The following is a 288358-nucleotide window of genomic DNA, read 5'->3' on the forward strand; positions in this document are numbered from 1 at the left end:
GAGCACATTGTCCTTGTATAGACGCTCTATGTACTCCTTCCATCTTTCTGCTTTCCCTTCTTTGCTTAAGACTGGGTTTTCCATCTGAGCTCTTCATATACACACAGATGGTTCTCTTTTCTCCAAAGATCTCTCTAACTTTCCTGTAGGCAGTATCTATCTAACCCATAGTGATATTTGCTTCTATATCCTACAATTTGTCCTCTATAGCCATCCACTTTGCACTACTTGTCAAGCTTAGTTTTGAGACATTTGTATTCCTTTTCATCGCATTTTTATATTTTCTTCTTTCATCAATTAAATTCAATATCTCTTCTGTGTACCCCAGGATTTCTACTAGACATCAAATTTCTATCTGCTACCTTCAGTATTTCATCTCTCAAAGCTACCCATTCTTCTTCTACTGTATTTCTTTCCCCTGTTCTTGTCAACTATTCCCTAATGCTCTCTCTGAAACACTCTGACCTCAGGTTCTTTCAGTTTATCCAGGTCCCATCTCTTTAAATTTGTACCTTTGTGTAGTTTCTTCATTTTAGTCTATAGTACATAACCAATAAATTGTGGTCAGAGTCCACATCTGCTTCTGAAAAAGTCTTAAAATTTAAAACCTAGTTCCTGAGTCTTTGTCTTACTGTTATATAATCTATCTGAAACCTTCCAGTGCCCCCAGGCCTCTCCCACATATACAAACTCCTCTCTCCTGATTCTTAAACCCAGTGTTAGCTACACTTAAGTTATGCTTTGTGCAAAATCCTACCAGGCGACTTCCTTTTTCATTCCTTACCACTCCCCCTCCCCCCTCCCCAATTCCATATTCACCTACTACTTTTCCTTCTCTTCCTTTTCCTACAATTGAATTCCAAGCCCCTTTGACTATTAAATTTTTGTCTCCCTTAACTATCAGAATAATTTCTTTTATTGCATCATATCTCCATTCTCTTCATCATCTGCAGAGCTAGATGGCATAAAAAATTTTTACTACTGTGGTAGGCGTAGGCTTCGTGTCTATTTTGGGTCCAATAATGCATTCACTATGCTGTTCGTAGTAGCTTATCTTTGTTTTTAAACCTACTCGTGCATTACTGTTATTTGATTTTTGTATTTGTAACCCTGTATTCATCTGACCAGAAGTCTTATTCCTCCTTCCACCAAGTTTCACTAATTCCCACTATATCTAACTTTAATGTATTATTTCGCTTTTTAAATTTTTGACCTACCTGCCCAATTAAGGGATCTGACATTCCATGCTCCAATCTATAGAACACCAGTTTTGTTTCTCCTGATAACAATGTCCTTCTCAGTAGTCCCTGCCTGGAGATCCAAATGGGGGACTATTTTACCTCCAGAATATTTTACACAAGATGATGCCATCATCATTTAACCATACAGTAAAGTTGCATGCCCTTGGGAAAAATTACTGCTGAAATTTGCCATTGCTTTCAGCCATTTGCAGTACCATCATGGCAAGGCCGTTTTGGTTATGTTACAAGAGCCAGGTCAGTCAATCATCCAGACTGTCCCCCTTCACCTACTGAACAGGTTGCTGCCCCTCTTCAGGAACCACAAGTCTAGCCTCTCAACAGATACCCTCCATTGTGGTTGCACCTGCGGTACGGCTATCTCTACCACTGAGGCACGCAAGCCTCCTCACTAACAGCAAGGTCCATGGTTCACGGGAACCAATATAGTTCATTAAACAGTTTTACAGTATCTCACTATTTTATACCCATTGACTTTCAGTCGAATTGTTCCTGTCTCACTTAACCAACTATATTTTTTGCTGAACTTGGGCTTTACTAGCCATACTTGTTATTCCTTTGGAAATCACTGGGCGTGTGCTGTGCTATCACTTAGAATCTCCAAAAAGTTAGAATTTCCTATAATAAAAACAATTAGCACATTCCCTCTTCTCCTAGGATGAGTATATGAAAGTCTACAAAGCTATAATGGCATATTGGCCTAGGTAAGTTGGTATGGGAAATACATTCATTGTCATGAGGCTGGTTTTCTCATCGGACACTTGTGAGATGTGTTAGAGCATACTTTAAGAATTTATGAAACTGTTGCCAAACCAGAGGAGTCATATGTTTTGAACACTTAACAACTCTTTGTTGTCTGGCATTCTATTATCAGTTGACCTTTTTTTCCTGTCCTGAAGAATAGCATAGAAAACTCAGACACTTGCTTGTTTATTATTCCATTTTTAAGTTGGCATATAAAACAGGTTAACAAATTTGGGTAAGTTCATCTACTATGTTACTACTGAGAAACCTCTAAACTAATGGTACATACTTCTGTAATAACTGTCAAGATGCACACCTTTCCACTGAAAGGTTATCACTACACAATCATATAACTGTCTGCAGTGCAATGTGCCTATTTATGTATCCTCCTTTCTCAGGTATAGGTCATCCTTTTCCTTTAGGTTTACCTGTCCTTTCCAATGCACCATACATACATAAATACTTACATACACACGTAACAATAATGGTAATTGGTGGAGGGAAGAATACATAAAATAAGGGAAAGGCAATCAATTACTGAGGATTGGTGTGTGGCGTACAGGAATACGCAATGGAAAACAGTTAATTCTAGTTTTTGAGCTCTGCCTCTTTTTCCTTAGCAGTACATACATCCACGCATAACCCTGTGGGTCCGGGGGTAAGAATAGGCCCAAATTATTCCTGCCTGTCATAAGAGGCAACTAAAAGGAGTTTCACATGTTTGGACCTTTATGTGATGGTCCCTGCTAGGGTTAGACCCATTCTTCAAAATTTTACCGAAGAGCGAGCCAACTGGGGAAGGGCGCCTGACATGGTGCATCATGTTCATCGTGCATTGAGATCCTTAGTCCAGTTTCTCGTCGTCGCATTTCAGTCCCACTTATTCTTCATCTCTTGGGTGAGGACACCTTCCTGGATGCGTTTTCTACAATTTACTATGCAGTGTCGCTTTCTGCGTCGCGATGACCATGGACTTCTTTGCACCTGGTATCCAGCACGATAGCCAGTCCGTTGTGGTGGGGCTGCCATGTACCCTGTGGGTTGTAGCCCCCTGACCACACAGGGATCGCTCTGCTGACACCTGTGCCATTAACTCCCCACGTATGCCAAGGGGTAGATGCCCATCCCCCTGGGACATCGGGGCTCCCAGCAACGGCCGTCCTGCCAGGTGGCCTTTGCTGTGGCTGGGTGGCACCTGTGGGGAGGGCCTCTAGTCGGAGTGGGATTCATCAGGGCAGATGACACATGATGATGCGTAGTCCATCATCTCTTGCTGGTGGTGAAACACCAGCAATCTCTAAGCATTCACGAGCTCAGTTCAACACACAGAAGTACGACCCCAAATCGTTCCCCTCCCTGGCCGTACCATGGGAGGAAGGAACGTCAGGCTAAGGATGGCAGCGGTTCTTATTCACCCCAGTACTTTGTATGTTAGAGAGCTGATGTGGAATCTTTCATGATGATGAAGTCTCAGTTTTTTGTTGAGCATTTAGAGGACAAGTGTGGGGAGGTGGAGGGATTGTCCAAAATGAGATCTGGGTCAGTCTTGATCAAAACAGCATCTTGTGCCCAGTCACGGATGTTACTCGTTTGTGACAAGCTGGGAGATGTTTCTGTAACAATCACGCCCCACAAGAGCTTAAATATGGTCCAGGGTATCATATTTCACAGGGACATTCTTTTGCAGTCTGACGATGAGCTACATGCCAATTTAGAGTGGCGAGGTGTACATTTCATCTGGCATGTCCATCGGGGTCCGAGGGATAATCAGGTTGCCACCGGTGCCTTCATCTTGGCCTTTGAGGGTGATACATTGCCCGAGAAGGTCAAGGTGATGGTCTATCGCTGTGGTGTAAAGCCCTATATCCCTCCCACAACGCGGTGCTTTGAGTGCTGGAAGTTCAGCCACATGTCTTCTTGCTGTACTTCCAGCATCACATGTCAAGATGGCGGATGCCCATCACATCCCAATACTCAATGTGCCCCGTCTCCTATCTGTGTCAGCTGCAGAAAGCACCATTTGCCTTGCTCGCCAGACTGTAGAAATCTCCAGGAAGAAAGGAAAATCATGGAGTACAAGACCCTGGACCAACTGACCTACACTGAGGCTAAGAGAAAATTTTCAATGCCTGTATCCTGGACATATGACATTGTCATATGCCGCCACTACAACAGTTCTGACACCATCATCTCCGCCACTCCGCCAACCCCAGTCAACTCTCAGAGCCAGAAGACTACACCTGCCCCCTTGATGGTGGGTGGCACTTACCTCCCTGTTGCTCCCGCACCATCTACTTTGGGAGCAATTACCCCCCCCCCCCCCCCAACCATTGGGGACATCCGTCCCCACTTCTAAGCCTAAGAAGCATACATAAGTCTTCTTTGGCTTCTCTCATTAGGAAGGAGTCCTGTGGGTCGCTGCCTTCCCAGGTTTCTGGTAATGGGAAAGATGAGACACGCCAGTGACTGAAGAGCTCAAAAGCAGCTGGTTGCAGGGCTTCATGCTCATCATCAGTCCTGGAGACTGAGCCAGTGAAGTCCTCCCAGCCAGGGAAACCCAAGGAGCAGTGCGAGAAATCCAGAAAGAAGACCCTTAAGACCAAGGAAATTGCAGTTGCACCCACACTATCGCTACCTACAAGCTTTGCATCTGAGGATGGGGTGGAGATTCTGGCATCTGCTGAGGACCTAGATCTTGCCAGACCCTCAGACACAATGGATATAGACTGCTCAGGAGAAAAGTCTGTGGCAGCAGGTGACCCTAGGGCGTAAACTGCCTCACTGAATGTTCCATGCCTTCCCAGTCTCAAGATGACGCCATCCTCCAGTGGAGTTGTGGCGATTTTTTCTGCCAACTGGTTGAGCCAATGCAACTGTTAAGCTTTTCACCTGCTATCTGCATTGCACTCCAGGAAACCTGGTTCATGGCCATGTGGACCCCCACTCACTGTGGCTATAAGGGATATTGCAAGAACTGTAGTGACTGTAATTGAATGTCAGGTGGAGTTTGCGTTGATGTCCTAAACTCAATCTGTAGTGACACTGCCACTTCAAACCCCTCTTGAAGCTGTGGCTGTTAGAATAAGGACGACACAGGAAATAACTATCTGCAATGTATATCTTCCTCCAGATGCTGCAGTACCCCTGACTGCAGTAGCTACGCTGATTGCTCAACTCCCTAATCCCTTCCTACTTTTGGGAGATTTTAATGCCCATAACCCCTTGTGGCTGAGGCAGAGATGTCGACACTTTACTATCTCTGTTCGACCCCTGTCTCTTAAATACTGGGGCTGCCAAACATTTCAGTGTGACCCATGGTAGTCACTCAGTCATTGATTTATCAATTACAGCCCAACACTTCTCCCATCTATCCAGTGGAGAGCACATGGCGACCTGTGTGGTAGTGACCACTTCCCAATCTTCCCATCACTGCCCGGCGTCAGGCTCACAGACGCCTGTCCAGATGTACTTTAAACAAGGCAGACTGCAAAACTCTCACTTCTACTGTCACCGTTAAATCTCCTCCACACAGTAACATCGATGTGATGGTTGAGCAGGGCGACTACAAAAATTGTTTCTGCGGCAGAAAATGCGAACCCTCGCTCTTTAGGGTAACCCCGGCGTAAGGCAATCCCTTGGTGGCCACTGAAGCAATTAAGAAGTGTCGGCGAGCTCTACAGTGGCACCCTTCACTGGAGCACCTCATAGCCTTTAAATGGCTCCGTGCTCGCGTTCGCCAACTTATCATATGACGGAAGCAGGAGTGTTGGGAGAGATACATCCCGACCATTGGGTGCCATACATGACTTTCCCAAGTCTGGACAAACTTATTTTCTGGTACGAGACCCCAACAGATGTTCCTGGTGTTACCCTAAATGGCTTGTTATCTACCGACGCAAATGTGACTGCCAAGCACTTTGCTCGAGTCTCTGCGTTGGAGAATTACCCCTAGCCTTTTGCACTCTCAAACGGTGGTTTGAAGGGGAAGTCCTCTCACTCACTACGCACCACAGTGAATCCTATAATGCCCCATTTACAGTGTGGGAGCTCCTCATTGCCCTTGCACAATGCCCTGACACATTGCCCTGACACAGGTTCTGGGCTTGATCCACAGCCAGATGATTCAACATCCCTCCTCTGTCTACAAGTGACATATCCTCATCATCTTCAACTGGATCTGTAGCAATGGTGTCTTTCCATCACAGTGGTGGGAGAGCACCATCATTCCAGTACTCAAACCCAGTAAACACCCATTTTATGTGGATAGCTATTGGCAAATCAGCCTCACCAATGTTCTTTGTAAGCTACTGGAACGTGTAGTGTTTCGGCGATTGGATTGGGTTCCGGAGTCACGTGGCCTTCTGGCTCTATGTCAGGACGGCTTCTGCCAGGGCCGCAAAAACTATCTTGTTTCCCTTTAGTCCACCATCTGAACAGCCTTTTCCAGATGACAACACCTGGTTGCCATCTTTTTTTACTTACGTAAAGCATACGACATGACCTGTTGACATCATATTCTTGCCACATTGTACGAGTGGGGTCTCCGGGGCCCACACCCAATTTTTATTCAAAACTTCCTGTCCCTCCGTACTTTCTGTGTCCAGGTTGGTGCCTCTCATAGTTCCATCCATATCCATTTGTCTGCTTGTGTCTGTGTATGTGCAGATGGATGTGTGTGTGTATGCGAGTGTATACCTGTCCTTTTTTCCCCCTAAGGTAAGTCTTTCTGCTCCCAGGATTGGAATGACTCTTTACCCACTCCCTTAAAACCCATATCCTTTCGTCTTTCCCTCTCCTTCCCTCTTTTCTGATGAAGCAACCGTTGGTTGCGAAAGCTTGAATTTTGTGTGTATGTTTGTGTTTGTTTGTGTGCCTATCAACTTGCCAGCACTTTTGTTTGGTAAGTCACATCATCTTTGTTTTTAGATATATTTTTCCCATGTTGGAATGTTTGTATATATATAACTGCCAACACTTCTGTTTGGTAAGTCACATCATCTTTGTTTTTAAATATATTTTTCCCATGTTGGAATATATATATTAAAAACAAAGATTCCAAGACTTACCAAGCGGGAAAGCGCCGGCAGACAGACACATGAACAAAACACACAAACACACACACAGAATTACGAGCTTTCGCAACTGGCAGTTGCTTCGTCAGGAAAGAGGGAAGGAGAGGCAAAAAGGAAAGGATGTGGGTTTTAAGGGAGAGGGTAAGGAGTCATTCCAATCCCGGGAGCGGAAAGACTTCCCTTAGGGGAAAAAAAGGACAGGTGTACACTCGCACACACAAAAACAAAGATTCCAAGACTTACCAAGCGGGAAAGCGCCGGCAGACAGACACATGAACAAAACACACAAACACACACACAGAATTACGAGCTTTCGCAACTGGCAGTTGCTTCGTCAGGAAAGAGGGAAGGAGAGGCAAAAAGGAAAGGATGTGGGTTTTAAGGGAGAGGGTAAGGAGTCATTCCAATCCCGGGAGCGGAAAGACTTCCCTTAGGGGAAAAAAAGGACAGGTGTACACTCGCACACACACACACATATCCATCCGCACATACACAGACACAAGCAGACATATATATATATATATATATATATATATATATATATATATATATATATATATATATTAAAAACAAAGATTCCAAGACTTACCAAGCGGGAAAGCGCCGGCAGACAGGCACATGAACAAAACACACAAACACACACACAGAATTACGAGCTTTCGCAACTGGCAGTTGCTTCGTCAGGAAAGAGGGAAGGAGAGGGAAAAATGAAAGGATGTGGGTTTTAAGGGAGAGGGTAAGGAGTCATTCCAATCCCGGGAGCGGAAAGACTTCCCTTAGGGGAAAAAAAAGGACAGGTGTACACTCGCGCGCACACACACACACACACACACACACACACACACACACACACACACACACACACACACACATCCATCCGCACATACACACACACAAAATTTCTAGCTTTTGCAACCAACGGTTGCTTCTTCAGTAAAAAGGGAAGGAGAGGGAAAGATGAAAGGATGTGGGTTTCCCATGTGGAAGTTTCTTTCTATCACTCAGCAGCGAGGTTATCAGTACCCATGTCTGTTGGACTTTATTTCTCAATGTGCTGCAGTTATTGCTAGATGCTGAGTATATGTTTCCCAGAAACAACGTGTCATACATCATACTCTCATTTACAGTGACCATGCATAACAGAGGTTGCTCACTGTTCGGAACATCATAAATACAATGATAGAAACTATGTCCAAGTTAGATTTCAATTCAACATTGAGATAATAGTCTTTCTCATGTCCCCCTGACTTCATTGTAATTGTTATGGTCATTATTCTTCTATGGCTCACCTTGTATCTCAAAGACAGAACCCAACAACACAGAACAAACCAGCAAGTACTGTGTAAATAGTAAGATTGATATCACTGTCGTGGCCTTCACCCAAGTGATATGTTACCCTACTGGGCAAATGACAGAGGATGTAGCAGGGTGCAGAGAATTACATTTTAACACATATTTGTTTCCAATTAGTTTAGTAAGAGTGCTGATGGCCTTGCTTTTTGGTACCTTACATGTACCACCACCAGCAAAGTTGAGCCTTTGGAAGTGAAAACAAACAGAAAAATTTACCGAATAGAAGGGCATGAAAGTGTACCTAAAAGATGTGAATGGTTCAAAAATGATAGGCTATGTTTTTGTAAAACAAAGGTTCTGGAATAAAGCTGAGAATTGGAAATGTTGCCTATAAGTTGATTTTGACAGTGATCATGCAGTTAATCTAACACATAACAGACACTCAAAAAGTTTCTGTTCAAAGGCTGTACAGCCCAGAATTGATATGCCAATCAGGCAAATTTGCCATAAGCACTGAGGCACCAGATTGAAGATACCCATCTGGTAAAACACCATGTACTGCTTTGTGAAGAAGTCCATAAATATCTGCCACACATTTTCGTATAACAGGAATCGTCAAACCTTCAAGGCCTTTTCTAAGGAACCCGAGGTGTGATCATTGCATGGAGAGAGCTTGGTACTGTAGGGCAGGTGTTCAACTGTCTTCCATTTGAGTTTGCGTGACTTCTGCATTACAACATCTGCAGTATGAGCATTTGGTTGTCATGAAGCAGTAGCATCCCAGCATGGAACTTGACACACCATTCCACAACTGTGGTTTTTGATTGACATGCTGCCCCATATACGTTTTTCATCCCTGACAGATGTCTACCAGTGCTCTCTGTATGCCCTTCTTTTCAGAAATGCTTGTGAGACTCAATTGTTCAGTGCAGAATGTCAAATTAAACACCTTTTAGCTATTTAATTTCCAAACTCATTTTATTTGGCTACTAGTTTTGGTGATTCACTATGCCATCTTCCAGACCCCTGACAAATGTGCAGCAAGATTCCAACCTTGTTTCCAGTCAAAATAGGGACCAGCAGTCAAATACTGGTATCTGTAGATATCTGCTTTATATAGTGCAGAACCGAGATTGCAATCTTCCTACAAGTCAGTCAGGGGGCCTGCAGATGGCATAGTAAATCACCGAAACTGGTAGCCAAATAAAATAAGTTTGGAAATTAGATAGCTCAAAGGTGTTTGATTTGAAATCCTCTACCAATGTTTGTCCTTCCACAGCCAAGAAAATAACAACACCATGTTGGTCCTATGTGGACACATTTGATGATAATGTCGCTATATTTCATGTTTCTGCATTTACAGCAAACATGTTTGAAAGACACGATCCATTGCTTACATGTCAGTGCTTATATACCCACATCAGAGTCATGCCACAATGCATATACACTGCAAGAATGTCCACAATCAGAAGATTTTTGATCGCCCCTCATATTAACAGTTGAAAAGGTAAAGAAATTAGAGAACAGCTAAAATGAGACCTAGGCAAGCTATAGGAACTAAAACTCAGTGTCTGAAAGCAAGCAGTTACTTGAGTGGAAAACTAATGTAATGGCCTTAACACACTGACTGCTGTGTAGCCATTGGTGGCCACAGCAGCGCTACACACCTTATATCATGCGGCTGCCGTGGTGGTAAAACATGTACCATCAAGTATGTGGCAATTAGTGTGTCAAGAAGTGTAATAAATGCAACAGCAATAGGTTTGTAAAAGGTACAAAAGAGGCAGCCATGGATAACAGATGAGACACTAGAATGAATAAGAAATTGACAAGAATGTAAAATTGTTGAAAGTGGGTAGCAACAATATAGGTGTCTCAGAAAAGAAATTATTTGGGAGTATGGAAAAGCTAAAAAAGAATTTGCAAAGAATAGATCTCATGAAATAAGATAACAAAATTGAATATGGTAATGGAGATTTTTAGACAGACAATTTACAATCACTTAATGGAGCAAAGAAAAAAAAGAGAATAATAATGAGAGATGAAAGTGTAAGTGGGTAATGCAACCAGAAAATTGGATCAGAAGAAGGAAACATTGCTTGAAGAAATTTTATAGTTGCTGAGATCAAATTACGCCAACTGACAATGAGGATGTGATGCAAAATCCTAAGGGAGATTCGTTATTTATTTCAAAATTTCAAAAAGCCATGCGAGAACTCAGAAAGGACACATGGGAAACTACTGACGAAATTCCAGCAAAACTCTTAAAGTCAGGCCAAAGGTCAGATCTACAAATATACAAGCTTTTTAATGAAATTTATACAACTCACAAAGTTTCATCTGATTTTGAAAATAACATAATTATTACACTTCCAGGGAAAGCAAGGACAGGTAGATGTGAAATGTTTCACGTAACCAGTCTACTATCACAAGCCTTGGAAATATTTATGAGAGTACTTTATTGAAGAATGGAAAGGAAATACAAAAATAGATTAGGAGAGGATCACTTGGGTTTTAAGAGACGGCATACTTTGGGAGCAATTTCAGACTGCAGATTTAGGAAAAACAAAAAAATATAAAAGGCATTTGTTGATTTGGAGAAGCCTTTGATAATGTGCAATGTAATAAAATGTCTTCTGTGCATAGACAATATGATAACTTCATTGATGGAAGGACAATCTAGTCAACACTGATGTGATGATACAAAAGACTCAAATCAGGCTCATTATCATCACTGATACTCAATTTGTAACAATATTATGAAAAGGATAGTTGCTACTTACCATATTGGAGATGCTGAGTTGCAGATAGGCACAACAAAAAGACTGTCAGCAAGTGAGCTTCCACCCAACAATGCCTTAGTTGAAAATAGATAACATACACACATGCAACTCACTCACATATGACTGCAGTCTTTGGCTGTTGAAACCAGACTGTGAGCAGCAGCAGCACATAATAGGACAGGCAGTCAGGTGGTGGGGGTAAGGAGGGAGGGAGGGAGGGATAACAGGGTAGGGCTTGTGGGAGTGTACAGGGATGGGGTGGAGAGGGGGTAGGGTAGTTAGGTACAGTCGGGAGGTTAGATGGAGGGCAGGGGAGGGCGGAGAGGGTTAGTGGAAGAGGAGGAAGTAAAAAGACAGAGGATGCATTGCTGGAATAGAGGGCTATGTAATGCTGGAATGGGAATAGGGAAGGGGCCAGATGGGTTTGGACAATGACTACCAAAGTTTGAGGCCATGAGGGTTACGGGAATGCCCCAACTGTATCTAACTGCCCTACCCACTGTCCATATCATCCCTGTATCTTCCCACAAGCAGCACTTTACCACCCCCACCACTACCCCTCTCCCTCCTTACCCTACCTCTACCTCCCCATCTCAGCTTCCTCCTTACTCCTCCCTCCTCCCCCCCCCCCCCCCCCCCCTGCTGATTGCCTATCCCATCACGCACTGCTGCTTGCAATCTGGCTTCGACAGCCAGAGATGTGGTCATGTGTGTGAGTTGCACTTGCATGTGTGTGTGTGTGTGTGTGTGTGTGTGTGTGTGTGTGTGTGTGTGTGTGAGAGAGAGAGAGAGAGAGAGAGAGAGAGAGAGAGAGAGAGAGAGAGAGAGAGAGGGGGGGGGGGGATTGAGATTTTCTTGTGCCTAACTGCGACTCAGCATCTCTGCTACATGGTGAGAGAGAGAGAGAGAGGGATTGAGATTTTCTTGTGCCTAACTGCGACTCAGCATCTCTGCTACATGGTGAGTAGCAGATTCATTACTGAAAGGAAAAAAGTAACAAATTCCAGGAGCATTTTATAATATATGCAAAAAATCAGATGGGGGTTTGACAAGAAAGTGTGCGCTCACCAGCGCTCTCCAATAGTCATGGGCAATAGCAGAAGGAAACAGCCAAACAGAAGATGATATGAAAATCGTAGAATATGCATACAGTGCGATGATATGGGAAACAATGAGTAGAAATTGGAAGAATAACTTAAGATAATGAAACCAGATGGAAAATGAAGGATGTAAGCTGTAATGGAAAAATTATTAAAGAAGCAGGAGCTTTCAGATATCTAGGAAGTAAGCCAACCAGGCAAGAAATTGTTGAGGAAGGAATTTTGGAGCAGTTAGAAAACTGATCAAAATTTTATTATTGTGTATCAAAGATAATTATGAATTGGAAAATCATGAAATACAAATCATACTATCTTCCCTCACTGTCCTGTGAGACAGAAAGTTGTATCTGGAGAAAGAACGGTTTGAACAGAATACAAGTGATAAATAGGTTTTCTATGAGGAATTCTAGTTGAAACAAGAAGGGTCAGGATACAAAACGTAACAATACAAAGGAAAATCCAGAATGGAATGTAACAATATTATGAGAAGGAAAGTTGCTGGAGAGAGGGTAGGGTAGCTAGGTGCAGATTAGACAGAAGGAAGAGGAGATGTGGGAGGGGATGGAGCAGGGTAGCAGAAAAGGAGAGAAGTGAAAAGAATGGGAGCATTGGTGGAATGGGTGCCAGAATGGGAACAGGAAAGGGGTTGGATGAGTGAGGACAATGGCTAATGAAGGTTGAGGCCAAGAGGATTACATCTTTTCTTTGATCACCCCAAATTTATTGTGTGTTTGCCTTTTGCTATTGTCGATTCCCTCAAATTTCATCTTATTGCCCTCCTTTTTCATCTGTTTTGTCCTTATTGTGATCTTTACCACATACTTGGGTGTATTTTTTCAAAATTTTTCAGACACAATTCTATGTTATCTAAGTAATTTATCAGATTTTTTCTACCATCGTGGATCCTTGCTCCTTCTATCAGCATCACTACAGAAAAGTTTCATGTGCCTGCGATGTTGCTTGGGTCATGGAATCCCCTCCTCCCCCCTCCCAAATGGCCTTACCATCAAATTACTCATCTCCAACTGCTACCCCTCCTTTCACAATGACCTTCATGTGTTCAGATTCTGCCAATCCTTAACCCTCGCCAACATAGTCCTGCAAAACCATATCAACCAAGCCCAAACCTCCTTGCAGTACCTTCTCTCCATCTGCAAAATTCTCCTGCTATGCAATCCCAAATTCCTGGAATCCATAACACACATTGAAACCCTTGCCCTCCAGGAACTAGAGCAAGATGCACAATTCTGCCCCAAAAAACTCTCCACCCTGCTCACTTCCAACTCCCAGTTTGGAGCACCACTGTCCACCACCTCTACAACAACTTCCAAACCTCCCTCACGCCCTCTCATTGGTAACAAACCCTGTGTCGCAGACCTACTACATTTACCCCACCCTCCAACACTCCCTTCCACTGTCACCACACAGAATCCAGGACCTAAACAGACACAAAACACAGTCATAAACCTTTCCTCCACAAGCCTTAGCCCCACAGAAATACCAGTCTCTTCCAAAGGCCTCCCCTTTTGCCCCACTCCCAAATTCAATCATGCAGGACTTTTTAAAGACCTTCTCTCCTCCTCCTGGTCCATACAGTGGAAACACTTTTTTTACCTCCACCTCAAAGATGGCCACATCAGTACTTCTGTCCATATCAGACCTACTAACCAACAACAACACCTCCACTTGACAGCTGCCATCCGTTCCATACCAAGCAGTCCCTTCCATACAACCTAGCCAAACATGATCGTCCCATGTGCAGCAATGAGCGGTCCTCTTGAAATATACTGAGTGTCTCATGATGCCTTCTTAGACTGTAATTATCCTCCGAACCTTATACAAAAACAAATCTCCTGTGCCTTATCTTTTCTGACTCCCACCACCTCATAAAGTCTCACTGTCTGGCCACAGAGGAAATTCCCCTAGTAACTCAGTACCAGGAGCAACTGAATTACATTCTCCACCAGGGTTTCAACTATCTCTCATAATGCTCTGAAATGAGAAGTGCCCTGCCCACTATCCTTCCCACATGCTCCCACCGTGGTATTCCGCCATACACCGAACCAACACAATCTACTTGTCCATCCCTAAATAAGCCCTGCTCAAACCCCTTACCTCATGGCTCATATCCCAATAATAGACCTAAATGAAAGACCTGTCCCATAGAAACTCCCACTCCAGCCTGTCACAAACATTACCTCCTGTCCTATCAAAGGCAGGGCTACCTGTGAAACCAGTCAAGGGATCCACAAGCCAAGCAGCAACCACCATGATGCATTCTATGTGGGCATGCAACCAACAAGCTCTCTGTCCACATGAATGGCCACCGACAAACTGTTACCAAGAAACAAGTGGACCACCCTGTTGCTAAGCATGCTGAAAAACATAACATCCTTAATTTCAATGATTGCTTCACAACCTGTGCCATATGGATCCTTCCCACCAACACCAGCTTCTCTGAATTGCACATGTGGGAACTCTACATGCACTATTTCCTATGTTATTGCATCCCTCCTGGCCTCAGCCTTCATTAGCCTCTTCCCTGTTCCCATTCCAGCACTACACAGCCCAATTTCCATTAGCGCATCTAGTCTTTTTACTTCTCTCCTTTTTTTCTTCCCCCTGCCCCATCTCTCCCCTGCCCTCTGTCTAACCTCCTGACTGCACCTAGCTGCCCTGCCCTCTCTCCGTCTCATCCCTGCATGCTCTCCAGCAGCACTTCACTGTGCTCCACCCCTATCTCTCCATCTCCGTGCCCCAGCCTCTTCCTTACCCCCACCCACTTACCACTTCCATCGTGCACTGCTACTGCTGCTGCTCACAGTATGGCTTCAGCTGCCAAAGACTGCTGGTGCGCGCATGCGCCTGTGTGTGTGTGTGTGTGTGTGAGAGAGAGAGAGAGAGAGAGAGAGAGAGAGAGAGAGAGAGAGAGAGAGTGACAAAGGTCTTGTTGGCTGAAAGTGTATTTGTGACAGTCTTTTTGTTGTGCCTATCTGTGACTCAGCATCTCTGCTATGTAGTGAGTAGCAACTTTCCTTTTCATAGTATTGAAACAATACAACAAAAGCTTCAGATCAATCCCTAAAAAGAAATTACGGAGAGAAATAGGCTGAAATTGTTTTGTCATGTTAAAAGAATTGGAAAAGAAAGATTACAAAGAAGAGTTCTAGATTGGACAGAATCTGGATGAAGAAGAATTGGAAGACTATCAATGAGACGGAGAGACCAGGTGAAGGATGATATGAATTGGAGAGGATTACAATGGGTGGAAATGCTGAATGATAGATGGTGGCAGTAAAGACAAGATTGGAAGAGGCTCTATGAACAACCTGGATTAGCAGAAATGTTTCAGGAACAATGAGGGAAATGAAATATCAAAGTGAGTGTATGAGGTGTGTTGAAAAGAAGACAGAACTTTCTAAACAGCACATCAACTGGAAGAAGGAGCATTGTGCAGCTACTGAGTGCACCTAGTGGCAGATATGATATTACATATCGATGCCACCCCATGGGTATAAATTTGCCAACATAATTGCAAGTTTCCATAAAATGCTGCTAGTGGTTGCAGGGGATGTGATGGACACAATGACACATGTACTAAAGGCCATGCCTCCAGCAGCTCGGTAACACAAGTGTCCTCTGCCGTCACAATACAGCACAGTCAGTAGCAGCCAGACAATCCCCTTCATTACATGATACTATGCAGACTTCACCTAGTTGTGGCTCCATCACCATTGTTTGTGCTTTAGTTTAGAGGGCCTCTTCCTTGTTGACTTGGAGGGCTGGACTCTCTTTCTTGCTGCACTATTTGTAATGAGTCTTTGAACACTTGGAGAAAGGCAAGTTAAGTAAATTTTCTGTTTACTGTTTTTACTCATTCGCTAATCATTTCTTCTCCTGTCTAGCTTTCCTACAATAACAGTTTCCACATCACTCTGCAGCCCACCTCTCCTTACCATAGTGTGTGAATCTGTACACAACAGAAGGTTTAGTCAACAAATTGCCATTAGTGTGTTTGGCTGTGAGTATTAGTTGTCAATCTACAGCAACTGAAATGAGCACATTCATAAGTTTTTTACCAGATTAGTGACAAAGTGACAGAGAAAAGCTTGAAGGGCAACATGTGTGAGTGAAATTTTGCTACAAAGTTGGCAAAACTTTTATAGGGGCATTTTGGTTGCTTAGTCAAGCATACTGGAAGTCAAAGCAGAGGGTGGACAAAGGGTCTCCTCAGCCAAAAAAAGGACACATGAGTCAGTCAGAGAGCAAGCTGACATTGGTTATGTGTTTTGACTGTACAAGCATTATGCATCAGGAACTTGTACCACCTGGTTAGGTGGTAAACAAGGATATCTTCTAGGGAATTTCAGTGCATTTGAAGGATTCTGTATACAGAAAGAGGACTGAACTCTGAAAAAACCTCATTTGGATGTTGCATCACAACACTGCACTGTCTCGTGTCACTCTAGTACCTAGTCCCGGCAGACTTTCACTGTTTCCCAAACTTAAACCCACATTGGAAAAAAACATTGAGGAGATTCAGGCCAATACAGCTAGAGACGTATAACATCCCAGAAAGTGTGTTCCAGGATGCTTTTCAAAAATATGATAAATGTTGAGGACAGTGTATTACTGGTGGAGGAGACAGCTTTGAGGTAGACAGTGCTTAAATTGTAGAGTTATGATTACTAAAGATTTTGTAATCAATTTCAGTCTTTTCTGAGTACTTAATCAAACTGGTGTTGGCATATAGCCTAATCCTCTCAAAGAGCACCAAGGGGTCTGCCAAGCTTAACATTCCCAACTGATGGATGTCACATGCCCTCACTTCATGCGACACTTTGGAGAGGTTTGGAATTTAATCCAGGAAACTAGTGCAAAGACTGGTGACCAAAGAGTTTATGCTGCCATTCCTCCTCTCCCCTCTGCTGTAAAGGCAAAGGGAAAATTGTCAACAGTGCAAGGCATACCAGGACAGTCACCCATACAAGTACTGGTTATGCCTAACTATACGTAACTCCAGTGACCTGGTGGGAATGGGAGTACCCACCTTGGAATGGCAGTTGATGGTTTTTCCATTAAAGGTCAGATATCATTGTGTCTCACTAAGTTAAAACTGATAATACACACTTATTGTAAACTTTGTTGTCAGATACATTAGAAGATTAATTTTTTCCAGATCATTTTTAGTCTTATTTCATTTGTGTCCTTTCGGTAACAGTCTTCAGCACCTCTAGATACAAAACTGATCATACAGTCCTGTAGCCTCATTGCTAATTTCCTCTGTTATCTTGTTAATGTGTTGAGCACACATTACTTCAGTCTTATAATTGATTTTAATACCTACATTTAAAAACTTGCAGTATTATTTCTTTCATTAGTTGTTGAAGTTCATTGACACTTGAAGCAAACAATACAGTGTTATCAGCAAAATAAAAATGTTTCATATATGTTCCATTAAACTGTACAGCTCCAAAGTTTCCTAGTTTAAGGATCAGAGAGTAGTTTCCTTGGTGTGGACTCCCCATACTTGATTCCTCTTTCAATTCAGTTCTGAAATTCCCCTCTCCTGATGAAAGCTGTAGCATTGATGTATATGTTATTTAGTTACTAACATAGATTTATTAAATGTTCTTATTCTCAAAAATGTTAATATAAATTTTGCTGAAATTAAATAACAAGCTCACTCAAAATCTCTGAATCCTAGGCAAAAGGCTAATTCACTATTTGCAAATAGTCCACTGTGCTACATCCACTTGTAAAGCCAGCTTCTTTCTTCACCAGATTAAAAGTTTTTTTCTGTAATTGATATCATTTTAGTGAGTATCATGAACTTTAGATAGAGGAGACTTACAGGTCCTAGTTTTCCATGTCTTGTCTGTTTCTTTTGTTGTGAAGCAGAACAATTACTGCTTTATTCCATTTCTGGAAGTTTTTTGTTTTATTTATTTATTTATTTTTGCACACATTTTGTAAATAATTTTAAATGTTTCTTTTGTATCACTTGCCTCCAACTTTAATCATTTATGATGAAACTCTAACCTCTCAAAGCACCTTTTTCTTCTTGATATCTCAATTGACTTTATTTCTGGTATCTCATTATATGCATTATTACTTAATCTGTGTTTCTTGGTTCATCTCTTAAATTATAAAAACATTTAAAGAAATCTTGGATTAATTGTACATTCTTCACTTTCTTGTTAATTACTGTGCCATCTAACGTTTCAACAGATGAAACGGGTCGTCTACCCTACATAAATTTCTTCTCTCTTTTTTTCTTCATACTCTCATTGATTTCAATTGTTTCTCTTGCAAATTTTTTATTACTTCCCACATCATGTCAGAGACCATTGGGAACAGTTTTGCTAAATTCAGCATATTTTATCATTTGCTGTTTGCTTGAAACTCTTGTCTTCTCTTTAATAACTGCCTCATTCAATTTGAGATTTTCCTTTTTTCTTTCTTTATAGCTGCAAAACAAGAAATTGCAGAATGATAATTGGACCTGGATAAGTTGAAAGAGCCTGAGGTACTTGACAACTTTAAATAGTGCATTAGGCTACCACTGAATGTAATAGGTAATAGAAATTCAATGTACATAAATGTATAATTATGTTAAATAAAATATTGAAGGTAGCAGATGAACTATTAGGCATAAAGATATGGCCCAGTAGAAATATTTGGATAAGATTTGAAATACTGAATATAGGAGAATATATAAAAATACTGCAAACAAATCACACAAAATGCAATACAGTCACCTAAAAAATGGATTTATAGAAACTGCAAAATGGCAAAGCAAGACAGGAGAAATGCAAATGTAGAAATATGCATGACTATGGAAATGATTGATAGAGCACACAGTAAAATGAAGAAAACCAGGGAGTAAAAAGAAGCAGGTGTATGGATAATAAGAGCTCCAATGGCAAGCCTATACCTGCTAAAGAAATAACGGAAGCTGGAAAGTGAAAGGAAAAGAGCACTTGTTGAAAACAATTTGGAAAGGCAGAGAAAATAGATGAAGATGACGAGGGAGATGTGATATTGCAAGAAAAATTTGACAGAGCAAGATATAAGTCAAAACAAGGCCGCTGGGATAGATGCTATTATGTTCAAATTATTAAGACTCTTGAGAGAATCACAATGACAAAACTGTTCCACATATTATGCAAGATGTATAAGACACACACAATACTTTCAGGTTACAGGAAGACTGTAATAATCCAAATGGCAAAGACAGCAGCTGCCAACAGGTGTGAACAGTAGCAAACTGTCAGTTTAATAAGTAGTAGTTGTAAAATACTAACACAAATTATTTACAGAAGAATGGAAAGACTGGCAGTAGCTGACCTTGGAGAAAGTTCAATTTGGGTTCCTTATACTTTACAGCAACATACAAGATAGTGCTGACTCGGTGACTTTTCATAGAAAATAGACAAAAAAAACTGACATTTATAGATTTAGAGACAGCTTTCAGCAATGTTGAGTGGAATACATTGTTTTAATTTTAAAGGTAGCTGGGGTTAAAATACACAGAGGAAAAGGTTGTCTACAATTGATACAGAAATCAGGCTGCAGTTGGAAGTGTAGTGGGATACAGAAGGTAGACAGTAATTGAGGTGGAAGTGAGACAAGGTTATAGCCTATCCTAGATATTATTCAATCTGCATGTACTGGATGGTTATAATTAAGTGCAGCTTCTCACAAAGGTCCAGTGTGGGCTGTAATTATCATACGGCAATGAAAATTGGTTGACATGCAAATGTATTAACATGGAACTGATTTATGCCAGAAACAAAATATCTACAATTTTGGCCACCAGTTGCATACCTGCCACAGTACAACATCTTGTCAACATCTCTGGTGGCCATACTAAACAAACTGTGAGTTGTGTAAGTGGTGGTTAATAATAAAATCAGCATTATGCCTTTCCACTTGTTTGACCTTTTCTACCTATAACCCATTCCTAATCCATTACATAAGGAAACATTTCTACATATGTTTCTTGCATTCACAGCAAGGGGACTGATGACCATCGATGTTAAGTCCCATAGTGCTCAGAGCCATTTGAACCATTCACAGCATCAGATTTGCACATGGTGGCCAAAACAGGGACTAATTTTTTCCAGCGTAAATCAGTTTATCATTAATGTATTAGAATATCTACCAAATTTCACTGCCATATGACAATTACAGCCAACAGTGGACCTCTGTTAATAGCTGCACTTTAATTATTCTCCCAGTACATCAATCAGTAAAGGAAATTAAGAGCAATACAGTAAGCAAATTAAAGATCAGAGAAAAGAATTAAAAACCATTGAAGTTTGCTGAGCACATTGTAATTCTGTCAAAGACAGATAAGGACTTGAAAGATCTGTCTTGGAAAGAGATTATGAGGTGACCATCAATAAAAGTAAAACAAGGGAAATTGAATGTAGAGGTCTGTTCAAAAAATTCCAGAACTTTGTCCACAACATTTTTCTGTACTTACCTTTTCCTTATTCTGCATGGTCTTCTTTGAAATACTCTCCTCCACAACTGATATACTGCTACCAACACTGTTACCACTTCCAGAAGATGTCTTGGTATACCTCTTGCTGGATTACATGAAGCAATATCTGTGAATTTTCTTTTCTCTTCTATCATTGAATTTCTCCATCCTTTCAATGGGGCTTTCAACTTTGGAAATAAAATTTAAAAAAATTCCACAAGGGCCAGGTGTGGAGAGTATGGAGGAAGAGGCAGCACAGTGATTTCGTTTTTTGTGCAAAAGTCATGCACCAACAGAGATGAATGTGCAGGTATGTTATCTTGATTGCAAGAGCCATGAATGATCTCATCAAATTTCAGGCAGTTTCCTTCCCACATTTTCTCACAAGTGTCATAACATGCTTCGATAGTACCATCAATTAACAGTTTGCCTCTGTGGCAAGAATTCATGATGAACTAATCCTTCAATGTCAAAGAAAATTATCAGCATGGCTTTGACATTTGACCTAACCTGATGAGCTTTTTTTCATATTGGAGAAAATTTACCAACCCATTGTGAAGATTGAATCTTGGTCTGAACGCCATAAACATAGACTCACATATTGTCACCAGTTTGATTGTCTTATGGAATATCTTGTTCTCATTTGTGTGATCCAAAAGCTCTTCACTGATTTCCTGAGGAATGTTTTCTGGTTTTGACTCGTGAGTTGTGGGATGAATTTGAACAACACAATGCATTCCAAGATACTGTGTCAGGATTTCATGACATGATCCACCTGAAATGTTACATTCTTCTGCAGTCTATTAGACAGTCATTCTCCGATTGACACACACACAATTTCTTAAACTTTTATGACATGAGTGTTGTTGGTAGATGTTGAAGGGCAACCTGAACTAGGATCACCTTTGACTTCCATATGGCCATTTTTAAACCATGTGAACCATTCATTACACTGAGTACAGCATGAGCTCTCATCATTGTAGGCTTTCTGCATCATGTGGTGTGTCTGTATAAGGTTTTTTTTGAGTTTCATGTGAAATGTAAAGCAGATATGTTGCTCCACTAGCACTACCAGCTCAAAATTCTCAAACTGTGCAACATAATGTTCTACTCAGTACAGCACTGAACAATAACTAACAGACATGCAACTTCCACTTCTGATTAAATCAGGTGATGCAGAAGCACTAGATCAGGAAATGAGACACCAAAAATAGTAAGTGAGTTTTGTTATTTAGGGAGCAAAATAACTGATAAATACAGAAGTAAAGATTATATTAAATGTGAACTGGCAATAGCAAGAAAAGATTCTCTACAAAAGAGAGGTATGTTAATATCTTCTTTTTCTTGTGCCTTTGACCTCCATCTACACGGGGTGACTTTGTTACTATTGGTTTGGCATGGTTAGTTGAAGGAGAGGCTGGATACCCTCTGTGTTGCCATCCTACTGCCCACATGGGACAGAATATGTGCACCCCAAGTGTCTGCATGTAGAGTTATCTACACTCCTGGAAATTGAAATAAGAACACCGTGAATTCATTGTCCCAGGAGGGGGAAACTTTATTGACACATTCCTGGGGTCAGATACATCACTTGATCACACTGACAGAACCACAGGCACATAGACACAGGCAACAGAGCATGCACAATGTCGGCACTAGTACAGTGTATATCCACCTTTCGCAGCAATGCAGGCTGCTATTCTCCCATGTAGACGATCGTAGAGATGCTGGATGTAGTCCTGTGGAACGGCTTGCCATGCCATTTCCACCTGGTGCCTCAGTTGGACCAGCGTTCGTGCTGGACGTGCAGACCGCGTGAGATGACGCCTCATCCAGTCCCAAACATGCTCAATGGGGGACAGATCCGGAGATCTTGCTGGCCAGGGTAGTTGACTTACACCTACTAGAGCACGTTGGGTGGCACGGGATACATGCGGACGTGCATTGTCCTGTTGGAACAGCAAGTTCTCTTGCCGGTCTAGGAATGGTAGAACGATGGTTGATGACGGTTTGGATGTACCGTGCACTATTCAGTGCCCCCTCGACGATCACCAGAGGTGTACGGCCAGTGTAGGAGATCGCTCCCCACACCATGATGCCGGGTGTTTGTCCTGTGTGCCTCGGTCGTATGCAGTCCTGATTGTGGTGCTCACCTGCACGGCGCCAAACACGCATACGACCATCATTGGCACCAAGGCGGAAGCGACTCTCATCGCTGAAGACGACACGTCTCCATTCGTCCCACCATTCACGCCTGTCACGACACCACTGGAGGCGGGCTGCATGATGTTGGGGCGTGAGCGGAAGATGGCCTAACGGTGTGCGGGACCGTAGCCCAGCTTCATGGAGACTGTTGCGAATGGTCCTCGCCGATACCCCAGGAGCAACAGTGTCCCTAATTTGCTGGGAAGTGGCGGTGCGGTCCCCTACGGCACTGCGTAGGATCCTACAGTCTTGGCGTGCATTCGTGCGTCGCTGCGGTCTGGTCCCAGGTCGACAGGCACGTGCACCTTCCGCCGACTACTGGCGACAACATCGATGTACTGTGGAGACCTCACGCCCCATGTGTTGAGCAATTCGGCGGTACATCCACCTGGCCTCCCGCATGCCCACTATATGCCCTCGCTCAAAGTCTGTCAACTGCACATACGGTTCACGTCCACACTGTCGCGGCATGCTACCAGTGTTAAAGACTGCGATGGAGCTCCGTATGCCACGGCAAACTGGCTGACACTGACGGCGGTGGTGCACAAATGCTGAGCAGCTAGCGCCATTCGACGGCCAACACCGCGGTTCCTGGTGTGTCCGCTGTGCCGTGCGTGTGATCATTGCTTGTACAAACCTCTCGCAGTGTCCGGAGCAAGTATGGTGGGTCTGACACACCGGTGTCAATGTGTTCTTTTTTCCATTTCCAGGAGTGTATGTGAAAGAGTGTAAATGTTTTCAAAAAGTAGGTGAATCTTGTAACTGAGGCAGTGCTTTGCTACCCACCAGATATGCATCAAGTTAGATGTGGGAAGTCACCTGAAAACTACATCCAAGCTGGCTAGCACGCCGGCCCTCACTGTGAATCCGATGGGGGATTCAATCTGGAGCTGGTGCACTCACTCAAGTCCGGGAAGTGGTGCACTAGCACACATGGTTATCCAGGTGGATGGAAGTATGTTAACAAAGAATATAAATTTAAGTGTTAGAAATTCATTTCTGAAAGTATTTGTCTGGAGTGTCACATGTGATTGATGGGTACATCAGATAATTATTAGAGGTACTGAGTTGAATCAGGGAGGAATAAATGTATAGCACTACTTGACCAAAAGAAGAGATTGGCTGATAGTACATGACCTGAAGCAACGAGGAATAGTTAATTTTGTAATATAGGAACTGTGACACTTAAAATCTATAGAGAGAGACCAAGAATTGGCCAGGTTAAGCAGGTTCAGGTGTATGTACCTTTCCGTCCTGACTATTATTGGAGTTGTTGTAGACATCCTCTTTCCTGCTGTTTTGATATTAATTTCCTCCCAGTCTTTTAAGTGAATTTTATACTTATACTCTCTAGCTTTGGAAGTCTTATATTGTACTGCAGGATGGACTATAATTTTCATGTTGCTATTATGAAGTGTTACATCATATTCTTCTGAAGGAAAAATTTTAGATTCCACATTATTAATCTCATATAGTATAGATCGTGGACAAAACTCTTTAGCTTTATCAGTATCTTCTGTCCCTTGTACCTCTTTGAAATAGTATTGTTTTGTTGAGTGCCAGTGTGATTCCTTACACTTTCATCTGGGGTAAGTTTGTGATTAACCATTTCCTGCTAAGGGGACTGCAGTACTTCACTTGGTGTGATCACATACGACTACAGGATGCATACTATGCTGTTCACTTGCACATGTCTTCAGGCACAAGATATCAGTAGGTTATCTGATCTAGATGGCTAATTCACAATATACATGTTAATCTATAAAGAACAGAATGTGCTTCATTAGAACAACTTTAACTTACCTTTAAAAAAGGCAAGCTATAGCTGTTTCTCCACTTTGAATTTTCTCCTAATGCAGAACTTCAAACCCACATATGATGTTTTAACATCTAATAAAGGAGAGCCAACAACTCACCTATAGCAGATTGATGCACGGAACACAGAAATATGTAACAGAAAACAACATTCTCACTAGTTTTCGAGCACTAACTCTTTTTTTAGCAAAAGTGCACACATTCACACATGCAACCACCCAGACACCCAAATGCACTCTCCCACTCAGAGGTGGCAATGGGAGCACGTGTTTGGGTGTCTGTGTGGTTGTATGTGTGTACATGTATACTTTTTGGTAGAAAAAGCATTAATGCTCGAAAAGTAGCGTGAATACTGTTTTTTGTTACATGTTTCAGTACTCCACATATCAATCTGCTATAGCTGAGTGGTTGCTTTTCCTTATTTTACATATTACAACATCCAGGAATTTCCATTATTGTTACATTTTAGTGTGTGTATTCTTCACATTGCCTCTGGTATTTTCCATTACATGACTGCACAATTTGCAATCTTTTAGTTTAATTAAAATCACAGAAGCAAGCTTGAAAGATGTATTCCAGTAATACCTAGTAAAGAAATTCTAACTTTCTCAGCAATAAAATTAATAAATTCAAGTGCACTAGGTGTCAGAAAATTGATAAAATGTAAATGGAAGCGTATGCATTTTTAAATTGATGTGATTTTTAGCTGACAACAATGAAGGAATTGAAATCATTTTATGTTAGAAAATGGATGTTGACACCACTAAATTATTGATCAGCTTACAGAACAATCTACTTATATTGAAGGAATATTCAGTCGAGAAAACTAGGAAATTATGAGACAGAATGTTTGACTATTGCTTTCCATCAGGAAGAATAATGTGCAGTATTGCCAACAGACACACACAAAAAGTATAGCTCCATCCCCCTGAGGAAGGAAGTATTAGTTTTGAAAATTAAGAAGTGTATCACTTTTACTTTTATACAGGGGGTTACAAAAAGGTACAGCCAAACTTTCAGAAAACATTCCTCACACATAAATAGAGAAAAGATGTTATGTGGACATGTGTCCAGAAACGCTTAATTTCCATGTTAGAGCTCATTTTAGTTTCGTCAGTATGGGGCACGTTATCATGATTTCATACGGCATACTCTACCTGTGCTGCTAGAACATGTGTCTTTACAAGTACGACACAACATGTGGTTCATGCACGATGGAGCTCCTGCACATTTAAGTCGAAGTGTTCGTACGCTTCTCAACAACAGATTTGGTGACCGATGGATTGGTAGAGGCGGACCAGTTCCATGGCCTCCATACTCTCCTGACCTCAACCCTCTTGACTTTCATTTATGGGGACATTTGAAAGCTCACGTCTATGCAACCCTGGTACCAAATGTACTGTAGAGACTCTTTGTGCTTGTATTGTGGACGGCTGTGATACAATACGCCATTCTCCAGGGCTGCATCAGGGATTCCATGCGATGGAAGGTGGATGCATGTATCCTCGCTAACGGAGGACATTTTGAATATTTCCTGTAACAAAGTGTTTGAAGTCACGCTGGTACGTTCTGTTGCTGTGTGTTTCAATTTGATGATTAATGTGATTTCAAGAGAAGTAATAAAATGAGCTCTAACATGGAAAGTAAGCGTTTCCGGACACATGTTCACATAACATATTTTTTTTCTTTGTGTGTGAGGAATGTTTCCTGAAAGTTTGGCCGTACCTTTTTCTAACACCCTGTATGTGTCTATTGGTGTTGTTGTTGTCTGTTGTTGTTGTCTTCAGTCCTGAGACTGGTTTGATGCAGCTCTCCATGCTACTCTATCCTGTGCAAGCTGCTTCATCTCCCAGTACCTACTGCAACCTACATCCTTCTGAATCTGCTTAGTGTACTCATCTCTCGGTCTCCCTCTACGATTTTTACCCTCCACGCTGCCCTCCAATGCTAAATTTGTGATCCCTTGATGCCTCAAAACATGTCCTACCAACCGATCCCTTCTTCTAGTCAAGTTGTGCCACAAACTTCTCTTCTCCCCAATCCTATTCAATACCTCCTCATTAGTTACGTGATCTATCCACCTTATCTTCAGTATTCTTCTGTAGCACCACATTTCGAAAGCTTCTATTCTCTTCTTGTCCAAACTAGTTATCGTCCATGTTTCACTTCCATACATGGCTACACTCCAAACAAATACTTTCAGAAACGACTTCCTGATACATAGATCTATATTTGATGTTAACAAATTTCTCATCTTCAGAAACGCTTTCTTTGCCATTGCTAGTCTACATTTTATATCCTCTCTACTTCGACATCTGTCAGCACCTACTTTCTTTGGGATTGGAATTATTATATTCTTCTTGAAGTCTGAGGGTATTTCGCCTGTCTCATACATCTTGCTCACCAGCTGGTAGAGTTTTGTCATGACTGGCTCTCCCAAGGCCGTCAGTAGTTCTAATGGAATGTTGTCTACTCCAGGGGCCTTGTTTCGACTCAGGTCTTTCAGTGCTCTGTCAAACTCTTCACGCAGTATCGTATCTCCCATTTCGTCTTCATCTACATCCTCTTCTATTTCCATAATATTGTCCTCAAGTACATCGCCCTTGTATAAACCTTCTATATACTCCTTCCACCTTTCTACCTTCCCTTCTTTGCTTAGAACTGGGCTGCCATCTGAGCTCTTGATATTCATACACGTGGTTCTCTTCTCTCCAAAGGTCTTTTTAATTTTCCTGTAGGCAGTATCTATCTTACCCCTAGTGAGATAAGCCTCTACATCCTTACATTTGTCCTCTAGCCATCCCTGCTTAGCCATTTTGCACTTCCTGTCGATGTCCTTTTTGAGACGTTTGTATTCCTTTTTGCCTGCTTCATTTCCTGCATTTTTATATTTTCTCCTTTCATCAATTAAATTCAATATTTCTTCTGTTACCCAAGGATTTCTAGCAGCCCTCGTCTTTGTACCTACTTTATCCTCTGCTGCCTTCACTACTACATCCCTCAGAGCTACCCATTCTTCTTCTACTGTATTTCTTTCCCCTATTCCTGTCAATTGTTCCCTTATGCTCTCTCTGAAACTCTGTACAACCTCTGGTTCTTTCAGTTTATCCAGGTCCCATCTCCTTAATTTCCCACATTTTTGCAGTTTCTTCAGTTTTAATCTACAGGTCATAACCAATAGATTGTGGTCAGAGTCCACATCTGCCCCTGGAAATGTCTTACAGCTTAAAACCTGGTTCCTAAATCTCTGTCGTACCATTATATAATCTATCTGATACCTTTTAATATCTCCAGGGTTCTTCCACGTATACAACCTTCTTTCATGATTCTTAAACCAAGTGTTAGCTATGATTAAGTTGTGCTCTGTGCAAAATTCTACTAGGCGGCTTCCTCTTTCATTTCTTAGCCCCAATCCATATTCACCTACTATGTTTCCTTCTCTCCCTTTTCCTACACTCGAATTCCAGTCACCCATTACTATTAAATTTTCGTCTCCCTTCACTATCTGAATAATTTCTTTTATTTCATCGTACATTTCTTCAATTTCTTCATCATCTGCAGAGCTAGTTGGCATATAAACTTGTACTACTGTAGTAGGTGTGGCTTCATATCTATCTTGGCCACAATAATACATTCACTATGCTGGTGGTAGTAGCTTACCCACACCCCTATTTTTTCACTCACTATTAAACCTACTCCTGCATTACCCCTATTTGATTTTGTGTTTATAACCCTGTAGTCACCTGACCAGAAGTCTTGTTCCTCCTGCCACCGATCTTCACTAATTCCCACTATATCTAACTTTAACCTATCCATTTCCCTTTTTAAATTTTCTAACCTACCTGCCCGATTAAGGGATCTGACATTCCACGCTCCGATCCGTAGAATGCCAGTTTTCTTTCTCCTGATAACGACATCCTCCTGAGTAGTCCCCGCCCGGAGATCCGAATGGGGGACTATTTTACCTCCGGAATATTTTACCGAAGAGGATGCCATCATCATTTAATCATACAGTAAAGCTGCATGTCCTCGGGAAAAATTACGGCTGTAGTTTCCCTTTGCTTTCAGCTGTTCGCAGTACCAGCACAGCAAGGCCGTTTTGGTTAATGTTGCAAGGCCAGATCAGTCAATCATCCAGACTGTTGCCCCTGCAACTACTGAAAAGGCTGCTGCCCCTCTTCAGGAACCACACGTTTGTCTGGCCTCTCAACAGATACCCCTCCGTTGTGGTTGCACCTACGGTACGGCCATCTGTATCGCTGAGGCACGCAAGCCTCCCCACCAACGGCAAGGTCCATGGTTCATGGGGGGAGGTGTCTATTGGTACCACTACTTATTTCATTATTGTTGGCCTTACTTTTCCTCTGAAGATGAAATAAGTAGTGGTGTCTATTGGTACCACTACTTATTTCATCTTCAGAGGAAAAGTAAGGCCAACAATAATTTATTGGACCAAAATAACTGTTAATGTTCAGCAGTAACCAAGTATACTCAACTTATTGAGAGTGTTTTAGTGAAGGGAGGGTTTTCTGTAATAGACTTTTATACTAATCATATGTAAATGGAAGTGTATTAACTTTTTGCCTTATTTATAAGACAGCGTGTCAGTTATTGAACTATATGAAAAAAACATAAATTAGTTACAAACTACAGTGTGCACACACTGTATTCAGCATGTAAATGTCACTACAGACATTCAGATTTAGATTAATGACGTGTTCAATATGCCTACCATCATGGAAATGATGTGGCACCATGAATAGCAAAATTCTGCATGACCTGGTGAAGTGTCGGAATATTGATGCTGTAGATGGCCTGCTAAATGGCTGTGTTGGTGTTATTGCTGTACATCTTGTCTTTAATATAGCCCCACAAAAGGAAGTTGCATGTGTTCCGATCCGGAAAATATGGGGGCCAACTGAGGCCCATGCCAGTGGCCTCTGGGTACCCCAGAGCAGAAATGTCATCCCCAAAGTGCTCCTCCAGGACATCAAACCTCTCCTGTCAATAAGATCAAGCTCCATCTTGCATGAACCACATCTTGTTGAAATCAGGGTCACTTTTGGTAACATGGATGAAAGCATCTTCCAAAACCTTCACTTACCTTTTGGTAGTCGCCTTGCCATCAAGGAATATCGCACCGATTATTCCATGACTAGACATTGCAAACCACACAGTCACCCATTGAGGGTGAAGACTTCTTTATTGTGAAATGTGGATTCTCAGTCCCCCAAATGTGCCAATTTTGCTTAGTGATGAACCCATCCAAATGAAAGTGGGCTTCATTGCTAAACCAAACCATATTCACATCAAAGTCCTGTTTGTCAATTCTGTGGACGATCGTATTGGTGAAACACAGCTGCTGTTCCATTTCCATAGGGCTTAATGGCTGATGGGTTTGAGTTTTGCATGGGAAGAGATGCAGGTCTTCAACAACTGTATGTTGCATTGTCTGCCAGTTGATTCCCACCTGTTGAGCAGCTCTTCTGATCTATTTCCTGGGACTGACTTGAAATGCAGCGTGTGTCTTGTTGATGTTTTCAGGTGTTTTCATTCTTTTTGGATGACCAACATTGCCAACACTGGTTCTCTCAAACTTGCGAATCAAATTCTTGATTGATAGCACACCAGTTGTCTTCAGCTTGAACTCACTCGCAAACGTTCTTTGAGGTGCAGTTGGGCTGTTAGTGCTTGCATAGTAAGTTTTCACAAGCGCTACACATTCAGGCATGCTGTACTGTGACATTTTCACATGTGAATGACCAACAACAATATGGCATGTGGACATGTGCATACTAATTACCATCTTGCCCTGCAGCCAACTGTGCTGTTTGAACATCCTAACACAAACCATTCAGAAGTTACAACAGTTTTATTTCATAAATTCAGTCACTGTCACCCTGTAAATAGAAGGCAAAAAGTGTCTTCGACAAATGTATTAAGCTGCTTATCTGTAATAATGAAGCTAACCATAGATGCATTTCTATGGTTGTTTATATTTTGACATCTATGGAACCAATGTGTGAATAAATGAAGCCTGCACTCTGGGCTTTCACAATGTGTCCTTTTACAAACACAAATAAATCCTTTTGTTTTCTATCATGGCTGGATGCTCACTCTGTGATAAGTCGTGAGAACTGTGGGGTTTGTATGGTGTTGTGGACACTATGTGGTCACCAGATTGAGACTACAGACTAGTGTAATGATCATAATTAAAATTGGTCACTCATTGTATTTATGAGCAAAAATGGAAAGTGCTGCAATCGTAAATTTAGAGTTGCATGAAGGCTTTGTGAGTAAGCAATATTTTTAATTGTAGGGAGCAAACTTGTTACCCCTACAAGTAATGAAGCTAATCATAATTTTGAATAACTAATGGCAATTACCCTCCAGACACAAAGAAACCACAGTGATAGTAAATTTCCTACGAAGATCAGCGGAAGATCTTGGAAACCTCATCGTTAGAGTACAGAAAGGATGTGGGATTGCCAACTGGTGCCATATGATGTATGCAAATCAAAGAACATAGCAACTGGAATGCAATTGTGTATAAAGGTGTCCTTTACTGCAGAGTTTGAGGGCATCAGTTACTCAGCAGTGGATCAAAATTTACAGAAGCTGCATTATTGACTCAAGGTGCCAGAGAAGCTTGCAATTTAGCCTACCATCTTTTGAAGTAGCTTGCATAATTCATTTATCAGGCTGATTGGTCTATTGTGGTGTGAAAATTGTAGATTCATTCCAGGCTCCAGTAGCAGGACAATAGTACTTTCTTGCCACTAGAGAGCGGATTGGGAGGGGGGAGGAGGGGGGAGTTTCTCCTCTTGCCACATGCAACTGGAAATGTTGAGGATGCCTGTTTTTGCTTTCCTCATTAAGGTTGTTGATCATCTGTTTCTGAGTTCTGTCTGATCCTGGAGGTGTAGGTCTACAATGAGTTGGTGCACTAAGGCGTTTCTGTTCACCAAAGTCATTATACTGCTCAGAATGTTGTGTGTGAAATGATAGGTTGGAAGATTATGCTGTGCACTTATAAAATAAGTTCAAATGGCTCTGAGCACTATGGGACTCAACTTCTGAGGTCACCCATCCCCTAGAACTTAGAAATACTTAAACCTAACTAACCTAAGGACATCACACACATCCATGCCCGAGGCAGGATTCGAACCTGCAACTGTAGCGCTCACGCGGTTCCAGACTGAAGCGCCTAGAACCGCACGGCCACATATAAAATAGGAATCTGGGATGATAATTACTGGATGCAGATGTTTCAGCAGTGTGTACAGTGATGGCTAGAAGTTGAGTGATGATGTCTCTATTAGAGATTCGTGTGATTGTCTTGGGGATAAGATTAAAGACTTACAAAAGGATGACAGGACTGCCTGCTCAGCCTCAACTTTTTTGTGGCCTAAATTTCTCCAGTCTTATCCTCAATATGATGAGCAAACAAATGACCTCCCATCATTCTATGAGCAAACCAGCTACAGATCAAACCATTTTGATCCTCATCTTTTCATTTGGTCTTCTTCTCATGGCACAGAAAGTACTATGAAAACAATGGGACTTGTAATTCCTTGTGTTAAGCACACTATTTGCCAAGGTCACCACTCAACAAAAGTTTTCTCTGCTTCACTGCAGGGCATCCATATCAATGCCACTTCTTCTGATTAGACTCTCTATTTGGCATACTGAAGGAGGTGATGCAGGGGCTAGCAAACATGTGCCACATTCAAGAGGACAGTAATCCAAATTCTTGTCCAGCCATTCAGGATTAGGTTTTCAGTGGTTACCCTAAACCACTTAAAGAAAGTGCCAGGATGGTATTCGAAAATACATAATGCAGCCATTTCGCTTTTACATCCATCTCCCAATTTGAGCTTGTGCTTTGTCTCTAAGGGCTTCATCATTGCTAGGATGTTAATCCCTAATCTTCCTTCCCCTTTTTCTATCTAGCATGCTAACTATTTATTAAGTCCAAGTGATCCAGCTTAAAAGAGGCATAAACTCCGTAGATTCTATGCAGATTGTACAAATCAGACATGAGTGTGTAATATCTGTGTCACCTATGGGTTGCAGCCCCAAGAGTACATCATGAATATTTCGTGATGGGCTGGATATCACACTGAAATTTAGTTATTGGCATTTTATCCATTTGAATGTAAGGTGCTCAGGTCTTGGGTGCTCTGACTGGTGAGTGTTAGTGAGCATTTGACTACTGTCCTAGTTCCAAGCTCTGCCCATCAATGCCAACTAAATAATGTGTTAAGTGTGTGCATTTGGTTCTGATCTTGCCCAGACCATTTCTTTTGTGAGGGATGATTAATTCCACTCCCTACATCAACAAAAATCTGTATCATGCTGATGGACACTCTGGACATGTTGTGACTTTGTTCAGTGTCTACTATTCTTAACATGCCAGTGAATTTGTTTCGAGTCTACTATTCTTACGCTTTCATCTAATGCTACCACACTTGTGAGTGACTTTTGCCAATACCTGTTAATTTTGTGACTATTTCATGTTTTTTGTTTATTTGTTTAGTATATGTGTTATTTATTAACCACTTGCAGTCATTGATCTCTGTGGAGCAGCTGTCATGCCTTATTTCACAGTTTTGTTGTTTTCTTAGCTAGTTAAGTAGAGAAACATTTCTACAGCAAGCAGGAGAACATCTGAGAAGTTTGGAAGGTAGGAGATGAGGTACTGGTGGAAGTAAAGCTGTGAGTGTGGGTTCTGGGTCATGCTTGTATAGCTCAGTCATTAGAGCACTTGCCGGGGAGAGGCAAAGGTCTCAGACTCTGCAGAAAAGTGAAAATTAATACTGGACACAGCTATGTATTCACATAAACAAATTATTTTCATAAACTAAAAGTCACAGTGTAACAAGACTTGCCTACGATATGCTTTTCAATCCTCTTTTGGAGTACTGCTACATAGTCTGCAATCCTTACCAGATAGGATTAACAGAGTTCATTGAGAAACTTCAAAGAAGAACAGCACATTTTGTATTTTCGTGAAATATGGCAGAGAGTGTTACTGACATGATACAAGATTTAGGGTGGACATAATTAAACAAAGCCATTGTTCGCAGCGGCAGACTCTTCTCATAAAATTTCTATCACCAACTTTCATCCTCTAAATGCAAAAATATTTTGTTGAGACTGACCTACATAGGGAGAAATGATCATAGTAATAAAAAGGGAAATCAGAGCTCACACAGAGAGATATAAGTGTTGGTTTTTTCTGCACGCTGTTCAAGACTAAAATAATAGAGAATCGTTATCAAGGTAGTTCGATGAACCCTCTGCCTGTGATATGCAGAGTATCCATGTTGTTGTTGTTGTTGTTGTTGTTGTTGTTGTTGTTGTCTTCAGTCCTGAAACTGGTTTGATGCAGCTCTCCATGCTACTCTATCCTGTGCAAGCTTCTTCATCTCCCAGTACCTACTGCAACCTACATCCTTCTGAATCTGCTTAGTGTAGTCATCTCTTGGTCTCCCTCTACGATTTTTACCCTCCACGCTGCCCTCCAATACTAAATTGGTGATCCCTTGATGCCTCAGAACATGTCCTACCAACTGATCCCTTCTTCTGTTCAAGTGGTGCCACAAACTTCTCTTCTCCCCAATCCTATTCAATACTTCCTCATTAGTTATGTGATCTACCCATCTAATCTTCAGCATCCTTCTGTAGCACCACATTTCGAAAGCTTCTATTCTCTTCTTGTCCAAACTATTTATCGTCCATGATTCACTTCCATACATGGCTACACTCCATACAAATACTTTCAGAAATGACTTCCTGGCACTTAAATCTATACTCGATGTTAACAAACTTCTCTTCTTCAGAAACGCTTTCCTTGCCATTGCCAGTCTACATTTTATATCCTCTCTACTTCGACCATCATCAATTATTTTGCTCCCCAAATAGCAAAACTCCTTTACTACTTTAAGTGTCTCACTTCCTAATCTAATTCCCTCAGCACCACCCGACTTAATTCGACTACATTCCATTATGCTCGTTTTGCTTTTGTTGATGGTCATCTTATATCCTCCTTTCAAGACACTATCCATTCCGTTCAACTGCTCTTCCAAGTCCTTTGCTGTCTCTGACAGAATTACAATGTCATTGGCGAACCTCAAAGTTTTTATTTCTTCTCCATGGACTTTAATACCTACTCCGAATTTTTCTTTTGTTTCCTTCACTGCTTGCTCAATATACAGATTGAATAACATCCGGGATAGACTACAGCCCTGTCTCACTCCTTTCCCAACCACTGCTTCCCTTTCATGTCCCTCGACTCTTATAACTGCCATCTGGTTTCTGTACAAATTTTAAATAGCCTTTGGCTCCCTGTATTTTACCCCTGCCACCTTCAGAATTTGAAAGAGAGTATTCCAGTCAACATTGTCAAAACTTTCTCTAAGTCTACAAATGCTAGAAACGTAGGTTTGCCCTTCCTTAATCTAGCTTCTAAGATAAGTAGTAGGGTCAGTATTGCCTCACGTGTTCCAACATTTCTACGGAATCCAAACTGATCTTCCGCGAGGTCGGCTGCTACTAGTTTTTCCATTCGTCTGGAAAGAACTCGCATTAGTATTTTGCAGCTGTGACTTATTAAACTGATAGTTCGGTAATTTTCACATCTGTCAACACCTGTTTCTTTGGGATTGGAATTATTATATTCTTCTTGAAGTCTGAGGGTATTTTGCCTGTCTCATACATCTTGCTCACCAGATGGTAGAGTTTTGTCAGGACTGGCTCTCCCAAAGCCGTCAGTAGTTCCAATGGAATGTTGTCTACTCCAGGGGCCTTGTTTCGACTCAGGTCTTTCAGTGCTCTGTCAAACTCTTCACGCAGTATCGTATCTCCCATTTCATCTTCATCTACATCCTCTTCCATTTCCATAATATTGTCCTCAAGTACATCACCCTTGTATAGACCCTCTATATACTCCTTCCACCTTTCTGCTTTCCCTTCATTGCTTAGAACTGGGTTTCCATCTGAGCTCTTAATATTCATACAAGTGGTCCTCTTTTCTTCAAAGGTCTCTTTAATTTTCCTGTAGGCAGTATCTATCTTACCCCTAGTGAGATAAGCCTCTACATCCTTACATTTGTCCTCTAGCCATCCCTGCTTAGCCATTTTGCACTTCCTGTCGATGTCCTTTTTGAGACGTTTGTATTCCTTTTTGCCTGCTTCATTTCCTGCATTTTTATATTTTCTCCTTTCATCAATTAAATTCAATATTTCTTCTGTTACCCAAGGATTTCTACTAGCCCTCGTCTTTTTACCTACTTGATCCTCTTCTGCCTTCACTACTTCATCCCTCAAAGCTACCCATTCTCCTTCTATTGTGTTTCTTTCCCCCATTCCTGTCAATTGCTCCCTTATGCTCTCCTTGAAACTCCATACAACCTCTGGTTCTTTTAGTTTATCCAGGTCCCATCTCCTTAAATTCCCACCTTTTTGCAATTTCTTCAGTTTTAATCTACAGGTCATAACCAATAGATTGTGGTCAGAGTCCACATCTGCCCCTGGAAATGTCTTACAGCTTAAAACCTGGTTCCTAAATCTCTGTCGTACCATTATATAATCTATCTGAAACCTGTCAGTATCTCCAGGCTTCTTCCATGTATACAGCCTTCTTTTATGATTCTTGAACCAAGTGTTACCTATGATTAAGTTGTTCTCTGTGCAAAATTCTACCAGGCGGCTTCCTCTTTCATTTCTTTGCCCCAGTCCATATTCACCTACTACATTTCCTTCTCTCCCTTTTTCTACTACCGAATTCCAGTCACCCATGACTATTAAATTTTTGTCACCCTTCACTATCTGAATAATTTCTTTTATTTGCTCATACATTTCTTCAATTTCTTCGTCATCTGCAGAGCTAGTTGGCATATAAACTTGTACTACTGTAGTAGGTGTGGCTTCGTATCTATCTTGGCCACAATAATACATTCACTATGCTGGTGGTAGTAGCTTACCCACACCCCTATTTTTTCACTCACTATTAAACCTACTCCTGCATTACCCCTATTTGATTTTGTGTTTATAGCCCTGTAGTCACCTGACCAGAAGTCTTGTTCCTCCTGCCACCGAACTTCACTAATTCCCACTATATCTAACTTTAACCTATCCATTTCCCTTTTTAAATTTTCTACCCTACCTGCCCGATTAAGGGATCTGACATTCCACGCTCTGACCCATAGAACGCCAGTTTTCTTTCTCCTGATAACGACATCCTCTTGAGTAGTCCCCGCCCGGAGATCCGAATGGGGGACTATTTTACCTCCGGAATATTTTACCCAAGAGGATGCCATCATCATTTAATCATACAGTAAAGCTGCATGCCCTCGGGAAAAATTACGGCTGTAGTTTCCCCTTGCTTTCAGCCGTTCGCAGTACCAGCACAGCAAGGCTGTTTTGGTTATTGTTGCAAGGCCAGATCAGTCAATCATCCAGACTGTTGCCCCTGCAACTACTGAAAAGGCTGCTGCCCCTTTTCAGGAACCACATGTTTGTCTGGCCTCTCAACAGATACCCCTCCGTTGCGGTTGCACCTACGGTACGGCTATCTGTATCGCTGAGGCACGCAAGCCTCCCCACCAACGGCAAGGTCCATGGGTCTTGGGGGGGAGAGTATCCATGTAAATGTAAATACAGATGTAGAAGATGTAATGGTCTTTGCATTTACAGTAAGACCATTTCCTTGACTCATTTTGATTGGTATGTATGTAGATGTAGATGATTGTTACCACATGTGTGTCCTCCCATTGCAAGATTTAAACTTGTTATTCATGGAGACATATGCATACTTACATTGCTCGATATGATATTGTCTCTTTTTTTTTTCCTACCTATAGAAACTGGTCATGAAAAGTGACAATGGTGAGGAGAGCTATGTGCTGAACACATGCCCCTCTGTATCCGCATCCATTGACACCTAAGGGCTTAGAATGACATGGCAGCTGGTCGATATCATTGGGCCTTCAAGGTCTGTTTGGAATGCTGTTTGTTTTTTATATGTAACAGAAATACCAAACATGATATACAGAAAATTTCAGTCACTGTCGGTGTAGGTGTGACAAATAAAGTGTAGTAACAAACAATATTTCCAATATCGTTTATGATAGTATTTTAACAATGGCACACTGCCCTCTACGTGAGATGTAACATATCCACATTACACATGAAGGAAATATAAATAAGTGTTAATCTATTTTTTATAAACATACATAATTATTTTTTATGGAAATATTAATTTTTTGAGAAAATTATTCAAATCTACATATTAAAAAGTTTTTATAGCTATATTTCATAATATATTTATTAATTTTATTTGATTTGAGAAAAGGCACGAAACATTTTCATTTGTGTGTTTGTTATGCTGCTGCATACAATGAGTTTTTTAAAATTTGTCTTGAGATACTGCAAATGTGAAATACAGTTGTAACATTTATGAATGTACTGAGTTCTGTTTCCTTATGCTCTTGTTATTTCATCCTAATTATGAAATTAGTTGTTCTTGAAATGAAAATGTTAACATTAAAAAATGGTAAGCACTATGAGAATATAATGGTTATCTAGCTTATATATATATATATATATATATAAATAAAACAGAAAGAAACTTCCACATGGGAAAAATATATTAATATATATATATATATATATTAAATCTGCATAACATATAATTTTCTTTTCATACATGATTATTATTTACCGTTTTGCCATTGTGTAATTAAAATATGACATTTTTTTACGTCTGTTTTTATTTTTGTAAAGTAGCATTTGACTTAACATTAATTGTAATGTATTTTTTCCCATTGCAAGTGACCTTGCTTGAAACTCACATCTTAAAATGAATACTTCCTGTATTTGCCCTACTACTGATACGTAGTTTGATTTCAGCATCTGATTAGTTCTTTCTGGAAGTTAAAGATTTATGTGTTGCATCTGTTTGTAAGTGAACGCTATTATCTTATCAGATACTTTTTGGTCTCTAAAATTGCTTATATGTGTTCTTTCTGCTAAGGCACTACATTTTTTTTTATTTTCTCTGATACATTTCTATTTGGAAAATTTTCCTCAAAAAGTAGGTCCTAACTAGATGTACAACTAACAAAGAACATTTAAAAATAATGTTAATAATATTGATATTGAGTTTGCACCAAAGCCACTATTCTTTCTCTTCTGTATTATTTGTTTTGCTTTTTTTTCGCCTCTTCTTTCCTTTCTTCCATCGTTTACCTGTTCCTGTTCCCATGGCCTTTCCCTTTTGGCCTCTATGTTTCTTTCCCTGGTTCTTGGACCGAGATGCAGAGTTCCCATTTAATTTCATTACATCTTCTTCATCTTTATTTATATCACAGCGAAAAAAGGAATCATAAAGGAAATCTTGACAGGCAGTTCCATGACAAAACTCCTCCAAACACTCTAGACAGACTGGAGGTCTTGAATCAAGAATACCAGCTCGATTCTTCACTCGGTTTATCAGATTTTCTGGTTTGTTCTGGGACTCTTGAGCAGCAGTGTAGAGATGTAGTTTTCCAAGAAGCACCAGTCTGGCATTATAAAGAAAGATTTTATGAAGTATTATAAAATTTGATTAAATAAAAATGATATAATAATTTGTCTACTGTTGCATAAACTTATGTCATATGTCTTCCACTTTGTCCATAAACCATTTGGAATATAGCAAATCAGGCTAATTAAATGTATATAAACATTACTCTCTACTTGTATTTAGTGAAAATATGTAAATTCCTTTTTTTTTTGTAAATTTATGACAAATGAGTTCCAAACCATTAATTTGCACTGATCAGCCAAAACATTATGACCACAGTAAGGTTGTATGCTAACTGGTGGCACTGAGGGAATGTGAAGTATGTGAGTCAAGCGAGATGAACTCTAGTGACGATAAGTGGTGCAAATGTGGAAATCTGATGACTCAAGTGACTTTGACAAAAGCCAGATTGTGGCTCAGTGTCTGGGAGTAAGCATCTCAGAAATGGTGAACCTGGGCATTTATTGGCATGTTACTGTTGTGAGCGTCTATGGAAAGTGGTTGAAGAATGCTGAAACTATGAGTAGGTGGCAAGAAGTTGGATGTCCATACCTCATCACAGAACACAGGGATTGGAGGCTTGCCCACTCTCTAAAGCAGGATAGATGGTGATGTGTTGCAGATCTGACAATAGAGTAAAGTGTTGGTGCAGGCAAAAGTGTTTTGGAGTACACTGTTCAGAGCACAGTGTTCTGCAGCAGAGGACCTAACATCATTATCAGTTATGGTTACAGTAGGCACGGAATCATCAAGGTAGGATCAAGGATCAATGGAATTATGTTGCCTAGGCAGATGAATCCTATTTATTGTTAAACCAGGTCGATGGTCATGTCCATATACACTGTCATCCAGGTGAATGGCTGCTTGAAACATGCAGTGCATCATGGATGCAGGCTGTTGGGAGCAAATTATGTTATGGGGGATATTCATCTGAGCTTTCATGGGACCTGCAGTAGTAATTGAAGGTGCTGTGACAACTGTTGACTAAGTCAACATTATTAGTGACCACCTGTAACCCCTTATGTTTGATGTCTTCCCCAACAGTGATGGCATCTTCCAGCAGGATAACTGTGCTGCAATGTGTGATGAGCATGATGGTGAACTCATGCTGACATCTTGGCCATCAAATTCAACTTATCTGAATCCAATGAAACCCAACTGGATTGCTATTAGGTGCTTGATCCGTGCCCACGAACCAACCGCGCATAAATTATGGGAAGTGTGTGACCTGTGCATACGCATCTGGTGTCACAAACCTCTGTAAACCTGTCGAGTACTTCTCGAATCTATGGAATGCACAATCACTGCTGAATTGCATGCCAGAGGTGGACCAACACGCTTTTAAGTAGGTGGTCATAATTTTTTGCTTATCAGTGTATTTTTCAAGCGTTATGATGAAAAACTAGTAAAAAATGAAGAAAGACACCAGTGATGGTAGCTGAAAAATGACCAGATGTAGCTATATTGATGTTTTATGATTTACATGATAGAAGAATTTATACACAAACAAGGGACACACAAGCCTCTAAAATCGGAGGTTACTTTTTTGCATGTCCAATAGAAAGATGCAATCTGCGCATTTATTTTTGGGCCAGTTGAATGTGGACTAAGGTGGAAGGTCCAGAATTCCAGATTTATATTTCCTGTGGTTTTTCTAAATTGCAAATACTGGGAAAAGGATCTGTCTAATTGCCTTTGCTATCCTATCCCAATCTGAACTAGTACTCTGCTTCTAACAATGGGATACTACACCTGATTATCTTTCAGTTTGTTCGAAACCAAATGGATAGAAAGAAATTTTCTCTCACATTGTGACTATAGTATAACATGGCTTTCCTAAGTTACAGGTCAGCATACTGACAGAGATTACTCCCAATTTGTTGCACATGAGGGATCAGCTGATGAAATACACAGATAACTGTTGTTCATAAATACAGCTTATTTGTTCAATGCAACATACAACATTACAATACACAATTGTAAGACTACATTGAGAATCAATTTCTATCATTTGTTTCTCATTCAGAGGAACAATGATGAAGAATTAGAGAGTTTACACTGCATGCATGAAATGTAGCAGATGGTCCACATCACTACCCCCCCCCCCCCCCTTCCCCTTCGTGAACGATATTTGGGGTTGAAACGTACACGGTGCCCCAAATGAGTTGTGACTTGAGGTTTGCTTGGAGGCAGAGGCAGTGGAAGACTGGGTGTGTCCAGCGTCATTGTAGAATCGCTTGTCAGTATCATCTCAGTATTAGCTGCTGCACCTGTAGTGATGTAAGTCTCGGCTAGGCTAAGGATGGCTAGAGTCTGTCAATGGATTTTGTAATTGAATATTGACTGATATCAGTATCAAATGTTTTGTCATGGTGTGCCAATATTTTGTATGGTTCTTCGTAGGGTGGTTGGAAAGGTTTTCAAATGGCATCATGTTAGACAAAAACCTGTGACTGTGGATCTGCGAGTGCAGATGTTGCACAAAGTTTGAGGCTTCAATAATACTGTTTGATGTGTGTGTCACCAAAGAAGTTGTGGTAGTTGAAGTGTTTGTCCGTAGACTAATTCTGCCACTGTTGTGTTGAGATCTTCTTTGAAAGTTGTCCAGAGGCCTATTAGCACAACAGCAGGCTGTCAGTCCAATGGCCTGTGGCATGGCAACTGACTGAGACCTTTAGCTGTTCATGGAGCTGCTCCAAGAGACTATTAGTATTGGGGAGGTAGAGTGGAGTAGTAGACACAGGTTTGAATACATTCCTACCAAGCAAAGCTGAGTGCACTTTTAAGAGATATGACATGCACTGTTTGTCTTGATTGATAGTGACATGGAAATGAATGATGAACCATGGGATCCACTCACAGCAGAAGGCTGTTTTACAGCTGCTGTTATTGCATCTTTAATAGGAATGATTTCAGACCAATGAGAGAAACAATCAGTCACTGTCAGGCAGTAATGGTACCCTTCTGGTGGTGGTACAGGTCCAATGATGTCATGTGGACATGCTCAAAGCATTGATTTGTTGGAATGAAGGACTGAGCAGAGCTGTAATGTGCCAAGCTGTTTTGATGAACTGAAAATTACTGCACTAGAGAACTAGTGTCTTGCAATCTTTCTCAGCGTCTGGCCAAATAAATGCATTCTTCACAAGTCGTACAGTAGTGCCATTACTCCTGGATGGAAGAGGCTGTGAAGAAAGGAAATTACTTTTTTGCAGAAATATGATAATGAATGGTCATGGTTGCAGTGTTAATACATCACAGTAATGCACTATGTTTGAGCTTAGTATTTGAATACATTGGAGCTGTAAGCCTGATGATGTTTTGAGGCATACCTTCTGTTTGCTGCCTCCTTCCTGGGCATTGGCAAGTTCTATGGAGTCCAGTTCCTCCACAATAGCGTCAGTGTGAAACAGTGCTTCTGCTAGTCCATTCTGCTCACCTTCAATATGTCACAATTGGCAGGGTGATGCCTTGTCTGGCTTCTGATAGAAAGCAAACACGAGTGGCTTATGGTCTGTAAAAAGTGTAAAATATCTGCTTTCAAGCATGTGTCTTTTTTTTTTTTTTTTTTTAGATATATGCCACATAGAGCTCAGAGTCATACATTGGCCAATTTGCTTGGGAAGGTGATGACCTTTTGCTGAAGAAAGCTTACAGTTGACACACTACATCTACATCTATATACATACTCTGCAAACTACTGTATGACATATTGTGTGGGTACCCTGTACCACTATTAGTCATTTCCTTTCCTATTTCAGTTGCAAACAGAGTGAGAGAAAAATTACTGTCTGTATGTCTCCAAATGAGCCCTCATTTATCATCTCTTATCTTTGTATTCCTTATACAAAATGTATGTGGGTGGCAGTAGAATCATTCTGAAGGCAGCTTCAAATGCCAGTTCTCTAAATTTTCTCAGTAGTGTTCCTCGAAATGAAGACCGCCTTCCCCCCAGAAATTCCCATTTGAGTTCCTCGAGCATCTCTTTAACACTTTTGCATTGTTCAAAACTACCAGTAACAAATCCAGCACCTCCACCTCTGAACTGCTTTGATGTATTCCTTTTTAATCTGACCTACTATGGAACCCAAAAACTTGAGCAGTACTCAAGAATGGGTGGCACTAGTGTCCTATATGCAGCCTCCTTTACAGATGAACCACACTTTCCCAAAATTCTCACAATAAACTGGAAAGTGCACTATTCGCCTCTCTGTTTGGCGCATAATGGGGCCCCTTAGGGATACGGTGGCTAAGGAGGGGAATAAATCCAGTGTGCACTCTGTGTGCATTCCGGGAGGAGTCATTCCTGATGTGGAAAGGGTCCTTCCGGATGCCATGAAGAGCACAGGGTGCAGCCAGCTGCAGGTGGTGGCACATGTCGGCACTAATGACGTGTGTCGCTTTGGATCTGAGGAAATTCTCTCTGGATTCCAGGGCTATCTGATTTGGTGAAGGCTGCCGGTCTTTCTTACGAGATGAAGGCAGAGCTCACCATCTGCAGCATCGTTGACAGAACCGACTGCGGACCTTTGGTGCAGAGCCGGGTGGAGGGTCTGAATCAGAGGCTCAGACGGTTTTGCGACCGTATTGGCTGCAGATTCCTTGACTTGCGCCATAGGGTGGTGGGGTTTCGGGTTCCGCTGAATAGGTCAGGAGTTCATTACACTCAGCTGGTGGCTACACGGGTAGCGGAGGCTGTGTGGCGTAGACTGGGCGCTTTTTTAGGTTAGAAGGCCTCGGGAAAGTGCGGGATGGGCTGCAATGTCAAAGGGTGCTTGGCAATTACAGGACGTGCTTGGATCAAGGAACAGTCGGAATTATAGTTGTAAATTGTTGTAGTTGCGCTGGAAAAGTCCCTGAGCTTCAAGCGCTAATAGAAGGCACAGAAGCTGATATCATTATAGGTACAGAAAGCTGGCTAAAGCCTGAAATAAGTTCTGCAGAAATTTTTACGAAGTCTCAGACGGTGTTCAGGAAAGATAGATTAGGCAGAATTGGTGGTGGAGTGTTTGTGTCTGTCAGTAGTGGTTTATCTTGTAGTGAAGTCAAAGTAGATACTCCGTGCGAATTGGTATGGGTGGAGGTTATACTTAACAGCCAAATTAAGTTAATAATTGGCTCCTTCTACCGACCCCCAGACTCCGATGATACAGTTGCGGAACAGTTCAGAGAAAGTTTGAGTCTCGTAACAAATTAATACCCCTCTCATACGGTTATAGTTGGTGGGGACTTCAACCTACCCTCGGTATGTTGGCAAAAATACTTGTTCAAAACCGGTGGTAGGCAGAAAACGTCTTCCGAGATTGGCCTAAATGCTTTCTCCGAAAATGATTTCGAGCAGTTAGTCCACGAACCCACGCGAATTGTAAATGGTTGCAAAAACACACTTGACCTCTTAGCCACAAACAATCCAGAGCTGATAGAGGGCATCATGACTGATACAGGGATTAGTGATCACAAGGTCATTGTTTCTTCCAAATCCATCAGAAACAAACGCAAAATAATTTTATTTAAAAAAGAGGATAAAGTGTCACTAGAAGCCTTCGTAAAAGACAATTTCCATTCCTTCCGAACTGACTATGCGAATGTAGATGAGATGTGGCTCAAATTCAAAGATATAGTAGCAACAGCAATTGAGATATTCATACCTCATAAATTGGTAAGAGATGGAATGGATCCCCCGTGGTACACAAAAAAGGTCCGAACGCTGTTGCAGAGGCAACGGAAAAAGCATGCGAAGTTCAGAAGAATGCGAAATCCCGAAGATGGGCTAAAATTTACAGACGCGCGAAATTTGGCACTTATTTCGATGCGAGATGCCTTTAATAGGTTCCACAACGAAACATTGTCTCGAAATTTGGTAGAAAATCCAAAGAAATTCTGGTTGTATGTAAAGTACACAAGCGGCAAGACGCAGTCAATACCTTCGCTGCGCAGTGCCGATGGTACTGTTATCGACAACTGTGCCGCTAAAGCGGAGTTATTGAACGCAGTTTTCCAAAATTCCTTCACCAGGGAAGACGAATGGAATTTGAAACACGAACATCTGCTAACATGAGTTTCTTAGAAGTAGATACCTTAGGGGTTGCAAAGCAACTCAAATCACTTGATACGGGCAAGTCTTCAGGTCCAGATTGTATACCGATTAGGTTCCTTTCAGATTACGTTGATACTATAGCTCCCTACTTAGCACTCATATACAACCGCTCGCTCACCGATAGATCTGTACCTACAGATTGGAAAATTGTGCAGGTCGCACCAGTGTTCAAGAAGGGTAGTAGGAGTAATCCATTTAACTACAGACCTATATCATTGACGTTGGTTTGCAGTAGGGTTTTGGAGCATATACTGTATTCAAACATTATGAATCACCTCGAAGGGAACGATCTATTGACACTTAATCAGCATGGCTTGAGAAAATATCGCTCTTGTGCAACGCAGCTAGCTCTTTATTCGCATGAAGTAATGGCCGCTATCGACAGGGGATCTCAAGTTGATTCCGTATTTCTAGATTTCCAGAAAGCTTTTGACACCGTTCCTCACAAGCGACTTCTAATCAAGCTGCGGAGCTATGGGGTATCGTCTCAGTTGTGCGACTGGATTCGTGATTTCCTGTCAGGAAGGTCGCAGTTCGTAGTAATAGACGGCAAATCATTGAGTAAAACTGAAGTGATATCAGGTGTTCCCCAGGGAAGCATCCTGGGACCTCTACTGTTCCTGATCTATATAAATGACCTGGGTGACAATCTGAGCAGTTCTCTTAGATTGTTCGCAGATGATGCTGTAATTTACCGTCTAGTAAGGTCATCCGAAGACCAGTATCAGTTGCAAAGCGATTTAGAAAAGATTGCTGTATGGTGTGTCAGGTGGCAGCTGACGCTAAATAACGAAAAGTGTGAGATGATCCACATGAGTTCCAAAAGTAGTAGGGTTTTGGAGCATATACTGTATTCAAACATTATGAATCACCTCGAAGGGAACGATCTATTGACACTTAATCAGCATGGCTTCAGAAAATATCGCTTTTGTGCAACGCAGCTAGCTCTTTATTCGCACGAAGTAATGGCCGCTATCGACAGGGGATCTCAAGTTGATTCCGTATTTCTAGATTTCCGGAAAGCTTTTGACACCGTTCCTCACAAGCGACTTCTAATCAAGCTGCGGAGCTATGGGGTATCGTCTCAGTTGTGCGACTGGATTCGTGATTTCCTGTCAGGAAGGTCGCAGTTCGTAGTAATAGACGGCAAATCATTGAGTAAAACTGAAGTGATATCAGGTGTTCCCCAGGGAAGCGTCCTGGGACCTCTACTGTTCCTGATCTATATAAATGACCTGGGTGACAATCTGAGCAGTTCTCTTAGATTGTTCACAGATGATGCTGTAATTTACCGTCTAGTAAGGTCATCCGAAGACCAGTATCAGTTGCAAAGCGATTTAGAAAAGATTGCTGTATGGTGTGTCAGGTGGCAGCTGACGCTAAATAACGAAAAGTGTGAGATGATCCACATGAGTTCCAAAAGAAATCCGTTGGAATTCGATTACTCGATAAATAGTACAATTCTCAAGGCTGTCAATTCAACTAAGTACCTGGGTGTTAAAACTAGGAACAACTTCAGTTGGAAGGACCACATAGATAATATTGTCGGGAAGGCGAGCCAAAGGTTGCATTTCAGTGGCAGAACACTTAGAACATGCAACAATTCCACTAAAGAGACAGCTTACACTACATTTGTTTGTCCTCTGTTAGAATATTGCTGCGTGGTGTGGGATCCTTACCAGGTGGGATTGACGGAGGACATCGAAAGGGTGCAAAAAAGGGCAGCTCGTTTTGTATTATCACGTTATAGGGGAGAGAGTGTGGCAGATATGATACACAAGTTGGGATGGAAGTCATTACAGCATAGACGTTTTTCGTCGCGGCGAGACCTTTTTACGAAATTTCAGTCACCAACTTTCTCTTCCGAATGCGAAAATATTTTGTTGAGCCCAACCTACATAGGTAGGAATGATCATCAAAATAAAATAAGAGAAATCAGAGCTCGAACAGAAAGGTTTAGGTGTTCGTTTTTCCCGCTTGCTGTTCGGGAGTGGAATAGTAGAGAGATAGTATGATTGTGGTTCGATGAACCCTCTGCCAAGCACTTAAATGTGAATTGCAGAGTAGTCATGTAGATGTAGATGTAGATACCACAATTCTGACATGCTCATTCCATTTAATACCTCTCTGCAACATTATGCCCACATATTTAAACAATGTGATTGCATCAAGAAGAACACTACTAATGCTATATCTGAACATTTGAGTTTGTTTTTCTTTCTCATCTGCATTAACTTAAGTTTGTCTATATTTAGAGTTAGCTGTCATTTATTGCACCAACCAGAAATTTTGTCTAAGTCATCTTGTATCCTCCTACAGTCAATCAGCTTTGACACCTGCCTGTATGCCACAGCATCATCAGCAAACAACCACAGATTGCTGTCCACCCCATCTGCCAGACCATTTATGTATAAAGAAAATAATAACTGTTTTATCACACTTCCCTGAGGCACAACTGACAACATCCATGTCTCTGATAAACACTCTCCATCAAGGACAATATACTGATTTCTATGAATTAAAAAAGTCTTTGAGCCACTCACATATCTCAAACCTATTCCATATGCTTGTACCTCCATTAACAGTATGCAGTGGAGCACTATGTCAAATGCTTTCCCCTCATCCATAGTTTGCAGTGTATCATGTGAGAAAAGGTCAAGCTGAGTTTTGCACAAGTAATGCTTTCTAACTCACTGATTCTCAATCTCAAGAAAATTCATTATATTCTAACTGAGAATATGTTCAAGGATTCTGCAGTAAACTGATGTTTGGGATATTGGTCTGTTATTTTGTGGGTATGTTCCCTTCACCTTCTTATACACTGAAGTACCAAAGAAACTGGTATAGGCATGCATATTCAAATACAGAGATCTGTAAACAGGCAGAATATGGTGCTCTGGTCGGCAACACCTATATAAGAAAACATGAGCCTAGTGCAGTTGTTAGAACAGTTACTTCTGCTACAAAGGCAGGTTATCAAGATTTAAATGAGTTTGAATGTGATGTTATAGTTGGTACATGAGTGATGTGTCACAGTATTTTCAACGTAGTGATGAAGTGTGGATTTTCCTGTATGATCATTACATGAGTGTACTGTGAATATCAGAAATCCAGTAAAACATCAAATCTCCGACATTGCTGTGGCCACAAAAAGATCCTGCATGAACAGGACCAACAACAACTGAAGAGAATCATTCAGTGTGACAGAAGTGCAACCCTTCCACGAATTGCTGCAGATTTCAGTGTTGGGCCATCAACAGGTGTCAGCATGTGAACGATTCAATGTAACATTGTTGATATGAGCTTTCAGAGCTGAAGGCCCATTAGTATACCCATGATGACTGCATGACACAAAGCTTTACATCTCCCCTGGGCTCCTCAACACTGACATTGGACTGTTGGTGACTGGAAACATGTTGTCTGGTTGGATGAATCTGGTTCAGATTGTATCGAGTACATGAATCCATGGACCCTGCAAGTCAGCAAGGGGTTGTTCAAGCTGGTGGGGGCTCTGTAATGGTGTGGGGCAGGTGCAGTTGGATGATATGGGACCTCTGATATGCCTAGATATGACTCTGACAGGTGACATGTAGGTAAGCATCCAATCCGATCACCTACACCCATTCATGTCCATTGTGCATTCCGACAGATTTGGGCAATTCCAGCAGAACAATGAGACACCCCCCATGTCAAGGGCTGCAACAGAGTGTCTCCAGACATGAACGTTATTGAGCATATCTGGGATGCCTTGCAATGTGTTGTCGAGAAGATACCTCCACCCTATCGTGCTCTTACGGATTTGTGGACAGCCCTGCAGGATTCATGGTGTCAATTCCCTCCAGCACTACTTCAGATAATAGTCAAGTGCATGTCATGTCTTGCTGTGGCACTTCAGCATGCCTGTAGGGGCCCTACATGACATTAGGCAGGTGTACCAGTTTCTTTGGCTCTTCAGTGTGTATAGGAGTCACTTGCACTTTTTTCATTCACTTGGGATATTACACAGGGTGAGGGATTTACGATAAATGCAAGCTAAGTAATGGGCCATTGCTGTAGATTACTGTTTGTAAAACCAAACTGGGATTCTGTCTGGGCCTAGTGATTTATCTGTTTCAAATCTTTCAGTTTCTTCTCTGTTAGGGAAGCTTATTACTATGTTGTCCATATGAGAACATGTAAGATTGTCAAATGACGATATGTTTGTTTGAATCTTCTGTGTGAACTATTTCTTAAATGTGAAATTTGAAACTCTGGCTTTTGTTTTACTATCTTCAGCTGCCACATCAGACTGATCAATGATCAACTGGATGGAAACCTTACAACTGCTTAGTGATTTTACATAGGACGAGAATTTTCTTGGGCGCTCAGACAAGTCTTGCTAAGGTATGACAGTGGCATGCTTCATGCATAGATCTTTTCACAGATGAACAAATCTCTACCAACCTTTGCCTGTTGTCATTTGGTCATTCTCTTTTGAACCGAGAGTGCAACAGCCTTTGCTTCCTTGCCATTTTCCAAATTTAATTGTTAAATCATGGTGGGTCTTTTCCATCCTTAATCCACTTACCAAGCAGTTTCCAGACCACGATGTACAACCTGCATAAACTTTGCTCATAATTCCTCTACATCCATCTTACTGGAACTAAGTGATGTCAGTTTACTGTGTATGTGAGATGTTAAAGACTGCTTATCTGCTCTTACCCACAGGAAAACTCTCCTAGCCTTCTTGACTGATTATCTTTTGTAACCATAGTTGATATAATCACATCATGATAACTAATCCCTGTCTATATACTGTTGCTGCTGATAAGGTCTGGCCTGTTTGTAGCTTCAGGGTCTAAGATATTTCCACTGCATGTGGGCTGCCAATCTAACTGCTCAAGACAGTTCTCAGAAAACATGTTCAAAAGTACAGTCATATCATACGCATTGCTGTGACACAGCATCAGTTTCAGTTGCTGATGTGTCCACAATAATGGCAAGAAGTGTGTCAGGAAGAGGATGAGCTAACTATACAGCTTCTGCAATAGCAGCTTTCACTCTGGCCAAGGATGGTTTTTTCATCAAACCACCAGCATAGCTCCAAGCTTAGGTGAACCTTCTAGCATTTCATCGAGCCCAAGACTTATATTGTAGTGCACCTGGGGGGACTGAAAAATAGCTTCCACTCTGTTTTCAGGTGGCAGGATTCCTTGTGCATTGATAAGGTACCCTAGGAATTTTACTTCCATCATTCTGAAGGCACATTTTTGTGGGTTAATCACTAAACCATGTTCTTGTAGTCCAGTGAACAGTTGTTGTAGGTGTGCTAGTTTCTTTGCCTCACTAGATGATGTTACCTAATTGCTTCTTGTATGAAATACTGGAAAATCTGGACAGCACTGCACACTTTGAATAGCAAAAGACTGAATGAGGTACAAACAGCAGTTTTGAGTATACCTTCCAGTGCAATTGGTATATGAGGAAAAGCACAGATGAGGTCAGTCAGGGAAAAACAATATTACCATGCTTGTGCACAGCAAAGTCTTAATTATAACAACGAAAATTTATGTTAATTTCATCCATCTCAGCTTTTCTTAACTGTGTCTACTCTTTGCTTTGCTCTGTTTTAATTTCTTACATCTTTCATTGTCTTTTCTGTCTATTTTTCACTGCCCCCTCCCACCTCTTAATGTACAATGCACTTAGCCTCTCACTCTTATTAACTCCTGCACAATGTTTTAGAAGTAATCTCTGTCTTGCATATAATCCCGTCTTCCACCTTTAAGCACTCAGGTTTTCAAATCTCATCCGATGCAGTCCTCAACAATCAGTCTTTCCTTCTCATCTCTTATGGTAAGTCTCCCCTGACCCACAGTTCTGGGTGACTTTCCCAAAATCTACCCCTTTTCCTAGACCTCTCCAGTCCTTTTCCTTCACTTTTCTTCCTCCCCCTTCAACCCATCTGCCTCAAGAAGGAGCCACTGGCTCCAAAACCTTGTCAATCACAACAGTCTTTTATGTGTGTGTTCTGCCACCAGTTGGTGTGTAGATTTTTTTAATCTGTCCAGTTAAATAATTTGATAAGTCTTCATTATGTTGCACAAGCTAATGATTAGGTATCATTCTGGTGTTAATGTGACAATAGTCACCACAAGGGTTTCACCTGTTATACTTCTCAGGGACAATAAGGAGTGAAGAGACCCAGCTACTACTTAAAGGGCAATATCCCTTGTGCTAACATGAAAGAGAACTCTTGATTTCTGATCTTTAGTTTTTCTGGATGCATATGATGAAACCATGCATGAACTGGTGGTCCTGGAATGTTGATGTACCACTGAATGTCCTACCAATGCTGGTGTATGCAGTGGACAGGTGACTTCAGGCAATTGACAAAGCAGGTTGTTGTACAGTAGTGGAAATCAGTATAAAGGCATGGATATTTCTAGAAAAATTAACATTGTTGGCTGGAATAGTTGTGCACAGTGTATATGAAATAGTACAAGATCCAGTGTACTGACAAATGGTATCATATTTGACATCAGGTGGTAAAGGGTGGAATTCAGTATAAGTGTGTGTGTGTGTGTGTGTGTGTGTGTGTGTGTGTGTGTGTGTGTGTGTGTGTGTGTGTGTGCAGACAGGAAACGGACACCATTAGTGACAGTGTGTGTTGTGTACATAAACCATGATTGTGACAATGTCACACATGCCACACAGAAAACATTTACCATAAGATGAAAAAGGAAAAATTGTTGTGTACAAGGAAATGGGACTCTCTAATCATGAAATCGACAAGAGGTTGAACTGTTCAAGTATAGTGACTGATAATTTTGTTAGATTGGGCATATGATGTGGACATAACATAAAATATGAGCTAAATAGAAAATTATTTGAGAGATCAAAATGGTTCCCTTTACGCAAAGTGAGGGCCACAAACTATTATTCTTCTCAGCCTGTTGTTGATTTACATTTGTTATGGACTGCCAGAGGTGTATGACAAATTTTGTCAAATGACACACATCCTGTATTCAAAAAATTACTGCACAAACCTGTTGTAATATCCAAACATAAATAGGTTAGACTGAAGTTTGCTGAAAAATATTTGTAATGGACTTAAGATTGTGATAAAGTGATCTTCAATGATGAGAAGAAGTTCAATTTAAATGGACTGGATGGATTTCAGTGTTATTGGCATGATCTGAGAACAGAGCAGCAGGTAAGAATGGGCAGAAATCTTGGGAGTGGAAGTGTTAAAGTCATGCATTGCTCAGCTGAACATTACAATTAGCTTTAACATGTACACTGAGATGCTAGAGACATAAATGCTTATAATGTATGAGGGCCTAGGGAATGAAACTCTAAAGTTTCAACAAGATAATGCACCTGTGCATGTTTCTACTACAACCAAAACTGATTTGAAGATAAAGATATGATGTCTTGTCCTGGCTTGCACGTAGCCCAGATATGAAACCCAAGGAAGACCATTGGGGAATACTTGCAATTGCAATGGAAGGTAATTTGAGGCTATATGTGAGGCGAAAGTTGTGATACACGATAGTTTCACTGCGAGAACTACAAATGCTAACAAAATCAATTCAGAAGAACAGAGGTTGGACAAACAATCCAATAAACAAAGTACTAACAATCCAATAGCACAACACAAAAGCGAGTGCCTTTATACCAATTTCCATCCAGGAAATGCAAACTCTTTTTTTGTTACACATGTGGAAGAAACTATATAATTCCATCATGATTGTTTATATCTTATATGTATCTACTACTTTAATAATAAATCCAATACATTTACTACAGATAATATACTAACACATTCGTAGGAACCCTGCCTTTTTACTGATTTCCACTAATGTAGGGTGAATCACCTGTAATCACTTTGACCCATGGTTGATATAGTGTCACCAAATGTTCTCCCCAAAGGTCAAACACCTGTTTCTGCTGGAAGAGCATTGCCATCGAGATGCATGTCAAGTGGCATATTTGTAGGGCCAGGTCTTGCTTAAATAATTCAGTTACTTGTGTTTGCAGTTCTCCAGAGAAGTCTCTGTTCTGGTGGAGACAGTTGCAATGCCTTTTCATGGATATGTCTCAACTATTTGGCCAGCAGTGTGAATGAAAGCATCAGGATCACCAGTACAAACTGTGAGCATTTTCTGTACTCCAACAGGCAAGAATAATGGCCTTATATTCTGCAGAATATAGAGGTACTGGCAGAAGTAAAGCTGTGAGGACGGGGCGTGAGTCGGGCTTGGGTAGCTCAGCCGGTAGAGCACTTGCCCGCGAAAGGCAAAGGTCCCGAGTTCCAGTCTTGGTCCGACACACAGTTTTAATCTGCCAGGAAGTTTCAGAATATCATTGTTAATAATGTTGCCTGTGAGTGTGTAGAGATGACAAAGTAGTTGAGATGGTGTATGGTCACTGAAATCTTCAGAGCAGAGCAATTTTTCAAGTTGCTTGGCTTCTGACTACAACAAGTTCATGCATGATAGAGGTATATTTTTTAGTGCTTGGTGGTGGAGCTAGGATGTCTTGTATTTCTATAACCATTTGCTCTTTAAGTGCAGGTGTCACACCACCATATTTAGTTTCCTTTGAGGTGACAAGGGCCAAGGCAAATCGGCTCTCAAGTTGGGCAAATCATAATACTGGATTATCCTACCAGAAGGGCAAGGTTTCATTGCAGTCAGACTAAGGATCATATTTGCCACCAGTAAGTCAGAGCTTTCAGGAGTCTGTATGTTTGTCAGAGTAAGCATTGATTTCGATCAACACAACAAAACTGATTAATTAGAACATGTAATCATAAGACTGCAAGTAGAATTTGTCTGTAGTTCAGAGGCACCACGAAGAATCAGTGTGTTTATACTGTGCACATAAAATGTATCAGACAATTCACTGTTCACATGACTAAGTTACTTTAATCTACAAGTAATCTGTAAAATATGACTGACCATGCATATTTATTTCTTATGCTGCAATATGAATTAATTAGTGTTTGATGGTTACATCTAGCATTCTTTTATCAGGAAATTGATACTCATGACATCTTCACCCACGCTCATTTTGTCACCTGATGCCATTTGGAAGTCTGTAGGAGGAAACTTATTTTAATGTTTACATATGGTATGAGAAGTTCTGGCAGAATGTAAATAATTAAGGAGTGATGGTAATGTTTCACAAAGAAAACTTTGTTAGCTTTTGGAGAACGTCACACGCACACACAAGCACTCATGCACGCACACACACACACACACACACACACACACACACGCACACACACACACACACACACACACACACACACACACACGAGCGCTCGCAGAGAGAGCTATTGAAGCTTTCTTTCTTTTCCGTGTGCCTGTCAATGTATCAGTGCTGCCACTATTTTGTGAGTTGTTACCTTGATTGATTGACTGATTTAGGCATGGAGACAAAACAATAGTGGTCTTTGCCTAGTGTTGGCCACACTGAAACTGCGTTTATTCTGTGGCTTCTCTCCCCATAATTCTAGTGAAGCCATCCAGTGCCTTTAGAGTACCAGGAGGCCTTTCGAATGATTGACATAGTACCATACTCATGATATGAGTGTACAGATCAGATACACACTGCTCGTGATAAGTTCCATGTAGACATGGTTTCCCACTGCCTTCCTTTGATCTATTATGAAGTGCTAAGTGTGTGTTTGTTTTGTGGACAACTGTGATGAGTGTTCATACAGAGTAGTGCTGGATTTGTGTTGTTATGAATAAAAGGAAGGGAGAGAGTGAATCCCGGTGTCAGCATACAGCCTACTCATTGGAAGTAGCAAGAAGGGGGTCAAGGAGACCCTTTACTAGTTCTCTATGTGTAATGCGAAAAGTAAGTAATATAATGATTTCTATTGTACCATGCCAGCAATGTAAAGCCAATTCTGTGACATGTGGTCAATGGCTAATAAAGAATCTGAATTTATTAGACACAATTTCTTCAGGAAGTAGTGACCTGAATATTCGGTGCCCTTTGGCCTCCCATGCTTCACAATAGAAGATTAAATGTGGTGTGCTTTTAACCTCCCCCCGTTCCACACTAAATAGTCTACAATTATGGACTTCTTTCTCCCCATGGGCAGTTGTCAGTCTTACCACGAGTTTAATTTTTCTCCCTGTTCAAACCAAAGATCGCAGAATTTCTCTTGAAACATCACTTCAGCGTCATTAGCTTACAATGTTTCTATTTTTGGATTGTAAGTCAAATATTCTGCACAGTGCCTCCTAATCCAGCCATATATTTTTGTCCTTACCATTGCTTTAGTGATGGTCAGAAAAATTTACAGTCCAACAGATGGAATCATTGCACCTGTCCTCACTAGCCTGTCAGCTTGTTCATTGTCACTGATTCCCAAGTGACTAGGAACACACAGTAGATTTTGCCTGTTGCTTCACCCTAGCCTTACACTGGCTTCATGGCATTCAGCAACAATCTTTGATCTTGTTGCAAAGGCTGATAGAGATTTAAGAGTTGCTTGGCTGCCTGAATGAACACAGATGTCATGGTCCTTGTAGCACCAACACAGATTCTCCTCCACACACCCTCTGATAGCGATATTTCCAGCTGGAATACCATGGCCGAATACCCTAGAGAGACTGTGGTTTCTAGTCTAGGCTGTACCCTATATATCCTGCCCCCACCACCTTTGTCTGTTTTCAGTTCATCAATAGAACAGACTATACCTCCTGAGCAGTATATAGGTTTGTTCTTCCACTGCTTTGTACTTCCAAATATTACCTTGAGATGTTTACTGAAGCAGATGGTCATTGTTGTGTAGGCAGCCGGTACTCCTCGATGACACCTATAAGTATCACATTTGGGATTCTGGATTTCCTAAATGATTCCAATTGTTTTCAGCTTTTAACCTTTATGCCCATGTTGGTGCCTCCATTGTAACCCAAAGGTGCAATGGGAGGCATGTCCAGCATGCTCTCTATCCAAGTAGTGGGTGCGCTGCTAATTCCACCTGTTACAGCTAAGCAGCGAATCTCTGGGCCTTGCCAACACCTTAGAAGCTGCCATCAGTTTTACTTTATTTCATCATGCTATAGCCCCATAACCTATCATAGGTCTTATTAGAGTTGTGTATATCCAATATATGCTTCTGAGGTTTAGAGCCAAGTTTTTACTGCAGGCCCTTTCAGTGCACATAAGAGCACCTTTCATCTGGGAACATATATTCTTTATATCTGAGGTCCAATATAGTTTCACATCCATGATTGCTGCTAGATACTCCACTACCCTCTCTACTGGTAGAGTTTTGGTGAAGAGCTTGAGATTCCAGTACACGTCCTGGAAACACTTCCTTATGAACAGCACCACAGCAGTTTTCTTGGAAATGACCTTTAGGACCTTCACTCCTTAACTATTTACAAGTTTTCATGTGTCATAGTATTGCAGCATGTAGAAATGTATTGTTTGACTTACATAATTATGACTTATATAATTAGTTTTGATAACTTACCTGGAAAATAGTTCTTCATCAACCTTTGAACGTGGCCTTACTGAAGTGAGCATTTTCCAGTCAATTGGAACAGGGCTCAGATCTTCCAGTGCAACAGAACGCATGTCAGGAGGGACAGGGTTTGCATAAGAGTATTCTCCCTGTCGGCGAAATTCTCTTCGTTGTGGTCGAAATGTAAAATCCTTTTCACGCATTCGGATCTCTTCATGTCGTACCTTTGACACAAATGAGTTTAAAAATACAGGAGGTGTATATGTAGTGGGACTGTGAAAAACTAATGTTACCAGGGTAAAAAAGTATTTATGTGGCAGGTCAACGCATGACTACAGATGATGTTATGGAATAAGGTGAAGTATCAGTTGACTTATTTGGTAACGAAGGCTAGTGTTCAGAAAAACAACAGTGCAGATGCAATGCTTGTATACAATGGCCATTATGATGGTCTGTCAAAAGGAACAATTGCTTTTAAATGTGTCACAGATCATCCTGAGAAGACCAGCGCAGATAGCCAAGTGTCTTTAAGTGCTGGTTCCAAAATGAGGAGGTGTACTCTCCCCCGGTATACATACACACCTTCATCTACATCTATATTCTACAAACCACCATTATGTGGATGGCAGAAGGTCCAACCCATTGCACCAATTATTATGGTTTCTTCCTGTTCCATTCATGTATGCAGTGCAGGAAGAATGATTGTTTGAATGTCTCTGTGCATGCAGTAATTACTCTGATCTTATCTTCACAATCCCTATGTGAGCAATGCTAAGTGTATTCCTAGAGTAATCATTTAAAGCTGGTTCTTGAAACATTGTTAATAGACTTCCTCGGGATAGTTTATGTCTACTTTCAAGAGTCTTACAGTTCAATTCCTTCAGTATCTTTGTGACACGCTCCCACAGTTTAAACAAACTTGTGACAGTTCATGCTGCCCTTCTGTGTATACTTTCAATATCCCCTGTTATTCCTATCTGGTATGGGTCCCACACACTTGAGCAATATTCTAGAACCGATTGCTGAGTGATTTGTAAACAATCGCCTTTGTAGATTGATTTCACAGTCCCAGTATTCTATCAATAAACCAGAATCTACCATCTGCTTTACCCATGACTGAACCTATGTGATGATTCCATAGGTGTGATAGTGAATCAAATACTTTTTGAAAATCAAGAAATACTACATCAACCTTGATCCAAAGCTTTCAGTGTGTCATATGAGACAAACATGAGTTGGATTTCACACAGTTGATGTTTTTGGAATCCGTGCCAGTTGGAATTGTGCAGGTCATCCTGTTCACAATACCTTATTGTGTTTGAGCTCAAAATATATTCTAAAATTCTACAACAAATCAATGTCAAGGATATTGGATGGCAGTTTCATGGACATCTACTACTACCCTTACTATAGAAGTGTATGACCTGTGCCTTTTTCCAAGAACTGTGCCTAGTTTTTTATCTGAGGCATCCATGATAGATTATAGTAAGAAGGAGGGCTAGCTCAGCCACAAATTCAATATAGAATTTGACAGGGATTTCAACAGTTTAAATGATTTTAGCTGTTTCTCAACAACACTGACACTAATACTTATTTCATTCATCTTTTCAGTAGTGCAAGGATTAAATTGAGGCAGTTCTCCTGCTACACTCAATTTCAGTCCTGTCTCATTCACAGGGACTGGATACTAACTTTGGTGCCATGAACAGCGTTTACAAATGATCAAAATTTCTTTGGGTTCTGTAAAAGATCACTTGACAATGTGTACAGTAGTCATCAAAGGCATCATGCATTGCTTTCTTGACAGCCAAATGTGTTTCTTTCAGTATCCCTCTATCTATAGCTCTACGCTTTGTTTTACATCTATTATGCTGTAATCTCTGTGTCTTTAGAAACTTCTTTACAGTGACAGTATAACATTGAGGTTCCCTCCCATTATGAACTGTTCTACTGGGTACATGTCTACCCAGTGCATGCTCAATTATTCTTTTAAACTTGAGCCAAAGTCCCTCTAGATGCTCCTGCCCTATGCTGAAAGTTTCGAGTTCCCCATTCAGATATGACACTTTATTGATTTTTTTTATCTAGTTTACTGAACTTATATATCTTTCTGCCTGTTTTAGTTGTCGTTTGTACTCTGGTAATCACTGTTGCCACAACTATGCCATAGTCACTGATACCAGTTTTGATGTGGACATCCTCAAAGAGGTCAGGTCTATTTGATCCAATATATTTCAATCATGAGTGAGGTTCCTAACTATCTGTTCTAGGTAGTTTTCAGGGAAGGTATTTAGTAAACTTTCACATGTGTCTTATCACACCCACTACTAATAAAAATGTAATTTTACCAATTGATTGTTGGATGATTAATGTTTATGCTGATGATTATAGTATGATTGGGGAACATAGGTACAGGTGAATAGAGGCTTTTTCTAAAGTTTTTGGTTGCATCACGAGATGCGTCTTTTGTATGATAGAAGGAGCCAATTAGCATTTTATACCCACCCCTCATACTAAGCCTTGCTGAAATAATCTCACATGCAGCTTCAACTTTTATGTTGGTGGATTTGAGTTTTTTTATCTGCTGCAGCAAATGCAGCACCTCAATTTCCTGTTTGCTTATCCTTTCAATATACACTTAAATTTTCCCCCAAAACTATGCTGCTTTCAATTTCAGATTTCAACCAGCGTTTTGTACCCAGTATTCTGTGAGCTTCATTACTTTTCATGAGCACTTCAAACTCTGGCACTTTGTTGAGAACGCTTCAGCAGTTTACCATTAGGATTTTAATGCTCTCACCTGAGCGAGGTATTTCTTTGGCTCTTTCACTGATGCTTCTAGGTTTACCACAGCTATCCTCATCGGGACTGGATAGAGAGTTGCCTCATCTCAAAAACCTTTGTGTGCACCCCAAACACAGTCAGCTACCTGAGTAGCAGCATCCGATGCCGATGTGTAGTGCACAACTGATCTGTTTACAGTTCTCATTCGTATGACACAAGTTCAGGAAGTTGCAGCCTAGTTTGTCACAGAAGTTTCAAAGTCCGTGCATCAGTCCTTCCACTCAACTCAGAACAAAAGGGCCATGATCAATTCTGGGGACAATGCTGCAAATTGTGAGCTTTATTGAAACTCCACGCACAAGGCTGGTCTTCTCAACTTTCATTGCCTGTCATTGGAATGAGCCAAGAATGATCTCAGAGCCCAGACAACAGGCATCATTTGTTCCAATGTGCACCAAAATCGCCAATGTTCACCAAAAATCTGCAGTTGGTTGCACCCTGTTCCCTCATAGCTCCTGGAATAGCCTCTTCAACATGTTGAATAAGGTCTCGAGTCATACACACTGAGTGCACCTGGTGTCAATACCTGTCTCTTGCTGCCATTATCCCTCAAGGGTACCATCATTTGTTGTATGTTTGAACTGCCAATGATTAATAGACTCTACCCTTTTACATTTGCCTTCTCCTGCCACCAGACACAAACGGTTTCCACAAAACAGGTGAAGTGAGTTCCATTGGCTCAGTTTCAGTCTCAGTGAAAGACAGCTCCTGAAACTTGTTGGGATCTGCACTAGGTGAAACTCATATTTACTAGCACATGAGTAACATTACATGCAAACAGTTGCAGAACACATATTCCACCCAAGACGGGTAACAGGATGGTGACAGCATGGGAATCCAGTCATACTTTAACTTAACCATGCCAAATCCATTACTAACCATGCTGACCCCACGCCAATGTAGCACAGAAGCACAAGAAAAAGAAGGAGATAGGTCATCCTGAGAAGTATCTGGTAACTTCTCTAAATGGTGTCTACATAATATTCTATAGATTTGACAACAGTGGTAGATATGGCAGATCATGACTGTCAGCATGCTTCCTAGTTCATGACTATGAATCACTTTAATGCCACTAAGGAACTGGTGCAAGAAGACAGTTTGTTCTCCTTAATATGTTTCAAAGTCAATTCTCCAGTAGGAGCCACTTGCTGAGGTGATACATGATCAGAATGGCTACATGAACTTTCTGGAGACCCAGATTACTGTTTGTTCAACCCCTTAATGAGAATGATAACATTACAAGCACTTTTATGTAAGATAACAGTTCTCACATCATTGGGTCTAAAAGTTTGACTGCTTGGTTTAAGGAGCATTCAGAAGCAATCACACCACATAGGCAGTGGACTGTAATCCAGAGTGCCTGCAGGTTTTCATGTCAGTGTAGGCAAAACATTTACATGTGATTAACAAATTCTGAGGACATTGTTATCTGCTCATTATTTTATATACTAATAATCCAAAACACTGTGACCACTGCCCACAATGACGTTGGATGCCGCCTGCTGATGTTGCGGGCATATGACGCTGTAACAAAAGTATGTAAGCAGAGCAGTCACTGATGAGGGATCACCCTAGCAAAGATATGGGCTGCAAATGGAGAAATCCATTGAGATAAATGACTCTGACAAAGGGTAGATTATTATTATGCAGAGCCTATGAATAAGTATCTCAAAAACAGCGAAGCTAGTTGAATGTTCATGTGCTATATCGTGGGCATCTATGGAAATAGGTAGAAGGACAGTGAAACTACCACTAGGCACTAAATGGTTGGATGTCCATGACTCTTCACAGAATGTAGCGTTCAGAGGCTTGTCTGCACTGTAAGGTAGGATAGATATGATCTGTGGCATCTCTGCTGAAAGAGCATAATGCTGGTGCACGCACAATTGTTTCAGAGAACACCGTTCACCATACGTTGTTGAACAGGGAGCTCTCTAGCAGACCACCCACATGTTTTCACATGTTGAGGCAATGACATTGTCAGTGATGATTGCAGTGGTCATGGGACCACTGGGATTTGGCTGTTGATCAATGGAAATGTTTTGGCTCTTTGGGTGAAACACATTTTTGCTTCACTAGGTCACTGGCTATCTCCACAAATGCCATCATTGAGGTGAATGGCAGCTTGAAATGTGCAGCATGCCAGGAATTCAGGCTGCTGGGAGCAGTATTATGCTATGGCAGACATTCTCCTACACTTGGTGGGGCCTGTGGTAGTAACTGAAGTCATGCTGATAGCTGTGACCCATTTGGATTCCTTTTGTCTGAGGTCTTCCCCAATGGCAGTGTCATTTTTCAGCAGAATAATTATTCATGTCTTGAGTCAGAACAGTGCTTCAGTGGTTTAAGGAGCATTATAGTGAATTCATGTTGATGTCTTGGTGACCTAATTCGCCTGATGTAATCCCTATGGAATCCATCTGGGTCACTATCGGGTGCCATCATAGCATACGCATATCAGCAGCCTATTATTTATTACATGACCTGTGCATAAAAATCTAATGCCACTTACCTCCACAAACCTACCAACAAACTGTCGGATCCCTGATATGCAGAATCAGTGATCTATTTCATTCCACGGATGGACAAACAAGCTATCAAGCAGGTAGTCATAATGTTTTATCTCATCAGTGTATATACATATAAAATCTGTTTTTACATTTCCAGATTTTTTATTTTCCTACCATTTATGTTATTTTCTGTTGGTCCCATCATAAGCCCTATTTGCTCAATAACTTGTTCCTCATCATTCAAAATTGTCTGAGCACACTAAAACAAATTTTAATGTTTATGTTGCATAATATTCTCTGCTCAATCAATGAAAGTAATTGGATTCCAGTTAATGATATGGGGACAGGAATGGGACATTACATACAACTTTGATCAAGTTGTGATGAAAGCTCTAGTTAATGCACTTAACAATAGTGTTCTATAATTACGCTGTGTAGTAACTGAGAGTGATTGTTTCAAGTGATGTCATCCCATTTTGGAGAGTGCATGTCCTGAGAGGGCCCTTGCTGCTTCAGACAAGAGATACAGAAGCTGCAAGTACTACAGTACACATCCTTGAGGAGAGCATTGAATGCCCCACACTTCATTTGGGTTGCCGAGTTGAACTGCCACCCCACCACTTCTGCAGTGATACAAAATGCATTTTTCCTGTTGTACATTTCAAAATTGGCGCATTTGGAGCCTCCTATTGTATGACAGGAATGAAGCCTGGAAGCTCAGGCAGTCCTTGTGGCTGCTAAGGAATTGAGACCACTCCTTTCCATGTCAGTCATTTCAACCCATTACATTCAAGCATCATTATCTATATATCACCAGTCACTAATCAGTTTCTGTCATGTCATATCAACCCATGCCTGGATAATTGGCATGCATTACTGAAATAAATACCAATTGGAAACAGCAATTGAGGTTTATGAAGACATGCAAACCTAATGATGTGAGAAGTTTGATGGTGGCTTGCATTTTTCAGGAGGAAACAATTCTGAGACGGAACTCTCGCCATGGATATCCTCCTTAATGGGGCTGCTTATGTACTATATAGTAGTTTCATCACTCACTTTACCAACAGCTTCACTTTATTTCAATACAGTCTATTAGTAATGACCAGAGTTAGTTGATGTAATAAATCATGAGTATTCTCACTACATGGACGCAAATATAAATCTACATTTTCATCACATACCAACTGTACTGCATTTAGTTTTTCAAAGATGACGTCATTTTTAAGATTCTATGTCATTTTTTACATGTTTGTATTTAATATCCATTTATGACACAACAATTATTCTTTTAATGATGGCAGAAATGAACAATGCACAGGCCTCTAGGAAAAAAGCAATTATGTTGCCCATGAACACAGAGCTATTACAATTACAGTTCTAGTTTCAAACTGTTGTTAAAAAAAAAAAACTGCTCAGAATGACATCAAACTGGAACAGAATTTTATCAAATAAAATGGAAACATTAAACTTTAGCAAGAATTTTCTCACTAGATGTCATAATGTAAATGTTCAGCTACAAATGACAGATGAATGGCAATACGACCACTGTGGTGTGAGCTGCACATTAAATAACTGTACTGTGAAATGTGCCTGACAGCACAATTTTGTCATTAAACAATTCGGGCACTATTAACTAGGTAATCCCACCGACCACATCGGATGGGAAAAATCAGTTTTCAGTTGTCCTGAGGCTAAAAACTGCATAAAAAGCAACAATGAAATTGGTTTTTAGCCATTGAGAGACTGGGGCCAGACATGTTCATTACGCTGTCCACTCTTTTCTGCCAAAAGTTGAAATCAAGGAACAGCATGTTCCAAAACAGAATGGAGTATTCCAGGGGTCATGTTCAGAATGCATTGCTCAATGCATGCCTTCAGTTCAACACAGCGTCTTTCAGATAATCCCACAGCCAAAATCACAATGATTAAGATCAGGTGATATGGATGACCAGGCTGTCAGGAAATGACAGCTGACAATTCTAGCATCTCCAAAGTGTCTCTGGAGCAGCTGCTTCACCGTCTGTGCAATATGTGGAGCAGTGCCATCTTGCATAAAAATGATCTTACCGATGCTCTTGAAAGGTTGGAACTACATTAGTGTGCAAAAGATGCTCATACCATTTACCAATAACAGTGCAAGACGCATCTTTTTGAAAAAATATGGTCCTATGGTAAATCAAACTGTCACCCTGCACCATACAGTTACTTTTCGAGAATGAAGTCCTACAGGTTGATGTGTTAACAGATTTTCTGTTGCCCACATTCTGCAATTCTATGTATTGATATGTCCATGGAGGTGGAAATGGGCTTTATCTGTCCGCAGAATGTTGCATTCTCACTCATTGTCCCTTCCATGTAAGCAAGAAATTCTGGAGCAAACATTTGTCTTACTAGCTGGTCAGCTGAAGCGATTCCTGAAAAGGGGTAATTTTGTATGGTTAACAATGCAGGATGTTACACAGAACACAAAGGCATGTCCAGAATCTAGCAATTCCCATGCATTGCATGTTTGCACACCACCACTCAATCCCTCTTGCAGTGTTGTGTCCACATCTTTTACAGATGTCAGATCAATTGTTTTCCTCCCTCTGACACATTGCACTTCAAAAGAACCTGTCTTTTTGAATTTTGTAATTATTTTCTAGGAACCTTGGCAGATATTGTACCAACATCATTTTTTCATACTCTTGAGAGTCCAGACCTTCTTCAGAGCTACTGGTGTACAGTTACCATTCTTGTAAAAGAGCTTTACTAGCAGTGTGTGATACTGCATTGAGACAGTCACATTGAGCATGCTGGATGCAAATTGAGGAACTGCCATGTGCCCCATGTCTTTTATTTTACATATTCTGCTGCTTGAAGTGCCACCTAATGGTAAAACTTAAATTAAATTTTAATTTGTTTCTGTAACATTTCTCTCATTTTGATAATATTCCATTTAAATTTAACACAATTCTGAGCAGTGGTTCATTTTTTACAGCTTTCTGAAACTGGAACTGTAATTATAATCGCTCTGTATATTTTTACATTAAAAATACACTGGTGTTCAAACCTTAAGGCTGAACATAACATGACATGATGTGTCACTGCCAAATAACATAGTCCAATGATACTTGGACCATACATATGCTCCAGTATAGAACAGAAGGAAACTGAAGGAAATCATGATGAGATGAACAGAAATGACACTCTTATTTAAAGACAATAATTAGACTGAAGTCAAAGTGATTTATGACTATCCATTGGGCAATAAAAAGGGCAAGACGTGATTCTTAATAGGATGTGTGGTCATTACAGATGGCAATGAGTGCTCTGCAACATCTTCCATGCTGACCACAATGTTGATAATGAAATCTTCTGGTAGGGTGTTCTATACCCCCACCAGCATGGTTGATAACTGCTGGATGGTTGTTGTTGCATGTGGGCATACTCTGTGTGCTCAATGGGATTTAAGTCAGGGGGACTGGGTAGGCTAGTCCATTCACCAAATATCCTCTTGTTCCAAGAACTACTTCATCTGCGCAGTTCGATGCTGTTGCATACTGTCATCCATAAAAATGAAGTTACGACCAAATGAAGCCCAAAGAAGAAGTGCACTAGGAAAGAGTACAGTGTTACAATAATGGTGATCAGTAAACATTCCAAGTTCAAAGGTTTGGAGGTCAGTATGGCCACACAACATTATGCCTCCCAGCACCATAATATCTGGATCAGCAACATGATCATGTTTGACAATTTTCCTGAGTGCATTAGGTATTCCTATCTTTCATTACATGAGGGTATATCAAGTGTTGTTGAATATGATTGTTTTAGAGGTCCAGGTGTTATGGTACGGGGAGACACAATGTTGCAGGTCTGTACTGACATCCAAATCTTTAAACATGGTACACTCACTGGCCAACATTATCATGGCACTCTACTGTGTACTCCTTCCTCATGTGCCTCTTTTCAGAGGTGTATTTGGCCCTTGCTTCATTTTTTATGGATGACAGTGCATGACTGTAATGAATAGTGCAGGTTGAGGAGCTCTACGAATGAGGGAATATTTGTCAAATGGGTTGACCTACCCATTCCCTGATGTAAATTCCACTGAGCACAAGTTAAATGCATTGGGGAGACACACTGAACCACATTCAGATGTGCCAATGACCATCCAAAACTTGTCAACAGTGCTGGTGACCAGCATGGGAGCACAATTCAGAGCACCCATTGTCATCCACAGTGATCATACATCCTATTTGAGAATCATGTGCTGACTTTTGTAATGTCCATGGGAACACCATGACAGTAGTGTTTTCATTGTAAATACTGTCTTTGAATAAAAGTGTCCTTTCTGTCCATGTCACTGAATATTTCTTTCAGTTACTTTCTGTTCTATACTGGTGCAATTCTTTCTAAGTATGATCCAACTTTCTTCAAGCTTTGTTACTTGGCAGTGACACATAATGTGAAAGATATTTTTGTTATTTTCGTTCTTATGTTTTGCATACCAGTGCAAGATGATGGTTCATCTACTTATTATCATTGTTGTGTTACTTATTGTTGTTTACTTGTGCCAGGTAAGGGTATTGAAACAAAACATAATTTTGCATCAGCATTAGTGTGCTGATTTTTTTAGGTTATTTTTTGAAACTAAAGGAAAATATCAAGCTGCACACTCTAGCTGTTTCAGCAAATGTTGGAAGATGTTCTAACAACAAGCACATGTTATTCAACAACAGACTGTCCCTCATTTTTGACAACATTTTGGCACTTACTATGACACACTGTAACAGTATGATGGCTTTACAGCAATTTTCATACATCTTCAAAGAATGAATTTTTGTTAAACAAAAACATAGATATTTTAGATTAATTAGCCATTTAATAATATCAGTTCAACCTTCTGGAAAAATTTCCATTGTTGTAGTTCATTTTAAAGCTCACTTAAAATATACTTTTATTGATATTTTCAGGTCTTTTAGTAATAATTTCAAGGTATTTTAAATCACTAAAATCTGAGGCCTGTATTTACACAGGTCCTTTTTCATATTCATTAATGATTTGAGTGCTCCTGTGATGTATCCACAACTGAATCATTCTGAAAATCTCTTAGATCAACTGTAACAATGTGCCAAATGTCAAGGATATCATTCATGCAATGCGGTCAACCAGTGGCAGTTTTTTTGGCAGTAATAAATGGGCAATGATGTCTCTTTTATTGACAAGTACGCTCTAACCAGTACAAGCAACATAAAATTTGTCATGATGAGGCTAAATGCTATTAGGATATTAGGATGTAGATCAACAATTTTTTATCCAATGAGATTATGCAATTCTATTATATGAACTTACAACCCCAGTTGTTTAAGTAAAACAGATTGTTAAAAAAATAACAAATCTATGCTAAGAAAATTTATATTACACACACACACACACACACACACACACACACACACACACACACATACAAATAAAATTGCAAATAATTAAAAGCAAGAAATTTTTCTGATTGTCTTACTGATTTGTTGCAACATTTCTTGTTTTCTATCAATATGAGCTGATTTAGGATATATTGGAATGGCATTGTATGTTTGACAAAATAAATTATGCAGACGTTTACACAGATATTTTTAAAGCATGGTGCTGGGCACAGGAGGCTATGGCTTCATGCAGCAGCCTAGTGATCTTAGTAATAAAATTCCACTGACTGCTTTCATTTCCATTGCCTTTCAGTCACTGACTTAGGCGTTATGCATTAATGTAAATAAATCATAACTCTATGTTTCCTGACTTGCTTGGTTTTGTGTTGTGTGAGATTCTTTACCCTTAAGAGTTTCTTTTTTTTTTTCATGCTTTTACTCTATTGCGTTTTGTTGCTATGTGTCATCTTTTTAGATATTAAAGAGAGAAGATCACTGTTTCCAAAAAATATATCCTAAGTTCACCATGCCAGATATGGGCTCAGATTTGAACACTTCAGGTTGTGAGAATTATAGTATTCATTTGCTACACTATTTTTCCATTTAATAGGATATTCATGAGACTGCAAGATTTGTGGAATGGCAGACACAATGCTTCTGTTGCCCTTAGACAATATGTAGTTGCTTGTTCAATGCAAAAGACAAACAACCAGCCATCACAAAAAGTGGGGTTTATAAAGTCACATGCTGCAGTCTTGTTACAATAGACAGATGGGCAAGTCAATCTGTGCCAGGTTTAAAAGAAGCGATTCAGCCTTTCTGGAACATTGCCTTAACAATAACCACAAATACATAGTAGATGTACAAGTCTTATACATAGAGGAAAAGGGGGCTAAACTCAACCAGTTAGAACAGATGTCTACATCCCCCCACCTATTATTAAACAAGCAAACCAATTCAATTATTCATGTCTTTTGGATGGTATCACAACTCCAGGATAGAAGTAAGACTTTGGGCTTCAATCCATCAATAGATAAAAAGTTCTTCACTGATGCATTCCCAGGTATGTTTAAGCATGTTAGTACAGTTGCTGAATTGTGTAATATTATGTAATTTGTTAAAAATTGTCATTGAAGTAATTTTACATTAAGAAGCTGAGTTAGTACAGTTGCTGAATTGTGTAATATTATGTAATTTGTTAAAAATTGTCATTGAAGTAATTTTACATTAAGAAGCTGAGTTTACTATCTTTGCCTTATCATCATGTTTATTTGTGCATTATCATCTTCGGTATCAGAAATGTACTTGAAAATGTGCTTATAACTCAAAACCTAGGTCGTGCAGTAACAGTAGTAAAATTTGTGAAACAAGGCCAAAAACAGTGTTTGTTTAGTTAATTTACAATGTTTCACCAAGAACCCATAGCTGATTCAATTAAAATGATTAAAATACTGACAATATTTCCAGGAGCAAGATTGAGAAGTTGTGAAGTAATATGGAGAACTTCAAAAGCTTTGGAAATGTATTGAACTGCTTAGATATTATGTATCTGCAGGCACTATTGAGAAAGTTCTTCACAGTCTCTTGCATGCTACACAGACCAAAGAGCTCAGATTATGTCTGTTTAAATTTGTGGCGGTAGTGTAGAAAATGAGTTAAAACAACACAAAAGAGGATTATTATTAGTATAATGCATCAATATTTCCTGCATTGTGACATGATAGGGCAGATAAGTACAAAAACAGAGTTATTAAGAATAATGAATCATATGATTTGTTGCTCAAAAGACATTTATTTTTTTATTTTTTTATTTACATGTCAAGTTCCGTAGGACCAAATTGAGGAGCAAATCTCCAAGGTCATGGAATGTGTCAGTACATGAACTTACAACATAAAAGTAATAACAGATAAAAATAAATGTTCATGAACCTGAAAGAAAATCAGTCCATAAGTTTAAGCAAACGCTGTCAGCATTACAATGAGAATCAGCTTACTTTTTCAAGGAACTCCTCAACAGAATAGAAGGAGTGACCCATGAGGAAACTCTTCACTTTCGATTTGAAAGCCCGTGGATTACTGGTAAGATTTTTGAATTCGAGTGGCAGCTTATTGAAAATGGATGCAGCAGAATACTGCACACCTTTTTGCACAAGAGTTAAGGAAGTCCGATCCAAATGGAGGTTTGATTTCTGCCGAGTATTAACCAAGTGAATGCTGCTTATTGTTGGAAATAAACTAATATTGGTAACAAGAAACGACAATAAGGAATACACATATTGAGAGGCCAATGTCAAAATACCTAGACTCGTGAACAGAGGTCGACAAGAGGTTCGTGAACTCACACCACTTATTGCCCGAACCGCATGTTTATGAGCAAAAAATATCCTTCTAGAATGGGAAGAGTTACCCCAAAACATAATACCACATGACATAAGTGAATGAAAATAAGCTAAGTAGACTAATTTACGTGTCGAAGTATCACTCACTTTCGATACCGTTCGAATAGTGAAAATGGCAGTATTAAGTCTTTGAACAAGATCCTGAACATGGGCGTTCCATGACAGCTTACTATCTATCTGAACACCTAGGAATTTGAACTGTTCAGTTTCACTAATCATATGCCTGTTCTGTGAGATTAAAACATCAGGTTTTGTTGAATTGTGTGTTAGAAACTGTAAAAACTGAGCCTTACTGTGATTTAATGTTAGTTTATTTTCTACAAGCCATGAACTGAGGTCATGTACTGCACTATTTGAAACCGAGTCAATGTTGCACACAACATCCTTTACTACCAAGCTAGTGTCATCAGCAAACAGAAATATTTTAGAGTTACCCATAATACCAGAGGGCATATCATTTATATAAGTAAGGAACAGGAGTGGCCCCAACACGGATCCCTGGGACACCCCCCACTTGACAGTACCCCACTCAGATCCCACATCACAGCCATTATCAACATTGTGTATAATGACCTTTTGCTGCCTGTTGCTAAAGTAAGAGGTGAAACAATTGTGAGCTACTCCCCTTATTCCGTAATGGTCCAACTTCTGGAGCAATATTGTGAGATCAACACAGTCAAATGCCTTTGTTAAATCAAAAAATAGCGTTCAAAACTTTTTGTTTAGCCCATCCAGTACCTCACATAGAAAAGAGAATATAGCAATTTCAGTTGTCAAACGACTTCTAAAGTCGAACTGTACATTTGATAGCAAGTCGTATGATATAAAATGATCAATTAACCTTACATACACAGCCTTTTTGATAACACTGATGGCATAGAAATAGGTCTAAAATTATCTACATTATCCCTTTCTCCCTTTTTATAAAGTGGCTTTACTACTGAGTACTTTAATCACTCAGGAAACTGACCATTCCTAAAGGAAAAATTACAAATATGGCTAAATACAGGGCTAACATGTGCAGCACAGTACTTTAATATTCTACTAGACACTCCATCATAACCATGAGAGTCCTTAGTCTTCAGCGATTTAATTATTGACTCAATCTCCCTCTTGCCTGTATCACAGAGGTGTATTTCAAACGTCAATCTCAGAAAGGCATTTGCTAAGAAATTTATATGATTTCCTGTAGAAACTAAATTTTTATTTAATTCACCAGCAATGCTCAGAAAATGGTTGTCAAATACTTACATATATCTGATTTATGAGTAACAGGAATATTAATACTGCGAACTGACTTTATATCATCAACCTTGTGCTGCTGACCAGACACTTCCTTCACAACTGACCATATATCTTTAATTTTATCCTGTGAATTAGCTATTCTATTTGCATACCACATACTTTTGACTTGCTAATAACATTCTTAAGCACCTTACAATACTGTTTGTAATGGGCCACCGTAGCTTGATTGTGACTACTAACATTTTGATATAATTCCTGCTTTGTTGTACATGATATCCTTGTCCCACTAGTCAGCCTACCAGGCTGTCCATTACTGCTAGTACCCCGTTTAGAATGTTCTAATTGAAAGCAACTGTCAAAGAGCATGAGAAATGTGTTATGGAATGCATTGTATTTATCATCTATATTATCGGCACTATAAACATCTTGCCACTCTTCTTCCTTGCAAGTTTTGAAAAACCCTCTATTGCTGTTGGATTAACTTTCCTACGTAGTTTGTAATTAAATACGATGTTGGTTTGAGTACAAAAACCTTTTAATGTTAAAATTTGTGCATCATGGTCTGAAAGGCCATTGACCCTTTTACTAACAGAATGCCCATCTAGTAATGAAGAACATAGGGAGAGCCATGAAGGAAGATTTTTTTTTTTTTTAAAATAATTAATGCAGACGTATGAATAAAAGTATGTGTAGATATTTATCTCTGTATTACCCAAATATAATCCTTTATTGCATGACATATTTCCATAACTGTGTCTCAAATAATTTAAGGTGAAACGCACTTGCAAATTTCAAGTCTTTGAAAGGCCCCCTGTGGGTTCGTGGGTAAGAATAGGCCCATGGTATTCCTCCCTGTTGTAAGAGGCGACTAAAAGGAGTCTCAAACATTTTGGCCCTTATGTGATGGTCCCCTGTTGGGTTTAACCTCCATATCTCAAAATTCTTCCGAAGAGCGAGCCGATTGGGAAAGGGTGCCTTACTTGGTGCATCGTGTCCATCTTGTGAGAACTTTCGTCGTTGCATTGCAGTCCTGCCCACTCTCCATCTCTTGGGCATGGATACATTCCTGCATACACTTTACACCATGCGATGTGCAGAGCCATTTTCTGCACTGACGATGAACATGGACTACTTGTCACCTAATATCCAGCATGGAAGCCAGTCAGTTGTGGTGGGGCCAACATGTACCCTGTTGGTTGTAGCCCCTGACAACACAGGGATCACTCTGCTGATGCCTGTGCTGTTAACTCCCCACGTATGCCAAGAAGTAGATGCCTATCCTTCTGGGGTATCGGGACTCCCGGCAATCGCCATCCTGCCAGGTGGTCCTTGCTGAGGCTGGGTGGCACCCGTGGGAAGGGCCCTTGGTCAGAGTAGGTGGCATCAGGGTGGATGATCCGCAATGAAGAGTGGTACATCTTCCCTCACTGGTGGCCAGCCGCCAACAGTCTCTAAGTGTTCTCAGGCTCAATTTAACACTCAGGAATACGATCTAAAATTGTTCCCCTCCCTGGCCACACTGTGGGAGGAGTGTAAGTCTCAGGATGGCAATAACAGTTATTTTCCCCAGTTCCTAGTTTGTACATGTCCACAAAGCCTCAGTTCTTCATAGAGCATTGATAAGACAAGTTTGGGTAGGTGGAGGGCTTGTCCAAAATGCACTCTGGGTCAGTTTTGATAAAAACAGCGTCCTACGCCCAGTCACAACGGTTACTTGCTTGTGACAAGTTGGGGGATGTTAACATTACCGTCACACCACATAAGGGTTTAAATATGGTCCAGGGTATTATTTTCCATAGGGACCTACTTTTGCAGTCTGATGACAAGCTGCGTGCCAACTTAGAGCATCGAGGTGTTCAATTCATCTGGCGCATTCATCGGAGTCCGAAGGATAATCAGGTAGCTACCTGTGCCTTCATCTTGGCCTTCGAGGGTGATACATTACCGGCCAAGGTCAAGGTCTACTATTGTGATGTCAAACCCTATATCCTTCCCCTGATGTGGTGCTTTAAGTGCTGGAAGTACGGCCATATGTCTTCCTGCTGCACTTCCAGCCTCACATGTCGAGATTGCGGATGCCCATCACATGCCAATACTCCATGTGCCCTGCCTCCCATCTGTCTCAACTCCGGAGAGTATCATTCACCTTGCTCGCCAGACTGCAGGATCCTACAGAAAGAGCGAAAAATCATGGAATATAAGACCCTGGACCAACTGACCTATTATGAGACTAAGAGGAAGTATGACCGACTACATCCTGTGAGAGTGACATCTTCATACGCCGCTGCTACAACAACCGTGCTAGCCCCATCAGTTCAGCGAATTCCAGCCACGTCACTGAGCCATACAACTCCCTGTGCCCCATTGCCCGTGGGGGGCACTACCCACTCTGTTGCTCCTGCACCACCTACCTCAGGTACACCCCCCACACCCACCCCCTTCCCCCACCCTTTGGGGACGTCCGTCCTCGCTTCTAAGCCGGAGAAGCGTCCAACTTCATCGCTACTCTCGCTCGCAAGGGGTCTCTCCCTTCCCAGGGAAGGATGACGCCCAACAGTGGCTTAAGTGCTCACCAGCAGCTGGTCGTAGGGCTTCGCGATACTCCTCTGCCCCAGAGACTGAATTGGTGAAGCCCCCCCAGCCAGTGAATCCCAAGGTACAGTGAGAGAAGTCCAAGAGGAAGACCTCTAAGGCCAAGGAACTTGCAGTGGCACCCACCCCACCGCAAACTTTGAGCTCTGCATCTGAGGATGAGATGGAGATCTTGGCATCTGCTGAGGACCTTGATCTCGCCGATCCCTCAGACACAATGGATAGCACTTGCACAGGTGCTCAATCGGTGGCAGCACGTGACCCAGTGGCGTAATCTGCCTCCCCAGTCCCTTCACGCCTTTCTTAGTCATGGACAATATCATCCTCCAGTGGAACTGCAGCGGTTTCTTCTACCATCTTGCTGAGCTCCAACATCTTCTCAGCCTTCACCCTTTCCTCTGCATTGCTCTTCAAGAAACTTGGTTTCCGGCATCTGCATCTATGTCCTTCACTCCCTTCACAGCGAGTCTGTCCCTCTACAAACACCTTTAGAGGCTGTCGCTGTTTGGGTGTGGACGCCACAGGCTATTACTGTCTGCATTCTGTATCTTCCACTGGACTGTGATGTCCCACAGCATGTCCTGGCTGCCCTGATAGCCCAATTGCCGCCCTATTTTCTGTCACTGGGAGACTTCACTGCCCATAATCCTCTGTGGGGTAGATCAGTGGCAACAGGACGAGGCGCCACTGTTGAGCATGTATTGGCACAGCTCAACCTTTCCCTTTTAAATGGTGGTGCCTTCACAAATTCAATGTGGCGTATGGCACGTACTCAGCAATTGACCTTTTGATTTGCAGCCCTAGCCTCTTACCGTTGGTCCAATGGCATGTGCGTGACAACTTGTATGGTAGTGATCACTTTCCAATCTTTCTGTCACTGCCACAGTGTCCCTCTTCTGAGTGCACCTGCAGATGGGCTATGAATAAGGCTGGCTGGGACTTGTTCTCCTCCATTGCCACTATTGAGCCTCTTTCCAATGATGCCATTGATGCGGTGGTTCACTCCGTCACCACCGGCATCGTTACTGCTGCAGAATCTGCCATTCCCTGTTCTTCTGGGTCCCCTCAGTGGAGGACTGTGCCTTTGTGGTCGCCTGAGATCACTGAGGTGATTAAAGATCGCTGGCAGGCACTCCAGCGCCACAAGTGACATCCCTCAATAGAACACCTCATCGCCTTTAAATGGCTGCGTGCGCGGGCCCGCTGCATCATTCTCCAACACAAGCTGGAGTGCTGGAGATGGTATGTGTCCATCATTGGCCTCCATATCTCTCCGTCGCAGGTTTGGGCCAAGATTAGGCGCCTCTATGGCTATCTGACCCCTGTCAGTGTCTCTGTGCTCTCACTGAATGGAGCAGTTGGTACTGACTCCGACATAATTGCAAACTGCTTAGCACAGCATTTTGCTCTGAGTTCCGCTTCTGCAGATTACCCTCCGGTGTTCCGCTCCCTGAAAGAGCAGTTGGAACGTCAGAACCTTTCATTTCACATGCACCATCCTGAAATCTACAATGTTCCGTTCAGTGATTGGGAATTCCAAAGTGCCCTAGCTGCTTGCCCTGATACAGCTCCCGGGCCCGATGGCATTCACTGTCAGATGCTCAAACACCTCTCAGTGGACTGCCAGCAATGCCTCCTCAACCTTTAAACAGTATCTGGGTCACAGGTGAGTTTCTGTTGCAATGGTGGGAAGGCATCGTTATCCCCATTTTGAAACCAGGCAAGAACCCATTGGAGATGGCAGCTACCACCCCATTAGCCTCACCAACATTCTTTGCAAGTTGCTCAAACACATGGTGAGCTGGCGGATGAGTTGGGTACTCAAGTCTCTGGGCCTTCTGGCTCCGTCTCAGGGTGGGTTCTGTAAAGGCTGCTCTGCCGCCGACAATCTGGTGAGCCTGGAGTCAGCGATCCATACGGCCTTTGCCCACCGTCAGCACCTCGTTGCTGTCTTTTTTGACATGCGGAAGGCATACGGTACGACATAGTGACATCACATCCTCTCTACGCTTCATGGTTGGGGTCTTAAGGGTGCACTGCTGATTTTCATATGAAATTTTCTGTCACATCATACCTTCCGTGTGCAAGTTGCGGCCTCCAATAGTTCCCCCCAAGTTCAGTAGAATGGGGTACCACAGGGATCTGTCTTAAGTGTCTGACTGTTTTTAATTGCAATTAATGGGCTCGCTGAGCAGTGGGAACGTCTGTCTCAGCTTCCTTGTATGCTGATGCCTTCTGCCTCTACTATAGCTCCATTGGCATTGTAGCTGCTGAACATCAGCTGCAGCGTGCTATCTGTAAGGCGCAGTCTTGGGCTGTAGCGCATGGCTTCCAGTTTTCGGCTGCCAAGACCTTTCCGATTTCTGCCGGTGACGCATGGTTCACCCTGAGCCATGGCTTTATCTTGCCGGCGAACTTATTGCTGTGGTGGAGACACATCAGTTTTTGGGAGTGATTTTTGATGCCCGATTGACTTGACTCCCTCATATTCGGCAGCTTAAACAGATGTGTTGGTGGCCTCTTAATGCTCTGCCATGCTTGAGCCACACCAGCTGGGGCGGTGACCGATCTACCCTATTACAGCTCTACCAGGTCCCATCTGGATTATGGGAGCCTGGCTTACGGTTTAGAATCCCCTTCTTCATTGCTGATGCTGGACCCCGTCCTTCACAGGGGGACCCGACTTGCCACTGGAACTTTCCAGACAGGCCCTGTAAACAGCATACTTGTGGAGGCATGTGTCCCTCCACTGCAGTTACAGCGCCAACGTTTACTGGCCGCTTATGCTACACATGTTTGTAGCTCACTAGGGCATCCTAATTATCGTCTCCTGTTCTGTCAGTTGGTCGTCAGTCTCCAAGAACGTTGGCCCCGGTCGGGTTGTATGATCACGGTCTGCTTCACGGAGATTCTCTCCGGGCTTGGGGTTTTCCCTCTTCCACCTCCTTTCTGGGCCCCTCTGCGTACACCCCCTTGGTGTGTGCCCCGCCCTGCCTTTGGCTCGAATTAGCACAGTCCCTCCGGAGGCCTTCTGCTGCCGCTTTCTTTCCATCCTTCGTACCTTAGAGTATATCCGCTCCTGCTCAAGTGAGTCCTTTTTTATCTGTAGCGACTCCTTGAGCAGTTTACAAGCTATCGACCAGTGTCTCCCTCGCTCTCGTCTGGTGATGGCTATCCAGGAGTCCCTCCATACTCTTGCCCATTGCGGCCACTCTTTGGTATTTGTGTGGACCCCAGGCCATGTTGGGATACCTGGCAATGAACATGTTGACTGCCTCACCAAACAGGCCAAGAGTAAACCGTCTCTGGACGTTGGCCTCCCGGAGATTGATTTGCGAGCAGCCTTACGCCACAAAATTTTTGAACTTTGGGACACCGAATGGTGCAACCTGATGACACCGAACAAACTCCGTCCTATCAAGGAGATGATGAATGTGTGGCGGTCATCCATGCGAGCCACTTGCAGGGACTTAGTTGTCCTTTGTCAGCTCCGCGTAGGCCACACCCGCTTGACACACAGCCATTTACTGCGCCATGAGGACCCGCATCTATGTTGCTGTGGGTCGGCCTTGACAGGGGTCCACATTTTGCTGGCCTGTCCCCTTTTAACTGTGCTCAGGCAGATGTTTGCACTGCCTGATACGCTCCCTGCCCTTTTAACAGATGACACTGCTATGGCAGGCTTAGTTTTGCATTTTATTCGGGCAGGGGGCTTTTATCACTTAATCTAAGTGTTTGTCATTTTTTGTGTGGAGTCTGGCCTTTGACCTACGATTTTAGACTGGGTTTTTTAGTGTGTTTCTGGGTTGTTTGCTTTTCCTTTTTTGTCGCTAGGGTCGGCCAACCACTGTCACACTCTGTGAGATTTTAATTCCTTTTGTCTGGTCTCTGTCTGAGTCTTTCTTGTCCTGTGCCGTCTCTTGTCGTCTCAATTGTTCACTTTTCTTCTGTGTGGGTGTTTGAGTTTTCTAGAAAAAGGGACCGATGACCATAGCAGTCTGCTCCCTTCAATCCCACAAACCAACCAACCAAGTCTTTGAAAGAATTAACACTTTTATTTCTAATTCTTTTAAAGTTTCAGTGAGAAGTATCCTTTATTTGCAGTGACTATTTTCAGATTTGATGGACGGGCACCACAAATAAAGATTGCTTCTCACTGCAGATTTTACAGAATTGCAAATAACGATTGAAATAAAAATAAGTTGCTGACCCATTTTTCCTACATCACACTGGATGTTCAAAAGAACTGCGAGTAGCATGATATCGTAGTGTAGTAGATAAGCACTGACTCACTGACTTGGTGGAACTGCATCTCTCATTGAATTATTTTGTTTTTTGATTATGGGGATAGGGGTATCCAGAGAAATTTATCTGCGGGAAATGAGGGTGGGCAAGTGCCTGTGTATGGGGACATCAATGTATGGGAAGAAGTATTTCCCATAATGTATAAAATGTTGGCCCATCAACACATGGAAGACACAATTATCATTTTTCTTTGTTCGCCCTCAGTTCTTTCAACAACTTTTTGCAAATAAGTTTTATTTTTTTTAATTTTTTTTTTGGCTTGCCAGAAAGTAGTGTACTTAGAAATGCACAAGACAAAAAATAGGCTTAAAACAATCTATAATACATTTCACAATGCGTCGCCTGGTAAATGTCAGCAATCTAGACAGAGACCTGCACACAATTCATGGTATGCACATGAATAAAAGAGTCAAAAAGACTGTCTGAAAATTAATTATCGAGGAAATTAGATGAAATACCCCACAAAATGTTATAAATAAGTGCATGGAATGGCACAACCCATCAAATCAGAATCAGCCACACAAACAGCCACTGCAGGCAAGCCTGATTTAATGTCATACATCAGAATTTCAGTAGTCTTAAAAACAAGCACAATGATCTGGATATTATTACATGTCTTGATAAACCTGATATTTTAGTCACATCTGAACATTGGTATCCTGAAGACCTAATTAGCATTAGTCAAAGCCACTTTCCCTGAAATTTTGCTCTGCCTTTAGTAGGGAAAACAAGTCTGGGGGTGGTGCAGCAATCTTCACTGTTAAATCAAGTAATTTCAGTGTTATTGATGTAAGTGCAGTACATTTCCTGGGTAAAATGGCCGTGTAAATATTATAATAACAGGGGATATAACAATGGACTTATTAACCAGTGATGCCAGCACCAAAAAGCTACACCACCTACTTGATGAATTCAACCTGACCCCACTCATCCATGAGCCAACTAAAGAGATTGGCAACAGCAAAACATGTCTGGATAATGTAATAAAAATATGACTCATCTTTCGTATAGTACATCTCTTCTAAAACTAGTCATCTCTGATCACCATGCAGTACAGCTTCAATTGGAGGCAAATGAAATGTCCCTTGTTACTAAAAATAAACTATATGTAAGCAAAAGAATTATGTATAATGATAACATCAATAGACTGAACTGCATGTTAGCACACATACGATGGTTCGAGAATGTTAGCTTTTCCTCTGATAGCTTTGCTGCTGATTTATACTACTGTTTTGATACTGCATGCCCAGTTGTAGCCACAAAAGTTAAGCAAACAAAAATATAAACAAAAGTATCTGAATAAATAACGATGTCATTGAAGCAAGGAAAACATTAAGATTATACCATAGTGCAATGTTGAATAATAGACAAAAACTCAAACTAAAGGAGGCCTTCGGAACTTATCAAGAGTATCAGGAGCAACTACATTACAAACAAGCTTCAGGCTTCACACAGAGCTACTACTGATATCTGGGGAGAGACAAACAGTTTTCGAGCAGGCAGAGACAAATCCTGCATGGCCTTTATTATTGACCACAATGGGATGGTAGTAAAAGATCAACTTGAAATAGCTAATATATTCAATGAATATTTTTCTTCAGTAGGGGAATCTATCAATGACAAACATAATAACCTGCAGTATAATTTTAAAGGCAATCCATCTGAGTGTAGCATATATCTAGCCCCCACAACTCGCAAAGAAATAGCCAACAGCATCTCTAAAATCCTCCAGTTTCATAGGGCATGGTGGCCCAGTATTAATGTATTAAAAGTGTGCAGATAAAATGTCTCTGTACCTCTGTCTGTAGCAGTAAATAATATAATGGAATTAGGCACCTTCCAAGGCAGACTAAAAATAGCTCAAGTAACATCAATCTTTGAAAAAGGAGGCAAACACAAAATTCAAAACTACAGACCAATCTCAATACTTCCTGTCTTTTCCAAAATAGTTAAAAAGTCATACACAGCAGAATTATAAACTTTCTCCAGATGCACAATCTAATATTTGAAAATCAAAATGGTTGCTTCAAATGCAAATCAATAAGCACAGCATCTGCTTGGTTAATTGGAGAGATAATAAGTGGCACCAAGAAAAAGCAATATGTGCCTGGTATATACCTTGACCTTGAGAAAGCTTTTGATTGTGTGAATGCCATAATCCTGTTAGAAAAGCTATGGAACATTGGTATCAGGGGCACTGCTCAGGACCCAATAAAATCTTACATGAGTAACCAAAAACAGTTTGTAATGCTTAAAACTGAAAGTGGTGTTAACAAACCCAGGATCACTAATATAAAATAAGGAGTGCCTCAGGGATCAGTACTAGGGCCTCTTCTGCTTTTGATTTATATAAAGGACATAAGATATTGCACTCAGAGTTCCAAAATAGTTCTTTTTATGGATGATACATCCATTGTGTAAAAAGGAAACATTTAACGAGCTAGAGACCCAATGTAATAATGTGACAAACGAAATTGTTCAGTACTTTAATGAGAGTCACTTAAACGTAAGCAGTAGTAAAACATGCCTCATACAGTTTAACAACAGTAGTAGTAATGATGAAATTAAACTATACATAGGCAATGAATTAGTAAAAACAGAGTTTAGTGTAAAATTCCTTGGTTTAAGAATTCAAAGCAACCTAAAATGGGACACACATGTTGGCACTCTACCATGTAAGTTGTCTAAGAATATATTTGCAATTAATATGATTAGCAAGTTCTGCAAAGACACTATTGTCCTAAAGACTGCATACCATGCTCTGAATTATGGAATAGAAATTTGGGGAGCAACAAGCAAAGCAAATGTAAATAAGCTATTGCTACTTCTAAAAAGGGCTACAAGAATCATCCGTGGAGCAAAATATAAGGAACTGTACAGTGGCTTGTTTACAAAAACTGGTGTACTAATGGTAATAGACATCTACATTCTAAAAGCCATATTACTTATTAAAATACTGCAACCCAACATTTGTTCCAACTTGTATCAGTACAATACCAGAAATAAAGAAAAATTATACATCAGCAGCCACAGAACAGTAATCTATGAAAACAGTTCACAATATGCAGATTTTAAGTTAGCCAATGCACTACCCAGTGAAGTTATGATCCTATCTGCAATGAAGCTCAAATTTCAGCTAAAGAAATTCATGTTACACAATCCATTTTACATTCAGAATAAGAAGTGCTTCAAAAAATATGTAAATAGTTTTAAGCACCATCTTACTTGTAATTTAATCATTTTATTAATCAATGAGATATTCAGAAGAATGTATTATTGTGATATGTATCAAGAATTGTAACCTGTTTTTATACATATGCAATGAATCATTCAATGTTGAATAAAGTATTATTATTATTATTATTATTACTATTTTTAGCAATTATCACAGCAACATTGTCTTTATTGTCCAACATTTCAAACCATAGTATTATTGCACAATATTATTGAGGTGCCTAGGGAAACCATCAATAACAACGAATAATTTTACTGACCATCTGAGTCTGAGTGATATTACCATTAGTGGGCACTTGCATGATGCAGGGCTCACAGCATACTGATCCTTATGATGCCTGCCATTTACTCAACCACAACTTCTTGCCCGACTCACCTGTTGTCAGTAATGACAGACATTGGGCAGTGGATCAACTTCTTTCTTGGAGGCAACAACCACTGGGTTCATGTCTGGAGGCACAGTGGAGAGCTCTACAAAGAGCAATTTGTGGTTTCCCACCACACATCCCACCAACCTGGTGAAATGGTGTGGGAAGCAATATCCTATGGTGCCTGTTCACTGCTAGTGTTCCTAAGGGGCTCTGTGATAGCTACATGGTACGTGTATGAGGTTCTGTGACCAATAGTTCTACTGTTCATGAATGCCCACACCCATGCCCTGTTGCAACAGAATGACTCTTGTCCTCATACTGCTGCCACCTTCAGAGCGTACCTTGCAGCAATGGCTACTAACCCATTACCAGCAGCATCGCAAGATCTCTTTCTTATCAAGAACATGTGGGGTTGCATGGAATGTATCATCAGGATTCCACCTTAATCCACCATTCCGTGGGATTGACACACTCAGGTGCATGTGGCATGGGATGGAGTATCACAAGAGTACATCCGAGATGTGTACAACTCCATGCTATGAGATTTGGGTGCTTGTATTAAAAAATATGGAGGGCTGATGCCATACTAACTTGTACATTTTTTGACTGTGTAGCACAATACAAGTTGATCCTTTGTATCTGAAAGTGTAAACATTTCATATGTGTGGTACCATCCACCTGCCTGCCAACAATGATTGTAATCTGTCTTGTCATTATGGATGCAGCTCTTTTCACAACAATGAGTGTGTAATACTCAGTCACATTACAATGTATGGGAACAATGGAAATGATTTGCCAAGACCTATAGTGCAAGGCAGCAGTGTCTTGTCATGCTCATTCAGTATGAGGGGCTACTGACTCAGTTTTTCAGATGGACTGAATGGAGGACATGAAGACATGTAGGGGCATAGTTGGATGTTTACACAGGCCTAGAGTAAATTTTCCAAACAGACTGGAGTTAGTGCATGGGGCATAGGAATGTATTAGTTGTCCAGGAGTTACCAGCGAGTGTTCTTAATGTGTGCAGCAATGAAGTGCAAAACTATTATTTACATTATAAGCTATTGGGAGCAAACTGTGTGTAAATAAAAAACAATGTGTGATAGGGACCAACCAGATATTGTGCCATGCAGACATCAATATGAAGGGATGGGAGGGGCATCGTGTGTCAGCACATTGCTTTCTTGGCCACTGTCAGCTCTCCAAACTTTGGAGCTGCTACTTTTCATGCAAGTAGCTCCTCAATTGGCATCACAAGGCCAAGCACGTTCTGCTTCAGTCCTCCCACCTCATGTCACAGTAAATAAATCAGAACAGTGTCTTTCCTTTACTCTCCTACGGTGGTGCTCGATTTTATGTCATGTAAAATTCTTTGCTCGTAAGGGTTTCTTTTTCATGGTTTCACTCTGTCACGTTTTATTTATATGTGCCATCTTCTTAGACATTAAAGGGAGAAGATCACTGCTCCTAAAAGTGTTGTGTTATTGCTGTAAAATTGTATCATAAGTTCACCATAAAAGGTTATGGTCTCAGGTTTGAAAACTTCAGGTTGTTAAAATTATAGTGCTTGTTTGCTAGACTATGTTTCCATTTACTAGAACATTCATGAGACTGCAAGATTTGTGAAATGGCAGACACAACATGTCTGTTGATTGATGATAGCTGCCGTACAAATGTTCAAAAGTTGTCAAGTAAAGTTCAGTGGGAAATGGTAGATTCAACTTTGTTTAAAGGAACATTCTCTATACTCAGTTATAGATGGTAAGTGTCAGTGTCTATCATTAGTGGTTAGCAGAAGGAGATGAACCATCTGATGCTGGCAACAGGACAACGTTCAGGCAGCTCATGTCATTAGAATGGCACTTGAAGAAGAACCTGCTATTCTTGTACAAAAAAAGACTGCTGCAAAAGCAATTTGAGACACCATTACATCAAGATATGAAAAATCTTCATGGCAGCAGCTGTATATATCATTCGATTGTTTCTATGAAACATCAAAAGACGATGTCACATCTATAACAAAACACACATCTCTACTTGCCAACATTTTCCATGACTTATGCAGTGAAGTGAACAAAATTAATCCAAATGCTACTTGCCCCTTTCAGTGCTTCACCATCGTATTTTCAAAACATTAGGATCTGATTATCAGTTTTACAGTATGATCTGAATCTGAGCAGACGGCAAAGCTTCTTATTGACAATTTGCATTCAATTGAGAATTCAGTAGCTACAAAGACAGCTACTTTCTATGCAAAATCATAATCTGATGAGCGACATCAAAAACATGCGAAATTTGCAACAGAGTAGAATAAACAAAGAAGAAAGAAGGTCATACATGTCTGTAATACAAGAAAGCTGGACATATTACCACAATGTGCCAAAAGTGCATGGTCGCAGGAGAAGCAAAAGTGACAGCTAACAACAATAATAACTCAAGTTCCAGTTTATAAGTGAGCAACAAACCAAATACATTTCTAGTAGCTCACTCGTTGTTTCACATTAAATTTGATAGTATAGATGCTTAGATTTCAGAATCTGGCATGACACATAATAATTCACCAAATAAATGGCATTTAGCTATATTTGATAAGTTTCTGATCCCACAATGTGTACAGACAACTGGCAACAAAGTTATTTTTGCTCATGGGACTGGCAGATTTATATTGAAATATTCATAAACAAAAGAGGTTATTTGTGACAGTCTTTTTGTTGTGCCTAACTGCAACTCAGCATCTCTGCTATATGGTGAGTAGCAACTTTTATTTCCATATTAGTGTTACATTTCATCCTGGATATTCCACTGTTGATTTTTGCCTGACAGCTTTTCTTCAACCCTAACCCAGTGCTGTTTTCCTTCATTACTGTTTTGTAATGCGTCACTATACGCAATGTCCATAATTCTTTCTCTTCTTTCCTGTGTTTCTCAGCTGCCTTACAAACTGAATTGCACATTCTACTTACAAGCCAAACTGTATCAACAGTCCCAGCTGGGCACAACAGATGGCCCCAAGACCACACTGGTTGTTGGTACAGAATCTTAGGACCCACATTACTTCTGCTGATATCAATATATATGTGCGGATGGATATGTGTGTGTGTGTGTGTGCGAGTGTATACCTGTCCTTTTTTGCCCTTAAGGTAATTCTTTCTACTCCCGGGATTGGAATGACTCCTTACCCTCTCCCTTAAAACCCACATCCTTTCGTCTTTCCCTCTCCTTCCCTCCTTCCTGAAGAAGCAACCGTTGGTTGCGAAAGCTTGAATTTTGTGTGTATGTTTGCGTTTGTTTGTGTATCTATCGACCTGCCAGCACTTTTGTTTGGTAAGTCACATCAACTTTGTTTTTAGATATATTTTTACCTCGTGGAATGTTTCCCTCTATTATATATCTCTAAAAACAAAGATGATGTGACTTACCAAACGAAAGCACTGGCAGATCGATAGACACACAAACAAACACAAAAATTCACACAAAATTCAAGCTTTCGCAACCAACGGTTGCTTCTTCAGGAAAGAGGGAAGGAAAGGGAAAGACGAAAGGATGTGCATTTTAAGGGAGAGGGTAAGGAGTCATTCCAATCCTGGGAGCGGAAGACTTACCTTAGGGGGAAAAAATGATGGGTATATACTCACACACACACATATATCCATCCACACATATACAGACACAAGCATATATATATATATATATAATAGAAAGAAACATTCTACATGGAAAAAAATGTATTAAAAAACAAAGATCTGTGGCTTACCAAATGAGAAAGTGCTGGTAGATAGACACAATAAAAAACACACAAACAATTTCAAGCTTTCACAACCCACAGTTGCTTCACCAGGAAAGAGGGAAGGAGAGGGAAAGACGAAAGGATGTGGGTTTTAAGCGAGAGGATAAGGAGTCATTCCAATCCCGGGAGTTGAAAGACTTACCTTAGGGGGAAAAAGTGACAGGTATACACTCACTCACACACACACACACACACACACACACACACACACGTATCCATCTGCACATATGCAGACACAGGCAGACATATCTAAAGGCAAAGAGTAGTTTGGGCAGAGATATCAGTCGAGGTGGAAGTACAGAGGCAAAGATGTTGTTGACTGACAAGCGATGTACGAAGGGCAGCAATTTGAAATTAGTGGGTTTGATGTGGACGGCCCACCAACAAGCAACAGTACCTCCATTATGACAGCTGCCACCCATTCCATATCAAACAGTCCCTTCCCTCCAGCTTAGGTCTTCATGAAAAACGAATCTGCTCCAGTCCTGAATCCCTGAACCATTACACCAACAACCTGAAAACAGCTTTCGCATCCTGCAACTACCCTCCCGACCTGGTACAGAAGCAAATATCCAGATTCACTTCCTCATCCCCTCAAACCTAGAACCTCCCACAGAAGAACCGCAAAAGTGCCCCACTTGTGACAGGATACTTTATGGGACAGGATCAGACTCTGAATGTGGCTCTCCAGCAGGGATACGACTTTCTCAAATCCTGCCCTGAAATGAGATCCATCCTTCATGAAATCCTCCCCACTCCACCAAGAGTGTCTTTCCACTGTCCACCTAACCTTCGTAACCTCTTGGTTCATCCCTATGAAATCCCCAAACCCGTCCATCCCTACCCTCTGGCTCCTACCCTTGTAACCGCTCCTGGTGTAAAACCGGTCCCATGCACCCTCCCACCACCACCTACTCCAGCCCTGTAGGCTGTAACATGATCAAAGGCAGAGGCACGTGTGAAAGCACCCACATGATTTACCAACTGACTTGCCTACACTGTGAAGCCTTCTATGTGGGAATGACCAGCAACAAACTGTCCATTTGCATGAATGGACACAGGCAGGCAGTGTTTGTTGGTAATGAGTATCAGCCTGTAGCTAAACATGCCTGGGTGCATGTCCAGCACATCTTGGAACAGTGTTACACTGTCTGGGTTATCTGGATACTTCCCACTGACACCAACCTATCAGAACTCTGGAGATGGGAACTTGCCCTTCAATATATCCTCTCTTCCCGTTACCCATCAGGACTCAACCTCTGTTGATTTCAAATTGCCCCCCTTCGTACATCACTTGCCACTCAGCAACATCTTTGCCTCTGTACTTCCACCTCGACTGACATCTCTGCCCAAACTCTTTGTCTTTACATATGTCTGCCTGTGTCTGTATATATGCGGATGGATATGTGTGTGTGTGTGCAAGTGTATACCTGTCCCTTTTTCCCCTTAAGGTAAGTCTTTCCGCTCCCGGGGTTGGAATGACTCCTTACCCTCACCCTTAAAACCCACATCCTTTCGTCTTTCCCTCTCCTTCCCTCTTTCCTGTTGAAGCAACCATGGGTTGAGTATAAATGATGATGTGACTTACCAAATAAAAGCGCTGGCAGGTCGATAGACACACAAACAAACACAAACATACACACAAAATTCGAGCTTTCGCAACCGGTGGTTGCTTCATCAGGAAAGAAGGAAGGAGAGGGAAAGATCTTTCCCTCTTTCCTGACAAAGCAACCGCCGGTTGCGAAAGCTTGAATTTTGTGTGTATGTTTGTGTGTCTATTGACCTGCCAGCGCTTTTTTTTGGTAAGTCACATCATCTTAGATTCCAAGACTTACCAAGCGGGAAAGCGCCGGTAGACAGGCACAATAAAATAACACACAAACACACACACAAAATTTCTAGCTTTCGCAACCAATGGATGCTTCTTCAGGAAAGAGGGAAGGAGAGGGAAAGATGAAAGGATGTGGGTAAGGAGTCATTCCAATCACGGGAGCGGAAAGACTTACCTTAGGGGGAAAAAAGGATAGGTATATACTCGCGCCTGCGCGCGCGCACACACACACACACACACACACACACACACACACACACACACACACATATCCATCTATACATATACAGACACAAGCAGACATATTTAAAGGTAAAGAGTTTGGGCAGAGATGTCAGTCGAGGCGGAAGTGCAGAGGCAAAGATGATGTTGAGTGACAGGTGAGGTATGAGTGGCGGCAACATGAAATTTGTGGAGATTGAGGCCTGGTGGATAACAAGAAGAGAGGATATATTGAAGGGCAAGTTCCCATCTCCGGAGTTCGGATAGGTTGGTGTTGGTAGGAAGTATCCAGATAACCCGGACGGTGTAACACTGTGCCAAGATGTGCTGGCCACAGGGTGTTGGTAATGAGGATCACCCTGTGGCTAAACATGCCTTGGTGCACGGCCAGCACAACTTGGCACAGTATTTCACCGTCCGGGTTATCTGGATACTTCCCACCAACACCAACCTATCCGAACTCCGGAGATGGGAACTTGCCCTTCAATATATCCTCTCTTCTTGTTATCCACCAGGCCTCAATCTCCACTAATTTCAAGTTGCCGCCACTCATACCTCACCTGTCATTCAACATCATCTTTGCCTCTGCGCTTCTGCCTTGACTGACATCTCTGCCCAAACTCTTTGCCTTTAAATATGTCTGTTTGTATCTGTAGATGTATGGATGGATATGTGTGTGAGTGTGTACGCGAGTATATACCTATCCTTTTTTCCCCCTAGGGTAAGTCTTTCCGCTCCTGGGATTGGAATGACTCCTTACCCTCTCCCTTAAAACCCACATCCTTTCGTCTTTCCCTCTACTTCCCTCTTTAGTGAAGAAGCAACCGTTGGTTGCGAAAACTAGAAATTTTGTGTGTGTGTTTGTGTGTTATTTTATTGTGCCTGTCTACCGGCGCTTTCCCGCTTGGTAAGTCTTGGAATCTTTGTTTTAATATATTTTTCCCATGTGAAAGTTTCTTTCTATTTTATATATATATTTTATATATATATAAAATTACCTCTGGCTCCTACCCTTGCAACCGCCCCCGGTGTAAAACCTGTCCTATGCACCCTCCCACCGCCACCTACTCCAGTCCTGTAACCCGGAAGGTGTACACGATCAAAGGGAGAGCCACGTGTGAAAGCACCCACGTGATTTACTAACTGACCTGCTTACACTGTGACGCTTTCTATGTGGGAATGACCAGCAACAAACTGTCCATTCGCATGAATGGACACAGGCAGACAGTGTTTGTTGGTAATGAGGATCACCCTGTGGCTAAACATGCCTTGGTGCACGGCCAGCACATCTTGGCACAGTGTTACACCATCCGAGTTATCTTGATACTTCCCACCAACACCAACCTATCCGAACTCCGGAGATGGGATCTCGCCCTTCAGTATATCCTCTCTTCTCAATATCCGCCAGGCCTCAACCACCGCTAATTCAAGTTGCCACCCCTCACCTGTCTTTCAACAACTTCTTTGCCTCTGTACTTCCACCTCGACTGACATCTCTGCCCTTACTCTTTGCCTTTAGATATGTCTGCTTGTGTCTGTGTATGTGCGGATGGATATGTGTGTGTGTGCGAGTGTACACCTGTCCTTTTTTTCCCCCTAAGGGAAGTCTTTCTGCTCCCGGGATTGGAATGACTCCTTACCCTCTCCCTTAAAACCCACATCCTTTCGTCTTTCCCTCGCCTTCCCTCTTTCCTGAAGAAGCAACCATCGGTTGCAAAAGCTAGTAATTCTGTGTGTGTCTTTTGTTCATTGTGCCTGTCTGCCGGCGCTTTCCCGCTTGGTAAGTCTTGGAATCTTTGTTTTTAATATATTTTTCCCATGTGGAAGTTACTTACCAAGCGGGAAAACGCCGGCAGACAGGCACAAGAACAAAACACACAAACACACACACAGAATTACTAGCTTTCGCAACCGATGGTTGCTTCTTCAGGAAGGAGAGGGAAAGACGAAAGGATGTGGGTTTTAAGGGAGAGGGTAAGGAGTCATTCCAATCCCGGGAGCGGAAAGACTTCCCTTAGGGGGAAAAAAAGGACAGGTGTACACTCGCGCACACACACACACACACACACACACGCACACATATCCATCCGCACATACACAGACACAAGCAGACATATTTAGGCAATATATATATATATATATATATATATATATATATATATATATATATATATATATATATATATATATATATATATTCTTTGACCTCAGATTTCATATTCTTCCCCCTTTTAACACCCATTTGATACTTCTTGTGATACACATATTTATGTGTATTCTTGCAAATTTTTTCAGACATAATTATACTTAGCTTTTACATTTTTTTCCACCACCGTGGATCCTTATCCCTTGCATCTGCATCAATAAAAAAATGTTTCTTTATCCCTAGCCAAAAACTTGTCTCACATACTGTTCCCTTGTTGTTGCTTGGCTCATGGAATCCCCCCAAGTGGCCTTACCATCAAATCATCTATCTCTGGCTGCCACCCCTTCTTCCACAGTTACCTTTATCTGTGCAGACTCTGCCAATCCTTAGCCCTCACTAACATAGTTCTGCAAAAATATATCAACCAAGCCCAAACTTCCTCTCCACACCCTGATATGCAATCCCAAGTTCCTGTACTCACAACACGTATTAAAACTCTTGGTCCCTGGAACCAGAGCAACATGCACAATGCCACCACAAAAAACACTCCACTCTACTCACTTCCTACTCCCACCTTGGAGTACCACTGTCCATCACCTGCACAACAACCTTGAAACCTCCCTCACATCCTCTCATAGCTGACAAACCCTGTCTCACAGATCTACGACATTTACCCCACCCTACAACACTCCCTCCCACCACCACACAGAATCCAAAACCTAAACAGGCCCAAAACACAGTCACGAACTTTTCCTCCACAAGCCTTAGCCCCACGGAAATATCAGTCCTTTCTAAAGGCCTCACATTTTGCTGCACCCCCGAATTTAATAATGCAGGACTTGTTAAAGACCTGTTCTCCTTCTCCCAGTCTGTACAGTGGAAACACTTTTTCATCACCAAACCTACCAATCAGACACAACTGAAGAACAATATTGAACCCTGCATATCTCAGGTCACTCTTACATCCAACCTTGACCCATTCCCACTGCATCCATACCACCCCCTGTTAATCTTCCAGAATTTCTTAACCTCAAACCTTGCCTCATCATCATTCCCCAAATCCCTAAAGATGCAAACTAACCTTACATCTGCAGAAAGTACCACAGTCCACCATCTTAAAACTGATCCTGACCTTATAATTCTACCTGTGGAGGATGGTGTCATCACTGTTGTTTTGAACTAAAATGATTACCTGGCACAAGGACTCCACCAACTGTCAGATACATCCACCCACAAACCTTGCCACAATGACCCCATTCCAGAAATCCTGCAGGAGCTCCAGTCACTCCTTAAATCCTTTGCCTTGTCCCAGAATGTCTCCCCAAGGTCCATCTCTCTACTCACTCCTACCACTCCCTGTACTCCTGCCCTCTACTTGCCCATAAACCCAACCACACAGGATGCAACATTGTTGCTGGTTCCTATGCCCCCACTGAGAGAATCTCTGCTCTCATAGACCAACACCTTCAACCCATTATCTGGAACCTATCTGCCTATATAAAAGATACCAACCATTTCCTCCACCACCACTCCACAGATCATGTGCCCTTACCATGTGGCGCGCTGCTCAGCACTATTGATACCACCTCCCTTTACACTAACATCCATAATGTCCATTGCCTCACCACTATTGAACACTACTTTCCCATTGCCCGATGAATTCCAAACCAACAACCTCCTTCCTAGTCACCATGACCAACTATATCCTCACCCACAAATGTTTCTCCTTTGAAGTTATTACCTACAAACAAATCCAAGGTATGGCTATGAGCACCCACATGGCGCCATCCTATGTCAACCTATTCATGGGACATCTAGAGGAATCCTTCCTAAATACCCAGAATCCTAAACTCCTCATGTGGTTCAGATTCATTGATGACATCTTTGCGATCTGGATCGAGAGTGAGGATACCCTAGCCACATTTCTCCAGATCCTCAACAATTTCTCCCCATTTGCTTCACCCAGACCAACTCAAATGAACAAGCCACTTTCCTAGATGTTGGCCTCCACCTCAAAGATGGATACATCAGTACCTCCATCCATATCAAACCTACTAACCACCAGCAATATCTCCAGTTTGACAGTTGCCACCCATTCCATTTCAAGAAGTCCTTTCCATATAGCTTAGGCCCCATGGTCCTCACATCTGCAATGACAAGTGATCCCTCTCTAAATATACTGAGGATCTCACTGAGGCCTTCACATAACATAATTATCCTTCCAACCTTGTACAAATACTAATCTCCCGTGCCTTATCTTTCCAGCCTCCCACCACATCTTAAAGTCTCACTGTCTGGCTACAGAGGAGCATTCTCCTCATAATTCAGTATCATCTAGGGCTGGAGCAGCTGAATTACATTCTCTGCCAGGGTTTTGACTACCTCTTGTTGTGCCCTGAAATGAGATACGTCCTGGTAACTTTCCTTCCCACCACTGCCATAGTAGTATTCCGACATCCACTAAACATACACAATATACTCATCCATCTAGACACAACCCCTGCTCCCCATTCCTTACCTCATGGCTCATATCCCTGTAATAGACCTAGATGCAAGACCTGTCCCGTACATCCTCCCACCACCACCACCACCACCTACTCCAGTCCAGTCAATAACATCACCTATCCCATCAAAGGCAGGGCTACATGTGAAACCAGTTGTGTGGTCTACAAGGTAAGCTGCAACCACTATGCTGCATTCTATGTGGGCATGACAACCAACAAGCCATCTGTCTGCATGAATGGCCACTGACAAACTGTGGCCATGAAACAAGTAGCCCACCCTGTTGCTGAGCATGCTGCCAAACATGACATCCATCATTTCAATGACTGCTTCACAGCCTGTGCCATATGGATCCTTCCCACCAACACCAGCTTTCCTGAATTGCACAGTTGAGAACTTTCCCTGCAATATATCTTAGTCATAGTCCCCACCCATCCAGCCCTTTCCCTGTTCCCATTCCAGCACTATACTGCCCTCATTCCACCATAGCACCCAGCCTGTTTACTTATCTCATTTTCCAATACCCCTGTCCCCCACTCTCCTCCACCTCTCCACTGATCTTTGTTTAACCTCCTGACTGCACATAGCAGCCCTACGCTCTCTCCACCTCGCCCTTGTGTGCTCCTCATCAGCACTTCTCTGTCTGGCACCCCTAACCTACTATCCCTCCTCCTCTCCACCCCAGTGTTCTCCTTACCTCCACCCAGTCACCACTTCCACGATGCACTGGTGCTGCTGCTAGCAGTGTGGCTTCAGTTGCCAGAAACTGCAGTCATGTGTGTGTGAGATGCGTTTGCACAATTGTGTGAGTGTGTGAGAGATGTGTTTGCATGATTTGTGTGTGTGTGTGTGTGTGTGTGTGTGTGTGTGTGTGTGTGTGTGTGTCTTAAATTCCATCCTGGATTTTCCATTGTTTGATTCATAAACAAAAGGTGGACATGTGCTTTGCTTGAAAATTTCATTTATTACTTGATGAGAGACACCAACTTTTCTGTGTCTGTCAATCTGCACTATGTGTATATAATGTGACTTATGATAACAAAGTAGTTATCATTCAGTGACATAGTGAAATAGTCGCATCAGGAAGACTTGTTGGTTCAATATATATTAAGAGTAGGTGTGTATGTACCCCAGATTCACACATAATTAATAACATAGGGACTTCTGAAGAATTTCTACAATGTTGGTATGAGAGAATCAGTCATCAAGATACCATTTCATTTTGTGATGGATGTGTTCATGGCAAATCTCACTGCAAACAATTTAGCCATCACAAAGATCATACACAATCTGTCAGTGAGCTGATTACTGCAGATGTTAATGGGCAAATGTTTGTTGACTCTAGAAATGGTTTTTGTTACTATGTGATTTCAAAGATGAGTATTCTGATTTCGCTTGGATATCATTTCAGCTGAAATAAATCTGAAGTGGGCAAGAATTTAAAAACAGCTTTGAAGGAGTCTGATGCTCTTGGTCGCAAGGTAAAAGTATTTTGGGTCAACTGAAGAATGGGGGACAACCCATCAGCTTTGACCAATGATATAGTTTATTCATAGACATTAATATCTTTATTTTTGAGTCATATACAATAAATCAGTTGTCTTCTGTGGTAAGGGTCATCATTGTAAATTGAAATAAATCAATGTGTTTTTAAAAGACAGGGCTAGATGTTGTGTATGATTTTTGTCACTTGTATTAATTTAAATCATTTGTTTGTTCCAGTTCAACAGTACTTTTTTTCGATTTCACTAGTGCTAGTTTGTTGTTCTTCAGTTGACTTATATAGCTCAACTGAAGAATAGCATACTACCTTCATAGTTCCATTGAGGTACAAAATGTCAATGTTATGTATGTTAGTTTTCCCATCTTTGCTAGCAGTAGTATTTTACGTATATTGAGTTTTTCGCCTGCACCTGCACTGGTATCCTATGTTGGTCAACTGAAGTATGGGATACCAATCAAGAGACAGTGAAATTTTTTTGTCTTAGATTCATTTGAGTTGTTTGGTCTTAGCATTCAAGGCAATGTACTTTAAGTGACTGCTTTTAATCCAAAAGACAGTGTAGCTAGTTTGCGTAAGGTATTTGCTGAATCCTCTTCTGATAGAGTTGGAAAAGCTAATAATTTTGTAGCGCACATTACACTGGAAGACAATGCACAGTTTTTCCAGGCTCACCCCATTCCCGTTACTTTACGAGACAAAGTAGCCAGTGAATTAAAATAATTACAAGACCATGGTGTGATTTCTCCAATGTAACTACTTAGTGGTCAAGTCTGTTGGTTTCGGTTCCCAGGTCTTCTGGTCACATTCACATTTGTGTTGACTTCAAAACTACAGTGAAGCCACAGATGATATCTGGCAGTTGTCCATTGCCTTGCCCTGAGGAACTTATGGATAGGCTTGCGCAGGCTGTTAGTTTTGTAAGATAGATTTATGTGATGCTTATTTTCAAAGAAGAATCACAGAAAGTGTTTGTTGTTAATATACACTTATGACTGTTCAGGGTTTTGCATTTGCCCTTTGGCACTGGTTCTGCACCCATCATTTTTAAACTTTACTTGGAAGTGTTGCCTGTTCAAGTGCCATTCTGTTCAAACTACCTTGACCACATTGTCATCTCAGGTCATATGCTAGAGGAGCTCATTGCCAATTTGTGTACTCTTTATCAAGTATTGTCAGATGCAGGACTCAAAGGTTGTGTCAAAAAGTGTAACTTTTTCAGACAGGACTATGGTACTTAGTCAGGATGTGCACCCCTCCAAGCTCATTTGCTTGCAATCCATGACTTGTGTGTTCCTCACCAAGTAGCAGAACTGCAGTAAGTGCTAGGCAAGTTGACATAGTATTTTTGTTTCATTCTGAATACTTCACAGATCACGGCTTCATTGCAACACTTGAACAGGAAAAATGTGCATTTTGGGTGAACCAAAGAGTGTCACAACACATTTCAGAAACTCAAAAACACCTTGCGCAGTGACATATGTGTAGTGACTCGCCGATCTTTCAAAGTCGTCTACATGCAGCGCTGTCTGCCAGCCATGCAGCAGCCAAGCCACCTAAGCGGCCAGCCAGCCAGTGGCTGCTAGACTTGGCCTCAGTGCTGATTTGACTGTTCGAGTGTACACACGTCTTACTTTGTTTATTTGAACTGCGACTTACATGTACTGCGTCGTCCTACAAATATATTTGTTAAACTTGACGTTATAACAATTGGTGATGAGGTAGTGAATTTTTCTTTTTCATCGTTGACCCACAGGTTTCCATGGCTTCTTTAGAGCAACTATTGCAAGATCTCATTGAACAGCAAACACTTCTCACATCAGCAATTCGTGATTTCGTCGTGGCATCAAATGCAGGGCATCTTACATCGTTGTCTATCCTTCCTTTTCCTCCTTAAGACGAGATGGTGGAAGACTGGTCAGTTTACGAAAAAAGTCTTCAACGGCACTTCTTGGCATTTCATGTCTCGGACAAACAAACATGTAAGTCTCTGTTCCTTTCATGGATTTCAGCTCAAATGTATCGGTTGTTGTTGCTATTGGCTCTCTTGAAAGATTCTACGTCTTTGTCCGTTGCTGAAATGTGCTTGCTTTTGTCAGTATATTTTCAAAAGCAAACTCATGTGGGGCCTCTTGTGTTTCTTTTTCTCGTTGTCAAAAACAACTGAATCAATCCTACCGTGCTTGGGCTGCTGAACTTCACGGCCTCAGCAGAAAGTGTCAATTTGTTACTGAAGTTCACAAAGAATCCTATGCCGAGTCCATGGTACGGGATGCTGTATTCCGATCGATGCCCGACAAAGATGTTAGGCAACGTGCTCTACAGTTGGCTAATCCGACTCTCGATGAGGTCCTATCCATTGTGCAGTCTTTTGAAATTTCTCACGCCGCTGGAACGCAAATAGAGGTGTGGCATGACATCAGGGAAATACAACCTCTGTGCACGTAGATGCAGCTTGCGGCATGTCCCCGCCGGCCGACGTGGCTGCAGTACTTTCCCAAGCGCAGCCTCAGCCTAACCGTCAACAAACCCCTAAGAAACTACAGCAAAACCCCAGTAACTTCCTTCACATCCGTGGTGTTTTATGAAACATTCACGGGAGGACTGTCCCCAACGTTGGGCTGTGTCACAAATGCAAAAAGAGGGGTCATGTGTCCTCCGTTTGCAAATCCGACCGCATACCTGACGTTCATGAACATGATGCTGATTCTGCTTCTGTGTTGTCTGTCAATGGTACTGCTTCCCTTTCAGGGAAATTATTCCTCACTGTCCAAATCCTTGGACGGGATGTTTGCATGCAGGTGGATACTGGTTCTGCTGCCACTATCATCAGTTCTCAGACGTATCTTCAGTTGGGTTCTCCAATCCTGTCATCTGTTACTAGGCAATTACGGACGTGCAATAAACAGAAGATTTCTCTCTTGGGACAATTTAATGCTGAGGTATCTTACAAATCCGTCATTTGCACTGTTCCCATATTTGTGGTTGACCATAGTAACATGGAGAATGTTTTTGGTTTCGATGCCTTTCATGTTTTTGGGTTCTCCATAGATGATTCTGTCAATATCGTCTCTGATGCTGTTCCTTATGCTCAATTGGATTCCTTGTCAATAATATTTTCGTCTCTTTTCTCTCCTGGGTTAGGCCATGCAAACGACTTTGTAGCTCATATCATGCTCAAACCCACTGCTCGGCCTAAGTTTTTCTGGGCTTGGCCCATTCCTGTGGCCCTTGTGATCGGGTCAAATGGGAGCTGGATCGTCTCACTGCTTCAGGGGTCTCACTTCCTGTCACTGCCAGTGAGTGGTCCTCTCCTGTCGTCGTTGCTAAGCCCAATGGTGATATTCTTCTCTGTGGCGATTTCAAAGCCACTGTTTAAATGTTCAATACCTCATCGACACTTACTCTATGCCCGACCTGAAGAATTTCTTCACTAAACTTGCTGGAAGCCAGTATTTTTCTAAACTTGACCTGTCAGAAGCTTATCGTCAACTTCCTCTCGATGCTGCTTCCCGGAAGTGCCTGGTCCTTAACACACCCTTCGGCCTCTATCAATACCAACGATTGCCACTCAGGGTTGCCAGTGCCCCCGCTCTCTTTCAGCCATTCTTGGAACAATTATTGCTCCCTGTCCCTGGGTGTATCAATTACATGGGCGACATTGTTGTCACTGGCTCCACCACTGAAGAAAATCTTCAAAATCTCTGCACACTTTTCATGTCTTACAGACTGCCAGTCTTAAGTGTAAACTTCAGAAATCAAAATTTTTTTAGGCATCTATCACGTACTTGGGGTTTCAACTCTCTCGGGAAGGTATACATCTGCTTCAGCAAACTGTCGCTGCAATCGATGCTCTTCCTCGTCCTACATCTGTTAAGAAACTGCAGGCCTTCTTGGGGAAAATAGCATACTATCACAGGTTTTAGCTGTCTGATGTTTCAGTGGCTCAGCTATAGCATTGCCTGTTGCATAAAAATGTGCCCTTTCACTGGTCCACATCATGCGATGCAGCTTTCCAAAAATTGAAGACTATGCTGAAACAGGCTTTGTGCATAGCTACTTATTGACCTGGCCAACATCTTGTTCTTGCCACAGACGCCTCTCAATATGGGGTTGGTGCAGTCCTTGCACACCGTTTTTCTGATGGTTCTAAACAACCCATCGCTTATGCCTACAAAACGCTCATGGATGCCCAACGAAAGTATTCTCAAATTGAAAAAGAAGCTTTGGCCATTATTTATGCTCTTCATAAGTTTGGTGTTTTTCTCTATGGATCCAAATTTCATCTTGTTATGGACCACAAACCACTTGTTTCCTTGTTTCATCCATAAACATCACTTCCCAACAAGGCTGCACACCAGCTCCAGCGTTGGTCTCTTTACTCGTCTCGTCTCAATTATGAGATTCATTTCCGGCCAACGGCTCAACATGCAAATGCTAATGCACTGTCTCGCCTTCCCATGGGTCCTGATCTGGCATTCGATAGGGACAAACGTTTGTGTTTCCACCTGGATGTTACTGAGCAGCTGGTTGTGGACGGGTTCCCCATCACCGGGGGCTGGCTGGCGGCTGCTACGGGTTCTGATCCTACCCTCTCCTGGGTTTTATGCTGTATTCAGGAGGGTTAGCAAGATTGTCCATCCTCTAAGACTTCTGATCTTTTGCGGAAGTACTACGCTTTGCGCTACCGCCTCACAGCTAGGGATGGTGTTATCCTCCTTTCCACTGACAATGCTTTGCCGTGTGTAGTGGTACCTGTGTCTTTGCATGCTTCGGTCTTGCACGTCCTTCACCAAGAACACTGGGGTGTCTCTTGCACAAAATCTCTGGTGTGCCGTAATGTGTACTGGCCCGGCATCAAACCTGAAATCGCACACATGGTCGCTGCCTGCGGCCCTTGTGCGTCACAGGCCGCCACCTCGAAGTCATCTTTGTCACTGTGGCCTTCGCCTGAGAAGCCCTGGGAGTTTATTCATGCTGACTTCACAGGGTCTTTTTTAGGTACTTATTGGCTTCTTGTTATTGACGCCTACTCTAACTTTCCTTTAATTGTCCGTTGCACATTGCCTACCACCACAGCAACCACCAATGCTCTAGCTCGCATTTTTTCTTTGGAAAGCATTCCCTTTACTCTTGTTACAGATAATGGTCCACAATTTGTCTCTTCCAGTTTTGCAGATTTTTGTGCCCGTCATGGCATCATGCATGTCATGGCCCCTCCGTTCCATCCACAGTCAAACGGTGAGGCTGAAAGACTGGTCTTCCTCATCAGATGAGGAAACCCCTGACTTCTGCTGCTGATGATGCGTTTCTCCAATTTCTGGCTTCTTACCATTTCACCCCCATGAGCGACCAAAGCCTGGCTGAGCTCTTACATGGCTGACAGCCCCGCACGCTACTTCATCTACTGCGGCCTTCCACCTCACAACTGAGGGTGCCTTTGCTTGGCTGGTTCACCGCCGACAACCTTGTATGGGTATGGGGATATGGCAGGTGGCCAAAATGGAGTCCTGGCCACATCTTATGACACCGTGGCTGACGCCTGTATGAAATCCAGATGGACATGGGTGTTGCAGTGCATCATTCGGACCAGCTTCGGCCTCGTGTGCCGGCAGCGCCTGTTCTGAATGCTGCAACACCACCTTCGGCTCTACCTGACGCTCGGAATCTTGGCATCTCTCATTACTCACAACGCAGTACTCTCACCATCATCTCGGGGCCAGCACAAGAACTGATGCCACTAGGAGACGTGCCCATGCAGGGACCAGATGACCATCATCTGTCGGAGCAACTCTACTTGCCTCCTTCTCATACGGACGCTGACACATTGCCCATGTCTCCTGTTATAACAACCAGACTTGCCGCAATGGGCAGATTGAGGCATGGGGCCCCAGCAGATTTGACCCCCACGTCTCCTGTCATCTCGACCCATTATCACCGGGGACACTTCCGTCCATACAGGAAGCCTTCTTCTCAAGACTTTACAGCCAGTCAAACAACACCTATGGATGTTAGCAATCTACAGGCCACCTCCATCAAGACCAGTGCAAAAAATTCAAAGGGGGGAAAAGTGTTGTGACTCACCAGTCTTTCAAAGTGTCACCGCGTAGTTACACGCGTCCTCTACATGCGGCGCTGTCTGCCAGCCATCCAGCAGCCGTGCCACCTAAGCAGCCAGCTAGCCAGCGGCCACTAGACTTGGACTCAGTGCTGATTTGATAGTTCATGTGTACACATGTCTTACTTTGTTTATTTGATCTGTGACTTACATGTATTGTGTCGTCCTAGAAATATATTTGTTAAACTTGACGTTATAACAAGATGTTAAGTGCATTTTATCCTGCCAAACCAGTGATGTTGCAAGTGTACGCTTCCTCTTACAGAATCAGCTCTGTGCTTTTGGTGCACATGACAGGCCTATTGCTTTTTCCTCAAAGTTGTTAACTCAAACTCAGTGCAGTTATTCACAAATAGAAAAAGAAAAGAAAAGAGCTCTCACTATTGTGTATAGTGTGACGAAATACCATCACTCTCTGTTTGGTTGCAAGTTCTACTTAGTGTCAGATCAGAAGCCTTTGCAGCCTTTGTTTCATCCATCAAAGCCGGTTCCTCCACATGCAGCCCAAAAATTGCAATGCTGGGCTGTGCTTCTATCCCAGTATCACAACGAAATTGTATAGAGACCTATGGAAAAGCATGGCAGTGTTGACACCGTTTCTCACCTTCTGACCAGCACTGACACTGGTTTTGATTCCTCTGACGTATCTTGTTGCCAGATCAATGGGCAGGACTCTGAATTGCTGTAAGCTTTCCACTGAATTACAGACAAGTTGCACAGGCCACAGAAGTGGACTCTGATCTGAAGATTTTGTTGCATTACATTTGATGTCTTGGCCTTTCTTATTAAATAGTATTCAGAATGTAGTAGTGTGCCAATACTTTGCTCATTGGCATAACCTTTCAGTACAACGAGGTGTAATTGTAGTACAATCGGACAGTGAACAATTGCGTGTACTCATTCCTGTAGTGTTGCAAAACAATGTGTTACAACTGCTTCATCAAGGACATTGGGGAATTGTTCACACTAAACAGTTAGTGTGCCGGCACTGTACTTGGCAGAACATGGAGCCCACATTGAACGGATGGTGTCACAGTGCCATGCATGTGTGGGAAACCTATCCGCTCCACCACAGACATTCTCAGCTTGACCTTCAACTCAGTCCCCATGGCAACAAGTGCACATAGACTTTCCAGGACCATTTTGGAACACTCGTTGGCTCATAGTGGTAGACTGTTTTAGCAAGTTCCCATTTGCAGTTCCTATGAACTCTACCATGTCATGTAGCACCATTCAAGTGTTGTCCTCAATTTTTTGCATTGAAGAATTGCCTAAAGTCATTGTTATGGACAATGGAGTTCAGTTCATGTTACATGACTATGGCTTTGAAGAGTTTTGTGAATGAAATGGCATTCGTTATCTACTCCCACTCCAATGGAGAAGCAAAATGCTTCATACACACTTTTACACAACAGATGGTCAAGCTTTGCACAGTAACAGGTGCTGGGACTCTTTCTTGCCTCTTATCACTCCCATCCACATGACAGACGATCACCGTCAGAACTTCAGCATGGCCGCAGCCATCGGACTCTGCTCCACTTGCTCCACCCACCACAGCATCTGGTGCTGCCGATGGTTCACAAGTATTGCTTTGTGCAATGTGATCTTGTTCTTTACTGAGTTTTTGGTCGATGTCAGTGCAGGGAGTGAGGTGGGGTCAAGAATTGCATTGGCATATACATGCATCTAATTGCAGATCATGATGGTTTGCAGCACCATCACCGGAATTAATTTTGCATTTGTCATTTGCCCTGTGATTCTGCTGCTTTTCTTCCCTCAGATCCATGGCCTCACAGAAACACAAGCCACAGCACCCCAGGACAAGCCAATGGATGTTGTGCCTTTGCCTCCACCATCGCCACTCTCTGACCTAATGGACCTGGATCCACCATCGCCATTGGCTTCACCATAATTACCCCAGGAAACGCCCTCAGGACTGGATGTGTATTCTGAGCAGTGTTTTTGGGAGGCCATTTCTCTGGTCTCACAAGCCAGATAATGGCATACGGCTGAGAGTATGCCGTTCTCCATAGCTACAGCTCCAGTCTCTTGTCTATGTCCAGCTTCCTGTCCCCCCCTGTTGTTGTTCGCATCTCCAGTATATGACAACAGTGCTTCGTTTTAGGGGGAGGAATGTGCTGGCATATACTTTTGCAAGCACAACAGTTGGCACTAGGAGACATTGTATACCAGGCACTGAACTAAGCATGTCTATGACAAGAGAAGACCAAGACACGCCCCCAGGCTATGCACCAACAACGTCCCCTGGGCAGCATGCATTTAGGCTGCCACTGCTGACCAAGCTGTCTCAATCTGTCACTCAGTATCTCAGTATGTCACATGGGGATTCATTTCACATTGCACCTCATATGCTGCACTGGGCTCTAGTCTTCCACAGTGATTGTTGTCACCTCGCACTTTAGCTAGCTATGAGGGAACGTTAGTCTTTGTATATAGTTGTGATATGGACAGATGCAAGATTCAAGAATTACTACATGATATTTGATTGCTGTTAAACACACAACATCAGATTGCACATCACTGAAGTTAAGTACTCGATTTGTTCCTGTAATAAAGTGTATTTTAACCATGTGCGCTTTAACCATGTATGCATTTTGTGTTGTAGTGAGAACAAACCAACCACCCACCTATCATACCACCCTTTCTTCATCCAGCCAGGAACCACAAAACAAGAGGGCATGGCCACAGCAACTAGTGACCAAGAATATTCGAATGAATTACCAAATCAACGTCCAGTCTGTGAAATACATCTCCCAGTGGAATTTAGTGACTATGAATTAGGATACCAGTCTCTCCAGTCTCAAGAAGCAAATGCATTAATTTGCCTGATAAAAGCAATCCATGATGAGCTTGCACCAGCAAACTTCAATGAAGCTATGGAAAATTGGTAATTGTAATATATGGTTTTATTTGATGAAAGAAGAAATGAAGACATTTGGAGAAGATTATACTTGGAACTTGGCAGAACTGCCTAAACGTAAACACATTGTTGATAATCAATGGGTCTAACTAAACTGAAGGAAACACTTCATGGCAGTCACTTCAGAACTGCTACAAATTTGTCGGGTAATAGATGGCACCGCTCGAACTGTCAACACAACTTGCACTGCTAAGAGTATCCTATGACTTCCACATCGCTGGCAATGGGTTATACACAATGTTGGTGACTACTCTGAAGGTCAAACTTTGAAACACATATTTATTTTGTACAAACTGTAAATAAATAGTTGCCACTATTAAAATTCCAACCCTCATACAATAACCCTGATAGCATTATTGATGTTTCTACAGCAGTACTATATAGAACAGTCTCCCCCTGTAAAAATACACTTAGAATAAAATATTATTTTTAGGTATGTCAACGTAGATGTCAGGGTTACAACGAAAAAGAAATTACATCTGCTAAATGTCTCGGGTCACACATATTTTGTGCAAGTAACAAGCCGATTAGACAGTTATCATGTTTGGTCAATGTTATAGCAAAAGTAGAAAGAAATTTGTATGAAATATGGCCTAATGCTATGAATCCTCAAGTGAAACATGGACGATAAATGGTTTGGACAAGAAGAGAATAGAAGCTTTCGAAATGTGGTGCTACAGAAGAATGCTGAAGATTAGATGGGTAGATCACATAACTAATGAGGAAGTATTGAATAGGATTGGGGAGAAGAGAAGTTTGTGGCACAACTTGACCAGAAGAAGGGATCGGTGGTAGGACACGTTCTGAGGCATCAAGGGATCACCAATTTAGTATTGGAGGGCAGCGTGGAGGGTAAAAATCGTAGAGGGAAACCAAGAGATGAATACACTAAGCAGATTCAGAAGGATGTAGGTTACAGTAGGTACCAGGAGATGAAGAAGCTTGCGCAGGATATAGTAGCATGGAGAGCTGCATCAAACCAGTCTCAGGACTGAAGACAACAACAACAACAACAACAACAACACTATGAATCCATCATATCATGAAGGCATATTATTGATATGTTGTTGTTGTTGTTGTCTTCAGTCCTGAGACTGGTTTGATGCAGCTCTCCATGCTACTCTGTCCTGTGCCAGCATCTTCATCTCCCAGTACCTACTGCAACCTACATCCTTCTGAATCTGCTTAGTGTATTCATCTCTTGGTCTCCCTCTACGATTTTTACCCTCCATGCTGCCCTCCAATGCTAAATTTGTGATCCCTTGATGCCTCAGAACATGTCCTACCAACCGATCCCTTCTTCTAGTCAAGTTGTGCCACAAACTTCTCTTCCCCCCAATCGTATTCAATACCTCCTCATTAGTTACGTGATCTATCCACCTTATCTTCAGCATTCTTCTGTAGCACCACATTTCAAAAGCTTCTATTCTCTTCTTGTCCAAACTAGTTATCATCCATGTTTCACTTCCATACATGGCTACACTCCACACAAATACTTTCAGAAACAACTTCCTAATACATAAATCTATATTTGATGTTAACAAATTACTCTTCTTCAGAAACGCTTTCCTTGACATTGCCAGTACATTTTATATCCTCTCTACTTCAACCATCATCAGTTATTTTACTTCCTAAATAGCAAAACTCCTTTACTACTTTAAGTGTCTCATTTCTTAATCTAATTCCCTCAGCATCACCTGATTTAATTTGACTACATTCCATTATCCTTGTTTTGCTTTTGTTGATGTTCATCTTACATCCTCCTTTCAAGACACTGTCCATTCCATTCAACTGCTCTTCCAGGTCCTTAGCTGTGTCTGACAGAATTACAATGTCATCGGCAAACCTCAAAGTTTTTACTTCTTCTCCATGAATTTTAATACCTACTCCGAATTTTTCTTTTGTTTCCTTTACTGCTTGCTCAAACCATAAAGCAAAGCAAACAACTCAAATGCATTAGAATTATTAATAGTACTCATATCAAAGCTTACAGATCACAGTTGCCTATGACAGAGTGATCCAACCTCCTGTCTCACTTTACAAATGTTGATGAAGTTTTTGACAGACTTGTTGATATTCTTTCTAATATGATTAGTAATTATTGTTCTAAAGTACACTCCTGGAAATGGAAAAAAGAACACATTGACACCAGTGTGTCAGACCCACCATACTTGCTCCAGACACTGCGAGAGGGCTGTACAAGCAATGATCACATGCACGGCACAGCGGACACACTAGGAACCGCGGTGTTGGCCGTCGAATGGCGCTAGCTGCGCAGCATTTGTGCACCACCGCGGTCAGTGTTAGCCAGTTTGCCATGGCATACGGAGCTCCATCGCAGTCTTTAACACTGGTAGCATGCCGCGACAGCGTGGACGTGAACCGTATGTGCAGTTGACGGACTTTGAGCGAGGGCGTATAGTGGGCATGCGGGAGGCCGGGTGGACGTACCGCCGAATTGCTCAACACGTGGGGCGTGAGGTCTCCACAGTACATCGATGTTGTCACCAGTGGTCGGCGGAAGGTGCACATGCCCGTCGACCTGGGACCGGACCGCAGCGACGCACGGATGCACGCCAAGACCGTAGGATCCTACGCAATGCCATAGGGGACCGCACCGCCACTTCCCAGCAAATTAGGGACACTGTTGCTCCTGGGGTATCGGCGAGGACCATTCGCAACCGTCTCCATGAAGCTGGAATACGGTCGCGCACACCGTTAGGCCGTCTTCCGCTCACGCCCCAACATCGTTGGGGTTGAACAAGATGTCCAGACAGGCAGCTCTTAAAGGTAAATAAATAAATGGTTCGAATAAAGGTAGAGGAAACAGTTGTGTTAATATATTTCACCAAAATATCAGGGGATTAAGGAACAAAATAGACGAACTAATAATTTGTTTTGAGAATATTAAAAATACAACAGAAGTTGATGTACTGTGCCTGTCTGAACATCATATAACTACACAAATAGAAAATGTAAATATTAATGGGTATAAACTAGCAACTTATTTTTGTAGTGACAATATGGAGAAAGGAGGAGCTGCCATTTATGTTAAGGGGGAACATGGTTTTAAAAACATAGAAACCGTAAAATTCTGTGTAGAACAGCACATTGAAGTATGCGCTTGTGAGCTTGAATTGGACAGTAGTAAATTCATAATTGTGACTGTGTATAGGTCCCCACCTGGAAATTTTCAAATGTTTCTTAAAAACCTAGATCTCTTGCTGCGTTATCTGTCAGAAAAAGGAAAACACATTATCATTTGTGGAGATTTTAACGTAGATTTTCTTAAACACTCAAGCAAGAAGAACGACCTTGAACTATTACTTTGCTCTTACAATCTGACATCAGTCATTGATTTTCCTACTCATATTGTACAAGACAGTAGCACCCTGATAGATAACATTTTCATAGACCAAGATAAATTAAAAGAAGTAAGCACTTTCTGATCACGATGCACAGCTACTTTCAATTCAAGACTTTGCTCCATACAGTAATGTGAAAAAAAAAGAAAACAAAATAATATGCCCAATTAACCATATAACAATTCAACAATTTAAGGAAAGCTTGAAACAGGTGGACTGGTAGGATATTTATCGGGAACCTGATGCAAATGTTAAATTTAACTTATTCCATGATAAACTTGTGGGTATATTTGAAAGCAGTTTTCCTAAGAAATTAGTGAATCATAATTCAAATAAACTTGATAAAAAAACATGGCTGACTAAAGGGATTAAAATTTCTTGTAGCCGGAAATGGGAACTATACCAAGACACTAGAATAAGTCGAGATGAAGAAAAGCTCAACCATTATAAGAAATATTGTAATATACTAAGGAAAGTTATAAAAAAAATCCAGAAGTATGTGTATCAAGTATGAGATTAGCACCTCTGATGACAAAGTTAAAACAATATGGAATATCGTTAAAAGGGAAACAGGGCTACCAAGGTCACAGGACAACAGTATTACTGTTAAGCACAATGAAAAGCTTATAAATGAAAAATCACAGGTTGAAAATATTTTTAATAATCATTTTATAAATGTAGTGGAAAATATAGGCACTAGCTGCTCACCAGATAGAGCAGAACTCTATATGAAAGAGGCATTCCCGGTGCAAAAACAAATGAAATTGAAATCCTACCCACCTCACCGTCTGAAATTAAGAAAATAATAAATTCACTTAAGAATAAAAACTCACATGGAACTGATGGTATCTCCAATAGAATACTAAAATCTTGTCCACACCTGGTAAGTCGAGTTCTTAGCCACATATGTAATAGCTCATTGAATCAGGGAATATTTCTGACAGATTGAAATATGCCATAGTTAAACCCTTGTATAAAAAAGGTGACAAGACAGACGTCAACAATTATCGTCCTATTTCACTTCTGACATCCTTCTCAAAAGTGTTTGAAAAAGTAATGTACTCAAGAGTAACTTTACACATCAGTGGGAATAACGTTTTAACAAAATGTCAGTTCGGTTTTCAGAAAGGTGTTTCAACAGATAGTGCTATACATGCTTTCACTGATCAAATTTTAAATGCTCTGGATAGTAGAACATCACCAATTGGGATTTTCTGTGATCTCTCTAAGGCTTTTGATTGTGTGGATCATGAAATCCTCTTAGATAAGCTGAAGTACTATGGAATGAATGGTTCAGTACACAGATGGTTCACTTCATATTTAACTGGTAGAATGCAGAAGGTTGAAACAGTAAACCCACATAGTACACAAAGGGCATCAGATTATTCAGACTGGGGATGTATCAAGAATGGGGTACCACAGGGTTCTGTCTTGGGGCCTTTATTGTTTTTAATATATGTTAATGACTTGCCTAATTATATTCATGAAGATGCAAACTTGGTTCTCTTTGCAGATGACACAAGTATTGTAATCAAGCCTAAAAAGCAAGAATCAGCTGAGGAAAATGCAAATAATGTTTTTCAGAGAGTTATTAGGTGGTTTTCCGCAAATGGACTTTCATTGAACTTTGAAAAAACACTGTACATACAGTTCAGTACAGGGAAAGGCATAAATATAGAGTGTGGGGGAAAATCTTTAGCTAAAGCTGATTGTTCAAAATTTCTGGGTGTCTGTATTGATCAGAATTTAAACTGGAAGACACACATTGACAATCTACTGAAACAATTGAGCTCAGCTACCTATGCTATTAGTGTCATTGCAAATTTTGGAGACAAGCATATCAGTAAGTTAGCTTACCATGCATATTTTCATTCGTTGCTCTCTTACGGAATCATCTTTTGGGGCAATTCATCACTAAGAAAGAATGTATTTATTGCACAAAAACGTGTTATCAGAATAATATCTGGGGCTCATCCAAGATCATCTTGTAGACAATTATTTAAAGAATTAGGGATATTGCCAGTAGCTTCACAATATATATACAGCCTAATGAAATTTGTTGTTAGTAACCCAGATCACTTCAGAATTAATAGCACAGTCCACAGCTACAATACTAGGAGACAGGGTGACCTTCACTACCGTTCATTGAATTTGACATTGGCACAAAAGGGGGTGAATTATACTGCCACAAAGATTTTTGGTCACTTGCCAAACAATATCAAAAGTCTGACAGACAACCAATCGGCATTCAAAAGTAAGTTGAGGGAATTCCTGAATGACAACTCCTTCTACTCCATAGATGAATTTTTAGACATAGGCTAAAGAAATACAGTAAGTATTAACAATTGTACCGTATATAAGACTAACAAAGATTATTTGGGATAAATGAATCTTTTGTACTTTGACACATTCCACATCATTACGGAAGAATCGTGTTCATGATCCATGGAACAAGTAATATAAATAACTAACTAACTAACTAACATCGTGCAGCCCGCCTCCAGTGGTGTCGCGACAGGCGTGAACGGAGGGACGAATGGAGACGTGTCGTCTTCAGCGATGAGAGTCGCTTCTGCCTTGGTGCCAATGATGGTCGTATGCGTGTTTGGCGCCGTGCAGGTGAGCGCCACAATCAGGACTGCATACGACCGAAGCACACAGGGCCAACACCCGGCATCATGGTGTGGGGAGCGATCTCCTACACTGGCCGTACACCTCTGGTGATAGTCGAGGGGACACTGAATAGTGCACGGTACATCCAAACCGTAATCGAACCCATCGTTCTACCATTCCTAGACCGGCAAGGGAACTTGCTGTTCCAACAGGACAATGCACGTCCGCATGTATCCCGTGCCACCCAACGTGCTCTAGAAGGTGTAAGTCAACTGCCCTGGCCAGCAAGATCTCCGGATCTGTCCCCCATTGAGCATGTTTGGGACTGGATGAAGCGTCGTCTCATGCAGTCAGCACGTCCAGCACGAACGCTGGTCCAACTGAGGCGCCAGGTGGAAATGGCATGGCAAGCCGTTCCACAGGACTACATCCAGAATCTCTATGATGATCTCCATGGGAGAATAGCAGCCTGCATTGCTGCGAAAGGTGGATATACACTGTACTAGTGCCGACATTGTGCATGCTCTGTTGCCTGTGTCTATGTGCCTGTGGTTCTGTCAGTGTGATCATGTGATGTATCTGACCCTAGGAATGTGTCAATAAAGTTTCCCCTTCCTGGGACAATGAATTCACAGTGTTCTTATTTCAATTTCCAGGAGTGTATTAAAACCACACAAAAGGAAACCAAGAAAAAATAGTCGTAGAAGTGTACATCAATGCTTCACACTTGACCTCTAAGGATTGAAAACATCTATGACAGATCAAAGAATAATGAAGAAGATGTACTTCACTACTTCAACTAAATAAGAGCTACAGATCAGAAATTATAAAACAGAAAGAAATGGAAAATGATGACCATAGTCACAAAACAAAAGCAGTTCTGTTTGGGGGTTATCAAGTCAGAATGGGGTAACAGTAATAGAGCCACTTGTGATACAGTTAATATCATGCATGACAAAATGAATCACTTATTTATCAAATCTGGTGATAAGGACACTCAGCATGACAATGACAACTACAAATCAGACATTAATAACCATCTAAAAAGTACAAAGTTATTTCTATCACACAATGAACCTTAAACATCTATGTCCAAGTGGGCACAAATTGCTGTCACTAATGTTGCAGAAGCTATAGCAGAATTAAGCAAATCAAAATAATAAGACTTGTCAAGTCTGTCAAATTTTGTTATTTAAAATATAGCAGATGCTGTACTACAACAACTTTCTATATTAATAAATTAGATATTTATATACTACTGTTTTCCAGCTTACTTAAACATACTTTGTATACTAGAGGTCCTTCCTAAGTGTAACTCACTATTTTGTAATTGGATATATGTTATTTACTTGTTACCTTATCTACATTGTATCTTTTATTGTATGTATGTAAATTAGGGTATATCCGATTTTGCCTCAGTGTACTACAGTATGTATTCTGTTAACTGGCTGTATGTTTCTTATTCGACACCTTAATTACAATATACCTTTCACAGAATTTATTTGTTATATCTGAAATATGTACAATTTGACATATTCCATATCCTTGTGATTTACTTGGTACCTGGATCTATAGAACACAAAATAAATAAACAGTAGTTGTTCCCCTAGGTAAAAGGAGGTGACAAGTCATATATTAATAACCTACTGTCCAATTTCTCTTGTGTTATTACTTTACAAATTAGCAGAACACTGCATATATAAACAAGTTTATAGACTTTTAACCTGCAATGGACAATTGACTAATATTCAGTAAGATTTCAGGGAAAATTATTTCAACAGTGAAAGTTGTTGAAAATTTTTTATGACAACACTTAGTGCCTTTAAAATAAAATCATCTTTTGATACCCTTCTGATTGATCTGAGCAAAGCATTTGACTCTGTGGGTCATTGAATACTAATAGATGAATTGAGGTACTATTGCATTTGAAATACAGAACTCTCTTTTGTGGAATCATATCTTGGAAATAGGAAGCAGAAGGTATACTTATATCATATCAGCTCTGGATTCCTAAGTATTTCAAGAGGCATGCTCCAACCCTTATTGTTTATAATACATGTTAATGACTTGGTTAGTACGCTGATGATACCAATTTCATTTCAACTGTAAATGACTAAGAGGATCTAAAGGAAGAAAGCAAAGCCGGTCTAAGAATTTCCAATATTTGGTTTAAAGTCAATGAATTAACTGTAAATCTGAATAAAATTAAAAATGTCTTGTTTAGTTTGTGCAATACTAACACAGTGTGGTGCCATGCAGTCAGTTGAGTGAGCTATCTTTGGACTTCCTTCTTTGAGGTTTGCCACCGATAGTGAGTGGACCTTCAGTTCACTGCGACAATTTGAATTGGAGTGACTGTGTGTAGGTGTATAGGGTATCAAGCCGATCATTAAAGTACTGATCTCTACACATGGGACCTTAGCGAATTCATTTAAGTCATCGTACCTACTTCCACATTGGTGACCCAAATGACAAGTCCTCCAAACTCTTTTCATGTTTTTTTTTGTATCATCTTTTGTTGCTATGCCATGTGGTCCTTCAACAGCCAACAGCTGCTACATTTGCCTACCGTGACCAAAGCACCTTATTTATCAGTGAACCAGATGCCATCATAGCTTCCAGCTATGCAACCAGAACTTCCAAACATGAACTTTCATCATTTTTTTACTGTGCCTGTGAGTGCTAAGGTTAACAAGGCGCACACGGCTGCCGCCATATTGCCTCAGACTGTGCCTTCGTACACATACGGACATTTTGAACAAGTGAGCGACTTACCACAAACTGTGCCTCATGCTCCAATATGTACTGCATCCTATCCCCAGTGTTACCTCTACCAAACAAACAGTTATGCACTATCAACCCCCAACTAACGCTGTGTTATCAGACGTTTCCATGCCAAATTTCCAAGATTGCCTGTATTTGTAAAGGACCAGCCACACACCTGGTTTGCACTCATGGACTCTCTTTTTCATAATACTGGTGTCCACTCTGAGGAATCTAAATTAGCGTACCTCACCAGTCATTTACACAACCATTTAGACTTAATCACTGACATTGTGGTGTATCCTCCCCCCCGCTCCCCCTCCGCACTACACAAATTCTAAATGAATTATCTGTGGACATTTGTCACTATCTTCTGATGAGATCATTCACTACATTATTCATAAGGAATATTTAGGTGACCTCACTTCCTCCACACTGTGATTTTGTCTATGTGCCCTTGCAACATGGAACTTTCTGCCTGATGCAGCACTAGTTGATCTGGTTAATGAAACTCCTGGAAACATTACAACTGCAACTCCTGCCTCTCACATCAAGCTTGCTTGATGAGAAACAGTTAGTGGCAGACTGTGCTTTCAAGATAATTCGCTGGTGAGAACTTTCATTTCACATTCCAGCTTCCCCCACCCAGTCGAGTGATGCCAACACTGTACTGCCCCTTCCACCACCCAGTATCGAACACGCTTGTCCACGCAGCCAGCTGCCAGTCTAAACCATGAAACTCGTGTGCTGCAGCCTGCTCCACCTCCAGTGGCCTCAAGTGACATGCAGCACAGTGTAGCAGCAACCTCTATGACTGCTACGGCCATTCAACCACACCACCATTACCCCTTATGCTGGTTTCATGCCACGTTCAGCGACGCTGCTTGCAACTGTCACTTACAATGTGCAGTGAAAAACATGCAGTGCGAGATGCATTAGGCACCTCATTTCGTGTAAAAACTTCATGGTGCCACAGTCGTGAGCAGTCAGCACATACTGCTTTACTTGTCAGCACAAGCCTCTGTGTGCGCAATGCTACCAGTAACCAAAAGTTTTTCATTGACAGAGGAGCTGAAACAAGCGTTATTCCCCCATAATCTCCAAACCTCACCTACATTAATATGGGCTGCAAACAATTCAAACATCAACATACTTGGTACAGCTCCAGTCACATTGAATTTACCCACCTCTCTGCAGTTTTCATAGACATTCCACGTAGCAGAAGTCAGTTACCCAGCTGTAGGCATTGATTTCCTATGCCACCACTTGTTTTCTATCAATATGTCAGACAATACCCTGCATCATCTGCCTACTAATAAGACTATTCTATTCATGTCTGCTTCTCGAGTGCAACCCCCACCCCCTCGTGAAAGTTCTCTTAGCTCTTTGACAGCCGAGTGTGTTCTGCTTACAGCTAAACTCGTGAGAGTAACTTGTGACATTGAAGTTCAGTGCCAATTGATTAACGACCTCCAAACTAATCAAGCCACATTACAATGACTCATTGAGGATACTACTTGTGCCCTCTACCTTGCCAGATGTGAGATCTCCAGCCTTCGCAGCATCAGCTGTTCAGCCTCACCACCTGTCACCAACACCGACCACCGTGTGACAGATGATGTTAAGGTCAGTGTTCCTGCCTCTCCTAGTGAACAGTGTGATCCGATCTCCACCCCCATCCATGAAGTGTTTTGGCTGTCACCAACAGTGTGTGTCATAAATTGAACGCTACTGAAGACACCCCTGTCAGACATAAAGCTTGGAGACTGAACCCTCATAAACGCAAGATCGCTAAGTCTATTATTCAGGAACTGCAGGGATTGTATGCCCCTTATCCAGTGATTGGTCATCACCAATTTGACTCACTCCAAAAAAAAAGATGGCTCATTCAGGCTCTGTGGGGATTACCAAAGACTAAACAATAGAACCATTTTGGACAATTACCCAATTCCCCATATACATGACTTTGCACAACAACTAGTGGTTCTAAGATGTTCAGCATGGTAGATTGCAAGAAAGCATATTATCAAATCCTGATACCCCCTGATGACATACATAAAACTGCTATCATCATGCCCTTTGGCCTTTTCTTGTATTGCTACAGGCCGTATGGTTTAAAGAATGAAGCGCAGACATGGCAACACTTCTTTGACTCCCTCCTTCTTGTGTTCCAATTATGCTATGCATAATTCAACAATATTCTAATTTTTTCATCATCAGCAGAAGAACACGAACATCATCTCAGGCCAGTGTTTCATACTCTATCCGATAACGGTGTGGTAATCAATGAGAACAAAACACAACTACGATTCACTTTGGTCACTTTTCTTGGTTCTTGGCCACAAAGTGTCAGCTACAGGTATTAGACCCACCTCAGACAGCATTGCACTGGTTAGTCAGCTGTCACCACCTGAAACATAACATGACTTGCGTCATTTTTTGGGCATGATTAACGTCTTCCGTTTCCACATCCCTAAGGCTGTGTCACTACAAACTCCATTGACAGATACTCTGTCAGGCTCACATACAACAGGCACATGCAAAGTACACGGACCAAGGAAATTGAGTGTGCATTTGCGGATTTGAAACTGGCCCTCGTACAAGCTGTCACCTTAGCTCATCCAGTCGTGGACTCCAAAATCTCCATCACCATGGACACCAGAAATTATTCCATCAGGGCTGTCCTGCAACAGCACATTGGAGATGAAGTACAACCCCTACATTTGTTCTCAAAAAAGTTATTGCCCTCCTAGAAGAAATGGTGGGCATTTGATCGGGAGCTACTTGTTGTGTACGAGGTGATATGTTATTTCTGCGAAGACACTGAGAGTAGAGACATTACAGTCTTCACTGACCACTGCTCCCTCACAGATTCTGTGGACCCCCTTCCCTGTCGGTCTTACCAAATGGACCTTATTGCCCAATACACAAATGATTTCACTACACATGGGGAGCAGACAACATCGTGGTCAATTATCTCTGCCACATCTTCACCATAGATGGTGTCATTGCTGTGACGCACTTGCCGAGCGCAACATCATCATGCAGAAATCATGAAATTACTCACATACAATTCCATGGCTCTTAAGATCAAGCCTTGCATGCTCCATGGGTCAAGCGTCCACTCCAGTGTGATGTCTCAACTGGTTTATACCACCCACTCATCCTGTCACCAGTGAGACGACAGATTTTGGATGCCATATACAACATCGCCCACTGAGGCAGCAAGGCCATGAGCAGGCTTATCACCAAATGCTTTGTGTGGCCCAGAATTAAAGTTCAGTGCCACAACTGGACACAAGCATGTGTTGATTGCGAACACTCCAAGGTCGGTAGGCAAGCGCAAACCCCGACTGGCAGGTTTGATGTACCCCAGGTTGCATCAGACACCTACACCTTGATGTGATCAGTCCACTGCCCCTCTCAGAAAACTATAGATACATCTTGTCAATTATCGATAGGGCAACCCATTGGGTGGAGGCTACCTGTATGGTGGACATTTCTGCAGACTCTGTTGCTCATTCTTTCGTAGCCACATGGATTTCTTGCTTTGGCTGTCCATCCTATGTTACAACAGATAATGGCTGGCGGTTCAAATCTATACTTTTTTCCAAATTATGCAAACTCTGTTGGGTAGCATGACTCTGGACTACTGCCTTATGGCCTACCATCGACCCCCCTCCCCCCTCCCTCCCCCAAAGTAGTGGCCTTGTGGCGTGATGGCAGTGGACCTCAAAAACCCCTTCATGTGCCACAACTCCTTGTGGTCTGACACATTACCTTGGGTATCCATGCCTCCTTCAAGGAGGACCTCAATGCCTCCCTGGTCGAAATATTCTATGGTGAACCATTGGTCATTCCGGCCCATTTCGTTGGGGACTCGCCTCTGCTTGTAGACACTAGACTCCCTCCCCTAGTAGAGCAGATGTGCTCCCATATTTCTCGACAGTGTGTGCTGCCTCCCAGTTCTCATTCCACTCTGAACATGTTAATCCACAAGGAACCAAACAAGTGTGATTATGTGATGGTACACAATGACTCAGTGTGCACAGCTTTACAATGCCCATATTTTGGCCCTCATAATGTGTTAGTGCATGCAATGAACAAATTTGACATCCTCCTATGAGACTGACTTCTCACTTCTTCAGTTCGCTGACTGAAGCCATCATGGACAGTTGCAGACGATGCTGTGGACGAGCCTGCTCCTGCTGATCTGCGTACATCACCGCACAAGGTCTCTGCTGACACCAATGTCTCGCCGCCCGATATCTGTTTGGCACTGGCTCCAACTCCAGCCTTCCCGAGTCCGACCCTTGATGGTGAGGGTTCCCCTTCCTCACCACTCACCCTCTTTTCCCCTTCCCCTCCTTACTCTTTTAAGCTCCACACAGATGCATCCCATTTTGCCCTGGATGACATCTCTCTACAGGTATGTGACAATTTCATTTTCATCCTTCATGCTCCTGCCCGCTCAGCTGATGATCCTTCCACCTCTTCCATTTCCATCATCAAACACCTCCAACTCCCGCCAGGTGTGGAGATCAATGATGGTCCACTCTGCTCACATGCAGGCTGCTTATTATGCCCAGCCATGTAGCATCATAAAGACTATGTCACTCCTTTCCCCTCCCCTCCCTCGCCCATCAGTAGTGAGTCGCACTGGCCCTGTCTACAGAAACAGACATACCTACTGCTACTGGATCTTTGCCTGTGTGCAGTGTCCCTGATGCCTTCCCCCTCCATAATGCCACAAGTGCTCCACACTGCTAGGAGGGGGCAGGGCGGCGGCGTAGGGGGGGGGGGGGGGGGGGCTCTGTGGCAGCATGCAATCAGTCGAGTGACCTATCTTTGCACTGCCTTCTTTGAGGTTTGCGGCCGATAGTGCACAGACCTTCAGTTCATTGTGAAGATTTTAATTGGAGAGACTGTGTGTAGGTGTATAGCAGTATCAAGCCAGTCATGAAGGTACTCATCTCTACACATAGAATCTTAGCATATTCATTTAAGCCATCGTATCTACTTCCACAACTGATTGTATGTCTGTCAAATTTCTGGTTGTACAATTGGCTTCCAGATTAACTTGGAACCACCACTGCACACTTTAAACTATCAACAGTCATATACTTTTTACATAAACTTAAAGCAAGTCTGCATGAAAACATCTTACTTAGTTCCTATATTGCATATTTTCGTAGTGATATATCATAAGTACACTGCTTTACGAATGATCCAGTGGGACAAAAAAAAATTAAATTATGTGACAGAAGAAGGCAGTCAGATGTGCAGCAGGTGTTTTCAAAAACAATGTATTTTGTAGGCCATTTTTTAAAGAAATGGGTGTTGTAAAGGGACACCCTCCTCTAGCATTACTTATCTTCAACAGAAGCTATCGACACCAAAAATTTTCTATCTTTTAAACACGTTGCAATGGGGTCTTTTTTATAATAGAAATAACCGATACCATGTATACTATCGGTTCTTGTATAGGTGAACGTTCTCGGCTGTTTCACTGAAAGGCATTTTGTTCAATTTCATATGTGCTGTATTTTATTTCAGGCTAAAATATATAAAGAAATTAATTTGGTAGTATTATATACGTACAGTTAAAATTAGTCTTCTATGAGAAATATTTGACATTATGAAATTTCTGGCATACTTAAAATTCGTATTTTTCATTTGCAGAATCTGATGATATTTATTAAATTTACTTCTGGACTCATTTATAAAAGAATGCTTTAACCTGGCAAAAATTCTTCTTTTGTCAAGAAAGTTTTTGAACTCTCTTGTTTTGTAAACTCTTTGGAACATTGTGAGTACCATAGAATGTAAGGAGAAGTGGGCATGCATCTGATGGAAACACATGTGGCTTTTAACTTTGTCTACAACAATGTAACTGATGGTTGTCTGAAAATGGAAATTGTGAAGTCAGTGTGTATTAGAAAATGGGATAAAATAAAAGAAAATCATAGCAACAGATAGTACTTCATCAGTTATTTAGTCATCTGGAACCCAGTAAGTCACAATTTCAGCTGCAAGAATGTACCCCCCCCCCCCCTCCCCGACCGCAAGAACTGGAGCCAAAACAAGAGAAAATGAAGATAAAAAAAAGTTTTTCTTTTATATATCTTATGCCTCTCAAAGCTTGAGTGGAGACAGAAAAATTTAATAGTAATGTGTGAGAGGATAAGATTACAATTGGGGGCTCAGCAGGGATCTGTTGACTGATAATGAAAATTTGTCTGTTGCAGAAGAAGAAAGTGCAATTATTTGTGTATCTGTAGTTTTTATGTAAATGAACTTCAATAACTTGACAAAAGAAATGTGAGGACTGCCCAACAAAGTTGTATCAACAGTGACGAGATAATATCAACAATGACGGACTGGATGAACTGAAGGAGGATATTACAGCTTTGACAAGGAACATCAATAAGAAAAAAAGATGGGTACAAACTATTTCTGAAATTAATTTCTTTTCGATGGACTTGTGTGATTGCTAGGAAAATGAATAGAGATGAGTGTACTGATGTAGATGTGAAAGCTGTAGGACCCAGCCAGAACACATTAGAAACACGTGAAAGTGTAGTCAGCAAAGAAACAGTGAAAAGTGATATATTGCAGTTGATTTTAGCAAAATTAGAGGAAATGAAGACAGATGACATAGCAAATTTAGTGCTCTTAATGATCAGCAAACCAAAATAAAAACAGATAACAATATAAATTTAGTGCTGTTAAGGAGCTGTTAACTGAAATAAGGATGAACAATGATAGCAAATTTACATCATTACAACAATTAAACAACCTAAAAACTGAAAACAATTGTAATATGGACAGGGTACAATGCCAAGTAGACCAACTTAGTAATCAGGTTTTGGAGCTAAAAAATGAGTTGTCAGATTGACTTTTTCATCCACACTTTTTAATCAATGTATTAGATAATAAATTTATTGTTTTGGAAAAAGAGTTACTTGCACAACCTGCAAATCAGGAGAAGAATTTTAATGATGTAAGTGTTCAACAGAAGGCCGTAGATGAAAAAAATGGAACAGAACTTTAGTGGTTTATATCTAGAAATTGTAAATGTAGAAAACAGTACGCTAATTAATGTAAATGTTTTAGATCAAAAAATTTCAGTGGTTCAGGAAAACTGTGTTCACAACAATCTGTATTCAAATAATGGTATTGTGTGGTCCAAAATTCCAATCAAAAGTTTTCCATCAGACAATTTACATCCAGTGGAATTTTTGCAACCACTGTCGAGACAGTTCTGTGTCAAGCATGAGTGACAAACAAAAGATTAAATTTGTTAAATGATGTCTTGAAGGTGAAGCTCTGTCTTGGGTAAATTAAGCTTGGGTAATTTAAATCAGTGAGAAACATACCAAAGTCTCAAAAAAAGTTTTTTAAATAAATTTTGGTCAGAAGCTGAACAAGGGAGAATTGAAAGTGAATTTCTAAATGGTCCAAATTATAGCAATAGGGATGGTATTCTGAAAGAGTTTTGTAAGAATCAACTTAAGAAACTAACTCATGTTGACAAACCATTTGACAAAATGACTTTGATTGATGCACTCAAAAGGAGATTACGAGAGAGACTGCAGTGGGATATAGTTCATGGACCTGATGATTGCTTTGAACAATTTTTACGATATGTTGACAGGCTTAGCAGGGCAGTAGAAAGAAGCATGTACCATAATAATTGAAGTGATAGAGATCACATTGATAATAGAGACAAAAATTTTGAACCTCAGCAGAATAGAAATAATGGGGATAATCATGGTCAATTTAATAGAAGAAATAATCATAGAGGAGGCCCTTCGGGAAATGGCAGTCTGCCTTAATGAAGGTCTACAGTTTTGGGGTAAGGAAACACCAGTGCAAGACCACAATTTACACTTACAATTAGACAATAATAACAGTATTAGTAATGTGGCACAGGTATCTGACATTGAACAGAAGGAACATCTGATTTCTTGTTTATATTTGATCAAAAGTTTTGGAACACTGTGTTTAATTATGATGACATAGACACTAATCACAACCATATTGTGGGACTAATGAGAATTTTGATGTAGTGTGTACTAATGATTTCTTCCCTTGGTCAGAAAACAGTGTTATTGATGTATGTAAGTCATGTTATGACTGCGTAGGATCTGAACTAGGTAGTATTTTTGAGTAGATGTGGATGAGAGCTGTGAAATAACTGAGGTTGGTACATTGGAGACAGGTAGCTTATTGCAAATGAATGTAGGTAAGGTAAGTGACCTTGATGGTGGTGAGACTTTTGTTGTTAATGATTTTGTTGGTGCAGTAATTTTGGAAGAATATGATGATGATGACGAGTATCAGGTATTTGTGTAATTTAAGAACAATGAAGTTTCAGTTATTTGTGAATGATGTTGACAATACAGATAAGGTGAGTGGTGTATGTGATGATGTAAGTGTGAGTCATGGTATACCAGTCCAGTCAAAGCAATTTTCATTAAAGTCATGCTGAGTAATGATCCAAACAGTAAAGGTGAGTTATCTGTAAGTCTAGAGATACAGGTAGCCCAATTGGTGGTACATCTGATCAATTTAGGGACAAAATTAAGTACAGTAAGAATTTTGTGGAAATGCTCGTTGTATGTGTAAAGATAAGAGGAGCCACTGGTAAGAAAAGCAAGTATGTAAAACGTCAAGTACTATTAACATTTAGTATATGGGACAACACCTTTGAACATGGGTACTTAATGACCCCTAGTCTTGAGGAAAATATACACTATGTTTGCAGATTCATAAGACCATATAATTGTGTTTTGTTTGTCATGAATTTAGTATGTAAGATGATGTGATTTCTAAAGTTCTGTCTTATTCACTGACTGAGTTAAAATCTATGAGACACTGTATAGTTACGTTTTGTAATAGATTTGTGCTTTAGAATTTGATACATATATGAGAGGAGACTAAATGAGCAGATTTTTTTTTGCAATTTTGAAATGAGAAAATGTTCAAAATTTGTACTGTAAAAATTAGGAATAGCATCTGACATAACTGTGTGCATCACCTGGTTAGTTGATTTTTCACTGTGTTTAACACTGTTTATTAAAGTTTCATACCTGAACCCCTTTTAATATCATCTAACATAAATCCTACATAATTGTGTTTGGAATATAAATAGGGAGAGCACATGTTCTGTGATATGATGAAGGTACTGAACAGCATATTTAGTGCTCAAAAAAATGTTTCAGGATTTGATGTGAATGTTATACAGGAAGTTACCTATCTGTTGGAGCATGTAATAAGAACTCTAGGGAGCAAAGAGAAAGATGTGGGTGGATCCACTGCTGTATGGCTGTACCCTGCTGGACCAGTCAACTTACAAGGGATCATAGGTGCTGGCTAATGTACTCAAGCATCTGTCAATTACATCAGTGTTGTGATGGAGATATGTAATTTGTTTCCAGGACTGCCAAAGACAGTGTTATTCCAAATAAATGCATTTTTTTTCAAGTAGTGGGATTAACTTCCCAATACATTATCTAACATGAAATCAATATGTTTTTTATCAATTATAAACGAATTTTCTAGGCTGCTATAAATGTTGGTTAGTTTGTATGAACCATTAGTAAGTAGTGAGGAAGACATTTACTAGTATAGACGATGTAACAAGATGTATACATGTTTGCTTTTATACACTGATTTTGGTCCTCAACATACTTGATTATGTCATCATTCAAAGCTATTTATGATTCTGTTTACCTGTATTTATTCTTAGTACTGCAATACTGTACCTGAATGAAACTTGACTCGCACTTAACTCTGTTTTGGGTACCCCTGGTCATCATGACTGTTTCTGTGTATTCAAGAACAGTGTGCAACTATTGATGGAGAATAGTTGCTTCTTATAATTAATCTTTACATATATTGAACTTATTGATGTGATTATGAACTTAATTCATTTTGTTGTGTCAAAACATTTTTTGCTGGTTAGTACCCATTGTGGTCTGGATTCATGGGTCGGTCCCCACATCATAAGCTTAGCCTCTAATATTTTTTCATTATTTTGTCCTTTCTTGAGTCAACATATCCTTAAATACTCTGGTTTATGTGGCTGATGGATTTTGTGCTATATTCCTACTCATGATTGAGTATGTTCTGGTCTGTGGCTGCCATGTTTTTCGAATCAGCTCACTCGGTCCTTCACTTAGGCTCTGAATATTTTCTCTTCTCTCTTGAAGGTGTGATTTTATGGACATAAACTTACAATTTGTAATTCTACTAATTTACATTGTCTCTGCATTTATTCCTGTAATTCAGTGTTGTAACATTTTAGTTTTTGTTGGAATTGTGTGAACAATATATTTCGTGTGCGACGGCGCAAAGTGCACTGTGTAAAATAGACCTCTTTGGCATTGTCTAACACTCTTTGCGTGCGCTAATTATTCTGTTGTGTTTGCTGGAAATTTTTTTGTTCTTGAATGTGCAAATATAGTTATTAGTAAAAATGTCCTTTTTTCTCCTTAATACTTATTCAGCTGCACAAATTCCAGTAGTTTATGGGCCCAGACTGCATTTGGAATAAGCTTATCAATAAAATAGTAGGGAGAAAGTATTGAAAAAGTTCCAATTTACGTGAAGTGCGAGTTATCCTTACAAGACGATCACAATTTTTTTTCCACATTATTTTCAGTGTTCTTTATGGCAATAAAAACCAAGTTACCATTAAGAATGAGTGCGGCACAAATTCCACAGATTGAAAGACTTATAGGTCGCAAAAACTATGCAACCTGGAAGTTCACAGTAGAAGCGTATTTACGTTTAGACGACCTAAGGGATGTGGTAGATGGGACAATGAAATCCACAGATCAGAATTATTCAAGTAAGGATAGGAAAGCAAAATCAAAATTGATATTACTGATTGATTCGGTGAATTATGTTTACGTTGTAAAAGCTGCTACAGCAAAAGAAGTCTGGGGCAATTTACGAAGTGCATTCAAGGATGGTGGTCTTACGAGAAAAGTAGGATTATTAAGTGAGTTAATTACCACTCATCTGGTCAAATGTAAGAGTGTAGACAAATACATTAACAAAATAATAACCATGTCGAACTGACTGAGAAACATCATATTCGAGATCACTGACGAATGGATAGGAACATTGCTGTTGGCAGGACTGCCCAAAAGGTATGCACCTATGATTATGGGACTTGAAAGCTCGGGTATACCAATCACAGGTGACAGTGTTAAGGTGAAAATCCTGCAGGACGTAAAGAGTGCTCCAAGCTGTTGTACATTGGAGAAGGAAGGTGCGTCTGCTCTCTACTCAAAAAACAAAGAGAAGAAATCGGTGAGGTGCTATAAATGTCAGAAGATGGGACATATTGTGTCTCAGTGCAAAGAAAAAGTAATCCCAAGATCAGACACTCAGCAAAAGAGGTACATTACTGATAGCCCAGAGAGAAGGACCAATAACAAAGGTAAGGCACTCTCATGTTTTTATTCTTTTGGTGGGATGAGTAATTGTGATACGGAATGGATTTTAGACTCAGGTGCATCTGTGCATATTGTTAAAGATAAATCACTTCTTTATGACATCAAAGATAAGACTCATATGGGAATATCTACTGCTGATGGCAACAAGCTCCACTGTCCCCTGGCTGGGAAACTAGATCTACATGTAAGTGTAAATGGTGAATCAGATATGGTTACAGCACATAATGTTCATTATGTGAAAAATGTGGCAACTAACCTGCTGTATGTAGGGGAAATTGTCAAGAAAGGAAATACAGTCACTTTTGACATGCAGGGTGCAAGAGTAATCAGTGAAAGTGGTGAAGTTATAGCTACAGCAAGTAACGAAAGGGGTATTTTTAAGTTGGATACCATTGACAGTAAACATAAAAATGTTAGTGATTCAGTATATTCAGCAGAAGGTTTTTTATGGCACCGGAGGCTTGGACATTTAAATAGAAAGAGTATATCTATAATAAAGGATATGGTAAGGGGAATACAGAATTTTAGTGTGCCCAAGGATCCTTGTGAGACATGTATAAAGGGAAAACAAGCAAGGTTACCCTTCAAGACAAGTAAGAGTAAATCCACAGAAGTCTTACAGTTAATCCATACATATGTATGTGACCCGATGGAGTGTGAATCCATAGGTGGGAGTAATTATTTTCTTACATTTATTGATGATTACTCACGATATACTCATGTTTATTTTCTTAGTTCTAAAGACCAAGTGAGTGATATCTTTGAGGAATATTGCAATATGGTTGAAAGGTGGGCGGGAAAGAAGATCGAGATCATCAGGTCTGATAATGGGAGAGAATATTTTAACCAGAAATCGAAGAAATTTCTGGCAGAAAAGGGAATCAGAAATCAAACTACCATAAGGTACAGCTCATCTCAAAATGGGGTTGCTGAGAGGGCTAATAGGACGATTGTTGAAGAAGCAAGGAGCATGATGACTGACACTGAATTATCCAATGATTTTTGGGCAGAGGCAGTGTCAACAGCTGTATATTTGAACAATAGATCACCTACAAAAGCATTAAAGAATAGAACCCCTTATGAGATATGGATAGGAAAGAAACCTGATCTAAGCAATATAAGGGTTTTTGGGTGTGACGCAATGGCACATATTCCAAAACAGCTAAGAGGAAAAGGGATCTGAAAGCTAAAAAGTATATTTTTGTAGGCTATTGTGAAAATTCAAAGGGCGACCGATTAATGGATCCATTGACTAAAATGATTGTTACAAGTAGAGATGTAATATTCTTTGAAAATAGAAAGGACTCTAAAGAGAGCAAAACCACTAAGTCAACTGCACCTAGTTCAGAGGGTGAAACCTTGTGTGAGGAAATAGAAAGTGGAGAAGAAGAAGAGAATGGATACAATTTATGATGACATTGAGTTAGAGGATAAAAAAAATGAAGAAAACAATGTAAGGCGTTCTTCTCGTGTACCAAAACCGAAGGAATATCTGGATTTTGAAATGTATACAGCACAGTCTTTTAATGATGAACCAAAAACAGCAGAAGAAGCAATGAGTGGCCCAAACTCTCAAGAATAGAAAGAAGCAATGAAGAGAGAATTAGAATCTTTATATCAGAACGAAACCTTTGAATGGGTAGACATGCAAGGAGATAAGAAACCACTGCAGGCAAGATGGGTATTCAATTTGAAGAACCCTGAAAGCTCATCACCAAAATACAAAGCAAGACTTGTGGTAAAAGGATATTCACAAAAACAAGAGGTAGATTACGGAGAAACTTTTTCACTTGTAGTCAAGTATGCATCATTGAGATATCTTTTACCCTTGGCAGTAAAACGAGATTTAATAATTCATCATATGGATGTTAAAACGGCATATTTAAACAGGAAATTGGAGGAGGAGATATATGTCATTCCACCAAGGGAAGCCATAAAAACCAGATCAGAAAGTAAAAAGATTTGGCGTTTGAGAAAAAGTATTTATGGACTTAAACAACGTGGACGTTGCTGGAATCGATGTCTACATGAAACTCTAATAAATATGAATATGAAGCAATCCAAGGCAGATCTCAGCAATTTCTATAAAGGGAGAAAAGAAGAAATAATAATAATGGCGATATGGGTGGACAATTTCTTTATCCTGACTGAAAGTGAAGGCAAAATGAGAATTTTCAAGAAACAGCTGCAAACCAAGTTTAATGTGCATGATTTGGGAGAAGTCAAATGTTATTTAGGTATGCAGATTACTAAGGATGAAGAAAGACAATAATTGAGCATAAGTCAATCATCATACATGGAAAAAATATTAAAGAAATTTGGCATGAGCGATGATTACAAACCCATAAGTACTCCAATGGAAGTAGGAGTGAAGTTAAGTGTAAATGAGACTGATGTGGAATGTAACAAGAATGTTCCTTATTTAGAAGCAGTCTGTTATATTTGTCTCAAACATCACAACCCGACATTGCTTTTGCCACCAATGCAGTGAGCAGATATTGCAGAGACCCAAAGGAAAAGCACTGGAAAGCTGTAAAGAGGATATTCTGATACCTAAGAGGAACCTCAAACTATGAGTTAAAATACCATAGAGATGGTAACGCAAAACTAGAGGGATATAGCGATGCGGACTTGGGGAGTGAATTGGGAGACAGATACTCCACCACTGGCTGCTGTTTTAAATTAATGGGGGGCCTCACATTATGGTCCTGTCAAAAGCTAAAAACTGTTGCACTGAGCACCGTAGAGGCCGAGTATATGGCACTATCTTACACCACACAGGAAGCATTATGGCTATGAACATTAATAAGTGAAATAGAACCCAATTTAACTGCGGAACCTACAACCATCTTCTGTGACCATAAGGGAGTTATAAACCCCACTAAAAATGATGTGACTAGTGCTAGGACAAAGCATATTGATATATGGCACCATTTCATTCGGGACCACATAGAGCGACAGAACATTGCCATGGACCATCTGCGCACAGAAGACATGTTAGCTGACCTTCTGACCAAACCCTTGGAAAGGGAGAAGTTTGAGGAGATTGTGGGACTATTTGGTTTATCTTGTGGAAGCAACACACAAAATATAAGTTCAAGGAGGGGTGTTGGAATTGCGTAAACAATACATTTTGTGTGTGACGGCGCGAAGTGCACTGTCTAAAATAGACCTCTTTGGCATTGTCTAACACTCTTTGTGTGCGCTAATTATTCTGTTGTGTTCACTGGAATTTTTTTTGTTCTTGAATGTGCAAATATAGTTCTTAGTAAAATGTCCTTTTTTTCTCCTTAATACTTATTCAGCTGCGCAAATTCCAATAGTTTTGACTTTGTACTATTTGCCTTGTGACTGAATGTTCCACAGACCTGAAAATCAGAATGCCATGTCCTGATATATGTATAGAGTATGGCTTGTACAGTAGATATTTTCCTTATGTTTTCTGTAATATGTTATGTATAAGATACCTGTATACATTTATATTCTATCTTTTGGCATAATTTTGTACACCATTTGGCAAACCTTTCAGTCTGACACAAAATATTGTAAATACATTGTTTCCAAATTTTGTGAGGGAGATATTGTAAAGGGACATTCTCCTCTAGCATTACTCTTCTTCAATAGAAGTTATCAATACAAAAAATACTTTCTGTTGCTTAAACAGGTTAATATTATCTCAGCTGTTCAACCAAAAGAATTTCATACAATTTTGTACACAATGTGGTATATTTCAGGCTATAATCTATAAAAAGAAATTATTTTTGTTGTTACCATTGATATGTAATAGCTTTGAATTACAGTTAAAATTACTTTTCTTTTAGAAACATTCAAAAATTACTAAATATCTGGCACACTTAAAATTCCTGTTATTAATTGTGCAATCGGACAATATTTATTATGTTTGCTTCTTGATTCATTTATAAAATGATGATATAAATTGGTGGAGACTCATTTGTCAAGAAAATTTGTAAACTCTTTGGAATATTGTTAGTACCACAGAATGGATTAGTAGTGGGGATGCATTTGATGTGATCGGATGTGTTTTTATTTCTGACAATAACAATGAAGTTTTCGGTTTTGAAGAGGAAATTGTAACAACAGTTTGATGTAGAAAAATGTTAAAGAATACAAATCAACATAGAAACAGGCAATGCTTCACAAGTTATTATGTCAATTGGAACCATGAGAATCTACAATGTCAAAAATTTCAACTTCAAGAATCAACCCCTAGACATGAAGAACTGGAGCCAAATATTAGAAAAGAAGGTAAGTAAAAAACCTTATTGTAAATCTTACTACTCTCAAGGATTATTAAAAGAGTTTATTATGATGTCAGTGACAATCAACAAATGAGGGAGGGGTAGATTACAATGTTACGACAGCCCCATCATTATTTACACTTAGTTGCCTAGTCCATTGACACTAAAAGAGCTACAAATTAAGGCAGTCATTTTACTATCAAAATACACATCACAAAGAAATGATTGACCAGCCCTTTTGCTAGATTAAGCAAGAGGCATAATAGCTATATGTAGCTTGGAGTTAAACTGTTGACTGGACTGCCTCCAGACAGACACACTACCTCACTGAAAACTTTCAGAAATGTTATATGAAACTGGCTTAAAAAGAAGGTTTTTTTAGGCCACAGAAGAATACTTGGACTGTGAAAAAGATCTTAAATTTTACATTGTACTTGCTGTACATCTGCATGAAAATATACATGAATAAACTGCCATTACTCAGTTAGATTATTAGATGTTTCTTCACGTCTTGTTTAATTTTTACAAACTAATGAAGTTAAAGCATGCAAAATGGGTGCTACAGAGGACTGTTGGAGATTGGATGGGTACATCATATAACTAATGAGGAGGTACTTAATAAAATTTGGAGGAAAAAGAATTTGTGACTCAACTCAACTAAAGGAAGAGATCAGTTGAAATGTCATGTTCTGAGACATCAAGGAGACACCTACTTAGTGTTGTAGGGAGGCGTGTGAGAATAAAATTACACAGGGAAACTCCAAGTTGCATATAGTAAGCAGGTTCTAAAGAATATAGGTTGCAGTGGTTATTTAGAGATGAAGAGGCTTTCATAGGATAGAGTAGCAGAGAGAGCAGCATCAAACCAGTCTTCAGACTGAAGACCACAACAACAACAAACAATAATAATCAATTAATGGACCATAAAGCGTGATGTTGTTATTAAAAGGCAGGTTGTGCAAGTGTTCTACACAAAGTCAAAAATGGAATTTCACTGACCTTTTCAGGACGTATCTTGTATTCTGGAACTCTGTCCATCAATTTTCGCATGTCCTCCTTTGACTGGACTACACTACGAGACAGGTCCAGCACTTGAGGAGCTTCCTTCTTTTTCCCCAGCAGATCATCAAGCTTTATAGTTGCCATTTTGTTGTTTTTTTCTTTACTTTAATATTTAATGAATAAGTTAACAAAATTATCATATGCTATTAAGCAGAAAGAAGATTCATCCTTAATTCTTTTGTTTCAATTCACTGCAAGAGGTTTGTAAATATTAATCTTCTTGTACATATAAATCTCTTCTACTACAGTCACCTTCCAAATTAACAGAAAACTTGTTCATAGGATGACATGAAAGTCTTTGCAGAAATTATTATGTGCTGTTCAATGATCATCTGCGATGTAAGTAAGCATCACTGGTCTTCACAATCCAATAGCTTCCATTTCCATAGTTTTATTTGAGCAAGATGTTTCTATTTCTTCAAAGAACAGATCCCTGGAATTAAATAAAGAAAATCCATCTCATAGAATTCAAAACCTTGAATTCTAGAATTATTTGTTTTACAGCATAATGATATGCAATTACTTGACTACAGCTCGCATTTCACTTACATAAACTGTAAATTCAAGGATACAGAAACATGTGACCAAAGCCTGCATCTTCTACAATAGTCAAATGATTGTTGTAATATTAAATACTTTTGAAGAAAAGGAGACCACTCACTGAAAAGCAGGAGTGCTGAGTTATTGATAGTCTCACACAAAAGAAATAAAACTGGCTAACTTCACTTTCTGAGTAATCCTCTGACCACCTAGAGTAAAACAGCCCCCCCCCCCTCCCACACACACACACACACACACACACACACACACACACACACACACACACACACATCTCTCTGAACCTACAAGGTGCTGGCTGGACTAAGAGAGCCAATGCTTTGTTCTCGGTAGGTGCTGGTTGTGGTGGGGGTAGTGTCGAGTGGTATAGGTAGAGGGAGAGGCAGGTGGGAGACAGAGAGAGGGACTGCAGGTGGTGGCTAGCAGCTCAGAGGGAGGCAATTGGTTCACCAGCTAGGAATGTGTAAGGGAGACATGGCTGGTATATTGGCTAGGCAAGTAATGCACGATTGCAGAGGCTATTGGGAAGCAGCACACACTGAAGGCGATGTGGAAACATGAGTTCAAAGATGGTGACAGGACAGTGAAAGGGGAAACTGTTGGGTGAAGGGTTTAGGGCAGTGGGTTACTTGAGATTGAGGACAGGATGATTATGGGAGTGGAGGATGTGTTATGGGGATAATCCCATCAGCACAGTTTAGAGAGGCTGGTGGTGGAGGGAAGGATTCATATGGCCCAGTTGTGAAGCAGCCATTGAAACTGAACATGTTGTGCTCAGCTGGGTGACGACTTTGTTTTTGGCAAACAGTTTGGCAGAGGCCATTCATCCTTGTGAACAACTGGTTGGTAGTCATGCCGATACAAAAAGCTGTGCAATGTGTGCAGCAGAGTTGGTACATGACATGTGTGCTTTCACAGGTGGCCTGGCCTCTGATAGGGTAGGGTAAGCCTCTGAGAGGATTGCATTAGGAGGTGCTGGATAGGTGGATTGTGCACATCTCTGCCACGTGGATATGATCCCCTTGGCAAGGAGTTGGGATTGGCAGTGGCATAGGGATGGACTGGGATGTTGTGTATGTTGGGTGTGCAGCAGAGTTGGTACATGACATGTGTGCTTTCATAGGTGGCCTGGCCTCTGATAGGGTAGGGTAAGCCTCTGAGAGGATTGCATTAGGAGGTGCTGGATAGGTGGATTGTGCACATCTCTGCCACGTGGATATGATCCCCTTGGCAAGGAGTTGGGATTGGGAGTGGCATAGGGATGGACTGGGATGTTGTGTATGTTGGGTGGATGACGGAGTACCACTTTAGGAGGGCTGGGAATGATCTTGGATATGATGGAGCTCATTTCGGGGCAAGATGAGAGATAATCAAAGCCTTGCTGAAAGGGTGATATTGGGTGACGAGGGGGGGGGGGGGGGGGGAGGCGTTGTAGCTGACTTTTGGATGAAATTACACGTCTGTGAAGGCCTTTGTGAGGCCTTCAGCATATTGGGCAAGAGAGTTCTCACCACTGCAGATATATCGTCCACGAGTGGAGAGGCAGCTACCAACTTCATTGAACTATGCATATGAGAGCTATTTCTACAACACATTCTCCACTTCCATAACTCAATGTCAGGTAAACCACTGCCTCTGCAACCTCCACCCAACAGTTTCTCCCCCTTCCCCAGACTTTCACCCCTCCCAACTCACGTTCTCACATAATCTTCAGTTGTATATTACAGTTGTATATTACATGCCAAACCCACATGCCTGCCATCCCTTGATTCTGCATTCATAGCCAGCAAACTGATGCCCCCTCTGAGTCCCTATCCATCCACCTCCAGTCCTTCTCATTGCCTCCCACCTCCCTCTCCTTCTATCCACCCTAGTAACACTACTCCCAACACAAACAGTCTACCGTCCTGCAAAGGATAACTCAGAAAGCTTGTAAGTTTTCTTTTTTCATGAGTGCCTATTGACAACTCAACACTTCTGCTTTCAGGTGAGTGGTCTCCTTTAACCCAAAAGCATTATTTTCTACAAGAACATTCCTACAGCATTGATAGTTGAAATATGCTTTTTGAGATTGCACTCTAGGCTAGAATGAGAATTACAATAATTATATGGGTTAAGCCCATATTCAGCTGCAGAAATACAAACATTTTTCTATATACTGCATTTTAAAAAAAGCAGAAGTGGAGTCAGTTGTGTAACTGCAACATATGACCTTATTCCATCTGTGTTGAGAAATGTCACTAAAATTGAAAGAAAGGGTAGACTAAAAATGGGAAATTATGTGAAACAAGAGTGTACAAGGATGTTGGACAATATATTGCATCAGAAGTGTGAGCATTGGGGCTAACTGGTTTTCACAAACATAAAAATGTTGTGAGGTATTGTTAGCAGATACATAATTTATGGAATTTAATGGATATTAATTAAAGATTAAGACCTTTATTATTTTTCATTTATGCAGACAACCTTCCCAGGATTCACGATAATGAACTACTCTTCACCATGGATGCCAACAATACATTTGGTCTTGGCTGGGAAAAAGATTCAGGTAATCTTAACAAGGAAATGCAAAAATGAATAGGGAAAATACAAGATCATATTGAAAGTGAAAATTTAATGGTTAAGTTCTCAAAAAGCAAAGCAGTGTACTTTCAGTCTCATGGCTCAAATAACCAAAAGGTGATAAATGAAAGTCCACTGAACAACACAACAATTGTTTGCAACTATTGGGCATGTAGAAAGGTACTAAAATGACCTGAAAACATCAAGTTAATAATATGGGTAATAAGCTAACATCTAATCTATATGTCTTAAGGAGTATAACTCCATATCTAAATTCAAAAGTAAGTACAATAAATTTTGGACTTGTGTAACAGGAGAACAAGGCTTAGTCAAATGAAAATCTGAGACAGCGGGGCATATATAATTGGAAAGAAAAAGCATAAGACAGAAGCATTTGGAGGCAACATGTGAGACTGGAAGTTCCTTGGAAGCCAAAAAGAGCCTTTTTTGTCGTACAGTATTAGAATTCAGGGTGGAACATATCAAACATACATCAACAGAGTTTTTGTGTTAAAGAAGAAAGCTCTGAGGAAAGTAACTTAAGTGAGAGGATACAATATGTATAGCTCTATTTTTAATTTGCATCATCACGGCTGTATTTGCAATAACAAAGATTCCAAGACTTACCAAGCGGGAAAGCGCCGGCAGACAGGCACAATGAACAAAACACACAAACACACACACAGAATTACTTGCTTTCGCAACCGATGGTTGCTTCTTCAGGAAGGAGAGGGAAAGACGAAAGGATGTGGGTTTTAAGGGAGAGGGTAAGGAGTCATTCCAATCCTGGGAGTGGAAAGACTTACCTTAGGGGGGGAAAAGGACAGGTGTACACTCGCACACACACACATATCCATCCACACATACACAGACACAAGCAGACAAGCATGTCTGCTTGTGTCTGTGTATGTGCGGATGGATATATGTGTGTGTGTGTGTGTGCGAGTGTACACCTGTCCTTTTTTCCCCCCTAAGGGAAGTCTTTCCGCTCCCGGGATTGGAATGACTCCTTACCCTCTCCCTTAAAACCCACATCCTTTCGTCTTTCCCTCTCCTTCCTGAAGAAGCAACCATCGGTTGCGAAAGCTAGTAATTCTGTGTGTGTGTTTGTGTGTTTTGTTCATGTGGGTTTTAAGGGAGAGGGTAAGGAGTCATTCCAATCCCGGGAGCGGAAAGACTTCCCTTAGGGGAAAAAAAGGACAGGTGTACACTCGCGCACACACACACACACACACACACACACACACACACATATCCATCCGCACATACACAGACACAAGCAGACATCCCCATGTGGAAGTTTCTTTCTATATATATATATACAGAAGCAGATAACCAGAGCCACTTCCTCATCCCCTCAAACCCAGAACCTCTCACAGAAGAACCCCAAAAGTGCCCCACTTGTAACAGAATACTTCCCAGGACTGGATCAGACCTTGAATGTGGCTCTCCAGCAGGGATACGACTTCCTAAAATCCTGCCCCGAAATGAGATCCATCCTTCATGAAATCCTCCCCACTCCACCAAGAGTGTCTTTCCGCCGTCCACCTAACCTTCGTAACCTCTTGGTTCATCCCTATGAAATCCCCAAACCACCTCCCCTACCCTCTGGCTCCTACCCTTGCAACCGCCCCCGGTGTAAAACCTGTCCTATGCACCCTCCCACCACCACCTACTCCAGTCCTGTAACCCGGAAGGTGTACACAATCAAAGGGAGAGCCACATGTGAAAGCACCCACGTGATTTACCAACTGACCTGCCTGCACTGTGATGCTTTCTATGTGGGAATGACCAGCAACAAACTGTCCATTCGCATGAATGGACACAGGCAGACAGTGTTTGTTGGTAATGAGGATCACCCTGTGGCTAAACATGCCTTGATGCACGGCCAGCACATCTTGGCACAGTGTTACACCGTCAGAGTTATCTGGATACTTCCCACCAACACCAACCTATCCGAACTCCGGAGATGGGAACTCGCCCTTCAGTATATCCTCTCTTCTCGATATCCGCCAGGCCTCAACCTCCGCTAATTTCAAGTTGCCGCCGCTCATACCTCACCCGTCTTTCAACAACTTCTTTGCCTCTGTACTTCCGCCTCGACTGACATCTCTGCCCTTAACTCTTTGCCTTTAAATATGTCTGCTTGTGTCTGTGTATGTGCGGATGGATATGTGTGTGTGTGTGTGCGAGTGTACACCTGTCCTTTTTTTCCCCTAAGGGAAGTCCTTCCGCTCCCGGGATTGGAATGACTCCTTACCCTCTCCCTTAAAACCCACACCCTTTCATTTTTCCCTCTCCTTCCTTCCTTCCTGACGAAGCAACTGCCAGTTGCGAAAGCTTGTAATTCTGTGTGTGTGCTTGTGTGTTTTGTTCATGTGCCTGTCTGCCGGCGCTTTCCCGCTTGGTAAGTCTTGGAATCTTTATTTTTAATATATTTTTCCCATGTGGAAGTTTCTTTCTGTTTTATTTACATCGTCATATATATATATATATATATATGTGTGTGTGTGTGTGTGTGTGTGTGTGTGTGTGTGTGTGTGTGTGTGTTCCAAATGATTACAATAGGAATAAAGGACAGAAAAAATTCTAGCGAAATGTACAATTTCATGGTTATAATAAAGTAGTAAGGAAGACTTTTACTTAAACTGTAGAAGACTCAGACTAATTGAAAGCAGTCCATATTTGAAGGAGCCCTGTACTATAACTCATTACTAAATTTTAGGAGAGACCTCAAGAAATGGCTTACAGCAAAGTATCCATATGACCCAGAATCGATCAAGGAGCCAGATAAAAGTGCTCCTACTCTTTTGTTAGTATTAAATGTCCTTGTATATCTTAAGAGTATGTGCACTTTAAATCCATAGTGTTGTGCAATAAATTTGCGCATGAAAGGATTACACTGAGCCAACAAAAGTCATGGGATGCCTCCAATATTGTTCAGACCTCTTTTTGCCCAGTGTAGTGCAGCAACTCAATGAGACAAGGATTCAGCAAATCATTGGAAGTCCATTGCAGAAATATTGAGCCACGCTGCCTCTATAACTGCCCATAATTGCTTAAATCTTGCTGGTGCAGGATTTTGTGCCTGAACTGACTTCTTGATTATGTCCCACAAATGTTCAATGGGATTCATGTCAGGCAATCTGGGTAACCAAATCATTTACTTGAGTTGTTCAGTATGTTATTCAAACCAATAGTGAACAATTGTGGCCCAGTGACATGGTGCATTGTCATCCACAAAAATTCCATTGTTGTTTGGGAAAATGAAGTCCATGAATGGCTGCAAATGATCTCCAAGTAGCCGAATATATCATTTCCCACCAATAATCTACTCAATTGGACCAGAGAATGCAGTCCATTTGATGTAAACACTGCCCACACCATTATGGAGCCACCACCAGCTTGCATAGCACCCTGTTGACAACTTGGATACATGGCTTCATGGGGTTGGTGCCACACTCGAACCCTCCCATCAGCTCTTACTACCTGGTATTGGGACTCATTTGACCACACCATTGTTTTCCAGTCATCTAGGATCCAACTGATATGATTACAACCCCAGGAGAGCTACTTCCGGCGATGTCATGCTGTTAGCAAAAGCACTCATGTCAGTCATCTGCTGCAATAGCCCATTAACACCAAATTATGCCATGATGTCTTGACAGATACATTCACTGTATGTCCCATATTGATTTCTAAAGTTATTTCATGCAGTGTTGCTTGTCTCTTATAACTGACAACTCCCCACAAATGCTGTTGCTCTCAGTCGTTAAGTGAAGGCTGTTGGCCACTGCATTATCTGTGGTGAGAGGTAATGCCTGAAATTTGGTATTCTTGGCACACTCTTGACGCTGTGGGTCTCAGAAATTCAGTTCCCTAACAATTTCGAAAATGGACTGTCCCACGCATCTAGATCCAATTACCATTCCATGTTCAAAGTCTGTTAATTTCTGTCATGTGGCCATAATCACATAGTAAACTTTTTCACATGGACTATCTGATTATACAGGGCAGTCCATTGATTGTGACCAGGCCAAATAACTCACGAAATAAGTGTCAAATGAAAAAACTACAAAGAGCGAAACTTGTCTAGCTGGAAGGGGGAAACCAGATGGCGCTATGGTTGGCCCGCTGCCATGGGTCAAATGGATATCAACTACGTTTTTTTAAATAAGAACCCCCATTTTTTATTACATATTTGAGTAGTACGTAAAGAAATATGAATGTTTTAGTTGGACCACGTTTTTCACTTTGTGATAGATGGCACTGTAATAGTCACAAACATATGGCTCACAATTTCAGACAAATAATTGGTAACAGGTAGGTTTTTTTAATTAAAATACAGAACATAGGTATGTTTGAACATTTTATTTCGGATGTTCCAATGTGATACATGTAACTTTTTGAACTTATCATTTCTGAGAATGCATGCTGTTACAGCGTGATTACCTGTAAATACCACATTAATGCAATAAATGCTCAAAATGATGTACGTCAACCTCAATGCATTTGGCAACAACATTCCTCTCAACAGCGAGTAGTTCGCCTTCCGTAATGTTCACACATGCACTGACAATGCACTGATGCATGTGGACAGGCACTGTCAGTGGATCACGATAGCAAATATCGTACAACTTTCCCCATAGAAAGAAATCTGGGGACATCAGATCCGGTGAATGTGTGGGCCATGGTATGGTGCTTCGATGACCTGTCCACCTGTCATGAAGTATTCTATTCAATACCGCTTCAACCACATGCTTGCTATGTGGCGGACATCCATCATGTTGCAAGTACATCGCCATTCTATCATGCAGTGAAACATCTTGTAGTAACATTTGTAGAACATTATGTAGCAAATTAGCATACATTGCACCATTTAGATTGCCATCGACAAAATGGGGGCCAATTATCCTTCCTCCCATAATGCCGCACCATACATTAACCCACCAAGGTCACTGATGTTCCACTTCTCCAGGTATCGTGGATTTTCTGTTGCCCAATAGTGCATATTATGCCAGTTTACATTACTGCTGTTGGTGAATGACGCTTCGTCACTAAATAGAATGCATGCAAAAAATCTGTAACCGTCCCATAATTTCTCTTGTGCCCAGTGGCAGAACTGTACATGATGTTCAAAGTCATCACTATGCAATTCCTGTTGCATAGAAATAGAGTATGGGTGCAACTGATGTTGATGTAGCATTCTCAACACCGACGTTTTTGAGATTCCTGATTCTCGCGCAATTTGCCTGCTACTGTTATGCGGATCAGCTGTGACAGCAGCTAAAACACCTACTTGGGCATCATCATTTGTTGCAGGTCGTGGTTGACATTTCACATGTGGCTGATCACTTCCTGTTTCCTTAAATAATGTAACTATCCGGCGAATGGTCCAGACACCTGGATGATGTCATTCAGGATACTGAGCAGCATACATAGCTCACGCCTGTTGGGCATTTTGATCACAATAGCCATACATCAACATGATATCGACCTTTTCTGCAATTGGTAGATGATCCATTTTAACACGGGTAATGGATCATGAAGCAAATACAGTCAGCACTGTTGGAATTTTACTTGATACCATGTACTTATATGTTTGTGACTATTTCAGCGCCATCTATCACAAAGCAAAAATAGTGGTCCAAATAAAACATTCATATTTCTTTATGTACTACATGAATATGTGATAAAAAATGGGGGTTCCTATTTTTAAAAATGCAGTTGATTTCTGTTTGACCTATGGCAGTGCCACCTAGCGGGCCAACCATAGCGCCATCTGGTTTCCCCCTTCAAGCTAGATGAATTTCGTTCTTTGTAGTTTTTTCGTTTGATGCTTATTTCGTGAGATATTTCGCCCGGTCACTATCAATGGACTACCCTGTATATGACAGCTCTGCCAATGCACTGCCCTTTTACACCTTCTGCAGTCGGTACTACCACCATCTGAATGTGTGCATATCACTACCCCATGACTTTTGTCACCTGAGTGAATATACAAAAGATTATAAATTAAGATCATATATGTTTTGTTGGTGGCTGGGAGCAAATAAATAAATATGAGCCATGTGTCAGATTAGTGGTCACTGCCACCACAGGACAATAGGCGAAGAAGTTGGAGTTAATTCTGCTGTGATTGTGCTTGTCTTTTATAAATGATTTATAGGCAAAGACAATGCCATACAGCCCAACACTGTCATTACCAAGAGCATTGTTTGGCAACATATCTGCTGGAATTGTAAAATGTCTAAATCTGTTATGCAGCTCAAGCCACAACAAAGTAATGTTGTTCTTGGTGTCTGTCTAGCCAACGAGTTGTAGTCTAGCAAAAAAGTTTTTCTGTGTCATGATGTTACATGTAAACCACTATGCAATGGCTAATGCCCTATGTTAGTGTGGAGAGAAGAGACAAATGATAATGACGTGGACTGCTCAATAATCACGGCTTCAATTGACAGACTTAAACTGGTTTTACTGAAATCGAGACTCTGACACCAAAAAGAGATGAATGAAGCCCAATCATGAACAACACATCACAACCAGTGATTGCTCCTCACCTGCCATCATCACAGCCATTACCAAAAAACAGCAAAATAGTAGCCATACATAATGGATGGTGAAAGCAGTTCAGTCCTTGTAGCTGTTGACACTCTGACTAGGAACCACCGACACATATTGGAGGAAGGGAGGGCACAATATGGATAACTTTTATGTTATAATCCATTTTATAACAATGGCTCCTTTTTATGTTAAGTCCTTGCATCCTTCTCCTACTTTCTTTTTGTTCTGAATAAAGATTCCAGTCTTGTTTCACTTTATGACATAAATATGTGCATAGTTAATTTTGAAATTAACTACTATGCAACAATATCAATAACCTTAACACTTCATTTATATTCAGGACACACAATACAGATCATTCAAGATATTGGCAAGTCTATAGAAAGTACAAGCATTGGGAAAATTCAGCTATTATTTTCATCCAGAAACATACAACAGACAGGAACTGCAGAAAATTTGGTCCTGGTGCTTAATCTATGGTCCAATGAATAATTCAATAACAGTCTTCCCAAAAAACAGTATCATAATTTGCAACATATTAAAAAAATTGTGCCTTCCAGTCTCTGCTTTTACAACATCACCATTGCACTGCATGGCCAGGACATCACACCTTCAATGGTGCAATGTGTTTCAGAAGCTACATTGGCTTCTAATATATTCACAAGGTTTTTCACTTCAGTTGTTACCACAGTGATGCCTGTGATTGGTTACTTCTACATCTGCATACATACACTACAATCCGCTGTATGGTACCGTCACAGGGTACACTTTAGCGCTACTAATCATTACTCTTCCTGTTGCACTTGCAAATAGAGCAAGGGAACAAGGACTATCTATACTCCTCTATATGAACCCTAATCTTTCTTAACTTATGTTCATGGTCATTGTGCAAAATGTATGTTAGTGGCAGTAGGCTCATTCCACAGTCAGTTTCAAATGTGGAGTCTCTAAATTTTCAAGGTAGGGTTTCTCAAAAACAACATCGCTTTCCCTCCAGGGATTCCTATTATGGTTTCCAAAGCATCTCTATAATACTTGTGTGTTGTTCATACCTACTGGTAACTAATCCAGCAGCTGCCTTTGAATTGCTTTGATGTCTTCCTTTAATCTGACCACCAATAATAAATCTTGTGTAAGTCATTATGTATCCTTTTACAGTCACTCAACAATGATTAGATTAGATTAGATTAGTTTTTCGTTCCATAGATCCGTGTTGAGGAGATCCTCGTGGATGTGGAACATGTCACCTTTTTTTTATTTTTTATCTTTTTTTAAGCTGAAATAACAATACTAATAGTATAAATATATACAACACATCATTTGTTTCTACTAAAAAATTCGTCAATGGAGTAGAAGGAGTTGGCCACTAGTAAGTCTTTCAGGCTCCTTTTAAACTAATCTCTATTTGTAACTAAATTTTTTATGTTTGAGGGCAAATTACTGAAGATGAGTGTTCCTGAGTAGTGGACCCCTTTTTGAACTAAAGTAAGTGCTTTTAAGTCCTTGTGCAGATCATTTTTGTTCCTGGTATTGTATGTATGAACTGAGCTGTTTGTTTGAAAAAGAGATATATTATTTAGGACAAATTTCATTAAAGAGTAAATATGCTGAGAGGCAGTAGTTAGTATACCCAGTTCTTTGAAGAGGTTTCTACAAGACGACCGTGAGTTTACTCCACAAATAATACTAGGGGTAAGATAGATACTGCCTACAGGAAAATTAAAGAGACCTTTGGAGATAAGAGAACCACTTATATGAACATCAAGAGCTCAGATGGAAACCCAGTTCTAAGCAAAGAAGGGAAAGCAGAAAGATGGAAGGAGTATATAGAGGGTCTATACAAGGGCAATGTACTTGAGGACAATATTATGGAAATGGAAGAGGATGTAGATGAAGATGAAATGGGAGATACGATACTGCGTGAAGAGTTTGACAGAACACTGAAAGATCTGAGTCGAAACAAGGCCCTCGGAGTAGACAACATTCCATTAGAACTACTGACGGCCTTGGGAGAGCTAGTCCTGACAAAACTCTTCCATCTGGTGAGCAAGGTGTACGACACAGGTGAAATACCCTCAGACTTCAAGAAGAATATAATAATTCCAATCCCAAAGAAAGCAGGTGTGGCCAGATGTGAAAATTATCAAACTATCAGTTTAATAAGTCACAGCTGCAAAATACTAACCCAAATTCTTTACAGACGAATGGAAAAACTAGTAGAAGCTGACCTCGGGGAAGATCAGTTTGGATTCTGTAGAAATGTTGGAACACGTGAGGCAATACTGACTCTACGACGTATCTTAGAAGCTAGATTAAGGAAAGGCAAACCTACGTTTCTAGCATTTGTAGACTTAGAGAAAGCTTTTGACAATGTTGACTGGAATACTCTCTTTCAAATTCTGAAGGAGGCAGGGGTAAAATACAGGGAGCGAAAGGCTATTTACAATTTCTACAGAAACCAGATGGCAGTAATAAGAGTCGAGGGACATGAAAGGGAAGCAGTGGTTGGAAAGGGAGTGAGACAGGGTTGTAGTCTCTCCCCGATGTTATTCAATCTGTATATTGAGCAAGCAGTGAAGGAAACAAAAGAAAAATTCGGAGTAGGTATTAAAATCCATGGAGAAGAAATAAAAACTTTGAGGTTTGCCGATGACATCGTAATTCAGTCAGAGACAGTAAAGGACTTGGAAGAGCAGTTGAACGGAATGGATAGTGTCTTGAAAGGAGGATATAAGATGAACATCAACAAAAGCAAAATGAGGATAACGGAATGTAGTCGAATTAAGTCAGGTGATGCTGAGGAAATTAGATTAGGAAATGAGACATTTAAAGTAGTAAAGGAGTTTTGCTATTTGGGGAGCAAAATAACTGATAATGGTCAAAGTAGAGAGGATATAAAATGTAGACTGGCAATGGCAAGGAAGGCATTTCTGAAGAAGAGAAATTTGTTAACATCGAGTATAGATTTAAGTGTCAGGAAGTCATTTCTGAAAGTATTTGTATGGAGTGTAGCCATGTATGGAAGTGAAACATGGACGATAAATAGTTTGGACAAGAAAAGAATAGAAGCTTTCGAAATGTGGTGCTACAGAAGAATGCTGAAGATTAGATGGATAGATCACATAACTAATGAGGAAGTATTGAATAGGATTGGGGAGAAGAGAAGAAGTTTGTGGCACAACTTGACCAAAAGAAGGGATCAGTTGGTAGGACATGTTCTGAGGCATGAAGGGATCACGAATTTAGTATTGGAGGGCAGCGTGGAGGGTAAAAATCGTAGAGGGAGACCAAGAGATGAATACACTAAGCAGATTCAGAAGGATGTAGGTTGCAGTAGGTACTGGGAGATAAAGAAGCTGGCACAGGATAGAGTAGCATGGAGAGCTGCATCAAACCAGTCTCAGGACTGAAGAAAACAATAACAAAATGCTCTTGGACTCTGGAAACTTTTGTTTGACTTGAAGAGTTACCCCAAAATTATATCTTCCCATACCTCACTGTGTCATCAGCAAATAGTGGCATACTGCTGCTCACTCTATCTGGCAGGTCATTTATGTAAGGAATAATAGCAGTCCTGTCACACTTCCCTGGGGCACATCTGAAGATACTCTTATGTCTGATTAACACTTGCTTTCGAGGACAAAGTACTGGGTCTTAAATAACTGACACATCTGGGAACCTTTTCCTCATGGTTGTACCTTCGTTTTCAATCTGCAGTGGGACACCATGTGAAATGTTATTCAGAAATATAGGAATATGGAATCTGTCTGTTACCCTTCATCTATAGTTCACAGGGTATCATGTGGGAAAAGGGCACGCAAGTTTAACATTAGCGATACTTTCCAAAACTGTGCTGAACTGTAGACAGAAGCTTTTCCATCTCAAGGAACTTTATTACATTCAGACTGAGAATATTTTCAAGAATTCTGCAGCTAAATTATATTAAGAATGTTGGTCTGCAATTTTGAGGGACAGTTCTTTCACTCTTCTTACATACAGAAGTCAACTGTGATTTTTTTCCCAATCATTTGAGATTTTTCTGGGTGAGAGATGAGCAATAAATGCAAGCTAAGTAATGTTTAGTAAACCATTTGTGGTAATGCACTCAAATCACCAGCTTACACTGTTAAGCTCTTCTGTACATCTGTTGGGAGACATGAATACTCCCAAAACTAAGATTTTTTCCCCCAAACTAAGATTTTTTTTGCAGCTTTTCCAGCTTGTATAAGGAGCCATTGTGGTCAATGTACTGGGATGCAATATCCAAGTTCTTTCATTCATAATAATGTTTGTAGCCATTTAGTAGTCATGTGGGATAACTGGCTAATCAGTGTTTGCTTCATTATATTATATTTCTCTGTCATTGGTGATAATACCAGTCTGTCACATACCTCAGTAGCCTTTGTTTATTGAAAGCAGCTACAGTATAATTTACAAGACAGTCAGAAATCACTTTTAAACAAACTTACTTCCCTGTCACTTCTTAACATACTACACTGATTCGGTATTCCACATATGCCACATGAGTACATGAAAAGCTTCAAATTTTTGCAGGTTTCCTTTATTATCTGTGTCACCATCAATACATTAATGTATGAAATGTACAATGCTACCTTGTATCCCATCTCAAATTCCATGTGTCACTTATATGACATAGTAGAAACAACATGGACTGTGGACAAAGATTTAACATATCCTTCAGCTAGCATTGTAAATTCGGGGGAGGGGGCAAAATGGCCCCTCTCACCCCCTCTCCCACCCCTTGTAGACACCTATGGAAATAGCTATGATGACAGTAAGTAGCTTTATGTTACCAGTAATAGTAATGTAGATTTGTTGGTTCCCAATGTAAGAAAATAATGTTAATTTTTGACAGTAGCATTCTTAGTAAGGAAAAATACAGCCACTGTTTAAATTATGTGTGGCAGCTAAATGTAATAAATACATAAATGTAAAATTCTATTCTAAGTAGACAGTACAGAATGAATAGATATATCTCAAAAAAGCTGCACTAACTGCTTCAGACATTATGTGGAAGTAGAAGAAGAAGAAAAATAAAATAAAAGCCTATCACAGTAATTTTTTACAGATGAATGAGGAACTGTGTAATGTTACTAATGTTGTTGATGTACAAGTTGTAATATGAAAGAGAGGCACAGACAGAAAATATATTAGTACTAGTGTAATAATGGGAAAAAATTATCCTGCTCATACTCACTGCTCCTATGGATTATGTTAGTGATTTATCACCTACTATGTTCTGTTATAAATATTTTTACAACTAATATTGTGCAAGATGTTATCACAGAAGTGAATTTATGGTACACATCACACTGTCACTTAAAAATTGTATCACCTGCAACCTGGGTGAAATAAAATAAATTCAGTTACTAGCTGATTGCTATATTATACTCTTAAGCATACGCAGGGGCTTTTAACACATATATGAAACGCATTCAAGTTTTGTGCTGATGATGTAATAAGTGATTTGTTTGAATTACTCTAGATAATATAATTAGCTCAAGCAAAGGTGTTTGAAATGCTTCTACATGTATGCACCCTACATTCAACATTTAAAACTTAGTTACAGTGGAAGTTCAAATTATAGGAATACATGCCACATGGTATTATTTTATCTTGTACTTGGTATGCAATGCTACAGTAAGGTATTTTATAATATAGATCACATTTGAGAAATCTAGAAAAAAATTTTAGCTGGTTATGTGATACTCCTCAGGAAAGTTAAATAAGAGAAATGTACAATGCTACCAATTTCTATAATTATATTATCTGTTTTTATTAAACAGCAATATTTATGAATGCATTTAAACACTGTGATTTTAGTCATTTCAATTATCTGGAAATATAAGATGTGAGATTGCAGCAATACTTCAACATGCATATTCTGGAAAAATGCCATCAGTTGCTGTAACTTACCTTGTTCATCATGTTTCCAAAAACAACACATTATTTCACAAATTTAAATAACAGTTTTCTGTTTCTAATAAAGGAGAAAAATGTATGAATAGTGTTTGTACAAAAATGTATTTACAGAAAAAATTTTTATGCTGCAGCCTGCAGATTATACAGTTACCAACAAACAAGAACAAAGTCAATTTTGATAACTAAGGACTTGCTAGTGTAGAAGACACAATTGTCCATTCTCATGGATAAGTGGTAGGTCAGAAATCACATCTCATGGAAAATCAGATCTTAGTTTACAATTGAGTTATTCACTTAAATTGTTAAATTATGCTCTGAGGAAATTCACTACTGCCATTTACTGTGTTCAGGATCCAAAAGAGAATCTTATGAACAGAAGTAAAGTGAGGGATTCAATTAACTCTGTCTTCACAGCCTTTACTTTCCATGTTGTTGTTGTTGTCGTTGTTGCGATCTTCAGTCCTGAGGCTGGTTTGATGCAGCTCTCCATGCTACTATATCCTGTGCAAGCTTCTTCATCTCCCAGTACCTACTGCATCCTACATCCTTCTGTATCTGTTTAGTGTATTCATCTCTTGGTCTCCCTCTACGATTTTTACCCTTCACGCTGCCCTCCAATACTAAATTGGTGATCCCTTGATGCCTCAGAACATGTCCTATCAACCGATCCCTTTTTTCTAGTCAAGTTGTGCCACAAACTTCTCTTCTCCACAATCCTATTCAATACCTCCTCATTACTTATATGATCTGCCCATCTAATCTTCAGCATTCTTCTGTAGCACCACATTTTGAAAGCTTCTATTACTAGTTATCATCCATGTTTCACTTCCATACAAGGCTATACTCCATACAAATACTTTCAAAAATAACTTCCTGACACTTAAATCTATACTTGATGTTAACAAATTTCTCTTCTTCAGAAATGTTTTCCTTGCCATTGCCAGTCTACATTTTATATACTCTCTACTTCTACCATCATCAGTTATTTTGCTCCCCTAATAGCAAAACTCCTTTACTACTTCTGCATTTTATATACTCTCTACTTCAACCATCATCAGTTATTTTGCTCCCCTAATAGCAAAACTCCTTTACTACTTTAAGTGTCTCATTACCTAATCTAATTCCCTCAATATCACCTGACTTAATTCGACTACATTCCATTATCCTCGTTTTGCTTTTGTTGATGTTCATATTATATCCTCCTTTCAACACACTATCCATTCCATTCAACTGCTCTTCTAAGTCCTTTGCTGTCTCTGACAGAATTGCAATGTCATCGTAGAACCTCAAAGTTTTTATTTCTTCTCCATGGATTTTAATACCTACTCCAAATTTTTCTTTTGTTTCCTTCACTGCTTCCTTAGTATACAGATTGAATAACATTGGGGGGAGGCTACAACCCTGTCTCACACCCTTCTCAACCACAGTTTCCCTTTCATGTCCCTCAGCTCTTATAACTGCATCTGGTTTCTGTACAAATTGTAAATAAGCTTTTGCTCCTTGTATTTTACCCCTGCCACCTTCAGAATTTGAAAGAGAGTATTCCAGTCAAAACTGTCAAAAGCTTTCTCTAAGTCTACAAATGCTAGAAACGTAGGTTTGCCTTTCCTTAATCTAGCTTCTAAGATACGTCGTAGGGTCAGTATTGCCTCTCGTGTTCCAATATTTCTACGAAATCCAAACTGATCTTCCCCGAGGTCGGCTTCTACCAGTTTTTCCATTCGTCTGTAAAGAATTTACGTTAGTATTTTGCATCCATGACTTATTCAACTGATTATTCGGTAATTTTCACATCTGTCAGCATCTGCTTTCTTTGGGATTGGAATTATTGTATTCTTCTTGAAGTCTGAGGGTATTTCACCTGCCTCATACATCTTGCTCACCAAATGGTAGAGTTCTGTCAGGACTGGCTTTCCCAAGGCCATCAGTAGTTCTAATGGAATGTTGTCTACTCCCGGGGCCTTGTTTCAACTTAGGTCTTTCAGTGCTCTGCCAAACTCTTCACACAGTATCATATCTCACATTTCATCTTCTTCTACCTCCTCTTCCATTTCCATAATATTGTCAACAAGTACATCACCCTTGTATAGACCCTCTATATACTCCCACGTTTCTGTTTCCCCTTCTTTGCTTGGAACTGGGTTTCCATCTGAGCTCTTGATGTTCATACAAGTGGTTCTCTTTTCTCCAAAGGTCTCTTTACTTTTCCTGTAGGCAGTATCTATCTTACCCCTAGTGAGATAAGCCTCTACATCCTTACATTTGTAATCAAGCCATCCATGCTTAGCCATTTTGCTCTCCCTGTTGATCTCATTTTTGAGACATTTGTATCCTTTTTGCCTGCTTCATTTACTGCATTTTTATATTTTCTCCTTTCATCAATTAAAAATATTTCTTCTGTTACCCAAGGATTTCTACTAGCCCACATCTTTTTACCTACTTGATCCTGTGCTGCTTTCACTATTTTATCTCTCAAAGCTACGCATTCTTCTACTACTGTATTTCTTTCCCCCATTCTTGTCAATTGTTCCCTAATGCTTTCCCTGAAACTCTCTACAACCTCTGGTTCTTTCATTTATCCAGGTCCCATATCCTTAAATTCCCACCTTTTTGCAGTTTCTTCAGTTTTAATCTACAGTTCATAACCAATAGATTGTGGTCAGAGTCCATATCTGTCCCTGGAAATGTCTTACAATTTAAAATCTGGTTCCTAAATCTCTGTCTTACCATTATATAATCTATCTGAAACCTTCTAGTATCTCCAGGTTTCTTCCATGTATACAACCGCCTGTTATGATTCTTGAACCAAGTGTTAATTATGATTAAGTTGTGCTCTGTGCAAAATTCTACCAGGCAGCTTCCTCTTTCATTTCTTAGCCCCAATCCATATTCACCTACTACGTTTCCTTCTCTCCCTTTTCCTACTACCGAATTCCAGTCACCCATGACTATTAAATTTTTGTCTCCCTTCACTATCTGAATAATTTCTTTTATTTCATAATAAATTTCTTCAATTTCTTCATCATCTGAAGAACTAGTTGACATATAAACTTGTACTACTGTAGTAGGCGTGGGCTTTGTGTCTATCTTGGCCACAATAATGCATTCACTATGCTGTTTGTAGTAACTTACCAACACTCCTATTTTTTATTCATTATTAAACTGACTCCTGCATTACCCCTATTTGATTTTGTATTTATAACCCTGTATTCACCTGACCAAAAGTCTTGTTCCTCCTGCCACCGAACTTCACTAATTCCTACTATATCTAACATTAACCTATCCATTTCCCTTTTTAAATTTTCTGACTTGCCTGCTTGATTGAGGGATCTGACATTCCACACTCCGATCTGTAGAACGACAGTTTTCTTTCTCCTGATAACGACATCCTCTTAAGTAGTCCCCGCCCGGAGATCTGAATGGGGGACTATTTTACCTCTGGAATATTTTACCCAAGAGGACGCCATCATCATTTAACCATACAGTAAAGCTGCATGCCCTCGGAAAAAATTACAGCTGTAGTTTCCCCTTTCTTTCAGCTGTTCACAGTACCAGCACAGCAAGGCCGTTTTGGTTAGTGTTACGAGGCCAGATCAGTCAATCATCCAGACTGTTGCCCCTGCAACAACTGAAAACGCTGCTGCCCCTCTTCAGGAACCACACATTTGTCTGGCCTGTCAACAGATACCCCTCCATTGTGGTTGCACCTATGGTATGGCTATCTGTATCTCTGAGGCACACTAGCCTCCCCACCAATGGCAAGGTCCATGGTTCTTACTTTCTTACTTTCCATAGCATCTTACATATTAGAGAAACTCTGTTTTTCCCATCAACTAACATGACTGATAAAGGTAAAAATCATTGGAAAGAATAAAGGCAACAACTCACCACATAGTAGAGGTGCTGAGTGATTGACAAGCTCATAAACAAGATTAAAACGTAGCACTCTAAGGACTGTTCAGTATCAAAAAACAGCTGCAGATTAATATACTATGACACATAGTTCCTCAGCCATGTGAGCAGTCTCATTTCTTTTTTGTCCAATCTTATTTATTGTACAAGTGAACACATTTCTGCACAGAGTTGCCTGTGTTTTGATAAGAGTGTATTCAATATGCATGATTATGTCACAAATGTAGATTTTAATAGCCATCAACACTGAGGTCATGACTGTAGCATGTAACCAAATGACTTAGCATAGTACTATACATCAGGATTTCTTTCTTTTCCAACTGTGTATGGAGTGTGGAAAGACTCACTGTGTCACCACCTCTGTGCTTGCTGTAATTAGTCTAATTTTGTCTTTGTGATCTGTACTGGAGCAATATGTAGGGGGATGAAGGATGTAGCTAGATTTTTCTCTTAACACTGATTCTTGAAATGTTGTAAGTTGGTTTTTGAGGGATTGCTAGAATCTACCTCTGAGAGACTGCAGTTTCAAGTTTTTCAATGTTTCTGTGAAGCTCTTTCATGAGTCGAACAAACCTGTGACTATTTGTGCCACCCTTCATTGTATACATTCAGTTGTAAGTCTACAAAGGAGATTGCATTTCCCCAGAATCCTGACAATGAACTAAAGTCTGCCATCTGCCTTGCCTGGAGCTGAACCACTGTGATCATTCTGTTTCATGCAGCTCATTACTCACTGACACTGTGTAGCAACAATAACAACATCAGCTCTGTGTAACAGTTTTATTTAGCTGCAGCTGGTTTTGGTGATACAACTCATTGTATGCAGGTGTCTCTCCAACATAGGGTGATCACATTTTCAACAGGCATCATCATCTCTAATAAAATGAGCAGAAACTACATGTATCCACAGAACTTATCATTTATGGAGTGAATGATTGCAAAAAACTCAACAATAGGGTTTGTCGAAGGCTGTCCATATCAGTGGTTACTTATATAAAGCCACACACTTTTCAAAGCCTTTTGGTTTTTCCTTAATGTTAGTTAATCAATCAGGAATATATTGCCCTCAGTACTTTTGTAGAAATCATGATATTCAGGCAGCCTGGTATGTATGCTGCATCCATAGCAGAGTGCTTATTATGGAAAGATTCATTAGTGGAGTTTGGAGTCCCTTGCATCTGAATCAAAAACATTTGCTCCTTAGACAAGTGCAGTGCTTTATTTATTGTGTGTGCATTGGCATGTATTATTTTCATGAAGTTGGGACTTCACAGAGAACCCAATCTGCTTGCTGTACACTCAATGTAGAACAAGCAGTGGAAGCATCAGCTAATTTAACCCAAGGTATTAATTTATGTTATAATTTTTATGTAACAGGAGTCATCATGAACACAAACTCCTTAGTTCTGAATCAAGAGAAGTAGCTAGTTTTTGGAAACATTCAGGGAAATAGTCTTTTGTTTGTTCTACCAACAATCTTGACAGCACATGAAGCCCTTTACTAAACACAATAATGGCCACTGCCATGCCATAAACACTATTGTCATATCTGCCTTGCTTTAGAGAACTGAAATTCCGAATCAGATTATTAAGCAAAAGTAAATCTTTTATAATCCAACTCAATGTGCAATAAACCATATTTTATTGCACTGAAATGTCATTTTTAAAGATAATTTAATTCCTTTCTTCAACTTTAATGATAGGTCATATTTGGATATGTTTCTAAGGGAGGGTAATGGGAAATACGAATATGCATAAAAACAAATAATATGTAATTTTTTAGACTCAAAACAAGGGCAAATTACAGCCTTAATTTTTTTCCCCAAGGGTATGCAGCTCCCCTGTAGGGCTTAACGATGATAGCATCCTCTTATGTAAGATATTCCAGACTTAAAATAGTCCCATTGGAACTCTGAGCATGGACTAATCAGGAGAATGTTGTCATCAGATCAAACAAACTAGCATTCTACAAGCTGGGGAGTAGAGCATCATATCTCTTAATCAGGTAGGTAGGTTAGAGAATTTAAAAAGGGAAATGGACAGGTTGAAGTTATGTTATAATGTCAAGTTGAACAAATATATTTCAAGGACGACATGATACATGTAAGTCAGAGAGCAAGTAAACAAAGTAAGACATGTGTACACTTTAACAGTCAAATCAGAACTGAGTTCGAGTCTAGAGGCTGCTGGCTGGATGGCTACTTAGGTGGCGCTGCTGTTGCATGGCTGGCAGACAGTGCCGCATGTAGAGGATGCGCATAACTGCACAGTGGCACTTTGAAAGATTGGCGAGTCACAACAAGTCATGTATAGTAGGAATTATGAAGTATGAAGTGTGGTAGCAGGAACCTCAGGACTTCTGGTTATATCAGTACAAGGTTATCAACACAAAATCAAATAGCAGTAATTCAGTTGTTGCCCTACTAATGAATAAGAAAACAGGAATGTAGGTGACCTGCTACAGACAACACAGTGAACACAATGTCACAGCCAAGACAGACATCAAGCCAACGCCCTCACAGTATTACCTGTCTAGTAATGCAGGTGATGAAGAGACTGAAAGAATGTATGATGAGGCAAGGAAATTATTCAGGTAGTTAAGGGAGACAAAAATTTAACTGTGATAAGTGACTGGAACTCAATAGTAAGAAAAGAAGTGAAGAAAAAACAGTAGGAGAACATAGACTGGGGGAAAGGAATGAAAGAGAAAGTCACCTTCTAGAATTTTGCATAATTTTATCAGCACCAGCACTTGGTTTAAGAATGATGAATGAAGTTTGCATATTTGAAAGAGACACAGGGACACTGAAAGGTTCCAGATTGATTATATAATGATAAGACAGAGATTTCAAAACCAGATTTTAAACTGTAAGACTTTATTGATTACAAACTGCAGATTAAAACTGAAGGAATTATATAAAGATAGGAATTTCAGTAGATGAGACCTGGCTAAACTGAAAGAACCAGAGGTTCTTGAGGGTTGTTGAGGGTTTCAGAGGGACCTTATGCAATGTTTGACTGAAAAGGGGAAAGGACTGGATACCTTTGAGAGACAAAATACTAATGGCAGCTGATGGTTATGTAGGTAAAATGACAATGCTCAGTAGAAATCGTTGGATAATAAAGGAGACACTGAATCTAACTGATGAGAAGAGAAAATAAAAATTCAGCATAAGAAACAGGTGAAAGAGAACACAGCCTTTTAACAAATGAGATTGGCAGAAAATGAGAACTGTCAAAGCAGAAACGGTTACAGAACAAATGAACAATGTAGAAACATGCATGACTAGGGGAATGATAGATGCTACTTACAGGACAGGTAAAGAGACCTTTTGATGAAAGCAAAGCAGTTATAAGAGTATTAAGAGCTCAGATGGCAAGCTGATACTGAGCAAAGAAGGGAAAGCTGAAATGTGGAAGGAACACAAAGATCTAAATAAATGAAATAAAACTGAGGACAACATTACAGAATGAAAAGAGGAATTAATGGAAGATCAAATGGGAGGTGTGATACTGCAAGAAGAATTTGTCAGAATACTGAAGAACTTAATTACAATTATTGAGCCCCATGGGACAGTCAGCCACTACAGAATTATTCCACTTGATGTGTAGAATATATGAAGCTGGTGAAATACCCTTAGACTTCAAGAATAATTCCAAAGAAGGCAGGTGCTGACAGTCACAGTTTAATAAATCACCAATTCCTGAAATGATAATATCATCTACAGATAAAAAAAACATAAACCTTAGTGTTTCAATACATAAAATGTATTTAGAATCGTGAATATGAACAACCATCAGCTTTATAATAGAATGAAGACAATGAAAATCTGTGCTGGAACAGGACTCAAATCCACATTTTTCAGTTATCGCAAGTGGTCACCTTACCATTAGGCAATGTGAGTGTGACAGAACCAGAACCAAACTTCCATATGTTGTCAATCATGTGTCTACAACCTGTACTCATACATCCAGTATGCCCACTGGTGAACCAAAACAATATGACTACCTGATTAATAGCTTGTTGGGCCATCTTTGTAACACAATACAGCACTGTTTCCGCATATAATTGATTCTACTGGTCTTTGGTACAATTGTTAAGGCATGTGGCACCAGATGTCTACACACAAGTCACGTAATTCCTGTAAATAACTGGACGCTGATTTGTGTACACTGTGATGAGATTCACAGCAGGAGAATTTGGTGGCCAAGATGTCAATGTGAGTTCACAATCATGCAACTCAAACCACTGAAGCATGGTTCTGGCTTTGAGACACAGACAGTATGCTGCTGAAATATATTGCTGTTGGTAAAGACATCAAGTATGAAGTGATGCAGGTTGTCAGGAGTCATCTGCTTGTCTTCTATTGCTAACATGGATCCCATGCAAGCTCAGGGGAATGTCTCTCGTAGCTTAACACTGCTCCCACTGGCTTGCATCCATGGTGTATTACACATTCCGAGCACCCATTTGCCTCAATGATGGTGTTTGTGAAAACTTCCATTGACCTGGTGTAGTAAAAACATATTTCATCTCATCAGCCAAGACATTTCTATTGATCCATGGATTAATCTTGATGATCCCATGCCCATTGCAATCATAACTTATGATGTTATTGGGTCAGCATGTGAACACAAAGTGGTCATCTCTGTGAAGCCCCGTGTTCAACATTGTGCACTGAACTGTGGACTCTGAAACACTTGTGAGTGCATCAGCATTGTGCTCTTTCAGCAGAGATGCCACATATCACCACCAATCCATTTTACAGAGCAGGCAATCTTCCAAACCCCACATTCTGTGAAGATTCATTGACTTCCAACAATTAGGCATTTATTGGTAGGTTTTCTGTACTCATATCACTTTCTGTAGCTGCTCATGATTGTGGCACATGAACATTCGACCAGCTTTTATGTTTTTGAGATACTCATTCACTGGCTCCAGGTGATAATAATCTGCCCCATATCAAAGTTGCTGAGCTCAATGGTTTCCCCATTTGCAGTCCATATCACAGCTGGAATGGTATAACAGTTGTCTCTGTTCTGTTTATATACTCTCCTTACTGCGTCATGTTCCTGCAGAGTCACCAGGTAGCATCCAACTTTGTGGTGGACAGTGGTCATAATTTTTTGGCTGCCCAGTGTATATTCCCGTACAGGGGACACATTTTAATCGAAAGTCACTTGCCCAGTGTTGATGGATACAATATATTGTATATATCTGCCGACACTGGGCAAGCGACTTTCAGTTAAAATGTCTCTCCTGTACAGGTATACACATAATGGATGCACAAGTACAGGTTGTAGACACATATTTAATGACATATGGAAGTTTGGGTTCGATCATGAGCTGTGATCAGATAGCCTAATGGTAAGGCAATCACTTATGATAAGTGGGAAATCTGGTTTCAAGTCGCGATCTGGCACAGATTTTCATTGTTGTCATTCTATTATACAGCTGATGGCAACTGATGGTTATCTATATTCACAACTGTGAATATATTTCATGTATTTCATAACAACTTTGGTCACCAAAGTGCCTGTTCCTTAGGACACGCATCCGTGTCTCAAGAAACATTGCACCATATTTCGGAACAACATAGGCACTGCAATATTGTATTAGTGTTTTAAGTTTCTCTAAGTACACAGACACACATCAGCACAGTTTTGAACAAAGCATAGATTTAAAAAAAATTGTCATACATTAAATTCCAATATTCTGAGGCCTGTTTTAAACCATAGAGTGCTTTGTTTGGTTTACCTATAGTGCGTGGTCCTACATTAAATAGTAGTGGTATATTTACATAAATTTCTCCATCTAAATTTTCTTTAAGACAAGCACCTTTTATAGCCATTTGACTTGCAATTTATTGTGGTCTATCCTCAACATTATTCAAACTGTACATTAAGCAAGCAGTAAAGGGAACCAAGGAAAAATTTGGAGAAGGAATTAAAACTTTGAGGTTTTATAATGACATTGTAATGCTGTTAGTGACAGCAAAGGATGTGGAAGAGCAGTTCAGCAGCATACAGCCTCCCAACACAAATGCAAGCAGTCGTGGCAGTGCAGGCAGAAATGCAGCTGGATGCCACTGCAGACTTGGCCAATTGAGTGCATGATGCACTGCCAAGAGTGTCCAATACCACAGCCACAGCAGTTTATGATGGCCCAGCCCCAGCAGTTTTTGCTCCGCATTAACACACACCTTCAACACCTCCAAACTCAGACACTGATCTACACCACCTAGTCCAGAATCTGGCCACCCAGGGGACAGCACACAACATGCAAGCTGACCTGTTGGCACACTCATGGACCAAGGGCAGTAGGCACCATAGTGGCAGCCTATCCAGTAACTAGTGACCCAGTTCATGCAACCAGCTAACCAGCACCAGCCATTCTAGTGGTATCCCACCCATGTCAGCACAGCCACTGAATGGCTTTTGGTAGTACCATGCCAGCTTCGGCAATGATGTGGCTAAGTGCCGGCTGTCCTGCACGCACCAGCAGCAAACAGGTCTAGATGCATTTGGTTGCAATGCCATACCAGAGTGTCTTTTCATTGTGAGCTGGCACTTTCAAGTACATTGTTGATAAGGGACCTGTTCACTCAACATTCCCATGAGCAATGCTGAGGAAACGCAGGATTGCCAAGGCACTGTCTCTTAATGCTGCCAACAATTCCTCCATAAAAACATATGGCACATGTCACCGAAATTTGGACCTCGATCTATGCTGCGCATTCACATGGACTTTCACTGTAGCTGACATCAACCATTCAATCCTGGTTGCGGACTTCTTTGGCTACTACAAGCTGTTAGCTAATATCACAAAGGTCTACGTGATCAATTTGACAACAAATTTGAAGACAGAGGGTCAACAACCACAGGCCACTTTCTTCAGCATTAAACTCATGAAGTTCCCATGCACTGTACACAGACATTGTGGATAAATTTCTGGTACTTACTTGCCTGCCTAGCGCACAGGGGGATGTCAAGCATTCAAGAGTCTATCACATCATAACTGCGCCTGACTCATCCTCTCTGTGCCGTCCATGGTGACTCACGTCTGAGTGACACGTCATAGCAAAGGCTGAGATCAGACCATGCTTTGACGGTGCACTGTTCAGCCATCAAGCAGCCTTTGGTCCTCTGCCTTGACCTTCAAGGACAATTCATAGTGCCCATGTGGGGACTATCATGACTTAAACGCATGAATGGTGCCTGATTAATATCCCGTACTGCATCTTCAGCCTCACATTGGTGGACTCATTCATATTTTGCAAATTGACTACATGAGGGCATTCATGCAAATTCCTGTCATGTCTGATGACATATGTAAAATGGCCATCATCAAGCCCTCTGGGCTTTTTGAGAGTGTGTACATGACATTTGGCCAAGACCTGGCAGTATTTCCTAGATGGCATCTTGCAAGGCTTACTGTGGTGTTTTGCGTACTTTGACCACATAATGGTATTTTCAAAGTTGTACAAATTCCACCACCGACACCTGACAACCATCTTTCAGTGCCTGAGTGAAGCGGGGATGATCATCAACTCCATGAAGTGCATATTCATCATACCTGAAACAGAATTTCTCGGCCATTTGATCACACTTAGTGGATCCTTGTCATTACCAGAGAAGGAGCAGGTGACAGTCAATATGCCACATTCACAGTCGCAAAAGGAATTATGCCACTACTTTGGCTGATAAACTTTTATCAATGTCATCTGGCTAATGCCACCACTACACTAGAACTCTTGACAGCAGCTCTACATGGCCCCACCTCCAAAGAAAACTGTGGCCTGGATGGACACACTGGAGGAAAGCTTTACTGCATCCAAATAGAACCTTGCAGGGCAAGACTACTAACTCGTCTGATGGGCAACACTGAATTATCCATGGTTTTGGATGCCAGAAAGATCGTCACAGGTGCAGTGCTTCAACAATGCATCCATGGTAGCTGGCACCCCTCAGGTTCTTCTTGTGTAAGCTATTCGATTTGCAATGTGCTCAGAGTGCTTATGATCATGAGATGCTTACAGTATTTGAGGTGATGAAATTCTTTTGCCTGTCTCTGGAAGCCCATCCTCATTATTTTTACCAACCATAAGCGAACAACTCATGCATTTCAGAACAATCACGATAAGTGTTTGCTGCATCAGTTCTGGTCATTGCAGTATGTATCACAGTTCTCTGCAGACATCCACCATATTTTGATAATAGACAATATTGTTACTGACTGATTCTCCCATGCTTGTGCCATTATATCTAGTCTTGTGAACAATGAGAATGTTGTCCGTGGTCAGGAGAGTGAAGAAAAATCCGGCAGCATCCACCTTGACACCTACAGTGGCCTACAGCTCAAAGTAATCTCATTCTTGGCTTTCCACACAAGACTTGGAGTGACATTTCAAAAGGCACACAATGCTGTTCCTTCTGGAGAAGTTCAGATGCAGTGCCTTTGAAAGTGTCCATGGAATATCACACCCAGACGTCAACACCACTGTGTAACTTGTGGCTGTGTGTTTCATGTGACCAGGGCTACAGAAAGACTGCTGTCTGTGGACACACAATTCCACAGCCTGCCACAAGCCTGAGTTGGAAGTCACACCCGTGCAGCTGTCGGTGCCTTCCCCAATGCAATGTGCTGCTTTGCACGTATCTGTGTGGATAGCAAGGGCTCACTTCACCCCATGAACCCTCCTCCACCAGCTTTTCTGAACAGTGCAGATGGAAGTTATCCTTATGACACATTCTGCTCTCCTAGGGTTATCTCAGCCTCAACTAAAGTCATCTTCTGTTCCCATAACATCCACCCGACAGTTTGCACCTCCTCTGTTCTATCAGCTCCTCCGAATTCATGTCCCCTCACCCTCATTGTGTGCCACTCTTCGCCAGTGCATTCACCGGTCATTTTTCTCCTAAAGAAACTGATGCTATGCCATCTTTTGTTGACAAAGCCTCAGGAATAAGATAACACTGGAACTGTGCTTGAGAAATTATCTACAGAAAATCTGAAGTAGTTGTTGTTGTTGTGGTCTTCAGTCCTGAGACTGGTTTGATGCAGCTCTCCTTGCTACTCTATCCTGTGCAAGCTTCTTCATCTCCCAGTACCTGCTGCAACCTACATCCTTCTGAATCTAGTGTATTCATCTCTTGGTCTCCCTCTATGAGTTTTACCCTCCACACTGCCCTCCAATACTAAACTGGTGATCCCTTGATGCCTCAGAACATGTCCTACAAACTGATCCCTTCTTCTAGTCAAGATGTGCCACAAACGTCTCCCCAATCCTATTCAACACTTCCTCAGTAGTTATGTGATCTACCCAGCTAATCTTCAGCATTCTTCTGTAGCACCACATTTCTAAAGATTCTATTCTCTTCCTGTCCAAAATATTTATCGTCCATGTTTCACTTCCATACATGGCTACACTCCATACAAATACTTTCAGAAACGACTTCCTGACACTTAAATCTATACTCGATGCTAACAAATTTTTCTTCTTCAGAAAAGCTTTCCTTGCCATTGCCAGTCTACATTTTATATCCTCTCTACTTCAACCATCATCAGTTATTTTGCTCCCCTAATAGCAAAACTCCTTTATTACTTTAAGTGTCTCATTTCCTAATCTAATTCCCTCAGCATCACTCGACTTAATTTGACTACACTCCATTACCCTCATTTTGCTTTTGTTGATGTTCATCTTATATCCTACTTTCAAGACTCTATACATTCTGTTCAACTGCTCTTCCAAGTCCTTTGCTGTCTCTGACACAATTACAATGTCATCGGCAAACCTCAAAGTTTTATTTCTTCTCCATGGATTTTAATACTTACTCCGAATTTTTCTTTTGTTTCCTTCACTGCTTGCTCAATATACAGATTGAATAACATCGAGGAAAGGCTACAACCCTGTCTCACTCTCTTGCCAACCACTACTTCCCTTTCATGTCCCTCAACTCTTATAACTGCCATCTGGGTTCTGTACAAATTGTAAATAGCTTTTCGCTCTCTGTATTTTACCCCTGCCACCTTCAGAATTTGAAAGAGAGTATCCCAGTCATCATCGTCAAAAGCTTCCTCTAAGTCTACAAATGCTAGAAACGTAGGTTTGCCTTTCCTTAATCTAGCTTCTAAGATAAGTCGTAGGGTTAGTATTGCCTCACATGTTCCGATATTTCTACTGAATCCAAACTGATCTTCCCCGAGATCGGCTTCTACTAGTTTTTCCATTTGTCTGCAAAGAATTCGCGTTAGTATTTTGCAGTCGTGACTTATTAAATTGGTAGTTCGGTAATTTTCACATCTGTCAACACCTGCTTTCTTTGGTATTGGAATTATTATATTCTTCTTGAAGTCTGAGGGTATTTCGCCTGTCTCATACATCTTGCTCACCAGGAGGTAGAGTTTTGTCAGGACTGGCTCTCCCAAGGCTGTCAGTAGTTCTAATGGAATGTTGTCTACTCCCGGGTCTTTGTTTTGACTCAGGTCTTTCAGTGTTCTGTTGAACTCTTCACGCAATATCATATCTTCCATTTCATCTTCATCTACATCCTCTTCCATTTCCAAAATATTGTCCTCAAGTACATCACCCTTGTATAGACCCTCTATATACTCCCTCAACCTTTCTGTATTCACTTCTTTGCTTAGAACTGGGTTTCCATCTGAGCTCTTGATATTCATACAAGTGGTTCTCTTTTCTCCAAAGGTCTCTTTAATTTTCAAAACACTCATATTCATTCCCCCATATTCCCAAAATTTTTGAATTTTGAAGACACTCTTAATCAAATATATTGGGAATATGGGGAAATGAGTAAGTGTACCAACCATCCAAGGAGGCATGTTGGGAACGCAATGTGTTGTTCCAGTGCAGGCTGTTATAGTGATATTGACTCATAGAGACATCAGAAGAGGATCTGCTGGCAGTGCAAAATAATTAACACATGGCTTCATTCTTTGGCAAGAGGGCAGTCCTGTCTGTGGCACCTATGGTTTGCAAACCAGTGTATGCCAATACCAAGAGCATTTCATATTTTGACTGGTTTGGTTTTAGACCATAAGTGTTGGCCTAAGGTTCATGGATACAGTAGTTTATGAAATGATTTTCAGAAATGGCATGTACTTCTCACTTAATAATTACACACATAAGGCCATAGTGTTCTTCCTGCTCAAGATCAAAGTGTTTCACCTGCTCAAGAAGATGTAAATATGTTTCACAACCTGTTTTGAAGTAGTCTTGAAAAGGACTTCTGTTACTGTAACAACACATTTTTATAAACAAAAATGTGGCATATAATGGGGACCCAAGTGTATCTAGAATTACTTTTCAGTACACTAAGGGGCATAAGTGATTGTTTCTCCCACTAAATGCCCCTACTGAACACTCCTGCATGACCCCATGTGGAAAGAAGCTGCACTGTAAATACCTAAGGATTTGCTCTTCTACCTTGATAATGCTCTTGGTTGCACAACATTGAGTGTTGGAAAGGTTTTTGGCCAAAGAGAACAGTATTGCACCCACCCTCTTCACTGGATCTGGCTCCTTGTGACTTTTCCCTCTTCCCTAGAATAGAAATGGAACTAACAGGAAGTGTTTTCATGATACATAAGACATAAAACAAAAAAAAAAAAAACAAAAAACTGAGCGCCTGAAACAGCATTTATTATGTAGAATAGCAATGAAAATAGGCCATAAGATGAACTGTCATATATAAAGCCACAAATTGTGTTTCTGAGTTGTTTGGAATTGATGATATTTTAGCACAGACAGTACTGGATCCCATTACTTGCCTTGGTTGTACCCATGCTACCCATGATACTAGTGTTCATCACATATATCTCTAATGGTGTAAGTTTGACCAATGTAGGATTTCCCATGGTAGCATAGAATCTGAAAAGTTTCCATCTGAGAGCCAGTGTGTTTAACCAAGCCCCACGCGTGCTACTTGTCAAAACCACCTCAACTACAGAAGATGATGCTAAAAGAGACCTAAGAAGCCATTACTTTGTGATTTCAGAATCACCAGCTCATCTGACAGCCTGTTTTCAATGCCCCATACTAAGTATACTGATACCAAGATAATGGGATTAATGGATGTTAGCACTTGTGGACTGATATTAAAATTCTGATGGAGTTTTCCACCAACAATTGATATCATCACCTGATGATGACAAGCAGGTGCTTTGTCAAAATAATACAGAGTTTTGAGTTAAACCAACTGATGTAATACCATAGGCTCAACAACATTTGTTATGTTGGGAAAGCTTTAAAAAATACAAACAAATAAATATATTAAAAACAAAGATTCCAAAACTTACAAAGCGGGAAAGCGCCGGTAGACAGGCACAATAAATAAAACACACAAACACACACACAAAATTTCTAGCTTTCGCAACCGACTGTTGCTTCTTCAGGAAAGAGGGAAGGAGAGGGAAAGACGAAAGGATGTCGGTTTTAAGGGAGAGGGTAAGGAGTCATTCGAGTCCCGGGTGTGGAAAGACTTACCTTAGGAGGAAAAAAGGACAGGTGAACACTCGCACACACACACATATCCATCCGCACATACACAGACACAAGCAGACATCCTTTCGTCTTTCCCTGTCCTTCCCTCTTTCCTGAAGAAGCGACCGTCGGTTGCAAAAGCTAGAAATTTTGTGTGTGTGTTTGTGTGTTTTATTTATTGTGCCTGTCTACCGGCGCTTTCCTGCTTGGTAAGTCTTGGAATCTTTGTTTTTAATATATTTTTCCCATGTGGAAGTTTCTTTCTATTTTATTTACAAACAAATAAATACTTATATATGCCATAAACTCTTTCCACACACAAATTGGGGAATTCATTTGGTGAAGCTGGAAAGTAAACTGGTGAGTACATTAAAAATGGACAGCAATGGTTTGTGTGTGTTTAAAACAGAAGCAGAAATATGTGGAATATCCTTACACTGAAATCTTATAAACAGTTATACCAAAAGAATTGTAGCATGTAAGAATTGCACTAAAATAAAGATTATACTCATGTAGAGAAAAAAAACCTGTTTATGAAATACCAAAATGCAAAGAGGCAGTTGTAAATTGAAAGGTCTCCCCTTACCAATTTCAAATGCCACACAACTCCCATTGTCCAAGACTGTGAAAATACATTATGACTGCCAAGACTGTTCTGAGTATGGTGTCTGACTCCGAGAAACTTCCCATTCTTGTTGTTTTTGAAGTAAACTCTGAAAACACACAATGTTTGTATCTAAGGAAGAGAGTAGAAGATATTTTGAAGTCTTAAGTGCTAACAGTATACTATTACCTCCTCTTAAAAACAATTTACACTGATTGCCAAAACATTATGACATTGCCCACCGCAAGGTTGGATGCTGCCTGGTGGAGCTGCAGGCTCCTCTTGAACACAATTTACACTGATAAGCCGAAACATTATGACCATTGCTCACCACAACGTTGGATGCTGCCTGGTGACATTGCAGGCACATGATGCGGTATGAAAAGTATGTAATTGGAGCCGAGATGGATGGGGATGACCCTAGCAAAGCTATGGGCTGCAAATGGGGAAATCCATTGAGATAAGTGATTTTGTCAAAGAACAGATTATTATTATGCCAAGCCTGTGAGCAAAAATCTCAAAAGCAGTAAAGCTGATCAAATGTTCACATGCTGCTCTCGTGAGCTTCTATGGAAAGAGGTAGAAGGACAGTAAAACTACCACTGAGTGCTATATGGTTGGATGTCCACAACTCTTCACGGAATGTGGGGTTGTCTGTTCTGTAAAGTAGGGCAGGTTCTGTGGCATCTCTGCTGAAAGGCCACACTGCTGGTGCACACACAAGTGTTTCGGAGCACACTGTTCATCGTACATTGTTGAAAGCTTTGCAGTAGACGACCCTGTATTTTCACATGTTGGTACAATGGCATTGTCAGTGATGATTGCAATGGTCATAGGACCACTGGGATTTGAGTGTTGATCAATGGAAATGTTTTGGCTCTTTGGGTGAATCACATTTTTATTACACTAGGTCATTGGTTATCTTCACAAATGCTGTCACTGAGGTGAATGGCAGTTCAAAACATGCAGAACGCCATGGATTCAGGCTGCTTGGAGCAGTATTATGCTATGGGAGACATTCTCAGACATGGCAGGGGTCTGTGGAAGTAATCAAAGATACACTTATAGCTGCGAACCATCTGCATTCCCTCATGCATGATGTCTTTCCCAGTGGCGATGTCATCCTTCAGCAAAATAACTCTCCATGTCTCAGAGTCAGAACCATGCTACAGTGGTTTAAGGAGCATCATAGTGAACTCACATTGATGTCTCAGTGACCAGGTTCGCCTGATGTAAATTCTATGGAACCCATCTGGGTCGCAATTGGGCACCATCACCACGTATGCAAATAAGTGGCCCATTATTTACACAAATTTCATAACCTGTGCATAAACATCTAATGTCACATAACTCCACAAACCTAGGAAAAATCTGTTGGCTCTGTGATAAATAAAATCAGTGGTGTATTGTGTTCCAAAGATGGACAAACAAGCCACTAAGCAGGTGGTCATAATGTTTTAGCTCATGGTGTACATGCAATTTCATTGACTGTTTACCTGTATGCTTTCAAAACATTAAAGATAATTAGTTACACTATTTAGAACTTACTTATGAGAGTCAATGCATGACTGCATGACTTGCACATTCCTATGAAAATGTCTGAATTGTAACTAACTTTTTTTTTAACACTGTTGACCTGAGTACCCTTTTTGTCTTTTCTCAAAATTATGGTTAAGCAGTATCATTTTGTCGTTAAAAGGCAGAGTTTATGTGCTGAGCTCTGTCAGATCTGTACAAAAGATGTATAACTTCTATGACAGGTAAAATAATGAATACCGTTATTTAAATTTTAAACCGATTCTGCTCTCTGAGTAAGTTATTAGCAAGAGCTTCAGAATGAGGTAAGCTAGAACATCCAACATTTCACAATCATTGCAATATACCATATGACATAATTATTAATAGAAGATGGGATCTGAAGAGATAAGTTAGGGGATGAAATCAGAACACGCTAAGGTCTGAAAAAATAGGGAGGATGAAGCAGTGTTTGGATTGATTGAGATTGCAAAGAAACTGAGAATGGTGGTATGTAGACAAAATAAAAAGTGGCATAACATGAGGTAGTGGCTGGAGCAGATTACAGGGTGAAATGGACACAATGATAATGTGGAAGAGTGACTAATACATGGCAAAGTGTAAAGAAGTGGGAAGCACAAAAAGTATGAAATAGAAAAAAAACATGAAACTCTTCATCAGTATGTGGCTAGCAGTTTATTCAATTTGAGAAATATATCACTAAATCACTGTGCTCTGTAGTACCTCTCGAAGTGTTGATAGGCGTGTCAAAAGTGGTCGCTTCGATTCCCAGTTTTCACTTCCTTCTGGAACACTGTCTTGTACTATAGTCGGTGCACTTTCCTGCAGTCTCCTATTCAGCAGTTTTACTGAGACATTTCCTTGAAATGAAAAATGAAAACACACACTAATATTTTTGTTTATTGTGTCCCCAGATAAGAAGAATCAATAATATCCTAGTTTTGTGGAAAAGTCAGGAATTTTGCCAAGGAACACTATGAACTGGGCATGTATCACACTAAAGAACAGAATAAACTGAGAACATTTAAACTACATCTGAAATACACTGCCTGAAAAAAAGTGAAGTAACCAGAAGGGGAGGAGAAAATGAAGTGAAACTCCATGGGTTGAGTGGGTATGTGATGTTACTTCAGTGATTTGAAATTCAAGCCAAATTTACAAAGAACATGGGAGTGAGCCCACTTATCAGAATGATGTTGCATCCCCTCTGGCCTAGATGCATGAACTGATTTGGCTGGGAAGGGTGTCATAAAGCTCTTCTGAAGCAAGCTGACCCACATCTGTTGAAATCGTACTTTGATAACCTGGATACTGGCACTCGGACAGAGTTGACATCCAAGCTGGTCCCACACATATTCCATGATGGGGACAGACCTTTGGCTCTTCCTAGCCACAGAACACGGAAGTACTTCAGTAACATGCAGAAAGTTCATAGAGACATGTTATAAAGTTTTTAAGACAGTGTACCAGATATTTCAAGCCTGAATCTGATTATGTATAAAGTAGTATGGCACCTTCTGCTGTGGAGCAGGTTCCACACTAACAGTTTACATATTCAATAGTCAGCATACAAAAGCTGTAAATTAATTAAGGAACCCAGAATTTCTGTCTTTGATGTCTATACTTTACACAGTTCTAATGTTCAGCTTATGTTCTTATGTTTAGCAGAGAAAAGAAAGGTTTTTTGATGAACCATAATTACAACCATGTTTGCAACATGCAATTATTCAGAAATATTAGATTGTGAAGCAATTTAAAAATGAATATTTCTTGTACTACCTTGATAATGACCACAACTTTTGTAAGAGACAGAAAAGCCATCACACCTACTATAGAATAGAAAATAATATGTAACTTAATGAAACTTCAAAATCTGCACATTTGCAAAAAGGGATGTCCTTTTGAAAAATTATTGCTTATCAGTAAGCTTAGACGACAGAGTATAAACAATGCACTTCAAATCTGATCAAACTTGTTGTATTGGACCATTATCAAAACTTGAAATACTGTATTTAAATTACAATGGCAACTCCAGGTAGGAATATCAACAATGTAGGAAAAGAAAGATTGCTACTTACTGTAAAGAAGACACACAAAGTTGCAGACAGGCCCAATTAAAATTATGTAAGTGTCTTTTAATTGTGCCTGTCTGCACTTAACGTATCTTCTTCACAGTAAGTAGCACTCTGTCTCTTCCCACATTGTTGTATTTAAATTACAACATAAATCAAAATTATAAAACTCTGTTGATTCCCACAAAAGTTAATACTAGAATTCTATTTAGATTTTTAGAATATTAAAATAGTGTACAAAATTTAAAAAGTCACTTTCAGAGAAAAGTAAATACTAAAATGTAAATTTGTTGTAAAAGTTTCAAAACAACTACTTGGTCCAGATTCATTGTACTGTTAAACATAGGAACCAAACATTTTATTTCTGTAAATAATGATCATTGCATGATGTAGAATTATTACATGAAAAATCACAAAACACTGTTTAGTTTTTATCATAAATATTGTGTTTCATTTGTCACATGCATAAAGATGCAAAAATGTAAATAATGTATTCACGCCGGGCTAAGTCCACTATGTTTAGCATGGAGAAGCCAGAGAGCAGAAGTTGTAAGAATGTGATTGAGGGCAAACTAATTTTTGTCATACATATTTATGTCACTGTATTGTACAACAGTAGCAATTACGGTGAAACGTTTTATGACCTACAATTTCGTTGACTCTGCTGGTAGAATAAACCAGAAATTTCAACTAAATTTATTACCAGTATTTTATTTATGACAAGAAGGCTCCATTTTACTATGAATCACATAGAATAAATTTTGAACCTGGAGAAGACAACTAAACAGGGTGGTCCATTGGTCATGACCAGGTCAAATATCTCACAAAATAAGCGTCAAACAAAAAAACTACAAAGAATGAAACTTATCTAGCTTGAAGGGGGGAACCAGATGGCGCTATGGTTGGCCCGCTAGATGGCACTGCCATAGGTCAAACGGATATCAACTGCATTTAAAAAAAATAGGAACCCCATTTTTTATTACATATTCATGTAGTACATAAAGAAATATGAATATTTTCGTTGGACCACTTTTTTCGCTTTGTGATCGATGGCACTGTAATAGTCACAAACATATGGCTCACAATTTTAGATGAACAGTTGGTAACAGGTAGGTATTTAAATTAAAATACAGAATGTAGGTATGTTTGAACAGTTTATTTCGGTTGTTGCAATGTACCTTTGTGAAGTTATCATTTCTGAGAATGCATGCTGTTACAGCGTGATTACCTGTAAATACCACATTAATGCAATAAATGCTCAAAATGATGCCCATCAGCCTCAATGCATTTGGCAATACGTGTAATGGCATTCCTCTCAATAGCGAGTAGTTAGCCTTCCGTAATGCTCACACATGCCTTGACAATGTGCTGACGCATGTTCTCAGGTATTGTTGGTGGATCATGATAGCAAATATCCTTCAACTATGGCCACAGAAAGAAATCTGGGGACATCAGATCCGGTGAACATGCAGGCCATGGTATGCTGCTTCGATGACCAATCCACCTGTCATGAAATATATTCAATACCGCTTCAACCACAAGTGAGCTATGTGCTGGACATCCATCATGTTGGAAGTACATCGCCATTCTGTCATGGAGTGAAACATCTAGTAGTAACATCGGTAGAACATTATGTAGGAAATCAGCATATATTGCACCATTTGGATTGCCATTGATAAAATTAGGGCCAATAATCCTTCCTCCCAAAATGCCGCACCGTACATTGACCTGCCAAGGTCACTGATGTTCCACTTGTTGCAGCCATCATGGATTTTCTGTTGCCCAATAGTGCATATTATGCTGGTTTATGTTACTGCTCTTGGTGAATGACACTTCATCGCTAAATAGAATGTGTGCAAAAAATCTATCATCGTTCCATAATTTCTCTTGTGCCCAGTGGCAGAACTGTACACGATGTTCAAAGTCATTGCCATGCAATTCCTGGTGCATAGAAATATGTTACGGGTGCAATCAATGTTGATGTAGCATTCTCAACACCAACTTTTTTGAGATTTCCGATTCTCGTGCAATTTTTCTGCTACTGATGTGCGGACTAGCCATGACAGCAGCGAAAACACCTACTTGGGCATCATCATTTGTTGCAGTTTGTGGTTGATGTTTCATATGTGGCTGAACATTTCCCCTTTCCTTAAATAACGTAACTATCTGGCGAACGATCCGGACACTTGGATGATGTCATCCAGGATACCGAGCAGCGTACATATTACACGCCTGTTGGTCATTTTGATCACAAAAACCGTACATCAACACAAAATCGACCTTTTCCGCAATTGGTAAGCAGTCAATTTTAACACAGGTAATGTATCATGAAGCAAATACCGTCTGCACTGGTGGAATGTTACGTGATACCACACACTTATATGTTTGTGACTATTACAGCGCCATCTATCACAAAGCGAAAAAAGTGGTCCAACTAAAACATTCATATTTCTTTATGTACTACATGAATATGTAATAAAAAATGGGGGTTCCTACTTTAAAAAAACGCTGTTGATATCTGTTTGACCAATGGCAGTGCCGTCTAGTGGGCCAACCATAGCGCTATCTGGTTTCCCCATTCAAGCAAGACAAGTTTCATTCATTGGAGTTTTTTTGTTTGATGCTTATTTCATGAGATATTTGGCCTGGTCAATATCAATGGAGCATCATGTATAGTTTCAATGGATACCAACACACTTAGAACTAATATAAGTATCCTGAACTTCCTTGCTGCCAGGTTAAAACTGTGTGCTGAACCAAGACTTGAACCTGGGGCCTTTGCCTTTTGTGAGTAAGTGTGTTACCAACGGAGCTATCCAAGCGCGACTCACAACCCATCCCCACAGTTTTACTTTCACCAACACCTCATCTTCTACTTTTCAAACTCCACAGCAGCTCTCCTGCAAAACTTGCAAGACTAGCACTCTGAGAAGAAAGGATATTGTGGAGACCTGGCTTAGCCACAGCCTGGGGAATGTTTTCAGAATGAAATTTGACTCTTCAGTGGAGTGTGTGTTTATATAAAACTTCCTAGCAGACTAAAACTGCGTGGCAGACTGAGATTTGAACTTGGGACCTTTGCCTTTCATGAACAAATGCTCTACCAACTGATCTACCCAAGCATGACTCACAACCCGTCCTCACACACTCTGGTGCAGAGTGAAAATTTCGTTCTGGAAACATCCCCTAGCATGTGGCTAAACCCTGTCTCCACCACATCCTTACTTCCAGGAGTGCTAGTATTGTAAGTTTTGCAGGGCAGTTTCTGCGAAGTTTGCAAGGTAGGAGATGAGGTACTGGTGGAAGTAAAGCTGTGACAAAGGGTTGAAAGTGATTCTTGGGTGGTTCAGATGGTAGAGCACTTGTCTGCAAAAGGTGAATGTCACAATTTCTTTCTCTGTCCAGCACACAGTTTTATCTACCATGAAGTTTCATAGCAGCATACACTCCACTGCAGACTGACAAATTTATTCTGTATCAACATGCTATGTGTGGATGAGCAGTGTCCTGTTGAAAAATGGCACCACAATGCTGTTGCATGAGAGGTAACACAAGAAGCTATACCTGATTGCTCTCCGCACTATAATGACAGGAGTAACACTACTGTGTTTCTCCTGAACTTTCGAAGGAGAGGACCTCTTCCTTGGTCACCTCCATAATCACTGACGATGGTCACCTGGGGTAGTGGAGAACCAGATTACTGCTGTACACAATGTGATAATTCATCAGCAATTCATGCTTTTGAGTCGTGCACCATTCCAAATGCAGCCATTTGTGTTGTGGTTTTAATAGCTGCCTAAGCATGGGGTGATAATTCCAAAGTCTGGCTGTTGTTAGTCTCTCACCATAGCTGTGGGAAATGGAATGTTGCAGGGAGACCATTACTTGCCCTCAAATGGTAGATGCAGATAGGAAGAGGTTACAATGAATTTTGATGGTTGGACAAGGGTGACCAAAAGCTTAACAATGAATATGCCTGCCCTCATGCAGTCCAACTTTGGGTCTCTGTCACATCTGAGAGCTGCACAAATCTGGAAATTGCAAGATTTGACCAGCTGTCCAAACAGAGACTCATGCTAAGGCCCCTTTCAAACTCTGTTAGGTGCTGATAACATTTTCTCATATGAGTATGCATCATCTTTGTCTCCTTCATAGTGACTGGCCAAAATGACACTGTACGTACCCTCTATAAGCCTTACCAGGCCTTTTAACAACACTAAGCATTCATACAAACAACCCTAAAGCAGTCTGGTTCCCATTCTACCTGTCACAGTGAATTGCAACTCTAATCAGTTATATATCCACCACTGGTGTACATGTGATCAAAGTTACAATGACATCTGACCATTTATTCTGGTGCTTCATTATCTTTTGGCAGGTGGTATAGTACACTTTAAAGTTAAACACACATACTGAAATTTCATCACAATTTTATTCTATATATCTGTTGTTACAGGTATTTCTGTTCCTAAACGGAATAAAATTATGTTCACAGTACAGGCTGCTTTGCATGCAACATACCTTGAAACATCTCAGAAATTAATTCAGGCATTGAAAACTGAAAAAGGCAATTAATCATAATTACCTTAAATTGTAATAAAATTTTCACATTTTTGTGACAATATGGACTATGAAATAAGTGAAATTAATGTGCTAATAGTACTGATCACTTCAAGTCTATTGATCATTCAGTTCACAATTTTAGTCTTCTGAAACATACTATCAATTTAGATCTTCAGCTTAAGATCTCTTTTTCACCCTGCATCTGCCTTTGCATTCCACAAATGTGTAGGAGAATCTACTCACTGACTTTGTGCAATGGAACATCTCTGTTTTTATAGTTTCTCCCCTCATTCACAATAAAACTTACATTTAATACTAGTCCATCCAAGGAAACCTACAAGAACTTTGTAGCAGATACTTACTAATCTACAACTTTTGTTTCGTAATGAATTCCATTTCAAGCCATTAATTATGCTACTGCTACTACTACATCATTCAACATACACTGAAACAAATCTAAATACACATCTCTGCATGTTCTGAAGATCCAAAATCAAATGTGATTGGTATGAATCTCATGCATATCTGCACTACTAGAAATCTGGTATAGCCATTGCAAGTTATGCTTCATTCTTCTCATATGGTGATCTCTATCGTCAATTCTAGCAGACTGCTGTTCATGTGTTGACAGCTCACTTTAAACACCATCATGACAAATACAAAGTAACAACAATATAGGAAAAATCTAGATTTCTACTCAGTGTAACAATAATACGTTCAGTTACAGACAGGCAGGCATTCCAGTCAGACCTGTCAGTCATATGTATGTGAGATGTGTTTGCTTGTGTGATGAATGTGTGTGTGTTTCATGTTCTGATGAAGGCTTTCGCCCTGTAAAATTGTCATTTCGTAATGCCTGTCTGCAACTCAGTGTGTCAACTTTCTGGCATGTAGCAATCTACCTTTTCCCTGTATTGTTGATATTCCAACCTGGCGCTTCCATTGCTAGAATACAGGGTAATATAGCTTAGTTGATTCTCTTCATTTAATGTATCAGCTGAAGCTCAAGCAAACTGAATGCACTGTGAGCCATGGCGGCTGGTACTAGGGTGTTTGACTTGCATCGCTGATATCGATATTCAGCTGTCCTGCTATCTTTGACTGCTCCCCCAGTGGGTTTTCTGGGTGAACGTGTGATGAGTTAGTCTCCGGTTGGTATTCAACTAACCAACTTATGTTGAAAACAAGCCCGCATCCTTAAACGTGGTGCATGGGCCTCGCCATACTCGCCGCCCTTGTCTTATGTAGTGCACTGGATGTATGGTGCCAATCATTGGGCGCCTTGACGTGCAAAATTGTGGTGGGTTCATCATCTCATGCTGAACAGCTTCCCAGCCTGTAATTTGCAAGTTCAAAGTTACATTGAAACTTATTGTGGCATGGGAAGCTGCCGGAGATGATCCTGAACTTGGTTCCACAGTGGCCATTTTAAGGAGGCTGATGTTCCTTATTCTGTTTTTGATCATCCATGGAGTGTGTGTTTTAAGTGGTTTTCATGCAAATTTTGCAAACTTTGACTTGTTTTAGGATATATTGTATGCTTTGGGACTGGCTGCGGTGGAGTACATGTCCGGCAGCATAGAGTTAATGGTTTAATCATTTGGTATGTATATTTAATGTTGAAAGTGCCTTAAGGTAACTGGAAGTGATCTCTAAGTTTCCTGCTAATTTACTGCGATACAGGTAATGTTAGAGTATTGCTCCTTAAGAATTTGGGTGTGTGCTTATTACATGTTCTAGTGTGGCTCTGATTTGACCTTGTTTTCATTGTAATCTATTTGTGCTGCAGGCTATTTGTTAAGACAGCTTGTTCTCTGGCATCAGTGTGGGTATGGATTCTTGTCAGGATCACTCATTGTGGGGCCACTCAGATAATATATAAATATTTACCATCTGCTATGTGACCCTGTGCACAAGCCATGGGGAGTGAATGCTAGTATTGCCTGCTGGCCATAGCATTATTGCTTCCAAATACTGCTGTGGGCCTTAACGCTGTTCTCTAAAGTTAAGTGCAATTTGGGAATCATTCTGAGTCATTACGTCCTTAGTTAGTGAGGTCACCCTGTTAATATTGGCGTTTCTGTAACTCATTTTTTTGGCTGAGTTGTTACTAGCCCTTCTTATTTAGCACTGATATTAATCATTTGTGTATCTTTAATGAATGTGCAACTTGTTATTATTCCTGTGTGCAAGTTTTGCAACCTTGGTGGGCCCACATTGAATTTTTAGTATAACCATGTTTCACTATAGACCTTTATGTGGGCAATTCAGTTTTCTTAAGGTTTAATTGTGGTATTATGTGGCTGTGTAACTTTAGTTGGAAGTGTATACTGTTATTAGTCTCTTGAGACATGGTTAAACAAGACTGATTGTTTGCGATTGATTAATCTCTGCCGTGCGGAATTAGCCGAGCGGTCTAAGGTGCTGCAGTCATGGAATGTGCTGCTGGTCCCTGCGGAGGTTTAAGTCCTCCCTCAGGCCTGGGTGTGTGTGTGTGTTTGTCCTTAGGATAATTTACTTTAAGTAGTGTGTAAGCTTAGGGACTGATGACCTTAGCAGTTAGGTCCCATAAGATTTCAAACACATTTGAACATTTGATTATTCACCGTGCCTACTACCAATGATTTTCATTGTGGACACAAAAAATATGATTCTTATTCGTGTTTATGTAATTCAATCAAAGTGAAGATTTGGATGTCGCATCAGTAAGAGGGCAAATGTCTGAATTGAAGTTTATAATAAAGTCTGTTTTGAGTCATTAAAATTGTAAAACAATCACAGGCTTGTCCATCAATAGTGATCCTGGGCTTCCTATTTCCTTTAAATAACTGTGATGAGATTGTAATTTTGATTTTCTAAAGAAATTGATAGTACCACAGTACAATTGGTAGCAGAGCAATAGTGGGGGTTTCCATTTTTACCCTTCATGTTGATAGTTGAAGCTTGTGATAAGAGTGTTTGTTCATGTTCACTAATACATTTTGCTCTTTCAGAAAGTTGCCCAGCATGAGTGGACGAACTTGCCCTGGGATTTCATATTTGTGCCGCGAGCATTTAATTTATGAACTGCGCGTACACAGTTTGTCCGTGGAGGGCAATGTTGATGAGTTACTGGTGCAGCTCCGCACAACGGTGGGCAATGCCCCATTCTCCCTTCCTGTTGATTATATCACGGCTGTAGGTGAGTAGCTTCCACACATTAAAATATCGGTGGACGACATTGCTCATACACTCGAAATTTTATGATCTTCTCCAGTTACGCAGAGGCACACTTGTGCAAGCTCACCTGACTCATTACAATAATTGTTAAATAGATTTTCTGAATGTTGATCTCAGTGATGCAATGTAGGAACTTAGGAATCAGATTGCTTCTGAAGTTCAGGATATGCAAGCTTCTGCTGTCGCACTTGCTTTAGTTGAGGGAGGTTTGGAAGGCAAGTGCGTTGTACAGAGTATGGATAAAGGCAGGGGAGTACAATGTAAAACTGGGTATTCTTCAGAAACACTTTCCTTCCCATTGCCAGTCTACATTTTATATCCTCTCTACTTCGACCATCATGAGTTATTTTGCTCCCCAAATAGCAAAACTCCTTTACTACTTTAAGTGTCTCATTTCCTAATCTAATTCCCTCAGCATCACCCGACTTAATTTGATTGCATTCCATTATCATCGTTTTGCTTTTGTTGATGTTCATCTTATATACTCCTCTCAAGACACTGTTCATTCCATTCAATTGCTCTTCCAAGGCCTTTGCTGTCACTGACAGAATTACAATGTCATCGGCAAACCTCAAAGTTTTTATTTCTTCTCCATGGATTTTAATACCTACTCCGAATTTTTCTTTTGTTTCCTTCACTGCTTGCTCAATATACAGATTGAATAACATCGGGGAGAGGCTACAACCCTGTCTTACTCCCTTCCCAACCACTGCTTCCCTTTCATGTCCCTCGACTCTTATGACTGCCATCTGGTTTCTGTACAAATTGTAAATAGCCTTTTGCTCCCTGTATTTTACGCCTGCCACCTTCAGAATTTGAAAGAGAGTATTCCAGTCAACATTGTCAAAAGCTTTCTCTAAGTCTACAAATGCTAGAAACGTAGGTTTGCCTTTCCTTAATCTTCCTTCTAAGATAAGTCGTAAGGTCAGTGTCGCCTCATGTGTTCCAGTATTTTTACGGAATCCAAACTGATCTTCCCCGAGGTCGGCTTCTACTAGTTTTTCCATTCATCTGTAAAGAATTCGTGTTAGTATTTTGCAGCTGTGGCTTATTAAACTGATTGTTCGGTAATTTTCACATCTGCTTTCTTTGGGATTGGAATTATTATATTCTTCTTGAAGTCTGAGGGTATTTCGCCTGTTTCATACATCTTGGTCACCAGATGGTAGAGTTTTGTCAGGACTGGCTCTCCCAAGGCTGTCAGTAGTTCCAATGGAATGTTGTCTACTCCGGGGTATCTTGAATTCTGGCATTTGTGTAGATTTTCATTACTGCTCCCTCCAGTCCAAAGATGTCGGGTTGCTGACGGCTGTTAGTTGCCTCTGAAGGGGGAGGTGTGGGGTTAGTTGCACAGTAATGGGTGTTCATGGCCACAGAGCTTTATTATTGCTTCTAATTTGCAGAGTCCCATGATACTGGGATGTGATTTAGTGCAAAGCACTGGGTTGGTTGTTGATTATACCACAGGGGTTTTTCATTTTAAATTTGCTCCTGGTTCTGTCATGTCACTCTGTTCATGCAATCAGTCAAGGGGTACCAGTGTCGATTATTTTGGTAATGTACAGGTGGATATGGGTCATCTTACCACTGAGCAAGTGCGCAGGTTGAGGGAGGTCCTAGTGCGCTATCCTGAAGTGTTGTCCAAGTGGTTAGGCAAGACGAAACTGCTGGAGTACGAGACAAGTTTGACTGATAGTGTTCCTGTGCGCCAAGTGCCGTATAGATTGTCACCCCTGAAGATGGGGATACCGAAGCAAAAAATTAATAAGATGCTCCAGGAAGCATTGGGCCATCCACCTTGCCGGATGCTGGTCTGTTTTTTTGGTTCTGAAAGAAAAGGGTAAAGATTTTTGGGTTGTCATTGACTACCGTCGTCTTAATAAGAAGGTAGTCCTGGAGTCAATGCCACTGCCTGACTTACACAATTGAGTATAAGAGGTGAGCTTTCAGCAAAAAGGCTACTTTTTAAAAAAGACCTTTTGGCTGAAAGCTCGCTTGTTTAGCAGTCTTTTTGTTGTGCCTTTCTGTGACTCATCATCTCCACTATATGCTGTCTTTTCCTTCTTCTATCTTCATGAAACATTTGTGTCTACATACCCAAGATAAATGCTGTGTCTAAGTTGGTATAAATTCTCATATCTAAAGAAAATTCTGTGAACACCATCACTTCCAGTTCGGCTACTGTAAAGTACCTAATTTACAGAACACTTACATAAATATTCCTCAACAATATATTTCAGTATATTTGTATCTGTGACAGTGTTTTGTAATATATTTACAATTTTTATTCTGTACATCTCGGATAAAATAGAAACACTAAATTAAACAGACACTGGCTAGTAGCACAAACGACTAAACTGAAGACATACACAGATACCTTATTCTTTTTCTTTTTTTTAAGAAGTTTCTGATTTGCCTGTTCTAGTCACAGGCAAAGTTGTTGTGAGCATTTCCTTCATCTTCCATTATCTTGTACCATTTTGCTTTTGCAATAAAACATCTTTTTGTATTCTTCCTTCTTGCATCCTGCTCAGGTATGAGTGTCACTTTTTATTTCTGTTAATTCTATCTTCTATTTCAAAAATAATCAGTTCCCTGCACACACTGTCCTTTCTAAATCTGCCCAATCTTGTGCAACATTTCACAGATCTCTTGTTTCTGATCCTTGTACCTTACTAAGAAGTTTAGTACTCATTACCCATGTCTCTGAGTGGTGGATCAAAATTGACACAGCCATCATTTTATTAAATTTAATTCTAGTTTCTCTTCTGGTTTTCCTTGACAATGTTTTTTGGATTGTTCCACATATAACCTCAAACTTATTCAGCTTGTGATCAAGTTCAAGATCAATGACTTAAGTTATGGCACAGCTAAGGCATTAGAAACGAGATTCATGCTCAACAAGTCTGTTACTTAGGGCTACTTTTGTTCAGTGTGGATATTTGCCTCCAGAAGCCATAGTTTTGATCTTTTGTGTAGAGACTTTCATATTATGACCCAAGTAAATATTTTGACAGCAGTACACAGAACTTTAAATATCATCCTCAGTTTGTTGAGTTATAATCTGATCATCAACAAATGGTATTGTATTTCAGTGTACTTTTCATTATTTTAATTGCTGGGCTTGTTCAAGCTATTATTTACACTGCTGACAAAAAAGTGAAGCACTTAGAAGACACGGTTGGATGTCGATGTAGCTTCTCGCACATATACACCATTAGAGAATGTAAATGATGAGAGCTGCAGCTCTCTGTGACAGGCATAATGAATATTTTTTCAGGCTGTAATGAACAGCAGAAATATACGAGGGGCGTTTGAAAAGTCCATGCAAGATCTGAGAGATGGCACGACTGGCGCTTATGGAGGTCATGTTTAGTTAGTAGCATCTTTGGAAAGAACGCACACCAAGTTTCAGCCATATTGATCTATTTCTTTGTGTTTGGCTTGTGTGTGAATCAAGGAAGTCGAGTGATTGTCAAAGAATGGACGAAAAACAATTTCGTGTGGTGATTAAAGATTACTTTATGAAAGGCAAAACGCTTCAGGAGACTAAAGAGAAGCTTGATAAACATTACGGTGACTCTGCACCTTCGATTAGAAGAGTCTATAAGTGGTTTAAAAATTTTCATAGTAGCCATATGGGTACAAGTGATGCTGAACATTCTGGATGCCCTGTGGAGGGTTACGACTCCAGAAATCATTGATAAAATCCGTGATATGGCAATGGATGACAGAAGAGTTAAGGTGCGTGAGATTGCTAGTGCTGTGGACATCTTGAATTAATGGGCACATAATATTTTGCACGAAGATTTGGACATGAGAAAGCTATCCGCAAGATGGGTTTCGTGATTGCTCACGCTTGACCAAAAATGGAAACGTGTGAAGTGTTGCAAGGATGGTTTGCAGCTGTTCATGAAGAATCCACAGGACTTTAAGAATTGTTTCATCACTGTGGATGAAACATGGATACATACTACTCCTGAGACCAAACAACAATCTGAACAATGGGTTACCAAGGGAGAATCAGCACCAAGAAAGGCGAAGACCGTTCCTTTGGCCGGAAAGGTTATGGTGACATACTGTCAAAGTTCTTCGCAAATTCGACTTGATTTTGTAATCACTAAAATAACATCACATACTCGCTCAGCCTGTGACCTTTAATTTTGTTTCCACCTCCCCTTCTCGGTCTTTCACTGTTTTGTCGTGCAGTGTACTACTTGTCACTTTCTAAAGAGCCACGGTGTGGTGACTGATAGGAGTCATGTTTCGATATAACGGAGGAACGACCAACTCTATGATATCAACAGCTGTTTCTGTGCAACCTTCCTACAACCATAGTTAGCAGACGGCAGTCTGTTAGGCGCGCCTTCGTAATTGTAAACAAAAGCAGACGTAGCACATGCGGTTCGTGATCACAGACATGTTTTACGTATTTCAATTTGAAATGGTTTAAATTTAATGATGTGCTGAATGTAACTACTCTGTGCTATAAAATACGCAGAAGCTATCGGTACTACATAAATTGCCCAGGGTACCAAACTTCTGTAACCTCTTTAGGCTGCCACGCTTTCACTTTATACAACTTGTGAATCGTAACTTAGCTCACGCTAGTTGGGAAGGGGGATGGGGGGCGGGGAGAAGATACAGGGTTTGCAGGAGTGAGGGGTAGAAATATGAGTCTACAGTTTGTTTTAACTACATAGAGTATATACATAAGTTTAAGTCGTACACAGATGCGAAGTTTAGTATTGTATGTACGCAGTACAGGTGTCACAAACCTGCGTTTTGAGCTTCCACGAACTGCTGATAATCGGCTTCCTTTTCTGAACCGGAGCAGATGGTAACCCACCCGTGATGGGACAGCCTGTGCCGCATCATCACTTATTTCCGAAAAAAAGTAAAAATGGAAATAACTCAACAAAACACAGACAGTGGCAGCACAGCTTAGCGAAAAAGCAGACAACAATGTTGTCTACACCGGCTAACAATATGCCGCACAGTTGGCAACGAACATCTGCAGATCAATACGGCACGATGTCTTCCGACTGAAGTCGATCGGAACTGGGAGGTCTGCAATCCTAGTTAAGCCCTGGTCACCCACGAACGGGCCGAGTCAGGACTGAGGTTTGGACGAATTACGCCAGTGTTCCGGCCCGTTCCTTTAGCAACCACACAGCACTGAGGCTCGTCCGCGTTTCAGTTGTTCCTTGTGGTTACTGTGAAAAGGACGGTCTGTGTTCGTGAAAGTTGTAAATATGCTCGCTAATTTTCGTAACAGTGAAGTAGGGTTTACTGCACTTGTTTTAGAGGAAGAAGAAAAAGACACAAGGCAAATAAAAGAAGAAATATTTGTGGATCCACAGTGCTTCGAAAACAAGACCATTACAGGGAGAGTTTCGAACATTATTGCCTCATCTCATGTATGATGAGAGAAAGCTTTACAAACACATTAAGACGATGCAGAACACCTTCTGCCAGCTTTTAAACAAACTAACGTAGAACCAAAACTGACAAAAAACAACGAACTTCCTCTATTGGCCTTTCCACATTTAGTTTTTGTACACAAAAGGCTCTTGCCAATTGCACAGTCTACAAAACAGTTCTACCGTCGCGTCGTCCGTCACGTGAAAAATTAAAGAGAAGAAATTCCGCCTAGCACGCTCTCGGCTCACTTACGTTCCTTGAGCACTGCCAGGTCATGTCTGGACTGCGATATTTATTTTAATGGTATACTTCGTCCTCCGTGTGATGGCCGATACTGGGACTTATCTCGGTATGGACACAGGTCGGACATTTATGAAAGAAACCTTATACTGCAGTTCCCACAAACACTGTGTGATCAAAAGTATCCGGACACCCCCAAAAACGTACGTTTTTCATATTAGGTGCATTGTGCTGCCACCTACTTCCAGGTACTCCATATCAGCGACCTCAGTCGTCATTCAACATCGTGAGAGACCAGAACGGGGCGCTCCGCGGAACTCACGGACTTCGAATGTGGTCATACATCTATAGGCGTGTTATCCACAATCCCAAACATCCCTAGGTGCACTGTTTCCGATGTGATAGTGAAGTGGAAACGTGAAGGGACACGTGCAGCACAAAAGCATACAGGCCGACCTCGTCTGTTGACTGACAGAGACCGCCGACAGTTGAAGAGTGTCGTAATGTGTAATAGGCAGACATCTATCCAGACCATCACACGGGAATTCCAGACTGCATTAGGATCCACTGCCAGTACCATGACAGTTAGGCGGGAGGTGAGAAAACTTGGCTTTCATGGTCGAGAGGCTGCTCATAAGCCACACATCACGCCGGTAAATGCCAAACGACGCCTCGCTTGGTGTAAGGAGTGTAAACATTGGATGACTGAACAGTGGGAAAACGTTGTATGGAGTGACGAATCACAGTACACAATGTGGTGATCCGATGGCAGGGTGTGGCAACCTGTGTAGTGCCAACAGTAAAATTCGTAGGCGGTGGCGTTATGGTGTGGCAGTGTTTTTCATGGAGGGGGCTTGCATCCCTTGTTGTTTTGCGTGGCACTATCACAGCAATTGATTGCAGATGATTAATGTCTACATTGATGGTTGACTGGGGAACTTATGCGCAAGTGAACTAAGGCTTTTTCTTAAGTTTTTTGTTACATCACGAGGTGAGTCTGGTGCACGATAGAAAGATCCAATTAGCATTTTATGCCCACCCCTCATACCAAGCCTTGCTCATACAATCTCACTTGCGTCTTCAATTTTAAGTTGGTGGATTTGAGTTTTTGAGTTTTTTTGTCTACTGCAGCAAATACAGCACCTCCATTTGCCATTTGCTTATCCTTTCAATATACGCTTAAATTTTCTCCAAAACCTCACTGCTAGCAATTTCAGATTTCCAGATATATGTACCTAGTATTATGTGAGCTTCTTTGCTTTTCATTAGCACTACAAACTCTGGCACTTTTTTGAGAATTCTTCAGCAGTTTACCATTAGGATTTTAATACTCTCGGCTGTGCGAGGCATTTCTTTCACTGATACTTCTGGCTTTCCTACAGCTATCGTCATCTGGATGGGATGGATAATTGCCTAATCTAAAAAAAAACTTTGCGTGCACCCCACACACAGTCAGCTACCCAAGTAGCACCCTCTGATGTGCAGTGCCCATCTGACCCATTTACATTTCTCAACTACGTGGCACAAGTCCAGGAAGTTGCAACCTAGCTTGTCACAGAACTTTCGATGTCTCTGGATCAGTCCTTCCACTCGACCAAAGGGCCACCATCAATTCTGGGGACAAAGCTGCAAATCATGAGCTTCGTTGAAGCTCCATGCACAAGGCTGGTCTCCTCAACCTCCTCTGCCAGTCGCTGGAATGAGCCGAGAATGACCTCAGAGGCATCATTTGTTCCAACGTGCACCAAAATCTGCACTTGGTTGTACCTTGGTTGCCTCTTCAAGATGTTGAAAAGAGCTGCTAGTCATACACACTGAGTGCAGCTGGTGCCATTTCCTGTCCCTTGGTGCCATTTCCCTAAGAGGTACCATAATTCGTTGTATGTTTGAACTGCCAATGATTAATAAACTCTACCCTTTTACGTTTGCCTACTCCTGACACCGGACAAAACAGGTTTCACCAAAACAGGTGAAGTGAGTCCCATTGGCTCGGTTTCAGTCTCACTGAGAGACAGCACCTCAAACTTGTTGGGATCTGCCCTAGGTGAATACTGGGCTGATACCTATGTTCTGCCTCAGTTACATGACTGCAAACTCTTAGAAAACTTTTATTTACTAGCACTTAAGTAACATTACATGTAGACAATTGCAATACATATATTCCGCCCAAGGGGGTATCAGGGTGGTGACAGTAGGGGCATCCAGTCGTACTTTAATTTAACAATGCCAAATCCATTACTAAGTGTGCGGACCTTGTGCCAAAGCGGCAAAGAGGCACAAGAAAAAGAAGGAGATATGTCATCATGAGAAGTAACTGGTTACTTCTGTAAATGTATGTCTGCATAGTGTTCTACGGGTTCGACAACAGTGGTAGATATGGCAGATCGTGACTGTCAGTATGCTTCCTAGCTCATGACTATGAATCACTTTATTGCCAATCAGGAACTGGTGCAAGAAGACAAAGTTTGTTCTCCATGATACTGATACGAACTAGCTCGCTTTATAGACTGAGCAAGCGAGTTTAGCAGTTCGTACTTCAGTTTTTAAATCTCGCAGCATTTTACAAGGTGTTACTCTTCATGAAGCAGCGTCAGATTCGTCACTCAGTTACAAAATAAACACAAATCGCTTCACAAAGTTATACACTGTCTTTTGACTTTTAGCGAAGTAGCGACTCCTGTCGGTCACTGCACTGTAGCTCTTTAGGAAGTTAATGAGCAGGATATTAATAAAGTAAGTATTAAAAACAGTAGAGGAGAAATCTACAGCTCTAAACTTAGGCTCTACTACTTGGTTCATGTAAATTTCCTCGGAGATTTTTCGTTTGCAGTCACTTGTATGTCACGCCACAAGCTTTTCTTTGGCATCCACAAGATAGAGGGGCTGCCTTCATTTAATTATAACGTTCCATAGTAGGGAACTTTCGACCCTACCAAAGAACATTTTCGTAATCAGTGAACGCAAGGTGTGTCTCAAGGCTAGATTTTCGTCTTCTTTCAGCCAGTATTTTCAATAAAAATACGCCACCTATGCATGATCAAGCTTTTCAGAATCCTTGTTCCACAAACAATAAATTTTTCATCAAGTATTTTTCACATATTTTATACATTGTGTTTAATAAACAAATACCTGTAACTAAAAATTATACATCCACAGTATTACTGATTATATAAAGGCCCCCGTAAACGATCAAACATGTTTGGCAAAACTGCCATGGATTTTCCAAGCAAACCCGTACACGTTCAAACATAGGTTGTCAGTTTAACCCCACTTTCAAGTAGACGCTGTCCGTCTTCGTAAGCAGAGAGAACGGCCACAAACGCAGGCAAACCAGTCCTGGCACTGACTTTGGCACTGTGTTTAAAGAAGAAGAAGAAGGAGAATAATAATAATAATAATAATAAGAAAACGACTCTGGTCCAGGGAATGGCTTAAAATGAGAGATTTGCCCATGAACATCTGCCAAAGGAAATATTACCCTCAGAACTCGATGATTACATCAGCTTTCTTAGAGCGGATAGTGAAATTATTTTAAATTTGTTAAGGCCCTGTGCAAGGAGCAAACTTGTCTGTAGAGTTCACTCTTATCTAGCATCGGATGTGTCAAACAAGCTCGTACGCGTACGCAGGAAGGTTGTCAATTTAACCTTACCTTTGAAGCAGAAGCTTTTCGTGTGTGCTGTACTTTGGCACTAGTGGAATGGCTAGAAATGCAGATAAGTCATTTTTAGTAGCATGGAGAGGTGCATCAACCCAGTCTTCGGACTGAAGATCACAAAAACAATAATAGTAACTTTGGCACTGCGTTAAAAAAAGAAGAAGATGATTTCATCAGCTCTCTAAAACTCTCTAATTCAGCTGGGCATGATGGCCTAAATAGTAATGTTTTAAAAGCCTGTAGCCAAAATTTTTCTGTACCTCTGTCTGCAGCAGTCAACAATATAATAGAATCAGGCACCTTTCCAGACAGACTCAAAATAGCACAGGTAACACCCATTTTTAAGAAATGTGACAACAAAAAAGTAGAAAACTACAGACCAGTCTCAATCCTTCCTGTCTTTTCCAAAATAGTTGAGAAAGTTATATACAACAGGATTATAAACTTTCTTAACAAACACAACCTGATGTTCGAAAATCAAAATGGATTCCTAAAAGCTAAATCAACTAGCACTGCAACTGTTCAACTAATTGAAGAGGTGATAGGGGGTATCGAAAGAAATGAACATGTGGCAGGTGTATACCTAGACCTGGAAAAAGCCTTTTATTGTGTCAACGTTGACATCCTATTAGACAAGCTATGGAAAATGGGCATTAGAGGCGCTAATTATGACCTAATAAAGTGTTATATGAGCAATAGAAAACAATTTGTTCTACTTAAAACGGAAAGTGGTGTCTACAAATCAGAGATCACGTGCATAAAATATGGTGTGCCCCAGTGCTCGGTGTTGGTCCCCCTTCTGTTCTTGATCTATGTAAATGATATAAATACTGTACCATAAATTCCAAAATTGTTCTGTATGCCGATGACACGTCCATTGTATGTAAGAAGGAATCATGTAATGAACTAGAGGCTGAGTGAAATAATGTGACAAAAGAAATTGTTCAGTTTTTTAATATAAGCCATTTAAATGTAAGCACCAGTAAAACATGTTTGATGGAGTTTAACAAAAGTAGTTTGAATACTGAAATTAAATTATACATGGGAAACGAATTGGTAAAGAAAGAGTATAGTGTAAAATTCCTTGGCATAACAATCCAAAGCAACCTGAAATGGGACACCCATATTGACTCCCTAGCAACTAAGTTGTTAAAAAATATATTTGCAATCAGTACTATTAGCAAGTTCTGTAGAGACACCGTAGTCCTAAAGACTGCATACCATGCTCTTTTCTCCTCTCACTTGAACTACGGTATTGAAATTTGGGAGGCAACAACCAAAGCTAATCTAGATAAGCTACTCATTCTTCAAAAAAGGGGTGTGAGAATAATCTGTGGAGCAAAATATAGGGAATCTTGTCGCAACTTGTTTCCAAAAACAGAGGTGTTAACTGTTATAAACACATACATTCTAAAAGCCATATTGCTTGTGAAAAGACTGCACCCAAACACTTATTCAGATTTCCACCAGTACAGTACTAGAAATAAAGAAAGATTTTACATTGGCAGCCACAGAACAGCACTTTACGAAAGGGGGCCTCAGTAGGCAGGTGTAAAATTAGCTAATGCATTGCCTTGTGCAGTTATGGCTCTTCCTACAATTAAACTGAAACATCAACTTAAGAAATTTTTAGTAAAACACCCTTTCTACTCATTAGAAGAGTACCATACTTATATGAAGAACAACAAATGCTTTGTGAAATTATGTGAATAGAAATCAGTAAACATCTTATTGTAATTTTGTTCTAAATTAATGACGTATTCTGAAGAATGTGTTTTGCGTATTGTACAAATAACTTTAATCATTACTGTTTCTTTGTATATGTTCAGTGTATTATTCGATGTTGAATAAAGCTATTATTATTATTATTAACTTTTGCGGATGGACAGTGACACATTCAATAACTTCTTTACCGTTACTTTGTCCTCGCATTATAAAAGAAGACACACGTATGTGAAAATTTATTCTCTTCTACTTCTTCCTCTAAGACAGTTCATTAAAGTATCACAACTTAGGAACATAGTATATGGCTGTATGCTTAAAATATTGTTTTTGTTCATTCCCTTTTCAAGCGTAATGTATGGCTGGGATATATGCTATACCTCTACCATTTTGGTAACTTTCAGTGCTAATTTATTTTTATTCTTGACTGCAGTTTCCATCATTATGGAAACTCACCACATAATGAGATAAACTGTAATAAATCGATTTTCACTAAATATCTGGGGCGAAACATCTTCACAAATAACGTCCTCCTGCTCGTCAAACATCAAAATTTCTGGTAAACATGTCAAACACGATTTATGCTTGAAAACACATCAAATAGCACAGTACAGGGTCAGATATTTGGCAAACATAGTTGAGTCTGACAAAAAATGGCTCTGAGCACTATGGGACTTAACATCTGTGGTCATCAGTCCCCTAGAACTTAGAACTACTTAAACCTAACTAACCTAAGGACATCACACATATCCATGCCCGAGGCAGGATTCGAACCTGCGACCGTAACGGTCACGCGGTTCCAGGCTGTAGCGCCTAGAACCGCTCGGTCACCCCAGCCGGCTTTTACCATTCGCTTTTCGTACTCTCGCATTTAATGGAGACTACCGAAATTTTCATTAATTTCTATTAATACGTACTGATCGCAGTAACTGTTAATAACGTTTGAAAACATTTGCGTAATTACTGCCGCACTTTCTGCATTTGCACGGAGGAATGCTTTAGTCATCAAGGCTACAAAGCATAGAACTTACTCATCTACATCTATATTCTGCAAGACACTATGAAATGCGTGGCACTTGGCAGCAACAAGCAACGCCATTCAAAGCAGAATTACGAACTCATTCCGTGGTAAGATATAATAAATTTAATACCAAGACTGTCAAAACCTGCAAACATGGAGTTCTCCATTAAATGCGAGGAAGTACGGAAAACGGATGGAAACAAAAATGACGTATAGTACGAGCAATATACTAATAGAGCGTTTAAATAGAGCGTTCACATTCATAATTGTAAGCAACAAGAAATACATGTAAGTACGCTGAACACCACGAAACGAAAGCAGCTTCTGTTTTATATGAAGCAAAAACGAATTTCGAATAATTTACCTCAACCAATATTACGGATGCGAGAAGATCATAATCAGAATGCGAGTAACATATTTACTACGCAACTAAAGAGTGAATATACTCGATAAAGGCCGGCCTGAGTGGCCAAGCGGTTCTAGGCGCTACAGACTGGAACCGCGCGACCGCTACAGTCGCAGGTTCGAATCCTGCCTCGGGCATGCATGTGTGTGATGTCCTTAGGTTAGTTAGGTTTAAGTAGTTCTAAGTTCTAGGGGACTGATGACCACAGCAGTTAAGTCCCATAGTGCTCAGAGCCATTTGGTTTGAACTCTATAAATCTTAATCACAAGCAGTCTGTGATGAAAGCAACTACCAAACGAAAACAAACATGGAAGACTAAATATCAGCCAATAAGAAAGTGTGATGGTGGATTAACAAATTTGCAGCACTCGTAGTGGCGTGACAGTGAGCCGAGAGCGTGTTACAAGAAGTCGCTCTGTGAGTGCCGTACCGTGCTGTCCCTGCCTACCTCCCGGGTCAGCTGGCCGCCGAGGGGTGCGCACCTCAAGCGAGACGACGCGCTGCAGGCTGCGGCGGCCAGGCGCATGCGCAGCCGTGGCTGCTGCGCCGTCCTTCAGCGACCTCGCCGCTGGCGTCGTCGTCGCAGGCGGCGACGGCGACGGCGACCTAACACACCAAAAGCGTCCACTCTCCGTGGATTTCCACACACATCATTCACCAATTTTACAACTGGCTGGTCCCGACGGAGGCTCGAGTCCTCCTTCGGGCATGGGTGTGTGTGTTTGTCTTTCGGATAATTTAGGTTAAGTTGTGTGTAAGCTTAGGGACTGATGGCCTTAGCAGTTAATTCGCATAAGATGGTTCAAATGGCTCTGAGCACTATGGGACTCAACTGCTGTGGTCATCAGTCCCCTAGAACTTAGAACTACTTAAACCTAACTAACCTAAGGACGTCACACACATCCATGCCCGAGGCAGGATTCGAACCTGCGACCGTAGCAGTCGCACGGTTCCGGACTGCGCGCCTAGAACCGCGAGACCACCGCGGCCGGCTCGCATAAGATTTCACACACATTTGAACATTTGTTTTTACAACTGACAAGGGGACACTCCATGCTGTAAATTACGGATTTTGATGCGCTTCAAATATTTTGCAGAGGAACTTACCCTTAGTACCTGGCTATCCGGTTTTTTAGCGACAGACTTGGTCGATTTTGAAGTTCATTGCGTCCTTTGTTTACCCGTAACATTACACATATTCCGTGCAGGTCAGCGTAGCGTAGCGGTAAAGGTACACCGCTACCGTGCTGGAGGTACTGTGTTTGAATCCTGCTCGTGTACTTTTATTTTTTTATCAGAATCGAAAGAATTTTTCAATTTTATTTCAACAAAGTTGTGCGAAATTATAAAGATATATTCAGTTATTATTTTTTTTCTGTCATACAATATTACAAAACCTTATTTTTCATCGTCCACATTGCTTGATGTGCCAGAACAATGTTGTGGTCTTCAGTCCTGAGACTGATTTGATGCAGCTCTTCATGCTACTCTATCCTGTGCCAGCTTCTTCATCTCCCAGTACTTACTGCAACCTACATCCTTCTGAATCTGTTTAGTGTATTCATCTCTTGGTCTCCCTCTACGATTTTTACCCTCCACGCTGCCCTCCAATGCTAAATTTGTGATCCCTTGATACCTCAGAACATGCTCTACCAACCGGTCCCTTCTTCTTGCCACAAAGTCGTCTTCTCCACAATTCTATTCTCCTCGTTAGTTATGTGATCTACCCATCCAATCTTCAGAATTCCTCTGTAGCACCACGTCTCTAAGCTTATATTCTCTTCTTGTCCAAACTATTTATCGTCAATGTTTCACTTCCATACATGGCTACACTCCATACAAATACTTTCAGGAACGACTTCTTGACACTTAAATCTATACTCGATGTTAACAAATTTCTCTTCTTCTGGAACGCTTTCCTTGCCAGTGCCAGTCTACATTTAATATCCTCTCTACTTCGACCATCGTCAGTTATTTTGCTCCCCAAATAGCAAAACTCCTTTACTACTTTAAGTGTCTCATTTCCTAATCTAATTCCCTCAACATCACCAGACCTAATTCGACTATATTCCATTATCTTCGTTTTGCTTTTGTTGGTGTTCATCTTATACCTTCCTTTCAAGACACTGTCCATTCCGTCCAACTGCTCTTCCAAGTCCTTTGCTGTCTCTGACAGAATTACAATGTCGTCGGTGAACCTTAAAGTTTTTATATCTTCTCCATGGATTTTAATACCTACTCCGAATTTTTCTTTTGTTTGCTTTACTGCTTGCTCAATATGCAGATTGAATAACATCGGGGAGAGGCTACAACCCTGTCTCACTCCCTTCCCAACCACTGCTTCCCTTTCATGCCCCTCGACTCTTATGCCATCTGGTTTCTGTACAAATTGTAAATAGCCTTTCGCTCCCTCTATTTTACCCCTGCCACCATCAGAATTTGAAAGAGAGTATTCCAGTCAACATTGTCAAAAGCTTTCTCTAAGTCTACAAATGCTAGAAATGAAGGTTTGCCTTTTCTTAATCTAGCTTCTAAGATAAGTCGCAAGGTCAGTACTACCTCACGCGTTCCAACATTTCTACGGAATCCAAACTGATCTTCCCCGAGGTCAGCTTCTACCAGTTTTTCCATTCGTCTGTAAAGAATTCGCGTTAGTATTTTGCAGCTGTGACTTATTAAACTTATAGTTCGGGCTCGCAATAAGGAGTGAACTTAGGTGCGACCACTTTTAGGATTCAGGTGCTCGCTTTTCTTTCATCATTGAATATATGATCGTATAAAGTTTAATCAGTTTGTCCCCCCACGAATCGATAATGTACAAAAAAAATTTCTGGCCCACAGAAACGCAGAACGCCAAAATTCTTCGTACACTAGTTTCGCGAACTTCCCATATTTCGTGCAGGACACGACTACAGTTCTGTATTTCCCAGTTAATTCGTCTACTCGTTTTTGAACGTTAGGACCACATTTTCCGGGCGGTTCTTGCATACATAAAAACATATGGGAACAGGATTCGAACACGGTACATCGAGCGCGGTAGTCGTGAACCTTTACCGCTGCGCTACGCTGACTTGCTCCGATTACATGTAATGTCACGGGTATACAAAGCGCGCAAAGAACTTCAAAATCGATTTTCTCAAATACCATGGCCCGTCGTTAAAAAACCAGATAGCCAGGACTCATGGTAAGTGTCTCTACAACATATTTGAAGCGCATAAGAACCCGTGATTTACAGTATGGGAGGTCCACTTGTGAGTTGGTGAGTTTATAGCAGACACAGAAAGTTTATAACCCAGAGAACCGACGGATACCCCCGAGGCTCGGACTCCTCCCACGAGCCTGGGCATCACACATGTGTTAGACTTATTTATAAGTGTGAATGTAAGAACGGCGAATTTGATTAATAGAGTTGCAGTTTATGGCACGAAGAACAAAGACCATCACTCTATTACAGAGCAGTAAGAAAGGGTAAAAATAAGACACTAAGCTAGGGAAGATGGGTTTCATTTCTTCGTGAGTCCCCCTCCCTTCCACGTTTTTGAACTCGATGCCGTACCGCGCAACTAAGCAAAGCGGTAAAAAAAAAAAAAAGAAAGAAAAAGAAATCTGTTCCATGCCCACTACATTACTGCCTACATTGACATATAACTTTCAAGCTGAGTGCTGACTGTTGAGGTAATTAACTTAAACATACTGTACGTTCCTAAATAATACTATGGACTGATCAACCAGAACACTATGGCAACCGACCTACTATCGACATACTGTACGGTAAACCAATCCAGGCGACAGCAGAGTCAGCTGGCCATGAATGACTGCTATAATCCATTCATCATAAGAAAAAACCTGATGTAAACAAACACAAACGCGATGATTGGTCAGAAGCCGCAGCAGACGTACGCTATAGTTGTTACACTCTTGGAAGTTGGTCCTACTTACATATTAGGTATCTTATTACTAAGTTACGTTAAATCAAACTTCAAGATATTCAAATTTATTACTAGCAATCAACATTTTTCTTAATCACGCTTTAGCTACGTAGCTTTCATTTCAAAAATCTTGTACAGTAACAGCCTCTGCAGCGTTTTGCTGATTGTCGCACTGTTAATGCGCAGTATTAAAATGGCTGAGGCTGCTTTCTGTTCCGTAGTGAAATACACACGTGGAACACGGTTAAAAAGTGCCGAGAAATAGGCTGTTCTTAATGTTCTTCATAAATTTATGGAGATAATCGGTTTTGAAGTTTCCCCAGCGTTGTAGACAATGCAGTTAACAAATAATCGAGATTCAACATGTAGCGCAATCTGTAGCGTAATAGAATGTGTATAATATAATTCATTTGTCGGTCCAAATCTCCCCAATATCAATTTTTTTCTTGTTCAATTTGAAATACTTACAACTCGTAATTGTAAAACTCATCATCATTTTTTACAACTCATCATCATTTTTTATGAATTATACACGTCTTCTCGTTTCTAATTACAAATTGGACGCGAAATTCCTGTTTCCATTTCGAATACAAATTCTTAATTATTTATTTTTATGAAAGACTGTTCATATAAGCTGTTTACTTTAAGAAAACATAACAATTTCATTTTTAAGGCAAAAATGAAAAACCAAATCCTCTTTATGTGGACTATGTCCATCATTTTATACCACAGAGGTAGATAAGTAACGTAGATACATGAAGAACAATCATTTTCACAGTATCGAGCATATCATAAAAGTGCTGCATTTTTTTGTTTGCTACTGCACTATTACAATATGAACCTGGCCGAGCGGTTCTAGGCGCTTCAGTCTGGAACCGCGCAGCTCCTACGGTCGCAGGTTCGAATACTGCCTCGGGCACGGATGTGTGTGATGTCCTTAGGTTAGTTAGGTTTAAGTAGCTCTAAGTTCTATGGGAATGATGACCTCAGATGTTAAGTCCCATAGTGCTCAGAGCCATTTTTTGAACACCAGAACTGATCTAGAGCCAAGCTGCGGGGTTTGGCCCGAGAAGTAACAAGATTGTTAAGCTGCCAGACGCACTGGATCTAACGCAAGCAGCTTTTCGACACGTCACTGCCGAATGCTGGTGGGACGTAGAACGGCTCGTCATAAAAGAAGAAGAGAAAATGCTGCTTGGTTGGCTTCGTGGGTTCTGTTGTTGATAGGCTCGTTGTGAGTGTGGCAGGCGACACTTCCAGAACTGAAATGTATTTCTCGGATTCGGATAAGGAAGGAACTAAGAGGTTACCAGACGAGTGACTGCAAGTATTACCTTAAGTGGCTTCAATATTTAACAATACGGTGAAATCCTTCAATACTCTCTTACGTTACACACAGTGTATGCATAAAAATTACCTGGTGGTTAAGTAAGGAATTTTCATCATTCTTGTTTTTAATTACAATAGTACGTTAGCTAAAAACGATAACGTGTTGTGGTTTTCTTCTAAGGAGCGTATTGTGGGAGATTTGCAGTGTATTATTTCATTTCTGTATTACTACTCTGCTCATCTATTTTTACGTGTGAAGTGCAGCTGGCCAGGACACTGCAGGCTAGCTGTACCAGCTGCCCAGCCAGTGCTGTCCAAGTTAAACGCGCCGCTAAAGCAGTTGTCCCGTATTATCGCTACGTCGATGTGCGCTTATCGCACAGCACAACGAACCCTTATTATCTTACTTGACAGTACTCGAGAGAGCTTGGTTGCAGTCCCACTTGATACGGAAATCCAATGAGATTCCAGCAAACGCGGAATAATACATAGTGCAATGTTTACATGAGGTTTATTCTTATGATGAACAGATTATAGTCAGACACACGCACGTCCCATTTAGTAACAGCGAGCGTGCTGTCCGTGTGTAGTAGAATGGGGAAGACGCGCGATCTATCTGAGTTTGACTGAGGGCAGATTGTGATGATGCGGAGCTCGGCACGAACATTTCGGAAACTGCATGACTTGTCGGGTGTTTCAGGCATTGCTGTGATGAGTGTCTTCAACACGTGGCGACCCACGTCTATACGTCTTGGGTTCGGGCGGCCACCCTTCATTACAGGTGTCGGACGTCGTACACTCCTGGAAATTGAAATAAGAACACCATGAATTCATTGTCCCAGGAAGGGAAAATTTATTGACACATTCCTGGAGTCAGATACATCACATGATCACACTGACAGAACCACAGGCACATAGACACAGGCAACAGAGCATGCACAATGTCGGCACTAGTACAGTGTATATCCAATTTTCGCAGCAATGCAGGCTGCTATTCTCCCATGGAGACGATCGTAGAGATGCTGGATGTAGTCATGTAGAATGGCTTGCCATGCCATTTCCACCTGGAGCCTCAGTTGGACCAGCGTTCGTGCTGGACGTGCAGACCGCGTGAGACGACGCTTCATCCAGTCCCAAACATGCTCAATGGGGGACAGATCCGGAGATCTTGCTCGCCAGGGTAGTTGACTTACACCTTCTAGAGCACGTTGGGTGGCACGGGATACATGCGGACGTGCATTGTCCTGTTGGAACAGCAAGTTCCCTTGCCGGTCTAGGAATGGCAGAACGATGGGTTCGATGACGGTTTGGATGTACCGTGCACTATTCAGTGTCCCCTCGACGATCACCAGAGGTGTACGGCCAGTGTAGGAGATCGCTCCCCACACCATGATGCCGGGTGTTGGCCCTGTGTGCCTCGGTCGTATGCAGTCCTGATTGTGGCGCTCACCTGCACGGCGCCAAACACGCATACGACCATCATTGACACCAAGGCAGAAGCGACTCTCATCGCTGAAAACGACACGTCTCCATTCGTCCCTCCATTCACGCCTGTCGCGGTACCACTGGAGGCGGGCTGCTCGATGTTGGGGCGTGAGCGGAAGACGGCCTAACGGTGTGCGGGACCGTAGCCCAGCTTCATGGAGACGGTTGCGAATGGTCCTCGCCGATACCCCAGGAGCAACAGTGTCCCTAATTTGCTGGGAAGTGGCGGTGCGGTCCCCTACGGCACTGCGTAGGATCCTACGGTCATGGCGTGCATCCTTGCGTCTCTGCGGTCCGGTCCCAGGTCGACGGGCAAGTGCACCTTCCGCCGACCACTGGCGACAACATCGATGTACTGTGGAGACCTCACGCCCCACGTGTTGAGCAATTCGGCGGTACGTCCACCCGGCCTCCCGCATGCCCACTATACACCCTCGCTCAAAGTCCGTCAACTGCACATACGGTTCACGTCCACGCTGTCGCGGCATGCTACCAGTGTACCAAGTCACCAGCATTGTGAAGCCTAGTGTAGGTTTGGCTCACGTGACTGACAGCATAAGGGAGATACGTAGGAATTTTACGAAGGGGGACCTGGTAGTGACAGTGGGTGGAGCACAGAACAGTCTTGATAGGGACGGGGTATATGATGTAAGTTGTGACCTGGTAAATATTGTTACACAAACTGGTGGCACTAATGTGCATTTCGTGCAGCTGTTTCAGCGTCATGATCGGCCTCATCTTAATGCGTTTGTGAGCCGCGTTAACATGGGACTGGAGAGGGTTCTGATGGCAGAGCGCATGGGTCACATTTCAGTGGTGCCAGTTGGGTCTATCAGTAGATCAGGTTTCACTAGGCATGGCCTGCATATCAATAGGTATGAGAAGCGGACGCTGTCTAAGCTTATAGGTGACAGTGTAGTGCATGGTGGTGGGATCACTCATGGAAAAATTCCTGTAGTAGTTGGTGTTAGAGCTGCACCTTTTTTTAGATTGAAATCAGCTGATAGATATACCTGCTTAAAGGAAGTCCCTCTAACTAAGGGCTCGCCTTCAGAAGACGTCATGTTTCCAAGTAGAGAAGAAATTAGCATATTTCATCCAAATATGAGCGGTATTTGAGAGATAAAGTTAGTGAACTGCTTATAGATGCTGACTCTGAAAATCTTGGTATATCGGAGCACCACTTAAATAATTTGATAATTCAGAGGCTTCCTTTACCAGGATACAGATTAGCTGGCTGTTTCTCAAGGAGTTCCTTGCGGGGTGGGAGAGTAGCCATATACGTAAAAAACAGTATTCCATTTCAGTCCATAGATGTATGACGGCACCGCACTGAACAGATATTTGAATGTTGTGCAGGGACAGTTGAATTTAGTGAAACTAAACTTCTAATTGTTGTTCTTTATAGGTCCCCTAACTCTGACTTTAGAGTATTTCTGTTCAAGCTAGAGAGGGTTCTTAATTCACTTTATAGGATGTACCAGCAATTAGATATATGTGGTGACTTCAATATAAATTTTGTATATGATGGTGGAAGAAAAAGGAAGTTGGTAGATCTCCTAAATTCATGTGATCTGATGCAGACTGCACCCAACTAGGGTGCAGGGGATCAGTAGCACAGCCATGGACAATATTTTTATTCATTCTTCATTACTAGATGGGCATTGTGTTAGTAAAAGGGTGAATGACCTTTCAGACCGTGGTGCACAAATTTTAACACTAAAAAGCTTTTGTACTCAAACAAATGTCACATATAATCACAAACTATGTAGGAAAGTTAATCCAACAGCAATAGAGAGTTTTTTAAACCTTGTCAAGGAACAAGTCGGCAGGATGTTTATAGTGCCGGTAACACAGATGATAAATCTAAGCTTTCCCTAACACATTTCTCACGCTCTTTGAGAGTTTCTTTCCATTAGAACGTTCTAAACGGGGCACTAGCAGTAATAGGCAGCCCGGGAAGCTGACTAGTGGGATAAGGATGTCATGTCGAACAAGGTGCGAGTTATATCAAAAAGGTTAGTAGTCACAACCAAGCTACAGTAGCCCATTACAATCAGTATTGTAAGCTGCTTAAAATGTCATTAGGAAGGCAAAGAGTATGTAGTATGCAAATAAAATAGCTAATTCACAGGATAAAATTAAAACCATGTGGTCAGTTGTGAAGGAAGTGTCTGGTCAGCAGCATAAGGTCGACAATATAAATTCAGTTCATAGTAAAAATATTTCTGTTACTGCTAAATCCGATATATGCACAGTATTTAACAATCATTTTCTGAGCATTGCTGGTGAATTAAATAAAAATTTAGTTTCTACAGGGAATCATGTAACTCTACTGGCAAAATGCCTTTCGAAGATTGATGTCTGAAATACTCCTCTGTGATACAGACAAGGTGGGTGGGAGGATTGAGTCAATAATTAAATCACTGAAGACTAAGGCCTCTCATGGATATGATGGAGTGCCTAGCAGAATATTAAAGTACTGTGCTGCACATGTTAGCCCTGTGTTTAGCCATATTTGTAATTTTTCCTTTAGGAATGGTCAGTTTCCTGAACGATTAAAGTACTCAGTAGTAAACGCGCTTCAGAAAACCGAGAAAGGAGGGACAATGTAGACAATTTGAGACCTATTTCTATGCCATAAGTGTTTGCTAAACTTATTGAAAAGGCTTTGTATGTAAGGATGATTGATCATTTTATATCACATGATTTGCTATCAAATGTACAGTTCGGCTTTAGAAGTCGTTTAAGAAATGAAAATGCTATATTCTCTTTTCTCTGTGAGGTACTGGATTTGAACACTAGGCATGTCTTTTGATTTAACTAAGGCATTTGATTGTGTTGATCAGAAAATATTGTTCCAGAATTTTGACCATTACGGAATACAGAGAGTTGCTCACAATTGGTTCATCTCTTACTTTAACAACAAACAGCAAAAGGTCATTATTCACAGTGTTGAGAATAACTGTGATGTTTGGTCTCAGTGGGGTATGGTCAAGTGGGGGATGCCCCAGGGATCAGTGTTGGGACTACTCCTGTTCCCTATTTATATAAATGATATGTCCTCTAGTATTATGGGTAACTCTAAAATATTTTGGTAGTAAAGGATGTTGTGTGCAACATTGGCTCGGTTTCAAATAGTGCAGTTTATGACTTAAGTTCATGGATTGTAGAAAATAAACTAACGCTAATTCACAGTTACACTCAGTTTCTACAGTTTCTAACACACAATTCTACAAAACATGACGTTTTAATTTCACACAATGAGCATATGATTAGTGAAACTGAACAGTTTAAATTTCTATGTGTTCAGAAAGACAGTAAACTGTCGTGGAAAGTCCACGTTCAGAATCTTGTCCAAAGACTTCTTGCTGCCATTTTTACGATTCAAATGGTTTCTGATGTGAGTGATCGTTAGACACGAAAATTAGCCTACTTGACTTATTTTCATTCGCTTATGTCGTATGGTATTATATTTTGGGGTAACTCTTCCCATTCTAAAAGGATATTTTTGGCTCAGAAACGGGCAGTTTCGGCAATAAGTGGTGTAAGTTCATAAACCTCTTGTCGACCCCTATTCAGGGTTCGGGGTATTTTGACCTTGTCCTCTCAATTTATGTATAACTTACTATCATTTCTTGTTGAAAATATTGGCTTATTCTCAAGAACAAGCAGCTTTCACTCAGTTAATATTCGGCAGAAATCAAACCTGCATTAGGATAGGACTTCCTTAACTCTTGTGCGGAAAGGTGTGCAGTATACTGCTACATCCATTTTCAATAAGTTATCACTAGATTTCAAAAATCTTAGCAGTAAATTACGCGCTTTCAAATCGAAACTGAAGCGTTTCCTCATGGGTTACTCATTCTATTCTGTCGAGGAGTTCCTCGAAAAATTAAGCTGATTCCTGTTGTATTGTTGATTGCATTTACTTAATCTTATGGCTTGACTCTTTTCGGGTTCACAAACATTTTATTTTTATGTGTTATTACTTTTATGGCAACGGCCTTACCAAAGTGCATACACCGCTTCCCGTCAGATGAACGAAGTTAAGCCCTTTATGGCGTGGCCGGCATTTGGATGGGTAACCATCCGGGCCGCCATGAGCTGTTGCCATTTTTCGAGGTGCATTCAGCCTCTTGATGCCAACTGAGGAGCTACTCGACCGAATAGTAGCGTCTCTGGTCAAAGAAAACCATCCTAACGACCGGGAGGGCAGTGCGCTGACCACACGCCTCTCCCATCCACATCCTCATCTGAGGATGACACGGCGTCAGATGATCCCGATGGACCACTTGTGGCCTGAAGACGAAGTGCATGTACTGACATGTTCAATGACCTTGGAGAATTGTTCCTCTATTTGGTCCTATGGAAATTGATCTATAAATGAAACAAAATAAATGACATTGATACCTTCTTCATCATGCTGGTGGGAGGTAGCGAATTCGTCGTCTTCCAGAGGAACATCTCCGTGACACTTGTACTGAGGGACGGTGGGTCGGTCCATAATGCTCTGGAGAACACTCACATGGGCATCCATGGATCCAGTGGAGTTCGTGCAAGGCATCATGACGGCCAAGGAGCATCGTGTACTGGTTTCAGACCACGTACACCCTTTCACGTTTCGCGACGGCAATGGCATTTTTCATCGAGATAATGCACCATGTCACAAGGCCAGGGGTGTGATGGAGTGGTTCGAGGAACACAGTGGCGAGTTACAATTTGTGTGTTGGCCCCACAACTCGCCAGTCTGAAACAGATCGAACACACTTGGGATGTGATTGAACGCGGTGTCAGAACTCACTGCCCCCTCCTCGGAATTTAGGGGAATTAGGTAACTTGTGTGTGCAGATGTGGTGCCATCTCCTTCTAGCGACCTACAAAGAACTCATTGCTTCCAGGCAGCGACGCGTCGCCCCTGTTACCCGTGCCAAAGGTGGACAAACCAGCTATTAGGCAGGTGGTCGTAATGTTGTGGCTGATTATTGTAGTGTAGGCCTACTTTCTACATGCTCTTGTAAGTGTAAGTACTTTGTTCCGCACATGTTGCAAATATACGCGCACTGACACTCTGCGAGGTGGCTGATGGGAACACTCGAATCGATGGAACTGGAATGACATCGGCTAGTACTAATGCGAATTGGCAGACAACACTGTTCAGCTCACCTTCATCTACGAGGACTGAATTGGTACGGTGAATGACGATCGCTGAAATGTTGTGTGTAATTTTTTTCGAAATCAGATTATTTCTTGATAAGATAGACCCATGAATTAAAGTGTTGTCTGCTCTCTAAAGCTATAGTACTACTGACCGGAAAGGAGTCAGTCCCGATTACCGGAATTCAGTTTCAATTGACGAAGCTACTCGCATCACTCAACCATCTTATTCTTAAAAACCTTCTTCGAGAGCACATATATTATTGTTACTCTTAAGTGACACACTGTGTAATGTAACAAAGTTTCTTTTATTTCGATATTATTGTCTGAAGCCCATTAATGCATTCAGTAAAGATACGGAGTACTTTTGTAGCAAATTAGAATTTTCGATGAGACCTACTCCAGGTCCTGACCTGGCTCTCACGACCCTGTACAGATGGCTACAAAAATCATTTAAAAACTGGTCACCTGCGAGTAGGGGCGTTCCGTACAAACTTAATTATGTATACAGGCAGATCACCCATTCCGGCAATCGAGAAATTTTGCCTTTTAGTAACACTGGCAAACTTTCGGGCCCAGGGATTCCAGGATTTTAGAGAATATTTTAATTTCAATAATACACCACTAACCATTAAAATTGCTACACCAAGAAGAAATGCATATGATAAATTGGTATTCATTGGAAAAATATATTATAGTAGAACGGACATGTGATTACATTTTCACACATTTTGGGTGCATAGATCCTGAGAAATTAGTACCAAGAACAACCACCCCTGGCCGTAGTAACGGCCTTGATACGCCTGGGCATTGAGACAAACAGAGCTTGGATGGCGTGTACAGGTACAGCTGCCCATGCAGCTTCAACACGATACCACAGTTCGTCAAGAGTAGTGACTGGCATATGTGACGAACCAGTTGCTCGGCCACAATCGACAGACGTTTTCAGTTGGTGAGAGATCTGGAGAATGTGCTGGCCAGGGCAGCAGTCGAATATTTTCTGTATCCAGAAAGGCCCGTACAGGACCTGCGACATGCGGTCGTGCATTACCCTGCTGAAATGTAGGGTTTCGCAGGGATCGAATGAAGGGTAGAGACACGGGTCGTAACACATTTGAAATGTAACGTCCACTGTTCAAAGTGCCGCCAATGCGAACTAGAGGTGACCGAGACGTGTAACCAATGGCACCCCATACCATCACTCCGGGTGATACGCTAGTATGGCGATGACGAATAGACGCTTCCAATGTGCATTCACCGGGATGTCGCCAAACACGGATTCAACCATCATGATGCTGTAAACAGAACCTGGATTCACCCGAAAAAAAATTACCTTTTGCCATTCGTGCACCCAGATTCGTCGTCGAGTACACCATCGCAGGTGCTCCTGTCTGTGATGCAGCGGCAAGGGTAACCGCAGCCATGGTCGCCGAGCTGATAGTCCATGCTGCTGCAAACGTCGTCGAACTGTTCGTGCAGATCGTTGTTGTCTTGCAAATGTCCCCATCTGTTGACTCAGGGATCGAGACGTGGCTGCACGATCCGTTACAGTCATGCGGATAAGATGCCTATCATCTTGACTGCTAGTGATACGAGGCCGTTGAGATCCAGCAGGGCGTTCCGTATTACCCTCCTGAACCCACCGATTCCATATTCTGCCTACAGTCATTGGATCTTGACCAACGCGAGTAGCAATGTCGCGAAACGATAAACCGCTATCCGGATAGTCTACAATCCGACTTTCATCGAAGTCGGAAACGTGATGGTACGCATTTCTCCTCTTTACACGAGGCATCACAACAACGTTTCTCCAGGCAACGCCGGTCAACTGCTGGTTGTGTATGAGAAATCGGCTGTAAACTTTCCTCATGTCAGCACGTTGTAGGTGTCGCCACCGGCGCCAACCTTGTGTGAATGCTCTGAAAAGCTAATCATTTGAATATCGCAGCATCTTCTTCATGTCGGTTAAATTTCGCGTCTGTAGCACGTCATCTTCTTGGTGTAGCACTTTTAATGGCCAGTAGTGTATTTTAGATCACGTGGGTTGCGGCCTAGTGGAACTGCTTACTGCTGCAAAACTCATTTCTTGTGCAGAATGGCTGCGTGGCATGTAGGCAACCGCGACGTTGTTATGCCAGGTAGGTTGCCAGCCATACGGGCGGAACGCCGCAACATGTCAGTTCCTTTGAAACGCCACGGCTTATTTCCTTCCCCATCCTTGACGTCATTTGAGCTACTCTAATCACTTCTGTTTCGACTAGATGTTAAACCCAATGTTCCTTCCTTCTTCCATGCGGTATCTATCTAGACATAATTCGAGACACGTGTTTGGTTATTTTGACCCCTCTTCCACTGAGCGAAGTTTCTGGAAAATCGGGTTATGGCACTTGCTGTGTTCTCTTAGTCAGTTACGTAGGTGAATGTACATAGTGTTTTCCTGAAACCAATGGAGTACTGAGAAGAGGTTTCCGATGAGAAAACGCGAAATACGCAAATCTCGAGGGTATGCAAAACGTTTGTTAGGAGCGATTTATGTGCTGAGTACGCAGACACGCTGGCTGCCAGACCTGCTGTTGTCGTCGCTGGAGTGCGGCACGGCCGGCGCCGGCGGCCGCGTCCTCGGGGGCCGCCTCTGCTCCGCCGCCCTGGCGTGGGCGTGCGCGTGGGCGGGCGGACGCGCGCCCCAGCGGGGGCGGGCGTCGGGGGCGGCGCGGGACTGCGACTGCGAGCGGCAGCGCGACGGCAGCCGCACCGGCCGCTGCGCGCGCTCCAGGCTCGCCGACCTGCAAAGTGGCCAGGGCTGCAGCGAGGGCGGCTGGCTGGCATGACGAAGCTGTCACGCAGTGTAAGCTCTGTAGGGGCCGGTGGGGCTAAGAGGCTGCACTGTCCGATTCTGGAATGCGGAGGGGTACAATTGGACTTAGTAAGACATACGCTACCTGCTCGAAAGTATCTGGACACCTATTGGTAGACATTACGAGGGCGGGCTATACAGTAATGCTTCCCAATTTTTTATGTGCAAACTCTTGAAGCTTTTTAAACAAAACAAGCGTTAACGTTCTAAATCTTTATTCTTTGTGCCTACATATTTATTTCTCAACATACAGTAGTCACTCTGGCGACGAAGGCAGAGACTAATTTGTTGATGTCGTTATTGTAGAATGTTTGAGTTTTTGACGGAGCCACAACAGCACCTCTGCTTACACCGCTTTGTTGACATCAAAGTGAAGTCCTCCAAGGTGTTCTTTATGTTTTGGAAACAGAAGAAAATCTGTTAGGGCCAAGTAGGGGCTGCATGGGGTACGATCGATGAAAGTGAAATCTCTTGCTCTAAACACAGTATCGCTCGTGTGTGGTTTCGCATTGTCTGCTGAAGGAGAGGATGCTCCATATGTGGGCGCCATCTTTGAATTCAAAACTCGATTACAGTACGCTGTTTCTCACGCACCGACATAGTTACGTTACACACCCTTACGTTGTTGTTGTTGTTGTGGTCTTCAGTCCTGAGACTGGTTTGATGCGGCTCTCCATGCTACTCTATCCTGTGCAAACTTCTTCATCTCCCAGTACCTACTGCAGCCTACATCCTTCTGAATCTGTTTAGTGTATTCATCTCTTGGTCTCCCTCTACGATTTTTACCCTCCACGCTACCCTCCAATTCTAAATTTGTGATCCCTTGATGCTTCAGAACATGTCCTACCAACCGATCCCTTCTTCTAGTCAAATTGTGGCACAAACTCCTCCCCAATCCTATTCAATACCTCCTCATTAGTTATGTGATCTACCCAACCAATCTTCAGCATTGTTCTATAGCAGCACATTTCGAAAGCTTCTATTCTCTTCTTGTCCAAACTATTTATCGTCCATCTTTCACTTCCATACATGGTCCTGCGTCGATTTAGGTCTTTCAGTGTTACGTCAAATTCTTCACGAAGTATCATATCTCCCATCTCATCTTCATCTGCGTTCTCTTGCATTTCCACAATGTTGCCCTCAAGTACATCTCTCTTGTATAGGCGCTCTGTGTACTCCTATCCCCTTTCTGATTTCCTTTCTTTACTTTGTACTGGTTTTCCATCTGAGCTATTGATATTCATACAGCTCGTTGTCTTTTATCCAAAGATCTCTTTAATTTTCCTGTAGGCGGCATCTATCTTTCCCTCATTGATATATGGTTCTACATCCTTGCATTTGTCCTCTAATCTTTTCTGCTTATTCCTTTTGCACTTCCTGCCAATTTTATTTTTTAGCCGTTCGTATTCCTTTTAGCCGACTTCGTTTACTGCATTTTTACATTTTCTCCTTTCATAAATTAAATTCAGAATCTTTTGTGCTGCTCAACGATTTTCATTAGCCCTCGTCTTTTTACCTATTTGATCCTGTGCTACCGTCACTGTTTGATTTCTCAAAGCTACCCACTTTCCTTCTACTGTATTCCTTTCTCCTCTTACTGTCAGTCGTTCCGTAATTATTTCTCTGAAAGCCTCTACAACCCCTGAGTATTTCAGTTTATACGGGTCCCATTTCCTTAAATTCCTACGTTTTTGCTTTTTATTCAGTTTTAATCTACAGTTCGTGACCGATAAATTGTACCCATTATCCACATCTGCCCCTGGAAATGTTTTACAATTTAAAATCTGGTTCCCAAATCTCTGTCTTACCAGTAATAATCAATCTGCAACCTTCTGGCGTCTCCAAGTCTCTTCTATGTATACATCCTTATTTAATGGTTCTTAAACAAACTATTAGCTATGATTAAATTATGCAAAATTCTTGCAGGCGACTTCCTCATTCATTCGTCTTCCCCAGTCCATATCCACCTACTATTTTTCCTCCTCTACCTTTTCCTACTATCGAATTCCAGTCCCCCATGAGTACTAAATTTTCGTATTTCTTAACTATCTGAGTAATTTATTTTATCTCATGATACATCTCTTGAATCTCTTCATCATCTGTGGAGCTAGATGGCATATAAACTTGTACTACTGTGGTGGGTGTGAGCTACGTGTCTATTTTTTCTACGATAATGCGTTCACTAAGCTACATTACGCGCCTCAGTTCGCAGCCCTGTAGCGGCAGAGGACTACAAATATGTAGACATGAAGAATAAAGATGTAGAATGTTAAAAACGATTGTTTTATTTAGAATGCTTTAAGAGTTTCCACATAAAATATCAGCAGGCACTACTTTTCAGCATGCCCTCGTAAAATGGGGTGTATCCAGCATTCACCTTTATGACGGCTCGAACTCTGCTGGCGACCCTTTCAGTTAGGTATCTAAATGGCTGTGGACGAATGACAGCCCATGCTTGCTCAAGAGCCGAAGCCAGATAAGATAGTAATGTTGCAGACTGGTGTCTGAGGCGAAATCGAACTAATCCGAAATGTGTTCTATTTGGTTTTGGTTGAAACTCTGAGCCGGCCAGTCTATTGCCTCTCAAATGCTGCTTTGTGACAGGATGCATTGTCATACTAACACAAACAATTATCGGCTCCATACTATTGTTCTACCGTACAGTACTCGATGCTACAAAATGTCTTCATATCCTTTCTTAGTAGCGTTTTCTTAAGCGCTACAGCCACGATATATACCCGTACATTGTAACAGCACCTCCTCCTTCTCCATTCTTCACTGCTGTCAATATACGTGATGGCGGGAATGTACGCCGGGCCTCTGCCAATCTTTCAGTCGGAATGCCACAGGATACAGTGTGATCCATCACTCCAGCCGGCCGCGGTGGCCGAGCGGTTCTACGCGCTTCAGTCCGGAACCGCGATGCTGCTACGGTCGCAGGTTCGAATCCTGCCTCTGGCATGGATGTGTGTGATGTCCTTAGGTTAGTTAGGTTTACGTAGTTCTAAGTTCTAAGGGGACTGATGACCTGAGATGTTAAGTCCCATAGTGCTCAGAGCCATTTGAACAACACCACTCCAACTCATCCATTTCCAGTCATCGTGTTTCTATACACCAACTCAAGCGTGACTTGGCAGTGATAACAGAAATGTGTGCCTTATGAAGAACTGTTCGATCATTAAACCCCATTCTTTTCAACTCGCCAAGCAGTTATGGTGCCAGCTGGACTGCTGATAGCACTTGTTATTCCTTCCGCTGTCTTTAAGCGAACTTTCCCCCACCAGCCTGTGAAATGCTTAAAGGTCCCTTTCTGTCAGTACACGAAGTCTGGCTGGCCTTGGTTTGGATGTGGTTGGTCCTTCCCGTTTCCACTTCACAATCACGTGACTGACAGTCGATGTACATAGCTTAAGAAGGGTTTAAATATCCATCATGGATTTGTTACTCAGGTGACATTCAAAAACTACTCAGTGAACTCTCATAACCGACCCATTCTGCTGTCACCACTTCGATAATGACAACACCACACTCTCCACTTCCTTTTACACCGGTGGGCCCGCTTCTCGTTGATGCCTAGTGCTGAATTCTGCAACACGTAGCGCTGTCTAGATAATTTTAACTAGACAGAGTATGGAGCGACCGAGCCACAAGGTGTGAATATGATATGATATTGGAAATTTTTTGTGGTAAGATCTTATGGGACTAAACTGATGACGTCATCTGTCCCTAAGCTTACACACTACTTAATTTAACTTAAACTAACTTAGCTATGGACGACACACACACCCATGCCCGAGGGAGGACTCGAACCTCCGAGGTCGGGGCCGCGCGAACCGTGGCAGGACGCCTGAGACCGCACAGCTACCCCTCGCGACCTATACGACATTGCAGTGCCTACATTATTAGGAAGAACGACGCATTGTTATTTCGGACATAGATGCATGTTCGTAGTATGAAAAGTATTCGCAGCTGCGAATACGAACAACCATCAGGTGTATAAGGGAATAACGACAGTAAAAATTTGCGCCGGAATGGGAGTCGAACCCGAATTTCCCGCTTTACTCTGAGCGGTCACCTTCATTGCTTTGGCTATCCGTGTACGACTTACGGCCAGAACCAAACTCCCATACGTCCTCACACCCTGTACTCGAACACACTTTGTGTAATTCCTGTACAGGGGAGGACATTTTAATTGAAAGTAGCTGCCTGGTATCGGCGGATAAATACCATATTGCAGTACTTGTGTTGTTAAGAATAACGATGCAATATTCCTTAGGACATGTGTGCATGTGATTACATCGTTCTTCTCAACTACGCAGGCACTGCGATACCATATTTATCCGCCGATACCCGGCAGAAACTTTCAATTAAAATGTCCTCATAATATATAAATTGTAGGTGGAAAGGAGAGAAAGGAAAGGGAAGAGACTATTGATGTCGGGACTTTATGCAGAATAAGCAGCGACGAGTGAAAATGTGTGCGAGGACGGGATTCGAACCCGGGACATGCTTACTAGGCAGTTGCGTTAACCAGTGCGCTACCCGGACGCAGTGTTTATGGCAGTTACGCGGGCTATTTCGGCACGCTTCTCGGCCGACTTACATTCTCATCTAACGCCACCTATCCGCAGTCTCCATCCATGCCTCCGTACTCGCTACTTTGAGATTTCTGCAGCAGGCTAAACGTAATTGTGCCTCCGTACTGAAGTTGGTGAGTTCATTTCCCATCGAGACGAATCACTTAAATATGAACGAATGGTGCCTGTTCTTTCGGACATGTCTGAATGAACAGACACCACGCATTCATATGTAAAGTATCCTCTCCTGTACAGGAATTACATAATACGAGGGTTGGAACTTTAATAGTGGCAAATATTTATTTACGACTTACACATAGCAGACACATGTTTCAAAATTTTCCAGTCGTTGAGAGTAGTCACCAGCATTGTGTATAACCAATTGTCAGTGATGTGGAACTCGTAGGACACATTTAGCAGCGCCAGATGTGTTGATACATCGAGTGTAGCAGCCTACTGCCTGGCGAATCTCTGTAACAGTTCTGAAACGAATGCCATAAAGTGGTTCCTTCATCTCAGGAATCAAGCCCCATCGATCGACCAAATTAGTAGCAAGTTGGTGCCACACGAACCGGGCATTGTCCTACATAATGATGGGCAGATCCTGCAGAAAGTTTCACTGCTTCTTTCTGTAAGCTGTTTATTTTTGCAACACAGCCTGCAATCCTCCACTGTTCCAGGACTTAAGCCCTTGTGATTTCAACTTCATTCCTACGATGAAGGAAGCACTTCTTGGCGTTCGTTGCAGAACTGTTACGGACATTCGGGAAGTAGACCCCTACTCTCGGACTATCAACACAACTGGCGCTGCTGAAGCTATCCTACGAGTTCCACATCACTAACAAATGGTTATACACAATTATGGTGACTATTCTGACTTTGAAACATTTATCTATTTCGTATAAGTTGTAAATAAACATTTGCCACTATTAAAGTTCCAACCATGGTATATGTACGAACAGGTTGTGAGGCAGGAACGACGACATATGGAAGATCGGGTCTGACCGTGAGACGTGCACGGGTGGCCGAAGCGGTTAGGGCGACCACTCGCGTAAAGTGGGAAATTTTCATTGTCGTCATTCCCTACAGCTGATGGATGCTCGTATTCGGAACTGTGAATACCTTTCAAGTACAAAATGTGAAGGTGTTTAGTGAGCAGAGTTGCATTAGGGCGACGCACTTCTTGTCCGAGGCGCGTCCGGCGGCGCTGGTCTGCGTGGCGGCGTCGCGGCGCTCGGCCAGCACCTGCTGTGGCAGCAGCAGCGCCAGCTGCAGGCCTCCACCCCCGCCGGGCGCCGCCGCCGCCGCCGCCGCCCCCACCGCCTCCAGCAGCTCCCGGCCGTCCACCACCACAGCCACCCCGTCCGTCGGCACCACCGTCTCCTGCAACAGTCCGCAGTTAACACGCAAGCAAAACTCTTCTTCTATCTTTCAAGCAATTTCGAAAATTGGCCAAATGCGAGTAGTACTGGCACGCTGACGGTTTCTTGCAAATTCATACGTGTAGTTCACCCATCCTGGGAATCGAGTATCTCAACGATTTTTGCCTGTTTTCGATATGGATACTGGCAAGATATCGGTCCACGGAATTCCAAGACCGTACCAAGATCTCTGCAGTAGAATGAGATTTTCACTCTGCAGCGGAGTGTGCGCTGATACGAAACTCCCTGGCAGATTAAAACTGTGTGCCGGACCGAGACTCGAACTCGGTATCTTTGCCTTTCGCGGGCAAGTGCTCTACCAACTGAGCTACCCAAGCACGGCTCACGCGCCGTCCAGGAGTGCTAGTTCTGCAAGGTTCGCAGGAGAGCTTCTGTAAAGTCTGGAAGGTAGGAGACGAGGTACTAGCAGAAGTAAAGTTGTGAGGACGGGGCGTCAGTCGTGCTTGGGTAGCTGAGTTGGTAGAGCACTTGCCCGCGAAAGGCAAAGATACTGAGTTCGAGTCTCGGTCCGGCACACAGTTTTAATCTGCCAGGAAGTTTCGTCTCTGCAATAGTTCCTCACACTAGACTGGACATACAAAAAGAAACGAGCAGAGGAGTTCATATATGCTGATATAGAAGATTTAGTAAAATTATTTTTATTTGCTTACTAGAATCTGACTGCAGCTTACATTTTATGTTTGCATGTACTAATAGTTGCCTATTAAGTTTTCGACGAATGAGGAATGCATTGCATATTCTAATGGCAAAATACATTTTTATGTGATATAATTACAATTTAACAATCTGCAGATTTTTTTACTTTAATTCTACTGTGAAATCTTGCTTCTTGTTAAATTTCATGACTCTACGTCCAAGGAAAGTACCCTATAGATTTTGTTGAGTGAGTTTGCGAGCATCAAAGTATGTGACATAAGTGGACGAATCTTTTGATTGCAGTGACTAAAAAGCTTAAACATTTTACACCACTGAGGGACCATAGACCTTATCCGTATGTGACATAAATTTGAGCTTCATACGTCTACCCGTTCTTGAGAAAAAAGTTTCTTAACAGTCAGCTAGACAGACTGACAACGTAGCAATCATATAAGGTTTCCGTTTTCACATACTTAGGCACAGAACCCTTAAAATGTTCATTTTCATGCTTCGGGTCGCTTTTCTTTTCTTCCACATGACCGGTTTCGGGCCAGATGTCCATCCTCAGATCTATTACAAATGGTTCACATTGTGGTTGGTTTAAGAATTATGTTTGGGAAACTTCAAAATTCTTAGGAAATATGTTACAATACAACACCTTAGCAACATACCATTTGTTGCAGTTATACAGGGTGTTACAAAAAGGTACGGCCAAACTTTCAGGAAACATTCCTCACACACAAATAAAGAAAAGATGTTATGTGGACATGTGTCCGGAAACGCGTAATGTCCATGTTAGAGCTCACTTTAGTTTCGTCAGTATGTACTTTACTTCCTCGATTCACCGCCAGTTGGCCCAATTGAAGGAAGGTAATGTTGACTTCTGTGCTTGTGTTGAGATGCGACTCATTGTTCTACAGTACTAGCATCAAGCACATCAGTACGTAGCATCAATAGGTTAGTGTTCGTCACGAACGTGGTCTTGCAGTCAGTGCAATGTTTACAAATGCGGAGTTGGCAGATGCCCATTTGATGTGTGGATTAGCACAGGGCAATAGCTGTGCCGCGGTATGTTTGTATAGACAGATTTAGAGAACGAAGATGTCCCGACAGGAATACGTTCGAAGCAACTGATCGGCGTCTTAGGGCCTACGGAACACTCCAGCCTATGACTCGTGACTGGGGAAGACTTAGAACGACGAGGACACCTGCAATGGACGAGGCAATTCTTCGTGCAGTTGACGATAACCCTAATGTCAGCGTCAGAGAAGTTGCTGCTGTGCAAGGTAACGTTGACCACGTCACTATATGGAGAGTGCTACGGGAGAACCAGTTGTTTCCGTACCACGTACAGCGTGTGCAGGCACTATCAGCAGCTGATTGGCCTTCACGGGTTCACTTCTGCGAATGGTTCATCCAACAATGTGTCAATCCTCATTTCACTGCAAATGTTCTCTTTACGGATGAGGCTTCATTCCAAAGTGATCAAATTGTAAATTTTCACAATCAACATGTGTGGGCTGACGAGAATCAGCACCCAATTGTGCAATCACGTCATCAACACAGATTTTCTGAGAACGTTTGGGGAGGCATTGTTGGTGATGTCTTGATTGGGCCCCATGTTCTTCCACCTACGCTCAATGGAGCACGTTATCATGATTTCATACGGGATACTCTACCTATGCTGCTAGAACATGTGCCTTTACAAGTACGACACAACATGTGGTTCATGCACGATGGAGCTCCTGCACATTTCAGTCGAAGTGTTCGTACACTTCTCAACAACAGATTCGGTGACCGATGGATTGGTAGAGGCGGACCAATTCCATGGCCTCCACGCTCTCCTGACCTCAACCCTCTTGACTTTCATTTACGGGGGCATTTGAAAGCTATTGTCTACGCAACCCCGGTACCAAATGTAGAGACTCTTCGTGCTCTTATTGTGGACGGCTGTGATACAATACGCCATTCTCCAGGGCTGCATCAGCGCATCAGGGATTCCATGCGACGGAGGGTGGATGCATGTATCCTCGCTAACGGAGGACATTTTGAACATTTCCTGTAACAAAGTGTTTGAAGTCACGCTGGTACGGTCTGTTGCTGTGTGTTTCCATTCCATGATTAATGTGATTTGGAGAGAAGTAATTTATTACTTCTCTGTGAGCTCTAACATGGAAAGTAAGCATTTCCGGACACATGTCCACATTTTCTTTCTTTGTGTGTGAGGAATGTTTCCTGAAAGTTTGGCCGTACCTTTTTGTAGCACCCTGTATAGCAACTTGTATATGAACTGAAAGTTCACTGTCATAACTCGCTGCAGGTTATTAGCATTTTTAAGAAACTTGATTGGCGCAACGCCTACGGCATTGAAAAGTGTCCTCTGTCTGGAGAGAGCAAACTGACGTAATTCATAAAAACGCTACTTAGTACAGCATGAAAACTTATGTGGAATTCAATAGAATTAAAACATTTTAAAAGGAGTACATAAATATTTAAAAACAAATAAAAAAATTTGTACGGAGTCTAACTGATCCAAAGTTTGTAGAGGTCAAAAGTGCCCTCCATGCACTAATAGAATTCATAAAAGATGTTCCTAGATGTAAATTATGAAATAAAATAAAAGTGTCGCAGCAGAGTGAAAAATTAGCTGCTGGGTGCACAAACGGTGATAATAAGGGTGCAGAACGAAAAAATTAGTCAGCCCTAGGATACGTTACCTCAGTAACGATGGTAGCACCTCTGGCCTTGATAATGCCCTCAACACGGCGAGGAAGAGAATCCACAATAAATTTCGGGGATGTGTACGCTATGTTTCATCTGTTGTTCCAAACATTTGCAGACTTCTTCCGTGGGAGATCGGCCGATTTAGGGGGACAGCTGAGATGCGATAGTGTTGTATGAAAACAGTAATGTACGCATGCAGGTATATGAACCCGGCTGTTTGTCATTTTGGAAGAAGGCAGCGTCTATGACATACTCATAACTAAAGACGTAAAACAAAGAGCATGATTTTGTCACCGAGAATGTTGAAGTAACCCTGACTCAGCTCAAGTTTATCTTTCTATGCAAACCTTGCTGTATAAAAGGTGTTGCCGTTATCACAGCTGCAAAAATAGTAACTTTATATTATCAATTGATAATATTAATTATGTCCAAGATATATTGTTTTAATAATTTGAAAGTAATGATCAATGTAACTTGGAAAAATTTGTATGGTCTGTGTCGACGTAAAACACTGTGGGATTGTGGGTACCTTGATGCCAAACACTTTTGTTTAATTTCTTCCACAAACTGGTTTCAGCGAAAATATCGTCATCCTCAGTGGGTTTCTTTATTCTAAAACAAGCAAAATTAGCATCGTTACAAAACATTAAGAGAACGTTATTAGAAGTGCGCTACTTCGTTCCTTACACTGTACTGTATGTGTGAATACTTTTGTAATACCTCTTTAATTCTGAGACACTGCGTAATTTTTAAGTTTTTTTGTCGTTTTTTAGGCCTTCGGCATGCCATCTGCAAGGGCATGAGTGGCTGCTCTTGACATACGTGGGCATATGAACTTGCATATGTCATTGTTATACTATCGGGAATTGCGGTAGCGTTGCGAATACGGTTTTTGTGAGCACGAGATTGTAACGTACTGTGAGTACATGACAGATTACCTTACAACCTAAAACCCTCAAAAATCGCCTTCACAAAACTACTACAGTTCCTAGTAGCATAACACTGACGTATGCAATTTCACATTTGTCAATAGTAGCCACTCATAACGTTGCAGATGACATGCTGTATGCCGAAAAACATGACAAAAAACTTAGAAATTATGCAGTGTCTCAGATTAGAAAGGTATTACAAAACTTAAAGATTTCTTGAAATTATTGCAGTCAGTCACCTTTTGTTTCGTTCTTGAATTTTTATTATCCCACTACCGGTTTCGAACCGTCTAGCGATTCATCTTCAGGTGGTACATATTTATTGGTGGTCTGCAGCAGTGTGGTAGTCATGTAGCTGTGGCAAGACATATAAACGAAACATGTAAGTATCGAGTGTGGCTTGAATTATTCACGTTATGAGATAGACTTTTTTGTGTTACTTACAGTTATTAGTATTGGTTCGTTGGTTGTTGGTGCACACAGTATTCTGGAAAACATTTACAGTGTGTGTGTAGTGCATTAAAATTAACGTCACTGGAAAACATTCACGTGTAAAATGAATAAAAGTTTTGTTATAAAAATATCCACACAGTGCAGTGCCTGGAAGCAAACAGAACACATGTGATAATGTTTACTGCGATGTCTTGTAATGATGCTAATTTTTCATGTTTTAGAATAAAGAAATTCACTGATGGTGGTGATATTTCACTGAAATTATTTTCGGGAAGAGACTGAACAAAAATGTTTTGAATCATGGTGGACCCACAGTCCCATGGTCATTTCAAAGAAATTCCAACTTATATCATAGACTTATTAGAGTTTAAAACCGGGAAAAAATTAATTACTTAACAAATTTCAGAACGCAATTTTCCAAAGTGAACACTGAATCCGTAGGGCCTTATATCTTAATTTGAAAATATCGTTGACAATTTGTGGGCGAGGGGCTACTTTTTCAATACGTCCTGGTCTCGTTTTTAAACTATGTGGTATTGAAATAACAATTTCATCAATTGCATACGATTCTGCTGTCATGTATTAACGTTCCAATATTCAAGGAACTAAATTAATGTACATTTCTGTCTGTACGTAACTAAGAGATGAATCATCGAGCTAAATACTTAACATCCCCTGTTGACCCCTTAGGGCACGATTTTCGTTACAAGCCCTGCTGCCACTGCTCTCTCGAGAAATGAATAAAAACGCCACCTGCCCCAGGTAGCGATAGCGCCGTTGGCGTAGATGATGGAATAGGAGTCCAGAAGGGTGGCAAGAGGCAGGATTTGACCCCTCATGGAAACCGAGGTACAGACTTTTTTTTTCGTTGCAGAATTCTCACACATTTCTATATACGTCTGTCTTTGATTCTACTATAGTGCGACTGGAAATGTTGTGGCTTTAGGAGTCTCTGAGTCTCTTGAGTTCCTTGGTTGTCAAGCTGTTAACCGGAAATACTGTTTCCTATGCGCGGCGGTCGTTTCGGCACTATCCTGCACTCGAGACGAATGTGAAGATTTACAGAACACTGCCACAACGGATTCCTCTATCTGTTCTCTGTCCCTTCCTCGTACAAACCTTACCGTGCAGCTTAAAGGGAGCATTCGAACACGTTGTCGCCCAGACTCTAGCACCTTTTCCGGCACAAAACAAATATGAATGCAGTATATTGAGATGACAAACGTCATGGGATTTACAGATTGCGATAGAATCGCTTACACAAGGTATAAAAGGGTAGTGCATTAGCACAGCTATCATTTATACTCAGGTGACTCACGTGAAAAGGTTTACGACGTGACTATGGCCGCATGACGGGAATTGACAGACTCTGAAGGCGGAATGGTAATTGGAGCTACACACATGGGACATTCCATTTCGGAAACCGTTAGGTAATTCAATATTCCGAGGCTCGCAGTGTCAAGAGTGTGCGTGGATTTCAAATGTCAGACATTACCTTGTAACGACACAGCCTTCCCCAAAATTCATATGAAATGGATGATACCACATTCTTTTTACACTACTGGCCATTAAAATTGCTAGACAAAGAATAAATGCAGATATCAACGGATATTCATTGGCCAAATATATTTTACTAGAACTGACATGTGATTACATTTTCACGCAATTTGGGTGCAAAGATTCTGAGAAATCAGTACCCAGAACAACCACCTCTCGCCGTAATAACTGCCTTGATACGCCTGGGCATTGAGTCAAACAGAGCTTGGATGGCGTGTACACGTACAGCTACCCATGCCGCTTCAACACGATACCACAGTTCATCAAGAGGAGTGACTGGCGTATTGTGACGAGACAGTTGCTCGGCCACCAATGACCAGACGTTTTCAATTGGTGAAAGATCTGGAGAATGTGCTGGCCAGGGCAGCAGTCAAACATTTTCTGCATCCAGAAAGGCCCGTACAGGATTTGCAACGTGCGGTCGTGCATTATCCTGCCGAAATGTAGGGTTTCGCAGGGATCGAATGAAGGGTAGAGCCACGGGTCGAAACACATCTGAAATGTAACGTCCACTGTTCAAAGTGCCGTCAATGCGAACAGGAGATGACCGAGACGTGTAGGCAACGGCAACCCATACCATCACGTCGGGTGATGTGCCAGTATGGCGATGAGGAATACACGCTTCCATTGTGCGTTCAGCGCGAAGACGCCAAACACGAATGCGAACATCATGATGCTGTAAACAGAATCTGACTTAATCCGAAAAAAATGACGTTTTGCCATTCGTGCACCCACATTCGTCGTTGGGTACACCATCGCAGGCGCTCTTGTCTGTGATGCAGCGTCAAGGGTAACCGCAGCCATGGTCGCCGAACTGATAGTCCATGCTGCTGCAAACGTCGTCGAACTGTTCGTGCAGATGGTTGTTGTCTTGCAAATGTCCCCATCTGTTGACTCAGGGATCGAGACGTGGCTGCACGATCCGTTACAGTCAAGCGGATAAGATGCCTATCATCTTGACTGCTAGTGATACGAGGCCGTTGAGATCCAGCAGGGCATTCCGTGTTACCCTCCTGAACCCACCGATTCCATATTCTGCCTACAGTCATTGGATCTTGACCAACGCGAGTAGCAATGTCGCGATACGATAAACTGCAATCGCGATAGGCTAGAATCCGACCTTTATCAAAGTCGGAAACGTGATGGTACGAATGTCTCCTCCTTACACGAGGCATCACAGCAACGTTTCATCAGGCAACGCCGGTCAACTGCTGATTGTGTGTGAGAAATCGGCTGCAAACTTTCCTCATGTCAGCACGTTGTAGGTGTCGCCACCGGCGCCAACCTTGTGTGAATGCTCTGAAAAGCTAATCATTTGAATATCACAGCATCTTCTTCCTGTCGTTTAAATTTCGCGTCTGTAGCACGTCATCTTTGTGGTGTAGCAGTTTTAATGGCCAGTAGTGTAGTTTAGACAAGAAGAAATAATAAGAAGCTGCAAATTTATGTTATTTCATCAAAATGAACGCCAGGAAAAAGTTAAGTAATTTTAAGTAACGATCAAGAAGAACTGTAGCATCGTTATAACCTCTCACCATGGACAAAGCAGTAGCCGACGGCCTTCAGGTATTGACAGAGAACAGCGGTGTTTGTGTAGAGTTGCAGTGCTAACAGACGAGCGACACTGCCTGAAATAATCGCATGAATCAATGAGGGACGTACGGTGAACGTAGCCGATAGGACAGTGGGGCAAACTTTGGTGTTAAAGGGCTATGGCAGCAGACGACCGACGCGAATGCCTTTGCTAACAGAACGGTATCACCTGCAGCGCCTCTCCTGGGCTCGTGACCACGTTGGTTGGAGCCTAGATGACTCGAAAATCGTTGCCTGATCAGATGAGTCCCGGTTTCAGTTGGTAAAAGCTGACGGTGGGGCTGGAGTGTGGCTCAGACCCAACTAAGCCACGGATCTAAATTGTCAACAAAACACTGTGCAAGCTGGTTGCGGCTCCACACAGACGGTGGCTGCGTTTACATGAAATGGACTGGGTTCTCTGGTCCAGCTAAACCAATCATTCACTGAAAAATAAATATGTTAGGCTTCCCTCAGACCACTGCAGCCTTTCGTGGACTTCATGTACCTTAACAAAGATGGAATTTTTAAGGATAGTAATGTGCCATGTCACCGTGCCACAGTTATTCGCGATTGATTTGAAGAACATCGTGATTTAGCCATCCAGATCACACGACATGAATCCCCTCTGACATTTGTGGGACATAATCGAGAGGTCAGTTCGTGCACAATATCCTGGGCCGGCCACACTTTTTTCATTCATGTTCAGCTGTGGAGGCAGCATGGCTCGATATTTGTGCAAGGGACGTCCAGCGACTTGTTCAGTTCAGGTCACATCGAGTTGCTGCCCCACGCCGAGCAAAAGGACGCCCCACACGATATTAGGAGGCATCCCATGGCTTTTGTCACCTGAGTGGGTACCTGCCTAACATTTCGTTCCCAATCTCCACTCAGGTATCCCCTTCTCCTGCCACATAACTTAATCACAGCCGTAATCTGTAATCTGTCTGAGATCAAAGAAGCCCAAGAGCGACTGTCAAACAATAAACTAAATCCAGAATGAGATTTTCACTCTGCAGCGGAGTGTGCGCTGATATGAAACTTCCTGGCAGATTAAAACTGTGTGCCGGACCGAGACTCGAACTCGGGACCTTTGCCTTTCGCAGGCAAGTGCTCTACCATCTGAGCTACCCAAGCACGACTCACGCCCCCTCCTCACAGCTTTACTTCTGCCAGTACCTCGTCTCCTACCTTCCAAACTTTTACACAAGTCTCCTGCAAGTCGTGCTTCGGTAGCTCAGATGGTAGAGCACTTGCCCGCGAAAGGCAAAGGTCCCGATTTCGAGTCTCGGTCTGGCGCACAGTTTTAATCAGCCAGAAAGTTTCAATAAACTAAATATCTACATAATTTTTGTAATCATTTAGTAAAAATGTTCGCATTTCAAATTAAACGCGTTTGGGAACTTGGAGAAAACTGTGTTTTGCGTAATTGGCGCACCTTACATCCTACAATTTTAACTGCAAACACGGTAAACACAAGGAGCGGCAAATCCAAATGATGAGTGTCTCTATCTATCACACTACGCTGAACTTTCGTAAAATTGGGCATGTCTTGTATCTTACCGTCTTCTGAAAGTTTTAATCACTGTTACGTTACTAAGTGACATTTTATAACAGCAAATTGTATCACGAGCAACGTATTTTTGATGGATCTTCAGTGTGCCGATGCCTTGAAATGTCTCCCACATAACTTAGGAGAAGAAGAACTTATTAGTCGAGAACGCTATAAAAATATTTTTTGTGGATAACCGATTTTGGTAAAACTAAGTTAGCAACTTCAGGTCTTCATAAAGGTTGCTACAGGCATTTTTTGCCAGGTACATGTAATATCTTTCCACTGAATTACCAGGTACATAAAACATGAAATGAGCGATGGATTGGCATTAGTTTACTCATGTTGAGCTCGAAGGGGCGATCTGTAGTGATTACGCAGGAGAAGAAGAGGGTCTTAGACGAGATCGCTATAAAAACTGTTGCACATATAAGGTTCTGGTAAAACTAAGTTAACGTTTTCAGATCTTCATAAGATATAAATTATTACATCATTCTAACTTTTCAGTAAAACTCTATGCTCGTTCTTTCTTGATCACCGTTTCTATTCAGTAACAGAATTTAAGAACATGTGAAAAAGTGTAGTAAGAAAGTTATTTAACCACGAATGTAACATTTCCTATCATTTTCTTACAACAAATCGTATCAATAAAAACGTGATTTCAAGAGATTCTCAGTGTGCTGTGTGTTTTGAGAGGTCATATATAGATAGCTAGCAAGTAACAATATAAAACCCACCAAATGTGGGTTTCAACTTAAATCCAATATAACCTTTGCCATCTCTGTACTGAAACGAGAGATAACCTGCATGTGGCGTAGGTGGCATTGTTCCATGTCGTTGCTCTACCGCGCGTTCAGAAAGTCTGACAAGCTGACACTACACTGCACATCCAGAAAGAGCGCGCAGAGTGCTGCGCCCACGTTAAGGCGTCAGTAATGCGCTACGCTCAACGTTGAGTTTCTAATGCGTGGCCCGTGTGACAACGGCTAAAGATATTTCGCCAGCCTCATACATCTTGCTCATCAGGCCGAACACTGAGATGAAACTATCAATCATTTACAATATGTCTTATGTACAACTAGAGAATCTGAAAACGCCTCACAATTGTTCAATATGTTAAATATGTATGGGAATTGCATAAGATTCGTAAACTGCTTGCCCCCTCTATGGCCATCTTCTCATCCTCCTCTCTCTCAGAACATTTCCTCCTCCCCCAACTCTCTAAGAATAACCCCCTCCACTCTCTATATCCATTTCGCTCTAAATATTCATTATAGTATCGTGTAAAAATTGGAAAGAAATCGTTGAACAACTTTTGGAGATTTGTGGTAAAAACACTTCCGAAGCGTTGTTACCATATATATATATATATATATATATATATATATATATATATATATATATATATATATATATATCGTTTCTATCGATGTCCGTCCCTATGTTAAAATTTAAAGTAAATCGGCGAAGGCCTTTTCGAAATTTATGGTAACTACGCTTCCCCTTATATACAAGGTGTTTATAAATGAATATCGGGGTTTTAACGCTTTAGAATATTTATTGTATGAAACTTACAGTTATAAATGATATATCAAATGAAAGAGCAACTCAAACAGTTTTACCCAGAACCCTATAATTGTTCAATGTGAGCACCATTTGTCACATAGCACACATCAAGTCTACAGTCGAGTTCTTCCCAAACGTTGATAAGTGTGTCTTGAGTGTTTGTACCAACAGCTGTTTCAATCCCGTTTCTTAACTCAAGGGGGTCTGCTGATAGCTGAAGCACCTACACACGCTCCTGCATGAAGCCCAAAGGAAAAAAATCGCATGGCATTAGGTCGAGTGAACGTGGGGGCCATGCAAAGCAAGCTCGCTATAGACTTGATGTGTGCCGTGTGACAAATGGTCCTCACACTGAACATTTATAAGGTTCTTTGTAAAACTGTTTGAGTTGCTCTTTCATTTGACATATCATTTATAACTGTAAGTTTAATGTAATAAATATTATAAAGCGTTAAAACCCTGATATTCATTTATAAACGCCCTGTATTACATACATATGTACATGCTATATATATTACAAAACTGTAGAGCCTACGGCCGTCCGAACTTCATTAGAGTTTCGTGTAAAACTTTTTAGTAAATCGGTCAAGAACTTTTTGAAATTTTCTGTAACAACGTTTCCCCTTTATATATTACATATGTATTTACTTATCGTATGTATAACTGTCAAACTGATTTTCTTTGTCACGAAAACATGATTTTTTGTTATGAAAATATGTGACAGCAGAGCTGTCAAACTGAACAAAAAAATTTATTTTACCATCCACAATCACGAACAAACAAAAAAATCAACCAAATCGGACAAGCCGTTCTCAAGTGATGCTCTTCCACAACTGCTTACAATTTCTGACTTCTCCGCTGGATTTCCCAGAAATTTTCTTTCATGGAAACCTTGCCCTAATAATAACGAACACAAAAAAGACAAAAATGAACCAAATCTGTGGAGTCATTCTTAATTGATGATATTTCACAAATGCGGCAACTGATGTTAATTCCCGACTTTTCCATCGGACTTCCTCAAAATTCCCTTTCCTACAAACCTCGTCTTGAAACAAACGAACACACACACACACACACACACACACACACACACACACACATAATCACACAAACACACACAAAGTCAACCAAGTCGGTCAAGTCGTTCTCAAGTGATGATCTTTCATACATATGGCATTGATTTTTGTTTCCTGTTGCTGTTGTTGTGGTTTTCAGTCTAGAGAATGGATTGATGGAGCTCTACATGCTATTCTATCCTGTGCAACCTACAGGCTTCTGAATCTGCTTAGTGTATTCATCTCTTGGTCTCCCTCTGCGATTTTTACCCTCCACGCTGCCATCCAATACTAACTTGGTGAACCCTTAAAGCCTTAGAACATGTCTTACCAACCGATCCCTTCTTCTAGTCAACTTGTGCCACAAATTTGTCTTCTTCCCAATTTTATTCAGTACCTCCTGATTAGTTATGTGATCTACCCATCTAATCTTCAGCCTTCTTCTGTAGCACCACATTTGGAAAGCTTCTATTCTCTTCTTGTCTAAACTACACTACTGGCCATTAAAACAGCTACACCACAAAGATCACGTGCTACAGACGCGAAATTTAAACGACAGGAAGAAGATGCTGTGATATTCAAATGATTAGCTTTTCAGAGCATTCACACAAGGTTGGCGCCGGTGGCGACACCTACAACGTGCTGACATGAGGAAAGTTTGCAACCGATTTCTCATACATAAACAGCAGTTGACCCGCGTTGCCTGGTGAAACGTTGTTGTGATGCCTCGTGTAAAGATGAGAAATGCGTACCATCACGTTTCTGACTTTGATAAAGGTCGGATTCTAGCCTATCGCGATTGCAGTTTATCGTTTCGCGACATTGCTGCTCGCGTTGGTCGAGATCCAATGACTGTTACCAGATGTATGGAATCGGACGGTTCAGGAGGGTAATACGGAACACCCTGCTGGATCGCAGCAGCCTCGTATCGCTACCTGTCGAGATGACAGGCATCTTATCCACATGGCTGTAACGGACCGTGCAGCCACGTCTCGAACCCGAGTCAACAGATGGGGACGTTTGCAAGACAAGAACCATCTGCACGAACAGTTCGACGACGTTTGCAGCAGCATGGACTATCAGCTCGGAGACCACGGCTGCGGTTACCCTTGACGCTGCATCACAGACAGGAGCGCCGGCGATGGTGTACTCGACGACGAACCTGGGTGCACGAAAGGCAAATCGTCATTTTTTCGGATGAATCCAGGTTCTGTTTACAGCATCATGATGCTCGCATCCGTGTTTCGCGACATCGCGGTGAACGTACATTGTATTCGTCAGCGCCATACTGGCGCATAACCCGGCGTGATGGTATGGGGTGCCATTGGTTATACGTCTCGGTCACCTCTTGTTCGCATTGACGGCTCTCTGAACAGTGGACGTTACATTTCAGATGTGTTACGATCCGTGGTTCCACCTTTCATTCGATCCCTGTGGAACCCTACATTTCAGGAGTATAATGCACTACCGCATGTTGCAGGTCCTGTACGGGCCTTTCTGGATACAGAAAATGCTCGACTGCTGCCCTGGGCAGCACATTGTCCAGGTCTGTCACCAATTGAAAACGTCTAGTCAATGGTGGCCGAGCAACTGGCTCGTCAAAATACGCCAGTCACTCCTCTTGATGAACTGTGGTATCGTGTTGAAGCTGCATGGGCAGCTGTACGTGTACACGCCATCCAAGCTTTATTTGACTCAATGTCCAGGAGTATCAAGGCAGTTATTACGGCGAGAGGTGGTTGTTCTGGGTACTGATTGCTCAAGATGTATGCAGGCAAATTGCGTGAAATAGTATAATAGGCCTATATTTGTCCAATGGATACCTGTTTATCATTTACATTTCTTCTTGGTGTACCAATTTGAATGGCCAGTAGTGTAAGTAACATACGTCGATAGTTTTGGTAACTCAGTCATTTGACATTGTTTTTTGAGTGTTGCGACTTTGGTAAACGCCGGTGCATTTGTGCGGCGCTCGGGTAACACACCTGGTGGCGGAGGAGGTGAGCCGGCGCGGCGGGCGCGCCAGGCCCTGGGGGCGGCTGCGGCTGCGGCGGCGGCGGCTGCTGGGTGCGCGCCTGAGCGGCGGCCTCCGGCCGGCGCGCCGGCAGCCCCTGCCCTCGGTCCCGCTGCGCGCGCCTCTCCGCCTCGGCCAGCGCCTCGCGGATGGCCTGCGCGCGCCGCGCGTCCTGCAACTGCTGCCCCGACACCGACATTTAGGGAGCTACACCGACTCGCGCACACGCTATATCGATAACAAAATCACATCAGTATCGAACTTAGTCAACATGCGTCTTTCAAAGAATCTGCACAGCTTCAGGAAAAACCAATCCCGTGAAACACAGATGCTTCACTACTTCTTCTCTCATGCACCTATCAGATGATGAATATGAATCACAAGAAGAAGTAACTCAAGACGAGGTATGTTTTCAGGAAAATATGGGATAGCTAAATGGAGAAAAAGTAAATATCGTACAAGAACTTTTAAGATCACAACGCACTTACCTGAACCCAGAAATGAAGCTCGCAAATAAAGACAGAATAGTTATCACGAAGTTATTTTTGTATGAAAATATAATACCCATTATTGCAACATGTACTAATATTTGCATCAGTGAAGTTCGAGATAACTTTTGTAGGGAGAGGAGGGCTAAAGAAACGGGCGTTACAGAGATCAGAGATTTCATTGATTTGTAATGTCTGAGATGTTCTAGAAAGAGTTTATCAAATCTGTGGAATAACTCAGAGGATAACGAACTTGAATCATGCTACTTATGCGTGAGTGAAAACCGATTCAGGTTGTATTTGAGATGCCTGGTGTTTGACAGTATCTTTGATAGACATATTCGCAGACACAATGACAAGTTGGTTGCGTACTGGAGATACGTACAAACAATTGCCAAAAATGTTTATCACATAGTGTATACCTTACTGCATTTGTGGATTAGGTGTATTACATTTAGATTTAAATAAAACACTCCTAAAACTATTCATATACGCCGTTCAAAGTGTCCAGATACACAGTTCATGTTGTGGGCGACACCTTTTATTCCCTCAAAATGACTGTGTAAGAAATTATCGCGTGAATAGCGGAAGGTAAAAAGTGTTAACTCTTGTGCTCACAATTCCTGTGCAAATGTGGCCTATTCGGCAGTCCTGTGGACAGATGTACGGTACCCAACAAGTCATGCATATACTACTTGCCGATCACCCGTGAGGACGATCACCCTGTGCCCCTGCAGCTAGGCATCTCTGCGACTCACCTCCTTGTCCTTCCGCCGTCGCTGCTCCTCTCGTAGCCGCTGCGCCTCCAGCTCTCTGTCTCTGCGCAGCCTGGCCTCCTCCATCTGCTCCTCGCGCATGCGCCGTTCGCGTTCTTCTTTTCGCCGCCTCTCCCGCTCTTCCAGCTGTAACAGACGTATTTTCCCTTTCGTGATACACCCACACACTCGGTATAATGCAATGCAACGCAGAGAAGGCCTTAGATCTGGTGGGAAAACATTACAAGTGAGCCACTTGTAGGTGCAGTGCTGGAGAAAGGCAACGCTCCTGTCCACACGGAGAATGAGACTGTCGAAACATTTAGCTCTGGAGAGCAACATGTAGAAGAATTGTGGCTCATGTTTTGAAGAATTCTATTAATCATGAACTCGACAGATATGTATCCTGTAGAACAGATCATGATGAGTGGTGTCCACCACAGGGAACAGCCACTGTGAAGACACTTTTAAGATACAGAGACTGCTGCATAACAGCTATTCAACTATGCAAAGGGGTACAGATAAGGAAATTCTGAATGAATAGAGTTCGGCTGTCAGGGCTGCAATACCTGAAGCCTTCGACTACTGTAGCAGAACATTATCAATGGATCTCTCACAAAACCCATAGAAATTCTGGTAGAATGTAAAAGGCTGTTGGAAGAACCGAAGTTAGTACGCAAATTCTCATGGACGACACAGGAGCAGAAATCGGATGCAGCAAAGCAAAAGCAAAAATGCTGAACTCCATTTTCAGAAATTTCCTTACCAAGATGTTCCTTTACCAAGGAAAATCCAGGGGTATTGCCCCGATGTAATTGTTGCACCCCTGTGTAGATATTAGTGTCAATGACATTGAACATAAAGAAAACTAATGTCATAAATTTCAGTTTGAAGAGGGAAAATGACAATGTTAAATTAAATGTAGAATGCACGTCTATAGACTGTGTAACAAATGCAAAATATTGTACACAAAGATACTTACAAGCAGAATGTCATCAGCATGGTATGCCCTTAGAATCCTATCATGCAGTGTCTTTTAGTTACATGCTAATCATACGTACACTCAATTCTTAGCTATGGCATTCTTCTAGGGGAACAAATGCACAACATATCAATACAGTTTTCAAACTCCAGAAAAGAGCCACAAGAATAATAACCAAAAATAGTAGTCGAGCTCATTGTAAAGATTTGTTCAAATCACTGGTGATTTTAGCTGCTCGAGTGAATACATTTACCAGTCGTTTCACACACTAAAAATAACATTGGTAATTATAATAAACAGCTCTGTCCATGACCATGGAACAAGAGCTAGACTCAACTTACATTTACCAATGAAAAATAAACATAAAAGTCAAAACAACATTTTCTACCAAGGAATAAAACTGTACAATAAATTACCAAAAGAGATTAAAGAAATTGCAAAAATACACTTATTTAGAAAGGCAGCTAAAAAGTACCTGTTATTTTATACAGTGAAGGTTTACTTAGATAAAACAGAGTAGGGTTTTCGCAAAAAGAAGTTATACAAAATAAATAATAATAACAATGATTATAAAACATCCAACAGTCCACATGACACCTTCACACTATGTTTTCCCTTCTTTTTTCCTTTTCTAGAAAAACTTACCCCCAACCTATGCATACCACAATGCTAACACCTCTTTTTGAGCTCAACATCTCACTCATTATAGTGGGATGCTGACTCAGTTTCTCAGGATAGCAAATGGAAAGTTGCAGTACAGAAAATGTCCCAGAGATCACCAGCGTGTGTGTGTGTTTCTGTGTATAGTGAATGAAGTGTTGTGAAACAATCTGTGTATAGTGTGTGCAATGACTTGAGGTGAGATGTGAGTGAGCAATGTGGCATTACATTATTTAATACGTTATTTGTAAAAAAAAAAATAATGTATACCAGGAGTCAATCTGCTGATTGTCTCTAACTAGAAATCTGTAAATGTACGTGTATACAAATTAGTTTATTTTAAGTTGGTCTAAACTTGTAAATACGTTGACATGTCCTATATCCTCGTAAAAAGAGATATACAGGTGAATAAAGCTACTACTACTACTACTACTGCTAGAAACAGCTTAAGACATTGAAACTGAACAAGGCTTCAGGGCCCAAAACAATACCTATCAGTCAGTTTCCTCCTTTAACCTTAATTACTTTAGATCCCTAAAAAATGAAGGTCGTAGAAGCTATTTACGAAACTATTGGGCAATATCCCTGTCTCCATTTGCTGTAGAATCTTTGAATATATTCTGAGTTTAATCAGGTATCTCAAAGAGCATGATCCCCTCCAAGTCAAGTAGTACGGATTCCGAAAATAACGGCCATATGAAATTAAAGTCACTCTTTTATCACACAGTCTCCTGAAAGCTATACATCGAGGCAGGCCGGTGGAAGCATTTGACTTGGCACCGTACATAAGCTTACTATCAAAAGTATGATAATATGGGATATCAAGCGAAATTTATGATTGGTTGAGAATTCCTTGGTAGAAGCACAAAGCTTGTTACCTTGGATGAAGAGCCATCAACAGATGTAGAGTTACTTTACGTGTGCCCCACGAAATATGTTGGGATCCTTGCTGTTCATGTTGTATATTAATGAAATATATTAATAGTAACCAAGCACTTTTCTCATATTATGCAGTTATCTATAATGAAGTAGTATCTGACAAAGAGTTCACAAATATCCAGTCACACCTTGATGATATTTGAAAGTAGTGCGAAGATTGGCAGCCCGCTTTAAATGTTCATAAATGTGAAAATATGCATATCAGAAAACGAATAAAGTGTAGCCTATGACCACAATATCAGAGTTACAACTTGAATCAGTCAACTCATACAAGTATCTGGGTGTAATAATTTGTAGGAATATGAAACAGGGAATGTTGGACGTATACTAAGAAGGGTTGCACGAATGGCCAAAGGTTTGTTTGACCTGTTGGGTAGTTTCGCGGATATCCTGAATAAAGTGAATTGGCAGACACCTGGAGAGAGACGCAAATGATTCGAGAATGCCCATTTACATAGTTACAAGAACCCGTTTTAAATGGTGAATCTAGAAATTATCTACTGGCAGCTGTGTACAGATGGCTGGTCTTTCTCCCAATGACTAGTTGTGGATGCATTCAAAATGGAATCACGTGCTGGACCATCAATCAATGACGAAACAAGCTCTTGTCTAACAGATGCTATGGAGTTTACACACAGTTTCGATACACGTGATGTCCTGCAGAGGAGGATCATCAACAGGTGCCACATTACTCACCTTTCTAATATACCTCGGGGCAAGCTGGCATTGTGAGGCTCAAGTAAAGTCCAGTTCTGGACGCAGCCCATCTTCACTGCATGAAAAGCTGTTAGACGCCTGGGAATGAATAAAAGTAGCCAAACATATTTAAAATGTATGTATGTATGTATGTTCATTTTTGGAACACAACCTACGACCAGCTTAGAGACAGAAGTGATGACACTTTCTGCAGGACCTGACCATCATTTTGCAGGACAATGCTCAAGCAAATACAGTGCAAGCTGCTACTGATTTGTTTGACTGATGGGGCTGCTAAGTGCTATAGCGTCTACTGCACTCCCCTGACTTAAGTCCTCGCGATTCAACTCGATTTCTAAACTAAAGGAAACACTTGACGGCATTCGCTTCAGAACTGTTACAAATTCGTCGGACAATAGACCGCGCCGCTCAAACTGTCAACACAACTGGCACTGCTAAGAGTATCCTACGACTTCCACATCGCTGGCAACGGGGTTATACACAATGCTGGTGGCTACTTTGAAGGTCAGTAAAACTTTGAAACACGTATCTATTGTGTACGAGCCGTAAATAAATAATTACCACTATTAAATTCCAGCCCTCTTACACTCCTGGAAATTGAAATAAGAACACCGTGAATTCATTGTCCCAGGAAGGGGAAACTTTATTGACACGTTCCTGGGGTCAGATACATCACATGATCACACTGACAGAACCACAGGCACATAGACACTGGCAACAGAGCATGCACAATGCCGGCACTAGTACAGTGTATATCCACCTTTCGCAGCAATGCAGGCTGCTATTCTCCCATGGAGACGATCGTAGAGATGCTGAATGTAGTCCTGTGGAACGGCTTGGCATGCCATTTCCACCTGGCGCCTCAGTTGGACCAGCGTTCGTGCTGGACGTGCAGACCGCGTGAGACGACGCTTCATCCAGTCCCAAACATGCTCAATGGGGGACAGATCCGGAGATCTTGCTGGCCAGGGTAGTTGATTTACACCTTCTAGAGCACGTTGGGTGGCACGGGATACATGCGGACGTGCATTGTCCTGTTGGAACAGCAAGTTACCTTGCCGGTCTAGGAATGGTAGAACGATGGGTTCCATGACGGTTTGGATGTACCGTGCACTATTCAGTGTCCCCTCGACGATCACCAGAGGTGACCATGATGCCGGGTGTTGACCCTGTGTGCCTCGGTCGTATGCAGTCCTGATCGTGGCGCTCACCTGCACGGCGCCAAACACGCATACGACCATCATTGGCACCAAGGCAGAAGCGACTCTCATCGCTGTACACGACACGTCTCCATTCGTCCCTCCATTCACGCCTGTCGCGACACCACTGGAGGCGGGCTGCACGATGTTGGGGCGTGAGCGGAAGACGGCCTAACGGTGTGCGGGACCGTAGCCCAGCTTCATGGAGACGGTTGCGAATGGTCCTCGCCGATACCCCAGGAGCAACAGTGTCCCTAATTTGCTGGGAAGTGGCGGTGCGGTCCCCTACGGCACTGCGTAGGATCCTACGGTCTTGGGGTGCATCCGTGCGTCGCTGCTGTCCGGTCCCAGGTCGACGGGCACGTGCACCTTCCGCCGACCACTGGCGACAACATCGATGTACTGTGGAGACCTCACGCCCCACGTGTTGAGCAATTCGGCGGTACGTCCACCCGGCCTCCCGCATGCCCACTATACGCCCTCGCTCAAAGTCCGTCAACTGCACATACGGTTCACGTCCACGCTGTCGCGGCATGCTACCAGTGTTAAAGACTGCGATGGAGCTCTGTATGCCACGGCAAACTGGCTGACACTGACGGCGGCGGTGCACAAATGCTGCGCAGCTAGCGCCATTCGACGGCCAACACCGCGGTTCCTGGTGTGTCCGCTGTGCCGTACGTGTGATCATTGCTTGTACAGCCCTCTCGCAGTGTCCGGAGCAAGTATGGTGGGTCTGACACACCGGTGTCAATGTGTTCTTTTTTCCATTTCCAGGAGTGTATATAGGCAGTGTAGAGGGCACCACAGTCCATCACGTGACGCCGGCTACAAGATTATCTCTGTAGAGCCAACATTCTCGATTGAAAGTAATTGATCTTCAGTCTTACGTTGCGTTGTGTAGACCAAAATTTTATTTTATTTAACACTTCCTCTTTTCTATTAAAATTTTTACTGTGTTTAAAAACCACAATAACCTGTCTACCATATAGGCATGATTTTGCGATGCTTCCATTATGACACTCGTCTCAGAGAATTTTATTTCATGATAACTCGTGGCACACTGGACTCACATTCGGGAGACGACGGTTCAGTCCCGCGTCCAGCCATCCTGATTTAGATTTTCCGTGATTTCCCTAAATCGTTTCAGGCAGATGCCGGGATGGCTCTTGCGTTCTGCTGGGACTCTTGTGTGTGGGGATCCGCGGTGTGAGGTGCAGTGACGTAGGACTGTATACGTAGGCAGCACGCGGAGAGGCCGAGCCGGCACGACGAAGGGGCAGGCCAGCCACTACGGCGTGTTGAATCGTGCAACGCCCATCCATTGCCCGTGGTGATTTGCTTCTCCTAGAGGTTGGAAGGACAAGCTCCTTCGAGTCTTTCACAAGCTACACAGGCCGAATGAATTGGAGTTGTCGAGTTGCTTCGGTGGGTTGCCTGCATCTTAACTGAATATGCCAGTGTACTAAAAACTATTTGGAATTGTTCTAGTTGTTTATCACGCAACTCGGTGTCGTGACTTGGTACTTGACGGCAGTTAAGGAAGTGTGGCTACGTCCAACGAACTGACATGAAGCATGGCTAAATACGTAGCTAGAAGTGCAGCGAGTAGTGCGTAAGTCGGTGTCTGTAGTTCCAAGCCGTGCCGAAATATTTCTTCCATTCTACCTTGTAGTTCATTATTGTAGTTTGGCGTTTAGATGTGTGTCGATATAATTCTTGTCATTTTAACTTTAGGACATGATGTTAGAGGTCCTTTTACGAAGTGGTGAATCAAATTTTAAGGTCCGTTACTGGCCAAGTAACTCATGGGTGCTGATTTCATTGAAAATATTTATCACCTGTTCTTTAGACAAGATTGTGTATTTCATGTCTCAGAATATTGTCCGCCGCTGATCTGTTTTGTGTTGCAGGTAAATGGCAGTGGCCGACGCGAGCAAGCTGGGATCAGAGTACCACGGTGGCAGAATGATATTTAAGGCCCTCCCCCCCCCCTCCCCCCTATACATCTCGGGTTTGTTGTTACTGTCTTGTGATTCAATCCGTTCCGTGAAGAGTTATGATGTCTCAAGTTCAATTGCATTGCAACGTTGAGTACATTTCTGTTTCATTTGCTGTCTCGTGGATCTCTTGTATTGATTAAAATCCTTTGGTGTGCTCGCGTCTATCACTAATTGACACGCAGTATTGAAGCGGCCTCATTTTAGGGGCTGTTGTCGTATGGTCATGTTCTAGTAGTAGATTTTAACAACATTGTTGATTAATCAACTGAATTAAGTAAACTTGAAAATTTTTTTGGTCAAATTAAAGCACCTCCTTAGTCGTGGAAGTGATTTTTATTATAATAAAGCTTTTAGGAGTAGTGTTTTATTTAGGAAAGTTGGCTAGCGAAATCTGTGTTCTGATACTTAATGTATTCTTTAGCTGATTCGAAGTAATTAGAGTTCTGATAGGAATCGTGTGGATGTTAGTTCCATCTAAGTAATGAAGTTTTTATGAGTTAGTTTAATTAGTTATATTCAATTTTCAAGTTTATGGGTCTTGTTCTAGTTAAAGAAATTTGTTCGTCATTTATCTACGTGGTCTAGCTTTATAAGGCAATCGCCTTTATTATTTTCATTTGATAATGCTTTATGACTGAATAAAGAATTGTGTGATTCCGGTGTGTCCTTAATGTCCACACCCCAAGCAGCGTACAACAAAATCGTGCACCCAGACAGGGACCCAACAAAATAAATGGTCAATAATCACAAAATATTTGTGTCTCCGATAGAGCCACGTACCTGCTCCCTGATGGCCTTCTGGTGTTCCAGAGCCTTCTGCCTCTTGGTCTCGCGCTCCAGCAGCTCCTCCGGAGAGATGGGCACGTTCTGGCCGCGGATGTACGTCCTGCGCAGGTAGCACGTTTGTTATCAGAGTTTCCCACGAAGGCCCATCCCGTCCTCCCGCTCTCTCTTCTACATTCAAAAATAAAAAGTGCAAAAATTGATGCACATACAGTAGTATGGAAATTAATTGTGACAAACTCATATTTTACGAAAAACGTAAGTTGGTTAGCTGTAACCAATTTCATGTGCTCAGTTGTCGGTCACGTGGGGGACTATTGTTGCCATGACTTTGAATAACAATTATAGGTACACCCCCGCCCCCCTCCCCCAGTTCAGTTAACTGCTTGTATGTGTAGCAACACATTGTTGTATTGGTGTAAGAAAGCGGCGTGCCAAAATATTTGCTCTTCATGAACACACATCGATGATTATAAGAGATATTACCTCTCTTGTTGGGGTTGGAAAAATCTAGTGGTCTCCAAAGGCAAAAAGATGAATGTAGACGAAAACGAAAAACAACCCCTAGAACTGACAAATTCTATATAGTAACAGTAGAATTCATCCTCACAAGACAGGTAAGGTCATTCAGTGATATTTATCGGCTTCTGGGGTTGAATCTGACTCTTCAACGGTACGGCGGAGGCTTCTTCACTATGGGCGAAAGACACGGAAGACAATAAAGAAGCAGTTGTTAACACCTGCCGTGAAGAAAAAACGGACCTCCAATGACGGGAAAAATGTAATTTTCAGTGGTGTGAGAAATTTTATTGTTCGAATACAAACCAACAATTGTCAGGCGAAGCGTGTACGAGACAGTGAGAGCTAAGCATCTTGAACAGACTGTAAAATAACCTCCCACAAACCTTTTTCAGGTTTCTTCACCGCAAGTGCTCGGGGACACTAGTTTCAGTTGATGGCATGATGAATTCAGCCAAATACATGGAAATCCTTAGGCACAGGATCCTGCCATTCCTACATACCTTAGCAGATGGTTGAGGAGCATTTTAACATGATCTGGCCCCGTGTCACGTTTCTGAGGCAGTCAAGACGCTTCTGGAAGCAAAACAACATTAATGTGTTTCAGTGGCCTAGTAATCCCACTGAAAATTTGTGAAGTATTGCGAATAGGCGTCTTCGTAAAATGGACTGTCGAATAAAAGAAGACATCTCAGTAAATGTCATAAAAGTGTAGTATCATAACGACGAACTATGAAATATTTACTCTAATATCGTCGAATCTGTGTCACAATGTGTTCAGAAGGCCATTAAAGCACATTAGTTATTAATATTCAGTAAGCTAGTAACTTTGTTGTAAATATCGTAATAAATGTGCACAGTTAAAGTTTAATCGCCTTGTCCCAATTAATTTTCACACTACTGTACACAGACATGCACAAGCATATGTACACATACTCAAATGCGAAACTGCCCACAAATCTTACCAACTTTAGCGTTGTAAGTACTTATCCAAAAGTAAAGAAATGTTAAGTAAATTCCCAATAGTCTGATACATCTAAACTATGAGTGTAATGGTACTCTCGTTGCTACAGTTCCTGGTTTTTTTCTGCTGTCAGGGAAATGGAGAGAAAGGGCAACTGGAAAGGGACAAACAACGGATTAACCGGGCACGAAATTTTTCTAGGACAGTTTTCGCATTTTAACCACTCTGTGTTAGCGTTTCCTCATCCAGAATAGGCATCTAAAATATGTATCAGAGTGGCAGGACAAAACTTTCAAAGTTACTCCTGTGAAAAATCTTTCTATCGTATTAACTGCTGTCCCATCCCACTGAGTGAAAGCTGTCGGAATAATATCAATTACAAAAAGAAAAAAATAGCGAAGCTACTCTTTGATGTAGGTAATGGTAAGGTATATCGCTGGTAACATTTCTTACAATTGCGGTGATTAGAACGTTATGATTTTGTCATTTTGATTTCAGTGATAAGCACACAGTTCCAAGTACATGATCGTTTCACACCGTTCGCGGTACATGTTACGTGCTGTCTACAAGTTGTAGTGTACGAGGGAATACACAGTGGATTTACTTTTCACCATCAGAAGACTATGCACTTTGTGCAGCAGTTTAGTAGTACGTTCTGACTACATGCTTTTCCTTGTGTATTTTTTTAACGTATGCAGCTGCATAAGCTTGAATAGCCAGAAAATCACTCTGTTGTTTTGGTCATCATCCTGAAGATTGGTTTGTTTCATGCCACTATACCTATAACACGTGGACTTAGTATTTCAGTCCAGCGTAACTGTTATCCCACATCGTCGATGGTTTGCCTTATGTACTCACATCTAGATTTTCCTCTCCGATTCTTTTTCTATCCATTCTCGTAGCTACTGTTTTCGGTAATGGCTCATTTCATAATGTGCGCACAAATATTCTGTTTTTCGGCTTCATTAAATAGTTTATTAGCCAAGTTTCCCCTGTCCTGTACGTGAAAAATAGGCAAGGGTTCCCTGACTTGTACGTAGGAAAATGTACACTGTGTGCAAAATTCCTATTACAGGGCTGTATGGTTTTGCAGAGGAGACTTAGTAGATAAAGATTCGTCAATGAACCCATGTCCAAAAATGTACATTTTGGGCATAAAATAAGTTTGAATATCGGGTCATGGTACGCCACGCCGTCGTCTGTCCCTGTTGTAACCTGTGACATCACGTCCCAGTTTTGTACGACAGCAACAACGACTGAGAGAACGTGATACTTTTGCAACCGGGATGGTCGACTGTCGCGGTCCATGGACGCGCCGCGCTATCCGCTTATGAAGAGGACGGACCGCGTCGTGTACAGGAAAGGCCAACGATGAGTACTCGAAACACTGCCCGTGCCAAGGACACCTGTATGGCACAGGTCAGAGCACTGTGTCTACTACGTGCGTAACGTGAAGCAGCAGATTTGAAAGTAGTTTACTCCCAAATTGTAAATTTCTGGACACAAATTTCTTATCAAAACTTTACCTGCTACGACCCATCTATAACCCCCACAATCCCGTAATAGGAGTTGTGAAGCGCCCAGTAGATACACAGATTAGCGATCAGCGGGATGGCTTCCGAGGCATCGAAGTGAGCTGGACACGGGTCGAATCCACGCGGCGGATTAACATCCATTTATCTGAATAAACTACCAAGTCAAGAGAACAGCAAATCTTGTACGAAGGATCACAATTTCTCACTGAATTAATTCGTATGATATAACTACAGTCTCTGACACCACACCCAGGGCTTCTAATCGTTTCTTTCCCATCTTCCTCATTGTTCACATTACACATCCGTACACAACTGTGCTCTAAACATACTTCTCAAGTGTCTTTATACAGTCTCGAGGTTAACACTTTTGGCTGTTATTACACTAGTGCCCATTAAAATTGCTACACCGAGAAGAAATGCAGGTGATAAATGGGTATTCATTGGACAAATATAGTATACTAGAACTGACATGTGATTACATTTTCACGCAATTTGGGTGCATAGTTCCTGAGAAATCAGTACCCAGAACAACCACCTCTGGCCGTAATAACGGCCTTGATACGCCTGGGCATTGAGTCAAACAGAGCTTGGATGGCGTGTACAGGTACAGCTCCTCATGCAGCTTCGATACGATACCACACTTCAACAAGAGGAGTGACTGGCGGATTGTGACGAGCCAGTTGCTCGGCCACCATTGACCAGACGTTTTCAGTTGCTGAGAGATCTGGAGAATGTGCTGGCCAGGACAACAGTCGAGCATTTTCTGTATCCAGAAAGGCCCGTACAGGACCTGCAACATTCGGTCGTGCAATATCCTGCTGAAATGTGGGGTTTCGCAGGGATCGAATGAAGGGTACAGCCACGGGTCGTATCACATCTGAAATGTAACGTCCACTGTTAAAAGTGCCGTCAATGCGAACAAGAGGTGACCGAGACGTGTAAACAATGGCACCCCATACCATCACGCCGGGTTATACGTCAGTATGGCGATGACGAATACACGCTTCCAATGTGCGTTCAGCGCGAAGACGCTAAAACACGGATGCTGTAAACAAAATGTGGATTAATCCGAAAAAATGACGTTTTGCCATTCGTGCACCCAGGTTCGTCGTCGAGTACACCATCGCAGGCGCTCCTGTGGCGCTCCTGTGGGTAACCGCAGCCATGGTCTCCGAGCTGATAATCCATGCTGCAGCAAACGTCGTCGAACTGATCGTGCAGATGATTGTTGACTTCCAAACGTCCCCATCTGTTGACTCAAGGATCGAGAGGTGGCTGTACGATCCGTTACAGTCATGCGGAAAAATGCCTGTCATCTCGACTGCTAGTGTTACGAGACCGTTGAGATCCAGCACGGCGTTCCGTATTACCCTCCTGAACTCACCGATTCCATATTCTGCTAACAGTCATTGGACCTCGACCAACGCGAGCAGCAATCTCGCGATACGATAAACCGCAATCGCGATAGGCTACAATCCGACCTTTTTCAAAGTCGGAAACGTGGTGGTATGTATTTCTCCTCCTTACACAAGGCATCACAACAACGTTTCACCAGGCAACACCGGTCAACTGCTGTTTGTGTGTGAGAAATCGTTTGGAAACTGTGCTCTTGTCAGCACGTTGTAGGTGTCGCCACCGGCACCAACCTTGTGTGAATTGCTCTGAAAAGCTAATCATTTGCATATCACAGCATCTTCCTCCTGTCGGTTACATTTTGCATCTGTAGCACGTCATCTTCGTGGTGCAGCAGTTTTAATAGCCAGTAGTGGATCTCTTTCTTCTCATAAAAAGTCCATCTGTCTTGTACAATCTGTTCTACTGTGCCCTTTAGTATCTCTCTTCGTGAAAATTCCTGGCAGATGAAAAGTGTGTGCCGGCCCGAGACTCGAAATTGGGACCTTTTGCCTCTCCCGGGTAAGTGATCTACCCTCCGACCTACCCAAGCACGACTCAGGACCCTTCTGCACAGCTTTAATTCCGCTACTACCTCGCCTCCTACCTTCCAAACTTCTCAGAAGGTCTCCAGCAGACCTTGCAGAACTAGCACTCCTGGAAGAAAGGATATTGCGAAGACACGGCTTAGCCACAGCCTGGGGTTTTTTTTTTTTTTTTTTTTTTTTTTTTTTTTTTTTTTTTTTTTTTTTTTTTTTTTTTTTGCGACTCAGTTCTTGCTCACTGTGTCACTAGCAGACCATATCACATTGATTGCCAGTCCATGACAAGCAACTACTAAATCGAGATGGCTGTTTACTCTCTTCATTGCTTTTACAGTATATGTAAATTAAATTTCATCATAAAGCAACCTTGCCTTCAGCTTTACCTGATTTTGGTCTCGTTATGTCAGTGCCGACTACTCCAGTCTACTTTACAGAAAGGGAGGTTATTACCCTCCTACCTCTGTAGTCGACAACAGATTGTTTAAGAATGGAGAATGGTGGGTACGACTTCATACACTATATTAAGGAGAGAGGGGCTGCAGAGTGGCGCGACAATTGTCGTCGTAGGAATGCTGGGCAGGAGGAGAAATGATTAGCGAACAAGTTAATCACAGTAGACAGAAGTTTTACTTATGTTGTATTTCTCCAGATGTACAAAGACTCATTACAACTGGTGCAGAAACGAATAGAGCCCAGTTATCTCAATGACCGCAAGGAAAAGTCTCTATGTTCTAAAGCAAGAGCGATAAAGATAGGGCTACAACCAGGCGGCGTGTGTGTAGCATCCTGTGGCGATGTGGTTGCGAGCGCAACGTGACTGAGCCGCTGCCGCCGGCCATCCTACGAGTACATTGAGGCGGCAGAAGGTGCTCGTGGAAAATATCGCTGGAAGCGCGCGTCTGCGGGCGGGCACAGCTGCATCCGCCAGATTCCGCGTGACTGACATCGGCGTCTGATGGAATTCCCTTGCTATGACGCCCGCGGTGTGGTAAGGATACGTGATACACAGAGAACATTTCATTCTACTCCTCATAATCAGCTGTCTTCTACAAATCTACGAATTTTTCCTTGATTTTTTTTTCCTATACCTGCTATCGTTCAGTAACAACAGTGCTAAAATTGTTTTTCGAGTGTAGAAAATCTTCAGCAGGACAATTTTTTTAAAAAAAATTACATATACGCAATTGTAAGTTTACAGCTTATGTAAACGTTTGTATAATAATTTACGAACGTAATTCAAATGAAAATCTTAAAAGTTTCACGAAATTTCGGTAAGTTGTGTGATGGAGTTGGTAGGTGGTAGCAATGTTCCTTCAGGTTGTCAAAGTGACGACAGATGGCACTGTGATGCTACAATGCAGAGGGCAGCAGCGTCCACAACAAGGTGGCTGCCCCGTTGTCAATATTAACCGCGATTGAGCGGCGATCTGTGTTGCGTTTTTCGTGTAGCGAAGATGTTAAACCAATCGAATTTCTTCGCAGAATGATAGTGCAGTACGGCGATTCGTGTTTGCCGTTGGAGCAAGTGTATGAGTGGTGTAGGAAGTTTAAACGCGATGTAATTTCTGTGGAGGATGCCCCAGGACCAGAGCAGGCTCACTATAGCGACGGACGAGAACACTGAGTTAGAGGAGGAGCTTGGAAAGGATAACAAATGCGTAACTCTGACCGGAATAGCCACAGATTTCAGGATTAGTGTTGTTTCAGCGCAGAATATAGTTCACAGTGCACTGTACTTCACTAAGGTACCTGCAAAGTGGGTACCAGATCCGCTGACTGCCGAATTGAGAAACCGCCGCGTTGATGTCTGTAAAGAATTTTAGCATCCTTTCTATGTCGAAAGTGATGCATTTCTGAGAAAAACTGTTACGGGCGATGAGACTTTGGTCCACTGTCACCAATCAGAAACGAAAACATCAAGCTGCGAATGGCGCTACAACTCATTGCCGGAACCAAAATCTTCCACATTCAACCGTCTGCTGGAAAAGGAAAAGTGACGCTCATTCTCTTCCGTGATGCAGATTAGGTACTTATTGAGCATTACGTGTATAGGGAAGAGACAGAAACTAGTACTTCTGTTTCAGACATGCTGAAAAATCAATTTCTCTCTGATATCAGAAGTAAAGGACGAGGATTTTTGACTTCAGGGGTGTTGCTACATCATAATAATGCCCATTCACAAATATCCCCTAAGACAGTTGACTATTCATAAAATTAAATTAGAATGCCTGAACATCCTCCTTATTCAGCAGGCCTCGCTCCTAGCGATTTTTATCTGTTCGGCGGACTCAAAGAAGCACTGGGAGGCAGGCATTTCGAAGTGGCGAAGAGGTGAAAACTGCGGTGCACGACAGCTGCTCCATCGCAGTACCTGTGCACTTCCGAAGCAGTAGAATACGTGCATTCAATGCCAGGGAGACTATGTCGGAAAATGACATGTAAGTTTTTTGTTCAGTGTTACAGTTAAAAATATTGTAGCACTTTCAATGTTTTCATTTGAATCACGATCGCTAAAATAAATCGCATTATCTGTTTCAGGAGATAGCTGACCTCTTCAGATGCGATACAATACGTTAAAAGACCATATAACAAAAACAGTTAGGCACTTGGAAAATATTGTAATGAATGTATATCACATCGTCACATAATAAACCCGGATGTATCTCCTAGGTGTCGTCAGGCGCATTTTCTCTGATATTTCGCTAGACATTTGTTGTTTCGTTTCTTATTATGTGGCAGGAGTCATTAGAGCACAGTTAATAAAGTCATTTCATGTAATAATAAATAAACTAGGCACTCAGGTTTTCGTGTTTCCCACGCTGGTCTCGTTGTAAAATCATGGTTCAATCGTCGAAAATCTAGGTGATGATGATTCCAAGCTCGAATGCAAAGAGGCCTAGGTTTTATTCTGCTATATTCAAAAGTTTTATAGATGTGTTTCACAAACCATTCGTGAAGATTACACTTTTGCAGGACAATGGTGATGTAAAAAAAAGTAATCAGCACTCCGAATTTAAGTTACACTTCCTTTTAATTGCTTTTATTGCAATATCACGTAACACACAAAACATCACTTCACAATACAAAACATACTTGAAAACATCTTCCTCACTGTTAAAGTTCGCATTTTATAAGCTGACGACAATATGCGTCTTTCCAACATGACGTCCAAGACTTGACCTTCTCAAGGTCCGACTCTCTAACAACTGCTTACGCGCCCAAAAATCAAGAGTTACAAGTACGTCAAAGATAATAGTGACAAAAGAAAGAATACACATAAGAATAATATCATTGCAACATAAACATATTGATGTATCAAAATACCTCTACATTAATGAAATCAAATCTGAATGTTGTCTCAGAAATATGTTAACTACTTTACAGAACCGCAGTAGAATATTGCTGGTATCGAAAGGTTCAGTTGAGGTGCCGTAATGGTTACGTAATTCAAGTACCATTACACCATCACAAACAATATGACTTTTAAAGCGGAATTTGACGTGTACATTCGACAGAGCGGTCCCAAATCAGCGTGGTGCGGCATTCGTTTTCTCGATGTGAATTAACAGGGACAGCAGATCACGAAGACTAACCTCTACTCCAGCAGCGACTAAGCAATGCTATTGCATGTTGGTAGCAGCCAGTGAGGTCGAGGAGGTGCTGTCGATACTGGAGTACTAGTTACTTTTCGTGTTCTACTGTCCCTGTTAATTCATATCGAGAAAACGAATGCCGCACCCCACTGATTTGCGACCAACTGTCGAATGAACACCTAAAATTCCGCTGTAAAAGTCATATTACAACTATCAGAAATTGAGTCCGCCTTGATGCAAAACAGCTTTTTATTTGTTTATTTCTTTATTTTCCCAAATTAGTTTCGGCGACAAATATCACCATCATCAATGGGTTTATTTAATCTAAAACGTGCAGAAAGTAGCATGGTTATACAAACACAGAGGCACATTATTACATTTTTTACTATTCGTTTTTTGAATTATAGTTTTCTATGGCTACTTTCATACTACCTTATTTATTGTATGTTACAGCATGTTTTTGAGAATTATTGTCGCTATTTCCGACGTATTTTCTGTGCGCTTTTCTTTGTAGCCGTTTTTACTCAGTGAACATCATGTCATCTGCAACTGTGTGAGAGGCTGTTAGTAAACAAAATACTAAAAGGTGAACTTCGTATGTCAGCAATATACACTTGGGGTCGCGGTAGTGTTGTGAAAGCCAGTTATTTGATGTGTACTGAGCTGTTACTTAGATGTTCGTGTAAAAATGGTTCAAATGGCTCTAAGCACTATGGGACTTAAACATCTGAGGTCATCAGTCCCCTACAACTCAGAACTACTTAAACCTAACTAACCCAAGGACCTCACACACACCCATGCCCGAGGCAGGATTCGAACCTGCGACTGTAGCGGTCGCGCGGTCCCAAATTGAAGCCCCTAGAACCGCTCGGTCTTCCCGACCGGCGCTGTTCGTATACTCACGTTCGTTGGACAGCTAAGTAATACTCCCAATAAAGCGAAGTCCACCATTCGCCTTCCCTAGCACAATCCTCTCGTTACTTCGGAACAGTTCAATCAGAGATTCTCCCGTTGAGTAGACGAACAATTGTCACTTCAAAAGTGAATGATAAGTACTTCTGTTATTGCATTGGACAGCTACGCTACTTGAAACATTAGAAATAAAATGTGTAAATTTTATCCATGCAACTTCATGTCTTTGTGTGTGAATTATAAAAAGTCTACCACGTACCCACCGCCTACAATGGAACACACAACAGACCATGTCTACAAATTTCGGGAAGAACGATTGCAACTGCTGCAACATATCACGACTTAACAGATTGCAATCATAGTTTTCCATTGAGTGAGTTACCGAAACTTGGCCTCCCATTACTAAGAGCTTATTTCTTCCGTTCACGCTGGTTTTCATTGGCGGCACAGTACACAAGGCAATTATGAGAATCCCTTCCGAGGCAGTAGGAAATGATGGAGTGAACATTGGCATGATTAAGAACGTCGTAGACACTATTACTCCAGTTATCACAGACATCTTCAACCTGTCTCTTGTCAGTAGTACATATCCTACTGAGTGGAAGCAAAGTTTAATTCAACCAAAACCCAAGACTGACAACCCTAAGTCGCCAGGTGACTACAGGCCGATCAGCATACTGCCTGCAATATCTATAGCCCTAGAATACATCGTCCAGGAACAGCTGACGGATTAACTCAAAACTCATAAAATCCACGACAAGTATTAGTCAGGCTTTCGAAAGCACCATAGTATAGCAACTGCATTAATCAAAGTAACTGATGATATTAAACATGCTATGGGCAGACTTGAAGCTACCATCCTAACACTGCTTGACTTTAGAAAGGATTTTGATACAGTTGACTTTGATATATTACTAATTAAAATGAAGCAGCTGAATTTCTCAAACAGCGCAATACACTGGTTCGACAGCTACCTCAAAAACAGAAGTCAACAAGTCATTTGTGGGTCGGAAAAGTCATCATGGAAAAACGTGCACTCTGGTGTTCCCCAAGGCTCCGTCCTTGGTCCATTACTCTTCTCACTGTACATTAATGATATTTCTTCAGTGACTCACTCCTGCAACTACCATCTATATGCCGACGACATCCAACTGTACATAAGTGCAAGCCCCAAGAACATTGCTGACGCAGTAGCGAGTATGAACGCAGATTTTAGCTCTGTTGCTCGATGGGCACAGAACCTAGGTCTGAAACTAAACCCCAAGAAATCCCAGGTCATACTTATATCTCATCCAAAGTTAATCAGCCTGCGCTTTCGCGAAACAGTCCCTCAAATACTCCTCAATGGTACCCAACTACCATACCAAAGACAGAAAAAGACCTTGGAATAATCTTGGATGAACACCTAAACTGGGAAGAACAAACAGTCACAGCTTGCCGGAAATCGCTCTCCTCCCTACATGCAATACTAAAATTTAGAAAAATATTTCCAACCCATGTTAAACAAAAATTATTCCAAACACTAGTCTTGCCTAATCTTTACTACTGTGATGAGGTTCAACATTGCACAAATAGTGAAAATTCGAGATGCCTCCAGCTAGTGATGAATGCTTGCGTTAGATACGTATGCAATATACGGTTGTATGATCATATCAGTCGCCGGCCGCGGTGGTCTCGCGGTTCTAGGCGCGCAGTCCGGAACCGTGCGACTGCTACGGTCGCAGGTTCGAATCCTGCCTCGGGCATGGATGTGTGTGATGTCCTTAGGTTAGTTAGGTTTAAGTAGTTCTACGTTCTAGGGGACTAATGACCACAGCAATTGAGTCCCATAGTGCTCAGAGCCATTTGAACCATTTGATGATATCAGTCCTTTATACTCCCAGATAGGTTGGATACGCCCACATAAGGCACGCGATCTCCACACGATGTGCTTACTTCATCGATCTCTTGGCCACTGGTGCCCCCAATACTTATCTTCTCACATTAAACACCTATCATCATTCCACAACCGCAATACCAGATCGGATACGTCTAGCATCTTGGCTGTACCTTTACATAACACAAAATCTTTCTCCGTGTCATTCTCTATTTCCGCCATACGACTATGGAACGCTCTGCCCTGTGATCTGCGTCTTATCCAGAACTACTCAACATTCAAGAGGGAACTCAAAACTTACATATTAGGGACGGTGTAGCTACCACTGTTGTGCCCCTCTCATCTCTTTCTTTCTCCTCTCCATCACAGCTTCGAATTTTACCGTTCTATTTCTCTTCCTCTAACCTATCTACCTCTTCTATATCTCTTTCACCCCATTCTATCTTCTTATGTCTGTGCTTGATGAGAGTAACTCACAAGCTGCAAGAATAGAACGAGAAAATTCCCAACTAGCAATAGGACTGACATTCATAAAAGAAAAATATGTTTACTTTCATATACATAGTAATTACTGTTATTAATATAATTATTCTTGATTGTTATAATTATTTTTTGATTGTTATAATTATCACTGTACTACTTTTATAATCTCTATTTTTTTCTTTAACATTAATACTGTGTAACATGTTATATGTTCTTATGTTCTGTAGAAACTGAAATTTGTTGAATCTGAGTATGCCTGGTTAGGTGTAAGAGATGGCCTGAAGGCCTAATCTTCCCAGGTAAAATAAATGCATAAATAAATAAATAAATAAAGTAAGTTATAGAGGACACTTTATTGTCTCCTGTTACTTCGGAACAGGTCAGTTCACCCACTGAATATCTGGGAAGACAGTAACATCACTGGGTGCCCAGACGCAGACGTTGGTTAGGCAGCTCTCAACTGACACTTAGTGCCGAGTGCGGCAGTGTGCTGTTGACTTCAGGTTATGCCCAGACAATTCATATATTTGCGAACAAATACGAATTACGTCAGAACATTTTGTCCATATTCCTTATAAATTTGCATTTAGCATTTTAGTGGTGTAACAGATGTGGGATTATAGGAGCTGAAGTCGAAGGTTGCGCAGCTGCTTTGGCGGAGTCCATGTCAGGACCAGACACGGTACTTATATAACCGTCTTTTCTGAAAATTAACAACACATTATAAAACTGCCAGATTACTTACTTATGTACACTGTCCAATTACATTAATGTGACCACCTGTCAAAAGCCTGAATAACCATCTTTTGCAGTGCAGACCGTTGCGAGTCGTGTAGGAAGAGTCAATGAAGTTCTGGGGGGCACCAACAGGGATGTGGAACCGCGCCGACTCCAATGGCGTGGTGAGCTGAGCTAGGTTTCTCGGCTGAGCATCGATGCCGCGAGCAACCTCATCGATGTGGTCACACGGATTCTCGATTGGGTTTAAATCCGTAGAGTTTGGTGAGCAGGGGAGTACGGTAAACTAAGCCTGGCGTTCTTCGAACCACGTACGTACACTGTGAGCCGTGTGACACGTTGCACTGTCCTGCCGGTTTATCATCATCGTGACGAGAAAAATCAAACTGCAAGTACGGATGGAGATGTCCTAAGGATAAGTGCATACTTATGTTGATCCACTGCGCCTTCCAGAAGGTCGAGATCAGCCAGAGAATGCCAAGAGAACATCCCGCAGACCGTAACAGTCCCTCCTATGGCCTGGGCTCTTTCGACGATTGTCGCAGGGTGTCTGCATTCAGATGTTTCACGCGGTACACGCCAATGGAGAACAGAACTTGATTCATATGAGCAGGCCACCAGTTGCCACTCAGTGGTACAGGCGGGCAAATTGCAGTCGTCGTCGCCAATGAAGAGCAGTCACCATGGGTGCATGGAACTCAGCCGCCGGTCACCACCGTCGTCCATGGTCCGTGGTGCACATGCATAGTTGCCTCAGCGCAGGCTTTGGATAGAGCAATTTCCCCTTGCACTGTATACTTTAAACACGGCGCCACGTGAACAGTTTACGAACTTAGCCGTTTCGGAAATGCTTCCACTCTTGGCTTGAAAGCCAATAACCATTCCCTTTTGGACATCAGATAAATGCCTTCGTTTCCGCATTGTGACAACGACACGCTTTATATACGAGGATTATACTCCATTGCTAGTTGTGCCACCTCCCGCCTGCGAGAGGTTACTGACTTGAGGTCGAACATAAGCGGCGGACACATTCATGTGACTGGACATGTAGTTTCACGGAAAATTACTTAATGACTGCAATGTATGATGTATTGAACAAAAAAGGAACTGAGGTCCCCACAAATTATAGTTTGCGATAGCAAACATTGCAAATTCTGGATGCCGGAGTGGGACTCAAACCTGTGATCTTTGCCTTTTGTGGGCGTGTGCTCTACCGACTAAGATAGCTGTCCCATCCTTTCTTTGTAACCGAAATCTTTTATTGTGCTGAAATACAATGAGTTACAAGGTTTTATCAGTACTGATGCATAGCTTAATCACTATCAATATATCTTCCAAATTATTTACATTAGGCAAGAAATTATTAATAATAATAACGATGAAAAAGCAGACTATGCCAGTAAACATTTTGTGTACATAAGAATATTATTTTTTTGAAGAATACGAATTGATTTTAACTTCTACTTCCACAATATTTTCTTTATGCAAAGTGGATATACTATTTGACTGCTTTTGGATGTAAATTCGAAAAGTTAAACAGCACAATTGCAACAATTGCCTCAGCGTATAAGTTTATTCCTAGAATAACAACTTCACCTCTATTATAAAAAGTGAAATTATGGATTATTTATATTAATGGTATGAATAATTTGGTCAAACGTTTTGCAAATGAAAGTGAATTTTTGTTAATTAAGTGTACATGTAATAATATTATTTTCTTCTCGAACTCTAAAATAAATAAACGAAAGAAAATAAACAAAAAAATAAAGTTACATCAAACAACGATCTGTCTCTGTTGCACTCTCCTGTGTAGTCTCATAACAGTTTGCATTTTAAGTCTATTTTGTTCGTAACTTGACATTATTTAACAACTATCTGTACTAAGCACAATTCATGAGCCATTCTCACGGTATCATTTCTACCAATATCTTCTCTTCTACCTTCCAAGGTGTGCAGCAAAACTGCGAAGTTTGTAAGGTAGGAGATTAGGTATTGGCGGAAGTAAAGTTGTGAGGGCAGCCTGTCAGTCACATTTGGACAGGTCAGTCAGAAGAACACATTTTCGTAAAAGGCTCAGGTTCGACTCGCAATCGAGCACATAGTTGTAATCAGCCAGGAAGTTTAAATAGAGTCTTTCGTTTACCCACAGCATTGTGACTGTTTGTGATAAGGGACACTTATACGCCCTGCCCAGGGGGGAGGAGTCGTCTGTGCGGTTAGTACAGCCAACGAATGTTTAAGGATTGAAGTGAATAAATAGGAAAATGAGTTGAGCCATAGACAGTTTCAATCTGACGGTAATTTTTAAATCTGTGTACGCACTGTTGCAGACTGAAAATCCAGTTTGGGAATAGAGATTTCCATTCGTTCATAGCGTTTTGTCGATTTGTGTTATGGGGACAGGTGGAACGTAGTGCCAGCTGGATACAGCTTTGCTGAGGTGATCAATAAAAGAAAAGTAAAATAACATTGAACGCTGGCCCTTTTGTGTGGCGGCTTCTAGCTGCCTGTACTGACAGAGTGAATACTGGCAGGTAGCGGTCGGGACTAGCTGGTAGAGGTGCGCCAGTAAACCGACACACCCGGAGCACGGACCCGACCGCTATAAAAGGGGGAACGTGTCGGGGCAAAGAAAGACAGACGCATACCTAAAACGACTCGAAGACTGGTTGAACAAGTGGAGATTCAGACCAAAGCCAGCAAAGACACAAACTGTACTCTTTCGACACAGAAACTTGACCAAAAAGAGACAACAAAACGACAACGACATACAGTTAACACTCTGGAACACGCCACTCAGACTTGTCAACACGGCCAGGTACCTTGGCGTGTTCCTAGACAAACACATGAACTGGCTTACCCACCTGAACTACCTCCTCGACAAGACCAGAAAACCTCAAAGACTGATACGACAAGTACAAGAACGCCTCCGTGGCTGCAGCATGGAAACAGCCGTACACACTTACAAAACTTTTCTCAGACCTGTCCTCGAATACACCACATACTCAACGACTCCCCAAGCACAAGTGTATCTGCCCGGCGCGTACAGTAGCTCAAAACACATCAAACCACTTCCCAGATTTCGCCCCCACTAAGGAACCGCTGACAACCCACACCACTACCCCTCCCCACCTAGACGTCAGACAATAAAACACAGACAGACATATAACACGGAAACCAACACCCAACCACCAATCATACTCTCTCTCTCTCTCTCTCTCTCTCACACACACACACACACACACACACAACAACAACAACAACAACAACAACACAGCACACTTAAACTAGCCGGCACACTCTACAACAACTCAGTCCTGTTCTGCCACTGAAAAATAGAAAAATAGAAAATAGCCATAATTGTACAACAAAAATTAGTAACAATAGTAACATCATTATACGTTACCCTCAGACTCACTTCAAAAACCTCTTCTCATTTGCTCTCCTCCCCTCTGCTCCACAATCGAACACAGTGTTAAATTAAGAAATATTACATACCAAGTACACTCAGTAACACTATAGACTCCAGCGTAAATAACCATAATTATATATTACCATATGTTAATGTTTATGTCTTCAACTCTCACTTAAAAAACCTCTCCTCATCTCTTCTCCTCTCACACACTTTATTGTTGCACATATTGATAAAATAAGACATATCTCATGTACATTACGTACGGAAACACAACACACAGAAATGTGAACAATCATAATTATATATTATCATATGTCAATGCTTACGTCTTTATCTCTCACTGTCTCCTCAAAATCTCTCTTTTATCTTCTCTCCTTCCATATTCTATTATTGTAAACGTTATTAAATTCTATTACTATATACATTTTTAAACTAAAATATAACCTTGTAAATAATGTATCGTAATACTAAATGTTTATTGATAATGATCACATCAAAAGTGCAAAAAATGTATAAAGCACCTTTCTGCAAGCACTTTAAACTGTATTAAAAACGAAACGAAATTGTATAACCTGCCTATGGCTAAAAAATGCAGTGCAAGCACTAGAATAGCCCGCCCTGCCCCCTAATTGAAGGGAATGAAATGTGCTAAAAAAAAAGAAAAAAAAGGGGCAGTCTGGCACAGCAGAGGCGGTAGGTCGGCTGAGCAGTGGGCCTGTGTATGGAGCATAAGAGGGTGAGTCCCTACCTGTCGATGGAGGCGCAGCCAGACGGGGACGGGGAGGAGGGCCCGCTGCTGGAGGCCCGGCCGCTGTGGCTGACAACCAACACCTGCGCGTCCGGCTGCGAGCCCAGCCGCCGCAGGCCGCGCTCCAGCCAGCCTGGAGTGTCGCCGCCCACCACCTGCACACCCACAGCGCCTTAAAAACTCACAGCACGAGGGCTAGTCGTCAAGTTTTAATTGTGGCCTAGAAAAAATACAGGTACATAACTAATACAGTGTCTACGATAGTTTCAAAAATTAATGCTATATCGATTTATTACTTGATATGGGTAAACCTTACAACATAAACAGCGGCAACTGTCCAAGTTCTTGATGCATTAATCATGACCCATCAATATGTGCATTCTTGGTCACACTGCACACACATCTACCCAGTAATCAAATTGTTCCCATACTCAGTATACATGCCCTCCGTGGCGGTCTGCAGTGAACGCTTTATCCGATCACACACTTCATCAGGGTACATGGGCATTGGCGGTCCAGCTACTCGGTCGTTTACAACCCCCATATAAAGAAATTGCAGGGTGTTAAATCTGGCGAACGGAATGGCCAGGGTAGAAGGTCGCTGTTTATTTATTTATTTATTTACACGTCAAGTTCCGTGGGACCAAATTAAGGAGCAAATCTCTAAGGTCATGGAACGTGTTAGTACAAGAAATCACAACACAAAAGTAATAACAGACAAAAATAAACGTTTATGAACCCGAAAAAAGTCAGTCCGTAAGTTTAAGTAAACGCAGTCTACTATACAATAAGAATCAGCTTAATATTTCAAGGAAATACTGGACAGAATAGAAAGAGTGACCTATGAAGAAACTCTTCAGTTTCGATTTGAAAGCACGTGGATTACTGCTACGATTTTTGAATTCGAGTGGGAGCTTGTTGAAAATGGACGCAGCCGTATACTGCACACCTTTCTGCACAAGAGTTAAGGAAGTTTGATCCAAACGCAGGTTTGATTTCTGCCGAGTAATACAGTTTTCCGTAATTCCTTCACGAAGGAAAATGAAGTAAATATTCCAGAATTCGAAACCAGAACAACTGTTACCATGAGTGGCATAAAAGTAGATATCTTAGGTGTTGCGAAACAATTCAAATTGCTTAAGAAAGGCAAGTCTTCCGGTCCAGATGGTATACCAACCAGGTTCCTTTCAGAGTATGCAGACACAATAGCGTCTTTCTTAGCAATCATATACAACCGCTCACTTGACGAAAGGTCTGTTCTAAAGACTGGAAAGTAGCACAGGTCACACCAGTATTCAAGAAAGCAAGGAGGAGTACCCCATTGAATTACAGACTTATATCACTGCGCTCAATTTGCAGTAGGATTTTGGAATATATACTGTACTCGAACATTATGAATCACCTTGAAGAAAATGACTTACTGAAACATAGCCAACACGGATTCAGAAAATATCGTTCTTGTGCAACACAGCTAGCTCTTTATTCCCATGAAGTAATGAATGCTGTCGACAAGAGAACTCAGATCAATTCCATATTCCTAGGTTTCCAGAAGGCTTTTGATACCGTTCCTCACAAGCGACTATTAATCAAATTGAATGCATATGGAGTATCGTCTCAGTTGTTTGACTGGTTTCATGATTTCCTCTCAGGGAGGTCACAGTTCGTGGTGATAGACGGTAAATCACTGAGTAGAACAGAAGCGATATCTGGCGTTCCGCAAGCTAGTGTCATTGGCCCTCTGCTGTTCCTGATTTACATAAATGATCTATTTGATAATCTGAGAGGCCCCCTTAGATTGTTTACAGAGGATGCTGTAATTTACCGTCTAGTAAAATCATCAGACGATCAGTTCCAATTACAAAATGATCTAGAGAGAATTTCTGTGTTGTGCGAAAAGTGGCAATTGGCACTAAACGAAGGAAAGTGCGAGGTCGTCCACATGGGTACTAAAAGAAAGCCGATAAATATTGGGTATACGATAAATCGCACAAATCCAAGGGCTGTCAGTTCGACTAAATACCTAGGAATTACAATGAGGAGCAACTTAAATTGGAAAGACCACATAGATAATATTGTAGGGAAGGCGAAACAAAGACTGCTCTTTGTTGGCAGAACACTTAGAAGATGCGACAAACCCACTAAAGAGACAGCCTGCATTCCACTTGTCCGTCCTCTGCTGGAATATTGCTACGCGTTGTGGGATCCTTGCCAGGTAGGTTTGACGAAGGACATCGAAAAAGTGCAAAGAAGGGCAGCCCGTTTAGTGTTAGCGCGCAATAGGGATGGGAGTGTCAGATCGAGCAGCAAAGAAAACCGCCTTTGTTTCAGTGACTGCCAGACAAAGCAAAGCAGACCCACCACCACCAAAAGAGACGGAGAGACATTAGATAAATTGCTGCAGACTGTTTTTGGGATAGCCACTGCGTGGTGTTAACACACTGGCTCATAAGATACAAACCGCCACAGGAGCACACCACCGAAGTCTCCTGATGAGGTTATGGGAAAATATGAAGTCCAAGTGTTCCGAGAAGCAGACCGAGGGGGTGTTTTGTCTTCACTACAACGCCCCACTTCATTTTGCACAGGAAACAGTCACACATGCTGCTTCTTTGGCCTATCAGATTTTATCTCACCCCGTATTATCCTGTCTTGGAAGCCAGTGACTTCTTCCTTTTTCATCAGATGAGACATTTCCAGAATGATAACAGAAGACGAGGGGATTCTTAAGATGGACAACTTAGTTCTCTAAATGCTATCCGTTCAAATTTAAGGAAGAACAGCAGTCAGTGACAAAAACTCGTTACTTATTGCAGATCTAGATTTCGACTACAACATAGTCAATCGGTGCATTACCAGAATAGCCATACACGTGCGAATATGTTAGGACAGAAACTTATGACAAATGACACTTTTTTTTTGCCTTGTAAAGATTAGTGTCATTTTTCACAAGATTATGCTCTGATATCTTGGAACCTATATCACTCTTCTGGCAATGCACCGATGGTGACTATATTTTAGTCGAAATCTGGATCTGCAGTAAAATAAGGATTTTTGCGACTGACTGATGTCCTTTTTTAAAATCTGAATATTCAACGGTCGCTGTGCACGCAGGCACCCAATGGATTCAAATGCTGCTAGTATATCATCCATTAGTGGGAAAAATACGTCACATTAGTGGGTGAATACGCAGAGGAGAGCGAACACCGTGACCAAAATTTTATGATCACAAATTGACCGCTTTCTAAGTGATAATTAAAACTTTTGTGTCGGCTTCCATTAAGTGACCATTTAACTTCACACACAAACGATCCAACGAGTCTGAACTGGGATGACGTTTTGACGTCACAGTCGATAGTAGCACGTAAAGCATCAACCTGAATAGTCATTGACACTGACCAAGGAGCACGTATTGCTAGGAGATGCAGCACAAGAGAATTAAATTCCGTGCTTAGTGCCCCAGAGATGGTTACCTGAGTTTTAGCATTTGCGTGCTAAGGTGGGTGGGGCCTTTCTGGAAGAAGGAGGTGGGGATCTGTGCACCAAATTTTATGGGCAAACCCACGGGTAGCTCCGACCGTTGGCAACTGCAATTTGTGAAAAGCGAGAATCAAATTACGTATGATCCATTAATGTTACATATAATCTAAGCATATATTTTTATTCATATCAGTACGGCGAGCTTATGGGAACTGACAACAATCTGTGCGATCAAAACTGGCAAAGTTACAGCATACACACTAAACACGCCTTACATAGGTCAGTAAAACTTTAATTAATATTAAAGCTGTACATCTACAGAGACGTGCACTACTTCAAACGATGCTATTGTGAACAACTACGTCTAATGTAACTCTCTCGGTGCTACAATACGTATTATAAGTACAAACAATATGCAAATTCTGCTCGATCTCCGTAATTCAAAAATGTTCACTTACGAAGATAGCACGATGTAAACATACATATTATCTATCTTTCCACGAAACAACATTGTAGGTTTAAGATTGATTCTTGGGTAAAATTGGCATCCAACTAAAACAGCGATTAGTGAAATGAACTTTAAATCAAAAGCAGTGTGAAACATAAATTTGACAGCTTTATTAAAAAGCGCGTTAAAAGTTGCTTCAGAATGATAGCCCACATTAATCAGAAGAGTAATATTTACCTATGTTTTCTTTGTATGATAAAATTTTGATGGCTTAACGAATTTTGTGAATGTAAGGGAACCAGCAAATGTAGATCCAGCTGTATGGTCTCAAAATGAAATTATTCTATAAATTTGAAAAATGGCCACTTTATGAATTTTACACAGTCAGTTGAAACAGTTCAGTACAAGTCAGTAGTGGGGAGGAAGCGATTCTCGTTAAGGAACCGCATCCCGCTCCTTGCAGTGTTAAATGGTTTCGCGATTGAAGCGGCACACACCGTGGGTGGCAGAAGTTCGACCTTGGGACTTGGTAAATTTTCAACGTGAGACATACAGTACAAATCTGTTTTAGAGCGGCACGTTGTGAAGCTGAACTTAGAATTTTCATGAGGATCGTAGTTGAACTTAGGTCATGATTCCATACATCAAAATTTTCGAGAGAGATGGACTGAATGTGGGCAACACTCTATTTCAGAATGTTTCTGCTGCTGCTGAATATGCGCTTATTTGAAACTTCTTAGCAGTGTTAATTGTGTGCCAGACTCGGACATGAATCTGGGACATCCGTCTTTCGTAGGCAAGTGCTCTACCGAATGAGTTTATCCAGTACGACCCACGAGCCTCTGTCACAACTTTACGACAGCTTCCTGTCGTTCAAACTTCACTTCGCCTGCATACCTTGCGGGAATAGCACTCCAGGAAGGAAGGATGTTTCGGAGACATGGCTTAGCTACAGCCTAAGGGATTGTTTCCAAAATTAATTTTCTGTCTGCAGCAGAGTGTGCGCTGTTTTCAAAATTCCTGCAGTTTAAAAGTGTGTGAGAGTTCGCAACTTGAACTTCGGACATTTGCACTTCATGGCAAAGTGCTCTACCGACTGAGCTATTCTCCTTTTTAATTTTTATTTTTAATCTTCTTTACTATCACCATGAAATTGCCTTCATCGATGCAAACTTGTAACTTTTAATCGAGATATACTACAAGGAATTTGTTTAAGTCAAGTAGTTTGTATTGATGCAGCTATATCTTCCGAAATGAAAACTCTTCTTGGAAGTTCGTCCTGAAAAGTAAATAAGTGTACTCTTCTTGGGAAAAATGAAAATAAATAATATAAGATTATTCTTAGGAGGACAAATAAAAATTCTCCTCGAAAACATCGCATGTTTAAATAGAAAAATAAACTATTATTTTGTGTACCATTAAATTTTATTAACATCAAACATTGTTTCCTCTTCACCAAAAATGAACCCCTGATGTAAAACAATAAATTATCTCTTTCGGTTTTCCTGTTAATGCAAAACTAAGTAAATAAGAAAACAATCGGGCTCCAGTTTGTGTCCACAGAGCCTCTAGTGATTCATCCCTTAGCGAAAAATGAAGCCCGTTGCCAAATTCGATAGATAAATCGTGTTGTCAGAAGTCGTTCAGTTGGATCTGAGGACTGTGTCCAGAAAATTTTACGTCCATTGTTTATATGTGGGATTCTGTCGTACTTTACAAAGTTCCATTGTTATGGTTTGTTGAAAATCTTGAAATGGAAGATCGCTGGTGGATACTGCGGAAAGTTCAAACTGACCAAGTAGCCAGGTCAGGCTGTTGTTCTTTGAGGCGTGGTAACAGGATCAGTCCAGTTTTATAACGCGTATGAAGATTATTTGTGATTCCGCAGGTTCTGATGTTACTTACCGTCCTTCCTTATCCACTTCCAAATCTACATTTGGCCCCGGTGGGAGTGAATCTACAAAACTGCACTCTGGTCATTCAGGACTTGGACTCAATTAATTTTGTGTCACGTTTTTCTAGTGAGAATGGTATTATTGATCACGTTATACCAGGTCGCCCTAACGTTCGATTTTAGCCCGCGATTATTGATGTTCCAGCATACATTATTCCAGTTTGCAGTGAGGTGTTTCTGTTCTATCCGGCTTGTTTGTGAGTTTTTTGTGAGTTCCTCATATAAGACTTTTGTGGTAAGATGTTTAAGGAGTTGTTGCAGGTAGTCAGGTCACAATTGATTGGTGCCATATTAATCAGCGAGAGAGTATTGGAAAGTGCCAATAGCGTGAATTAACATTTTGTTATGCTTTGTATTTACTTTGATGGTTTTGAATGTCTCTTTGATAAAGAAGGCCACTGACTGTGCCATAAAATTTTTAAACGCTCAGCTGCCCTGGGCCCTCTGCAGGGCGGACGTATTGTAGTGGTCTCGAATATGTTGCCTTGCCAGACGCACCAACAAGACATTGCTTGAATCCTCCTGGTGATCACTATAGGATATGGTAAGGCTACAACTAGGTAACTGATTTTGCTAAGTACATAGGGTTCATGAATTCTACTCTTTGCAGCGTGTCTAGGGTTCCTAACATGTCTTTTTAGATTGTTGCGCGGATTATGTTCGTCCATTTGGCAGGGATCATTTCTCTCGCAGTTGCCAAGATTGTTAAGCTTCGTGGTATCCTGTTGACTGATTTGGGGATCAAACATTGTTCGGAAATGTCAATTGGCGGCCCCGTTTCCATTAGTTCGGATTTTCACCGGTCGATCCTGGCTCCTGTGGCATCAGTTTATGTTTGGACAATCTGTTTAGCTGTCTCTAATTCCTTTTTGTTGTTTACGATAATACCGATTTGTTCGCGCAGGCTTGGCAAACTATCTTCGTATTAAAGGTCTGGAAGCCCTGCAGTCTTGAATGTAGATTTTGGAGAGGCGAATCGAATATTGTGTGCAACGTTGCTGAAAGAGGGCAAACTTGACGAAACGAATTTCTTATAGACATTGGCACAGTGAGTAATCCGTAACTTTAATCCTCGAATGAGTGCCCATTAGAATTTGACACATTATCTTGGGGAATTTCTCATGAAACCCCAACTCATTCGTTGTGGGTGAACCTATTGCATGCCTTACATGCCTTGCCGAAGTTAAAAAAAAAAGGAGACATTCGACGACCGATGTGCAATACCCTAGTATTGTGATAATAGATTGGGCATGTACGCGTTGAACAAAAAAATGGAAACATTAAAAACACAATATAGCACCCTGACTAACATGGTGTAAGAATGCCGTTGGCACTCAAAACAGCTTCCAGTCGTCTCCGAATGGATAAATACAAGTCCTGTAAGGTGTTCAAGGGAATCCTATACCATTCTCTCTGCAAAATAGAGCAAGTACAGGTTACTATGATGGAGATTATTAGCGATCACGTATCTTTCTCTCCAAAGTAGACCGCAAAGCCTCAATAATATTGTGACCTCACGATTCAGAAAGCCGTGGGAGATGCTGCAATTCCAGCCCTGGACAATGCGAATCGTTTGACTAGGGGCCCTGTCGTCTTGGGAAACAGCATCACTGGGGAACAAGCGTTGCGCCGTAGGATGGACCTGATCATCCAAAACTGTCACTTAACGTAAATTTTCTATAGCCAAGATAGCGTTCAAAACTATTTTTGCTGACCGGTTTGATGGGTGCATCTGTAATCTTCACATCTGTATCATTATGCATTAACATACATACATCAAAAAAGTTTGGCATCACCCAAGTTCCCAGAACTCCTGAAGATATATGTTGACTGTGGATATTGTATCACAGACACAGTCCCTTTGACTGTTCTGATATGTCACTAAATCCGCTCAAAGACGTAAACAACCATGCATGAGCAACACCTATAAGAAGTACGGGTTCCGACAGCCGATCAGTTCCAGTCATTCCACCACGAAGGAAGTACACGGCTCATGTTGTCTGTAGTTCAACCATGCCTAGACGGTCAATACCACGGTTCAATCGTGTCCGCATTTTTACTTTGTGCCAGGATGGGCTCTCAACAAGTGAAGTGTCCAGGCGTCTCGGAGTGAACCAAAGCGATGTTTTTCGGAAATGGAGGAGGACAGGAACTGTCAATGACATGCCTCGCTCAGGCCGCCCAAGGGCAACTACTGCAGTGGATGACCGCTACCTACGGATTATGGCTCGGAGGAACCCTAGCAGCAACGCCACCATGTTGAATAATGCTTCTTGTGCAGCCACATGACATCGTGTTACGACTCAAACTGTGCGCAATATGCTGCATGATGCACACCTTCACTCCCGACGTCCATGGCGAGGTCCATCTCTGCAACCACGACACCATGCAGCGCGGTACAGATGGGCCCGACAACATGCCGAATGTGCCGCTCAGTGGCATCACGTTCTCTTCACCGACGAGTGTCGCATATGCCTTCAACCAGACAATCGTCGGAGACGCGTTTGGAGGCAACCCGGTCATGCTGAACGCCTTAGACACACTGTCCAGTGAGTGCAGAAAGGTGGAGGTTCGCTGTTGTGGGCATTATGTGTGCCCAACATACGCCACTGGTGGTCATGGAAGGCACCGTAACGGCTGTACGATACGTGAATGCCACCCTCCGACCGATAGTGCTACCTTCTCGGCAGCATATTGGCGAGCCATTCGTCTTCATGGACGACAGGCAGTTCCTTCAGGATAGCGACATCGCTCGACTAGAGTGGCCAGCATGTTCTCCAGACATGAACCCTATCGAACGTGCCTGGGATATATTGAAAAGGGCTGCTGTGGACGACGTGACCCACCAACCACTCTGAGGGATCTACGCCGAATCGCCATTGGGGAGTGGAACAATCTGGACGAACAGTGCATTGATGAACTTGTGGATATTGAATTTTAACAACTGACAAAATCAAAGGAGTGCTACATATGCAGACATGCCTAGTTCCACAAGGTACGTTTTTCTGTGTGTATTTTAACTTGTGACAAACCTGTTTGTAATTTTATTTTTGAGAAACCTGTGTAGAATGCGAAATATCCTCCCCAGTAAAATGTTTACATGGCACTAGTAATGAATGCACAGTGGAACATGACATACAACCAAAAAAGCTTTTGAAGGTAAGTAAATGTATATGTGGCATTTTCTCACTTGTACGGTCTTACAAAACTAATGATGCTAGGTGCAGTTTCTGTAAATGCATAATGTTACAGATCTGAAGATGACAGTTGAACCTGTCGCAAACGATTAATAAAAAATAGTTTTTAGTGCGATCTTGGCTATAAAACATTTATTTGAAGTACGTACAGACTGCTCCTTCTGATTTCTCATTATGACCAGCTTCAATCAAATGGTCACATAATCCTTGGTAGTAATGCGACATTGCGGAGTAACCATGGGGCCCATGGAATACAACGATGTGGCTGTCCGAACCATTACCGAGCCCCCTCCACGTTTCAGTTTTGGCACGTATACTCGGCTAGAAGTCGAAGTTTTTAATGTCGGACTAGCAACGAAAAGCTCACTGTAATGACTTTATACCGTAATGAATAGAAGAGTCTGAAAGTGGCCTCTGTCCAGAAGCGCTAGTTAAATGGGTGTGTTGATTATAAAGCAAATGTATAGAGAATGAGTAAATAAAATGGATTAAAGGAGAGGGATGAGGGCTGGATAGATTTAAAAAAAAGCATTCAATGAAGTATATTGGAGGGAGAAGTAATCAAGAACAAATTGATTACTTAAAGGGAAAGACAAGTTTAACAATGACAGGTAGAAATGTAACAAAGAGAAGGAGTGAGTCACTACAAACGAAAATTGTTGCAAAAGTTGCAAAGTAGTGATGCCAGAAAGAAAATCTAGAGGAATAGGAAAATAAATTACATCAATGGAAGTGGGTAAATTGGACTTGAAGAGAAAGGAAGATAGATTAAAAAGGGTAAGTACGCAAGGGATAAAAACGTAAAGGGACGTTAACGAATAATAGAGAAGATAAAGAGGACTCTGACATTAACAGTAGACTGGAGGTGAGTAGAAGAAGAGTCAAGTAGTGAATCGGTGTATAAGAAGAAGTAACACGATGTGGCGGAATAAGTCAGGAAGCTGGAAAGATATAAATCGAGAGATGGAGTTAGGTGAAAAGAAAGCTTCATTAAAGGCAAATCTGTTTTGAAATGAATAATAGTTAACTACTTGTCCAACGAGGCAATGACGTTCATCAGCTTGGCTGTGTAATATGAGAAATAAAATTATAGATAGGCTAGGGACTGGAGAGACAACAATGCAGGATGGTGCAGAATAGAACTGGACGAAGCCACTATACAAAATGGTGTTAAACTTTATTTTCATAGATTTTTAATGAAGCCAAGAAGCTATAAAGCATAGCCTAGTTAGAGAAGAAAAACAAGAGTAACAAATATATAGAAACTGGATGAAGGAATTATTTTTGAAAAGTATTAGAATTAGTGTCTATGATAAGCCAGAAAGTTATCATATACTTGTTCAGAAAGAAGTCATCATGGAATTATCTTTCTTGGGAGATCGGGAGTAAAAGTTGCAGGAATGGCTGATGAATAAGACACAGATCCATTTGACTTTTTAAGTGTAATATGTAGAAGTAGCATAAAACAGTTAACCTCCATAGAATACAGAGGGCTCCCCACTTCGACCCTCCATTTGCTCATTGCCCTAGGGAAGAGTTTACTGATAGAACAGATAGCCTGAAAAGCAAATTCATCAGGAGATTGCAAAAAAGGAAAAGAAAAAGATAGTGCAGTTGCCGCAAAAAATGAAGAACCAGGGGCTTAGCTTCCTTGCCATATTTCGGCGGTATTTTCGATAACAGGTGGGATCAGCAACAGTCACAACTTTAAATTTGTCTGTTGGCTCCACACAGACCCGAAAAATTTTGTTGGGCCCTGTCAATGACGAACATGTCTTTAAAAAACAAGGCGAATACCAGATTTCGAGTCAGTTTGGATTTTACATATTGACAAGATATAACATTTACGTTGTATAACAAATATTTAAGACTTCATAAGATAGTGCCGTACTGTGAAAACCTTAATACCCGCATAAAGGAACAATATTGGCGCTTGAATGACATCAAAGTCCCAGCGTGGCATCTTGCCTGGCGTCACGGCTTCAGAAGCTTTCTATGAAAATCGCTTACAAGTTCGTGGCACCCACCATCGGTAATGCTGGATTTGAATATGGTGTTGGCCCACCCTTAGCCATGATGACAGCTTCCCGTCTCGCAGTCATACGTTCAATCAAGTGCTGGAAGGTTTCTTGGGGAATGGCAGCCCATTCTTCACGGAGTGCTGCACTGAGGAGAGGTATCGATGTCGGTCGGTGAGGCCTGGCACGAAGTCGGCGTTCGAAAACATTCCAAAAGTGTTTTATAGGATTCAGGTCAGGACTCTGTGCAGCCCAGTCCATTACAGGGATGTTATTGCCGTGTTACCACTCCATCACAGGTCATGCATTATGAACAGGTGCTCGATCATACTGAAAGATGCAATCACTATCCCCGAATTGCTCTTCAACAGTGGGAAGCAAGAAGTTGCTTAAAACATCAATGTAGGCCTGTACTATGATGGTGCCATGCAAAACAACAAGGGGTGCAAGCCCGCTCCGCGGAAAACACGACCACATACTAATGAAAAACACGACCACATACTAATATCACCGCCCCCGAATTTTACTGTTGGCTCTACACACGCTGGCAGATGACGTTCACCAGGCATTCGTCATACCCACACCCTGCTGTCGGATCGCCACATTGTGTACCGTGAGTCTTCACTCCACACAACGTTTTTCCACTGTTCAATCGTCCAATGCTTACGCTCCTTACACCAAGCGTTTGACACTTACCAGCGTGATGTGTGGCTTATGAACAGTCGCTCGACCCTGAAATCGAAGTTTTCTCACCTCCCGCCTAACTGTCATAGTATTTGCAGTGGATCCTGATGCAGTTTGGAATTCTGTGTGATGGTCTGGATAGATGTCTGCCTATTACCCATTACGACTCTCTCCAACTGTCGACGGTCTCTGACAGTCAACAGACGAGGTCGGCCTGTACGCTTTTGGGCTGTACGTGTTCCTTCACGTTTCCACTTCACCATCACATCGGAAACAGTGGACCTAGAGATGTTTAGGAGTGTGGAAATCTCGCATACAGACGTATGACACAAGTGACACCCAGTCTCCTGACCACGGTTCGAAGTCCGTGAGTTCCACAGAGCGCTCCATTCTTCACTCTCACGATCTCTAATGAGTACTGAGGTCGCTGATATGTAGGACCTTGCAGTAGATAGCAGCACAATGCATCCAATATGAAAAACGTATGTTTTTGTCTGGATACGTTTGATCATATAGTATACGTACTAACACAAAATGCCCGTGGTTGGGACTGACTGAAATGAGTGATGAGGAAGGTCTCATGTTTCTGCACGAACAAGGGTTGAAAGGGTGGCAGGGAGTTTGGTAGTGGGGGCCACGGTGGTCAGATTTTAAGTAGTGGCTCTGTGAATTGTTGAGAAATACGACGTAAACTATTGTTTGAGTTTGCATAGTCATAGCACAGTCTAAAGTGCAGTTGCGAATGTGTGCTGAAATGTATTAAAGTATAATCCGTCTATAGCTGCAAAATTGTACAGATAATAAATATCTTGTGCATCATGTTAAGTTCAGAGTGGACTGTGATATGATTAAGTGGCATCCTTGAATAAGTTAAACTGTGTGGTCTTTGCTGCAAACCAAGTAGTCACGGACTTCCTCCAACTATTACCATTACAACGCCCCTCCGCCACCTATGCATGTACGAGCCGACGACTGAGTACATCCACTACAACGATAGGGACATCACTGGAGATGCAAGACTAGTTAGTGACATTCAGAAAAACCGCGAGATGTGGCGGATTTGCACATCTCCAACTACAACCTCACAGCTGCTCTGTTACAACCAGAATGAGAAAGTTGATCTACTTACCTTAATTTCATTCCTTGATGTCATATTGTACAATATTTTCAGGCAACACTGTTCGGGCATAAAAGACATTACCATAGAAAAAGCATTTTGTTCGTGCCAGATAGTACTTTTTTAATATGTTGGGTATTCTTACACAGTCATCATAATACATCTGAGCTATAATAAAAGTTACTGTCGATAGCGTGCACTGAAGACAAACATCTACAGCCGTTCAGTGAATGATCCGTAAGCGGGGTGCACCTCCTTGCTTAAAATCCCGAAATTGAGCGACAGCCTTTCAGCAAGCTGTCGATAAACCTGAAGGCATTTGTGTCTAGCTACATACTTTCAAGCTCACGTGGAAAGATTTCCTTTCGACATATTGCAGCCCACTACAGTAATATCCCAAAGATCTTTTAACAGAGAATATAGTTATTTTAACTGACTGAAACTAATGGAATTTAAGAGTAATTGCTTTGTAATGAAGATTCAGGATTGTTACCTGATTCGTCCATCCTGACTTGGGCATTTCATGGTTTACCCAAATCATTCCAGGCGAATGCTGGGATGGTCCCATGGACGTCATCTTCCCCATTCCCTGCCCATTATTAATAATTCGCAATTAGCATAGTACATAAACACACTGCATCATTATTATTATTATTTTTATTGATGTTATCATTTATTTATTGTATTTAATTATTTTTTATTTAATGGAGTGGGATATTTCATTATCGGGTCACAAAATTAGAATTATCCTATAGGGTAAAAGATAAAAGAATAGATTTTTACATGAGATGGATTACGAAGTTTGAAATTTACTTGCAGAAAGATCTGTCATACTCGATCGTGGCTGCGCCCGTCGGGAACTATTCTGGAGCCTGAAGATAATGTGCTGGACCTTTCCTCTTCCTCGTTAAAGTCGTGGTGGTCTGGATCGACCAAGCTGGTTTCGAAGGCGATTTATTTCCATAGGAGGCCCAGATAACACTCTCCGGGAAGGAAACTGGCGATAGTGTTGGCTGGAAGCAGCACCTTACAACAAGAACTGCCGGCTTTAGCAGAAAACGTCCAGTTTGAGTAATTATATTCTCCTCGAGAGGATGATTGGAAATAATTTCATGGGGCGGTTCTGGAGCTCACGAAATCGAGAGTCAGATGGCAGAGTAGGACGCATTTGGGGTGTTGCACGTATGGAGTCGGAAGTGGGTGGTCCTCAGTGATCCGTAGAGTTGTTTTGTTGTTTTTATGAGAAAGGGAGCGACCTAATGAGCGAGCACCTTTGACAGATGTTCAGGTGTGTTAAAACAGGAAGACATCAACTGGCTGGACACAGCGTTTAACACCCTGTCGTGGACTTGGCGAGGTCATATTGGAGGCAATAAATTTGATTTGTTCCATCGGAATGTTGTGGTGTTTTTGTGCGTGACCTTCTCCCTTTTACTTCTAGACCATTGTTCCCAGAGGGGAGGTATAAACTGACAGGAGAGAATGTAGTGACTGTTTGCGGTCTTACGCCATCTTACTCGAAGGGCCCGTATGTCTGCATGTTAACACTGCACTTGTCAACGTCGGAGCCAACGTCTACAAAACACTTTTTTTCATCATAATGTCCGTTCAATGCGACGGCCTTACGCCATCCTACTGGGAGAAATTGGAAGCCCCCATGCTAAGTCAGAGTCAACGTCTTTCTTCATCGGTAACCTCCCTATCGTCATGCTTCCCGCGGAGTGCATCCTTCATCCTTCATTGAGAGTGTCTGCACGTTCCAATATCCCTCGAGTGAAAAGTTTACTTTCTTTATTTTTGCAAAGTTATGATCTGTCCGCTTGTTCATTAACGTCTCTGTTCACTGTAATTAGTTTAGTGTCTGTGTTTTACGACCGCACCGCAAAACCGTGCGATTAGTAGACGAAAGGACGTCTCTCTCCAATAGGAACCGAAAACATTTGATCGCAAGGTCATAGGTCAACCGATTCCTTCATAGGAAAATATTCATTGACCTTGTTATTGCAGTCGCGAGCTATATTTTCTGGATTCATATTGCCCACGGAATACACCTCACGTATTTAACGCACTTTCGTCCAAAGTAGCGAACAGTCAACTGCCAGCCAGGGAGCCTCGTTAGCAGGAATACTCTCTCTTCCGAGCGCTGTAGTCGACTGACGTCGTGTGTTTCGATGTTTGTTTAGGTGTAGCGTCGCCATACTACGGCGCAGTTATCTCGCATCGGACGGACGGACGGACAGATAATAATTGTCTGAAAATAAAAAATTAAACTTTTCACTTGAGGGAAGCCTTAAACCAAGGACCTCTCGGTCTGCAGCTGCTCACGCTAACCACGGGACCACGGCGCTCCTCGTCTTTCACTGTCCATGATGTAGCCTATCTTGCGCATGGACTACTCAGTTTGTATATTTTGCTTGTTTTTTCATAGTTCCACATAACTTCTTCCTGTTTTCTCGATTGATCTGTGTTCAGCTTTTCGAGGCATATCCACTGTGCCAACTTATAACTAAATCTGAGTGGGGTGCGATGGGGAGGTTCCAAAAAGTGGTTCAAATGGCCCTGAGCACAATGGGACTTAACATCTGAGGTCATCAGTCGCCTAGAACTTAGAACTACTTAAACCCAACTAACCTAAGGACATCACACAACACCCAGTCATAACGAGGCAGAGAAAATCCCTGGGGAGATTCCCTTGTGGCCAATACGTCACGCTGTTTGCCTCGCGAGCCTCACGGTGCTAAGAGTGTGTGATGTCTGACCGCCGCCACGACTGTGACCTCGTGCGGCGGCACCGAAGCTCAGAGACGACAGTCGAGAAGGATAACTTTAAAGCCTGTAACTTTCACAGAGGGACAGTCTCTTAACCCTAGTTTAAACGACGACAATACGTTGCAGGCAGCTGCGTTACCGGCCACTGCGCATGCGCGCCGTGCGTTTGCGCAACTCGTCGGTGAAACTAAACAGTTTCGGCGTGTTCCAACATTGGCGACACTAGTTGCATGGATTTTGAGGTAGTATGTATTCGTAGAGTGTAGATAACTGAAATATGAAATGGGGAACGGAGAATAATGTTCGCTTTTAGGATATCTGTGCTTTGCATAGGTGTTTGTGGGATTTCAGTGATGCTGATTACAAAAATAAGCAACATATTGCTGTTTCTGAGACCGTCACAAGCGATCAGGACATACACTCCTGGAAATGGAAAAAAAACACATTGACACCGGTGTGTCAGACCCACCATACTTGCTCCGGACACTGCGAGAGGGCTGTACAAGCAATGATCACACGCACGGCACAGCGGACACACCAGGAACCGCGGTGTTGGCCGTCGAATGGCGCTAGCTGCGCAGCATTTGTGCACCGCCGCCGTCACTGTCAGCCAGTTTGCCGTGGCGTACGGAGCTCCATCGCAGTCTTTAACACTGGTAGCATGCCGCGACAGCGTGGACGTGAACCGTATGTGCAGTTGACGGACTTTGAGCGAGGGCGTATAGTGGGCATGCGGGAGGCCGGGTGGACGTACCGCCGAATTGCTCAACACGTGGGGCGTGAGGTCTCCACAGTACGTCGATGTTGTCGCCGGTGCTCGGCGGAAGGTGCACGTGCCCGTCGACCTGGGACCGGACCGCAGCGACGCACGGATGCACGTCAAGACCGTAGGATCCTACGCAGTGCCGTAGGGGACCGCACCGCCACTTCCCAGCAAATTAGGGACACTGTTGCTCCTGGGGTATCGGCGAGGACCATTCGCAACCGTCTCCATGAAGCTGGGCTACGGTCCCGCACACCGTTAGGCCGTCTTCCGCTCACGCCCCAACATCGTGCAGCCCGCCTCCATTGGTGTCGCGACAGGCGTGAATGGAGAGACGAATGGAGACGTGTCGTCTTCAGCGATGAGAGTCGCTTCTGCCTTGGTGCCAATGATGGTCGTATGCGTGTTTGGCGCCGTGCAGGTGAGCGCCACAATCAAGACTGCATACGACCGAGGCACACAGGGCCAACACCCGGCATCATGGTGTGGGGAGCGATCTCCTAAACTGGCCGTATTCCTCTGGTGATCGTCGAGGGGACACTGAATAGTGCACGGTACATCCAAACCGTCGTCGAACCCATCGTTCTACCATTCCTAGACCGGCAAGGGAACTTGCTGTTCCAACAGGACAATGCACGTCCGCATGTATCCCGTGCCACCCAACGTGCTCTGGAAGGTGTAAGTCAACTACCCTGGCCAGCAAGATCTCCGGATCTGTCCCCCATTGAGCATGTTTGGGACTGGATGAAGCGTCGTCTCACGCGGTCTGCACGTCCAGCACGAACGCTGGTCCAACTGAGGCGCCAGGTGGAAATGGCATGGCAAGCCGTTCCACAGGACTACATCCAGCATCTCTACAATCGTCTCCATGGGAGAATAGCAGCCTGCATTGCTGCGACAGGTTGATATACACTGTACTAGTGCCGACATTGTGCATGCTCTGTTGCCTGTGTCTATGTGCCTGTGGTTCTGTCAGTGTGATCATGTGATGTATCTGACCCCAGGAATGTGTCAATAAAGTTTCCCCTTCCTGGGACAATGAATTCACGGTGTTCTTATTTCAATTTCCAGGAGTGTAGATACCAGAATGAGATTTTCACTCTGCAGCGGAGTGTGCGCTGATATGAAACTTCCTGGCTGAGTAAAACTGTCTGCCCGACCGAGATTCGAACTCGGGACCTTTGCCTTTCGCGGGCAAGTGCTCTACCATCTGAGCTACCGAAGCACGACTCACGCCCAGTACTCACAGCTTTACTTCTGCCAGTACCTCGTCTCCTACCTTCCAAACTTTACAGAAGCTCTTCTGCGAAGAGTACCGGGCTTGAGTCGTGCTTCGGTAGCTCAGATTGTAGAGCACTTGCCTGCGAAAGGCAAAGGTCCCGAGTTCGAGTCTCGGTCGGGCACACAGTTTTAATCTGCCAGGAAGTTTCAGGACATAGATAGTTCGATAATATCTGAGCTGCAGGGCAAAATGTGTTGAATTAGGATTACATGTACAACTGAATTAAGAAAAATACCAGCAAATGTAATTCTAGCTACAGAAATGCTCTTGTCTACAAGACTAAAAAATCCCACGTTAGAATTGGCCGTCTCTTTTTTTTTAAGGAGTAATGTCAACAGGAGAGAAGGCTACACAGATCAAGAAACTACAGTCTTTATTCAATATTCATCAATTTAAAACGACGTTGCAGAACTTCCCATTCACATTTGTTTGAAGTTTGAAATATTGTCATTGTACAGGTCTATCTTAAAGACAGTAGTTTGCGAACCATTCTCATCTTAATGCGGCCTACATCGAATAATTACTTCTGTTAATGTTAATCATTATTACTGTTAATAATTATTGGTGATAATGAAAAAGCGTCATCACCAACTAAAACCGCAGGCTGGCCTTTGTGGCCGAGCGGTTCTAGGCGCTTCAGTCTGGAACCGCGCGACAGCTACGGTCGCAGGTTCGACTCCTGCCTCGGGCATGGATGTGTGTGATGTCCTTAGGTTAGTTAGGTTTAAGTAGTTGTAAGTTCTAGGGGGCTGATGACCTAAGATGTCAAGTCTCATATTGCTCAGAGCCATTTGAACTAAAACCACATCTTATAGCATGCCGAGTGTTCTCGATTGTAATGCATGCAATGTGATATCTAATTTCAGTTCTGGCTACAGTGCTTCAAGCATTACAATATCTTTATTCCTTATCTCATAATTAACTCTATTTAGAAGAAATGTTAACACTTCTGGTGACAATCTAAGATAATTAAAAGAACTTCTTGGGTCTTCCATTACAAATTGTTTCAGCAAGGATGCAGAGTAACCGAGCAAACGTCTTTTCTTTATCCAGTCACGAATCGAAAAACGTTTCTCACTTTTTTTTATGCAGCGATTCAACGCAACAAGCTTTAACTCCATCACAACTCGTGTGACGTGCAGGTGCCAAAACTTTCATTTCAGACACTACTCAGGAATCCACAAAACGACGAAACTGGAGTATATACTGGTTTCGCCGCGTCTACAGTCAAATATGAAACCATTTGCGTGCAACTCATTCCACGCAACGAGTGGCGCATCCTATGTCGTCGTGTAAACTAGGTTTTAGTGCTTCCTCCCCACCACAGCTTCTCAACAGCGACAACGGACTGTGCGCCAAAACAGACTATTAGTGGCTCTCGCGTGTGCGAGCAGGTTGATCTGAGAGCAGACAAGGGTAGCGCTGATCCGTGTTAGATTGTCTGTCCGAGGCACAGTTTCCGTTGACTGCCAATGTCGGGTACTAGGGCACGACTCTCTGCTGTGCCAAGGTTGTCTCGTTCAGTTTAGCTTGTGCCGCCACCAGTAATACGAGTTCGTTTCGTTTTATACTTTTCTCGCTATGAAACGCCAACGAGCGTACGTCTCATTGACAGTGCGATGGTGTTGCTCTATTGTACTGGTGCCCTGCTTTTCACATTGTCCAGTACAACGCATCATCTGTCTTGTGTGCCAGGAGCCAAAAGGTCGGATCTTATGATATTGAATTTTCCTGCAGGATGGTTCCGTAGCCTTTAAAGACGCCAGCTGCATCCCTGCAATTAAGGAGAAATTTGTTTCCGAATTGATTTTTTACGACCCATGTTCGGCAAGTAAATATACTAGATTTTTATATGCTTTTTAGCAAAAGCGTATTTGAAAAACAATGCAGAATATTGATGAAAAACTTCTTGACTATTTTTGAACAGAATCACCATCCCCTTCAGTGAATGCGGTGAGCTGTGGCACAAGCTTCTTTATGCGCCCCTCGAAGAACTCTCCCACCAGCTCCTTCCCCCACTTCGAAACTTGTTTCTGCTCCTCCTCGTAAGTTGAATATTTAATTCCACTCATGTGTGCCTTCAGGTAAGTGAAAGACGATCATCCCAAAGAAATGAGTCCAAGAACGCCTTGGTGGCTAAGGCTCCTTCTGTTTTGAATGCCACTTTTGAGATTTTTAGGGTCCCACAATGTCGTTATGCATTGAAGATCTTCCTCTGAGTCAGAAATTCGACCACAATGATGTCTTTTGGATCCCCAAGCCCGAAATTGTGGTTTTGAATTTTTTGGCAGATGCTGAATTTGTGTGACGCCCCTGCGACGACTGTTTCTTTGCCTCGGACGTGTAATGAGCCACTCACGTTTCATCTCCAGTCATAATAGAGCTCAGGAAATCCTCAGCATCCACTTCAAGCTGCTCAAGAAACTCGCGGTCGCTTTTGATTCTATTTTTCTTGTGTTGTTCTGGGACCCATCTTGTGCCCAGTTTCCGGTATACCAGCATTTCTGTGAGTTCTCGTATAAGAGAATTCTGGAGAGTTGTGGAAATAACGCATAAAATTTCACCTACTATCAATCGGTGGTCTTCACAAACAGATCCCTCTATTTTTTGCAGCGACTCACCGGTCAAAATGAAAGGTGTTCGATCTTTTAGTTCGTCATGAACATTTGTTCTGCCTCCACTGAACTCCCAAGACCACTTACACAAATTCTTTCTGTTCATAACACTTTCGCCGTTAACCGTAATGATTCTCGAAAACATTTCCATAAGTTTTATTCCTCGAGTGAGTAGGAAGGCATGTTGGTCGCACTTGACGATATTTCTTACCGAGATTTTTCATGCAACTGGCTACTACAACGTGAGTTTATGTACCACCATGTTCCTGCGAGGCTTGCTCTGGTTAGGGGATTCCCCCCACTCCAACCCCCACCCCCCACCCTCCGCCACTCGGTGATACCAGCTTTCAAAAATAATAATAATAATAATAAAAACCACAGCCCACAGCTTTGGAATATACACAATCCCACGAATGACCTGTCCTTTTCTATGTGCTCTATGTGTACAATGACAGCGAAATTTGTTTGCGATGTGAGTTATTACTTACGGAAACTTGAAAACATTTTTGGAATGTAAACAGTCCGTCGAATGACGTGTCATCGAATACCGTGTTCTGCGTGTGTTTACATTTCTTGCAGGAACCCAACATCAAACACACTTAATGGAAAAAAGTGCAGAATATTAGTGTAAGATAATGAGAAAGTAACTGAAAATACGTATTCTGGGTGTGTTTACATTTCTTGTAGGAACCCAACATCAAACACACTTAATGGAAAAAAGTGCAGAATATTAGTGTAGGATAATGAGAATGTAACTGAAAATAGCAGCGTACTGTCAAAACGAGTCGTGTTACTTAGTAAGTTATGTCCGGAACAGGAAACTGTTTTCTGATTTAATGTGCACAAAATTTTTGGTCTCGTCTTGGCAACAGTTATTTGTAGTCTTTCTAGATCAGTACTCGGCAAGAGCGTAACCGGGATCTGATCTCGGTTGAAGGGGCAACTCATCTTAATTTCGCAGTCAGTGACGAATTTCACGACAAATAGTTCTGAGTACACTTACTACTGGTCAGTATCCACGGAATTTTCTGGGATTCTTCAAACTGATACTGAACTGTCACGTCTCTCTGAATGGCGAAGCAGTACGCGAGTCCGACTTGGGAAATTTTTTTCTGCTCTGAGCGGCAGCTGCTCCACACTGCATCTCTGTGGGAACTCCCTCATTGCACTAATTTCAAATTAAATGCAGTTGCCTTTCAGCTTGGGTTGCTAATCGGGGTGAAGTTCAAAATTAACGTTTTGGTGGTAGTCTACATTTCAGTTACAAGATTTCACTTGTTGTTTACTCGAGTATGTTCGTGATATATTTCTACAACCGAATACTGATCATTTATTTAATGAACAAAGTTCCAGAAGCAAAAAATCTGGCATATTGCTTGGGGTTACTGTAATCAATTTTTTGTTCTAGAAACATGCAGCATTCGGCATTTGCGGAATTACTGGACTGCTGGAGTAACCAAGAAGCGCCTAATTTTGACGTTCAGACAAAATACTCATTTCACTTGAAAAATTTGCAGATGTCTTCCATTTTTTAACGAGATGTTGGCAATACATCGAAAATAGTCCTCATTGCAACACTTCTTGTTGAGAAGTATTCTGTGTCAACATTAGTACCAAGCGATGTGGGAAAGTGATTAAAACAATGCACTAGTAAAAGTGAGAATAGCAGTATAAATCCCTGACCGAAGGAAAATGAGGGGATGGTTCCCTTAAATAGGAAGCAACCTAATCATTCCCAATCAGAATTTATGCTCCGTGTACAATGATCTCTGCGTAGACGGAAAGTTAAAGCTTAAATTTTCTGTTTTAACATCAATTAAACCGAATTTTCTCTGAACTTGATGAAGGCAGAACGTGTGTCTGGTCAGATTGCGCAGACCAAACTGGTAAGTTAAGAAATCTGGCAACTATGATTTATTATTACTGTTATTATTATTATTGTTATTACTGTCTGTTAAGGGTAATTAACCCATAAAGAACAGCAGAAATATACTCGGAGGACAAAAATTTTCATAATGATTTAGTGACTGCTTGAACAATGAGATAACATTTTCTTGACACAAAATTGTAGCCTGTTTGAGCTGAAATACAACGAGAGTGTCGCCCAATAACTACGAGCCTAAACTTACGTAGGCGAACTGTAAGGTTTTGTTATTATGTACGTTCATCTACATCTTGAAAAATGTTGTCGGTGCAATCATACAGAAAGTTTGTAATCCAAGTCTCATGTACGCTACAGTTATCGAAGTTTCAGTACCCTGAATGAAACATGCAGTCTATATGAGACTTCAAATCCGAAAGTGTCATGTGCATACTAGGCGTACACTGAGTCCTTGACAATTCTCTTACAGTATCCTACGGGTCCACCCCATGAACCATGGACCTTGCTGTTGGTGGGGAGGGTTGCGTGCCTCAACGATACAGATAGCTGTACCGTAGGTGCAACCACAACCGAGGGGTATCTGCTGAGAGGCCAAACGTGTGGTTCCTGAAGAGGGGCAGCAGCCTTTTCGGTAGTTGCAGGGGCAACAGTCTGGATGATTGACTGATCTGGCCTTGTAGCACTAACCAAAATGGCCTTGCTGTGCTGGTACTGCGAACGGCGGAAAGCAAGGGGAAACTACGGGCATGCAGCTTTACTGTATGGTTAAATGATGATAGCGTCCTCTTGGGTAAAATATTCCGGAGGTAAAATAGTCCCCCATTCGGATCTCCGGCGGGGACTACTCAGGAGGACGTCGTTATCAGGAGAAAGAAAACTGGCATTCTACGGATCGGAGCGTGGAATGTCAGATCCCTTAATCGGGCAGGTAGGTTAGAAAATTTAAAAAGGTTCAAATGGCTCTGAGCACTATGGGATTTAACATCTGTGGTCACCAGTCCCCTAGAACTTAGAACTAATTAAACCTAACTAACCTAAGGACATCACCCACATCCATGCCCGAGGCAGGATTCGAACCTGCGACCGTAGCAGTCCCGCGGTTCCGGACTGAGCGCCTAGAACCGCGAGACCACCGCGGCCGGCATTTAAAAAGCGAAATGGATAGGTTAAAGTTAGATATAGTGGGAATTAGTGACGTTCGGTGGCAGGAGGAACAAGACTTTTGGTCAGTTGAATACAGGTTATAAGTACAAAATGTAATAGGGGTAATGCAGGAGTAGGTTTAATAATGAATAAAAAATAGGAGTACGGGTAAACTACTACAAACAGCATAGTGAACGCATTATTGTGGCGAAGATAGACACGAAGCCCACGCCTACTATAATAGTACAAGTTTATATGCCAACTAGCTCTGCAGATGACGAAGAAATTGATGAAATGTATGATGAGATAAAAGAAATTATTCAGGTAGTGAAAGGAGACGAAAATTTAATAGTCATGGGTGACTGGAATTCGAGAGTAGGAAAAGGCAGAGGAGGAAACATAGTAGGTGAATGTGGATTGCGGCTAAGAAATGAAAGAGGAAGCCGCCTGGTAGAATTTTGCCCAGAGAATAACTTAATCATAGCTAACACTTGGTTCAAGAATCATGAAAGAAGGTTGTATACATGGAAGAACTCTGGAGATACTAAAAGGTATCAGATAGATTACATAATGGTAAGACAGAGATTTAGGAACCAGGTTTTAAATTGTAAGACATTTGCAGGGGCAGATGTGGACTCTGACCACAATCTATTGGTTATGAACTGTAGATTAAAACTGAAGAAACTGCAAAAAGGTGGGAATTTAAGGAGATGGGACCTGGATAAACAGACTAAACCAGAGGTTGTGCAGAGCTTCAGATAGAGCATAAGGGAACAATTGACACGAAAGGGTGAAAGAAATACAGTAGAAGAAGAATGGGAAGCTTTGAGGGATGAACTAGTGAAAGCAGCAGAGATCAAATTGTTAAAAAGACGAGGGCTAGTAGAAAACCTTGGGTAACAGAAGAAATATAGAATTTAATTGATGAAAGGAGAAAATATAAAAATGCAGTAAATGAAGCAGGCAAAAAGGAATACAAACGTCTCAAAAATTAGATCGACAGGAAGTGCAAAATGGGTAAGCAGGGATGGCTAGAGAACAAATGTAAGGATGTAGAGGCTTATCTCACTAGGGGTAAGATAGATACTGCCTACAGGAAAATTAAAGAGACCTTTGGAGAAAGTAGAACCACTTACATGAATATCAAGAGCTTTGATGGAAACCCAGTTCTAAGCACAGAAGAGAAAGCAGAAAGGTGGAAGGAGTATATAGAAGGTCTATACAAGGGCGACGTACTTGAGGACAATATTATGGAATAGAAGAGGATGTAGATGAAGATGAAATGGGAGATATGATACCACGTAAAGAGTTTGACAGAGCACTGAAAGACCCGAGTCGAAACAAGGCCCCCGGAGTAGACAACATTCCATTAGAACTACTGACGGCCTTGGGAGAGCCAGTCCTGACAAAACTCTACCATCTGGTGAGCAAGATGTATGAGACAGGCGAAATACCCTCAGACTTCAAGAATCCCAAAGAAAGCAGGTGTTGACAGATGTGAAATTCCCGAACTATCAGTTTAATAAGTCACAGCTGCAAGATACTGACACGATTTCTTTACAGTTGAATGGAAAACCTGATAGGAGCCGACCTCGGGGATGATCAGTTTAGATTTCGTAGAAATGTTGGAACACGCTAGGCAATACTGACCCTACGACTTATCTTAGAAGAAAGATTAAGGAAAGACAAATCTACATTTCTAGCATTTGTAGACTTAGAGAAAGCTTTTGACAATGTTGATTGGAATACTCTCTTTCAAATTCTGAAGGTGGTAGGGGTAAAATACAGGGAGCTAAAGGGTATTTACAATTTCTACGGAAAGCAGATGGCACTTATAAGAGTCGAGGGACATGAAAGGGAAGCAGTGATTGGGAAGGGAGTGAGACAGGGTTGTTGCTTATCCCCGATGTTATTCAATCTGTATATTGAGCAAGCGCCGCGCGACAGCTATGGTCGCAGGTTCGAATCCAGCCTCGGGCATGGATGTGTGTGATGTGCTTAGGTTAGTTAGGTTTAAGTAGTTCTACGTTCTAGGGGACTGATGACCTCAGATATTAATTCCCATAGTGCTCAGAGCAATTTGAGCAAGCAATAAAGGAAACAAAAGAGAAGTTCAGAGTAAGCATTAAAATCCATGGAGAAGAAATAAAAACTTTGAGGTTCGCCGATGACATTGTAATTCTGCCAGACAGCAATGGACTTGGAAGAGCAGCTGAACGGAATGTACAGTGTCTTGAAAGGAGGATATAAGATGAACATCAACAAAATCAAAACAAGGATAATGGAATGTAGTCGAATTAAGTCGGGTGCTGCTGAGGGAATTAGATTAGGAAATGAGACACTTAAAGTAGTAAAGGAGTTTTGCTATTTGGGGAGCAAATTAACTGATGAAGTAGAGAGGATATAAAATGTAGACTAGCAATGGCAAGGAAAGCGTTTCTGAAGAAGAGAAATTTGTTAACATCGAATATAGATTTAAGTGTCAGGAAGTCGTTTCTGAAAGTATTTGTATGGAGTGTAGCCATGTATGGAGGTGAAACTTGCACGTAGAGGGAGACCAAGAGATGAATACACTAAGCAGATTCAGAAGGATGTGGGCTGCAGTAGGTACTGGGAGATGAAGAAGCTTGCGCAGGATAGAGTAGCATGGAGAGCTGCATCAAACCAGTCTCAAGACTGAAGACCACAAGAACAACATTCTACAGGTTCTAGGAGGCACTGAGTAGACATCTATATGGACGTAAGTTGAAGTTCTGATCTCCTTGTTAGAAGATATTTTGTAAGAGAATATAAGTTCAGGGAAAATGAACAAAAATTTTGAGGTTTGCCAATAACGTCGTAATACTGCCAGAGGCGGCAAAGGATTCAGAAGACAGGTGAACGGAAGGTATACTCTCTTGAAAAGGATTATAAGATTAACACCTACAGAAGTAAGACAAGGGTAATAGAGTGTATACGAATTAAATTAATCATTGCTGAGAGAATTAGATAAGGATTAAGACACTAAAAGCAGTAGGCGAATTTTGCTGTTTGGGCAGCAAAATAAACTGGCGATGGACTACGTAGAGAGATATAGAATGCAATCTAGCAGTGTCAAAATGGTTCTGAGCACTATGGGACTGAACTGCTGTGGTCATCAGTCCTCTAGAACTTAGAACTACTTAAACCTAACTAACCTAAGGACATCACACACATCCATGCCCGAGGCAGGATTAGAACCTGCGACCGTAGCAATAACGCGGTTCCGGACTGAAGCGACTAGAACCGCACGGCCACCACGGCCGGCAATAAAAGTTTTTCTCAAAAAGAGAAATTTTATAACAAGGAATGAAAATTTTAGTATGAGAATGTCATTTCTAATGGTATTTGTACAGAGTGTTATACAGAAGTAAAGTGTAGATAATAAACGTCACTGCCAAGATGAGAATGGAACTTTTGAATGGTAAAGGTGTAGAAGAATGACGAATATTAGATGATTGATCAGCTAGGTAGGGAAGAGGTAAGAAAATAAACATTATGAGGCATGGAGGATAGATAATTTAGTAGTGGAGAGCAGACTGGGGAAAAAATTTGTTAAGGGAGACCAAGACTTAAAATGGATGTAATGCAGATATGGAAAGAGTAGCAGGGGACTGGCTAGTCTGAGGAGGTGAGTCAAACCCGTCATCGAACTAATGACAACAATAACAACAATAATGACAACTGAGGTGCGAATCTCAGATTTCTCGTTGATGTCAGGGGAATGTTTAAGTTTCGGGAAGCTTAATGACAAAACTGCTTGAAGAAGAAGTGGAACTGACATACTTGTTGCTAGCCAGGCGTTTACTCGAAAGGTATGAACCATATTAGCAGCAATAAACTGTCATATCTCAGAAGCTTTCTCTTCTGCTCTGTCCACTCACGTATGTAATTACTCCAGGTTAAAATTGTATGACATTGCTTTGTCTACATCTACATATACGCTACATTGCATGGCGGAGAGTATTTTTATAATTTTTTGCTAGACATTTTCTTTCCTGTTCGGTCTGCAAATGGAGCTAGAGAAAACCGATTGCCTATATGCTTTCGTACAATATCTAAAAGCTTCCTTACCTTTTCAGTGTAGTTCATACGCGAGATGTACGTTCGAAGCAGTAGCTGACTATCGCAAATACTGTTTCTGTATGCTCTAAACGTTTCACGAAAAGAACGTCGTTTTCCCATCAAGGATTCACATTTAAGCTCACTGAGAATTTTCGTAACACTTGCGTACTGGTCGAATCGACCGGTATTCCACCTACCAGTACACTTTTGTACTGTTTTCTTTAATTCGACCTGATGGGAATTCCAAACACTAAATCAGTACTCAAGAATCGCTAGCACAAGTTTCCGTACGTAATGACTATTTACCAATGTAATAACCCTTTACCAATGTTTCGCGTAGATTTTAATCGACATGATTTAGTCAAACAGCGTATGCTGTTGGTAAATACAGAAAAGTTTTTTATTTAATATATTTTTATTGTTTTCTATTTACTGATTGTATTAAATAATTATTAAATCATGGCCTTTAGCCTCAAGACTGGTTTGAGGCAGATCTCCATGCTAGTCTATCCTGTGGAAGCCTCTTCATTTCGGAATGACTGAACCTGTATCAATTTGAACCTGCAAACTATAGCCAAGTTTTTGTCTCCCACTACAGTTTTTGGGCTGTCTAGCACTTAAATTTATATTCGATGTTAACAAATATCTCTTTTTCAGATACACTTTTCTGGACATCGCTAGTCTTCATTTTATATCCTCTATTCTTCGGACTTCGGCCATCGTCAGTTATTTTGATACCCAAATAGTAAAAACACTGTTTACTACGTTTGGTATCTCATTTCCTAATCGAATTCCCTCAGCATCATCTGATTTAATTCGAATACACCCCATTACCATTGTATTTCTTTTGTTGATGTTAATGTAAGTTCTTTTCAAGACGCTATCCATTCCATTCAGCTGCTCATCTAAGACCTGACAGAAACAGAATAGCATCCGCAAATCTTAAAATTTTTATTTCTTTTCCTTGAATTTTAATTTCATTTCCAGATTTCTCCTTAGCTGCTGTTACTGGTTTGCCAATGTACTCATGATGTCAATTGCCCCATAGTCACCTTCGCAAAGGTTGTCTACTCTTCGCCTTCCAACGAAGAGACTTGCGAGGGATAGATTAGCGTGGAGAGCTACATCTAACCTGTCTTCCATCTGATGAGCACAAAAGCAAAAATTTTTAAAACTGCTGCCTCTATCATTTTCTAGTCCTCTACAAAAATATCGTAACTTTCAATTTTGTAACGTTATTTCATTTGACAAAAATTGAGATACTGTCTTTCCGAGAAAATCTGCAATCAGTCGTTGTACAACAGATATTTTTGTTCTTCTGGGCTGCATTCATTTTTAAGATCTTGACCAGTTTTGGCTACACTTTCATCATCTGCAGAGCTGTAGAGATAAAAATAAAATAACTAAACGACACAAAATCAACGAAATAAAACGTTTGCATTACATCATATATAAAATCAGATGTGAAAAAAAATACCTGAATGTATCGGTTACAAGAGAAATCATAGTCAGAATATTTACACGCTATGTTAATAGACAATACAGTATGTTGGTACAGTAGCGTTCATGTTGTTCATACAGCATGCAAGGCAATTGCTAACAGGTGGCGTGGGGTACATTCGTTACATATATATGAAAAGTATATTTAGAGATGAAGTTATGAATTTTTGTTAGCATAATTTTTTGAAATCCATAATTAAAACATGTAGTTTGTCATGGTTACCTCCGACAAACCATATGTTTTAACTGTTCTGCAACCTAGCACGTAACTTTTCTCATTAATCAAACGAGTTACTCTCGTAACCGATACTTCCGATACGTTCTGAACATTTGATTTCATATGTGGTGTAACAGCAACACAGTATGTCGTAGAGTATACGTTGTTAGTTATTTTATTTATATTTCCGCAATTCTGGAGATGGTCACAATTTTAAAAATGACTGCAATCTAGAGGGATAATAAAACATGTTGTTCTGTCATTTCTCCTAATTAATTTAAAATCTCTCCTTTTTATGGAGTCACCTGTAGTCAAGCGACACGAGTGAGTCAAGTGGCACACTATTAATACTGAACTCGAACAATACGTGTTTCTCGTTTGAGAAATTTAGTACTTAATGTTTCTCTTCCATTTTAATTGTAATACACTGCTCAAAGGAATTAGTGGAACACATGTATCAGCGTCCAGTATGTTAAATCTATTTTGTTGGAGGGTGTATGTTTGGTCATATTGCACAGTCTGAAACCTTCGCTTTCAGTGTAGTCAACAACTAAGTTATTCGGCATCTGTCGGCTGTGTTACGCATTACAGCATCAGGCGACCCCGCAGAAAGAAGTGAGTACCGGTGTCCTCGTGTTCTCTGTTGAGATACACAGACGGTAGTTGTCATTTGTGGACGTTCTATTGAATCAACCGCATGCAATGCAAGGGCAGTGTGTTTGGTCCGCAAGGGTGGATGTTCAGTCGTACTGTAGCAGATGCTAATGTCTATACATCTGTCATCCATAGGTTGTGGACACACTACAAGGTAGCAGTTCAGTACTCAAGGTGAGTTGGACCAGGTCGCCGATGCATTACAATCCCACGTGAAGACCGATATCTGGCTATCTCGGAGCTGCCGTCGTTGTATGGCTACCGCCAGAGTGTTGCAAGGGCCTAAGGAGTCGCTATGCCTGTACAGATTTTACGTTAAAAGAAAGGACTTTACGAGCCGGAAGTTATGTTCAACTACCCCACTTGAAATTACATCAACATACAGCTCGCCTCCAGTTCCGTCATTCTCATTTGGCAACTTCGGCACTGGCGAAATGCGTTCGCAGACGAGTCCAGTTTTCGTCTGACGCTAGGCGAAGGCCGTGTTACGAGGATCACTCCAAAAGAAATGCACACTGTTTTCGTAAAAATACAGTTTTCATTCCGCGTGTGTGAAAGTTTTACAGTGTGTAGATACATCCTTCCCGCTTGTTTTCATATTTAGTTTAACCAGTTCCCGTGAGTGGCGCCGTCACAGCATATCTTCAAGAGGGCTGCTACACTTGACGTTCGTCAGAAGAAATGTGCTGTCATAGAATTTCTGTGCTGTGAAAACGAGACAGTGGGAAACATCCAGAAGAGGTTGAAAAAGTTGTATGGAGATGCTGCTGTCGATTGCAGTACAGTTAGTCGGTGGGCAAGCAGGTTACGTGACGAAAGCGGACACGGCAGTATTGAGGATTGTCCTCGCACCGGCAGGGCTCGCACTGCACGCACTCCAGACAATGTGCACAGAGTTAACGAACTGTGACGACACTGAAGAAACGTCAAGCTCGACTGAGTCGTGTTCGACCGCATCGGCAAAAGCAGGATGCTTTGCTGTTGCGCGACAATGCATGGCCACATGTCAATCAAAAAACCACGGAAGCGATCACAAAACTCGGATGGACAACACTGAAATACCTGCCTTACTGTCCTGGCTCTGAGCACTATGGGACTTAACTGCTGAGGTCACCAGTCCCCTAGAACTTAGAACTACTTAAACCTGACTAACCTAAGGACGTCACACACATCCATGACCGAGGCAAGATTCGAACCTGCGACCGTAGCGGTCGCGTGGTTCCAAACTGTAGCGCTTAGAACCGCTCGGCGATTCCGACCGGCTTACTGTCCTGACCTGGCTCAATGTGACTATGGCCTCTTTGGGAAATTGAAAGACTCTTCGTGGAACAAAGTTTGAAGATGCTTGTGCACGCTGCCAAACAGTGGCTCCAACAGGTTGGTCCAGAATTACTGGCGCTGTTTGCAAGATGGCGTAAGGCAGTGGAGGGATGGAAATTATGTGGAGAAATGAAAATATTGTTCCTAAAAGATGTATCTACACACTGTAAAACTTTCAAACACATAGAATAAAAGATGGATTTAAAATAAAATAGTGCGAATTTCTTTTGGAGTGACCCTCGTAGTATGTTGAAACGCTGTGACGAGCGGTACCTGCCAGATGTTGTCTACGAAATCGACAGATTCGTCAACGTTCTGTGATAGCGTAGGGAGACATCAGTGCCGAGTGCCTTACGGATCTTGTCGTGGTCCATTGTCGCCTTACCGCCAGGCAGTACATCGAACAGATCTTGTCTGACCGTAGGGTGACGGCTCCAAATTCCTTGCCGCGAAAGATAATGCCAGGGCGCATGTGACGGGCATCGTCAGAGATGTCTTGCGAAGCCTGGGCCTTGAAGTAATGGAATGGGCAGCGGTGAGTCCCGATCTGAACCACATCACGTGTGCGACATGCTCGACGATGTTTCCGCGGTCGTCCTGTTCGACCACAGACTCTGCAAGAACCATCGAGGGCTCTCATTAAGGAGTAGGGTCAGATACCACAGGGAGACCGCTATAGACATGTACGGTGCATGCCACGCAGGTGTCAGGCGGTGAAGGCATACAAGTTCTCGGAGCTCTCGAAGCCGAAAGAAAAGCAACCAAGGGGACGGGATGACCGTTTCCACTTTGTCTTCGACATTTGTCGGACATTTCAGTTCTTGTTATGCATGTAACGATGTTTTACTGTGTACTTAATTTGTGAAAGGACTAATAACATACCCAATTGGGTGTGGGGTATGGCAGATTCCCAAAGTTACGTTCCCCTGATTCTTTTGAGCGGTGTGTTAGCTGATAGCATTGCTTAGTTTAGTTATTCAGGTGGCGCAGCAGTAGAGGCAGGTAGGAAGGCGGCGGAGGACCTGCGGCAGGCGGTGGTCGGGCTGCAGCAGGCCGGGGTCCCACAGGTGGCCGACGCCGACGCCGCGGTCGCCCCAGCGCAGCCGGCTCGCCTCGTCAGCCGCCGCGCCGCGCCCCGCCGCCGCCGACGACGCCGACTCCGCCGACGAGCCGCCGTGCCCGTGGCCGCTGCGGGCACACCGGCAACACCTCACTCGCTCTCATCGTCCGACTGCTGCACGTGGAGAAACATCGCTAGCAGTTACGACAAGACACAGACCGAGGTCACCTTACCAACTAAGTGAGTCGTCGAGAGTCTACGGAAGATCAGTGACAAATACTACCAATACAACAGTTCGTGGCACTTCTTTAGAGATGTTTGTATCGGCATTTCTGCGGAGCCCGAGGCACGTTAGGTACACCACTGGCCATTCAAATTACCACGCCAAGGAGAAATGCAAATGATAAACGGGTATTCACTGGACAAATATACTAGGACTGACATGTAATTACATTTTCGCGCAGTTTGGGTGCATAGATCCTGAGAAATAAGTACCCATAACAACCACCTCTGGCCGCAATAACGGCCTTAATACGCCTGGGCACTGCGTCGAACAGAGCTTGGACGGCATACACAGGTACAGCTTCAGCACGATACCACAGTTCATCAACAGTAGTGACTAGCGTATTGTGACGAGCCAGTTGCTCGGCCACCATTGACCAGACGTTTTCAGTTGGTGAGAGATCTGGATAATGTGCTGGCCAGGACAGCAATCGAACATTTTCTGTATCCAGAAAGGTCCGTACAGGACCTGCAACATGCGGTCGTGCATTATCTTGCTGAAATGTAGGGTTTCGCAGGGATCGAATGAAGGGTACAGCCACGGGTCGTAACCCATCTGAAATGTAACGTCCACTGTTCAAAGTGCCGTCAGTGCGAACAAGAGGTGACCGATACGTGTAACCAATGCCGCCCCATACCATCACGCCGGGTGATACGCCAGTATGGCGATGACGAATACACGCTTCCAATGTGCGTTCACCGCGATTTTGCCAAACACCGATGCGACCATCATCATGCTGTAAACCAAACTGGATTCATGCGAAAAAATGACGTTTTGCCATTCGTGCACCCAGGTTCGTCGTTGAGTACCCCATCGCTGGCGCTCCTGTCTGAGATTCAGTGTCAAGGGTAACCGCAGCCACGGTCTCCGAACTCATAGTCCATGCTGCTGCTGACCTCGTCGAACTGTTCGTGCAGACGGTTGTTGTCTTGCAAACGTCTCCGTCTGTTGACTCAGGGATCGGGACGTGGCTGCAGGATCCGTTACAGTCATGCGGATAATATGCCTGTCATCTCGACAGGTAGCGATACGAGGCTGCTGGGATCCAGCACGGCGTTCCGTATTACCCTCCTGAACCCACCGATTCCATATTCTGCTAACAGTCATTGGATCTTGACCAACGCGAGCAGCAATGTCGCTACAATCCGACCTTTATCAAAGTCTTAAACGTGATGGTACGCATTTCTCCTCCTTACACGAGGCATCACAACAGCGTTTCACCAGACAACACCGGTCAACTGCTGTTTATGTGTGAGAAATCGGTTGGAAACTTTCCTCATGTCAGCACGTTGTAGGTCTCCCCAACGGCACCAACCTTGTGTCAATTCTCTGAAAAGCTAATCACTTGCATATCACAGCATCTTCTTCCTGTCGGTTAAATTTCTCGTCTGTAGCACGTCATCTTCGTGGTGTAGCAATTTTAATGGCCTGTAGTGTAGTAAACGTCGGAACAGGCTCTTCCAGAAATTAGCTCACCGGACAAAACAGTGAGCACATACAAATGAATCATTAAGATGTTTCAGATGCCACAGCGACAGATTAACGTGCTCTTCCTCGTTCGCACCGTCTCCACGCGGGCGCAATGGAGTAGCGATGAGTGAGACATTTATGCATCATACCGACATTGTACGTGAGCATGGGTAAATGTAAAGGTGTGACAGAGTGGCAAAATGGGCAATCGTATTTGGCCGTGCCTACGGCCATACGGTGTATAATGTTGCTGGATTTGTTGGCGTTTCGCGGCGCACGGTACAACGTGTCTATAGGCAGTGATGAATCTGACGTGGCCACTAACACGACAGCAGAACTGTGGTCGTAAAAAGATCTTGAGTGAAAGGGACCGGAGAAGCCTTCCACAGCTTGTGAATCTCAGTCGTCTCCAAACCCGAGATAAATTGGTGCAGGTAATGAATGAAGGCCAATGCCAACCTGTTAGCGAGAGGGCATTGCGACGGGACCGTATGCAACGAACGGTTGGAGCCGGTCATAAGAGACATCAGGCACATAAAGCTGCGCATCTTCAGTGCGCTAGAAATCATCGAACGTGAACGGTAGCTGACCGACGAAAGGTAATGTGACCCGAGAAATCACCTTTTTTCTTAGATTCAGATGATGCACGTCGCCGAGTGCTCTGAAGGCCTGAACCATTTCATCTTGGGTGTGTGCAAGGCCAATTTCGAGCTAGAGGTAGGTCCGTGATGTTTTCGGCGCTTCTTTTTAACCAGGAATTGGGCCCACTCAACGGGGTGACAAATAACGTGAACCAATACGGTTATTTAAACATTGTGAATGATCAGATATTGTCCTTCAGTCAACATCTGCATGATGAGTGTGCTGCTGATATCACTTTTTTATCCTGTACGACAACAGCAATATTCTTGGGGTTGCAAGAATATGTGACTGGTCTTCTGAATACTCCTACATTACGTCTCGACTGGCCTGAAAAACCCACAGACTTGGGGAATGTCCTTGACATATTGCAATAGTGGGCATCCTCGCAGTTTCGTGGAACTTCGCGATCAAGTCCTCAGAGAGTGGCTTTAACCTGGGTGCGAAATACCTGCGCAACCTTGTGGACACACTTCCTAGCCGAATGCTTTCGGTTATTGAGTCCAGGGGCGGAATTACATGGTGTTAAATGATGCTTTTAGTGTTTTCTCTAGGGTTAACTATTTTTTTGTCCAGTGAGCTTAGGACACACTGGCCTGTCCGCCGCTACCTGCGACGCACTACTGGAAAAGCCCGCTTCGAACAAGCCTGCAAAGCTTCACGCCCATCTTACAAGTACTTGGCACGAAACAAACACTATTATAACTGTCTATGCTTTTGTACCGAACAAGAAGCGAGAAACGTACTATCTATTTGCAAATCTATTAAAACGAACATGCCTGGATGGAAACCTGCGTCTCTCTAACGATTGACTTCGAAATTGCTAACCTCCATCAGCTTCAAGTTTTTTTCCTGATGCAGAGATGATGGATTGCAACTACAATTTTAATCAGTGTTTCTCGAAACAAATTCAGTGTTGCAGCCTTGCTCTTGCCTCTAACGAAAACATAGAAGTATTGTTGCATAGAATGTTCTAGCACAATGCTTCGCAACCTGCCAACCTGGTGCTAATTACCCTGTGAGGGGTAAAATGTAGTTTTCTCAGGGGTGAAAATAAAAGGCTTCCATTGTGTTTCGCCCACGAAACTGAATTATTTTTAAAAGATCATTAGTATTACACTGTTTCGTAAGTTATCAAAGATAATATTTTTTTTTTCAAATACTAGCGGTAATGTGTAACAGAATGTGGTGGAAGTGACAGCTTGTGAAACGAATGTATGAACATCATCTTCTTCAGCAGTTAACCTACTACACACATACTTTGTGCCACACGTTTATGAAAGTAAAATTAAGACACGTGTGTGATATACATCAGGCATAAGAATGACTTCTCCGAGTTGTAGGTAGTTCCCACAATAAACCAGGCGCTGCTTCGTTATTCAGTGATCTTCCCTTCTTTCGGGACCACAGTCATGAAGAACTTTTTCAAAGAAATTTCCGCCATTTGATAATTAATTGATCATTTATTTTACAAAATTGCGATATCGGCCTTTTATTCATTCTAAAGTGCATGCTGAAATATTAATTTATGCCAGTAGTAGGGTAAGGGCAGTATGAGGACAATTATGCTATAAAATTAATACACAAATTAATTAAATTATCAATTAATTAGCCCTCTCACCACTACCCCAGCTCCCAGATGACGTCATGTGTTTTCCTCACCTGACACGTGGGTTCCCCCTCCCCCCACGCGACCAACTCCCCGTCCCCCACCTGCCCTGTTGGCGGGAAATTCGAATCTTCGCGGGAATCTGTCCTAATTATATAACTATATTCATAGCGCTACTCAAGGAGTGCTTAAAATCGCAAAACAACTCAAAAATTGACGTTGCCATACAAGTGGTGTTGTCCTGCTTGGAAAAATTTCACAATATGACTCAAAAGGAGTGGCAGATGTACTCAGTCTCCATCCTACACGTATAATCTGGCAGAAAAAAGGCTGGGGTGTAAGGTACTATCTTTATTTTCTTTTGGCGGGAAATATGTTCAACTGACAAGATGCTGGTGTTGGACAGAGAGGAATTTAATACGTCTATTAACTGTATGCATACAGCTGAGGACTGCATCTATCGCTCTTTGACGTCAGAGTTCGATACAGACGCCTCACCCTGCAGCCCAGATAATCGAAGCCAATACACACTCTTGCAACTAGTGGAAAATGCTTCCTTGCTGTAATTACACTAGGAAATTGTCTTGAAAAAAAAAAAAAACCATCACTCATAATGAATGGGTTATACTGCAACACATTACTGGGGAAAAATCATCATCCCAAAAGACTGCAGATGGGCGGCAGTTGAACTTTCTCCTCGATGTATGGCCGATATAGGCACTGCTACCTCCCCTTATCCCTGCCTCTCCCTCCCTCCCTCCCTCCCTCCACCTACAGTGGAGAGACAGGAATTTTCAAATGGTCAAGTGATAAAGAGTGCACCGCAGTTTTTTCTGCGGCCTGCTCCCTTCTGCTGGGCGAGGAGCGGCATGCAGCAAGCCTTGAGGTGATGGTCCTTCACCAACACAAAATGATGTAAAGCCAACTAAATACGAGATAAATGAGGTCGCCATGCCACATATGCTGCGACCTGGTTGGACCACACACACACACACACACACACACACACACACACTGGTCTTGTACCACACAACTCCTACAAGTACACTCCATGAGAACAATTCACTGTAAGAATTATATTTAATGTCAACACATCTCTTAGAATCGAGCATCTACACACATCAAAAAAAAAGTTTTGCATCACCTCGGTTTCGAGAGTTCCAGAACCTGTACAGAAAATTGGAATAGAGATTAATATAAACATCGTCCCGCCCTTCTTATTGCTCATGAAAACCACCAATTGCGTGTTGTACCACCATACAGAGAGACCTTCAGAGGTGGTGGTCGAGATTGCTGTACACACTGGTACCTCTAATACCCACTAGCACGTCCTCTTGCATTGATGCATGCCTGTATTCATTGTGGCATACTATCCACAAGTTCATCAAGGCACTGTTGGTCTGGATTGTCCCACTCCTCAACGACGATTCGGTGTTGATCCCTCAGAGTGGTTGGTGGGTCATCCATAAACAGCCCCTTACAATCTATTCCAGGCATGTCGATAGGGTTCATGTCTGGAGAACATGCTGGCCACTCTGGTTGAGCAATGTCATTGCCCTGAAGGAAGTCATTCACAAGATGTGCACGATGGGGCGTAGGAGGGGGGGGGGGGGGGGGGGGAATTGTCGTCCATGAAGACGAATGCCTCGCCAATATGCTGCTAATTTGGTTGCACTACTGCTCGGAGGATGGCATTCATGTACTGCACAGCTGTTACGGCGCCTTCCATGACGAGCAGAGGTGTATGTTGGCCCCACATAATGCCACCCCAAAACAGCAGGGAACCTCCACCTTGCTGCACTCGCTGGACAGTGTGTCTAAGGCGTTCAGTCTGACCGGGTTGCCTCCAAACACGTCTCCGACAATTGTCTGGTTGAAGGGGTATACGACACTCATGAGTGAAGGGAACGTGATACCAGTCCTGAGCAGTCCATTTGTCATGTTGTTGGGCCCATCTGTATCATGCTGCATGTTGCTGTAGTTACAAAGCTGGACCTCGCCATGGAAGTTGGAGTGAAGTTGCGCATAATGCAGCCTATTGCACACAGTTTGAGTCGTAACACGGCATTCTGTGGCTGCACGAAAAGCATCATTCAACATAGTGGCGTTGCTGTCACGGTTCCTCTGAGCTATAATCCATAGGTAGCGGTCATCCACTGGTGTAGTAGCCCTTGGGCGACCTGAGTGAGGCATGTCATCGACAGTTCCTATCTCTTCGTACCTTCTCCAAGTCTGAACAACATTGCTTTGGTTCACTCAAAGACGACTGGACACTTCCCTTGTTGAGAGCCCTACCTGGCACAAAGTAACAATGTGGACACGATCGAACCGTGGTATTGACCATCTAAGCATGGTTGAACTACATTCCTGGTGGAATGACTGGAACTGATCAGCTGTCCGATCCCTTCCGTCTAATAGGCGCTGCTGATGTATGGTTGTTTACATCTTCGGGCGGGTTTAGTGACATCTCTGAACAGTCAAAAGGACTGTGTCTGTGACACAATATCCACAGTCAACATCTACCTTCAGGGGATCTGGGAACCAGGGTGATGCAAAACTTTTTTTGGTGTTTGTATTAAATAGGAAAACTAACTGTGATGATAATAAATGTCTTCTTTCCACGAAAATGGGAGAAAATAATTTTTTTTCGATTTATGAACAATGTTGGCATAATCTTTATGTTCGACTGCAGGATACGACTCACATATCATTATTTTTCATCATCTAATGAAGTGCACCACTCCCGATTACGAATGATCAGACTGCAGAGGTCTATACATGTCCACCCTGCATAAAAAAAGGAAAAAAGACTTGCACTATTATGCTGTGAAAACCACTGATCACCACAGAATGTCCTCACTATTTCGTAACTGTCATCAAAATAAAGAAAAAGCGAGAATTTAAACTCTGAAGAAAAAAAATCTATGTTAAGCGATTTCTTCCAGCTTGGACAAACTGCACTACTTAATAGTGTCTCTTGTATTCAGATCAGTGACTGTAAATAAAAGTCATGCATGTATTTATTACAAACATTTCAGACATGTGAAATAACATTAGAGCATACAAACTTTCACGCCATCTGCTCTAATGTCGACTGTAAGGGAGGAAGTCCTATCAATCACAAGAGAGGGTTCCTGTATTGTTCTTTCATAATTGTTTTTTCGGCTGTAACAAAAATGGTTCAGATGGCTCTGAGCACTATGGGACTTCTGAGGTCATCAGTCCCCTAGAACTTAGAACTACTTAAACCTAAGTAACCTAAGGACATCACACACATTCATGCCCGAGGCAGGATTCGAACCTGCGACCGTCGCTGTAGCGCGGATCCAGACTGTAGCGCCTAGAACCGCTCGGCCACTCCGGCCGGCTCGGCTGTGACACATCCAAGCAGTGTACCACTGCAGCTGTATATACCGCCATACACTTTGTTTTTCTACCATGACTTTGAGGCCTGTGTCAGGTGCCAAACTGACGTTAACACATTTTGATCCATTGGCTTTCACAAAAAGGTGAACATCGCACGGTTTAAACTATACAGCTCCCACAAAACATAGGTTGGTTGGTAGAAATAAAACGCAAAGGCGATGTTTCTCATCTACAAAAATGTGGAAGACATCACAACACATGCAAAATGAAGAAGTTGGTTGCATTGTAGAACGTTTCCAACAGCTATCTGAAGGTGATGACCTGGACAGTTAATCTCATCTTCTACAGGAAAGCGGTAGCAGATGTCTCAGTGTTCCATTTCAAAAAACTTTGTTTCCCCATTTTGCAATTACGTACATGATTACTGTTCTGGTGTAGACCATTACTGGAAGGTGCTGTTCACAGCATGTGCACGCTAGAGGTACTGTTATCTTATTGGTGAAAGGAAAAAAAACATGTACAGGGTACTGCAGCATACACAAATAGGACAAGTATGTAGATTGAGGAACGCTTGCAAGCAACTGTCAGGTAGTCATGACATCTATATTTAATTCCATACTCCACAGAGACATCTAGCAGATACAGTTTTTTGCCAAGGTTCTCTCCATCTCAACCTAGTGGTTTCACCAAATCATTATGTGGTAATCAACTTCATACCAGTGGATAGACAGGATGGGGAGCCACTGTTGGTATGGGACAATGTACTGTAATATGCACTGCAGTTGAAAGTGTGAACAATTTTAGCAATTTTACCAGTTGTTCTGTAATCTCAAGGCTAGAATATGGCATGGTACCAATTTCTGCTCCATCGTTAAACCATCCCTCCACTATGTTGCAAGTACCATATACAAGATGACGGGTGCAGCTAGATGACTATGCAGTACGTCCATTCAGTTATATACATAACAGTAATTTCAATTCCAGACAATGAAACAGCAGAATACTTTCCAATTTCTGTATCATCTCTAAGTCACCCCTCCACTATTTTGCAGGTACAGTATACTACACTCCTGGAAATGGAAAAAAGAACACATTGACACCTGTGTGTCAGACCCACCATACTTGCTCTGGACACTGCGAGAGGGCTGTACAAGCAATGATCACACGCACGGCACAGCGGACACACCAGGAACCGCGGTGTTGGCCGTTGAATGGCGCTAGCTGCGCAGCATTTGTGCACCGCCGCCGTCAGTGTCAGCCAGTTTGCCGTGGCATACGGAGCTCCATCGCAGTCTTTAACACTGGTAGCATGCCGCGACAGTGTGGACGTGAACCGTATATGCAGTTGACGGACTTTGAGCGAGGGCGTATAGTGGACATGCGGGAGGCCAGGTGAACGTACCGCCGAATTGCTCAACACGTGGGGCGTGAGGTCTCCACACTACATCGATGTTGTCGCCAGTGGTCGGCGGAAGGTGCACGTGCCCGTCGACCTGGGACCGGACCGCAGCGACGCACGGATGCACGCCAAGACCGTAGGATCCTACGCAGTGCCGTAGGGGACCGCACCGCCACTTCCCAGCAAATTAGGGACACTGTTGCTCCTGGGGTATCGGCGAGGACCATTCGCGACCGTCTCCATGAAGCTGGGCTACGGTCCCGCACACCGTTAGGCCGTCTTCCGCTCACGCTCCAACATCGTGCAGCCCGCCTCCAGTGGTGTCGCGACAGGCGTGAATGGAGAGACGAATGGAGACGTGTCGTCTTAGCGATGAGAGTCGCTTCTGCCTTGGTGCCAATGATGGTCGTATGCGTGTTTGGCGCCGTGCAGGTGAGCGCAACAATCAGGACTGCATACGACCAAGGCACACAGGGCCAACATCCTGCATCATGGTGTGGGGAGCGATCTCCTACACTGGCCGTACACCTCTGGTGATCGTCGAGGGGACACTGAATAGTGCATGGTACATCCAAACCGTCATCGAACCCATCGTTCTACCATTCCTAGACCAGCAAGGGAACTTGCTGTTCCATCAGGACAATGCACGTCCGCATGTATCCCGTGCCACCCAACGTGCTCTAGAAAGTGTAAGTCAACTACCCTGGCCAGCAAGATCTCCGGATCTGTCCCCCATTGAGCATGTTTGGGACTGGATGAAGCGACGTCTCACGCGGTCTGCACGTCCAGCACGAACGCTAGTCCAACTGAGGCGCCAGGTGGAAATGGCATGGCAAGCCGTTCCACAGGACTACATCCAGCATCTCTACGATCGTCTTCATGGGAGAATAGCAGCCTGCATTGCTGCGAAAGGTGGATATACACTGTACTAATGCCGACATTGTGCATGCTCTGTTGCCTGTGTCTATGTGCCTGTGGTTCTGTCAGTGTGATCATGTGATGTATCTGACCCAAGGAATGTGTCAATAAAGTTTCCCCTTCCTGGGACAATGGATTCACGGTGTTCTTATTTCAATTTCCAGGAGTGTAGATTGCAAATGCAGCTAGATGACTGTGCAGTATGCCCATTCGGCCATATACACAAAAGTATACAAGACAGCTTCTACATCTACATCTACATCCATACTCCGCAAACCACCTGACGGTGTGTGGCGGAGGTTACCCTGAGTACCTCTATCGGTTCTCCCTTCTATTCCAGTCTCGTATTGTACGTGGAAAGAAGAATTGTCGGTATGCTTCTGTGTGGGCTCTAATCTCCCTGATTTTATCCTCATGGTCTCTTCGCGAGATATACGTAGGAGGGAGCAATATACTGCTTGACTCTTCGGTGAAGGTATGTTCTCGAAACTTTAACAAAAGCCCGTACCGAGCTACTGAGCGTCTCTCCTGCAGAGTCTTCCACTGGAGTTTACCTATCATCTCCGTAAAGCTTTCGCAATTACTAAATGATCCTGTAACGAAGCGCGCTGCTCTCCGTTGGATCTTCTCTATCTCTTCTATCAACCCTACCTGGTGCGGATCCCACACTGCTGAGCAGTATTCAAGCATTGGGCGAACAAGCGTACTGTAACCTACTTCCTTTGTTGTCGCATTGCATTTCCTTAGGATTCTTCCAATGAATCTCTGTCTGGCATCTGCTTTACCGACGATCAACTTTATATGATCATTCCATTTTAAATCACTCCTAATGCGTATTCCCAGATAATTTATGGAATTAACTGCTTCCAGTTGCTGACCTGCTATTTTGTAGCTAAATGATAAGGGACCTATCTTTCTATGTATTCGCATCACATTACACTTGTCTACATTGAGATTCAATTGCCATTCCGTGCACCATGAGTCAATTCGCTGCAGATCCTCCTGCATTTCAGTACAATTTTCCATTGTTGCAACCTCTCGATACACCACAGCATCATCTGCAAAAAGCCTCAGTGAACTTCCGATGTCATCCACCAGGTCATTTATGTATATTGTGAATAGCAACGGTCCTATGACACTCCCCTGCGGCACACCTGAAATCACTCTTACTTCGGAAGACTTCTCTCCATTGAGAATGACATGCTGCGTTCTGTTATCTAGGAACTCCTCAATCCAATCACACAATTGATCTGATAGTCCGTATGCTCTTACTTTGTTCATTAAACGACTGTGGGGAACTGTGTCAAACGCCTTGCGGAAGTCAAGAAACACGGCATCTACCTGTGAACCCGTGTCTAAGGCCCTCTGAGTCTCGTGGACGAATAGCGCGAGCTGGGTTTCACACGACCGTCTTTTTCGAAACCCATGCTGATTCCTACAGAGTAGATTTCTAGTCTCCAGAAAAGACATTATACTCGAACATAATACGTGTTCCAAAATTCTACAACTGATCGACGTTAGAG

At 41.7% G+C, this 288358-nt stretch overlaps 1 protein-coding gene across 3 annotated transcripts; it reads right to left on the bottom strand.

Moving 5' to 3' along the window:
- Positions 1-38494: 38494 nt before the first annotated feature.
- LOC126356187 (uncharacterized) lies at positions 38495-199427 on the bottom strand. 3 transcript variants are annotated; one of them, XM_050006967.1, is made up of 9 exons: positions 199362-199427; positions 185325-185500; positions 169163-169199; positions 163293-163429; positions 161016-161142; positions 159449-159490; positions 128328-128823; positions 56914-57128; positions 38495-39329 (listed from the first exon to the last, which is right to left on the bottom strand). In XM_050006967.1, exons 7-9 carry the CDS (start codon positions 128472-128474, stop codon positions 38945-38947), a joined length of 747 nt encoding a protein of 248 aa, XP_049862924.1. In that variant the 5' UTR covers positions 128475-128823; positions 159449-159490; positions 161016-161142; positions 163293-163429; positions 169163-169199; positions 185325-185500; positions 199362-199427; the 3' UTR covers positions 38495-38944. The 3 variants fall into 3 exon arrangements, with proteins under 3 accessions (XP_049862924.1, XP_049862923.1, XP_049862925.1); XM_050006966.1 differs by lacking the exons at positions 159449-159490; positions 169163-169199 and having other exon boundaries at positions 185343-185500; XM_050006968.1 differs by lacking the exons at positions 159449-159490; positions 161016-161142; positions 163293-163429; ... (1 more) ...; positions 185325-185500; positions 199362-199427 and adding an exon at positions 159354-159421.
- Positions 199428-288358: the final 88931 nt, after the last annotated feature.

This window comes from Schistocerca gregaria, chromosome 3, assembly GCF_023897955.1.
Source record: "Schistocerca gregaria isolate iqSchGreg1 chromosome 3, iqSchGreg1.2, whole genome shotgun sequence".
NCBI classification, from domain to species: Eukaryota; Metazoa; Arthropoda; class Insecta; order Orthoptera; family Acrididae; genus Schistocerca; species Schistocerca gregaria.

Bases quoted from the DNA above. Each gene is read 5' to 3' on its own strand.
- LOC126356187 (XM_050006966.1), bottom strand. From the start codon at position 128,474: ATGGCAACTATAAAGCTTGATGATCTGCTGGGGAAAAAGAAGGAAGCT. The intron at 57,129-128,327 runs GTCAGTGAAATT...TTTGTGTCAAAG, and splicing joins ACAAGATACGTCCTGAAAAG to GTACGACATGAAGAGATCCG. The intron at 39,330-56,913 runs GTAAGTTATCAA...TTATAATGCCAG, and splicing joins GATGAAGAACTATTTTCCAG to ACTGGTGCTTCTTGGAAAAC.